Source organism: Mesoplodon mirus (assembly GCF_964341445.2).
Source record: "Mesoplodon mirus genome assembly, chromosome: 3".
Lineage (NCBI taxonomy): Eukaryota > Metazoa > Chordata > Mammalia > Artiodactyla > Ziphiidae > Mesoplodon > Mesoplodon mirus.
In genome coordinates, this window is record NC_138978.1 from 89,324,913 (window position 1) to 89,601,954 (window position 277,042).

A 277,042-nucleotide genomic window follows, 5' to 3' on the forward strand; every position below is an offset into this window, starting at 1 on the left:
GCGGCGGATCCCGGCCGCGGGCGGCCAGGAAAGAGCCCGGGACCCGGGAGGGGCCGCTGACCACGCCTCAAAGTCCGAGGGGTCGCTGCTCGGGATCGGCCGCTAAAAGGTGCGACGTAAGTGCCCGGCGTTAACGGCCCGGCTTAACGGCGCAACGGCGAGCCTGGGGCCTGCATCGCCGGGGCGGGGCCAGGCCGGGCGGAACCGGCCGCGGGAGAGCGGGTAGGCGGGGGCGATCGGGCAGGAAGGGAGCTGGGGAAGAAGAGCGCGGGCGTGATTTGTCCTGCGCGGCCAGGTACGGCGTTGCCCAGGGCGGGCCGGAGACCGGGCTGCGGCTGTCCTCAGATGCACCAGCCGGCACCCGGCGGACTCGCGCCCGCCCTTCGCTTTCAAGACTCGCCGGTTTCGTTAAGAGGCGGTCTCCGGGTGAGGACGGGCGCTTGCGGCCGGTGTCTGTCAGTGCCCTGGCCTCTGCGATACAGACCGACAGCTAAGGGGGTGGTGGGAAGGGCGCGGGGCCGTCGCCTCTGGCTTAACAGAGCAGATGCGCAGAGAGTCCAACAGGTGGCTCCGTGGCGCAATGGATAGCGCATTGGACTTCTAGAGGCTGAAGGCATTCAAAGGTTCCGGGTTCGAGTCCCGGCGGAGTCGCAGTTTTTCCCCCAGTACGTAATTTATTTTCTGTCATTTCTCTCATTTTCCTAAAGGGATGAACTGGCCTCGCATCCTCTGCCCAGTCCCTTCGGCTTCTGCAGCTCTTTCACCTCTAGCCGCTCGGACCTCTGGTCTGTCCTTCCCCCTGCTTCCCTGGCTCAGCGGCTCTGGGCCTGGGCCCTGCAGACTCCGGAGCCGGATCCGGGAACTGGGAAGAGCGGCCTGGGCGGCGGCGAAGCGAAGCCTCACGGTTTCGGCCTGAGCAGAGCGCGGGGGAGGCCCGGGTCTAGGGTGTTCCGGGAGACCTGCCCCAGGCCCTGGGGGTACGCCCCCTCGCCAGGAGCGCGAGCATGGCTGCTAGGGAGAGGTGAGCAAAGGACGAGGAAACGCGCCCACACAGTGAGCTGCCCCTCCAGCCCAGAAGGCTTCCGAATTGTCATGTACTTGAATCCCCAGTGGGATCCTGTCAGAAATGCAGATTTCTGGGCTTCACTCTCATTCAGTCGATCAAGGTGGGGCCCAGGAATCTGACTTTTGAATAAGAACGCCCTCTCCCCTCCTCCACGATTCCGGTGCAAAGAGAACCGAGGTCCACTCTGCTTGTCAGCTGCTCTAGGCAGGGATGACTCTCTTGTACTTCTTCTGACAGTTCATAGCTTTGCACGAGGTTACGGTTCCACCTCGCTAAAGGCGAATGAATGAATGAAATTTTAAAAACTCATTGTAACAAACAATTCATGCAAAAAATACAAAATCCAAAATTGTCAAAAAAGGTACAGGGAAAAGTAAACATCCTTGTTCTTCCTATATCCCAGCCTTTCAATTCTCTCTATAAGCCATCAGTAAAAATGGTTTCTTGGAAGTATTTTCAGATTTATTTTATGCACATGTCAGCATTTCTATATCTATTCTCTTTCTTTATGTTTGTTGATGTTACTGATATAGGTAATATAGCATTACGATTGGTAGTATATTATGCTTGCTAGTTCACTTATTAATACAATAGAGCTGCCTTGTTCCATTGCACATAAGTATCATAATGATTTAATAGTCCCCAATAGTTGGTCATTTAAGTGTCCAGTATTTTCCTGTTACAATGTTTCAGTGAACATCCTTATTCTTACATTATTGTACACAAGTGCAAACGTATCTGTAGGATAGATTCCTAGGAAGTTGAATTGCTGTGTCAAAGGTTTATTTGTGTATTCTTTGATAGATACTGCCAAATTACTCTCATAGAGATTGTATCCATTTTACTCTCACTAACAATGATAAAAGTGGCATTTCAAATTAGTGTAGAAGAGGAAGAATGTTCATTATCAGTGGTTCTGGGACAAAATTCCCACTTCCCTCCTTTTACAAAAGTATATTCCGGATGAAGAAAATACAGGTATAAAAATAAAACCAGGAAAAGCACTAAAATAAAACGTGATGAAGTTATTTAATAATCTGAGTGCAATATAATCCCAAACCTAGAAGAATTTTAAAAATTGATAAATACAAATATATGAATTTCTCTAAGACAAAAAAGATACCATAAACAAAATCAAAAGACAAACTGGGAAAGAATAATTACAATACATATCACAAAAAAAGGGCTGGTTTCCTTAAAATGTAAAGAACTCCTACAAACCAGTAAGAAAATGACCAACGATGCAGTAGAAAAATGACCAAACTCAAGAACAGATAAATTACAAAAAAGAAATACGAATTATTCTATGTATAAAAAGATGCTCACCTTCACTCATAACAAGACATGGATTGAAACTACAACTAGAAACCATCTTTCAGCTGTTTCATAACATGTAGAGTATGTTGTTGGTAAGATTGACATTTAATTTTCTTCTGTAAATGCAGCATTGTTTAAAATGGCCTTCGGAATTCCCTGGCAATCCAGTGGTTGGGACCCCACGCTTTCACTGCCAGGGGCCCGGGTTTGATCCCTGGTCAGGGAACTAAGATCCTACAAGATCCCTGCACGGTGCGGGAAAAAAAAAAAAAAAAAATTTTTTTTTAATAGAATGGCCTCAAGCTGGAAATAACCTACATGTCCACCAATAATGAACTGTTTGAAGAAAGTATGGTAGAGCCTTGTAATTGAATTGAATACAACGCAGACCTTTAAAAAATGAGGAAGATCCATATGTACTGCTATGGAAAAATAACCAAGATTATATGAAAAAAATTGATGCATAAATGAGTATACTTAATATTATTCTTTTTATGTTAAGTAATGCTAATAATAATAGTAGTAATGTATATTAGCATGACTGTGTGCAGAGAAAATTTCTGGAACGATATATGAATGGTTAACAGAGCTGGGGCAGGAGGGACAGTGGTAGGAAGGGTGGGGGTCTTTTTACTGATTGCCTGTTTGTAATGTTTGAGTCGTTTTCATAATAAGCCTATCTTATCCTTGTAATAAGTTAATTTTAAAAAGATAGAGCAAAAAAAAAAACTCCTAAGCTAATGAGGAAGGAATAAGAAGCATTTGGTGCCTGTGCTTAAGTTCACTTTCCAGTAGTCAGCCCTGATACTGCTTATCCATTAAAGATTTACTGAATTTGATTTAACAAACATTTATTAACTCCTTATGTTCTGCTCCGTGCTGGATCTCAGCCATAAATACACCCTTTAGGAGCTCCTCCTACTAAGCATAGAGAAATATGTAAACAAGATATCTCTTTACAAGGTGATTCCAGTAGGGACCATGTCCTGAAGGTCTTGTACACCATGTTAAGGAGTGTGGACTTTGCCCTAAAGGCAATAGGAAACCATTGCCTAGCTTTTTTTTTTTTTTAGATGTTGGGGGTAGGAGTTTATTAATTAATTAATTTATTTTTGCTATGTTGGGTCTTCGTTTCTGTGCGAGGGCTTTCTCTAGTTGTGGCAAGCAGGGGCCACTCTTCATCGCGGTGTGCGGGCCTCTCACTATCACGGCCTCTCTTGTTGTGGAGCACAGACGTGCAGGCTCAGTAGTTGTGGCTCACGGGCCTAGTTGCTCCGCGGCATATGGGATCCTCCCAGACCAGGGCTCAAACCCGTGTCCCCTGCATTAGCAGGCAGATTCTCAACCACTGCGCCACCAGGGAAGCCCCAGCTTTTTTCTTTTTAATTTTTCATATGGAAATATAGTTGAGTTACCACGTGTCAGGGGTCTGGCAAATTGATTCAGTCATACATATACATATACATTCTTTTTCAGATTATTTTCCAATATAGGTTATTACAAGATACTGAGTATAGTTCCCTGTGCTATACAGCAGGTCCTTGTTATCTGTTTCATATTTAGTAGTCTCTGTTGATTAATCCCAAATTTCCCTCCCCCGCTTTCCTCTTTGGTAACCATAAGTTTGTTTTCTTTAGTTGTGAGTCTATTTCTGGTTTGTAAATAAGTTCATTTGTATCATTTTTTAAGATTCCACATATAAGTGATATCATATATTTGTCTTTCTCTGACTTACTTCACTTAGTATGATAATCTCTAGGTCCATCCATGTTGCTGCAAATGGCATTATTTTTATGGCTGAGTAATATTCCATTATATATATATGGAATATATAATATTAATATAATATATAATATTCCCTGGTGGCCCAGTGGATAAGACTCCACACTCCCAATGCAGGGGGCCTGGGTTTGATCCCTGGTCAGGGAACTAGATCCTGCATGCATGCTGCAACTAAGAAGTCCGCGTGCCACAACTAAGAAGCCCGCATGCCACAACTAAGAAGCCCGCATGCCACAACTAAGAAGCCCGCTTGCCACAACTAAAAAGCCCGCATGCAACAACTAAAAGATCCTGCATGCCACAATGAAGATCCTGCGTGCCACAGCTAAGACCCGGCGCAGCCAAAATAAATTTAAAAATATATTTTTTAAAGTCTACATACACACACACACACACACACACACACACACACACACACACACCCCACATCTTTACCCATTCTTCTGTTGGTGGACATTTAGATTGTGTCCATGTCTTGGCTATTGTAAATAATGCTGCTATGAACATTGGGGTGCATGTATCTTTTTGAGTTAGAATTTTCTCCAAATATATGCCCAGGAATGGGATTGCTGGATCATATGGTAACTCTATTTTTAGTTTTTTGAAGAACCTCCATACTGTTCTCCATAGTGGCTGCAACAATTTACATTCCCGCTAACAGTGTAGGAGGGTTCCTTTTTCTCCACACCCTCTCCAGCATTTATTATTTGTAGACTTTTTAATGATGGCCATAATGACTGGTGTGAGGTGATACCTCTTTGTAGTTTTGATTTGCATTTCACTAATAATTAGTGATGTTGAGCATCTTTTCATGTGACTGTTGGCCCTCTGTATGTCCTCTTTGGAGAAATGTCTGTTTAGGTCTTCTGCCTATTTTTTTAATTGGGTTGTTTTTTAGATATTAAGCTGTATGAGCTGTTTGTATATTCTGGAAATTAATCCCTTGTTGGTAGCATCGTTTGCAAATATCTTCTCCCAGTCCGTAAGTTGTCTTTTTGTCTGTGGTTTCCTTTGCTGTGCAAAAGCTTTTAAGTTTAATTTTGCCCCATTTGTTTTATTTTGTTTTTATTTCCATTACTCTAGGAAACAGGTCCAAAAAAATATTGCTGCGATTTATGTCAAAGAGTGTCCTGCCTATGTTTTCCTCTAGGAGTTTTATAGTATCCAGTCTTACATTTAGGTCTTTAATCCATTTTGAGTTTATTTTTTATATGGTGTTAGAGAATACTCTAATTTCATTCTTATACATGTAGCTGTTCCCTTTTTCCCAGCACCATTTATTGAAGAGACTGTCTTTTCTTCATTGATTATTCTTGCCTGCTTTGTCATAGATTAATTTTGACCATACGTGTGTGGGTTTATTTCTGGGCTTTTTATCCTGTTCTGTTGATCTAGGTGTCTGTCTCTGTGCCAGTATCATACTGTTTTGATGACTGTAGCTTTGTAGTATAGTCTGAAGTCAGGGAGCATGATTCCTCCAGCTCTGTTCTTTCTCAGGATTATTTTGGCTATTATTATTTTTGGGGTCTTTTGTGTTTCCTACAAATTAAAAAATTTTTTGTTCCATATCTGTGAAAAATACCATTGGTAATTTGGGATTGTGTTGAGTCTGTAGATTGCCTTGGGTAGTATGGTCATTTTAACAGCATTGATTCTTCCAATCCAAGAACATGGTATATCTTTCCAACTGTTTGTGTGGTCTTCAATTTCTTTCATCAGTGTCTTATAGTTTTTGGAGTGCAGGTCTTTTGACTCCTTAGATATCACTTATATGTGGAATCTTAAAAAATGATACAAATGAACTTATTTACAAAACAGATACCTAGGCATCTTATTCTTTTTTTTTTAATTAAAAAAATTTTTTATGGCTGTGTCGGGTCTTAGTTGCGGCACGCAGGATCTTTGTCAAGGCATGCAGGATCTTTTGTTGCAGCATGCGGGCTCTTCATTGCAGTGTGTGGGCTTCTCTCTAGTTGTGGTGTGCGGGTTTTCTCTTCTCTAGTTGTGGCATGTGGGCTCCAGAGTGCATGGGCTCTGTAGTTTGTGGCACACGGGCTCTCGTTGAGGTGCACGAGCTCAGTAGTTGTGGCACGTGGGCATAGTTGCCCCACAGCATGTGGAATCTTAGTTCCCTGACCACGGATTGAACCCGCGTCCCCTGCATTGGAAGGCAGATTCTTTACCAGTGGACCACCAGGGAAGTCCCTCTTATTCTTTTTGATGTGATGGTAAATGGGATTGTTTCCTTAATTCCTCATTCTGATACTTCGTTGTTAGTGTATAGAAATGCAGCAGGTTTCTGTATATTAATTGTGTATCCTGCAACTTTACTGAATTCATTGATGAGCTCTAGTCATTTTCTGGTGGCACCTTTAGGATTTTCTATGTATAGTATCATGTCATCTGCAAACAGTGACAACTTTACTTCTTCCTTTCCAATTTGGATTTCTTTTATTTCCTTTTTTTCTCTGATCGCTTGTCTAGGACTTCCGAAATTATGTTGAATAAAAGTGGCGAGAGTGGGCATCCTTGTCTTGTTACTGATCTTAGTGGGAATGCTTTCAGCTTTTTATCATTGAGTATGATGTTAGCTGTGGGTTTGGATGTGTGTTCTGTATCAGCCCTCTGTCCACATTGTGGATTCCAGGCTGGAATAGCACAAGACGAGAGGCTCTACAACCAGTTCAGGGCAGTTAAGGTCATCTAGGTAAGAAAATTATGAGGGCTGGAACTAGGGAGGTGTTTGGGGAGTCGGATAAGTATACAAATTGGAGAGAGATTAAAGGAGGCCAAATTGATGGGACCTGATGAATTAAGGGATATATAGAGGAGAGAAAGGGAACAGTCAGGAAAGACTCCCATTTCTAATTAGGGCAGATGAGTGGATGCTGAAACAGTCACAAAGGAGACAGAAGGAGAGAAAAGTGGGTTTGGGGGAAAACTAAGTTCATATTTCTATGTGTTGAGCCTGAGGTCTCTGTGGAACATCCTGGAGAAGATGTACAGTTGGCGGTTGATATTCAATGCCGAGGACATGGCAAGCTCTCAATAAATATTTATTGAATGAAAGAACTAAAGGAAAGTAAGTATGTAGGGAGAGAGGGAAGGAAAAGAAGAGAAGGTCTGCAGCTGAGGAGACTGATCTAGGCTTGAGATTTAAAATTTATTCACCTACAGATGGCACTTAAAGCTCTGGACACAAGTGAGATCGTGCAAGGAGAGTATAGATCGAGTAAGGAGAGATAAAGGTTGAAGACAGAAACCCAGAGCACAGACAGTTGAAGGATAGGCAAAGAATGAGTTCTTCAGAGAGAACAAAAAGGGTAGCCAGAGAGATAGGAAGAAAACCAGGAGAAGAAAGCATTATCTCCAAGAACTGATGGAGCAAGTTTCCTCTTGAGGAGAACGGAGTCAAGAGGAAAAGGAAGACATCTCACATTTTTGTAAACACCTGCTTTATGCCAGCAACTTTATTTAACCCTTGCCATTTAATTATCCCTCCAATCTTAAGAAGTATGAATTATCCCTATTTTATGGATGAGAAAGTTAGGGTGCGAAGATGTTATGGGGGTAAGGTGAAAGGATTAGCCTCGGCATGATGGAAAAGTGCCTGCTCTTCTGAGGCAAGTAAGAAGAGGGCAGAGGAAAAAGCATGAAGGTGGAGAAGGGAAAATCACAGGTGTTCATGTTTGAGGACCTATTTCCTTTGTGCCCTCTTTCACTGCTCTACCTCACACACCCAGGATTCCAGGAGGGTAGTCACAAAGTGGGAGCTGCCCCAAAGGTGAAGACATTCCCATCTTGTGCCACCTGTACCCGGTACAGACTCTAAAGACCAGCAGCTAGGGGTGGTTTCATTCCAGCTTCCTCTTGGGCTTTGTACATCCATCAGCATTTAAAAAATATTCTACAACTTCATCCACCTATTCTATTCTATATATATATATATATATATTTTTTTTTTTTTTGAGTACTGGCTTTGAGCAAGGAACCATATTGGGAAGAAATACAAAGTTGAGTAAGAGTGCATTCTCTTACAGCATTCGTCCTAGTGAGGGACAGGGGGCCATGGATTGGTGATCCCATTAATTAGGGTTGGTTTTGCTACAAGTGACAGGAAACTCAAAATAACAGTGGATTTGGCAAGACAGGTTTTTTTAAAAAATAAATTTATTTTCAGCTGCATTGGTTCTTTGTTGCTGTGTGCGGGCTTTCTCTAGTTGCAGTGGGTGGGGGCTACTCTTCATTGCGGTGCGTGGGCTTCTCACTGCGGTGGCTTCTCATTGCAGAGCACGGGCTGTAGGCGCGCGGGCTTCAGTAGTTGTGGCACGTGGGCTTCGTTGCTCTGCGGCATGTGGGATCTTCCTGGACCAGGGCTCGAGTCCGTGTACCCTGCACTGGCAGGCGGATTCCTAACCACTGCGCCACCAGGGAAGTCCAAGATAAAGGTTTCTTTCTCGTGTGAAAGTCCAGGGAATGGCAGCTGCTTGATCATGAGACCGAGGCTCCTTATTCTTCCATCTTCAAAATGCAGGTTCCACCTCATGGTCCAAGATGATTGCTCCTGGCCCTGCCATCAGGTCAGCATACTAGTTAGTGGGGAGAAGATAAAGGGACAGAGCCGCATTCCAAGCTCACCCTTCTTTGAAGTACACCTCCCAGAAGTTGCACATACCACATTCACTCACATCCCATGGAAAGGTGGGAATCTTAGCTTTTTTTTTTCCCCAAGGTGGACACAGTCCCAGCTAAAAACCATGTGTTCTGTAACTGTAAAAGAAAGGGGAAAAAAGGCAGTTTCTGCTGTTGATGCTGAAATAGGTATGCAGATAGCTATAGTGCAAGGCTAAAATGAAAGTGTGACAGTTATTCATACTAGCTCTGTGACATGAGGCAGGTTACTTAATCTTTCTGTGCCTCGGTTTCTTCATTCATAAAACGATGAGGTTAATAGTAGCACCTACCTCCTAGGTTTACCTAAAGGTAACCTAAATTGTTACATATGTATATATGTTTCATATGTACATACATACATAACGGTTACATAAAGTAAGTTGTATTTGTAAGTCCTTAGAACAGTGCCTGGCACTTAAGTGCTATATAGCGTTTATTAAAAACAAAGTAAAAATAAGCACAGTCAAATGGAAATTTCAAGAATGTACATATCGGTGGGGAAAAGTCTGAAAAAATATTTTATGAAGAAATGTAGAGTGTCAGCTCAGTGATGCCTGGGATGGTCTCATTCCTTCCCTGGGCACCGCCAGAACCTGGCACATTGCCTCGCACAGAGTAGATGCTCAAACTACTGGTTTCTGAATGGGCTTGAAAGGTCAGTAGTATTTTGTTAGGTGAGTTGGAGGCAAGGAAAATATTTTAGGTGGAGTTACCCATATGAACAAAGATAAAAGGTGAAAACTCACTGTATCCAGCACAGTAGCTGGCATGCACAGCACTTGGTATATGTTGACTGACCACTCAATATCAACTAGTTTGGTTTGGCTAAAATCTGTCGGGCGCAAAGACACATCACTTTAGAGAATTTAACATGGGGAATTGTCACACAGGTGATGAAAGTGTAGGCAACCCAGATATTGCAACAGTAGGAAACCTCTATCACCCCTAGTGCCAGGGGGACAATGAGAGGAGATGGTGTTCCCAGAACCCAGAATCCTGGGGTATCCAATGGTGGGAAGTTGCCTGGTGGGAGGTGGGAGATGGCAGAGCTGCAACCCAACCCAAGGCAGAGAAGGAGAGAAATACCCTGACTTCTTGCTTCTCCTGCCCTTGTCTTAGGTCAATGTCTCACTGCAAAGTCATTTGGCACCTGGGAAGTGTCATTTCCTGTAGTCCAGAGCAGAGCCGTGAGAGAAATAGGCAGATGACCAGCACAAATGAAGTTTGGAGCATGAGCGGGGGAGTGATGAATATAAACCCCTGGTGGTGTCATTTTAGTCTTGAATGTCAGGTCTTGAATGTCGGGGTTTCCTCATGTCTTGTTAGGCAGAGGTAGGCCACAGAAGGTAAAAAAGCATAACAGCATCATTAAAACTGTTTTAGGAAGGCTTCCCCAATGGGGAAGATGGAGAACAGGGAATAGTAGCTTCCCTTTGAGTACCTGTCACGTGCCAGGCACGGTGCTAAGCACTTATTCATCTCAGAAAGATGATGTATCTGGTTCTGGATATGTTGAGTTTGAGATGACTTCACGATACATGGATGGGCATATCACATATAACAGGAACTGTGCACCTGGAGCAGGGGTGTACAAGTGTAAGGATGGAGACTTTGGAGCCTTCTGCGGAGAGGTGAGAGCAATGCGGGAGACGGAGGACAAGACATTCAAGTTAGACAGTATAGAGGAAGAAGATAAGAGGGTAGGCATTATGGGGGACCAACGAGCAGTGGGCATAGTAAGAAAACCAGTGAAGGGAAAAAGAATAGAGGGATAGGAGAAGCAGAAAGTTCATCTTCCCGCAGGAGCAAAGGGAAGCTGGAGCTTCAAGAAGGAAAGGTCAGGAGTGTCAAATAACATTTCCTGGCCAGAAGAGATGAAGACAGAGGGAAAAGCTATTGAATATAGCAGCTGGATGCATGGAGGAATCGTTTCTCTAGACAGGTGAGGTCACAGAAGGAAAAGTGGGCGTTTCCTTGGCTGGGAGTGGCAGGTGAGAGTATCAGAAAAAGAAAGAAGAAAGAACAAGACTAGTGGCACATACAAAGAAATGTCTGACCAACGGATCCAGATTGATTAGGGAGGAAAATGTATCCTAATGGGAGGATTGGGAGAATGAGAGGAGCTGAAATACTTGAGATCATGAGTTTACAGTCTTTGAAGGTGGGGCCCAGGCATCAGTACTTTTGGAGCCACCTCGAATAATTCCAAAGTGCATTCAAGGTTGGGTTAAAGGGAACTGGAGGGAAGGCTAACAGGATAACAGATTGGGGTAGTCAGGAGTTCAGTATCTTGACCAGTTTCAAGTAAGTCCATGATGGTGACTGACTGAGGTGGAGTGGAATTGAGGGTAACTGGAATTGATGAGATTGAGCTTGAAGGAAATGCAGGCTCATCTTGATTCAAATGGCTTTGGCTAAATCAGGATAATGATTTTCACTAAATGAAAAACCAAGAGTCAACCCTAAAGGACTACAGTCAGGTAAAATATGTGAAAAGTGTTTAAGTTGTGATTCATCCAGCAGTCACCAAAGCACAGGTAAGAGGCACTGAGCCAGTTGTTTTGTATCTTTTCATCTCACTTTATTTGACATCCACTCCCCTCCTGGCAGGTGAGGGCAGCTGAGAGTTGAAGGTGGGTAAAGTGGCAGATTTGGCTAGAAGGGCAGATGTTACAGATAAATCGGCCAAGGTTTTGATGAGCTTCACATTACAGAATTAAGCCATGACCTGTTATCATTGTCTCACAGCCAGCCATTTTGGTGTGTGTACGTACACATATATAAAAATGGGAAAAAATAGGTCTTCCTGATAATACCAAGATATAGAAAAATTTTATTAACTACAATGTGTACCTTGTTTTTGTTCTCTTTAGTACATTACTCCTGTGAACTTCCCTGGGTTATGGGGGTGGAGTAGATGTAGGAGGGAGGGGCTGAACAAAACTTCACATAAATGTTTTTTCATATAGATGACTGCGTGCACATATTTCTTTCCTACCATTTAAAAAGGTTGAGGAACACCGCTCAAAGTCATTTATAGTATTCCTCACTGCATATGAGAGCTAAAATTCATATGGTAATTGGACTAAATCTAACCATAGTTTTCATATCCATATTTCATTTTTCTTCCCTTAATGAACAAAACCTTAGAACTTCAGTACATCGCATGGGGTTTGAGGTCAGGATTTTGGTGCCTGAAACCTACCAGTTCCTGCTTTGCAATTCTGCCAAGGAGGTTGTAATCATAAGGAAGATGAGCCAATGGAAAAGAGAGTATACCACTCATGTAATAGCTTTAGAGCAACCGACTGCAGGATTTCTCAGGTAAGCCGAGATTGAATAACATGTTCCTATCATCCCCTGCCATTCACAGAGAAAGCCTGGCTCTAGAAGGCCCCAAGTCTAATTTCCCACCTCGTTTGGAAGAGAGGATGAGAGGCGTGCCCTCTAATAGGGCAAAAGTGACTGACTGCAGATCGTTTCTGACCTGTTAATACAGCAACTTTGTTCATTTGTAAAACTACAGCCCGGTGAGTATCCTGGGCTCACTTCAATCTGGTTAGCAATTCCTCTTCCCTCAGGAGGGGTGACTAGGAAGGAGGGAGGTGGGGAAGGGCAGGACTTCCTAAACACTATGCAGTGCCAAAGTGTGTGGGTCATGTTTTGGCTTTATAGCAATTTCTATGCTATACTACCATTAAACTGAAGGTAAATTTCAATTGTCATCATGCTTTTAAAAGAAAATGTTACAAGGTGTCAGGCATGTCAGGGAATGTCTTAGGCCTTCCAGATCTGTTCAGCAGCCAGCTGAATACCACTGAGCGACCTCATTCGATACCATGTAGAGCAAAAATCACCTAGCCAAGCCCTGACCCACTGAATCATGAGATACAATAGAACAGTGGTTGTTCTGAATCACTGAGTCTTGGGGCAATTCTATGCAGTGCTAATTGGGATGAACATACATCATCCACCACCCATCACCTGAAACTAAAATCGTTTTGCCTTTTTCACAGTTGGTGTTCAGTATTTATTGATAACCATTTCCATCTCAGAACCTCCTCCACTGTTATCTAAATTCACATTTCATAGTTTGAGACATTCCAGTTCTTTGATAAAACACTGATCTGCTTAAGACATTTAACTGCAGGCCATGCTACTGACCCTGCTTCTGGGAAGCTATTAGAAACTGAAAGCATTCATTCTTCACTTAAGTTGTGTAACAACGAGACCTGAATTTTGTATTCTAGTCAGATGCTTGGGGAGTTCGTAAATCATTTTGTTTCAATCCTAACTGAATGCTTTCAGTAAGATGTTGTAGGTAGTTATTCTGAACAGTAGTTGTCATTGCTTGAGGGATTGAACTGAATGAGTATCTGCACATATTCCAGAAGTGGTACTGAAAATTTTTTTCATGTGATGTTTTCTTATAATTTGCTATTTCTAAGAGTGGGACTCCTTGAATTTATCCCAGTTGGTCAAAGTTTCATTAAACGTTTCTATACAGCCTTTCTTCCTTTTAAAACCCTGCCATTTATCCTCTGGACAGCCAAGCATGGCCTGTAGTCTGACATCCTTGTTATGAGACCCATGCGACATTTCTTCAGGTCTTAAAAATAGGTATAATGGTGTTTCTCTAAAGCAGCTGTTTTTTTTTTGTTTTTTGGTTTTTTTTTTGCGGTACGCGGGCCTCTCACTGTTGTGGCCTCTCCCGTTCTGGAGCACAGGCTCCGGACGCGCAGGCTCAGCGGCCATGGCTCACGGGCCCAGCCGCTCTGCGGCATGTGGGATCTTCCCGGACCGGGGCACGAACCCGTGTCCCCTGCATCGGCAGGCGGACTCTCAACCACTGTGCCACCAGGGAAGCCCTTGTTTTTATATTATGGCAGAACACTGAACGCAGAGCTGATTTTTGTGTTAGATGCCAGGAGGCTCAGAGCCTGCCTTCATCAACTGTTAGTTTTCTAACTTCTTCCATCTTCATTTTCCTTTCCCTAATTTCCTCACTTTAGAAAACAAAACAAAAAAAAACTAGCTTTGGGGCTTCCCTGGTGGCACAGTGGTTGAAAGTCTGCCTGCCGATGCAGGGGACACGGGTTTGTGCCCCAGTCCGGGAAGATCCCACATGCCACGGAGCGGCTGGGCCCGTGAGCCATGGCCGCTGAGCCTGCGCGTCCGGAGCCTGTGCTCCACAACGGGAGAGGCCACAACAGTGAGAGGCCCGCATACGGCAAAAAAAACACAAAAAAAAAACCTAGCTTTGTAGGCTTTTTTTTTTTAATAAGCTGTCTTAAAAGCATTTCAGAAATCTTTCAAGACCTTAAGGTATTCTGAAGGCCCTCCTTTCATTAGCACACTACATCAGCACTTTGTACACTTTATAATGCTTTTCAGTTGAGTACACTTTATAATGCTTTTCAGTTGAGAAGTCAATGTATTTCTGATAGTCATTAAGCCTTAAAATAGTTCCAGTAAGTGAAGTGAGTTTAGTGACAGAAGCCAGTCACTAAAGCTTTTTCTCAACAGTTGCTTTGCTTAAAAAAAACAAGACAAATACATATATTATTCAAGTATAGATTTTTGTAGACGGCCGGGAGCACTAAGAGACTTCCTTCTGACCTTCACCTAGTTATATTTTGATACTCAGTTTTGAAGATTTAAAATAAATTTGTAAAGATCACATTTGAGATGAAGCTACTATGCATCTTACCAGTTTTAATTCCTTAAAGTAAATGTTAATAGAGATCACTTTAAATGACTTTTAGCTGAAGCATTTGTTTATTTCACTGAATAAGGTATTTTACATTTGTTGATAACTCTCTACTTTGTTCCAAGTTACTTATGTGGCTTACAAAAATACATATAAGATAAAAAAAAAAGAATCAATGGAGACAAAAAAAGAGCATGTTAAAATGTAACTATAATACAGTTGACCCTTGAACAACACAGGCTTGAACTGGGCAGGTCCACTATACATAGATTTTTTTCAATAAATCCATACTAAAGTATTGATACTACATGATCTGAAAGCAGTTGATTCTCAGATGCAGAACTGTGGATACAGAGGGCCTACTGTTAAGGTTTCTTACTTTCAGCTGCATGGGGTTCAGTGCCCCTAACTCCCGTGTTGTTCAAGAGTCAACTGTACTCAAAACACGTACTGTGAGCACCTCTAAGGTGGGTTAGTGAGAGCTGAACTTGGCGCTTAGGTTCAGTTCTCGTTCCTCATCACTGCTTTCCAATCCAGAGAGCTCTAATGCTGCTCTGTGTGGGAAGGATTAGAGTTCTCCAATCTTGCTTTCCCTGTAAAATGCACTATAATGTACCAAATATCTGTCATAACTGCAGTTTTGAAGTATCAAATAATTCAACCTGTTCTAGCATTCACTAGTCAGAAACCAGCATGAAAGTTATGAATAGATAAAAAGTTGACACACACCTCGAGCCTGAGAAAAAACTGCGTAAGTCCTCAATTGCACCGAGAAACACCATACAAAAGGATTGACAGCTTTGACTGTTCTTATAGCATAGTAGCATGAGCTGAAGAAACGTTCTACTAACAATGTCTCCTTCTGGAAGAATGTGTAAAGGGTAAATTATTTCTTGTTTTTATATTTAATTCCCTCATAGCAGGTCCTTATTTTACCCAGAAGGCAAAACTTAATATTCTTGGAATAAAAGTTTTTCTATAAAAGAGAACAGATAGAGATGTTTCACTAACTCACTCCACCTATGAATGTCATTGTGAGTTTTATTACTAGGCTGCTTATGATCCCAAGCAGTAAACACAAAATAGAAGATTTCTTTCTTTTTTTTTTTTTTTTCTGTACACGGGCCTCTCACTGTTGTGGCCTCTCCCGTTGCAGAGCACAGGCTCCGGACGCACAGGCTCAGCGGCCATGGCTCACGGGCCCAGCCGCTCCGTGGCATGTGGGATCTTCCCAGACTGGGGCACGAACCTGTGTCCCCTGCATCGGCAGGCGGACTCTCAACCACTGCGCCACCAGGGAAGCCCTAGGAGATTTCTTATTTACTGAAATCCCAAGAAAGCAGTATGCTACAAAATAGACGTCCCATGAATAATGACATAAAGGAAGCAATAACCCACCAAGAAGCATTAACAGAAATGGCCAACACTCCTTGGGTGTCGTGAGTTGCTTTAGCCAGGATGCATATTTCTGCCACTGGAGATGAGACAGGCTGGGCCACTTTACCTCCTAGCCAAACTAAAATTATATTAATACTATTTCACTGGAACACAACATTGAATCTGGATAAAATCTATCTTTCCTCCTGTTTCAGTTGCTAAAGAAGGAAAATAGCTCTCCTGCTTCTACCTTTAACCCAAACTTTCCAAGTAGTCTATCTTTTAAGTCCTTTTTATAGCTTCATTTAGTTCTTTGGTCATATACTAACATACACATGCTCCAAGAACACTTTTTACATTTCTTTGGTTTCAACTGTGGCTGTTATACTGGCAACAAGATCTCTGTATCCCAGCTTCACCAATTTTCTGGACTTGAATGTGCAACTGACAAAAGGGCACGATCTCTCCCCTACACACACATCTCTACATAATAATTACAATATTGCTCACGTATGTTTGATCATATTACTTTAAAATTTTTGAATGTTAGCAAACTTTATATTTTAAATGTTTTAAATTTTCTTTAAGTAACCAAATGTTGAAAACTTTACAAAAATGTTAAATGACTGAGGTTATTTTCCTTTTTTTCCTCCTCAAAGGGTCTAAGCATGAGTGGATCCTTTGTAGGCACCCCTATTTTTATCCCAAGGGGCATGTGATTAATCCTCTCTAAAATCAACTTTTTCCAAAGAGAAATCCCTATATATAAATAGGGCCAGGCTATGTTAATTTATGTGATGCTTGTGTTAGTTTTCAAAATATCTTTAGTAATAAATAAAGGGGAGATGTAAAATTTTGTGATTTGCTTGGTGAACCTTAATTGCGAAACTTCTTCTTCTTTCGAAACTTCTTTCCTGCTGCATTTGCTGCCTTTTCAGCCATAATCTCTGAGTACTTCCTTCGGTTATATCTAAAAAGAAAAACCAAACCTTTAAGTTCTAAAGTATGACACACCAAACTTAGAAGTTAATGTAACCTTTTGGTGGGGAGAGGGGGCGTGGCGGCAGGGAGGCACTTCTAAATTTCATGGTTTTTTTTTTTTTTGCATTTTCACTATCTATTCATCACATCTGCACTAAGTTCCACCATGTGTAAGAAGCCATACTAGGTGCTGGGGACAGAGCAGTGAACCAGCCAGCCATAGTAGTCCCTACCCTTAGAGCTTGCAGTCTAGTAAGAAAAAAACGGCAACGGTAGAGGAAGACTTTTGAAAACTTTCAGCCACTAGAGACCCATGCTGTAATTTCTGAGATTGCCATCATGAAGATTACAAAATATAGGTCAATTTTAAGTAAGCAAGGACTCAATCACCTTGTACCACACACCTCTGTGGGGAAGGAAACAGACAGGCTTGAGAGATAGGAAAACGGGAGGGACTCTGACAGTTTGAACATGGAACTGAAGGGAGAAGAGGTATCAGGACTTGCCCTAATGGATGGAGGGTGATGCCGTTTGGTCATGAGATACAGAACACTGGGAGAGGACCAGAATGTACAGGGAGGATGAGGTCAGTAGACCCCAAGTTAGCTCTTAGAGGGGCCTGTGAGATACCCATTAGATATTCCTGAGGCAGTAGCTGGTTATGGGCTCTGGACTCAGGAGAGATCTAGACTAGACATACACATTTGAAAGTCAACAGTATATAGATTAATACAACTCTGTGGGGATGAGATTTCCAAGGAGAGAGAAGTGAGAAAAGAGCATTGCTTGTTTCTAAAAATTTCACCATAAACCAGACTCATTAAATAGTTTACATAACACTCAAGTTAAACTTGTTTTCCATGTCTATATATTACACCAGCTTAAAAAACCTTGATAAGCATTTTCACTTTTGCTATTAAACGAATCTAGAAGTTCGGCAGAGGTTTCTATGAGGTATGCTTTTAAATCTATACTATATACATACCTACTTCAAGGACATTTAAACATACTCAAATTGCCCCCATCTCAGGAAAAAAGAAAAAATCCAACTCCATCCACTAGCTGTGACTCTCTCGTCTTGCTCACAACCAAACTTCTTCAAAGATTTCTCTCTTATTTCTTCAACTCACTCTCAAGTACCTTCCAGTCTGCTTTCCTCCCCATCACTCCTCTGAAATCTCCTTTTGCCAAGGTTACTGTGACCTCCATGTACTAAATCCTAAGTTTTTAGTTCTTACCTCAACTGAGCTCTCAGCAGCACTTATTACTGTTAGCCACTCCCTCCAGCTTATACCTGCCTGTAAAGTTCTCTTTCCTTGACATCCCCCTTATTTGTTTGTTTGTTTGTTTGTTTGGCTGCGTTGGGTCTACGTTGCTGCGCGCGGGCTTTCTCTAGTTGTGGCGAGCGGGGGCTGCTCTTCGTTGTGGTGCGCGGGCTTCAGTAGTTGTGCCATGTGGGCTCAGTAGTTGTGGTGCACAGGCTTAGTTGCTCCGCGGCATGTGGGATCTTCCCAGACCAGGGATCGAACCCGTGTCCCCTGCACTGGCAGGCGGATTCTTAAGCACTGCGCCACCAGGGGAGTCCCTTTCCTTGACTTCTATGACACTGTGCTCTCCTGGTTTTCTTCATGCCTCCCTGGCTATTCTTTCCCAGTCTCCTTTGTGGGCTCATTCTCTTCTAGTCAGCCAAATACTTTCATGCTTCCCTCTAAAGCAGTGGTTCTAAATTGGGAATGCTTATGCCCCACAGGGGCCACCTGAAACTGCTTGAAGACATTTTTGAGTGTCATGAATTGCGGGGGAGGGGAGTGCACTACTGGCATCTAGTGGATAGACACCAGGGAGGCTGTTAAAGATCCTACAATGTACAGGACAGTCCCCCCTAATAATTATTCCATCCAAAAAATATAATAGTGCTGCTGTTGAGAAACTCTGTGCTAAAGCATTTAAAAATTATCTTGAATTTAAAGTTTATGCATATTCTAAGGGAAAGCACACATATTATAAAGTGAAACCTAAATTCTTTTACCTTCTGAACTCAGAATCGGCCAGCAGTTCCTCCACAATAGTTCTCTTCCTTTGCTTCCTGGGAACTCGTGAATGGTAGAAGTCAGCTGGATTGTCAACAATGGTTCCAATCTATGAATGATTGATTGAAATAAGTCATGCAATACCTGAAGGCCAAGTATCTTTCATATCTCAGGGTAGCTCTAACAAAGTATATTTATAGAAAGTAATGGAAAACACAGCTTACAATTTACCAATATTAAAATTAGTTTTGCCTTTTCTTAAAGAAAAAGAATCACTTATTCAATCTGCACTGGGTCCTACTAATGACATTTCTTCATTAGAGTTTACAGTAAAACCAAAATTCCTTTTATATAAGTGCTAGACAGTAAATTCTTGATGAATAGTCTACACAGAGGAGGAAAAGTGGGACAGATAGTCTTTTGTTTTAGTTTTCCAATTTAATGAAACTGACACATACATTCTACTATATACCTATTTGATCTCCTAGGTTATCATAATTGCTGCCAATGTAGAACCTTCTTACTGACCACTCTGCATCTGTTCATATGTTCAACCAAGTAAAATTTACAATGTCTACTATGTGCCAGGCACTGTGCTAGGTGTTAGGGAAACAAAGACAAAGAATATCTGGTCCCTGCCAGTGAGGGGGCCAGAGTCTTTTTTAAAAATTTTATTTATTTAATTTAATTTTAAAATAATTTTTAAATTTTATTTATTTATTTTTTGGCTGCATTGGGTCTTCGTTGCTGCTTGTGGGCTTTCTCTAGTTGTGGCAAGCGGGGACTACTCTTCATTGCAGCGCACAGGCTTCTCACTGCAGTGGCTTCTCTTCTTGCAGAGCACAGGCTCTAGGTGCGCAGGCTTCAGCAGTTGTGACTCGCAGGCTCTACAGCACAGGCTCAGTAGTTGTGGCGCACGGGCCGAGTTGCTCCATGGCATGTGGGATCTTCCCAGCCCAGGGCTTAAACCCATGTCCCCTGCACTGGCAGGCAGATTCTTAACCACTGCACCACCAGGGAAGCCCCCAGAGTCTCAAGGAAGATCCAAAGGTATGCAACTAAAAAATTAAAGCATAACCTAATATTATGCTGAACAAAACACTCTAGATGCTCTGAAAACTAAATGGCGAATTCTATCGAATGGAGATAAAGAAGGTTTTACAAAGGATGACATTTTAGCTTGGATTTGTATGGGTAAAATTTCACCAAGCAAACATGGCAGAGCCAAACACTTGTAAAGTCAGAATGACTAGACCAGTCTGTGCATATCCTGAGAAGACTGAGCAGCTGAGTGTGTTGGAGCTTAAGAGGAGACTATGTGACCAAAAAAGGGGTGGTGAGCTAGTTTGGGTGCACATGGTGAAGGGCTACATTAAAGGGTAAAGACTCTATCCTATAGGTTATAAGAATCACTGAAGGTACCATTGAATATCTTGATTATCATTGAGCAGAGGTGTGTCATAAAACAGACTGCTATTTTTTAAAGGAAAGATGACTGCCTACAACATAGAGGATGGACCAAAAGGGAGAGCAGACCTGGAGGCAAAGGACTATTACAGTAATCCATGAGTGACATGAAAGGTAGCCAAGAAGAACGAAATGAACTTAAGAGCTACCAGAGGGTGAATGAATTGGACTTTCATCTGAAAATACTTTGGAAACCAACTTTTAACTTGTTTTCAGAATAAAGAACCTTAAAAAAAAGAAGAGTTTGGTGTACATGAGTCCCTCTTTCCTGCCCCATCCTGCAAGGCGTCTTGCTCTTAGGCTAATAATACTCATATGTGGTACACCCATCTTGTAAGTTTCATAATTTTTAGAGAAGAAATTATGAAAAGCTAGTTACCGTTTGGAAACCTAGTTACCGTCTGGAACACCGTCTTTCTATATGGAAAGCCATTACAAGCTGGTGGCTGTCTGAATTGGGTTCTGGCCACTATTATACGGCCCGAGCAGATGTGCTCTGTAAATATTCATTTAAGAGTAAACAAATCACTATAGTACTTTCCAAACTAAAATCCTCAGAACATTACTACCATTATTCTGTTTGCTTCATACCTGGAAGTACTTGGGGAAGCCATCTCTATCATTTTTCTTGTAAAACCTTTTTGGGTCCATGCTAGCTCTCATCTTCAGTGCTTTGAGATCATTTTTCAGTTCATCTGTCAGTTCTGGAGCTTTCATACCAAACCAGCCATCACCTGCTGTTTTTTGTCGCTCTTGCTGAAATTCAAATTTCAGAAACAATTAGAAAATTCTAATTTTAATAAGCAGTGTATAAACTATACCTCACTCCCCCTAAAATTATGAAGAAAATTTCATGAAAAACAAATAAGGTTACTTTACAGGAATGTATATATTAGTCTCCAGATTCACCTTTCATAAAATGACTAGATCACAAAAAGCAATTTCTCTTGATAAATTAGGCACAGCACTGTCAGTTTCTTAAATGAGGGCTCCTTAAAATTTACTTTGTATCTTAGTAAGAACTGCTGACTTGGGAGAGTAACCCACAGCTTCAATTTTTATTGTCTAGAATACCCTACACAAGATGTAATGTATAAAAAACATTTCTACTTCTGGAGCTTTTATGTAAACATTAACACTTTTACTGAGTTGTCTCAGAAAGTTACTCACTCCAGCAAGTCCAGAAACTTCTACTATTTCTAAAATTCAAAAACTTTCTATTTTTTTTGAAAACTCCTAGCAAGTTATTTGCTTAATTTCATTTTTTGTTCATTCACACAACAAATACTGGAGTGTTTACCATGTGCCAGGGTGCTCTGGTCATATTAGTGACATTACTGGAGCACCATCCTCAGATTTCCTCTTAAGCTCTCTCAATAATTTCTTTATCCTTATTAGTTGAAATGGAAGTAGTCCCCCGTGTTTTATTAAAGAAAATACCTTCTATGCTTTCGTTTGGCAGACTAAATAGGCCAGTGTTTTTAATGGTTACATTCAGTTCCCTACAAAAGCCCACAACAGAGCTCCCAGCCTTCTGTGAACAGTACCTATAAGCCAAAAGGTGTGGTGTGGACAGTGACCTCATATGCTGGCTGCCACTGTTTTTAAGGATGGTAAAAAAGAGCTTTCACTTTGTGAAAATCTATATGAAACGTTGTTTATGGAACCATATTTTACGGGCTCTTAGATATCTGTAACAATTTTCTTTGGAAACGTATATACTTTAATTGTACAGCCATGTTAGATAAACTGAATATATACAGTCAAACACATTAAACATTCTAAATAATGAGTCACTGTACTCACTCTGCGTTTTTTCTGAAGTTTATACTTTGATTCACTATATGGTGGGACACAGTAGTTTTTTTCAAAATCAGGAGTAATGACGGCTTTCTGCAAAAGCTGCAAAAATATTAAATTGGTTTTAAAATGTCAGAATGTCATTATTGTTTCAACATTACTGCCTTATAAAGGAAACATCTCCCACACTGAAGACTACTCCAGATATATTTACCTTTATGGACAAACATACTACTGCAAAGTTGCTCCTGTCCTTAAATTTGTAAATTGTATCAAAATAAAAATGCTTTAGGAGACAAACTGAAGGGTTTAGGGAATCTATAAAATCAATATTCATCTCAAATTTCTTTTTCTAATCTGAATCTGCACACACCAGATATACATTAATGTGTCCACTTGCATTTCATTGGTTTGCAACCAGCCACCTGCACCAACCAACTGGAAACGAAAGACAATAGGAACAATGCCGTAGAGTTCTTGAACTCCCTGGAAAAAAACCTGACTAGGCTTTAATAAGTTCTTCGATGTTGGTAAAACAGCTTTCTGTGATCTGAGGAGACCAGCTAGACTACTGATAAGAAACAGCAGTATAGATTTTGATTAAACAACATATGCTTTTTATGGTATACCAATGAAATTATGCCATCAAACAAATCTGCTTTTTGCAACCCAACAATATATCAAAGATGCTCTTTCAATGTCAATTCATACAAAGATCAACTTCATTCTTTTTAACAGCTGTTGTGGATAATTTTTCTTCTTGATATTTAGTTTAATAAGTCTCCATTACACTTTTTTCCATGAAACATTGTAAACATCATCTCTGCACACTTGTGATTATTTCTGTAAAACAGATTCCAAAATGTGTCATTTAAATTTTGATAGGTACTACTAAACTGCCTTGCATCCAAGTAGTATAAACTCCTACCAAGAGTTAATCAGTACCATTTTCTTTACATAGCCAACACAGGAGATTATCCTTTTGTGTTTTGTCAGTGGTACTTCATGAATGTTTCCATTTGCTGTTGATCAACTTTTTGTGTATTTATTATCTATGTATTGTAATATAAGTCTTCTTCTGTGGAATGCCTGTATTTTGGGGGGGTTATTTTTCATTTTTATACAGGGTTGTGTTCTTATTAATTTGTAGAAATGTATTTTGTATCTTGGTATTAACCTGTAGTCTTTTACTTGTCTTTAAGGTGTTTTTATTTGCATAAGTTTTAAAATTTTAAGTAGTCAGATCTGTTAATCTTTTCCTAAATGTCTTCTGCATTTCTTGTTACTTGCCTAGGGTGATTAAATACTGTCTTAATACTGTGTATGTGACTAAAAGGAACCTCAGGGTAATTAGTCATTTCCCCAGTACAAGAACTAAAGACAGCTGCTCCTTAGCCCTCAAAACAGTTCAAAGGAATACAGCAAATATTTGGTCAATAGCATTTGAAATTATCAATTCAGAAGTCAATTATCAATTCAGAAATCCTCAATTCAGGTTCAGGACTAGAAGTTGCTGGGTAGCACAGTAGCAATCTAGACTTTCCTACCAGTCAGAGAAGAGAGCATGACATTTATTTAATAGATTATTAAGAGCTGGTTGTGTGTCAAGTACTATAGTAGGGTTTAGATTGGTTCTCAACTGAGAGCAACTGACAATATCTGAAGACATTTTGAGGTGGGAGGGTGGTGCACTGGTAGAGAGGGATGTTACTGGCACCTACGGGGTAGCGGCCAGGGATGCTGCTAAAAATATCCTACAAGGCACAGGACATTTTCCCACAACAAAGAATTATCCGGCCCAGAAATAAAAGACAGTAAAATAACAATGAATACCACATGATCAATAATCACTTAGATCTATACTGGGTGTTGCAGAAGCAGAGAGGAGGTAGGGGGAAGGACTAGGGTCAAAGAATGCTTCCTAAAGGTTGTGATTTATAATCTCTGCATTGGCCTGGGAAGGACCAGGGTGTGTTCAGGGAACTGTAGTAATTTTCTTTCTTTTTTTTTTTTTTACATCTTTATTGGAGTATAATTGCTTTACAATGGTGTGTTAGTTTCTGCTTTATAAAAAAGTGAATCAGTTATACATATACATATGTTCCCATATCTCTTCCCTCTTGCGTCTCCCTCCCTCCCACCCTCCCTATCCCACCCCTCTAGGTTGGTCACAAAGCACCGAGCTGATCTCCCTGTGCTATGTGGCTGCTTCCCACTAGCTATCTATTTTACATTTGGTACTGTATATATGTCCATGACTCTCTCTCGCTTTGTCACGGCTTACCCTTCCCCCTCCCCATACCCTCAAGTCAATAGTAATTTTCAATGGTAAGAACACAGCAGGTGGACAGTCAGAGCTAGAGGAACAGAGGCACCTTGTATGCTCTGAGGAACCACTACAGGACTTAAACAGAATATCATGGTCAGATTTGTATTTTTAGAAAAAGAAATCTAGCAAGACCCTGGAGGATGGCTTGAAGAAGAGTAAGGAGGCCACTACAATAGTCTAGATGAAAAACACAACAGATGTCACTAGTCAGTGACAGTGGGGTGGAAAGGAGGGGGCAGAGTAGAAAGTATATAAGAAGCACCGTCCCATAGGCTTAGTTGTTGAGTGCAAAAGGGAAACAGATTTTCCCTTGCAAAAGGAGGAACTGGTTTAGGTAGGGAAGAGAAGGGCAATTAGTGAAGTCAAGTGCCTGAGCACATCTGAATGAACAAACAACAGGCACCTGGATTTAAAGACCTGGGTAGGCTGCAAGGCTAGAAAATATTGATACTAAAGATTTGGAAGTCATTCAAGGTGACAGTTGAAACTGAGGGTTTGGATGAGGTTACCTAACCTGTAATTCCTTTCTGAAAATATATGTACAATTTTATGTCTATGCGCACATGTGCTTTTTTTCCTGGTGGGGTTAGTGGGCACTCACAGCTTTCAGATTTTCAACACAGTCCAAGGCAGTTAAGAACTAAAAGTATAGCAAGAAAAGAAAAAACACAACCCTTGGGATCATAACTGGTGATTGCAAGAAGAGTAACACTGATCCTATGTCACTTTAGTTTTCAAGCCTCATCTTTTATAGCTGGGACTTTATAATAAAAAAGAAGAAATAATTGTCCTGGAAAGAGGGAAAAAAGAAGCACAGTAGGCTAATGTGGTTGCACTGTAGGAAAATTAGTCTCTTACCAAGGACTAATCATTTCTAGAAGTGACTGGTTAGTTCTATGAAAACCAATGGGATGCTTTGTGCAACTTACCTCATTTTTCTTTTTCTCCTTGATCTGTGTTAGTGTTCTCTTGTTCAACTGTAGCTTGTCTGCATTGACATTAATATACAAACCACCCAACTGCTTAATACTCAGACCAGGATCTATGCTGCTGCTAGTCAACTTCAGACTGAAAGAGAAATGATCACTTTTAAGTGATTAAGAAATGATCTTTTTTAGATCATTTAGTAATTCAAAATGGAAACAATTGAGACTGTATTTTTATTTAGAAGAAAATTATGGGATGAATAATGAATTAAGCCTTTTGGAAGCACATCAAAATTTATTCCCTAGTTTTTCTTAGAAGAGGATTAAGGCCATATTACATGACAACAGACTTCATAAAGGGATTTTATAAAGAAAGAATTACAGAAAGGAGGAGGAAATACATCTGGCAATTTGCTCAACTTCACGTACAGGTAGTGAGTTAATATACATCCACATACTTCCATCTCCAAAGCCAATGAGAAAGACAGGGTCTTCTACTCCGAACTTCTAAGTTATCCAAATTTGGAAGGTTTTTCTGGGTAATTTAAGGGCATTTAGTAGTGCCTCTAAATCAGTGAGTTTTAAACAACGAGCATTCGTACTTTCCACTAGAGCTTTAAAAAAAATATAACTGTCAAACCCCGGATCCACCAAATCAAGAATCTTCTGCAGTTGGCTTGGGCTCCTGCTATATTTATGTAATAAAAATTTCTACTTTATATTACTGAAGAGTCCTTTTTATAAACAAGTACACTTGGACTTACAGTCAGTTTCTTTCCTAATTATTCATATAAACTGAGCAGTTAAAAGTTTTGATAATCAACCTCTACTGGAAAGTGAAATCATTCAATTGTAGTGCCTTGGCAGTGATTCTCAACCCTGAGTGTACATTACAATTATCCTGGGGAGGAGGTGTGGCTTTTAAAAAATAAGTACACCTGAGACTAGCCTCAGCGATTTCACTGGTTTAGAGTGAAGACTAGGCATCTGTTAATGGATAGTTCCTTACCAAGGATACCCGTATTTCCAGTGAATACATTGCCACCAAGGGCCTGTGCCTAGGAAAAACAAATTTGAAAAACAACAAAAAAAAGAAACTAAAGAAATAGCCCCCAAAGAGTGCTTTTCAATGGGTGGTAGATGGGATTATAGGTTATTGTTTTTCTCAGGTTTCCTCTATTTTTCAATTTCTCTACAATCAACATGTAGAAAAAACCAAGTTACCTCCCTTCCCTTTTATATGTTTCTCTTATAATCATGCAAGAAAACCTTAACAGATGATTTTTTTTTTTTTTTTTTGCAGTATGCAGGCCTCTCCCGTTGTGGAGCACAGGCTCCGGACGTGCAGGCTCAGCGGCCATGGCTCACGGGCCCAGCCACTCCACGGCATGTGGGATCCTCCCAGACCGGGGCATGAACCCATGTCCCCTGCACCGGCAGGCGGACTCTCAACCACTGCGCCACCGGGGAGGCCCCAGATGATTTTTAATATACCACCAAACGGAGTACTTTTAGCTCTCACTGGTGGGAAAAATATGACTAACAAAGATACCCACATCAACAAGGGAAATGCTGGATAAAAAAGCTCTTCCATAAAGAACCCAAAGTAATAATTTTTTCAATTTCTATGACAAGTATTTTTATGGTAAATTAGCCACTTCAAACATGTATCAAAAACTTACTTTAAAAAATAAAGATAAAACTTACAGTTTAGATTTTGTGCTATTTAGTAAGTTGTCTTCATCACTAAACTCATTATCTTTACTTCTGTCACTGTCTGATGGTTCTTCTTCACTTTCTTCCTCCTCCTCCTTTTCTTCCTCAGTGGCAACTTCACTTGCCTTGTCTTCTTCATCCAAGTAAAAATTTTCATCAGCATTCAATCGAGGAGTTGTGTCAATTACAAACAATGCATTGCCACGTGATGTATTTTCTGAATCTCCATTTAATGACTCTTTTTGACCACTATTTTCAACAAAACACACAGTGTCCTCTTCATTCTCACTGTTTTCAGACTGCTGGCTTTCATCACTGCTGAGAACTAATAAAACAGAATCATCTTTATCCTGAGATGTGCTGGGCTCAAGTTCACACAGTTTGGTATCACACTGAAAATCTACATCCCTTTCTTTGCTCATGTCTTCGCCAACAACTATAACTGTGCACTCTTCTTCTTCATCACTATCACCACCATCACTAAGTTCTGTCCAGTCACTTGTTTTTATGCTGCTGTTTCTCTCTTCATTCCATCTGTCCACTTCCACAACTGCAAATGTCTGAGCTAACGATTTCATTACAGCCTCACAGTTCAGGTTTGAGGATGCTGAGGTGGTTTTGCTACTTTCGGGGGTTGAATGCCTTTGCGAAAGTGACTGCTGAAGACTAGTGTCCTGAAGTTCAGAAAGACTCTTCAACTGAGAATTTTTCTCATTAATTTCTTTTCCCGCATCTATTATTCCTTTGGCTTCTTCATCTAAGCTCTTACAATTCTGCTTTGTTATTTCTTTGAGAGGTGAAACGTCATCTTGTTTTTCCTGTCTTATATTAAAACTTTGGCGTTTTTGCGCTATTAGTTTTTTTCCTGAATTTCCAAAGAAGGAGTCATTATCAGGGTCATCATAAGTTTCATTATTAGAGATATCTGGCTTATTTATCTGAGAAAGCGATCTTGCTAGTAAACGAGAAGAAGTTCGTCTGGTATCTGAATCCTCTAAATTCACAGGTGTATTTATGATTTGCTTTTCATTTCCTGGTACAATCTTAGTATCATTCTCCTCAGTTTGTGCCTGTAATTTCCTTTGCATACTCCTTGTTGTTCTCCTAGTTGCAATTCCAGAAAATGAAGAAATGTCTGAGCATGATGACTCAGCATCAGAATTAGCTTCCACATGGGATTCTTGGTTTGGATCGGTTCGGGATTTAGCCTTACTTCTCCTGGTTCTTGTTGCTATTTCTGTGGGATGCACAATTCTAGAATTACCTGAAATATGTGATTCTGCTTCAGAGACTTCTTCAGTATGAGACTCACTTACTCGAGTTATTTTCAGCTTTTTCCTTACACTGGAAACTGGGGTGCCTGCAACTAAGATCTGCCTTCTCCTAGTTACTCTTAAAATGGGTTCCTGGGCCTCAGACACAGAACAGTTTGACTCTGCTTCAGAGATCTCTCCATCAGTAGAAGGTCTGTTCATTCCTGGTAATGAACCTGTAGTTCCGCTCTTCCTCTTCCTGGTTTTAGGAGCTGGACTTTGTTCCCTAGTGGTCTGTGATTCATCAATACTTGGGTCATCAGATGGAGATTCCTTCCGGCCTTTTGGATGTGCCTGAATTCTTGCCGCAGCAGAATTCTATAAGCCAGTGAAAATACATTGTGATTTAGGTAGGGCTGGGACAAGAGCAAAGTGAATGAGGCACTCCCCTCAGAAGCAAATTTTAAGAGGGCACTAAAAAACTAAGTAAACAAGATTAATGCAAAACAATAACAACAACCATCACCACCCACAATTTTAAAAAAAATCAATACTTAAATACTGGATCTGACTCTGCATTTGCAGGCCCTGCCTCACTAGCGTCACCTAAGTCCTGGATCTGACTTTAGGGAACAAAACAAATAATTGAAAAAGAAAATTTTCTCCACTCAAAGTCACATATGCTAGGTGGACCTACATTCCGACATACATATAGGAAAAGACGAAAGATAGAATCGGTCGCTGTGCTTACGTTTTCATACCTAAGCGAATTAATGCTCCCTTCCCTTCATCGCAACATCAGAGGCAGCGGACGACTAACGCCACTGAATTACTAGCTGGCGTCACCACAGCCCTCCCCACGCCAGAAGGAGGTGCTGTCGGGGCACAGCCAGTCTTCCCACGCGAAAATGGTGCCTTCTCCATCCAATCCGGCTAATGAGGCTCACACTTGGTGGCCGAAATTAATCCTCCTTAGCACGATGTTAGCAGTCAGATGAAAAGGCCTGAGCTGTGCATCTGCATTACGGAGCTGAACTACCGCAAAATAAGTTACCTAATCTCTCTATTCCCTGCCACGCATTATATTAAAAGACCCTAGTGAGGTCTGAAGAGGAAGCTACAGGCTTAGCACGGAGCCTGGTACACAGCTGCGCGCTGCCAGTTCCGGCTTTTCTACCGCTCCTCCCCAGGCTCCGCGGGACCCCAGCGCCACCCACCTCCCTGAGCACCGTTCTGCGAAGCAGCGAGAAGAATGAGGGAGCACTGATATCTCCTACCTTCTGCTGGGAGCTTTCAACTGACGTGGCTTGGATCCCGGCCCGAGGCCGCGCAGACCTTGTAATCACCATCTTCCAGGATTGCAGCCGCCGCGGCGCCCCGTCCGCGCTCCGGAAGTGCGTCAGAGAAGCGCCACACTCGCGTTTTCCCGCGAGAATCCCGGAACTCGAGAACTCGTACCGCCTCCGCCCCTCCGACCTAGGCCAAGGGTGTCTCACCCCGGGAGCCGGAAGGAGAGGGATATTAACGTTCACGACAGTGCGGTAGAAGACAGAGCAGCCTTGTGTAGGGAGAGACCTTCCCGGCGTGGCCTAGGGCCCTCGTCCCCGTTACACACGAACGAATTGGAAAATAGCATCATCTGTGGGAATGTAAATGATACAGCCACTATGGAGAACAGTATGGAGTTTCCTTAAAAAACTAAAAATACAATTACCATATGACCCAGCAATCCCACTACTAAGCATATACCCAGAGAAAACCATAATTCAAAAAGACACATGCACCCCAATGTTCATTGCAGCACTATTTACAATAGCCAGGTCATGGAAGCAACCTAAATGCCCATGGACAGACTAATGGATAAGGAAGATGTGGAACATATATACAATGGAATATTACTCAGCCATAGAAAGGAACGAAATTGGGTCATTTGTTGAGATGTGGATGGATCTAGAGGCTGTCATACAGAGTGAAGTAAGTCAGAAAGAGAAAAACAAATATTGTACATTAATGCACATGTGGAACCTAGAAAAATGGTACAGATGAACCGGTTTGCAGGGCAGAAATTGATATACACAGATGTAGAGAACAAACGTATGGACATCACCGGGGTAAAGTAGTGGGGGGTGGGTGGTGGGTGGTGGTGGTGGTGTGATGAATCGGGTGATTGGGATTGACATGTATACACTGATGTGTATAAAATGACTAATAAGAACCTGTTGTATAAAAAAATAAAATTCAAAAAAAAGAAAATTGCATCATCTGCTCTACTACGTCCATCCTCTCATTTGTTCAGCAGAGGTCTTAATGCAGCCATGCGTATGGCCGAAGGAGACGTTTGCATTATTTATAATGCCTTTTAAAAAATCATATACTCTTGTATTACTTGTGAAGTTAAGTATAAATAAAATAAAATTTAAAGACGTGGTTCAGGTAAAAGATGTATATGTTAAATGCCCAGGAATTCGGAGGCTAGTTAGGAAGCTATATAATTTAAAGGTGCAATGGTGAGTAGGAATTGGGAATAAGCAGAATAGAAGAAATGTTAAATTGTAAAGGAGAGAGAATTTAAAAAAAAGTTTTTTGCAGTGAAAGGAAGAGAATGACTAGAATCAAGAGACACTGATTTTTCTTTTAGGATAAAGGGTGGAGAGCTAGGATATGTTTGAGGGTAATGGAAAGGGATTGAGGAAGTAAGTAAACAGTTGTTGGAGATGAGAATGAGCGCCTCATCAAATCTCCCTTACTTTAGAACAGAAAACCAATTTTTTTTCTTAAAGTCACAAAGTACAGAATTTTCAGTGGGCACACTGCCATTCAGCTAAATAGCTCCTTTCATAGTATCTCTTGCAGCCAGATACAGCTAGGTTTGGACTAATTACGGATCAATTAAGTGTTGTGTAGTTCTCTAGGGACATCTTAAAAGAGAGGAGGTCCTCCTTGCCTTCTTTAACTTCATTTCACTCTGTGGAAAGTTGGTTCCCTGGTTTTCAAGCAGCAATCTTGTGCCATGAAGATGAGGGCCATGCTTTTAAGGATGGCAGAGCAATAGCAAAGAAAAAAATTGAGTTTCTGACAAGTTGTGGAACTGCTGTATCAGTTCTAAATAGCCTAATTTTAGAGCTGTTTCACCTGAGAAAAACACCTCTTTTTAAACCAGTTATTTGGGGGTTTTCTGTGTTTTGCAGCAAGCCTAATTCCAACTAAAGAACGGAATTAAAAAATGGAGATGGAGGAGTTAGCCACAAAAGAATGTTCCTTCCTTTGAGGCAAGAGGGAAGAGTTGATAATTGAAGCAGAGAGGAGACTATAAATGCAGGGAAATTAAAGTGGGGAGAAGAGGAGGGGATTTGAAGTAGATAACAATCTCTATAAGAAGAAGGTGATTCATCTGCTCAGAAGAATGAAAAAAGTTTAGACTGACTGTCATGGGGAATGTGGTAAGGAGCAAAAAGAAGTTTTAGTAGGGCCAAGTAGCAATGAGAGTAGGTAAGAGAAAGAACAGAAGATGGGTTAAATTTGAAGAGGAGGTGGAGCGGTGTAGAGGAAGGAAGATGAAGCAACTGGAGGTGGGTAGTGGAGATCAAAGCAGCAGAGGACAACAGCATCAATCATAGTAATAGTAGAGCACCTACTGTATGCTGGGTACTAAGTGCTTTACATGCATTAACTCATTTAATATATATGACAACTTTAACATGAGCAAATGCATGAAAACAGAAATTAAGATCACAGGAGTGGGTGTAGAAAATTGGGAGAGTATTAGAACACCAGTGTGTACTGTTCACTTACAAGCATGGCCCCTTTAAGATGAAACAAACCAAAAAACCACTCCCAAATATTTACAATCTAAAAAGTTCAAGAAACAAACATTAAACACTAAGATTAAAATGTTAGTACATATTCATAATATAAGAAGACTGAGCTGGTCTGCTGATCAGGGGCAAAACTGCAAAGTATTGTTTTTGTTTTATGCGAGCTTACCAGGTCTGCCACGTTTCCCTATCTCTACCTTCTTTACCTGCTCTCTTCTTTACCCAAAGTGGATTTGGGGAAAATACAGTATAAAAACACAGTAATTATCACACAGGCCCAAAGGGAAACTCTCCCATGATTGTCTATATTTTACTAACTAAAACTCTTAAATTACAGGATTGAATCTCTCTCTGGAATTTTAGGCGTTAACCAAAAGATGAGTGTTTTAGTGCATAAGCCTTCTAAAAGTACATTTTGCATTATTACATACAAAACATTACTTTTAAATTAAGTTTGACGGGTAAGATGGTCTCCAATGATCCTATCCTCTGGTCTTCATACCCTTGAGTCTGGGCTAGACCTAGTGACTTATAATGAAAAGAATGTAACAAAAGTGATGGGTGTCACTTTCAAGATTAGGTTACAAAAAAAGCTGGCTTCCATCTTGCGATTTCTCACTTGTTCATTCTGTGCTTGTTATGAGCTGCCCTACGGGGAGGGCCATGTGGCAAGGAAGTGAGGGAGGCCTCTGGCTTACAGCCAGAGAGGAACTGAGTCCAGCCAACAACCTCACGAGGGAGCCTGGAAGCAGGCCAACCTCAATCAAGCACACAGGAGAGACTGGAGTCCCAGATGACCCCGACTGCAACATTTTGAGAAGCCTTGAGGTAACCAGATGCAGCAACAGATAATACAGTCAGTATTAATTTTGTCTGTTCTAAAAATTTCATGTAAAGGAAATCATGTATTTTCATGTCTAGCTTCCTTCACTCACTGTATTTCTGAGACTCATCCATGTTACTTTGTATACCAGTAGTTATTTTTTATTGCTGATCATACTTCAACTATCCATTCAACTGTTGATAAACATGTGGGTTGTTTCCAGTTTTCAGCTATTATGAAGAAAGTGCTATAAACGTTCATATATGGCTATTTCAGATATATGATTTCTCTTGAGTAAATACCTAGAAGTGGAAATGCTGGGTCACATGGTACATGTACATTTAATTTTGTAAGAAATCCCAAGTGATTGTATTGATACCATTTTACCGTCCCAACAGCACTGAGAGTTGCTTCCTCCACATTCTTGCTGCCACTTGGTACTGTCAGTTTTTAAAAATTTTAGCTATTTTAGTGATATTTCATTGTGGTTTTAATTGGCATTTCCCTGATGACTAATGATGTTGAACATGTTGTATATTCTTATTGACTATTCGTGTCTTCTTTGGAGAAAAATACGTTCTAACATTTTGCCTACTTTTTATTGGATTGTCTTAAGCTGTAAGAGTTCTCTACACATTCCAGATACAATATTCTTATCAGATATATGATTTTCAAATATGTTATCCTATTTTATGGGTTGCCTTTTGACTTTCTCGATGGTGTTTCTGAAGTTTTAAAAAAAATTTATTTTATTGAAGTATAGTTGATTTACAGTGTATTAATTTCTACTGTACAGCAAAGTGATTCAGTTATATATATAAATATATATATACATCCTTTTTCACATTCTTTTCCATTATGGTTTATCTTGATGGTGTTTTTGAAGTGCAATTTAAAAAATTTGATTATGTCCAATTTATTTCTCATGAGAAATATTTATTACAAGTATTTCATCCCAGTCTGTGGCTCACATTTTCACATTTTCAAAATACACTGTTTTCTTAAGTATATTTTGAAGAACAGAAGATTTTAATTTTGATTAAATCTGGCTATTGATATTTTCCTTTATGATTACTTTTTTGGTGTTATCAGAAAACTCTGAAGCCAGTTTTCATTTTCTTTCTTTATTCTAATTACATACACATAAAAATGAATAGAATACTTCAAATGAAAAAAACGTAACCAGAAGGAAAAACAGATTATTTCTAGGGAAGAAAATCCAGGTTTTCATTAGCAAGAGTATAAATGCTGGAAATCAATAGAATGTTATCTTCAAAATGCTGAGGGCAAGTGTTTGGAAACTTAGAATTCTATAATGTCAAATGATGATTTAAGACTGTTAATATAATAAAGACATTTTCAGGGCTTCCCTGGTGGCGCAATGGTTAAGAGTCCGCCTGCCGATGCAGGGGACACGGGTTCGTGCCCCGGTCTGGGAGGATCCCACATGCCGCGGAGCGGCTGGGACCGTGAGCCATGGCCGCTGAGCCTGCGCGTCCGGAGCCTGTGCTCCGCAACGGGAGAGGCCACAACAGTGAGAGGCCCGCGTACTGCAAAAAAAAAAAAAAAAAAAAAAAGACATTTTCAGACAAACAAGACTTAGGAGGTTTACTGCCCAAAGACCTTCAGTGAAAGAATTACTAAGGATATACTTAAGAAAAAAGTAAAAGTAAATGGAGTAGGGGGCAAGAATCAACAGTGAGCAAAGAACAGAGGAAATAAGAGCCGAGTCCAAATAAATAATGCTTATTGTAAAACATGAACCTTCTTAAAATAATGGACCAAAACACAGATAGAAATCTTGTATGACATTTTATACATTTATTCATTGCTGAGGGATACATATTAAGGTTTTATTTGACTTTTCTGGTAGTGAAACTACATAAGCTATATCCTAATATATTTAGAGGATTGGGGCAAGTTTCTGTCTCTCTTTTATAAAATGTAACTTTTCAAACCTTACCTACTCTTGTCTCACTAGAAGCCATTCCTTTCTATCTGGTAAGAACAAGCTCTTGAAGAAAGTGTTTTCACAGGATTTAGAAGTTTACATAGAAACTGTTCATTATTCAGTATCAGTGTATTTACAAACCAGGCATACCCCCACCCCATCTTATGATCCTACTCTGAGGTTAGTTCCTGCAGGGGAGCCTTTCTCGTCCTTATCCTGCTTCCCAGCAGTCCCACTCCTTCCACATGACCCCACTCCCTTTTCACTGCTTCTGTCATTAACAGATGCAGCCCTTTATTGCTCTTGTTCATGTACAGATCTCTCTCGCCCCCAAAATATACTGATCTGCTCCTTGAAGATAGGGCTGTTTTCATTTCTGTTTCTGTCTGCCAACACCTTGCACACGCCTGGCACATAGTAGGAATTCAATACATCTTTGTTGAATGAATGGCTTGGTATTTAATTATTTTTCATAATTTATTTTCAAACCATACTCAGTTTGAGTTTAAATAGTTCAAAACCAATATAATGTTCCAAGATGCTTACAACTATTAAAACAACTCAGTTAAAAAATATACAACTCACAATTTAAATTCATAAATAGGTAAAATTAAAAACTTATAATCATTTAATAATGCTTTATATTTTGCCTTCATTTTAGAGTACACTACTAAAGACACATAAAAGTAGAATTATCTAATTAAAACATTTTCCCCTCCTAAGTATATTTCTAACTCTGAAAACTATTTAAAAAATTAATTATGGTACATATTAAAAAAAATAAAACTGACATATCCTGCCACCAACTTTATGGGAAAGTGGCAGGTACAAGTTCCGGTATGTTAGGAACTTTGAAAAAAATAGATTTGGAATCATAAGTTGGTATATTTGAGTATGAAAACACAAATGGACTAAATTCTCATTAAAACTTCAAATTTCTCTAAATGTACATTTGGCAGAAAGATGAACTGTCAGCCAATATACTATATATATATATATACACACAATATATATATCAACTGCTTACATTCCCAAATATTGAATCTGGGTGGAAAAGTTAGAAAGAAAATCTGCTCTAAAAAGAAACATAATTAAGACTTAGATCTTTATCACTGAAAATCAAGATCCTATTTCAGTTACTACTTGGCTCTGGTAGGGAAGTCTGAATCATTCATTCAAAATAAAATAACTTCATTTTCTATTTCACACAGCTGTCTAAAATGATCTTTCCCATGAATGGAAAAATTATGAGCTATTATTTGTGATTCAAGTTCTAGCACTGGCTATTCCTAAATTAATTCTCTGTTATCATACTGGCACAATGTGGTCTTCATAATGTACACCGTGTGAACATATTTTGTAAGACACCTTGGTCCTTTTGTTGACTACGGTTTCTTAGACGAGAATTCAAAACAGACTCATCACAGAAAACATTCCAAGTTACAGTACATTGTATTAAAGTAAGGCTCCAGTGTATTTTGGACATGTAATAACAAGCTGCCGCTTCTTGTCATATTTACTGGAAAAAAAACTTATACCTTGGGTCACTGGATACACATCTCCCCAGAAAACATACCTGTTATATACACTATTGTTAACTTAGCTTTCAGCTTTAAGCAATTATTTGGTAGTATTATCACTCTATTTTATGGCTTTTTAAACATTAAGTCCCTAAATACTTGAAAAGCAGTCACTATATTCTGATAGTTCACCAAAAAAAGAAGTGAATATCAGCTTAGATAAAGCCTTTAAAAAAATCAGTTTTTTAAAGAAAAGGTTATTCAATAACAGAAATTAAAGGTATAGAAGCGAAACAACAAAAAATTCATTAAAAAAAGCCACACATGATCCCCTTCACAAAATGAATCTATAATTTTGCTACTTTGTCAAGAGTTGGGGAAAAAACACACAAGAAGCTCCTGCTGAAGTCTGGATATATTAGCAACATACTTTTTTTTCTATTTTCAGAATGACCTTTCAAACAATCCATTTTTGTAAGTCCAGGGTTTTAAAAAATAATAAATGTGATATTAAAGTGCCCTCTTAAAATATCTTGGCCAATTCACTGTATAGGCTTAAATTAAAATGAGCATTTGTTTAAAGACTTACATTACATGAAAAAATGTTGTACATTTCCAAATTAAAAAGTTAACTATATACATTTAATAACATTACATACAATATAAAGGCTATACATAAGGCTTTAGGAAGCTCAAAGTCTAAATTTTAGCAAGTAAATCAGCTGATTTCACATTGCAATTCTAATGATCAAATTATCCAACTAGTAAACCACAAAACCTTACTTAGAACAGGAAAAGAGTCTTATTTGTTTATTTATCAATTTTTAGTGTATTTATTTTGAATATGGAACCACAGATCTTTTCCCTAAGTTGAAAAAACTTGGGCAAAATTAGTTTTATACATTAGTTACATATATGTGTGTGTGTATGTTATGTATGTGTGTGTATATATATATAATTATCTTAGTTTTATAAACCATGTATTAAAATACATGGTTTAAAAGTATTAACTGAGATATAAGAGATTTTTAAAGAATTTTTCAAACTATTTGGGTTACAGATACAAATTTATAGAATTACAAAGACCTATAGTATATACCAAAGAGGTCACAACTTATTTATTTGCTATTTTCTGGTTCTTAAACTAATGAGGAATTATATTAAATGATCTACAGTCTCTTTTAGCTTTAAAGTTTGGGTTATATTGTTTTGATTTTAAACAGTTAAGACCATGTCTCAAAGTTATCTAAACAGACAACATGATCCTGAATTAAAGATTTTTTTCACCCCTTTTTTGGCTTTTAGTCCCCTGTAGTCAGTTACTAGTGGGGAACAAATATTGCATATTTTACTCAACTGATTCTTAATCCCTGTGCTCCCTCCTCTCTCCAGAACCCACAGTGCCCAGCACATGGTAAGCACTCAGTACTTATTGAATGTTTTTGAATGAGTAGCAAAATATTAAGGACAGATCGTGAATTAAAAAGAATCTGGAGGTAACAATAGTTGCTTTTATAAAACCCCCAAACAATAATTTCAAAGCTCCTAGTCTCCTTTACACATTTACTTTGGTTTGTCTTTGTAATAACAGCAAGAGCAAATATGGCACAAGAATACAGGTTAAATCATTACAGGTAAACCGCAAGCAAGGACAAATACAAAAAGTTAAGCTTCCATTCACATACTGAAGAAAGGACTTTTATGTACACTAGTAGTAGACCCCAGCTATTCCAGTTACTCTGAGATATAATCATCTTATCAATGACAGGAAAAATATCTTCCAGTATTTGTTTTAACAACTGTAATTAAATTGCTTAGTTATACTGTACAGAAAGAAGCAATTAATGAATTTTTTAGAAATAAAAAATATGTATATATATTACCCTGATGCCTAGGCCAAAATATATCTAACAACAAATTTTCTTGATTTCTACTGTCATAAAAATAAAGGAAAAATATATTGCAAGTATCTTCATTATAGACAATTTCAATTAGAAAACAATAGTTTAATGAAAACAATATAGTGGTTCATGTGAGTGAACTGATATGGAAGCAAGAGAAGTATTCAAACTTGATAGATAACATATTGTAAAATATAACTAAAGAATATCTGCCTCAATGACACATTTACAGGCAGTAATTAGATTTTTATACATCTCAATTTTATCTTATATTCAAGGAAAATACAGGTCAGTAGGTTATGATCCTAAATCGTAGTTAAAAACCCCTTCTTTTAGCTTGTAAGATGTAGCCTTTTGATTTGATAATTCCTCTACTTTTAACAATGACTGAATATCGCAGTAGCCACAGTGGCACCCACTCATGTGCTTGAATGTCAGGGATGCTTTCCTGAAGTGCTTCTTGGAAACTTGCTTCAGAAAGCAGTTCTTAAAACAAACAAACAACAAACAAAAACCCAAACTGTTAAACTTGAAAACAAAAGCACTTTACTATGTAGGTAAGCATTTAAATACAACAAAAGAAACACCTCAAAACTGAATATAAATTATACTTATCCTTAATGTGTGCTATGAATCTGAACCAGAATATCAGAAAGACCCAGACAGTTCTTTAGAAAGCATCTATACTTGTAACCCAGCCAGTTTAATTCATAATTTCTGGTGAGTGGAGCCTGGATATTGGTATTTTTTGAAGATCTCTAGGTGATTCTAATGTACAGCCAGGGACAATACAGGAAAGTACAAAGAAGGAGAAAAAGTTACCCATAATCCTATCAACCAAAGATGGACCATTTCCATTGCCATGTATTTCCATCCAACTATTTTTCTGTATATATTTATGTATATATGTATGTATCTAGCCATATCTTAAAAACTAGGAATCATACTGTAGTTATAGCTTAATTTGCTTATTTTTTTCACTTATATTATGGATATTTTCCCATGAAATTAAATATTCTGTGAAAGCATGTGATTAAATATTCTGTGAAAGCATTTTTAATAATTCTCCCAATATTATATTTTATAGATATAATTTATACATTTTCTTATTGTTGGTCAAAAAATTAGGTTTTTCCTAATATTTTGGTAATAAAAATAATACTTAATGAACATCCTTAAAATGCATGCCTGGCTATGGAACGACAAGGTCAAAGTACATTTTCTGAAGGCTTGATACATAGTATATTGCCAGCTGCTTTCCAGAAAGACTGTACTTTACACTTAATAGATAATATTGGAGTGCCAATCTTACCATATCCTCACTAGCACCAGCAATCATTTAAAACATCTTTCCCAGTGGTTATCTTTTAATCAGCATCTCCTTGATGAAATTATTATTTTCTAATTCCATATTTATACCTAAGCCCTCTACCATTACTCTGATCTGCCACTCCCCTCCTCACTTCCTCTTCTCCAGCCACACTGGCCTCACAGCTGTATCCTGAAATCCTCAAACATATTCCCACCTTGGGGTCTTTGAATCAGCCACTCCCTCTTCCCTGAGCACTCTTCTTCCAGATACACACATGGTTCTCTCCCTTCTTGCAGGTCTCTGATTAATGTACCCTAGCAGAGAGGCCTCCCCAACCATCCTATATAAAACAACAACCCCTAACCTGGGCACTCTTTCCTCCCTCAGCCAACTTTTCTCCATAGCATACACCACCATTTATCACATTCAACATTCATCTTAATTTGTGTCTCATCCCATCAGATTATAATTTCCATGAGGGTTGAGATTTTTGACTTGGTGCTATATTTCTAGTACTTAGAACAATGCCTGGCACATAGTAGGTGCTCAAATGTCTTTTGAATGAATCAGTCAATATGGAAAGATTCCACTGGGGTCAGAACCAACCCTATAGATAAGGATTAGGTGACCATCTATACAATATGATTTGGGAATGCCAAAGAACATGCCCTAAAATGAACTGCCGTGATATCTGAATAACATCAATAGTAAACTCTCAGTAAATATTAGCTACTGTCATGTGCCAGCCACTTTTCAGAGTACTTTATTAACTCTTTTAATCCACATGTTAACCCAAGAGATAGGTAATATTATTTCCCTTCACAGGGGGAAACTGACAGAGAGATTAGATAACTTGCCCAAGGTCACACAGCTAGTAAATGGTAGTTTTAATAAATGAAATGCAAATAGCTCTTGGAAAAGTAACATTAACGTGGATTTGTTTACCAGATTGTCTAACCCTGAGGGAATGCGGAATAACATAGATCAGATTTAATGGGAATGGTGAGAGGAGGAAGGCAAATAAAAACGGGAAAGTTCCAAAGTCAGAATCACCTACTTCACAATTTTACCCTGACTGTAGTTAAACTATTACCACAACTTCTAGGACAAAGAATAATGGAAAATAAACCTTTCTGAAGAAAAAGGGTAATTTTAGAACAGAGGAAGGCCTTTAGGTGACTTATAAACAAGATTCTATTTTAGATGACAAGCAGAGTTAAATGTTTTACAACTTGATCGCTTAAAAAATAAATCTGACACAAAGTCAGAGAACTATGCTATTCATTAGCTACATACTTTTAATTCAACTATGTTAACTCTTTAGAATCAGTAAACATGACAAAACTTTTAAGAGAATTGCTTCATTACAGATCAAACTGTCTGAAGATCCGTCTATAGTATATGCAGGATCAGACTATAAATTCTAATTAAAGGGTTTAGAATTAAAATTAAAAAGACATCCAAATGTCAAATTACGCCAGTAAAACAAAAACATTCTTCCCCCCAAATGATTACATCTCTCTTTTCATTTATATGTGCAATATATTTTTCCATAACAATGATGTATTAGCACATAATCCACATGTCCACATTTAGATAATGTGGAAATAAAGTACTAGACACCTTAGTCTTTTCCTATTTCCTTTCCTACTGGAAAAAGGATAGAGTGTTTTTCAGGTGGAGGTGGAAGGGGGTACAGGACCACCCATCAGCTGTTGGTAACAATTACAGTTGGAAGAGTCCCCACGAGTAAACAGAAAGATGATATATTATTTGCCAACGTATAGAAAGTTAAAATTTCAATGGTTTGTATTTTAGAACAAATCAGCACAGCAATTCTTTGTTAGATTTTCACTAAAATGACCTTTTTAAAGAAAATGAATCTAATTACTCATGTGTGAAAGCTCTGCTGGAGGGGAAAAGTCCCTATGTCCTATTCTGGTACGATTTAAATGGAAACTGATAAGAAAGTACAGTTTCAGTCTGAATTACTACAATACTAATGTTTTAAGTCAGAGGGACAGTACAGTATGGTGGGGAAAAGGCTCCAAATTCAGCCAGTACCTAGATCTAAGTTCAAACTTTGCCCTATGCCAGCTGGGTGACCTTGGGTAGTTTCTTACACTCTAAGGCTCTATTTCTTCATCCATAAAGTGTCTAGTTTCAGTTGCTGTAAGGATTACAGATAATCTCTCTGTGACATTTAGCATGATGCCTAGCATTTGAGAAAGAATATCAAAACTCCTCCTCCACTTCCTACAAAACAGTAAAAAAAAGAGGCTGAGGCAGACTGCTAATAAGGTATAAAGTCTTAAGAGGTTATCCATAAGCATCCTAAAAATAAATTGAATCAAACCACCTATATAATGCCATCTTTTTAGAAATGAAAGTAAAAACTGAATGTTTTTCTCCAGGAATCACCTATAAAATATAATTGCTTCCAATTTTTATTAAACTAGAACTTCTACAAAAATGTCATGGAAATTTAAAACTTTCACAAGATATCTCTCACTTAACTATACCAAAAATATTGTTTCATAGAGCCTGTATATTTAGTAAGTAAAATATGCTTAGTATACTTACCTCTGCTCCCTGAGAAACTGTAAAAAAACGAAAATGGAGCAGACAGCTAATAAAGTGTAAAATATTATCTTCCCAGCTTTCCAAGTTATCTTGTAAAATGTTGACAAAAATTATTCTACAAAAGGCAGACAAGCCATTCTCATTAATCAAATGTTTCTGATTAACATCAAGCATATGTCTTGATAGTAATGATTAATAAAATACCTAATCAAATACCTATCCTAAGATGCTTAAGTTTCAAATTGAATTTTATCTGCTTCTTTTTCCAGATATTTATCTTTTAATTAAGTGGCCCTTTGGTGCAATCTTTGCTACACTAGACAATATTATATGTAACACTATTTAGAATATCTTACAAGATCTTTTCTGTGTAGCTTTATATTTATAAACCTCAGCAGACTGGATGTTCAGGAAATGACCCCTTCACTTCTTTTCCCATTGGTACAAAGACAAAATTAAAGCTTTCTGAAACTAAAATAAAGGCATATATGTTTTGAACCAACTATTAAGAATAGTTCTAGGTGACAGCATTGTACCTTTATCACTGTACACAATTAAAAATTAAATTTTGACAAGTAGCTTCTTTTAAGATAAAAGCTCATGATCAATCTCTATAAATAAAAATCTCAGTCTTACCTTTTGGATCATTATGAGTCAAGAGCTGTATGTCAAACTGTTTAGCAAAAGCAGTCAAATCGGGTGGCATCACACAGCAGGAGGCAAGATTAACTTGGTTACTATTTGGTTTTACCTAGAAGTGGAAAAAAAAAATGACATCTCCACTAAATTAAGTACTACAAAAAGTAGAAAGTAATAAAAGGATTCAATTTTAGAACATATGAAATATCACATTCTACAGTACTTAAAGTTTATAAAATACTTTTACATGTATATATTTATTAATGTATGCTGTTCTGACTCATTGGTAACAGAGGAAGGAAAAATAGCTCTACAAGGGGGAAAAAGCCAATATATTACTACACTATTAAAAAAGTCTCATGCTTGAACCTGCCATCTAATACATCTGCCTTGGAAACTAACATGATTCTAAGTGGTATGGTTCCACCTGCAAAGGAAATATGTCTTAAAGATAGAGGATCAAATACAAATGATAAGTATGTTTAATGTTGAAGTATACAATATGGTTATTAATCAGACATTCGAAAAAGAGAAGACTCAGGTAATTTCTAATAGATGCTCTAGTTAATTTATAGATACATTTCAGATCATCTAAGTCTCTCCAACAGGATCTTAGCCACATTCTGGCTATCACCAAGCCAAAGGGACAAAGGGCAACTTTTCTCTAGGGTCTTCCTGCCCATAAGAAAATGAAAAGGCTGGGGATAAATGAAAAGGAATAAAGAAAAATACAGAGAGTAAACTACTTGTAAGCAACTTCCCTAATCATTTTATAGGTTATTAGGCTAGAAGGTGGCAGTGATTGATTTATGACTCCTACTCCACATCAAGTTCTGTGAACAGAAGGTCTTATATATCTTTAAGTAACAGAGCAAAATATTTGTTATATATGATATTCTCTCACTTAGGAAATTAAAACCATGGACTAATAAAACCTAAAGGAAAACATAATATTTTTATCACATAATTAAAACTGAAGGAAAGAGCCTTAATTCATTTGGCTATGAATGCTTCAACACACACTTTCTAGTGTTATTGTCAAAGCCTGCTCCAAAACTCCCATATTTGGAACAGTCACCCCACAGTGGTGTCCACTATGTGCATGATGTTTAATGGGATGCAGCAAAGACTGTAAAAGACAGGCTCCTCCTGGACTGCTAGTGATCTAGACATCTTTTACCTGTGCCCACTGATACAGCTGTTCCAACTGGGTTTTGTCCAGATCAGAGGTACCTATAGCAACAATCTTTTTGCTGTGGACTAAGTTTTGTAATTCTTCCCAGTAAGGCTGCAAATGCTCCAAGGAAAGATTAACTCCATCTTCAATAGGAGGTGAAGCTATGATCACAGAATCCAGCTGTGTAACTCCAAGGACTGAACAGGCTGATGTGAAGGAAAACACAAAGAGGATAAATGTTTGTTACATAATAAAAACATGTTGCTTCTAATGTCCTTTAAGTACCCCACTAAATTCTGTCCATATAGTTCACTAGTATTCTACATAACAGATTATTTCATTAGGTTTCATAATTTACCTGTCATTTAGAACATTTCCATCTTTTAAAAAAGTATAAAGTGCCCATTCATCTACTTGGTCTATGTGGCAGACATGTGGGTTTCTTTGACCTGCCTCATTCCTGGGGAAACTCACAACTACTACAGGTTCCTCTTTCTGAGGAACAGGCCTCCTTGTTTCCTAGGCCCCAGGACTTTTTGGTAGCTTCTGACCTAATAGTCTATAATTGGTAGGCATAGCAAAGAATAAGCTTGAGACTCTGAGTGAGAGACTGAATTTATGGTCTTAACCTATATATTAATCTATGTTTACAGATGTAGATAATCTCTTAATTTTTATAAAAATAATTTTAAGAGTTTATTTTTAATGATTATTGTTCACTCCATAGTTATATTAAAGAGCTATTTAGTTAACTGTTCAATGTATATAAATACTGGAAGAATATTTTAAAATATAAAACACTGAATAACTATAATGCCATAGTAACCTAACCAAGTACTGAAAATAGATAAAAATGCTTGTTTCTGCTGTTGTTATTCTTTTGATATTTCACCTGTAGTACTAAAAGAGTTAAGAATATGATTAAGGAGAATTTCTATCTCTAAACGTATAGTTAACATTTAATTATGTTACATCTTTTACATTCCTTTTATATATCAAAATATGACTTTACATAAGTTGATGTGATTCTATAGAAGCCTTAACAAATTAGGCTAGAACTTTAAAAGATAAAATTGCAATGAGCTCATGTTCTTTTTTACCTGGACCTGAACACAAGATATAACTAATATACCTACACTAATTTAAAGTCCACATGAAAATAAAGTTGAAATTTTGCTTACCCATGTCAACTGCATTTCTAGTTGATGATGAAGAGTTTGATCCTACAATGAACAGTTTTGCTGGGTGACAAAGAAAACAAAACAGATTACTATATTTGAGTAACATTCTACTACATAGTAGTAATACTGCTAAAATACTAAGATGACAGATAATCCTGAATGAATTTTTTCCTCTCCTAGTTGCATTGTTTTATAATTTTCATTTTAAGACCTAAAAGTATATTTCCACTGGAATTTTAAAATTATACGCTAGTTGCCAACAATAATCTGATTGTCAAAACAAAAAAGCAAATATTAATTTCCCCTTTATTAGAAGGCAGGGCAGATAAATATAGAAACTTATTCAAAATGTATATTTTTATGAATTAAACATTAATGGAGCATATTATTTTCTCCAATAAACTAAAGTCTATATAAAGCCTAAATTAGAATTGCTTATAATGAGAAGAAAATTGAAAGAAAAACCCCAAAACAGACAAACACTCCACAATCCTACCTTTCTAATATTGAATACAATCATTTTCATTTTTAGACGACATTACCTTCAAGTTCTTGGTCATACAAAGCAGAGTATATATTTTCTACTTCCACATACTTGGTTTACCCTTATGTAACAAATATTTTTACATCTCTATGCAGTATTATCTTAATTTTTTTAAAAAATCATAACAGTAATATATTCACTCTAGAAATGAGGAAAACCTATAGGAGTAAGGGGAAAAAAACAGACAAACAAACAAAAACTCTACCAATAGTCTCATCACCAAAAGCAATTACTGTTTAGACTTTTATGTACTCTGGATTTTTCTTTTCTTTCTTCTTTTTTTTTTTTTGGCCGCATGGCTTTCGGATCTTAGTTTGCCAACCAGGGATTGAACCCGGACCCTCAGCAGTAAAAGCAGAGAGTCGCCAGGGAATTCCCTGTACTCTGTATTTTTAATGAATAATTTTACACACTCATTTTTAATGGTGAACATTATTCTGTAACTTTGATAGGGTATAATTTACTGAATGATTTCCTACTTTTTGGACTTTTAGATTAGTTCCAGTTTTTTGTTGCTGAAATAAACATCTATGCTAACTTTTTTTTCAACTTTATGCCTGAAGCATTTCCCAAGGACAAACCATCAGAAATGTGATTATGAGTCAAAGAATATGATCTGTTTTTTGTGAGTCATGTTCTATTTCATTTACCTCCTATTTTATAAAAGATTTGTATCAGTTTACCAGAGCACTAAAAGTTAGGAGCTGCTCTCCTAACAATATAGGATGCTATTAAACAAAACAAAACAAAACAAAATATATATATATATATATTTGCTAATTTGATAGGTACAAAATATACCTGCCCATAACCACATTAACTGCATTTCTTTGCTTACCAGGAAAGTTGAGTAGTTTTTCATATTTATGAAATTGAGGCTTTGGCTTGATTTCAACTCAGCTTTATATGTATATATTTACTTTATGTAAACTCACTGTTCAAAAATCTAAATTTACTCAATAGGTGGAGTAATAGGAAAGCAAAGAGGAGAATCAGAAAGGGGAATGGAGAGAAAACAGGGTTAATGAAACACCCTTATGTAAAGTGCCTGGCATTCAACATATACAACAAATTTTCCTTGTACAACATTTCTTACATTTGTCACTTCCTTTCTACTGCTAGACAATCTTCCTAAAACATTGCTTTCCTCATGTTACTTCTCTATTTAAAAGTCATCACAACTTCCTTACCAGGTGAGAGTCAATCTTCACCACTTTGCTCCAGCCTTAGCTCCTGTAATTATACTCTGTGAACACCCTCCCCATCGCTATTCATCTGGCCATGAATTTGTGCCATTTGAAATGGTCTCCTCTCTCTGAAAGATGAGGCATTTTTAGGTAGGTGAAAAGAGGAAAGCTCTTGATACTTATCAAAAACCTCAAGCCTTCCAGGAACTGAGGACAACTTGTAAGAGCTCCAAGATGGATCTACACCATGATGAACTGCAATCAACCACAGAGAAATGTTGCTCTGATGTCCTTTCCAACACAAATAATAATGTGAAATTAACAGAAAGAAATGGGTTTTGTAGTCAGGCATACCTGGATGGATTCCTGCTTCAACCACTTACTTGCTGTATAATAACTTTCAATTTTTTTTTTTTTTGCGGTATGCGGGCCTCTCACTGTTGTGGCCTCTCCCGTTGCGGAGCACAGGCTCCAGACACGCAGGCCCAGCGGCCATGGCTCACGGGCCCAGCCACTCCACGGCACGTGGGATCTTCCCGGACTGGGGCACGAACCCATGTCCCCTGCATCAGCAGGAGGACTCTCAACCACTGCGCCACCAGGGAAGCCCAACTTTCAAGTTATTTAATGTCACTTGTGCAATGGGGATAATAAACCTACCCTACAGAATTGTTTTGAAAATTATATGAAGAAATATAACCATAAATGTGTCAAGTACAGTGCCTGGTATAAAGCAAGATTCAACAAATGGTAGTTATTATTATTAGAGTCAAAAGACAATGCCCTATCTCATCTTACATGTTCATGCTAATAAGAGTAATAATAAAATAACAACAACCACAACACAACCACAAATGGTAATAAATAACAGCTACCTGGCACTTACTTTTGCCAAGCACCATACTAAGTGCTTCTTTTGTTATTTCATCTAACTTACATAGAAGCCTGTGAAACAGGTGTATCCCCATTTTATAGATGAGGAAACTGAGCTCAGAGAGGTTAAATCATTTGTTAGCCCCAGATTATATCAGTCAGTAATCCGCACATCCAGGAATTTCAGTTTAGTTAAGCTCAAGCATTTAATGACTATGTTATGCTGACTATAGGCTGAGGACAAGAACATCTTAATTCCTTGAGCTTAGCACTATCTCTGGAAAGTAGGAGTCATTTCACCTTTGTTGAATGGATAGAGTATGTATTTGATTTCTCTTCATGCAACTCGTTGCCAAGACTTCTTTCTCTGCTCCCAGGCAACCTCAGCCATTGCTCAGCAGTATCACACCAGGAAGGGAGGGCTTATGCTGGCTTTAGGTGGGCAATGCTCTTAAGTCTTCCCTTTATTCTTTCCATTTCCTACACCTTACTCTTCCTACTGCTCTGATGTCCTACAAATAAATTAATGAAAACATCATGAAGAGGTGAAGTTCTATTCTGACTCCATTGAAGTAGCCAATAGTGACCTCCTATAACTCCCTTTTTAAAGCTGACTTTAAAATTATGTTATAAAAAATCTCTATATTTCCCACACTTAGTGATTGGGTTACTCATTACCAGAAGTAAGGAAAGGTTTAGTCCCATGCCTGACAAAACCTCACTATCATCCACTGTATAACAAAATGAACTGTAAAGGCTAGACTTTACCAGAAACTTTCATTTCTTCTCTTTCATCGGGATTTATCTTTTCTACTGCATGAGATACAGTACATTCCAAGACATCTGGAAACTCCTATAAGAAACACATGATATTTACAATAAATATAAAATTAATGTTTCTGATTAGCTATATATTTTCTACTGTCCATAACACTCTTTAGAAGCAGAGAACCCATAAAACAATAGAGTTCTTTACCTGAGGCCTAGATGGGCTTCATAACATTTGTAAAGCCCTGAAAAAAGGTAAAGTGCTGTGTGTGTGTGTGTCCATTTTCTGGGAAAAAGTGTCTCATTTTGATGAGATACTCAGAGGGATGTCTGATCAAAAACAAACGAATAAACAAACAAGCAGATTGGGCAGTATGTGAGGAGTTAGAACCACTAACACAGTAAGCGTTTTTACTCAGAAAAGAAACCAATGAAAAGTAAATAATATTTTCCTTCTGGATACTGACATGTTAAAACACTTCCTATATATCAATCACAAACATTTTAAGCCAAAATATATTTTTTTCTGAATGCAATGGAAAAAAAGTAAAGGCGATTCCAATGCATAAAAATGAGTAGTTAATGAGTGAAATGATAAAATATTAGTACACATAAATCAGAAACACACTAACTCACATTTACAAGATTAAAACAAAGTAAACGGTGAGGATTTTCCCATGATTCTTGAGCATATTACAATGCCTGGCACATATTAACTGTTTACAAGTCATGCACAGAATGAATGGTCACTTCAGAAAAACAGAGACAGATAGAAGACATTAATTAATGTCTGCCTAGCAGCCACAGAGTTACAAACTTGCAGTATGCTCAAGGAAAATTATTTTCAGCATATGTCCTCTTCCATACTTTTTAAGTAGTCTATGTAATCTGTTACAAGCCTTTGGCTAAGTTGGATTCCGAAGAGTGGTTTACAGACAGGTGTTTTGTATATTAACATTTATGATAATGGCCATATACTGACATTCAATGAAACACAGTTCTTTACTGTTTCGTAAGAAACTGATGTTTAAAAAATTATTTTTAGTGGCTATATTTTGGGTTATAGTCTATCAAAGCAATCTACTAACCCAAATTGTTTGATAGTCATTCCTCAACTAGACCAAATATAAACTGGAACAAAACGCATTTTGAGAAAACTGTGGTGGGACTCTTAGTAGCTTGTCTAGTTGAAGAGTTGACTAGAGTCAGATTTTCTCTTTCATGCTTAAGCCTACTGGGTCAGACTCACACCTCAGCAAATCAACCACAGTAAGTTTCATGCTAATTGCCTGTTTGACTTCCCTATCAAACCTGAGGAAGTTAATTTCCTGCTTATTACATGATTTCTTCATTCACAGTTCACTCACCCTGACCAAATCTGTGCTAATTTGGGAACTCCACTCATTCAAGGTCTTCCGGATACAATCTTGAAGCTGCAAAAGAAATGCATTTTGAAACTGTTAATCATACGCTACACTTTTCTGTACTTCTACAATAAGACTGCATTAGTCTGTTTAGGAAAAGGAACATATCAATAGGAAATACCATACAAAAATTTTAATTCTATAAGGTTTTTGCTTCCTTTAACAAAGATTGATTTAGACCCGTTTTTATCCTACTCTTAATTCTCAAATGTTCTTGACCTAAAGCAGTAATCTAATTATTTAAAAGGTATTTTTGTATTAATGAAAATTTAAGTAAACTTTTGAGACGTAAAAGCATTCATAAAGAAACAAAAAAAATTTTCAAGAATAAGGTTTATAAATGGAGGAACTTCAAGCCCAGGCAACCTGACTAGAATTAACATTAACCACTATGCTATATTCCTCAAAGGCAAACAAATGATTCTCTAAGTGTGGCCAAAGGAATTCCTACATTAGACTCACCTGTGGTGTTTATTATACGTTCAAATTCCTGAGCTGCATCCTAGACCTCCTGAATCACTTTCTAAGGGCAGCAGAACTTTCATCTTAACAAGCATCCAAGTAATCAAAATGTACTCTAAAGTCTAGAAACCACTATATCCGTATCTTGCAGAAGTCAACTTGCACAAAGTCAGTCCTTAAGTCATTTCCTAACAGTTAGGTAGACCTCCGATCTGTCTTCAATGTTTTCTTATATAAACAAATAATTTTATTACGCTAACATTATAGTATTTTGTTAATTCATTAAAGTGTCTACTTATCTTTTATCTCTTATGACAGTGTATTTCCAACTTATTTAATAGTGGTCCAAAATAATAAGACATACACTAACACAGTGAGTAAGGACCTACATACATATAACAACAAAAATTCATAAAGCAATATTTATGCTTACTACATGCCAGATACTCTGAGGGCTTCTATTATGAGTTAGGAAAAAAATACGCTTCTCCATGACTCACTGAACTGATAACACAAATGGGCCAACACTAGCAGTTTGAAATCACTGCCTTATAAATACCAAGGGCACAGTGCTTTGCATTCTGTGGACAATCAATGAAAAAATAAATGAGTAACGAGAAGTACAGCCCTGAATTGCAAAAGCACTTTCCTAATACCAACAACAGAGATTAAACTTCTGAACTCACTATCTGATCTATGATTGCTTATGATAAAAACTGACAGGGGACTTCCCTGGTGGCACAGTGGTTAAGAATCTGCCTGCCAGTGCAGGGGACACACGTTCGAGCCCTGGTCTGGGAAGATCCCACATGCAGAGGAGCAGCTAAACCTGTGCACCACGACTTCTGAGCCTGCATACTGCAACTACTAAAGCCGGCGGGCCTAGAGCCTGTGCTCGGCAGCAAGAGAAAAGCCAGTGCAATGAGAAGCCCGTGCACCGCAGCAAAGAGTAGCCCCGGCTCACTGCAACTAGAGAAAACCCGCGTGCAGCAACGAGGACCCAATGCAGCCCAAAATAAATAAATAAATAAAATAAAAAACCATTAAAAGTAGTTACTACAGCTTATTTAAAAAAAAAAAAAACTGACACAAGCACTTTATTGCTTATATCTCAGTACAGATAATTACAATGGACAACTGGTTTATCAATTTAAGAGCTCAGAGTCACCTACTTAAGATTTATAGTCTAGGGCTTCCCTGGTGGCACAGTGGTCGAGTCTGCCTGCCGATGCAGGGGACACGGGTTCGTGCCCCGGTCCGGGAGGATACCACATGCCGCGCAGCGGCTGGGCCCGTGAGCCATGGCCGCTGAGCCTGCGCGTCCAGAGCCTGTGCTCCACAACGTGAGGGGCCACAACAGTGAGAGGCCCGTGTACACACACACAAAAATAAAAGATTTATAGTCTACAACAGCAATTCATGTGCTAGCCACAATAACCCTCATGAATCCAATTTACAGGGTCTATATCTTTATGAAAGGTATATTTGTAATCAAATTTAAGTCAGTAGATAAAAATAAGTTGATAATCATTCTAGACAGAATTACAAGTCAATATTCTTTGAAAAATTAATAAAAATTGAGGCAACAGGACCAACTAGAAGTTAAGAATTCTATCAGGTGCTATGGCTCAAATCATGGGAGAATTTTTAGAAATTTTCCTCTGGAATGATGATTAATTTGCATAAGGCTTTTCTGATGAATTTCTCAATTCATGAAGATAAGTATATTTTCAGAGTGTTTGCTCCCTTCTGTCAGGACAAATCATGGAACAGCCCAATGTTATAATACTATGATAAATTCATTGACTATATCACAAACCTAGTAATTTTTAATCTTTTATATGTTATCTATATTGACTGAATATTAACCTTGTACTTTTTTGTTCTCTGCTCTCTTCATTCTTATTATACACACATCTCACAGTATCATGGAAGATGAGTGTCATGATAATTTAGTGTATCATTAGATCTGGGGTTGTATAAGAGTTTAAAAAATGCTACATGATCAAATACCCTAACAACAAATAACTGGTCAAAATAGTCCTATAATGGCCCATTTAAAAAACAAGATTTGATTTCATAAAATTCTAGTGGAACAAAAAATCTGGGCAGAGATCATAGAATAATTTAAAAAAAACAAACAAACATTAGACTAGAAAAGACCTTTTAGGAAATTGAATGATCTCTCTCTACCCAATGTGCAAATTTTCTCAATAATGAGTGATTTATTCAGTTTCTTTATTCAATGAGGTTAAACTGTTTCAAGTAGTGTATCCCAATTTAGAGCTGTGGTTGCTACAAAGCTCTTCTTTACATAGAAACAAAACATGCCTCTCTATTATAATCAAGCTGTCATGTTTTCTCTACATATGCTATCATATCTTCAAGTTTTCTCAAACGTTTTAAAGTTTCTTTAGTTTTGGGTCCCTCTTACGCAGCACCCAAAGTAATATACACAAATCACAATTCATCTTTTGAACGATGTTTCTTAAACTGTGGTGTGTGACTCATTACTGCATTAAGAAATCAAGTTTTTAAAAATTAAAGTAAGAGAAAAAATCAGAATACACAGTATATAGTAAGGGTTAAAATCTTTTCATGAAACGTGTGTTTGTGTGTGTGTGTGTAAACCATGAATTGGACTGCCAAGGCAAAATGCATTTTTTTTTTTTTACTGGGTTTGCAGTCAAACTGAAAACGGCTACTTTAGCATGTGTTGAGTGAGATAAGAGAAAGAAAATTTCACCCAGTATTATTTACGTGCAAAATGCTGTATTGAACCATCAGCCCTGGAGAAATTAAAGGTCTAGTATAAAACACAGAAGTATTTATATTTGGGAGAGAATAGCACAAGTGAGGGTGGTTTAAAAAAAACAAGAGAGACAAACTGAGCTGCATCCTGGACACAGAGTATGGTATGGATTCTGATTCCTACTAAAATTACAATCAAGAGTACTGACAGAGGCGGCACTGGGTGTGAAGATGCACCTGCCGAATTTTTAAAGACGCTGTGCCCCCAACAGTAGGTTCGGATGCGACATCGCGCCGACAGCCGACCCAGCCTCCTCCGGCGGGCGGAGCCCAGGTGCGCGCCTCTTCCGCGACCACTGCGCGCCCGGAGCCCGACCACCCGCCCTCACCTCCCGGCGCCTCCCAGCCTCTCGGAGCCGCCCGGTCCGGCCCGCGCGGCCTAGCCCGGGAGCCCTGCGCCTCCGCCGGCACGCACGCCACCCTCACCTCCTCGCTGTGCGTGGACGGGCACTTCTTCCGCAGGCGGCCCCAGTTCAGCAGGTTCCCCGTCTGCAGGTGCAGGGTGCTGGCCCGCGCCAGGAGCGCCCCGGCCGCGCGGCTGTCGGTGCCCATGGCAGCAGCCGACGGACCTGGCCCGGCGGCGACGGGGCAGCAGGCGGGGAAGGAGGCCCCCCGTAGGACGCGGCGCCCGAGGCCGGAGAGCAGAGCGCGAGGCTGTTCGCCCCGCGCGGCGGGACCCCGGCCTGCGCTCGGGCCCGAGGGAGGCCGGGAGGCGGCAGGGCGGCGGCGGAGCGGCGGCCCGGGAAGGACGCGCTGGTGGCTGCGGCTCCTGCTACTGCGGCCGCCGCGGGAGAGTTGACTCCCAACTGAAGAGTCGTTTCCTGGAAGACAATGACTAAGCAGAAATCGCGGCGGAGAAAGTGCTTCGTAACTGTTACCCGTCCCGCGGTAGGGCGGGCGGGGCGCACCCACCAGGCTGCGGGGGCGCCGGCCCGCGGGTGATTAGCCCTCGGCCTGTGGCCGGCGTGGCGCCAGGCGGAGGGCTGGCGCAGTGCGGAGAGAGAGCAGAGAGCTGGGGGCGCGCGGGGCGGGGCGGGGCCGGCGGCCTGGGGCCCGGCGCTTGGCAGGGCTCCCCCTGTCGGTCAGAGGGCGGCGCGCCACCTTCACCTAATACCTCAGACTGCGCTCGAGGTCTCACCTCCCAGCCGACCGGCAGTCACGCTGGTTATACCCCGAGACATCTCTTTAAAAAGAGAAATTCGGGGCTTCCTTGGTGGCGCAGTGGTTAAGAATCCGCTTGCCAATGTAAGAATCCACGGGTTCGAGCCCTGTTCAGGGAAGATGCCACATGCCACATGCCGTGGAGCCACTAAGCGGGGCGCCACAGCCACTGAGCCTGCGTTCTAGAGCCCCCGAACCACAACTACTGAAGCCCGCGCGCCTAGAGCCCGTGCTCCGCAACGAAGTAGTAGCCCCTGCTCACCGCAACTAGAGAAAGCCCTCGCGCAGCAATGAAGACCCAACGCAGCCAAAAATAAAGAAATTTAATTAAAAAAAAGAGAAATTACTGAGGCATTGACATACTAGCCGGTTTCAGTTCTCAGAAACGAGCCTTAATGTACAAGGGCTCCTTTCTCCTTCAACTTTGCTTTGCTACCCACTTATTGGTTCATTTCCTTTCTCAAGGGCTTTCCCCCGAAGTGCTCATTTTTCTTCAAGTCCATTAATTAAAGGTCTATTGATTCACACCATTTGCTGGCCAGTGTGTGAAGTCAAAGAATAAGACAATCTCTGCCCTTGAGAAGCTTAAACTCCAGTTACAGATACAAGGCCTGAGCATATGAAACAATGAGTAATAATATAAGAATATTGTAGTTTCCACATGAGTTCAGATTAAAGAGAACGCTTAAACCGGTGAGATCAGGGAAGATATGACCGATTCCCTTACAGGTGGTTGTGATTCTTTACTCCTATTAAATTTCATATGTAGTAGACTTGGTATGAACCTCAAATTTAACATTTATTGAGCATTCCTCAACAAATTTTTGCTTTTGTTGAGAGTAATCAGATATACTAAAAAGCAAAATGCTATTAAAAAGAGATGAATTGCAGTTAGTAAGAATTAGAGGAGGGGTGTAAGAGGTTAGAAATTGAGCCTGATCTTGAGTAAATATTGGTAGGCTGAATGAAGGTAAGAATTCATTGAAGATAAGGGTAATCCCAGAAGCAGGAACAAACATGGGCTATTTTAATTAATGTAAACATTTGATTCTTATGCTGCATTTCCTGTGGCATCATTTCTTGACTTTTTTCATATTCTCTAGTACCATGCAAATAATACTTGAATAAAGCTTAGAGGTTATACCTCCTAATCTATTGAACTTATCTCCTTGCTGGCGATTTATATAGCACACTGGTCACTGACATAAACCCATATGGCTTTCAAATCAGACTTTGCCAGGTACTGGTTATTTTAACTTAGACAAGTCACTTAGTTTCTGTGTTTCACTTTCTCCCAGTCTCGGCAGATGACAGTTTAAACTACATGACATTGCTGATAATTGACTATTTTTGATCTACAGAAATGTCTAGTTCCCATGGTTCCACCTAATACAATATCTACTACATTAGGTAGGTGTGAAGAACTAATGAGAGAACTTATGAAAGCCCTTAGTACAGTACTTGGCTCATAGTAAATGTTCAGTAGGTGAGAGCACTTAGAACTAACGCCTCCGGTCTTTCCAGCTTACAATCCAGGTCTCACAACACTGGCAAATTCATGATGTAATTCAGAGCAGCATCACGTCATGTTTTTAAAATTTACATTTTTAGGGGAATTCCCTGGCGGTCCACTGGTTAGGACTCTTGCTTTCACTGCGGGAGGGCCCAGTTTCCATCCCTGGTGGAGGAACTGAGATCCCAAAAGCTGCAGGGCACCGCCAAAAAAAAAATTTTACATGTGTGAACTCCTTTACTCTTCACAGCAACTCAGATAGGTAATTTATTGAAAATCTCAGGTAGTACTGAGTGTTGGGGCCTCAATCAAAACCTAGATCCTCCATCTTCAAACTCCTTACCTTTCCATACTACAATTTATGCTACATAAAGTGTAGTTATTGAGGTAATTTTAATTCTTGAATGTGTATGTGCATGGTTTATATGCTTTTTGTGCTTGTACAGCTTTATTTTACAATATATTATACTTAATGAAACCCTTGCCATGACATCATAGTTTTGGGAGAAAAAACCTTAATCGTCTAAATTTATTTGGTGACAAAAACAGGGACTGCAAAATCAGAAGAATTTTACTATATAGTTATTTTGAATGAGTCTTTTTTCCCCCTGTCTATGGAAGAGGAAAAAATGCTCAGTATACATTTTGTTTTTAGATACTTGAAAATTCTTCTGCAAATGCCTGTAAATACGAAGAGTCACTAACATTGATTGCCCTTTTTTCATTCTCCTTGACCTTTCCAGGATCTGATACTACTGTCCACGCTCTCCTTTAAAAACCACTCTCCTCGCTTAGCTTGAAATAAACTACACTACATGCGAGAGTTTCCTCACCACGTTTTTTTTTTTTTTTTTTTTTTTTTGCGGTACGCGGGCCTCTCACTGTTGTGGCCTCTCCCGTTGCGGAGCACAGGCTCCGGACGCGCAGGCTCAGCGGCCATGGCTCACGGGCCCAGCCGCTCTGTGGCATGTGGGATCTTCCCGGACCGGGGCACGAACCCCTGTCCCCTGCATCGGCAGGCGGACTCTCAACCACTGCGCCACCAGGGAAGCCCTCCTCACCATGTTTGATCACAGAACACTTTTAAAAATTATAATGTGCTGTTGGAAACCCAACAGAGGCTCATGAGCTGTGTTTAGATTTAAACAGACAGCAAAAAATGGTCTCGTAAATAAATTGTTGTAGGAAGTGATCACATTTTCATTCATAGTCTATATAAGAACAAACAAAATTTGAAAAGTAAATTTTATTTCACCTTATTATGGGACCACCTGGTACATTTTATGCTTAATCAGGTAAAATTGATTTAAATTCTCAAATTTTGTTTTAATTTTTAAAATTAGTGTTACCACATTCAGGAGTCACTAACTGGCTCATGGCCATTCTAGAGGTGAAGGGTTTTTTTTTTTTTTTTTTTTTTTTTTTTGCGGTACGCGGGCCTCTCGCTGTTGTGGCCTCTCCCGTTGCGGAGCACAGGCTCCGGACGCGCAGGCTCAGCGGCCATGGCCCACGGGCCCAGCCGCTCCGCGGCATGTGGGATCTTCCCGGACCGGGGGCACGAACCCGTGTTCCCTGCATCGGCAGGCGGACTCTCAAACACTGCACCACCAGGGAAGCCCGAGGTGAAGGTTTTTAAAAGGATTTCTCTAGGATATTTTTGAAACCCAAATTGTTTGGAAATAATACAAAGGTCACTATTTGTCACACAATTTGGAAGAACAGACCAGTGGTTTGGAATAGAAAGAACATGAGCAAGTGCAGAGGAGTGGAAACACCCACAGCATTTTTTTGAAGATAGGAAAGGGAGGTGCCTACCTTGAGCAGAAGTACCCCTTAAAGGTGAAAGGAATGAGAGTGTGGTTAATGGAAGACCATTATCAGCAAGCTGGGGCTTTTGGGTTTAGTTTAAGAAGACATTGACCTTGAGTAAAGCAGAGTCTTGACTCCAAGAAATAAATAAGAAAAAAAGAATCTATATTTAAAATAATATTCATTTACTCAATAGATATTTCTTACGTGTCTATTATAATACTTGTCAGGTGCTGGACTAGGCACTACAAATTTAGGGTTAGCAAAGTGTGACTCTATCCCTGTCCCCACATAATTTACAGTCCAGTAGAGGAGGCAGACTTTAGTCATATACTTACAAGTAAATGTAAAATTCTACTGTGGTTATTACTATGAAGAAGGGGCACAAATATTATAAGTCTACAAGTGGTATGTAAAATGGTAGTGGGAGTGATTAAACGCCAAGAGACCAGTGTGAAGACTCTGGTAGTCACCTAAACATAGGTTAGTGAGAACCTGGCCCACAGTGAATGGAGGCTGTGACGATGCATCGAAACGGAATAGATGTGCCTTCATTTTGCCCTAGTTAGTGGAAAGGAGAGAAATCAGGTTACCATGGTGGGGTTAGAAAAACCAATAAGATTTACTTAAAGCAAACAAAGTAGAAAATAAGGTATGGAGAAAAGTCAGAGAGCCAAAACGTAGTAATTAGCCTTTAATGTTATTTTTCCATATCAATAAGAGCACAGAAAAACTGATGAAATCCTAACACTCTCTGCCCCTCATTTATCACATCCAGTTTTCAGGTGTGTGTGCAGTCACTTTATGATAATTATCTATTACTTATCAGATTGTGGATTATAGGCTGTATCCAAAGGAGTGATCTATTTGTTCATGTAGACAGTATTCCTGATAGTACAAATCAAGTGCCTGGCATGTGGTACATGCTCAGTAAATATTTGTTGAATGAATAAATGAATGAATGAGTGCTATTTCTGATGATTTGTTTCAGAGCTGGGATGAGTGTCCACATATTGGTTATTCTCTGAGGTCACAGTCATCCAGATAAATCATCCTCATTCTGCCACTGCTAAACTATTACTGTAGCAGCTGGAACCTAAGGGAAAGAAAGGGCCCAAAGCAATCCCCTCTTTCCCATTCTCCAACCCTGGCCTCACTTCCCCCTCATCCATAACGCTGCTGGGGAGTCTAGGCAAAGGAGGGGAAAACAGTCCTTTCTCAGAGAGCAGGCAGGTGGGCGATTTCAAATGGGTTATGCCTGATAGAAAAAGGGAAGTAGAATCAGTCATTCACAGGCCTTATAATGCACAGGACCATAACATCCCTGGAAAATAAATGGCATAAATTGATTTATTCAATCATTCAGGAAATCTTATTGAATATCTAATGTGTCATCTAAGAACTTTTCTAAGGGATTTGGACTGGCTCTTCAAGATAGAGATGTTCCTTAATTTTAGTACATAAGATGTATAAAATAAAACTTTAAAATGATTTCAAATAATATTTAAGGCTATGAAGAAAATGAAAGGATATGTGATGTAGTGTATGGGAGATTGACAATCTTTATAACAATGCCTATAATCTGTTCATTTCTATGCCCAGGCATTGTGCACTTGAATTGTACCATTATAGCTTCAACTGTTACGTTTTTCCATTACTGGAAAGAGGAGAGCTAGGGTCAAGTTACTTCTACCAAGGAGAGTTAAGCAGATTTTTAATGAGGCTGTGTAGAGTTATTTTTCAGAAGGTCAGAAGGCAGCACTTTCCTGAGAGTCTCTCTGGTTTTCAGGTAGGCCTCGCTCACCTTCACAAAGCAGGTTGGACCCATTCTCCTGATACCAGACAACTTGGCAAGAATTCTGGGCAGCAGGCTCCTGAAATTCCAGTATTTCACTGTGAGTAGGGCACAGCACTCACAGACCACCCTGGTAAAATGACCAACTATCTTCTGGAAAATCCAGACATGATGTTATCTAAAAATGAGGATTAAATGAAATTCTGGTCTTTGGAGTCATTCAGAACTAAGTTTGGTTTCCTTTCCTATCTCTTTCTTTCAAGGCATGGACTCTGGAGCCAGACTGCCTGGGTTGGAATCTCAGTTCTACCACTTAGCAGCTATTTGACCTTGGCCAAGTAACTTAACATTCTGTATCTTGGTTTCTTCATCTGTAAAATGGGTACAATTTTAGTACATTGCTCATGGCAGTGTTTTGAGACTTAAATAAGTCAAAGCCAATAAAGCTCTAGAATAGTGCCAGAAACATATTCAATAAATGTTAGTTATATATGTGTTTTTTGTGTGTTTAACATAAATGTGAATACACTATTATTTTGTGCAATTTATTTTAAATTTAATTACATATACATGTATATAATTTATTGAATAATTATATATACACATATATATGTATGTAGGTCAGTACATAGATTTCTACTTCATCTATATTTTAAAAACCTTGTATTCTATTATATGAATGAATATACTATAATTTATTTATTCTCAGTATTGATGCCCAGGTAGGTTGTTTTCAGGTTTTTACTAGAATAAACAAGGTGGCCATAAGCATCCTTAGTACTTGCCTCTTTATACATGGGGGAATATTTTTCTTGCATAGATAACTAAGTGTTGTATTGCTGTCCTGAAGGGTATGCTTATTTTCTTCTTTAACAGCTACTGCTGAACCAATTTACACTCAAATCTAAATTGCATAAGACTACTCATTTCCTCCCATAATTTCCAACACTGGATATTATCAGTCTTTTCAATATTTGCTAATCTGATGGGTAATAAGTGGTATCTCATTATTCCTTGATTACTAGTAAGATATTTGTTGTTTTATGATATATTGTGATCATACTCTATATAATTTTGTATGCTTTTAAAATTAATATTGTATCATAAGCATTTTCCCCGTGTTATTATACTGAATTATTTTCTAGTCTCTGTTAACACTCAGATAAGAATGTTGCTAATTCTTGTTTTGTTTTTTTTTTGGTCTTAGAACATGTTTAATCAAGGCAGCTCTCACATATCTATTGACAGTATATAACCTCTTGAGACAAACAAGCTTTTAGCAAGAGGTGATGTAGACAGTTAAAAAAATCCACAAGCCAAGTTTCTTCTCTCTTGGTTCCTGTTTCTGTAACAATTCCAATGGAGCATGTTAGATAACATCGCATACCTCTTCATAAAGCACTGGAGGCTGCTGCCATCCAATTACTGAGTTGGTGGTTTGCCAGTGGGACACAGACCACAGTGCCTCGTAGCTAAAGGAATTCAGTGCTATGTTATTTGATAATGTGCTTTGTGGTGAAAATCTTAAATTGCCACGTAATCCCCAAATTCATCCTGGGGTGCCTTCCTGTATGACATAGCCTGCAAGCGCAACACTGTAATTAATTCTCAGAACCCCTTGCAAGCTCTTATTCTAGGTACAAATTATATTACATAAATTCCATGTACTAGTTTTGGATTTCAAAGGTGGAAGTGCGACGGAGGGCATCTTCCTGCATTGTCAGCTGTTGAATTTTGCTGCAGCCATGGTCTGATGTCCTATACCCAGCTTTGCTGGGGTCAGGATGTCAGGGAGGCAGTTAGAGCCACTTTCTGATCCCTGGATCACAGTGATGACGATTCCATGGCAACCTCCTGATTGCTCATCCTTCTTATTGTGGCTCAGGAGCAGCTAGCTCTCCTGGAGAGACAGCTGAGCAGTGTCACTGTGTCATTCCTAGAGACCCGGTCCAGAGCTTGTTTGTCCAACCTTCAATTTTGTAAGCACCTAACTTCCTGAATTAAATATCTTCTGCTTAAATAGTGGTTTCTGTTTATTGCAATTGAACCCTGACTGATACCATTTCTGTTCTTATAATCAAATTTAAAATGTGTTACTACTATGAAAAAAATGTACTACTACGTTGAAAATGTAATACAAATTTTTTTTCTTATCTCTGGCAAACAAATATCACTTTATAATTTTTAAGTGTACATTGATTACAAGTGTTTACACATTTGGGCAAAGCACTAACTTTAGTTTGCAATTATACCCACAAAACCACACCCATAAGTATGATACACATATTTTAAAATTATTATATGGAAATATAATAGCTGAGTTCTAGAAAGATTAAAAATAGTGAAAAACTCAATTCTGATGTGCATTTTTGAGGGTTATATTCATTGATAGATAGATGAATGACAGATGATACTAGCCAGAGAAGCATGTACTAGAATAGTTGGGAGAGCAGGAACATTACATCAGACAACCTTAGTTCAAACCTTGGCTCCAACACTTGCCAGAAGCATGTGTTTGGGTAAGTCTTTTATTTCCTTGAAGCCTCGGTTTTCTCATCTATAAAATGGGGGTAATCCTAGCACACAACTCATACAGTTGCTATGTAAATGAGAGAAATATATATAAAATTCTGAGCATAATGTCTAGCCTCAATAAATGTCAGCTATCGTGGAAATAAACTACTTTTTTTTTGCATGATTTACTTAGAAAATACAAGACTATTAGGACAAGGAGTCTAAGAGTTTCTGGCAAAGAAACTGTACTTATTCGTTTCTAGTTTTAGTTATTTCTATTTATTATTTCATATGCTCTATGGTATGTTGGCCCCCTTCTTCAAAGAGTCATCCAAAATCCCTGAGGAAATACTGGATGATGAAAGAAATTACCTTTAAATGTCTTTGAAACTTGTTATTACTTGCTAATTCTGTACAAGTTATATTTAAAATCTGACTAGCATTGAGCCCATTTTGGGCTTTCATTAAACCATGGCTTGTTGGTTTGGGGACTGGTGGACGTTAGCAGCAAGTCTAAGCATCAGTGCGCAGTGGAATGTGGAAACCTAGATTCTGCCTTAACTGTTCCTGATGATGCCTCCATCCCAAGATGAGCATGTCTGCCATGAAATGACAAATTACCATTGGGAAACTGTAGGGGTTGGAGAAAACCCTGGGCTGCTGGGGAATCAGGACCCCAGGGAGCAGGGGAGCAGGGGCAGGGGCTCAGGCCGTCAGCAGTGGAGAGGACTTGAGTAAACTGTGAACTTTCTCTGGGGTCAGAGCCTCATTTGTGAAGTGAAGGAATTGAACTGGACAATGCTGTTGCCCAACAACTGGCCCATTGGCCAAAAAGAACTTTTCTGAATAACTGGCAACTGGGAAAGCAAAGTTTTAAATGCTTATTATCATAAGGGTTGAAATTCAGAGATAAAATAAGGAACTGTATTATAATACTTAGAGATATAATGAGAAATTTGTCCATATTAGAAGAGACTGAGTTGAGATATTCATATTCATATTATACTATTTGGGGTTGTCAGATACAATTGTATAGTAGGAATCAAAGACTGGCAGCTGTGTACAGCCAGGCGGATTATCTTGGTTTGCGGGATGGGGGCTGGAAATCTGCCCTTTTAAACAAGTCTTCCAGGGATCTCTAGAGTCACTGCAATTTGAGAACCATTGGTCTTGTATATGTATTTTCTTTGACAGAGACAATTCAATTTGTTAAGAAATCCTAAATTATTTTGCCCAGAATTTCTCTTTAAAGAATATTTTTTCATCAAAAAGAATATATTTTTTATTATAAAAAGAATGTAATTTTATTGCAGAACATTTGTAATATGCAGAAAAGTAGAAAGAAGGAAACTCATTTATACTACTCAAACATATCTACTTTGTTTTCTCAAATACATATTTTTTACATGACTCTTACTCATACTGTCTCAGCTGTGTATCTTCCTTTATTTTCCAACTGAACATCATAGCAAACATTCCTCCATGTTATTGAAACTATCTTAAAGCACCATTAACATTTTTAAACTTGCATTTATCTTATGACAAAATTAATACCTATTTATTATAGAAAGATTAAAACACACAAAGAAAAAAGAGAATAAAATCCATAACCTACCATCCAAAAATCACATTGTACTATGATGTATCACTGTCTCGACTTTTTTGCATATTTATATAGATTTATTTTTAAAACAAAACATGATCATACTGTTTGAATTGTTTTATAATCTATTTCTATTTACTATATTGTAAATATTTTTATGTTAACAAATAATGCATAACATAAAATTTACTATATAAATTCCTGACAACACTGGTTAGTAGCATTTCTTTTATTATCTCCAATTTAAAAATAGTCTCAAATACTGCTTTTCTCATATAATTCTATGTCCTGTGAACATCCCTATTATTGGGCTTAGGACTATTTCTAGTTCTTTGCTATTACAAACTACTTTATATTGAATATTCTTGTGACTCATTGTTAGGCTGTCACCCTGGTAAGTCTGTAGAATAGTTTTCTAAAAGTAAGATTGCAGATCATATGAACACATATTATAAATGTTGTCAAATCACCATCTAAAAGGTGATACCAATTTACAGTCTTAAGAACAAAGTACTGAAGGGCCTGCTTCTAATCATTATCACCAACACCAGATGTTGTCAATTTGTAATTACCAATATGATAGGCCACAAATGATATATATATTTTTTTAATTTGCATTTTCCATATTTATAATGCTGCACTTTCTTTCACATGCTAATTGGTCATTTGTCCATGTTTTCCCAGTAGCCTGTTGATACCTGCTATCTCAGACCATGTGGGCTGCTATAGTTAGTTACCACAGACTGGGTGGCTTATAAACAGCATAAATTTATTTCTCACAGTTCTGGAAGCTGGGAAGTCCAAGATGAAGGTGCCAGCAGATTTATTGTCTGGTGAGGATCTGCTTCCTAGTTGTAGACACTCTCTTCTCCCTGCGTTCTAACATGGCAGAGGGGCAAGAGAGCTCTCTGGGGTCTCTTTTATAAAGGCAGAGCCCTCATGACCTAATTACTGCTCCAAAGCCCCACCTCCTAATACCAACACACTGGGGATTAGATTTCATCATATGAATTTGGGGGGGGGCACAATCATTCAGTCTATGGCACTTTCCATCCTCAAATATTGATTACCCTCACTCCCACTAGCAGTGGAGTCCATTTACACAACCGATTAAGGTTAGGCTTTGCCATGTGACTTGCTAATAAAGTGTTGGCAGAAGATATGTGACTAAGGGTCTAAAATGTGCTTGGGTAGTGGGGAGTGTTTGTTGGTCTTTTGCCATCGCTGCAAGAAGAACATGCCCTGGCCAGCCTGCTGCTGGAAGCATGAGAAACACATGCAACAGGCCTGGACCCCACCTGTACTGAGCCCAATGCTCAAAAGACCTTAGTTGACCTGCCTGTCATAAGTGAGAATAAGTATTATTTTACACCATTGAATTCTGGGCCTCTTTATTATTTATTATTTTTTTGTGGCAATAGCTGAGACATCACCCTAGCCACTTTTCCATTGTTTTATTTTCTTACTGATTTGTAAGAACTATGGACATAATTACTTTGTTAGTATGATGTCACATATAATTCCCCCTTTTGGAGTTTTCTTTTTAGTTTTGGTTACTGTGTTTATTGACTTACTGAAGCTTTTTATTTATTTATTTTTTAATAGACAAATTTGGCATTCTTTTCCTTTGTGGCCTCAGCCTTTGGTATTATGCTTAGAAAGGGCTTTCAAGATAACATAAATATCTCCCTCTGTTTTCTTCTAGTACTTTTATTGCTCTGGTTTTTACACTAAATCTTTATTCCATTTGTAATTTATTTTGATAAAGGATATGAAATAGGTATCATCTAATTCATACACATACTTGGGTCTGGTTTTTTAAAATTGAGACAGAATTGAAACTATATTTGTTTCATTTTGTACAACAAAATGATTCAATATTTGTATATATTTTGAAATGATCATTACAAGTCTAAGTCTGGTTAACGTCTGTCACCATACGTAGTTATAAATTTTTTGCAATGAGGACTTTTAAGATCTACTCTTTTAGCAACTTTCAAATATCCAATACAGTATTATTAACTATAGTCACCATGCTGTACATTACATCTGCATGACTTATTTATTCTTTAACTGGAAGCTTGTATCTTTTAACCTCCTCCCCCCATTTCACTCACTCCCCACCCCCTGCCTCTGGCAACATGCTCTGTCCGTGAGCATGGGTTTTGTTTTGTTTTGTTCTTTTCAGATTCCACATATAATTAGATCATATGGTATTTGCCGTTCTTTGTCTACCTTATTTCACTTATATAATACCCTTGAGGTCCATTCATGTTGTCACAATGCCGTAATTTCATTCTTTTTTTTTAATGACCGAAAAATATTCCATTGTATATACCACATTTTCTTTATCTATTCATCCATTGATGGACACTTAGGTTGCTTTCATATCTTGGGTATGGTGAATAATGTTGCAATGAGCAGAGGGGTGCATATATCTTTTTGAGTTAGTGTTTTTGTTTTCTTTGGATAAATACCCAGGAGTGGAAATGCTAGATCATATGGTAGTTCTGTTTATAATTTTTTGAGGAAACTTCATACTGTCTTCCATAGTGGCTGCACCAATTACATTCTCACTAACAGTACACAAGTATTCCCTTTTTTCACATCCTCACCAACACTTGTTATTTCTAGTCTTTTTGAAAATAGTCATTCTAACAGGTGGGAGGTGATATCTCATTGTGGTTTTGATTTACATTTCCCTGTTGATTAGTGATGTTGAGTATCTTTTCATGTGCCTGTTGGCCATCTGTGTGTCTCCTCTGGAAAAATGTCTATTCAGATCTTCTGCCCATTTTATTTATTTATTTATTTCCCCCAGGCAGGAATTAACACGTTATTTATTATTATTTTTTAAACATCTTTTTTGGAGTATAATTGGTTTACAATGGTGTGTTAGTTTCTGCTGTATAACAAAGTGAATCAGCTATACACATACATATATCTCCATATCTCCTCCCTCTTGCATCTCCCTCCCACCCTCCCTATCCCACCCCTCTAGGTGGTCACAAAGCACCGAGCTGATCTCCCTGTGCTATGTGGCTGCTTCCCACTAGCTATCTATTTTACATTTGGTAGTGTATATGTGTCCATGCCACTCTCTCACTTTGTCCCAGCTTACCCTTCCCCCTCTCCGTGTCCCCAAGTCCATTCTCTACGTCTGTGTCTTTATTCCTGTCCTGCCCCTAGGTTCTTCAGAACCTTTTTTTTTTTTTTTTAGATTCCGTATATATGTGTTAGCATACGGTATTTGTTTTTCTCTTTTTGACTTACTTCACTTTGTATGGCAGTCTCTAGGTCCATCCACCTCACTACAAATAACACTACAAATAATTTTGTTTCTTTTTATGGCTGAGTAATATTCCATTGTATATATGTGCCACATCTTCTTTATCCATTCATCTGTCGATGGACACTTAGGTTGCTTCCATGTCCTGGCTATTGTAAATAGAGCTGCAATGAACATTGTGGTACATGACTCTTTTTGAATTATGGTTTTCTCAGGGTATATGCCCAGTAATGGGATTGCTGGGTCGTATGGTAGTTTTATTTTTAGTTTTTTAAGGAACCTCCATACTGTTCTCCATAGTGGCTGTATCAATTTACATACACCGGTCAGAATGGCCATCATCAAAAAATCTACAAACATAAATGCTGGAGAGGGTATGAAGAAAAGGGAAACCTCTTGCACTTCTGCCCATTTTAAATTGGATTTTTTGCTATTTTGCTATTTTTTGTTGAGTTATTTATATATTTTGGATATCAACCCCTTATTAGATATATGATTTGCAAATATTTTCTCCCATTCAGCAGGCTGCCTTCATTTTATTGGTGCTTTCCTTTGCTGTGAAGATTTTTAGTTTGATGTAGTCCCAGTTGTTGATTTTTTTCTCTTGTTGCCTTTGCTGTTGGACTCAGATCCAAAAACTCATCTCTAAGACTGATATCAATAAGCTTACTCCCTATGTTTTCTTCTAGGAGTTTTATGGTTTCAGGTCTTACTTTCAAGTCTTTAAACCATTTTGAGTTAATGTTTGTGTATGGTGTAAGAGAGTGGTCCCATTTCATTGTTTTACAGGTGACTGTCCAGCTTTCCCAGGACCATTTATTGAAGACTGTCCTTTCCCCTTTATATATTCTTGGCTCCTTTGTTGTAAATTAACTGATCATTTATGTGTGGGTTTATTTCTGGACTCTCTGCTCTATGCCATTGGTCTATGGGTCTGGTTTTATGCCAGTACCATAGTGTTTTGATTACTATGACTGGGTCTCGTTTTATGCCACTACCAACGTGTCTTGATTACTATAGACTGGGTCTGGTTCTAGTCTTTCAATCCTCTCCATTGATTTGTAGTCTATCTAGTAGCACATCATCATGCTTTTAAATTTTATTTTATTTATTTTAATCTCATGATGTAATTTACATTGATGAGACTATGCTAGCCCATCCAGTTGAGGATGCATACGTAGATGTGAAAAGTTGAAAGTAAAGGATGGAACGGGTAGTCACAAAGTTTAGGAGAGGGGTTACTTCTGAGAGTGACGGTGGGGTTGTGAATCGGGATGTGCACACAGCTGGCTTCTGGGGTGCTGCCACATTTTACCTCCTGACCTGGAGGAGATTACACAGGGATTCACCTTATAATAATTCTTTAAGCTGCACCAATACGTGTTACTTACTTTTTCTATAAAGATGATAAGTCTCAAAATTTATGAGTGTTTTTAGAAGTTCTTACTGTACTCAGAGTACCTTTCAAGCATGTGTGTAGAGAGGATTTTAAAAATATCCAGGGGTGGGGGCTTGCCTGGTGGCGCAGTGGTTGAGAGTCCACCTGCCGATGCAGGGGACACGGGTTCGTGCCCCGGTCCGGGAAGATCCCACATGCCACAGAGCGGCTGGGCCCGTGAGCCATGGCCACTGGGCCTGCGCGTCCAGAGCCTGTGCTCCGCAACGGGAGAGGCCACAACAGTGAGAGGCCCGCGAACCACAAAAAGAAAAAAAAAAAAAGAAGCCAGAGGTGGGGTGGATCCTTATGCTTGGAAAGTTTAGATGTATCATTGAGATAAACATTATTTTGGCATAGTTCACAGTTCCTAGGAGCAGAAGGTCTGTGAGGATGTTTGTTCCAAGCCTCCTCTCCCATAACACGTTCAGACTTTCAGGTCAGGCCCCAAGATGTCCCTCTTTCCTACTCTTCCCAGGGCCCACATTCCTGTTGAGGTCAGCCCTGCTGTGTGCCTGGCTTCTTCCACCTGTCTGCCGAGCCTCAGTAGCTCTCCCTGATCCGTCCTGACCATGTTGACTACCAACTGAAATGCTGTGAATCTTGCCAACTGTTAAGCAGTGAAGTTATCGTCACCCAGTGCTCCTCACACACAGCTTCTGTTCCAGTAAGTCCCCTTATCAACCACTTCCAGGGACTCTCACTGCTCTTAGGACAAAGTCCAATTCTCTACAGACCAGTGCTTCTGGTTCCAGTCCGCCTTTTCCCTCACACCTTTGACTTCCTAGTCACGCCCTCGGCTGAAGGCAGCTGGACATTGTGCTTTTCCTCATCTGGGCCACATTTTCCGGCCTCCATGACTTTGTTCTTCCATCACAACATCCCAAGGTTGCTTCAAGGCCTACCTCACACACTCTCTCCCTCACACAGCCACCCTCCCCTCCGTCCTGCTCTGCTCCTCTCGTGCCCTCATGGTGCTCTACCCTGGATTATGATCGGTTAGCTGTCTGCCTGGTTATCCCCTACTCCCACCTCTCTGATGCCCCATGTCCTTTTCTGTTCAGAGTCCCTTCCGGGATCGCCCATGACCTCCATGATAAAGTCCAACTGGGGTTAGGGTCTCAGACCCCCTCCAATCCTGCTTAGGTCACTCCCATGTGTGGACCCTCTGCACCAATGAGAATTGTCTCTTCTCTAGTCTTGAAACACTTGGTAGTACCCATGTCACACCTTCAGTCCATTCTCTCCCTCCACCCTAGCTGCCCTCTCCTTTATTTGCTTGTCCAAACCCGGCTCATCCTTTAACACTGAGTTTAGATGGCACTTCTCCTCCATGAAATGTTTCTTCATTACTCTGGTTAAACTTCTATTTCTTACCTCTGAACTTATGTGACATTTCATTTCTATTGACATTTGTTCCATCTGTCCTTACATTCTCATTTTGGTACTTGCTTGTCTAGACAATTAATTATCAGCTCCTGGAGGTGATGTTCTATTTCTTAGGCTTTTTCTGTTTTTAATATCTCCCATAGTTTTGAGTGTTGTGTCTCAGTATTGTAAGTTACTTGGTGAAGACATATTGATTGAATGCTAACCATGTACCTAATTCAATTCTGAGTAACTACAGGGTTCCCTGGCTCAGGAACTGTACATTTACCTTCTTCATACTTTTCTTTCCTTGCTTGCAAAATGGCGATAGTTTTATTCCATAAAAGAATGGATGGGACAAAGCTAAATTGGACATATGCTGTATTTTTCAGTGTTGTGTATTTTTATTATTACTTAAAATAAATTTGCTTCCTAATTCAGATGTAACAGAGGAAGCCAGTTTCTCTGGGGTGTGGCTGCACTCTCCAGCTAACTTGTGGTAAAAGCTGATAGGGTTTGGATTCTACTAGATAGCTTAGGAAACACCCAACACAAAAGTTCAGTAAATTCTACTTATTAAAAGCCCTCAGAGTAGAAGGCTAAAACAAGCTCTGCTGCACATAGGGGAAATAGGTGATGCTTTTTCCTTTAGAAGTTAAAGCTGAGGCATGAACCCAGCCTGTGCTGTAGTGCACCATCAGACCCCTACACCCATCTCCCCGCTGGACATCTCCACTTGGAGGGCCCACCAGCACCTTGAACTCTTGACAGCTGAAGCTGGCTCTTTATTTCCCTTCTGAAGATCTTCTTTATCTCCTATGGTGGCACCACCCTCCAGCAGTTCTCGGGAACCAGGCGAGCCAGGGGAGCCCTGCTGTCCTTTTCAGTGCTCCCGTTCCTTATGCTGACTTTCCTCCTGAAAATCACCATTGTCTTCCATTCCTACTCTTAGTCCCCTAGTTCAACCGTGCAGAAGCCTCTTCATGCTTGAATTTCCACAGTGCCACCTCGATGATCTTTCTAGACTGCAAATGAGCATCTTGGCCACTGTTTGAAACCTGTTTCTGTTTTCTCTGAACCGGATGCCTCTCCTCACCTGTCCACCTGCAGACAAACTCATCCTTGGAAAGCCGGCATGGGTGTCTTTTCTGCTGGGCCATCTTTGGTTCTCCCAGTGAATTGATCTCTTCTCTTCCCTTCCCTCTACTTGTGTAGCTACCTCACAGGTCCACAACTGCAGTCTCATACTCTCTCTAGTTAGGGTTTCCAGTCTGTTTTCTCTACTAGACCATGAGCACCTGGAATGACAGAGTGACTTACTTGTTTTTGTACTGCTGTAGCCAGCGGGCTTCCCAGCACCTGACAGAAGATGCTTTAACATCTGTTGACTTGACCATGCAAATAAATCATCACAGGCTGGTGATCCAGGAGAAAGATGGGTTATGCTGTCTTCTCATTTAAGTAGGCACCTTGTGGCCCCCAAACAGCTAGTAGCCACTACATGACTTTGCTCTGCTCTGTCCCTCTGTGCACTGGACAGGGAAATACTTCTCCTCTTGTGCTCCATCTCCTTCCCATCAGCCACCCTCTGCATTAGGAAGCATATTTTCCCTACCCTCTGCATGGTGCAATGGAAGGGCCACTGAATTTGGATTAAGCAGACCGAAAGACTCATCCTGGTGCTTCTGTGTGACCTTGGACAAGTCAAGTATTTTTTTTCTCAGCCTCAAGTCTTCCTTCTGCACAATGGCAGGGCCAGCGTAGTTAGACCACAATGAGTGGTTTTAGAAGTGCTCAGGGGTAGGGGCCAACAGCTGGAATTGGGGCCTGGATCCCACCTTCAAGCACAGAGGCTCCATCTTGGTGTGTTTTTATTTGTTCATACCTTTTGGTAATATTTAGTTTGAACAAAATGTTCTTCAGTCAAAACCTGTTTGAAAATCCCTGGCTTAGATGAATTTTAAAATCCCTTTGCTCCTTGTATTATCTTAGGCACCATACTTCCTCATTTACTAATAAGAAAAAGGCTGTACTGGTCTTCTGAAAAGGATTATTATTGTCCAGGAAGATTTCTTTTAGTTTTCTTAAAGTTGAAAACTAATCATAGGTCCAGCTGGTTCTCTGAACTGACTTGACTTGTACAGCCCTGGCTTGTTTATATTTTTATTGTCTTTCCAACCTTTGTTCTCAGTTCATGCTGAGATTTGCTAGTTGACTATAAGACACAACTCTGTGGTGAGGTCACCTTGGAGATTAGCTTTCTGCTCTAAGAGATCAGAGGCAGGCCCAAACTTGCCTTCCTGTGAGTTGGGTGGAAAAAGAACCATTGGGCATTGGCAGAATTCATTTTAACATCTGCCGTTATTAAAAAAACACTTGTTAAAAAAAGTTGAGAGGCAAACTAAAATTCAATACATTAAAGTATAAAAGAAAAAAAGGCATTTGCTAGATACCTGCCTTGTGGAAAGTGTGTTGGAGGCAATGTGAGGAGTAAAAACAAAGGCTGTACTATGTCTTCTCTTGGGAGCCTATAGACCAGAAATCATTCAAGAAAGTATTCAATTAACCTAAAATTTTGAGGGTCATAAATGTTTGTTTCCTATTGAAAATAAAAAGGGAACTTGTGAGCCCTTGTGACCTTGTTGGTATAACCTTCAAAAATGCCTTGAGTTTAGACTTGCTCTTTGAGATTTGAACCCGAATTCCCTGCGGTTGGTACATTAATGGTTCAACGGATAGAAGGCATGTTACAAACTCTGTAGTAATGGTTACTCAGTGACTGACTTACTGTGTGCATTATCTTTTAAAATGAAGCAAACTCACCACAGAAAGCATGGACTTTTGCCTCCACATCTCTCCACGTGCTGTCACTCAATCTGGAACACTCTTCTCCCTGTCCTCATATCCCCTTACTATGATTAACTGATGCTTTAAGTCCCTGTTTAAAGGGTGGTATCTTTCGGGAAGCCCTCCTGAGTCTGGATTTACGGACCCCTCTTGTGTCCTCCGAAGACATCTTGTACTTAGCCTTGATATAGAGAGCACTTGTATTTTATTGTAGCAGTCTGTTTCATTATCATTATAGTCTGTAATACTAACTTATATGTAGGACTTACTGGGTACTAACCATAAACACATTTAACAATATGTGAATTCACTTAATCCTCTCATTGCTATAAGGTGGGTACTGTTATCATCACCATTGTGTACACCGGGAAACTAAGACACACAGGGGCTAAGTGACTTGCCCAGGGCTACATAGCTAGCATGTAGCAGAGCTGAGATTCCAATCCAGGCAGTGCAGCTCCAGAGCCTATACTCCTAAGCATGATGCCAGGACAGTCTTGCTTGCAGGTGTATCCCAGGGCCCAGCAATTTGCTTGGCACGTAGAAGGTATTAAGGCCTACTTGTTGGAAGAGTGGATGAAGCATGACCCTCACCTCCAGGCACTTCCTGCATGGTGGCCTGGTCACAGAGAGCTATAACATGGGGTCAGGGCAGAGATTTCAGGAAAGGTATAGACCCAGGGCTGAGGGTCTGATGAGGAAGGAGAGACTCATGCTGTCTGGGAGTTGGGGGCTGACCATGTGGGCTCAACATTCTCCCACAGGGACCCGGGTCTCCACCAGGCATTGACTGCCCTTTCTAGTTGTATCAGAACAACCTGGAATGTGTTTTGTTCTGAATCTTGAACTAGTCACCCAGATGACCTCAATTTTAAGAGAAATATTATGTATTTGATTTGTAGAAATCTATTAAAAACAAAAAATATTTTCTCTCAATGTTAAACAGCAAAAAAAAAAAAAAAATTAAACTCGCAGGAACCATCTGCACAGCGGAATTTCCAAAGCACAAAGAAAAAGCAATTTTCATTTTAAAAGGATTCTGAGCCTAAAGAACTTGTGTGGAGGGGCTATTGTGACCCTTTGCTCTTCGCAGAGCCCTAGGCCCTCGGAGGGAACAGGACGTCAGCAGAGGATGGCTTAGGGAAGGCGTGGAAGGATGCGTCCCTTCCTGCCTGCAGCTCTCTCATCCTGAGTGCCAGCTGCTAAAATTAACAGGGGTTTTAACAGCACTCATTTGTACATGTTCTGGTAGGTTTTAATTAGAGATTAGATACATTACAGCAGGGATGTGAGGAAATTTGGCTTTAACAAAGGCTGTGTTTGGTCTTGCCCCTGCTTCCTGAGGATGCCGGACCCCTTCCCAGCATGTGGGTGCCTGGCCTCTTCCCCTTCCCCGGGACCCCTCCAAATCCTTCCCCCTTTCCACTGAGGCTTCCCAAGTAACTCCATGGCTCACTAATCTGCCAATTTTTGGAAATCCTACGTTTGTTGTTGGTAGTAAAATGGTAAAGCCAGTATTACATGATACCTTCCCACATCAGGATATGGGGCTTAAGACCCGCTGCTGCCAGTTTTTTGAGCCACTTAACCTCTCCGAGCCTTTACACTAATAACAGTTCCTGAAGTACGGGGTTATTATGAGGATTAACCGAAGAGACATGGTGCCAGGCACATACCACCCCCTCCTGGGCCAATCCTGTACAGTAGGACCCGAGAAGCCTTCCTTTGTCTCTGGGCCCTCTCTGGTCCTGGTGGTGTCCCAGAAGTGACCTGTGGGTGGAGATGGTCTTCTCACTCACCACATACAGCAGACACAGGAACAGGGAAGTTGAACAGGGACTGAAGCTACTAATCTAGTGTCTAAGTCCCTCCTACAGGGAAGGATCCCTTCTGGGCTACAGAATAAAATGTGCTAGAGCAGCTTAATCACTGGCTTATTTATTAATCAACTCAGGGAGAATTTGGCTGAGGAAGCTAACTTACGTTTGGGGCATTAGTCTTTATTAACCCTGTTGCCTGTCTCATCTTGATCCTTTGGTTTGGTTTTGTTAAAAAAGAAACTGAAGCCAACCCAAACAGAACAAAAAGGTTTATTGCCCCAGAGCTGGCAGAGGTACCTGGACACCCACCTCTCAGTTCCAGGTGCCACCCGTTATCACACACCCTGAAAGTGCTCCCAACTTCCTGGTACTTACTCCTCTACAAAGCAGGCCGCAGGGATCTTTCAGGAGATTAAAAAGTAACCACTCCGAAGGTCTCACTATAAGTAAGCCAAAGCTCACTGGGGTAGAGGCACTGTGGCCTCGAAGTCAGTAACTTGAATCTGGGCATCCTGATCTCAGGGCTGCTCTGCCCGGGCAAAAAGGGACAGCAGATCTGAGCTGTGGGGATTCCTGGGGTTTGGGTCTGCCGCTGCGGTCAGGAACAGGCTAGTCTTTGCCTGGGGATTTTCATTTTTACAGTTCTCTGTTGTTTAATCTAAAGTAGCTGGAACTATGGGGCAGTGAGTGGGGTGGCATGAAAAGGCCTGACTTCCGGGCTATGGGTTCAGGATTTGATTCTCATCATGACTCATGGGGAAATCCTTTTAAAAACACAAGCCCCACTGCTCTTGCCAGATACTTCCAGGCTGTTAACAGTTGCTCACATTTGCTAAGCAACTAGACAGGTCCTGTGCTGTGTGTTTGACAGAGGTCGTTTCATTCAACCCTCATAACAACCCTGCAAGGTAAGCCTTCGAGGTGGGCATTCTGTCCCCATCCTGCAGACTCGAAACCAAGCTGGCCCAATGTCAAATCATTAGAAAGAGGCAGAATTGACACCTGAATCCAGGTCTGACTGATGCCCAAGCCTGTGCATTTCGCAGAATAGAGGAAAAATATCAACAAACTCTCTCCTGTCCCCCAGCTCAGTGAAGTCCGTGGCAATAGACGTGTTCCCCTCTACCTTGTAACATGGTCAGTAGCCTCCCAACGCCAGCACCTTGGAAAGCCCAGCACTACGGGGCCAGTGATTGCTTGGTCTTGGAGAAATAAGGTCCGAATAAAACCTGTACCCTGGGAAATGGGGTGGGAGGAGGCCTGTATCCTTCCCCTCAAAGGAAAGGTGCCAGTCCGGTCTAGGTTTGCTTGTTTGTAAAAAGCACCAACTGCAAGGGCCTTGGTGAGGTTCTTGCCCTGTGACCCAGACTGAATGTCTGCTGTGAGGAGAGCTTGTACAAGGCAGGAGGATTTGAACTGGGCTGTATCCAGGGCTGAGGTCAATGTTGGGTGGAGCCCAGTGGATGTGCTTTTCAGATTGGTCCGCTCTTCTCCTACCTCCCCACAGGGCTTAGGGAGCATCTGACCCAGCCTTTACTCCACAAGCCTCAGGGCAGACAGGCCTGAGAGGTGAAGGGATTTGCCCACAATCACAGAGGTTTGGGGTAGAGTCCCAGTTAGAATTCCAGTCCCCTGTGCTTTCCTCTGCCCTGCCAGGCTTTGTGACTCCTACTTGTTCCTGGTAAACTGACACACTGAGAACTCTTTGTGGGAGGTTTGCAGTCCCAGTTATGTCTGTGAGCATTTAACTCTCTTTTTGTGTTGAAGTTTCTCTTCCAGGAAGAGACACTTTAGTAAGTGCAGTTATTTCCTGGACTTTTGCCACCATCCTTCCCTCAGGAGCCGTGAGGAGCTTACAGGTGAGTCAGTCAACATGCAGGGGTGCCTCACGTGAGGATGCCTGAAGGGTGAGCCCAGGCCAGCAGGATTTCCTGTTCAGAAAATATTTATGGAGCCTCATACCCAGAACTGGAGGCCATTGTGATAATACTCTCACCTTGCCAGACAAAAAGCGGCCAGTTAGCTGGGGGCTGCGGACATGTAGTCAGGCGACCACTCTACAGAGTGGTGATGTTTCAGAGCATGACCCAGGGTGTCCGGGAGTAGAACTGATGGTGTCTCGCCCAGTGAGGGCTCAGGGAGGACTCTCTGCAGGGGATAACAATGCAGCTGGGAATGAAAGAGTGAGGGAAGGGGCAGGGGAGGGGTTCCAGGTTAGAAAGAGGAGACCGTGTGGGGACCATACCTGGCTCAGTGTCAGGAACACAAGCTGGAAGAGGAGATAGATGAGTCTGGAGAGGAAAGCAGGGGCCAGGCCTTGTGAATCACGATGAAGACGCTGGATATTTTCATGAGGGCAGCAGATTGTGAGACCTCAGTTCCATCTCTCACTTGCAACCTAGCATGTGTGAGAGAGAAACTCTTTGAACCCTGAGTTGACTGCCCACAAAAGGATGTGTTCTTCTAAGAGATCTCAAGGCAGAACAAGTCAGCGCCTCTAAGCCAGGGATAATCACTAGCCCTGACACTCCACGCTGGCCACCAAACCAGCTTTTGCCCTTGGACGTGGTTTAGTTCCAGACACTGAGGCCAGGGTAGCTCTCGTGCATCCCACTGCTCTGTGCTTTATTCCCTGTCACAGGTCACAACATACACTAGATGACTAATTGTGGGCTCAAACTGTCACCAGCCACGCTGCAGAGCAGAGCTCCATCCTTGAAAGCCAAATGCCATATTCTGGGTATTTTTTGTTTTTGTTTTTCTCAATGGGGCTATCTTTTTGTATGTTACTATTATGAAAGTAATATATGTTCCTTATAAAAAACTAAACATCCTGGAAATGTATACAATAGAAGGTGGGATTTCCTCCCTCCTCTCATAATCCCATTTCCCCAAGAAAACCATTATCCCGCCAGACTTTAAAAGATATGCATGTATATGTATGCCCAGACATTTTCTGCTGCAATATCCCAAGTAAAACAAGGCTCTCAGGCCCCTCAAAATGTCCTCCAGTTCTTTCTAGAAGTCACCAAAAGGGTGCCTCAACTGTGTTGGTAAACCTGTCTGTTGGTTGTGTCTCCATATGGCAACCTCTCCGTTTCCCCTTTTCCCTGCTTCTTGTGTGTCTGCTGCTCACGGAAGCTTGGAGAAGCTAACAGAAGCCAAACACCAAAGTCCATGCCATGGGTGCTGTCTCCAAAGTTTCCAATTCTTTTTTTTTTTTTAACTTTGCCCAGCCTTTTGAGGCCTGTTTATTGACATGCGCAGACCTATACCCGCGGGGCCTGGAACTTCTCCTCAGCACCACTGCCAGGCCCATCAGGAACTTATCCCACTCCATCTGTATCTCCACTGTGAACTTGCCAGGCAACAAGATTGGACACTGGACAGCAGTGGGAAGTTGGTGGGGTCCAAGCGTAGCCCGCGCGCAGGTTGTCCACATGCCGCACGGTCACGCCCACCACCTCCAGCATGCGTGGTCCGTGGCTCAGCAAATGCACCTTGTCAGGGTGGCTGCCCAGGGCCTTGAAGTAGGCCTTGGTGCGGGGGTACAGCATGAGGAGCCTGCGGGCGCAAGGGCGAGTGGGGAGGGCGGTCCCTCCAGCGCCTGCACCTCAAAGTTACCAATTCTTGTTCGGCAGAGTTGGGATGTTGAGTTTCAGGCAGAGCTGGGGAAAGGGCCACCCGCTCACTGTGTGCCAACCACCCTTTGTCACTGGGGGCCCCAAGGCTGCTCTGCTTAGCTCCTCAGTCTCGAGATATCTCTACCGAATGGTCCCATCAGCTTCTCTGCTAAAGCCTCTTGCAGGTGCCTCAAATTCAGTCTGGGGGTCAAGTGGAAGGGGAGATGTTCTTCTCTCTCATTGCTCTTTTTCGTTTTTTCTGCCTCTGCCCACCCTCACAAACAAAAGTCTCTTCCCGGATGTGGGAACAGATGTATATGTATGACTGATTCACTTTGTTATAAAGCAGAAACTAATAATAATAATAAAAAAAGTCTCTTCCCTCCTGTCCTTTATTTTCAAAGAGTTTATATTAACGTGTAGAAGCTCTGTATACATTATCACTATTAACCTTCTTATTGATTTATATTGAAATATTTGTATCAGTTTATATTTAGCATTGTTAGTCTTGTTCTTTGTTCTTAAGAAGTTTCCAAATTTATTTAATTAAATCCATCTAATTTTTCCTTTGTTACCTCTGTGTTTTCTGTTCTGCTTATAAAGGACTCTTCTGCCCCAAGATTACAATAATATTCTTTTGTAGTAACGTAGGAATTGTATATTTAAGTTCAACTGTCTGGAATTTGTTTTTGTGAATGTCATGTGTTGAGTGGAATTTCTTTAAAATTCCCCATAGATTTGGGTGTAGAGGCTAAAAGCTAAGAGAAGAGATGGAGGGAGCAACTCAGCTGGCTCTTGGATGCCCTGTGCGGGGGAAGCTTGTTTGCTGAAAACACAGAGGACTGTGTTCTTGGCCAGCTTGGAGTTCCATCTGCTTCCTGCTGAGAATGACTCTCAAACCCGGTGTCTTTAGAGCCAATCTTTCCCGTGTGATTTTTTTTTTTTTTTTTTTTTTTTTTGCGGTACGCGGGCCTCTCACTGTTCTGGCCTCTCCCATTGCGGAGCACAGACTCTGGACGTGCAGGCTCAGTGGCCATGGCTCACGGGCCCAGCCGCTCCGCGGCATGTGGGATCTTCCCGGACCGGGGCATGAACCCGCGTCCCCTGCATCGGCAGGCGGACTCTCAACCACTGCGCCACCAGGGAAGCCCTCCCGTGTGATTTTAATCCAGGCTTCAGAGGTTGAGAGGAATATGTTCAGGGCTGCATTTTGTTGCATGTGAGGGCAAACTGAAGAATCACTGTGGACCATGAGGACTGAGTTTCAGAGAGGGCCAGGACTCTCCTGTCCACAAGGCCTGGCTCCATGCTGGTGGGGTGGGCAAAAAACCATAAGTTCTTGAATTGTTCTAAGACCCATGGCATCAAGTGGCATCCCTGTTACCTCCTGGTTAACTTCATTAATGATGGGGCCTCAGTGCCTGGCATGTGCTGGGACCTCAGAATATTTATTTGTTGAATTGTTAGAAATCCATTAGGAAGGAATGGAGATTCCCAAGAAGATGATGGTCAAAACAGGAGAAATTTAATGGCAGTCCTATGTAAGATGACATCCATCCATTTACTCATTCAGCAAATATTAGGTGAATGCCTCCTATGTGCCAGGCACTTTTCCAGGAGAATAAGTGTGTTATTTTTCCAACAACAACCAATTCTCTGCTTCTCCAACACCAACTGGGTATTCAACAGTTCACTTCAATTCTGACATTAACTGCTTAGAATTATCGTATACTCCATAGGTTAAGAGCTCAGTTCCACAAGACTGCCCAACTTCAGACGCCAGCCAAAAATGGGGCCCCCAGGGTAACCGCACTTCTGCCTGGCTGACTACAAAACTGAGGTTTCCGTGACCACCCTCCTTCCCCTCAGATCTGATAATTTGCTAGAGTGACACACATAACTCAGGAATTTACACTGATGATCATGGATTAAGGATAAAAATGTACAGCCAGATGAAGAGGTGCATAAGAGGAGATCCAGAAGGGCTTCAAGTGCAGGAAATTCTGTCCTGGTGGAGTCATGGTGCACCATGCTCCAGGCATGTGGTTTTGTTCAACGAACTGGAAGCTCCCTGGACCTGTTGTTTAGGGTTTTTTTTTTTTTTTTTTTTTTTGCTGTACACGGGCCTCTCACTGTCGTGGCCTCTCCCGTTGCGGAGCACAGGCTCCGGACGCACAGGCCCAGCGGCCATGGCTCACGGGCCCAGCCGCTCCGCGGCATATGGGATCCTCCCAGACCGGGGCACGAACCCGTATCCCCTGCATCGGCAGGCGGACTCTCAACCACTGCGCCACCAGGGAGGCCCTGTTTAGGGTTTTTATGTGGGGTTTCATTACACAGGCACAATTGATTAAATCATTGACCATTGTGACTGAATTCAAATTTCAGCCCTTCTCCCCTCCTGGAGGTTGAGAGTGAGGCTGAAAATTCCAACACTCCCATCACATGGTTGGTTTCTCTGGCCACTGGCCTCCATCCTGAAGCTATCTAGGGCCTCACCACTAGTCACCTCGTCAGCATTATTCAACTGTGGTTGGAAAGAAGTTTGTTATGAATACAAAAGACACTCCTATCACTAGAAAATTCCAAGGGTTTAGGAGCTCCGTCTCAGGAACCAGGGGCAAAGTCCAGATATATATGTACCACAATAAGATATCTGCCCTTGTGGGGCTTACAGTCTGGTGGGAGAATATACACAATAAGTTATATGATATGTTGGAAGGTGACAAATACTATGGGAAAAAAGGCAGAGCAGAGTAAGGAGGGTTTGGAATGCAGGTAGGTAGGGTTGGCAAATGTGTTACAATTTTAAAAATGTTTCAGGTGAGAACTCATTTAGTTTTAGACAGAAACCCAAGTACTCTGGTTGGTGCAGAATAGAATCATTAAAAGAAGGGACATGGAGGGCGCAATAAGAAATAAAGCATATGGTTGAAACGAATTGCTTTGATTCATTATTCCTTCTAATAATGAGTTGTGTTCAATTTTGTGTGGTCAGCATCAGACAAGGGTAATGTCAGCACTAACTCTGAATCAGGTTCCCAGCTAATTTGAGGCAGGCTTAAAATAAAGTATTGACCAAAAACCTAGCACAGTAATGTGACATTGTAGTCATGTGGTCTGCTAGGTGATCCGAGGACAGATAGAGCACTAGATAGGTGTGGAAGAAGTCCCCTTGGAAATGGGGTCCGTGAGGCCAGCACTGAACCTAGAATTGGCAGATTTATCTTTTCTTCCCTCGTTACAGAGCTGGATGTTGACATTCTTGAGACGTTGTACTCATTTGTTTCTGTAGGAAGAAGCTTCAAACAAACCCTGGGGTCCATCAAAACATGCACATTCCTCAGAGAGCTGTGTTAAAGTCTTACTGAAGTGACTGTTACACGAACCAGCAAGAGAGACTTAGAACTGAGGGTAGGTTTAGAAGACGTTTGGTCATCTACTTCAACACCTCATTTTATAGATGCAGGAATTGCCCAAAGACACTGCAGAGAATTAATGGGTATCAGGTCTCCTGACTTCTTATATGGTGTTTTCCCCATCATATTGGTCTATCCATATTAGAATTTTATGCTTAGAGTTTGGAGCTAACCATAATTTTTATGGATAAATACGAAGAGTGACTAAGAACTCTGCTCCTCATAGGGGTGAGTCTGGCAGCCATGTTTCTACCAGGTAACCCTGCTCCATAACTAACTGGATTAGTTGGAACCATTCACTTCTCCTCCCGAGAATTTGGCCTGAGTCCTGAAGTTGGGAACTGAGTCATGAAACCTGCCTCAGCTGTCAAAGGAAGGTCTTTAAATTCCCTACAAGCTGTCTTGCCCTAGTTCTTGGATTTCATCCTTCCAATAAAACCCTTGTTTTACTGATGCTAACTCAGATTGGTTTCTGTTATTTGCAACCAAAAAAGTCTTAGCCAAGAATCTTAGAAGCTGAGGCCTAAGCACATCATTTATTTTCAGGTATGAATTTTAGATTTAGAAGTCATGGTTTTTTTTTGTTTGTTTGTTTTGTTTTGTTTTTTTGTGATACGCGGGCCTCTCACTGTTGTGGCCTCTCCCGTTGCGGAGCACAGGCTCCGGACGCACAGGCTCAGTGGCCATGGCTCACGGGCCCAGCCGCTCCACGGCATGTGGGATCCTCCCAGACTGGGGCACGAACCCGTGTTCCCTGCATCGGCAGGCGGACTCTCAACCACTGCGCCACCAGGGAAGCCCATGGTTCTTTAATATAGGTTACTATGACATTACCATTTTGGTTATGATGTTAAATTATCAGCGCGTGTATTAAGACTTAGTCTACTTGGAACTGTGAAGAGACTGAGCAATCACTGTGAGGGGTTTGTCTTCCAAAAAACTTATTTTCTTTTGTGTTTCGTTAAGAGTCTTGACTTGTATATTAATAATACTTATAGGAGACAGTGTGGAAAAATGCTTGAGTTGAGTGTTCCAGAGGACAAACTCATTTCAAAAGCAATCTCAGTTTCTTCATCTGTAAAGTAGCCATAATAATACCTTCATCATTATGTGAAGAGGAGCAAATTCTATTGAATGAAATAAAATAACATGGGTGTTGAGAGTGGCAGACTTTGGTTCAGATCCTACTCTGCCTCTCACTAGCTGTATGAGTTTGGCAGATCATTCAATCTCCCAGAGCTTGAGTGGCCTCATCTAAAAAGCAGGGATAAGAATAAATACTTCACAGGATTATTTTGAAAGCTTTTTCCTTGTAATGGGAACTTGACAATTGTTAATGTTCCTCCCACACCTATTATGTCCTTTCAGGCTTCTCTGTTTGCCATGGGTGGGTTATGGAGTCATAGACTTTGCCAGATGATTGTTACAGCTTGGGTAATTGGAGGTTATGAACTAAGATGACAATTTGAGAATGGGAAGGACTCAGCCCAACCCATCTGAAGTACAGTCTCTGAGAGGGACCAGGCAGGTGCACACAAAGCCTTTTGTATGGCTGTTAAGATGAAGGGCAGACCAGCTGTGTGTGTGCGTTTGTGTGTGTGTGTGTAAATATTGGTCTCCTGAAACTCGTATTTGTCATATGGTGTCTGAAAACTCCGTGCATTTCTGAGTAGTGTCTCTGAGCTGAGGGCACTTGGGAGGGGTGGAAGCGTGGCAGTGGGGTCCCTGATTTTGATTCCTGCTTTAATGGCACTGTATAAATATGCTGGGGGTCATCCTAGGCCAGTAGGCCACACAGGACCAATAGGTAGAGTTTTTGTTGTAATCTTGTTTTTAAAAAAAATACATTTATTTATTTATTTTTGGCTGCGTTGGGTCTTCATTGCTGTGTGCGGGCTTTCTCTAGTTGCAGTGAGCAGGGGCTACTCTTCACAGTGGTGCACAGGCTTCTCATTGCAGTGGCTTCTCTTGTTGCAGAGCATGGGCTCTAGGCATGTGGGCTTCAGTACTTGTGGCACGCAGGCTCAGTAGTTGTGGCGCACGGGCTTAGTTGCTCAGCGGCATGCGGGATCTTCCCAGACCAGGGATCGAACCTGTGTCCCCCGCAATGGCAGGTGGATTCTTAACCACTGAACCACCAGGGAAGCCCTATGGTAATCTCTGTTTACATCAGAGGGAAATCCTTGACTATAAGACAGAGAAACAGCTGTGTCTTCTGGGCAAGGCAGCAAACCAAGGTATCGTAAGTATGGTGTGGTGGAAAGTGTGGTGGAAAGAATATGGGGACTGTGGCAGACAGATCTGGGTGAATCCCAACTCCACTACTTACCAGTTATATTATCTTGAATCTCTGAGCCCCAGGTTAAGCCTCTTAATGTTGGGATAATAATATCTAGAATTAAATGACATAAAATGAATGTCATGTATGTGGAAGTGCCGGACATGTATGTCCTTACTTTTAACAAAATAGCTATAAAATGACACAAACATATCATTTTGAAGGCTACTTAAAAGTCTGTATTAATTAAAATAAACCAATTACTACATCTTAAAGTTCTCTTGAGATTTTAGTTATCTTTATCCCAGGTCAAAATGCATAGTGACAGGGCCAACCAGCTGGGCCAGTTCCAGACCCCTGTGCCCAGACATCACAGGCAGTGGAGAGACACTTATCATTGGATTGTCCTGACGTCTTGGCCTCTGTACCAAGACATATGGGTACTTGGCTTGGTCTCACTAACACCAACCACTCAATTCCTCATGTTAATGAATTGTAATGATTTTATTACTTTAGTTCTTTAGAGTAAATAGTATACTTGTTTGCTATCTCTTCAAGTTTTAATCATGGTATTGAAAGTTAATTACAAAAGATCAACTCTCTAGAAACTCAGTAATTATAAATGTTTTTGACACCTATGTCAAAACTTACCCTTCAATTAATAATATCAGGTTGATGTTTCTTAGATTTTTTAAGGTATCAACTACATACTCACAAATGTCATTAGATTACACACACACACACAAATGATGTTTAAATGTTTATGGCCTAGAAACTGACCAACAAGTTAACATAGAAAAGCCAAAATGGGGCTTCCCTGGTGGCACAGTGGTTAAGAATCCGCCTGCTAGTGCAGGGGACACGGGTTCATGCCCTGGTCCAGGAAGATCTCACACGCTGCAGAGCAAATAAGCCCGTGCGCCACAACTACTGAGCTTGCACTCTAGAGCCGGCAAGCCACAACTACTGAGCCTGCCTGCTGCAGTTACTGAAGTCCACGCGCCTAGAGCCCATGCTCTGCAACAAGAGAAGCCACTGCAATGAGAAGCCCACGCACCGCAATGAAAAGTAGCCCCCGCTCGCCACAACTAGAGAAAGCCTGAACTCAGCAATGAAGACCCAACGTAGCCAAAAATAAATAAAAAATTAAAAAAAAAAGAAAAACCCAAATGTTTAAGGTAGGCCCCCTGTACCTGATTTAAGTGGAATCATCTCCTAATGGCTGTTTAAAGCACCCGAATAAGACAATTTTTCCATTTTCTTCTCTAGATCCTCAATGGTGTCTTGCCAGGTAGTCCGTGAGGCTCCATCCCACCAAATTCCAGTCAGGATTCAGCTGGCAAAGGGGCAATCCTGCTAAGCATAAGCCAAAAAAATTATCTGGGGAGAGTTCAGGAAACAAATGTCCCAGTCTAGGGTCTGGTGCCTGGGCAACAGCAGATCTGAGCTGTTAGCACGCTGGCGGGGGCTGAGCGTGAGGGCTGGCCCACCCACACGGAGGTCTCTTGGTCATTTCAGACCTGCTCATCTGAGTAGCTGCTTGGTGCAGGGAGCCAGAAAAAAGAAGCCCAAGACAGAGTTCTTGCCCTCTGAGATGGTAGAATATGAAACAAAATGTTACGGACCACAGCATTGTCCAACTTTGGGAGAGATGAGACTTTTGCTGTGGAGGAGGCATGGGAAGATTGAACAGGTGCTGGGCTCTGAAGGCTCATCGGGCTTGGATCTTGGGGTGGGCGTGGGTGGTGAACCAGGGAGAACATCACCCAGACTTCTGTGCTGTCAGTCAGCATCAGTCAGCCTGGATTTCTTTATTTTTTTAAATTTTTTGGTCACACTGTGCGGCATGGGGGATCTTAGTTCCCTGACCAGGGATCGAACCCACATCCCCTGAAATGGAAGCACAGAGTCTTAACCACTGGACCGCCAGGGAAGTCCCAGCCTGGATTCTTATCATGCTCAGAATCACCAGATTATAAGAAGACAATTTCTGCAGAACTGCTGCTCAGTTGATTAGGCAGGTCCAGAAAATGAGTGTGCAGGCTTTTGGTTGGAATGTCATTGTTGTAGCCATCACAAAATATTTATCAGTGTATTTATCACCATAGGCTGCAAGAAACTAGACCATGCTAATCAGGATGGGTTCGGTTCTCTGAGATGCCATAAGAGGCATCTCAGGGGTAAATAGCTGACATGGCCTGCACCCAAATCCCCCTGAGTCTTTGTTAACCAAAGGAGTACAGGTTCTGTCCTGTCAGGAGCTCCTGGAGGCCTCACTAGACTAGACATGGACGTGATCCAGGCTTCAGCCCCCAGCAGAGCCTGTGTCCTCCAGCATCCAGAAGTCCATCAGTGGACTTGGGGCCCCAAGGCTTTCATGATTTCACAATCAGCATCCCTCGCTGCCCTGGGTTTGGGGCTACAAAGGTCCAAACAACAGTCCAGAAGCATGCAGACATAACTTTCCCAGTGGCCTCTCTTCTCAGGAGACTGTCTCTTTCAGAGCCAACTCTGAGCTTTGCAGGCTCTGGGCAACAGAAGGTTACTGGAGGATTATCAAAGGATTAGGGGGCTTTGCTGAGTGAGCATGTATGGGTACTTTCTGCCAGAGTGATTTTTCTGAAACAGATCAGATCATGCCACCCCTCTATGGCTCTGTGTCTCCTGCAGCTGTATTTGGAAAAGTGTTGCCCAACCATACTCTGCATCAAACTCACCCAACCGATGGAGTAGTTATTAAAATGCAGATTCCTGAGTCTACTCCCTTGTCAGTTGAATCTGAACTTCTGTGTGCAGCTTTCAGGAACCACAGTTAAGACAAGTTCCCCACTAAAGTCGGAGGACCAAAGTATATTACAGGATAAAGTCCAAATGCTTAGCCTGGAGGATAAGGCCCACCAGGATGTTGCTATGCCTGTCTCTATCTTCTCACTCCTCCTGGAAGCACTTACCTACCCTGCACCCCCAGTGATGTACCTCATAGAATTAAGGTCTCCCTCTCACCCCCATGATGTTCCTACTACTTAGAACACCCTCCCTCCCAGCCCCACTTCCCTTCCCCTCGTTACTCTTTAATTCTTAACAATTAGCTCAGCCATTGTCTTCTCTGGATTAGACATGCCTCCTCTAGGTACCTCTTAGTGGTGCCCACACTGACTCATAACCATTTGGTACTTGTCTTTCTTCCCATTGGACTATTAGCTCCATGAGATGGGGCCATGTCTTGTCCTGGTTTCCAAGTGTGTGCTATGCTCCCTGGCCCTTAGCAGAGGCTCAGAAACAGTTGGGTCTTGCCATCTCTCAAGTTTTCATGTTAGAGGTACCACCTTGGGTCTATTTGGGTTGAGTAAATCTTCTTAACAAAACCCAAATATTGGCAGTGGTGATTGTTTTTAAATTCTAATCTCTCAAAGACAACGATGGGAATAATAAAGAAGTAATAAACTTAGGCTATGAGATGAATTATGTACACCTTACTGGAGATTGTTAGGCATTATATGTGCAACAAATTTCAAATGGAGGTACAATCATGGTGTGGCCCTGTCCTAAATGTACAAAATCACACTCAGGGGGCCGGAGTTAGAAGGCGGGGGTGTTGGACGGGTGGGCCACCGCTGGGAGTTGAGGAACCCAGGGCCGAAGCTAAGATAGGGGGTCAGGACCTCCAAGGAGAAAGGAGTCAGAGGTCTGGGTCAGCACTGGCAGGTGTCCTGAGGGTGGTTGCTTCCAGCATTAAGTAACTTTACCAAATCCTGAAGGCAGCACATTGCAGGGGCACAAACACCACCATCATCAAGAGTCAGGAGCTGGGTAAAAAGTGGGCCAAGAATGGTGAAGAGTTTGGGAAAGGCGGGCCAGCACTTCTCTCCAGGAGCCCTTGGGATAGCAAGCCAGTCCTTCATGACGGGGTTTTATAACAAAGGCCTTGTTTTGGGCAGTCAGCTGAAGGTAGCTGTGGGCCCTGGGCATGTGTTCATGGGAACATGACATCTAGGGGAGGATGGGCATCTGGACAGGATTGTCAGGAACCCCTGATAAAATTCTTACCAGCCTCCCCGCTCTTTCTCCCTTTAAAAATGAAGAACCTAGGGGTAAGACAGGAATAAAGACACAGACCTACTAGAGAATGGACTTGAGGATATGGGGAGGGGGAAGGGTAAGCTGTGACAAAGCGAGAGAGTGGCATGGACATATATACACTACCAAACGTAAGGTAGATAACTAGTGGGAAGCAGTCTCATAGCACAGGGAGATCATCTCAGTGCTTTGTGACCACCTAGAGGGGTGGGATAGGGAGGGTGGGAGGGAGGGAGACACAAGAGGGAGGAGATATGGGAACATTTGTATACGTATAACTGATTCACTTTGCTATAAAGCAGAAACTAACACACCATTGTAAAGCAATTATACTCCAATAAAGATGTAAAAAAATAAAAAAATAAACAGCAGAAATTTATTTCTCACAGTTCTGGAGTCTGGAACTCTGAAGTCAGGGTGTCAGCACAGGAGAGTTCTGGTGAGGATGCTTTTCTGGGTCACAGACTCCTGACTTCTCACTGTATCTTCATGTGGCCAAGAGCAGAGAAAGGAAGCAAGCTTTCTTGTTCTGTCTCTGACTCTGGCACTGACCACGGCTTTTGTGGTTTTGGAAAAGGCCACCATCCCTCTTCCTGCTCTGGTCAACCGTAAATGGTGACATTTTCATCAACTGCCCCGGCCCCCCAATGAAGTCATCTCATGAAATGGTGAGCCTCTGAGTCTGCGTGTTTGAAACTTTAGTAACACTCTGAAAGCTGTGGGCCTCTTTACAGCAGGTGTCTCTGATACAAGATGCAGGTCCCTAAACACTGCTGCCTGTTTTACCTCTGCACACTTTTTTTACAAACTTGGCCTGACAGAAAGCTCATGTTTGGCCTCCCTGGATTAACTGAGTCTCTTCCCAGAGCCCCAGGGAGTGTCAGCACCGGAGTGTTTATTCCAAATGTCTCACCACTCATGCTTCTTTAGCTTTCTTAAATCCTTTTGTCTTCTTATTTCCAGTTTGGCCAGTACCTGCCATTCTTTTCACCTCATCAGAAGGTTGAATGAAACAATGTTTGTTCACCAGATTTCCCATGGAACCATGTTTTTGGGGAGTATCAGAGAGGCAGATTGTTTCTGTGTTCTCCAGCCTCTGTCCTGGGCTTTGGTCCTCCCAGCTTGGCTGTGTGCATGACCTTGGGCGTGTGCCCACCTCCAGGTGGCCACCCTTACCCCCCAGTCCCACTGTACTCTGTTTCATCATCATTTCAACCCCTTCTCCATCCAACCTTGCTGTTCCAATCCCAAAGTTTGTTTCTCCTAGTGTTTTAAGCATTGCAGTGCCCTTTGGTGGTCATTGTAGATGTACTGTGCTTTTGAGAAGAGGTCTGACAAGTACATACATGCAATTTTGGGCCTTTGTTTGATACTGGTCTGTTGCTCTGGTGCTTTTAATTAAAAGGGAGGGAGGTATGAGTGTGGGCTGAAGACAGGACTGGGGTCATCAAGACTTGAGCCTGATCTATCTCTGACATTGAGTTTCCCTCTGGCCTTGGGTGAGTTCCTTAAATTTTGAATGAAGACTCTAATGAAGGGTCCAGGAGTTTCTTGGGGACATGCTAAATATTGTTGAAAACACTAATTATTGAAAATATCTTCTCAATGGCACAGCTGTATCCGTTGGAAAATGCCAAATTTCTTTTTGCAAGTCCAGGGTCAGATACCCTAGCTTCCCTCTGCTTGAGCACCATCAGATAGCTGTCTCATTTTTCATCAAAATAGGAATAGCAGGCATGGGCATTCATTAATTGTAGCTATTAAAAAAAAAAAACCAAACTCCTGAGCAAATTCAAGTAGAATGTGATTGTGAAAGCCAAGGCCTGTTGCCAAAGAAAGGTGTGTGTGTGTGTGTGTGTGTGTGTGTGTGTGTGTGCGCGCGCGCGCGCGCTCTGGGTCACCTGCTATGTTATGTAATAGCTGATCCTTGACCCCTGGATGTTATCCAGTGAGTAGCTGGTTGGATTTGGGGTCTAATGTGCCTTGGGAGCTGTTCATAGCCTTGCTGGGAACTAGATGACTATGGCGTTTCAATCCTGCTTGATAAACAGTCTCTTCCCCTGGTCCATCTGACACAGCCCGGCTGGTTTGCAGGACTGGCAATCGCCTACTGTGTCTCTAGAGAAAGGCTCTGAATGGTCAGCGAGGAGCTGCCACAGAGTTCTTGGCAGCCCATCCCAGGTTTGCTGGAAGGGTTCTGGGGAATTTTGAGGACATCTATTCTTCTATGCAGGGATTTACAGGCTTCCTCTGTTAAGGAACTTTAACATTCTAAGCAGCTGCTTTAGTTTTTTGGAGGGAACGTATGTATTACTTCCACTCTAAGCCAGGCTCTTTCTTTGGGGCTGGGCCAAGGCCTGTTGCTGCCAGTGCACAGGGCCTAGGGGACCATTACAGCATTGGATTTGTCTAGAACAGCCTATTTTTAGCTGTTGGGTGAATCAAACATGATATCTGTATCACACCACCTAAGTCAACCAAGCCAGGCTGCTGTAATGTAACCAAGATACAGACTAATTTGAGGCACCTAATGGCAGGGGGCAGCGTGCTGCACTGCCAGACAGCTCTGTTCCACACACACACTCAGGGCCCAGAGTCTTCCCATCCTGTGGATCTGCCATCCTGAATCCTTAAGCTTGTTTCCATGGTTACCACAGAGCCAAGTTCCAGTCGGTAGAGTTGGGGAAAGAGCATGGAGGGCCCCTCCTGGTCTGATGTCACACTTGTCACTTCCACTCCATTCTGCTAAAGAGAGCTTAGTGACCAGGCCACATGTGCCACAAGGCTTGAGTAATGCTGTCTCTACCTGGGCAACTTGGCACCAAGTCACTGTTCTGTTATTGTGGAAGAAGAAGTGAATGGATGTAGTGCATAGCTAGGAGCCTCCCCGTAGCCTATTCTTTTACATCATTAAGATACTTTACGAGTTCTGTGTTCAAAGCCTGCCCTCAGGGCTGGATTCATGGGTGAGAGGCCTGTGCGCTTGTGCTTGATTTAATGCCCTGCTATTGCCATCTTGAAATTCTAAATAATTTTTTAATAAGCTTTCACTTTTCACTGGGCCCGCAAAATTACGTAGCCAGTTCTGCCTGCCATTTCCCAAATTAGCATTTTCATTCTACCCTATTCAATATTAACTGAAAATCCATTTTATAGTAAGACAATCATGAAAGGTCACAGGAGGGATGGGATGCAAAGGTGAGTAAGGTTCAATATCTGGCATCTTCCAATTCAGCAGGGGGGTGAGAGAAGTGGAGGAGTTATCATTCAGAAGAGTCCTCCACACGCTGCTGTGAATATTCCTGGGGTGGCCTCTGATGGTGGTGGTGTTGTCAGGGGGTAGCGGGTGGTGGTGTAAGATATTAACTCTGGACAGGATAGTTTTTAAATGAATTGTTTCAAGCCTACAAAAAATAGAGAGAGTAATCTTACAACTATCTATGTATCCACCCCTTAGTTTTGTCAACTCTTAATATGTTACCATGCTTGCTTCAGATATTTTAAAGAAATTTGAGTATTACACATATATTTGAGCCTCCTTTGTGTCTCTTCCTGAATCTCATTCCCCTCCCTCCCACCTAGAAGCGATCATGTCCTAAATTTGGTGTTCATAATCCTCAAGCATAGCATTTTTCACTCCTTATATATGTATCTATAAATAATTTTTAGTACTTTCACGTTTTAAATTTTATAAAAATGGCAGCATACACTATTCATTCATTAATTCAACAAATACTTACTGAGTAGCTACTATGGCCAGGCACTGTTTTCGGCACTGGGGGTGGGGGAAATGCTGGCCAACTCCACCGAGCGGGCCGTCACCATTGCTGGTGTGCTGCAGTCTGTCACCGAGTGTACCAAGCAGATCTGCCTAGGCATGCTGGAGATGCTCTCCCAGTCCCCAGAATGGAGAGTTAAGACCATTTTGTACCAGCCTATGCCAGATAGCTCTCTAGTCATCTGTGAGGTTGGCCAAGTTTGGTGCAGAGATGCTGCAGGCTACCCCACACCATCGATGACCTGGAGGGACCACCTCTAGATGCCTACTCAATTCAAGGACAACACACCATTTCTCCACTCCATCTGGCTAAGGTGAACCAGGTGGCAAGACAACTATCTCACTTTGCCGTGATGCACGGTGAGACTGGATTTACCAGAATTGACCCCAGCCTTCCAGAGATCAAGGCTATTGGGCAAGTTTGGATGCATTTAGTCAAACTACCCATGAACTCACCATTCCAAATAGCTTAATTGGCTGCATAGTCAGGCACCAAGGCACCAACATTAATGATATCTGCCAGATGTCCAGGGCCCAGATCAGAACTGCCAACCCAGTAGAAGGCTCTCCTGGAAGGTAGATTACTGTCACTGGTTCTGTTGCCAGTATTAGTCTGGCCCGGAATCTAATCAATGCCAGGCTATCCTCTGAGAAGGGCATGAGGTGCAGCTAGAATGGTGTAGGTTCACTCATAACCCCTTTTTGCTGTATTCTCATAATCCAGCTGTGTAATTTCTGGTCAGTGATTTCCAGGTTTTAAATTATATCTAAGTGTTCAGTTTCTACACAAATTTATCTTCCCCAGGAATTTAAAAATCACATTCTCTGTTCAGTTGTTAATGCTGGGATTCATATTTAGCTTATTTTATAAGCTTTTCTCTGTTTTTAGTTTTGTTTTGGGTTTTTTGGCTCATGGATTTTATTTATGTTTGTTGATAAGAAATGTAAGAGCAGAATGTTAAATTCAGTTTAGTTCTGTAATGTCAAGAATTAAAAATAAAAAATGGTTTGGTTAGTAACAACCAGAGAAAGTAAGAGACTAAACAAAATTCCTGCCCTCATGGAGTTTGTATTCTAGAGGAGCAAAGAGACAATAAGCAAGAAGAGAAAGTAAAAACATACAGTATGTTTGATAGTGATAACTGATTTATCAATTTTGAAATACATACTTTTAATTAGTTCATTTCCACTGCTTCATGACATCAATAGCATGAATTGGACATAATTCATTTATCAATTCTTTGGTTGATTAATATTCAGATTGATTTTTGATATTCTTCTATTAGAAACAAGATTACAAAGAGTACACCTGACCATGTCTCCACATGCACTAATACAGAATAGGCCTAGAAGGAGACTGTTGGGCCAGTGGACATGCATGTCTTCAACTTCATTCGATGTTTCCAAATTGCTGTTCAAAATGATCATATCCATGTACACTCTGCAGAAAAGGGTTGCCATAGCAGACCTGAAGCTGCTGCGTTCTAGAAGGGCCTGCCTGCTAGGTTGGCCCTTGGCTGGTGCCTGCGAACTCAGATTTCTGGAGTGTTCCCACTGTTCTTTAACAGATAAGGGTGGTTACCTGTGCCTCAACTGTGCAACACTGTTGTTTATGCAGAGCACCTGCTTTCCCTCTGGGAGTCTGGAATTTTGGAACCTGCTAGTTGGAAACTGCTTATGTGACACAATAAAAACCTTGGGTGCTGCGTCACTAATGGGCTTCCTGGGGCAGAAACACCCATGTGTTGCTGTGTTGCTGTGTTTTTGCTGCTGTGAAATGACTTTTTATTTGGATTTTCATTTCCTTGTCTGTTAGTGAGGTTAAGCATCTTTTCATATGTTTAGTGACCATTTGAGTTCCTCTCCTGTGATGTGCCTATCATATTCTTTGCTCACTTTTCTTTTGGGTTGTTTGTCTTATCTTACTGCATCATAGGAGTTCTTTATATCTGGACACTAACTTTCTGTTCCTTATGTGTATTGAAAAATAATTTCTCTCTCTTTAGGGTCCATCTTTATTTTTTAGAATGTGTTTTGTTTTATGGAAGTTTTTCATTTTAATGTATTCAAGTTATTATTCTTTCCCCTGTGGTATGTGTGTGTGTGTGTGTGCACGCACACATGTGTTTGTCTTGTTGTGTGTCTTCTTTTTTACTTAATTTTATTTTTTTATACAGCAGGTTCTTATTAGTCATCAATTTTATTCACATCAGTGTATACATGTCAATCCCAATCACCCAATTCATCACACCACCAACCCCACCCCCCCCCCACTTTCCCCCCTTGGTGTCCATACGTTTGTTCTCTACATCTGTGTCTCAAATTCTGCCCTGCAAACCGGTTCATCTGTACCATTTTTCTAGGTTCCTGCAACTTTACCAAATTCATTGCTTAGCTCTAGTAGTTTTCTGGTGGTATCTTTAGGATTGTCTATGTATAGTATCATGTCATCTGCAAAGTGACAGTTTTACTTCTTCTTTTCCTATTTGGATTCCTTTTATTTCTTTTTCTTCTCTGATTGCTGTGGCTAGGACTTCCAAAACTATGTTGAATAGTAGTGGTGAGAGTGGACATCCTTGTCTTGTTCCTGATCTTAGAGGAAATGCTTTCAGTTTTTCACCATTGAGAATGATGTTTGCTGTGGGTTTGTCGTATATGGCCTTTATTACATTGAGGTAGGTTCCCTCTCTGCCCACTTTCTGGAGAGTTTTTATCATAAATGGGTGTTGAATTTTGTCAAAAGCCTTTTCTGCATTTATTGAGATGATCATATGGTTTTTGTTCTTCAATTTGTTAATACGGTGTATCACACTGAATGATTTGCATATATTGAAGAGTCCTTGCATCTCTGGGATAAATCCCACCTGATCATGGTGTATGATCCTTTTCATGTGCTGTTGGATTCTGTTTGCTATTATTTTGTTGAGGATTTTTTGCATCTATATTCATCAGTGATATTGGTCTGTAATGTTCTTTTTTTGTAGTATCTTTGTCTGGTTTTGTTACTATGTGGCCTCATAGAATGAGTTTGGGAGTGTTCCTTCTTCCTCAATTTTTTGGAAGAGTTTGAGAAGGATGGGTGTTAGCGCTTCTCTACATGTTTGATAGAATTCACCTGTGAAGCCATCTGGTCCTGAACTTTTGTTTGTTGGAAGATTTTTCATCACAGTTTCAATTTCATTACTTGTGATTGGTCTGTTCACATTTTCTATTTCTTCCTGGTTCAGTCTTGGAAAGTTATACCTTTCTAAGAATTTGTCCATTTCTTCCAGGTTGTCCATTTTATTGGCATAGAGTTGCTTATAGTAGTCTCTTAGGATGCTTTGTATTTCTGCGGTGTCTGTTGTAATTTCTCCTTTTTCATTCCTAATTTTATTGATTTGAGTCCTCTCCCTCTTTTTCTTGATGACTCTGGCTAAGGGTTTATCAATTTTGTTTATCTTCTCAAAGAACCAGCTTTTAGTTTTATTGATCTTTGTTATTGTTTTCTTTGTTTCTATTTCATTTATTTCTGCTCTGATATTTATGATTTCTTTCCTTCTGCTAACTTTGGGTTTTGTTCGTTCTTCTTTCTCTAGTTCCTTTAGGTGTAAGATTAGATTGTTTATTTGAGATTTTTCTTGTTTCTTGAGGTAGGCTTGTATAGCTATAAACTTCCCTCTTAGAACTGCTTTTGCTGCATCCCATAGGTTTTGGATCGTCGTGTTTTCCTTGTCATTTGTCTCTAGGTATTTTTTGATTTCCTCTGATTTCTTCAGTGATCTCTTGGTTATTTAGTAATGTATTGTTTAGCCTCCAGTGTGTTTGTGTTTTTTACGTTTTTTTCCCTGTAATTCATTTCTAATATCATAGTGTTGTGGTCAGAAAAGATGCTTGATATGATTTAAATTTTCTTAAATTTACTGAGGCTTGATTTGTGATGCAAGATGTGATCTATCCTGGAGAATGTTCCATGTGCACTTGAGAAGAAATTGTAATCTGTGGTTTTTGGGTGGAATGTCCTATAAATATCAATTAAATCTATCTGGTCTTTTGTGTCATTTAAAGCTTGTGTTTCCTTATTTATTTTCATTTTAGATGACCTGTCCATTGGTGTAAGTGAGTTGTTAAAGTCCCCCATTATTATTGTGTCACTGTCGATTTCCTCTTTTATAGCTGTTAGCAGTTACCTTATGTATTGAGGTGCTCCTATGTTGGGTGCATATATATTTATAATTGTTATATCTTCTTCTTGGATTGATCTCTTGATATTATGTAGTGTCCTTCCTTGTCTCTTGTAACATTGTTTATTTTAAAGTCTATTTTATCTGATATGAGCATTGCTACTGCAGCTTTCTTTTGATTTCCATGGAATATCTTTTTCCATCCCCTCACTTTCAGTCTGTATGTGTCCCTAGGTCTGAAGTGGGTCTCTTGTAGACAGCATATAGATGGGTCTTGTTTTTGTATCCATTCAGCCAGTCTGTGTCTTTTGGTTGGAGCATTTAATCCATTCACGTTTAAGGTAATTATCGATACGTATGTTCCTATGACCATTTTCTTAATTGTTTTGGGTTTGTTTTTGTAGGTCCTTTTCTTCTCTCTTGTGTTTCCCACTTAGAGAATTTCCTTTAGCATTTGTTGTAGAGCTGGTTTGGTGGTGCTGAATTCTCTTAGCTTTTGCTTGTCTGTAAAGCTTTTGATTTCTCCATCGAATCTGAATGAGATCCTTGCCAGGTAGAGTAATCTTGGTTGTAGGTTCTTCCCTTTCATCACTTTAAGTATACTATGCCACTCCCTTCTGGTTTGCAGAGTTTCTTCTGAGAAATCAGCTGTTAACTTTATGGGAGTTCCCTTGTATGTTAGTTTTCGTTTTTCCCTTGCTGCTTTCAATAATTTTTCTTTGTCTTTAATTTTTGCCAGTTTGATTACTGTGTCTCAGCATGTTTCTCCTTGGGTTTATCCTGTATGGAACTTGCTGCGCTTCCTGGACTTGGATGGTCATTTCCTTTCCCATGTTAGGGAAGTTTTTGACTATAATCTCTTCAAATATTTTCTCAGGTGTTTTCTCTCTCTCTTCTCCTTCTGGGACCCCTATAATGTGAATGTTGTTGCTTTTAATATTGTTCCAGAGGTCTCTTAGGCTGTCTTCATTTCTTTTCATTCTTTTTTCTTTATTCTGTTCCGCAGCAGTGAATTCCACCATTCTGTATTCCAGGTCACTTATCTGTTCTTCTGCCTCAGTTATTCTGCTATTGATTCCTTCTAGTGTAGTTTTCATTTCAGTTATTTTATTGTTCATCTCTGTTTGCTTGTTCTTTAATTCTTCTAGGCTTTGTTAAACATTTCTTGCATCTTCTCGATCTTTGCCTCAATTCATTTTCTGAGGTCCTGGATCATCTTCACTATCATTATTCTGCTTGCTTTTTCTGGAAGGTTGCCTATCTCCACTTCATTTAGTTGTTTTTCTGGGGTTTTATCTTGTTCCTTCATCTGGTACATAGCCCTCTGCCTTTTCATCTTGTCTATCTTTCTGTGAATGTGTTTTTTGTTCCACAGGCTGCAGGATTGTAGTTCTTCTTGCTTCTGCTGTCTGCCCTCTGGTGGATAAGGCTATCTAAGAGGTTTGTGCAAGTTTCCTGATGGGAGGGACTGGTGGTGGGTAGAGCTGACTGTTGCTCTGGTGGGCAGAGCTCAGTAAAACTTTAATCCTCTTGACTACTGATGGGTGGGGCTGGGTTCCCTCCCTGTTGGTTGTTTGGCCTGAGGCAACCCAAAACTGGAGCCTACCTGGGCTCTTTGGTGGGGCTAATGGCAGACTCTGGGAGGGCTCACAACAAGGAGTACTTCCCAGAACTTCTGCTGCCTGTGCCCTTGTCCCCACGGTGAGCCACAGCCACCCCCTGCCTCTGCAGGAGACCCTGCAACACTAGCAGGTAGGTCTGGTTCATTCTCCCCTGGGGTCACTGCTCCTTCCCCTGGGTCCCGATGCACACACTACTTTGTGTGTGCCCTCCAAGAGTGGAGTCTGTTTCCCCCAGTCCTGTGGAAGTCCTACAATCAAATCCCACTAGCCTTGAAAGTCTCATTCTCTAGGAATTCCTCCTCCCGTTGCTGCACCCACAGGTTGGGAAGCCTGACGTGGGGCTGAGAACCTTCACTCCAGTGGGTGGACTTCTGTGGTATAAGTGTTCTCCACTCTGTGAGTCACACACCCAGCAGTTACAGGATTTGATTTTACTGTGATTGCGCCCCTCCTACCATCTCATTGTGGCTTCTCCTTTGTCTTTGGATGTGGGGTATCTTTTTTGGTGAGTTCCAGTGTCTTCCTGTCGATGACTGTCCAGCAGCTAGTTGTGATTCTGGTGTTCTCACAAGAGGGAGTGAGAGCACGTCCTTCTACTCTGCCATCTTGGTTCCTCAGCTGTTGTGTGTCTTCTGAGAGGCTGTATGGACCAATGATTAAGAATATGGGCAGTGGACATAGACATAGAGAATAGACTTGAGGACGTCACGGGTAAGGGGGGAAGCTGGGGCAAAGTGAGAGCAGCGTCGACATATATACACTACTGAATGTAAAACAGCTAGTGGGAAGCAGCAGTACAGCACAGGGAGATGAGCTCGGTGCTCAGTGCTTTTTGATGACCTAGAGGGGTGGGATAGGGAGGGTGGGAGGGAGGCTCAAGAGGGAGGGGATATGGGGACATATGTATGCATATGGCTGATTCACTTTGTTATACAACAGAAACTAACACAGTATTGTGAAGCAATTATACTCCAATAACGAAAAAAAAATATGGGCAGTGGAGCAGGACTCTGTGGGTTTAAATCCCAGCCCCACAACTACTGTTCAATTTAGGTGAAGTTAACCTCTCTGGGCCTCTGTTTGTTCACCTGTAATATGGAGATAATCACAGTTCTTGCTTATTAGGTAGTTGTACGGATTACATGATTAAACATGTCAAGTGTGTCAAACAGTGCTTGGCACATCGTTGGTGCTCAGTTAAGTGTTAACAACAAACATTATTGTTCAAGAAAACTTTTCTCACCCCAATGTGATGAAGACAGTGTCTAATGTTTTCTTCCTAAAATTTTCAGGTTTGGCTTTTCAAAAGTCTTTCAAAAAGTCTTTAGTTACTCTTCCTATTCCTTTTCTGTTTCCTTCCTTTCCCAAGCAAATCACTTGTAAGGCCATTAGCTGGGGTAGAGCAGGGTAGATATCCACGTGGGGCTGAGGGGGAGCCTTGATGGTCCTGAGTGGGGTGTAAGAGCCTAGAAGGGGTGAGGAGGGCATCCATGCAGGAAGGTGGACTGGTGTGGAGAGTCAGAGCCTGAGCAGGGAGAGGAAAGTGTGGATATCAGAGCCCTAGTACTGTGAGGGGGGATCCTTATGGGAGCGAGAGTGGTGGCAGAGATGGAAATTAGTTACTTCTAGGGGAAGTGTTCAAATAAGTAGATACATAAGTAGTAATAGAAGTAGGAAACTGATCAGTTCAGAATTTCAGAGAGTGACAACAATTAAAATAACAAAAAGTATAAAGTTGTATAATTGCTTAGCATTCTGTAGTTCTCAAAGCTCATGTCTTTATAGTGGTGAATACCACTGGGTACTCCAAAAAAGGGAGCCCCTCTCCAAAGGAGGGACTAAAAATAAATGGGGACTTCCTGGTTCTTCCCTGACACCTTTGCCCAAAAGCCCAAATTTAAAAATTTATCAACCTTACTGACCATGCTATTATGTTTCTAATAGCTTCTGAGTCAGCTGAGGAAACCAACATGGATGTTTGGAGCTGGGCCCTCAAACACCACTGGTTTATAGGTAGGAACCGATGTTGTGCTTTAAGACGTCTTGTTGCATGAAGTGAGGTAGATACAAGGCAGGTAAAAACTCAGGCTCAGGGGCTTCCCTGGTGGCGCAGTGGCTGAGGTCCGCCTGCCAATGCAGGGGACACGGGTTCGTGCCCCGGTCCGGGAAGATCCCACATGCCACAGAGCGGCTGGGCCCGTGAGCCATGGCTGCTGAGCCTGCGCGTCCAGAGCCTGTGCTCCGCAACTGGAGAGGCCACAACAGTGAGAGGCCCGCGTACCGCAAAACAAACAAAAAACAAACAAAAAACTCAGGCTCAGTTATACCCTCCTGTAAACTGGGCTGCTGTCAGTTGTTATCACTGAGGAGTATCTTGTACGCTGGGGCATCAGTCAAGATTGGAGACCTGAAATGATAGTTTCTGAGCTTGAAAATTATCTCCATTCTCTGTCCTTGGACTTATCTTTGAACGTCTGCTGTCCCATCTAAACTGGAGTTACTTGAAGTCCCTATTATAAAACAGAGGAAAGGAAACAAGTGGTATCAGGGTCCCTAAAAGGCACCCGGAGCTGCTTTTGCTGGTCTTCTAACCTCTGCTTTCTCACTAGAACAGGAGTGGGCACAGTATGGTCTGTGGACCAAATCCAGCCTCGCCCCTTCCCTTAGATATTGTCTACAGCTTCTTCCCTGTTAAAAGAGCCAAGCTGAGTAGTTGCTACCAGAGACTGTATGACCTGCAAAGTTAAAAATATGTACTACCTGGCCCCTTCAGAAAGTTTGATGACCCCCGTATGAGAATGTTAACACCATAGAGACATTGGCTGTGTCTTGTGCACTGCTTTAGTTCTAGAACGTGGAGAATTGGATGCTTTCTGCCCCTCCCCTGCCCTCAGTGTCCTCTCACCTTCTCTCTTACCCCTTTGCTTCCCTAGTAGGCATAAGAGGATGGACTCAGCAGTCAGTATCATTCAAGAGCAAAGAGATTGCCAAGCTCTGATAGAAAATGAGAATAGCACCACAGCAAAGCTGTGTGCCTGGGACGACGTCGACCAGGTGCTATGTCTGCACCGCTTTGTAGATAACATGTGCCCTCTGAAACTCACCACAACCCAAGATTATGGGGTTCAGCTACAAGAGGCTGTGGTCCCTTAGGAAAGTTACTAATGTACAAAACCAAAAGGATGACTGGTTTGGCCAAAGCCTGACTCACGAGACGTAAATGTCTGAGCCTTGATATCAGGCAGCTGCTCAGAAAGCCAAGTGTGTGTCATGGTGAGCTTTGGGAAAGGCTCTGAGGAGAGTATCTTTTGGGAGTTCTCATCCATATATGTCTCAATTCTTAAAGTAATAAATTAAGCTAAGAAACTGCTACATAATGACCTCCATGATGACCTAGGCTCAACTCTGGAGTCCCACATTGGAGAGTGGTGGTGCAGAGCTAGCTGCCCCATGACTCACCCCGCTTTCCATTGCTTTCCTGCTTTCCCAAAGGGCCTCGTGTGTCATGTGTAGACTTGAACCTGTGTGATCAATGACCACCTGTGACCCAGGAAAGAGGCCCACCAGGCCCTAGAAGCAGACTTTACACCAGCTGGGCAGGGATTTCTGGGTCTGGTGGGCATATCTCCTCAGACATGGGAGTGAAGTAACTGGAGGAGGACCAGAGTGGGGCCTGAAGGGAAGGCTGGATGGCCAGCCATGTAATTTAATCCTTCTGGGACTTGGTTTCCTTTTTCATTAAAACAGTGTAAACCAAACAATTATATAAGGGCTTAGTTTTTGAACAGGGAGTTATTTTCTAGCTCTGCAAGCCTGTAGGTCTATAAATCTGAAAACTTCTAGTGCCTGTTCTTTCTTCAACTTGACAAACACCTTGGACAAAATGTGGCAGTAATTATGCCCTGTGGACACCTGGCGTCATGAACCGTTCATCCCAGAGGACCTGCTGAGGCACTGAGTTACCACACTGAGGAAACCAAGCCCCAGATAGCCTGGGTCCAGGGGGCTGAGTGCTTCTGCCTGTTTCAGAAAGGTAATGCTGCCATTTTTTTCTAGGGGAAAACCTTCTTCCATTCTCCATAAAGCCCTCAGGCCTCTGGTCCAGAACTTCCTCCTCACTGGTCCCCGTGCAAATACCTAGGCTGCCACAAGAGACCCTTTCTTCCAAGCCCAGAGCTTTGCTGACCTCTTTTCTGCCCCATTTCCCTCTTCTTCTTTCTTTAGGAGAGCCATAGTAGTGGGACCAAATGAAGCTATGAGCTGTTCACTCATAGTAAAAGAGATTCTCTTTTGATCCCAGCTGTTTTAAAATCTCGAGTTCCACAAGGAAGTATGGAAGCTTAGAAAATCTGGTAGCAAGTCATATTCCTGGAATATCTGCTGAGTGGTCTTGTTTTCTGAACTGACTACATTTTCTCCTCCTCTTCTTTGTAAATCTCTCTTATTAAACCAGATTGGGAGATTTTTCAATAGATTAACATGTTCTCAGGAGATTTGGGCCAAGTTTCCAACTTGAATATTACTCAAACCCAAACAAAGTGTGTGCATGCCTCCTCCTTCTCGAGTTTTCCCTGCTTATGTTTCGTGACTAGTATTTTTAATTTTTATTTTTAAATGTTTTTTTTTTTTTTTTTTTGGCCACGCCTTGCAGTTTATGGGATCTTAGTTCCCAGAACTGGGTCCCCGGCAGTGGAAGCATGGAGTCCTAACCGCTGCAGCGCCAGGGAATTCCCTGTGACTAAAATTTTTTTAAAGCATAGCATCCCTGTTGTTTTGTCTGCCCTTTGCTACTGTCTTCGGCTGTCTGGAAGCATCATATTTTGGACCTACTTCTTTTCTGTTTTGTTCTTTTTTCTGAGTTTTTAAAATGTTCAGTTCAGCAAGTATTTTTTGAGTGTTTTCTGTGAGTCAGGAGCTGGGGAAAATGATGAAAAAGACAGACCTTGCCATTGGAGAGCTCGGGTGTAGTAGAGACAGTTAAACTGAGCTTTCCTCTCCAAGGCAGGGCAAGATTTTACCTATACCTGACTCTTCCCAGAGTCCATGATGCTTGCCTCAAACCCTTACCCCCCACCACGAATGACTGCTGATCCCCCTCCCTTCTTCCTTGTGATATTGTAGTTGCTAATATAAATTTACAGAACCAGCTGGATGCAACAGGGTGATGTAAGCACCTGGGTGTTCAGGGTGATCAATAGTACGCTCCTGGGCTCTCCCAAACTCTAGTCTAACCTTAGTTTAAGTGATTTTTTTTGGCTTTGGTCACTGGTAGATTAAAAAAAAAAGTCAAAACCAGATTAAGCTCTGAGGGTACCAAAGTGGTTTTGTAAACTCTATCAGCAGTTATTTGCCAAGAATCTACTATTTGCAAAGCTGCAAGCCAGCAGCTGTGCAGGATGTAAAGTTGCGTTGCCTTATGCCCTCTCTCTACCTCTGGAGAAGCACAGGACTCTCCTCGCCCAGGGAGAAATGTCACCACTTCAGGTTCAATTCCTCCCATGTCCCTTTCTCAATAACAGTTATTGGGTCTCAGCATTTTTCTTTTCCTCTTCCCTCCCTCCTTTCTTACCTCTGATGAAAGAAGTTTTCACATATCGAAGTGTGGGGAAGTCATTCTGGCTTATACCTGAGTTAACTTAAATTTTATGCTAACTGAAACAGCCTGTTTGTGGCCTATCATACATTGTGTATCTGCTTTATTAAAGAAAAGGGCACATTGACCAGAAGTAAAGAATGTCCATGTTGAAAATGAAATGCCCCTCTTCCTGGGACACCAATGTTGGTACTCTTGATGATAAGAATCTCTTCCCAGGTTCCAAGGTGATACTGCATATGCTGTACGTGTATGTGCTGGTCTGTCCTTTTTTTTTTTTTTTCTTTTTTTGAAGAAATGTATCCCTGACTTGTTTACTGTTCTTTTTTCTGACAAGATATAACACTGTGCTGAGAAACACTGCTTCTCCAGAGCAGTTTCTCAGAGTAATCTGGGAAGCTGGCTTCCAGGCTATAGTCCTCAGTTTGGCTCAAATAAAACTCTTTGCTATTCTTATTATTGTTTGTCTATTGATTATTTTCATTGACACCTGCCTCTATCCCAGACTCTGGAGTATACCCAAAGTGTAATGTGTATTGAGCAGCACTGCTCTAGAAATTGTGTGAACTAGGAAGCCCATCTGTGGGTCACAGAGGGGAGGTTGCTTGGCAAGGAAGCCCATTTGCCGTTCTTGTCCATAAGTCTTTTGAAATAATTTGGTTTGAAAGCATTTTTTTCTGATTCTTGGTGTGTTTTTATGTGAACAAGTAGATGTCCTGTAAAGCACTGCCTGCTAACATCACTGCAGAAATGCACACGTCAGCACTGTGGAAATGGCCTCAGCATCTTCAAACAGTTACAAAGACATGTTGGATCTCATCGCCAACCAAAGAGCCACTCTCACCTGTCCTTGCCTCTTTGTATCCTGTCTTAATTATACCTATGAGATAGGCATTCAAATGAGCTGGGCAAACAGATGGAAAACCTAGATGCAAATAATACCCAGCTGACAGTGGATAATGTTTACATGCATTGCCAGTTGGGCATTGTCTTCAAACCATATGAAGCTGACTTGACATGGAACATCAAGACTAGTCCATTCATTTCCACCACAGCATTGCAGAATCTTGCTGTGAATGGCACTCCTGTGGTAATAATTCTCACAGAAGCTCATGCAATGATGGGAAGCCATATAGGCACAAAGAATGTCTAAATCTATACCAGATGGTGCACACAGGGAGATCAGTGAATTTGGATAGCTTGTGATAAGTATGTTTGCATTTTATTTTCTCCTTAAAAATAAAACACACACAGAAAAAAGCAGATCCACTTGAAATGAGAGCAGTGTGGAGGCCACAGCCACTAGGAAGATGGACCGAGTTTTCCACTCCTGTGGTTCCGATGAAAAGGGTTTTGCACTCATTTGGCTGGGTCAGTTTCGCCATCAGGTATTCCAGGTGAGCAAGTCAGTTCTGGTTTCCTTCTAAAAGAGCCCCCATTTGGAATTCGCTGTGTGCCTCGTATGTGTTTGTTTCTGCTGCCATGGGATTATTTATGCTGGCTGGCCTGATTGAACGACCATATGGCAAAGGCTCCTGCACTTCCAGCTGCCCAGAGTTCCTTTCCAGCTGCAGTGGAAACACAAGCAGTGTAGAAGGACATCAGATGGACTCTTCCCATCTCAGTTTTCTGGAGAGGTGGTGCGATGGCTTTTAGATTTTAAGTCAAATAGCTGTCAGTCAATCTCTGAAGGAAGCTCAGCTGAGGGCACTGAAGTCTATCAGATCACCCAAGCTTACAATTTATGCTTGTTTCCTTGTCTGTAAAGGTTGGAGCCGATGATCCTGCAGGTCCTTCTGATTCTACAATCCAGACGTTTTAAAGACTCACGTCCACACCCCTACCCCACCCCCGCCCCACGCGTTACATGCTGACATGCACATCAGCTACGCCCTCTGTACGATTTCCTATGGTGCCTTTTGGTTTGTTTTTTAGCCCAAGAAAGTTATCATGTTCTTACTGTCTCAAAAGCCCAGAAGTCACCATTTAGGTCATCCTTGAGGTGCAGAATTCCCTTTGTCCACTTCCTACGGAGGAAAATTGTTTTAAAGTGGGATAATGTAAACAAAAACATTATTACTGTTTGTTTCATGACATTTATTTATGTGCAATGCTATGCAGGAGGATTTCTGCAAACCTTTATAAGGGTGGTGTGTCAGAGAGTCACAGTTAGGTTTTGAATCACAAATTTATTATAGAAAGATACCAATTTAATAAATGTGTTGTAGTAGGTTTCTAATATTTGTATTCTAAAATGTGACAGACAAAACAAAAATGGTCACATCCAATAAGGGGGGAAAGTTTGGAATTAAGTGCTGCAGATCATAGCCTGTGAGTGCCCCTTGTCGGGCCCAGAGATGACCTAATATTAGCCCTTTAAGAGGGCATATGCCAGGTTGGGGTGCGGAGACCATTTGTAGCTCTAGGAAATACTTTTGCTACCTAATTATGTATTCTGAGTTATAAAAAGGATTTGTAACTGCAAGCGGCTTTCAAAGAATAATTTTCTACTGGTGTAAACAGCAACTACGAGATCTATAAATTAGAAAGAGTGGCTGGAAAACCTCAGCAAAACTCACTTTCCCTGGCGCCTTTACTTAGGCATTTCTGGGCAAAGTCAGCTTTGCTAAGTAGCCATTAGGTCTCCACTGGTCAAGAGAAAGGGGAAAAATTCATCCCAAGCTGTGCCTTGGAAAGGAGTGTTTCAGTCATTACCTATACTTGGTTTTTCTTGCAATCAAGAAACTGGTGGGAGGAATGAGAACTTCATGGGAAATAAGGCTTTGCATTCTTTGTTTATTGGGAAAATGCTTTGCTTTTATTTGATTTACTCTCCAGGTAAGTCAGGAGAGGATGGCTGAGTTAATTGGACCCTTTAACATCCCAAGCTTAGGCCAAGGCACCTGGATCCTGGCACCTCCTCCAGAACTTTCTCCAGATCTCTCTTGTTCTCTTTCTGGGGAACTAGGATTAATGTGCTCCTTACATGGGGCGCTGTGTCAGGGCAGGAACCTGGAGGCACCTACCCCGAGAGTTATCACCGGCCAGGATGCATACCTTCTGTTGTTTCTTCCTTCATCGTCTTGATAATTTTGATAAAGAACAAAGAGCCCTCTTCACAAAACAGACAACAAGTCTTGCTCTAACCAAACGAGTCCACCACTGAAATGAGTGCCAGTTAATTTCCTTCCTTTGAAACTCAAACATATGATCAGACATATATGTCAAGTATCCCAACAACTGAAATGTTTTAATATTCTCTCCTATCTTCCCTGCTTATTTCCAAAATCCAAGTGCTTTTTTGTTGTAAGCAAAACTATGAGGGAAAGTTCTTTTCAAAAATGCTCTCCCATACCACCCAAAGGTTTCCTGATTATAAAAGGAACCTACACAACTACCGATTGAAAAGTCCTGCAGCACAGGACAGGTGAGGAGAGGCAGGGCAGCGGTGGGGGTCTGGTATGGGCGGGGCTCTCTGCAGGAGGCATATCTGGGCCTTGGGGCCCCGCAGGCCCAGTGGACCAGTTGGGTCCCTGAGCCAAGAATCTGCCTCAAGCAGGGGATGGGGAAGGGGTAGCAGGGGTACCTTGGCCTGTCGACGGGCTCCAGCAGCTCGAGGGTGCAAAGGGAGGTCATGAGTTTCAGTCTGCTGCTTAGCAAAGTTCACAAACACCTGGAGGCAGGGGAAGAGCAAGAGTAGGTAGATGTTTCCAGAAAATGGCACCCTCCACCCACCCACCCACCCACTTTGCTTTCTGGTTTCCCCAGTTAACTACAGCCCTGCTGGAGCAGCTTGTGCCCTGCCCAGGGCACAGGGCTTTTTCTTGGAATTGTGAGCTAAGCCAAAGGAGTGCCCACAGGAGGATTAAAAGGTCAACAAGGCAAGGCAGATTCTCAGCTACTGGTGTCCTCCTGAAACTCTAAAGGAATAACTAAAATATCCCAAGCCAGGGCCTCCCTGGTGGCGCAGTGGTTGAGAGTCCGCCTGCCGATGCAGGGGATACGGGTTCGTGCCCCGGTCTGGGAGGATCCCATATGCCGCGGAGCGGCTGGGCCCGTGAGCCATGGCCGCTGGGCCTGCGCATCCGGAGCCTGTGCTCCGCAACGGGGGAGGCCACAACAGTGAGAGGCCCGCATACCGCAAAAAAAAAAAAAAAAAAAAAAAAAAAAAAAAAAAAAAAATATCCCAAGCCAGGAGAACAGGAGCTGATCTCCCCACTTTTCTCTTCTCTCTTCAGTGTGCCTGTCCCTGCCTCCACCTGCTTATGCTGATAAGAAGCTTCTCAAAGGGTAAACAGAGGCTTGCCTATTTCCACTGCTTTACTGAATAGTCTTTAAGGGTGTTTATTTAACAAAAAAACCCCAATAAAACCCAGAAACAAATGTCCATATGAATGAATGGATAAACAAAACATGGCATATACACGCAACTGAATAGTATTCAACTTTAAAAAGAAAGGATATTCTAACACATGCTACCATGTGGATTTACCTTGAGGACATTATGTCAACAGAAATAAGCTAGGCACAAAAGAACAAATATCGTATGATTCCACTTATATGAGGTACGTGGAGTAGTCAACAGAAAGTAGAACGGTGGTTACCAGTGGCTGGGGGAGTGGTTACTGGGGAGTTAGTTATTGCTTGATGAATACAGAGTTTCAGTCTGGGAAGATGAAAAATTTCTGGAGATGGATGGTGGTGATGGTTGCACAACAATGTGAATCTATCAATACTTAATGCCACTGAAGTGTAATGCCACTTAAAAATGGTTAATTATGGGCTTCCCTGGTGGCACAGTGGTTGAGAGTCCACCTGCCGATGCAGGTGACACGGGTTTGTGCCCCGGTCCGGGAAGATCCCACATGCCGCGGAGCGGCTGGGCCGGTGAGCCATGGCCGCTGAGCCTGTGCGTCTGGAGCCTGTGCTCCGCAACGGGAGAGGCCCCAACAGTGAGAGGCCCGTGTACCACAAAAAAAAAAAGAAAAAAAAAAGGTTAATTATGATATATATATATATATATATATATTTATATTTTTTACCACAATAAAAAATGATCACTTTAAAAAACCTGACACATGGCACATATTTATCAAAACTCACTGAACTCTACACTTTAAGTGGGTGCTTTCTATTGTATTTAAATTAAGCATTAGTAAAGTTGATTTGAAAAGAAAAAAAAAGGCCACCACCACAAACCAGGATGGAGAAATAATGTCCTAGAGTTGTTGGGAAGGATGCTGTAAAAAGGTCCGTGAAGTCTGCTGATGGCTGAAATATTGTTAGAAGACAATTTCTGATATTCCAAGTTTTGCCCTAATGGACAGAGAGACTAGAGTGTTGGCACTTGGGCATGTCCTGCCTCGCTCTCGTGTGGATTCCAGCCCAGCCTCTGCCTGGCCCCGCTCTGCATGTGGCGCCCTCTCAGCCTTGCCTGGTCCAGCGTGGTCTGCGTGACTGAGTACTCCTCGATGAGCAGGCTGTCCTTGTGGGAGACGAGCAGCCGGAAGATCCTGGCCAGGGAGGAGGAGGAGACCTGGAACTGCAGCATGTTGTAGTGCCTCTCCCTCTGCACGCTGCCTGGGAAGTTCCCCTGGAAGAACTGCTCCACGGGACCCAGGTCGGGAAGCAAGTCGTCCTTCGGCGATTTGATTTTCATTGTGACGATGTAGCCATCTCCAAACCTGAGGGAAGCACATGGCAGTGTGGTACAGGCCTGTTAGCAGTTGGGTCTAAGGAAATCCTGAAATGAGGACTAGACTCATGAAAAATATTGGGGATTAAAGGCATGTACTATAGACCTAGTGTACATGTTTAAAACTAGGATTAAAAGGGCCATGATGGTTCCTGGAGAAGTGGTTTGATACTAGTTTTTAGAGGTCTAAATGCCTTGTGTGGTGAAGTGGGTCTCCAGACGTGTGTCACAGCTTCCTGTGTCCACCTCTTGGAGACATAAGTGTTCCCTGCTCCTTGCCCTTTAACATACTTGCTGAAGTCAAGTGCGGTCTGAGCCCTGTGCTGAGATCACAGGCTGCCCAGTGCTTACTCGGTGGTGGAAAGACTGCCCGGCCCTTTAAGAGACTGGTCTGGTGGGAGCAAAGTTTGGGAAGGCAGCTCTTCCCTGAGGAAGCTTCCAGAACAAATGGAGGTGCCAGGGCCAGGGCCATCGGTGCTTCCCTCCTCCCCTCACCAGGTCACCCACCTGTGGATAAAGAATGGTCCACCAGAGTGAATGCATGGCTAGCTGGCTTCCCTTCACACTTACACCAGGGTATACTTACTTCAGTGCTCTCTCCATGATCCAGGATCGCTCCCCTTTACAATAAAATGCCTTTACCTTTCAGTCCCGGAAAATTGACCATCCTCCACATGGGAACATTCCCTCTCACGTGCTCTCCCATGGGGATATTGAGGACTGAGAGGGAAAGGAGTAAGGAGCAACAATGTCTCCAGCAGGTGGCCACTGTAAGTTGCTGACATGGGTCTGGTGACCTCACATGCTGAAGTCCCCCTAGATATCTGTGTAGTGTGCAAGCTGTAGTTGCTCAAGATATCATGGGTCAAGTGCCCAAATGCAGCTAATCTACTAGACCTTCCTCTCAACCACTTATCTGTATGATGTGTATGAAGCATGATGTGTATCGTGCAAGACACTCTCCTGGATACATGGAGATGAAGCGTCTCGGTGTAGATGAGGTGAGTTAGGTTCTCTTCCTTTCACCAACGGGCATGGTGACTTTTCTGTCCTGGGCTCTCATTTATCTCTGATAAATGAGTGATAACTATAAGTCCACCCTTCATAGTTTATAAAGCGTATCAGAAGGCAAAGGAGCATGACATTCTTAATAAAATCTTATTTTAAGTGATTGTCGGCTTTGGCACACAAACTGTTATTAATAACACATTATTTACAGCAGTCTACAACTTACAGGGACAGGATAATCCTGCTGAAGATTACTGGCGTTGCTGGTTTGTCATATAATACATGGTCATTTCTCAAATTCAAAAGCATATGACATGGCAGAAAGGAACACTGATTGCTTGGGCCGTTTGGTCTCTGAATCATTCCTACCGTGGTTGTGGACTCTTATTAAATGGGTCATGGATTCTGGATCTGTTGGGCTAAGTGGTGGGATAATTAGGCAGTGGTAGTGACCCTCCCTCATCCCAACCGGACTCTGCATTTGCCCCGATCATAATCCCCATCTGGAGACTTGGTGAGCCTTCAGCCATAGGCAGTTAGCTCAACAGAGAGGAGTTACATTCAGCACAACAGCTTTCTCCATCTACTGCTGCAGAATGAGGCCCGGACACCTCTGCCCATGGGATGAGGGGGCAGCAGGACTCCCCCACATGTTAGTAGAGAGCACAGGGCCTGGTTGACTGCCCCTTTCTCCCCACAAGGTAATAAAGGCAATCCCCACCATATCCTTACTTGTACTTGAGGTGCTGAATGGTGCCCAGACACTGAAAGGTGCCCTTCGCCATGATGGCAAGCCGGGTACACAGGGCCTCGCACTCTTCCATGCTGGGGGCGGGGGAGAGCAGGTGAGGGCTGGGAGGACTGGATTCCATTGCCCACCTGCTCCACCCCAGTCCCTGGGAATCTCTTGCCTGTGGGAAGTGAGGACCACGGCTCTCCCTTCTCTGATGATGCCCATGATGGTGTTCCACAGCATGCGGCGTGCCTGGGGGTCCATGCCTGTGGTGGGCTCATCCTGTGGGGAGGCAGAGAGGACAGGGGGCTGGTTCCGGCACCCTCCTTGGCTGACTCCCTCTGAGCAGCTCTGCTCTCTGGCAGACAAAACACAAATTCACTCCCCTGTGGGGGCAAGACCCGGGGAAGCCAGCACAGGGCATGGAAGGCGGGAGGTGAATCAGGACCGTGAAGAAACATCATGCACACCTCTAGACCCGTTTCAGCCCGTGAATGGGTTAAGGTTGATTAAGGCAATTATAGAGTTATCTTAAAAAAAGGAAAAAATTCTCTGTATATGTTTGCAAGGAGGCAGGAAGATAGCTCAGGTGATTTTCAGGGTCCTTCCAAGGCCTGTGATCCATGCCTTCATAAACCCCAGACTACATGGGTAAGGGGCCCTCAGGCCTGGTCCAGCTTTGGTGAGAACCACATGAGCTGTTGCTCCAGGCCAGTGCGCCTGTCCAGTTAGGACCCCAAACAGGCCTCGTCAGGAAGTAAAAATTTTTGACCAGTCCCTGACATTCTACAGAGGGGTTGAACTTCCCTGCTAGAGCCTGCAGCCCCCAAGAGGCTTCCCAGGAACTCACAGTAAGAATGTGTTGTGACTCTATCTCCCCCCAAGAGCTGCGAACCAAACACTGGGCTGATATGCTCAAAACGCGCAGAATAGGCAACAACCCAGACAAAAACAGCCCGCTGCGTTTTCTAAATCTGCTGACCCAACAACAGAGGTGCAGCACTCAGCTCTTGCAAGCCCTTTGGTGGTCCCGGTGGTGCTCACCAGTAGCACCAGCAGTGGGCAGCCTATCAGTGCAATGGCTGTGGAGAGTTTCCGCTTATTGCCTGCGCTGTAGGTGCCGGCCAGGCAGTCTGCGTAGAGAGACAGGCCCAAGCTCTGAATACTCCGGTTTGTCACCTAGGGAAGAGAAAGAAATCCCATTTGGGATAAACAAACAAGCAAACACCCCAAACCTCCACCAACTCAAAGTCTTGGGCTCCCAGATCGCACACCTTCAGGATGACAGACCCAGCTAGGCTGAAAAAGGACCACCTGCTGGCTCAGGGGGTGGCTCGTGGCCTTCAAGGGCCAGATGCCTCCTTTCCACTGTGGGCCTTAGATCTCCATGTGGTTTGGTCTGCTCCACACTCGTTGGGTGTAGCCCCCTGAGAAATGGCCTTCAGCTTTACAAGAGTTGGACAATGCTTCTCACCCAGTGTCCTGGACTATGGCTAGGAGTAGAAGAGGAAGAGTCCTAGGGTCTGTTTAAGAAGATGGTGGGTCCCAGACCTGTTGATACCACCCCTCATCACGGCCACACTTGCAGTCTTGTGTGTGCATCTAATATATACTTATTGAGCACCTTCTATGAACCAGGCATAGAAGGGTGCTAAAGAATAATGGTGAACATGGCTATTGCTGCTGTACTCACAGATGGCAGGGGGTGGTGACAGACAACCAAAATACACAGAATAATGACAGATTGTAACAGCGCTTTGAGGGAACTCAACAGTAAGCTATGATAGAGAATACCGTGTGTGCGTGTGTGCACGTGCATGTGCACAGAAGGAAAGCTAGGGAGGTCCCTTGGAGACAGGCCCACCATGCCTCTGCCTTCTGCACCTCTACCTGGAATGTTCTTCCCATAGATATCCACATGGTTCACTCAGGTCTTCACCCAGAAGTCACTTCCTCTGTGAAGCTGTCCCTGGGCCACCCTACCTAAAAGTGCATACCCCACAATTCTTCCCTGCTTTATTTTTCCCCTAAGAACTTTTTACTCTCAAATGTATTGTATATTTTACTTGTTTATCTTTTTAGTGTCTGTCCCTCCCACTAGAATATAAGCTCCATTTTTTACTTTTTATTTGGAATAGTCCCCAACTGACAGAATCGTGTAAGAATACGAATAGTGCAAAGAACACTCATAGACTCTTAGTCTCTATTTTTCTCTCTCCTTCTCTTACACACACAAAAATACAAACACACACACAATGTTTTCAGACTCATCTGAGGGTCAGTTATACTTGGCCCTTCATTCCTAAATACTTCAGTGTCTATTTCCTAAGTATAGGGACATCCTCTTACATAACCACAGTACAGTTATGATTGTCAGTAAATTTAATATTGTCATGATACTTTTATCTAGATTATTACCCTTCACAGTCTGATTTTGCCAATTCACTCAGTAATGTCCTTTCCAGAACTATTTTCTCTCCAGTACAGGCTGCAGTGTAGGGTACATTACTCAGTCACTGTGTCTACTTAGCCTCCTGTGATCAGGAACATCTCCATAGGATTTCTCTGCCATTCCGTGTCTTTTATGACTTTGATAATTTTTAAGAATACAACCCATATATACATATATATACATACATACATATATATATATATTAATAGAATGTTTCTCTAGATCTTGTCAAATGTTTCCTCATGATAAGGTTCAGGTTATGCATCCCAATCAGAATACTCTGTAGGTGAAGTTGTGTCCTTCTCAGGGTATCACATCTAGGGGTATGGGATGTCCATCTGACCCTCAGTGGTGATGGTGGTTTTGAGCACCCAGTTAAAGTGTTGTCTAATTTCTCCACTGTAAGATTATCAGGCTTCCCCCGTACAACCAATAAGCAATCTGTGGGAGATACTTTTAAGCCATAAAAATATCTTGCTTTTCATAAAAAATTTCCCCTAGACTCAGCAACCACAAATCTTGTCACAACCCAGTCTTTACTCTGATCCTTGCAAAATGATTTTTGAGCTCTGCAACTTCCTGTACACTAACTAGCTGGCTCTCAGCATTTGACTGTAGGCAAGGACCACCCCTTCTCTCCTGATTATTTACTTATCTACTTAACAATATGGAGTTATAAATCCCTACTTTTCCTCCAATGTTTTATAATTGTCATGGTATTTAATTATGTTGATGCTTAAATAGTCCCACATTTGGCCATTGGGAGCCCCTTCAAGATGGCTCCTGTGCACTTATGACATACCTCTATCATTTTTTTTAAAGCACTCTTTACTTCCTGACATAATAAGATGTTCCAGGCTCATTTTACCTATGGTGTCTCAGCCCTGGAATTTGTCAGTTGTCTGAAGAGTCATAATTCCTTTTAGTGGGGAATGGTATTAGAGATCAAAATCTGGAGACTTAGATATACTCATTTTTACTGGGGTATTTTTGCTTCTTGGCCTTTTCAGAGGACAGATATATGCACACACAAACATACACACACATACACGTACCTATGTACACATATGTACAATATACATGAGCACATACGGCATGCATGCACAAACATAAGCACACAACTATTTTCATGAGTTCACAGTAATAGCTCCAATTCCAATCATCCTTACAGGATTCTTTCTTACTTTCCCCCTTTTCATATTTGTATGTCTCGTCTTCCACATTGAGAACTCTGGCTCCAAACAACATAAACACATTTATTCATTTACTTAGTCCTATAAAACATGTAAAATTGTTTCAGAATTGCTTTTCCCATGCCACTATAAGAAACAAATCAACTAAAAAGAGCTCATAATTTGCTTGTAGCTCTTTCTTTCTGCTCCAACTGCCCAAGACTGAGGATATACTGTCAAGTATTGTATCATCAGTTATTTGTATTAGTTCTTTTCCTCTCCTCCTGTATGATTATTACATTCATTTGAAATAAAATTGGATTAATTTGTTTTAGTTTGCTTTCAGTGTTAGGATTTACTTTCTGTTTTCATTTTTACCTCTTTTTCATTCTTACTGATTTAGTTTTATTTTTTTGAATATGTAGAACATTAACATGCTTCTAAAAGTTTAAGCTATACAAAAAAAAATACCCAGAGAGAAGTGTTATTTTCTCCCATTTCCCTCTTGCTGACCACTACATTTATTGTTTTCCAGTTTATCCTTCCTATATTTTTATTTGTAAAGATAAGCAGACATATTTATGCTTTCTTATTTTTCCTACTTTCTTACACTAAAAATTAGCATTCTACATGTTCTCTTTTGCGCTTTGCTTTTTTCACTTAACTATATCTCCTAGAAAGAACTCCATATCAGTTCACAGAGATTTTCTTTGCTTTTGTTTTTTTTTTTACAGCTGCATAAGACCTTATTGTACATATTTATCACAAATTATTCAGCCAATTTCCTATGTCTGAACATTTAGCTAGTTTCCCATATTTTATGAGTAAAATGCAGTGAATAACCTTGTGCATATGCATTTTGTACTGGATCAAAGGGTAAATGTTTATATCGTTTTGTTAGATATTTATTAGGGCAGGACTTTTTTTTATCTGTTTTGTTCACTGCTATACCCTTGTTTTCCAGAACAGTACTTGACATGTAGCAGACACTCAGTTGAGCATTTGTTGAATGAATAAATGGATAGCGTGCTCCAGCTTTCCCATCTCTAAATAAACTCATTCTCATAAAACAGGTTCGCGAGTAGACATAACAAACCATGTTTATTTACCCTCTTGATTTTCTCTGCTGGTACACCTCGAAGCCGGGCATAAAGGTAAAGATGTTCTCGCCCTGTAAGCTGGTCATCGATTGCATCAAACTGAGGACAGTAGCCCATACTTTGATGGACGTCAGAAATATTGGTTAAAATACTGCAAGAAGAAAAAGCAGTTAGCAGGTTTCCTTCACAAAGTGGGTGACCAGAGATCTAGGGCTGGAGGAGTTTCTGCCAATAAGATAAGAAAGCTGCCTCTTCTCTTCTCCCATTTTGCTTTAGAAATGTGCATGACATTTAGCAATCAGAGCAGGGGCTGTTCGGTTAGAAACTGATAAACTCCAGGAGTTCTGAGCTTTGAATCCAGTCAGATTCTCCCATTTCCCTGTCTAGGATAAACTGAATACCTGCTACCCAAAGACAGCTATGCTTTTGGATTGGCTCACCTCTTAAAAACAAAGGGAAGATCAAATTTAAGAAAATGACTAGTGGTTTTTGATCCCTTTCAAACATTTGGAAAGTCGCTAGAGAAGACGTGTGCTTTCCAATGGAAGTAAATTTCTCCATTTGTGTTTAGTGGCAGAGATACAGTCAGTGAAAGAGGAACCAATCAGATCACCACCTAGAGCAAGAGGCTGGCAGAAGAGAAGAAGAAATGGAATGAACTGAGTCTATCAACTCCCCTTGACCAATATATTCTCTCCTGCTAGAAAATATATTGCCTTGATGAAAAATAAACTGTCCATAGACTGGTCTAATTTCTTTCCCCCTTCTCTTATAGCTTAGGGTCTGTGAATAAAGGATGGATGCAACAGTATGCGACAGGATGGGACAGAGAGAGGCCATGTAGTTCCCCACTATGACAAAAACTACTTAGGTATGGCTGGGCCAATTAAAACCACCCAGAGAAGCAAGGAGGGTACGTCACCAAATTCATAGGAACTACTCCACTGAAGAAGCTGAATCCTGTGTCTTAAACCTATACGTTCTTTCTAGCTTCTGTCTTGGTTTTACCTTCTGGGCATCCGTGTCTCACTTGGACTATAACTTGATGTCTCATGGTGAAACCTATTACATCCCCCTGCCCTCCACTCCCTGCCCTTTCCCCTTTGTTACCATCATGAAGTCATTTGCTTGGCTAAGCTAGATCTGAAGATGAGATAGACCCAGCCATGGCTCCACCTCTGCCATTCCCTTTGCTCTAGACCCAACAGGGATGGCTGGGGAACCAAATTCATCCTATTTGAGCCAGTGAAGAATGCTTAGGACTCTCCCTACCAGGGAGCATTGGGCCATATTGAGGATGGCTTTCCCTAGTCAAGCAGAAGTTGGTTAGATATCAGCAGTGCCTAACTCCACCCATAAACCAGGACAGAGAGTTTCTCTGGGCACATCTAATGTGTGTGAGCTCTGCTGTTCAAGGGGAAGCCTGGAAAGAGGCAGACAAGTGCAGGCTCATGTTCTCTGTACTGTCCTGTGGATGACCAGTCTGTTTCCATCCTCCTTATTTCAGAGAGCAGCAGGCACCCTCCCAGAATCCAAGGGCACATGCCAGTTTTCCCTTTATAGAGGAAACTTGGCCTGCAAAGCCAAGTGTTGACACAGAAATAGCCAATGCAGAATAAGGCCTCTGAGGGCCCCAAACCATCCCCCATCTAGAAACTCAACCGAGAGAAAGGATGTGTCATCACAGAGGTTCTTAACCTGGGGTCTAGGAGTTCCTGTAGGGTCATAAATGTGCTTCAGGGCTCAGTAAATTCCCCAAAATGCAAAGAACGTAGGAAGAGAGGTAATGGGAAACAATGGTGTATTTTTATAGGAAGAAGGTACGTGTGTTCATCGGATGATCAAAGGGTGAGATGTTTATGAACCACAAAAGACTAAGAACCACTGACTTGGTGCTTCTCAGAGCTTTCCTAGAATTCATGCTAACAGAGGAATCTCTTTAACAATCACAATTCAATTAAATTTTCCAGAGAGTCTATGTCTTAGACTTTTTGGACCATGTCCTCTGGGAGGTCCACCCTTCTGCACATGTCTTTCAGACTCTCAGAGTCACCCTCAGATACAGGGTCAATGCTTACCCTTCCTATGGTGGGACAAGGACGTGGCTTAGGACCTGGGAGAGACACCCTGAGACAGGATGAGCAGGACACTCACCTCTTGCCTGCGACAGTGGCATCACCTGACGTCACTGTGCTGTCCCCAGTGAGCATCTTGAATGTGGTTGTTTTGCCAGCTCCATTCACTCCCAGGAGGCCAAAGCACTGAGGGAGAACACACAGGAAGGGCTGGAGTGTCAGGCCCTGGGGCAAGTGTGTGGGGTGGGGGGAGGCATTTTAGGCCTGTGCTGCCTTTGTGGAGGTCACTAGCCATGTACGGTGTAAGGCAGCAGAATGTGCCACTTTGGCATAAGGATGCTTTTGAGCCGAAGGCAAATGAGAAGCAGCAGATATAAGAAAAGCTCTCTGCCCTCCCCACCCTATTTGCTTCAAAGCAGGACATAAATTTACAAGGTGTTTCCCTTGTCTCTCTACCAAGATGGACAAAATTTAACCACTGGAGACAACTTTAGACTCTTACCAGCTTGGAGATGAAACCAGAGGAATCTATATAACAAACGTTAATAACTAGCCTTTAATCTACCATTAGTTACCCATATACTTGCCTTCCTACAATTTGCCACCCTAGAAACTACAAGTCCCTTTCCTTTGTCTTGCAACTTCCCTAAAAATGTATTGTTCCTTTGCTAAGATGCTACATAAGCCCAAGTTCTAACCACCCCTTTGGGGTAGTCCTCTCCCCTGTGTATGTACGGTACACATGCTAACAAACTTCTCTTTGTTTTTCTCTTGTTAACCGGCCTTTGATCAGGCCAGTTGACAGAACCCCAGCCCCAGAATCTAAGAGGGTAGTAGAAAGGAGAAGTTTTCCTCCTTGACAGTGGCTACTGAGCACTTGAAATGTATCTACGTGTGCTATAAGGTAAAACACACACTAGATTTTGAAGACTTAGAACAATAACAAAAAAGAATGTAAAATATCTCATAAATAATGTTTTATACATGTTGAAGTGATACTATTTCAGATATATTGGATAAAATTAATGATTAAGATTAATTTCACCTGCTTTTACTTTTTTCCTGTGGCTACTAGAAAATCAGAATGACCTGACCTATGGTGGCACATGTTTTATGTCTACTGGCCAGCTCTGCTTGAGAGACCAGAGACATGCATAGGAGCTGATTTTCTGAGGCCCTTTCACATGTGGCCTGCACAGTACCCACCTCTCCGGGGCGGACTCCCACACACAGCCTGTCCACCGCTGGGCTGGAGCTGCCTGAATAAATCTGTAAGATCCAGAGAAAGTGAACTGAGGACTGAGAGAGGGTTAAGTAGGGAGGGTAAGAGAGCAAAGGATGGTTTAGGCGAAGGTTACATTTTGACACGAATGTGCAGAGAGGTGCTGTGAGCACTGAGTCTCGAAGCTGACCCCCTGTGTGGAAATGGAACGGAGGAAGATTAGCGGGGCTCAGTTGCAGTGGCTGTCACTGAGGCCCTGTGTCCGTGCCCAAGATGAACACTAGGGAAAGTGCATTGAGTGTTCTTGGAACACAAGTTATAATACAGAGGTTTTATAACCTCACATAAAAGTAGGGAAAGGAATTGCTTGGATAAGCATATTGCTTATTCTACAGAAGGCAAATTACAACGTGGTGCCATCCCTGGTCCAACTGGCACCTCCAAACTAACACGCCGGCAACTATTCCCTTACCTTGGTTAGTTCATTTAGCCTTAAGATATCAGTTTTATTTCCTCCACTAATAATTCTTTGTCTTTCTTCGGCCACATCATCATCTTCATCTATGATAGGCTCCTTAGCAGGCTCGGTAGTCCTAGATGAAGAAAAGAAGACAGAGTGGGCTGGTGTACAGCATCCTTGGCACCGTTCTTTTCCTCTGACATTCTTCCCATTCCCTGGCTTCTGCCCCAGCCTGGCCTTCCACCCCCGCAGGCTTGAACTCTCCAAAGGACTCCCCACAGGAGAGGCATTAGGCAGAGAGGGCAAGTGCTCGAGTCCAGAGTCTGCCCTGGGCTCCAGTCCTGGCCTTCCCACGTGTGACTCTGGGCATGTCACCGAACCCCTCCAAGTCTCACCTCCCTCAACCATAAGATAGGGAGGGGCTGGTAAGAACGTGTGCCTCATGGGATTGTGGTGGAGATGCACTTGGCACAGTGTCTGGCACAGAGTCAAGGCTCCTAACCTGAGAGCTGTTATCATGAAAAAACCCTTCATCTATGGCAAGCACTCAGCAAATGATAGTTACTAGTGCCCAAGCCTCCCACTTCTTTTAGTCCATCAGGTTATCTCATGACCCCAGCCATAGTCCTCCATCAGCTGTACGTTAAAGCCCTAACTCCTCAGCTGAAATCCCAGAGCCCTGCAGTCAGGCTCCACCTACTCTTCCCACCCGCTCTCCCATTTATCTCTTGGACTAACGCCTCCGCCAACCATTTGATCTACCCATGGTCCCCAGCCCACGTTAGCCTTACCCAGCTCAAGCCCCTGCAGGCATCGCCAGTGGCTCAGTGTTCTCATTCTCCTGCCCTGCGGAGCAGAATCCTCCTCGTCCTTAAAAGCACAGCGTCTTCTCTGAAACCCTCCCTGAGCACCTTGACCTCCATGTTTTCCTTCCTTCCTCCCTGGCCATATCCAGTTCATTACTAAGTACTGTCTAACAGACTTCCTACTATTTATCCAATCAACTTCTTTTACTCCATCTCCTAATGCCCCCATTCCTTTTCAGGTTACCACTGTCTCACGCCTGGGTGCCAAAGCAGGCTCCTGTCTGGTCTCTCCCCTTCTAACCCCGGCAGATCATGTCATTCCCCTGAGCAAAACACCCCAACAGCTTTCTGCTGCCCTCAGCCTTAAATTCTAGGTCCTCACCAAGGTGAGGGGCATTTCACCACCTGGCTCTGCCCTCCTCTCCAGGCCCATCTCTCATCCCCCTCACTCTCTCCTTTCATGGACATCCTGAACTCCCCACAGGCAGGCATGTCCTCTACCAAGAGCACCTCTTCTTCCTCTCTCTCCTTCCTCTCTTTTCCTGGTTGCTTCTCAGTATGGGCATGGCTGTCTTCTTGAAGCCAGAGACTGTGGAAGACTTCTCTGGTCTTCTTTCCAGCCTAATGCGGCAGGACATGCTCAATGGTGCTGACACCAGAGTCTGAAGCTAATGAGTCTGTTTTAGTAAATAACTCCTCCCCCTCTCCCGCCCCAGGCCCCCTAAGATGTGGCCAAAGCTGCAGGGGTCCTGTAAGGGCTGAGGCTTCCGTGGACAGCGACTCCTCACACTGTCTTTCCCACACTAGAACCACGTACTGGCCATGTTGTTTTATTCTAAGTGTGCTGACACCCATTATCTCATTCAGTCTCTTTCCAACAATTCAACTCCCTGTGGATCAAAACCTAAAGACAAGTCCTCTGAATCTTTATTTACATGTGTGCACATTCAGCCTGAGAGGATGAGAGGATAAGAGACAAACACTGTCAGGGAAAGCTTCTTCTGAGTGCCCCGTGATTTGCTATCTGGGCCGCTGGGCTGAGCCCAGTAAATGTCAGCCTGGGTTGCAGAGGGGCCTGCCTTCTGGAAAGTTGAGCACCCACTTCAGAATGATGCAGGGCCTCAGGCAAGAGCATGGGAAGAACGGCACAGCTGGGGTGGGTCAGGGTTGGCAGGAACCCCCTTCTTCCCCAACCAGGGGGGCACAATCACTGCCCCACCTGCTCCACACTGCACCTGGCTGCCTTCACCCCGAATGTCACCCCCATATTACTCCCTTCCTTCCCTGCCCTGTCCCCATTCTCAAATCTCTAACTAGCATAGGGGCCCGCTTTGTCTATTTTCTCATGAATGCATAAATCTATTTCCTAGTACTTTGGATACCAATGAATCATTATCATTTGCAATGCTATGATCCAATTTAATATGACTGTTTCTTAAATGAATGGGATTAAATATTAGTGACTGAAATTAAAAGCATTGTATTTTAAACAAGTTTAAACTTTTAAACTTTAAATATGCACAAATTCTAATGTGCCTATTTTAATGTACCTCTCCTTGTATTATTCAGAACAAGCCAGGCTTCGAGAGCATAAAAAACTTTATGCAGTGGGGCTCATGAAGAAAGAGATGACCACTTGGATGTGAAATCAAGTTCCCTAACTGACAGGCACAAGGAGCTGGCCTTGGTACCCTCAGGGCAGTGGCGCGAGCGTACCATAGGCTGAAGAAGAATTGGTTCTGGATGAGGAGGGTCAGGAGGAAGTACACGAACCCTTCTACTGCCATGGCAACCAGGTTCTTCCCAATCAGGTCCCACTGGAACGGATTTGAAGAGTGCTCCTCACCTGGGGATGGAGGCCACCGGAAATCGACAGGAATTAAGTCCACTTAACCGCCCCAGCTGTCCCCAAAGACCTAGTTACAACACTAGGCTCAGCTAGACTAGGCCTTATGCAAGGGATTAAGTCAGAGCCAAACCCGAGTCTCATACTGGCTCCTCAAGTGAGAGCAGGGAAGAGTAGGAGCTGCCCTTGACCCCTCCTAGCCACCTTAGCCATGGAAACGGAGGCACTCTGATTCCTTTTAGTGTCCAGAAAATCCCAGACCAACCAGGTGGCCCCAGCCCCAGCCCAGGCTGCAGGAACTCCCACTGCAGCCCTCTCGGCCTTGGAGGATCCAGGGCCATGTGACTGCTACCCACCAAACCGGGCATAGACGTCTGTCACAGCCTGGCTCAGTGCCAGGTCAATGAGGCCCCGGCCCAGGCAGAAGTGGGGGAAGATAAGGAGCAGCTTCCTCAGCACGGCACTGAGCCTGAGCAGTGTCTGAAATACAGAAAAGCAGGACAGTCAGTGATGGAGGCCAAGCTTGGCTGCCCCTCCTGAGCGGGGTGGGACCTGGATGCCCTCACAGACTAGGACCAGTGGAAGGCCTGCAGCCAGAGGGGACGCAGCAGCCAGACTGGCTACTGGGGGATTTGTCAAGCAGTTAGGAAGTTTTGGAATACTCACAGGAGGTGCCTCTAGCCGGCAGCCTGCTTGAGGAGCTTTCGCTGCAGACTCACTTTGACAGCACACAGGAACCCTCTAAGGCTTTTGTTACCAGGAGAGGCAGCTGCTGGGAGTGTGGCCCAAGTCTCTCTCCTTTGGTACAGCTGTGAGCCACACTGGGGGCTGAGGCTCTGTCACTGGAAATATCTTAGCCTAGCTTGTACCAAACGGGAGAGGGGCCCTGAGCATCTTCTAACTCTGCTTCTCAGCCCCCACAGGACAGCTACAGCTGTCTGCAACTATCACCAGCAGAAAAGACGGCTGGAGACTTCCCCTGGTGTCTGGGTTGAGTTGTGGGGACTTGTTTTCAGGTGGTAGAAGGTGCTTGCTGCCTTAGCCTCAAGTGTCAGGGTCAGGCAGAGGGGACACCGAGGGGGTGAGGCTGACCCACTCTTCTGGCCCATCCCTGCTGCACAACCTCCTTCCTCTCCAGCCCCCGAACTTTTGCTTACGTTATCCCATCTCCTTCTATCTACCCCTCCCCACAGTCCCACCCCACTACTCCTGGAAGGAGCTATGCTCTTTTGCCTCTAGGCCTTTGCACTTGCAGCTTCTATTAACCATTGCTATTAGCTGGAAAGAATGCTCTTTCCCCTCCTGCTCTCTGGCAGATTCCTGCCTTGCTTTAGAAAGCTAGCTCAAATAACCCCTTCTCTCATAAGCCTTTTCAGGTTCCCATGGTAAGATATCCAATCCTCTCTTACAGGACTTACCACATTGCCATGATTAATTATTTTTTTACCTGCCTATTTTCTGCACTAGTCAGTGGTCCCCAGAGAACAGGAACTGGGTCCAAATCATTTTGGTGTCCTTCCTAAACACCTTACACATGATGTGTTCATAGTAGGTACCTCATTGTTTATTAAATGGGATAATAAAATCCTACTTATTCCAGGCCAGGCTCATACTGAATTCCTCTACCAAGATCCTCTTGACCCCCATAGTCCAGCTGTTTTGGCCCACTCTGGTCAGTAGTGTTTTATCTGTCTTGCTCCTTTGATGTTCTGCCATACACTGTCTTATGGAATGTCACGTACCGTGGTTTATATCAGTTCCTAACTTGGTGTGCAGGTCATTTACTGACTGGAAGGGGAGTTCCTGGGGCTACACTCGTTTATATCAGCACATCCATCACATGGTGCTTACCTAGTGGATGCCTCTGGGACCTGGGGAGCCTCCTGTGGCATCCTGGGAATTTCTGCAGCACCTATTCCACAGTTTAGGTGAAAGAAACCAGTTTTTTTTTTTTTTTTTTTTATGCAGGGGAGGGGGTGTGCTCAGTAATTGTTGGCTAAATGAGTGCAGCCCGCAGGAGGGAGGATGTTTTGAGTTGCTTTAAGCTATTGAATTATTCTGAAGTAACACGCTCGCTTAAGACTTAGTGAGCTGTGAGCCTGTGACAAAAACAGCTCTGAAGAGCAGCATTTTCAGTCTTCCAGGATGCTCTGACCATTGGCAGAGTCTGTATTCTCATCCACCTCCCTTCTGGGGTCTGACTGTCACATGGTACGTTTTTTTATCAGTCATGGGACAGATGGGGTTTTGCTTCTTGTTTAGTGGCCACAGAAAGCCTCACAAGGTCACGGAAAGAGTTGCTCTCAGGAGGCCATTGGACTGGGTGGTTAGCGCAGGTTTGCTTTGGGTCTTCCCAGCAGGGCCCAGAGGCAGGAGTGGGGACAGGGGCCACAGGACGTCTGTGTAGATGCTCTGGCTGGTACCAGCCCTCTCAACTTCAAAGACCTTCTGAGAGAGGGAAAGGCTAGAGAGGTGCTGGGGACACAGGCACACAGGAGAGCCCACCGATCCCTGGGTATGTTCCCAGGACAGTCATGGCCAGGGCTCAGACACAGGGGACTAGGAGAGGGAGTGTGGAGCAAAGACAATGCTGTAGTCATCACCACTGTTTTTAGGATTCATTCTTGTCAGTTCTTTCTGGGCAAGGAGAAGTCTGGGGGTGTGAATGGGACAACTGAACTTCATGGCTCATAAAAATGAGTCACTCAGCACTACTCCTAACCCTAACCTCAGGATTAATTTTCATGTACAATAGTATATGTTACTCTGTTACAATATATGTAAGAAATTGGGAGAAAGGTTATATACGTATTTGCTTATATGTCTCTAGAACACATAAGAAACTCATATGAAAGGTTGTCTCTGAAGAAGAGAACTAGGTGAGTGGGAAACAGGAGTAGGAAGGAGACTTTTCATTGTACGCCTTTCTGTTCTTTTTAAATTTTGAAATCACATGAATGCATTACCTCTGTGTGTGTGTGTGTGTGTGTGTGTGTATAAAACCTAACACCCAAAGTCCCCAAGGAAACCTTCTTGAAGAAGTAAGAAGATCTAAAAACTGAGGATTATGAAAGGTCATTTATAACTTGCAGAAAGGGCTCAGAAAACCATGACACTCAGAGCACACAAATGAACAAGGAGCTTAAAGAAAAAAAGAAAGGAAGGAAAGAAGGGAAGAATAAAGGAAAGGAAGAAGCAACATTCATTTATACACTAAGATTGTACAGACACAGTGCTTGCCTCTGGCTCTGCTTGACCATCACACTCTCCAGTATCCTAATAATCAAACAGAGAAGCTGAGAAAGTCATGCTTACCCGGTTATTCTCAAATAATTCCAAGATGAAGGTGATGGCACTGCTGTTGATGCCAATGAACAGATTAGCACAAGACAAGGCCACATAGGCTGTGCTGGGGACATCAAACAGGAAGGATGCTGGGTACATCATGGGAATGACTGCCCATCTGTGTGAAATGACACAACACAGTGGACGGAGTTCCAATTTCCATTCCATCTACTGTACCCCTAGATAGAATGCATTCCCCTCTCACATGGGGTGGTATGTTTGAACTGGTGAGAGTCCTGGGGAAACCGAAGAGATACTTCTTCCCTTGGTCTTTGCTCTTCATCTTTGGATGGAGATAACAATGCCTTTCCTGACCACCTCACGGAGTTTTTGTAAGAAGCAAAAGCTGTGAATGTACTTTGTAACTGATAAAGCTTCACAGAACATAGGAGTGCTCTTCCCACTCTAGTCTGGCTCAGCAAAGCTGGGCTGAGATCCCAACAGGCTAATAGTTCATTGTAGCTGACGTGTCACAGTCACACTGGTTCCTGAATTCTCTATTTCCAAGAGAGATGAATGGAGACCATTGCTCTGGCAAGACTCTACTGGCCCCCAATAGGTAGGGCCGGGTATCATGATCTCCATTTTACAGATGAGGAAACTGAGGCCCAAATGGGGTGAATTACTTGCCCATAGTTACATACATAGTAAGTGGTGGGCCTGGATATAAAGTTGCATGCTCTATAATTCTACTGGACTTAATCCCTGTGTTATCCTCTGGCCCTGACCCAGAGCAGCTTTTCAGGTGCAGTCTCCCATGTGCAAATAACCCTTGGCTGGTACAGGAGGCACTGAGATGGATGGACTGGCCACAGATGAATGAGAGTCAGAGCTGAGTGAGGAAGTGGGGAGTGATAGATTCCCAGACTTTGGTCAGGTCACAGTTTGAGTGGAAGATTAAGATTCAAGCCCTGTGGGGCGTCTCCATCGTACCCGAGTGGATGAGTGGACTGAGCTGCAGGAATCCCTCTGTGTGTGGAGTCGGAGACAGAAGCCAGACAGCTTCCTGGTCAGCAGCCGCAGACCCTGCTGGGAGCTGGAAGCTGACCTTGGCACTGCAGACCCTGGTTTTCTGTCTGAACTGCAGCCTCCTCCCCTGGCTTCCCTTTGGCAACATCAGCTAATGGCCCACACAACTCACCCGTACAGCATGAGCAGTGCGACCAGGGCTGGAAGATTGTCTGAAGAAGTGTAGGCTTTCTTCTGAAACCCGATGAAGATGCCCACCACCAGTGCAGCGCTCACAGTGTAATTCATCTTGAAGAGAGAAGAAGGGAGGGAGGCACTTAACCTCTCTGCACCTCTGCTTCCTGTTCTGCAAAAGGAGGGCTGGGCCAGCCTCCTCCAGCACTTATGTTTGGGATTCTGATTCTATTCGTCTAAACATTTCTTGGCTAGCGAACGTATGTTAAGTTGTCCTTAGTCCTCCTACCCCATGCCACCCCCACCTCCCTACACAGGAGGGAGGGTACAGTCTGTATCTTTTGAAAGAATGAATTATAAAATTCCACCTGATCTCTCTTTCTCTCCTTCCAATCGATCTCAAAGTCCTGTTGATTCTACTTTCTAAGCATGTCTCCAGAATTCAGAAAAGCTTAAAGTATAATCCTTGGCCTCACATCACTTCCTCCCTTCCCTTTGTACAGAATTAAGTCCTAAAGCCAGCAGGCTTGACAGGGAAATGTGGGCAGCCATGGAGGGGGGGAAGGGAGAAGTCAGAGTGGTCCCAAGCAGAATGAGAGCCTAAGAAGGGTGAGAAGGGCAGCCACGGAGGTGGACTGGTGTGCGGTGTTGGAGCCCCAGTGGGGTCAGGAGGGTGTCTTTACAGGGGGCTGATCTGTTGCGGGATATCAGAGCCAGAGCAGCATGAGGAGGACCTGCGCATGGCGGGTGGCTGGAGCAGGGAGAGGAGCGTGTCCACACAGGGGAGAGGGTGAGGGCAGAGATGGGGGCTTATTACACACAGGTGTACTGCTCACGTAGGTACATGAGTCAGGGGCAACAGAAACCAGGTTCTCACTTGTGCAGAAGGGAGTTAAAAATATGGAAAGACAGAAAACTAGAGGGAGCCTGTGGTGCTGGATTGGAACTAGTGGTCTTAGTGAGTGTTTTGTTCAGTGTATAGATAGACAGAGAAGTATAGATGTAAATGTGTGTATGTCTGTGTATATACCTGCATATCTCACCTAGTTCTCTCCACTGAAAAGGCCTGGGACCAGTGAATATATCTGACACTGAGATCTTGGTTTTTGAGGGACATTTTCCCCTGGAAGGAACCAGAGCTCCTTGGGGGAGACGGTTGATTCCAGGGTAGGGCTGTGGGGAGGAACATGTTGCTGGGCAGAGAACTTGGAGGTACTCAACGAACGTGGGGACACAAGTCAAGAGGGCACAGGAGCCAGCTTGAAGTGGCTCCAACTGGCCAGACTGGGGATAATCTGAGCACCAAAATCAGTAAGAATGGTATCAGATTGTAGTCTGTTGATTAACACAGGAACCACAACTCCATACAGGCATAAATAAATACATGAATAAATGGAAAGCTTGATAACAAACAAACAGAATATTTACATAACTTCAAAGTACATCTCTCTAAATTCTTATTAATTATAAGGAAAAAAGTAACTTTACAGTGAAGAAGCTCAGCAGACACCATCTTAATCAAGTAACTGAAGTGACCATCATCAGTAATAGGACAAATTGAAATCAGAAGCTACCTGACAGAATGCAGTGAGCAGGACAGAGCATCCCTTCATGAAATTGCTGCCATGACCCAAATCCAATCATGAGGAAACATCAGGCAAACCAAAATTAATGGACTTTCTGCAAAATAACTGGCCTATGATCTTCAAAAGTGTCAAGTCATGAGTGTCAAGGAAAGACTGAGAACAATCCCAGGCTGAAGGAGACTAAAGAGTCAGGACAACTAAATGCAATGCATGATTCTGAGCTAGCTATTTTTCTATAAAAGGCATTATTAGGGCAATTGACGAAACTTGGGTGGGCTCTGAGGGTTAGATGGAAGTGAAACATCAGTGCTAGTTTCCTGATGTCGACAGTTGCGTTGTGATTGTATAGGGTGAGTCTTCGTTTGTAAGAGGTACACATTGGAGGTGCTGGGGTGTGTATGTGTATGTGTGTATGAAGGGACATCTTGTTTGGAAGTTACTCTCAAATGGCTGAGGAAAAGAGTTTTGAACGGTGTTTACAATGTTTCTGTAAGTGTGTGGCTGTTTCCTAATTTAAAAGAAAAACAGATGATATATAAAAAATAAGAACTTACAACATCGTATATGCATTGCGTGAATGATATAAACAATGAGTATTTGTTCATTTATTCAACAATGACCCCCAGGCCAATGTTATCTTTTTGCCACTGGCTAAGGAGGGTGCTTAGCTCCAATACCATAGCTCCTTGAGTTCAGATTCCAGACCAGCCTTAAAATTCTAGAGCATCAGGAAGCCTGCTGGCATCATAGTCACTGTCTCCAAACCCTTCATTAGGTTGCCAAGGGTCTACTTTGCTAGTGTCATCTCCCATTCAGACACCCATTCTGTCCTTCTGTCCACCAATTTCTCCTTAGGCTCAGAGATCTCTGTCTGTAGTCAGGCACACACATGGGTCAGCCCCAAGTGTTAATTCTATTCCTTGTCTTAAAAAAAAAGTTGAATGCAAAAACCCAGCACTTTAATAGCTTTTCAGTGCAGGTGAGCCTAGCTCCTCTCATGTTTTAAGCACAGGGCCAACTTGGGTGGCTGCAAGGGATGTTCTCATCCAAAGTGAGGTTTATTGGCTCTGACCTCCTCCCCATGTGTTCATAAATGTTTCCTCATGTAGACAGAAAAGAGGAGGGAAGATTAGTTGATACTAATGATTTCTGGCTTTATATTGTTAAGTGATGGCTGCTTAGTAAGTTGAGTAAAATATTTGCCATCATTATTAAAAGTCATAGTGGAAAAGGTTGTTTGTGTTGGTGTCCATCGTGATATACATTATCATCACCATGAAGTGGAGACTCACGTTAGTCTTAGAATGCTGAGATAAAACAAAACATCTTGTTCCCCAAGATGCCTGGAATAGACTGGAGTTAGTGTCATAACAACTCCCACATTATAACCAGGCCTTCACTGTCAAGTCATTTTGACCCTGTGGCCTGTCGTAAGGTAACCCATCCTGACCCCTCTCTTCCCCCACCAATCCTGATTGTGAGAGAGGTGGTAGTCTGCTGTTGATTTGATAAATAATTTTTTCTTCATGTTCACCCAAGTGGTAGCTAATCTAATATAGTGAAGTTCTGGTTGGGTAGGCAAAATAAGGCCACTGGATAGGGTTCCCAGATTTAGCAAATAAAAATATAGGATGCCCAATTAAATTTGAATTTCAGACAAACAACCAATAAATTTTTCAGTGTTAAGAATGCCATATTTCGGGGGGGGATTAGGATACACTTATACTAAAAATTGTTCATCGTTTTATCTGAAATTTAAATTGAACTGGGTGCCCCTTATTTATCTGGCAACTCTACCACAGAGCAGTTTCCAGTTTACCCCTTTGAGGGTGGGGTGGGACCTAACAAGAGGATGTATGTGAAGGGCCTCTTGATATCATCTCTTCAGCTCCCGGTTATTCTCAGGAAGGCCAGCCTCAGTGCTGCAGAGCAGTGATTATTTGGTGCATCAGAAGGCCCCTTGTGCAGGGCCTACAGAGTTCCCACTCAGCAGTTGCTGAGCTGTGCCCTGCATCTTTCCCCAGCTTGGGCCCTGGGCACATCACCTTCCAGCAGCCCTGGCGGTACGAGAGCCCCACCCTGCCACGTCCCTTCAGTCAGAGCACACACAAACGCCCACCCACCTTGGGCCCATGGGGGTGAGGGAGGTGCTAGGTCCTGATACTTACGATGTCCCAGAGGAAGTTGGTCAGCCAGTAGGTGGTGGGGCTCACTCCACTGACAAACTGGAGGTGCTTAGCTTTGTTCACCCTCTCCTGGATCAAATAAAGGACAAAGCTGGCAGGGATGAAGGACATGGCAAAAATCACACAGATGGCCACCACAGCATCCACAGAAGTGGTCAGCCTGCAGAAGGACGGGAGACAGAGGGAGAGAGGTGAAGGAGGAGCAGAAGCAGGAGAAGAACAAAGTCAGGCTCTCGGAAGCCCTCACCAATGCCAGGGAACCGCCTCCAGAATCCCCTTCCCCAGCCTGAAGCTTGTCAGCTCACTTAACTGTGTAAATCAGACTGGGTCAAGGATAAATGGATATTTGTGCATTTCCTGTTCTACATTAATGTTGAATATTAAGGTTAATATCAAATATTGTCCCCTGCTAATATAAAAGTCTAGATACATTTTCTTTTTATTACATTTTCTAATTATTTGTTGATTGTGTATAGAAACGGATTTTTACATTAATCTCATGCACTGCAATGCTCTTATTAGTTCTAATAATTTGTCTATAGATATTCTTGAATTTTTATGTAGATAGTTGTAGGGTCTGTGAAAAGAAATAAATTTTTAAAAGAAAAATTGATCTTTAATTTATTTAAATTATCTTGTTAGATCATGCTTTCAAGAAACATCATAACATAGGGAAATGTTACGTTATAACATAAATTTAAGTAAAAAGGGAACAGGCTGATTATACAGGATCTTGGATCTTATTCTCTCCTTCCCAGATCAGATAGAAAGCATCTGGCTAAGGGGGAAAGTGTGGGCTGAAATCCAACCCAACCTTCACATACAAGCCATGCACTCTGGTGTAAGCCAGTGCCCGCCTTGAGAAAGGAGCACCGTTTACTAATTCCCACAAAGGCACCATATGTGCTAGTCGCTGCCCTGTTAAAATTACAAATAGCTTGATCCACACACAAAGATTAGAACAAATTACTGGAAGGAAACACCCAAAAATGTTTAGAGGAAACACCCTAACCTGTGTTGGGTTATAAATACTAAGTTCTTAAAACTCTATTCTATAAACTTTATTTAATGAACATATACTATGTTATATCTTGTTTTTATAATCACAAAAGACTCCTCTCTCATATTTCATATTCAAGGGGCTTGGCAGGAGGTATAGAAACTTGGGCTAAGTGAGAATGGACATAGACTACTTTTCCTCAGTCTAGGGCCTCAGAGGGTGTCCTGAGGAAGGTCCCAAGGACCCAGGACCCACCCAAGTTTAGCCATGACCCTGGGCACGTTCAGGGCACTTGGAGTATATTGGGTCCCCTAACTGCCTTCCAGAAGGAGTTTGCTCTAACAAAGGCATTCTCACCAAATGTAGGCCTCGAATAAGGCAAACATGCTACAAATTGCAAAAGAGTGAGGTTTCTACTGCTTGAAGCTGGGCCTAGGCTTTAGGAAGGTAAGGATCTGTCGACATGTCCAAAGCCTGACTGTCTGGAGGAAATTACTGGAATCTAAGATAATTACTACCGGGGCGATGAAAGATTTACTGAACTTCCCAGTTCCTGGCAATCATTTTGCATACTGGAAAGGAGAGTACTTGTGTAAGCTCCAGGAGCAATGTGTCATCAAGAGCCAAAAGGGAACGGAACCAAACATATGCTTACTTTCCAAATAAATATGAGGAGAAAGAATGGCCAAGCAGTTTGGCACACGAAGTCTTATGTTCGTGTGTGTGTATGTGTGATTGAACAAACTTGCTATCCAGCCCAGCAGCTTCTGCTAGTGAAAATCCTCTCGGGGTGTTTAGAGTGGAGAAGGTGACTAGAAAGCTGTGAGGCCGGGGCCGCAGTAGCTTACACTGTAATTTCGGAGAGCTGCTCCTTGGTCAGGTTCAGAGGATGGCTGACAACGGTGATGCCATACTCCTCGGGGTTCCTGTCCTCATGCAGGCTGGCCCGTAAGATGGCGTTGTGGGCCACGTTGAGGAAGCTGACCAGGGCATGCCAGCCTTTGTTGTTAAACCACACCTAGAGGGCGGAGATGTGGCTCTGTCAGGCTCTGCTACTACACAGGAGACTCTGCACTAACAGCAACTGTTTAAAGAAAAAATGAGCTGCAGGAAAAAGAATGTGAGAGGGAGGAAGGTTCTGGCCGCTGGGAGACATTCCATGCCAGATTTAAGCAGGAGGAGGGATGGAATTTAATTAAGCTGGGAAAATAAAAATAAAACAACCAGCTCACATGAGTTTTTAACTCTAGGGCAGATTGTACAGGGCCAATACCTTAATGTTGTCTTCAGTTTCTAGATGTTTAAGGAAAGCAGACATTTCTTTAGAGGCTTCTCTGGTGATAGGGCCCTGGAAAACCATAATAAACAACGAAGGGGTTTTCTTTTTCCCCCCTTCCCTTAGCACTCATGATCATTTCTATTTCATGATAACTGGCAAGTTGAAAGTCCTACGAAATCTCCAGTCTGTTTACATACCCCGCTCACATTCATTAACCGGCCAAGGTCACTTAAAAATCCAACAAGGGCTTCTCCAGTGATGGGGGGAGCCGGGAGCTTTCCTCCAATGGAAATTCCTCCGTACCTGACAAAGGAGCAAGAAGTCCTCAGACCTGTGCCATGAACCATGTGTGTGTGCCTCGTGGTTGCCGGAGCTCTCAGTTTCAGTAGGAAAGTGTGTATTTTTGCAGGAATTATCTGGCCCATCGGGAAACATAGCTCCCCTTTACAAACCAGCTTTAACATCTTCCTCACTGCCTCCAGGACTGACCCCTTCTGAGCCTGGTGTCTGCGCACCTCTCCAACCTCACCCCTCCTCAAGCCTTCCCTCCAGTGGCCCATTCCGGCCATGCAATCATTTCCAGAGCTCGCAGTGGTCCAGGCTGCCTCTGTGTCTCTCTGCCTTCGCAGGGCTCAAGTTTCCCCGGGTGCCTTGCCAGCTCATCTGTCCTATGTGATCGTCTCTTTGAGGTCTTCCCTGACTTTCTCCCACCCCTACCAGTGGTTCTTTTTCTGTGCTGCTTCTGTACTTTGCAGGTACTTCTGGTGTGCTGGACTCATCGAAACTGGTCCAGTCCTGCCGTGCCTCTCTTGGTGCCTCTCACCCACCTCTGCCTTGACTCCTGCTCTAGTGCTTAACTGGATCCTAGTCTTGGGTCCCTCCCACTCTAACCTATCTTCCACACTGCTCTAGAAGTCTTCAGAAACGGTGGGCGTGTCACTCTTTGGCTTAAAACCCTTCAATGGCGGCATAAAAGCCAAACTCCTCAACAAACAAAATTAATTTGTTGGATAGGCAAGGCAGAGGAGAAGAACTTTATTTCTCAGGGACTCAACTTGTCCCCTCGCCTTTCTGCTTTAGCTGAGGTCCCTCACTTCCCTCTTGGGAACAATTCTAAAAGCTGAATTTCACTTTTATGGTCTAGAATTTGCCCAGGAAGTCAAGTCAACATCAGCTCTGCATTCATTCTAGAGGCACTGTTCCTGAGGGAGCCCGGGAGGCGGGCTCACTCCTAGACCATCCCTAGAGGATTCTCAACCTTGGGAACCATGTGAACCTTCAGGATGCCTCAGGAACGGGGTGAGTCTGGGGCTGGGCCAGACGCCCTGAGGCTTAAAAGGAATGGGCCAAGGAGTGCCAGGGCTTAGGTTACATGTGCTCCTGTTCTAAACTGTTATTTGCTGGGAGGTTTTAGAACCTGCCTGGAGTGAGAGTGCTCTGGAATTCCTCTTCAGGGAACATCACCTCTCATTTATGCCCTCCAAGGAGATCTACTGCTGAGCATCTTCTGGGCCCAGGGTGTGTGTAGCTATGTATCCTTCAAGACATGTCTTATGAATTCCTGAGCACATACAGAACAGCTCATCCACATGACTTTGAGGTGTGGCTTTTTTATGTGCAATGAATTTAAATAGATCACTCTGAGATTTTAATTTCTTACAAAAATAATTTCTTACCTCTGTTCATTGACCCAGTATTTGCTCTTCAAACTGAAAGCCAAAACAAATCATACAATGAATACAACAAGTATGCAGTAGTGTTAACTTTCTTCCCGAAACACTCACTGGGGTCTCCCAGTCTTCGGGGGCATTTTTTGCATTTCCTGATGTCCAAGCAATGTGGAAACCTCCCAGGCCAGGGGCCGAGCCTGAATAAATACGTGGAGAAAGGACTGATCTTTTCCAATCCTGGTTGTCCAAGTCACATCCTGCCTGCAGGGCTTTCTGGGTGGCCCTGTTGTAAGGTCACTTGTCAGATGATCTGGACCCAGAAAATATGGCAATGACCATGCCAGCATGGAGTGAAGGCTGCAGCCCTCCCCTCTTCCACCCTGTAAGAACTAGACTTTCATAATCACCTGCACACTTGGAGGAAGTTCTGAATTACTCCTAGCCCAAAGTTAAGTTAAGAGACTGACTTCCAGTCAATCAGGGACAAAATTACAAGATAGGAAACATGCAGATACCAACTCAAGTCCTCATAGTTCAGCCCCATGAACTATCATTGTCATTAAGCACAAAGTCCAAAATTCCATATTGCAAATTTGCTTCTGAGAACAAAGTGTGGGATGGTCGTTGTTTACTGCATTATTGAATAGATTCTATGCATCCTTTTTTTATTTTTGTGCTTGGATGCTGTTCTTCATTTTGCTAACTGCTGGCTTGGCATTGCCTTCTCAACAGCTGCTTTCACCATCTGCAATGTGTTGTAGTTAGCTGAGTCCATTTATCCCTTGTTGAGGGACTGGGAGGGAAAGTAACTGTAAATACTACTAAAATTAGACAGTATGTTTTATTTTAAAGTTCCAGAGAGCATGGGGCCCAGATCAGGGTCCCCTACCATCCTCTCTCCATAGCATGCTCTTGTCATACTGCTTGCTCTGATGGGACTGCTGAAGCAGTCCCGGGGTGGGGCTTGTGAGAACAGTTGCAGAGCTGCATTTGAAAGGGCAGTGATACAGATGATAATTCACAGTTAGAGTGTGACAGGTGCAGTTAACCTGGACAACCTGTGGGCTCATGCAGACTATCCCACTGCCTCTCCCCTATCTTGGTCTAATTGTTTCCTTTCTCCTTTTTGCTTCTTACTTTTCCCTCTTGCTTCTCTCTTTGTCTCTGTCATTTCCCCTTACTCTCCTTCCTCCCTTCAAACTTCACCTCCGTTTTTTTAACTAATTAAAATATGAGGCACCTCTGTTTTTTAACTAATTAAAATATGAGGCTGTATTTTGGACAAATTCTATACTTTCTTATTTTACTTGTAATAGTGCATGGCTTAAATGTTAACTGCTTGTCCTAAACAAAATAAAAAACAAAGCAAGATTAATCATAAGTTCCATTCGACTTGTATATGCCTCCATTGCTTTTTCTATTGGATGAGGCTCTCAAATTAGGAAAAAGAAAAAATTCCACTGCCCTGATTGTTGATAAGTCATGAGAGGAAATTATCTTCTGTCCCTAGTTAATATTTCCCACAGGGAGCCAGGATGAAAAGTATAGAAAGGTCTCTTCTTACCTGCTTCGTATAAGAGCAGGATATGTTTTTACCAAGAAGTCGGAGATGTTCCTGTTTGTAAGGTCTTGTAGAATTTCAGTGCTGCGCTGTATTCTCTGAGGCAATGAGATATCTGCATTAATTACTTCGGAATTTGAGGTGAAATTTCTTGTTCTCTTCCAAAAATTATTTATAGACTCAGCTACTAGGAAGATACTAAGTAAAGCACCGGCATCTCCCCAGTTCCCATAGCAATGATGTGGGAGTCACCTTCGAACCCTCTCTTTTCTTTATTCCACTGATGACACAGGACAGTTCTCACTTCAAAATAAATTTCCAGTCCATCAGCATCTCTCCAGTTCTACCACTATCACCCTAAACGAAGCCTCCACCTAGCTGTCACCTGGACCTCTACAGACACTTCCAAACCAGTCTCTGGTTCCACCGTGGCCCTGCACAATCCATGCTCCATTCATTAGCCAGACTGAGCTTAACAATATCAGTCAGAACATCCCAGTTGCCTTGCTTACCACACTCAGGTAACCCTAGGGTCAGATCCAAATTCATTACCGAGGCTGAGCTCACCTGCTGCTACCCACCCCCACTGCCCACCTCCCCACTTCTTCTCCCTGTTTCTCAAATGCACACCTCTCATTCCTGCTGTAGTTTTGCACTTGGCAGCAGCTCCCTCTGCCTGGAATGTTCTCCCTGGACAACCTCTCATGGCTAACTTGTCATCATTCAAATCTCAGCCCAAAGTTTATTCCTCAGAGAAGCATTTTCTATTTCTAGTAACATACTGTAGTATTGTCTTCACATCTTCGTCTCTACCTGAATTTTTCTTTCCAATTAATCTGTTTATTTGTTTTCATCTGTTACCCCCTTTTGGATACCAATTCTGTGAGAGCCAGGACTTTTTCTGACTTGTTAGCTGTTGTGTCCCCAGCACTGAGAATAGTACCTGGCATATAGCTGGCACCATAAATTTTGACATGAATGAAAGAATTCAAACAGTGCGTTACAGTTTACAAATCACTTTCAGAATACATCTAGAAGAACTCCGAGTTAATCAAAAGATTTTAGAGAATTCAAAAGTGCATGAGCCCTGGTGTGATTCTGTCCTGCGCAACTGTTCCCTGGAACAGTAGTCTTTTATCTCCGTCCGCCTTCTCTCCCACCTAAGTGCATGCCACCCACCCATGGAAGATTCGATGGACATGGACATGAGCCCTCTGAGGCCCCGGAACTATCTTTTTGGTTGTGAACTAAAGGCCAACAAAGATGATCACTGTAAGGTGGATAATGATGAAAGTGAGCACCAGTTATCTTCAAGAACGGTCAGTTTAGGGGCTGGCGCAAAGGATGAATTGCACATTGTCAAAGCAGAGGGGATGAATTATGAAGGCAGTCCAATTAAGGTAACACTGGCAACTTTGAAAATGTCTGTGCAGCCAACAGTTTCCCTTGGGGGCTTTGAAATAACACTACCTGTGGTCTTACGGTTGAAGTGTGGCTCAGGGCCTGTGCATATTAGTGGACAGCACTTAGTAGCTGTGGAGGAAGATGCGGAGTCAGAAGATGAAGAGGAGGAGGATGTGGCACTCCTAAGTATATCTGGAAAGCGTTCTGCCCCTGGAAGTGGTAGCAAGGTTCCACATAAAAAAGTAAAACTTGTTGCTGATGAAGATGAAGATGATCATGAAGATGACGATGATGATGATGATGATGACTGATGATGAGGAAGCTGAAGAAAAAGCTCCAGTAAAGTAATCTGTACAAGATATTCCAGCCAAAAATGCACAAAAATCAAACCAGAATGGAAAAGACTCAAGACCATCAACACCAAGATCAAAAGGTCAAGAATCCTTCAAAAAACAGGAAAAAACTCCTAAAACACCAAAAGGACCTAGCTCTGTAGAAGACATTGAAGCAAAAATGCAAGCAAGTATAGAAAAAGAGCATTGAACAATCCTGGGCACTACTGGTAAATTAAGCCCAAAGATGGGGAGAGGGGAAAAGGAGAGACAAATGTAGTCCAAACTGAGTATCATCAACAATCCAGACTGAAGTCTTCTATTTTCATCTCAGTCTCCTTTCCTGATTTGCCCCCTTCCAGGCTGGAAGCAATCTCTTGATCTCCTAAAACACTTTCTTTTGACTGCTGTGATTCAGTAAGCCTTATACTTTGCTTTCTATTACTTGTGGATTTGCCTCACCTCTTTGACCATGTTTTAATCACCTCTGTATCTCCCTAGCTGCTCAATAAATATTTGAATCAAAAAAAAAAAAAAAAAAGTGCATGAGTTTGGCCACCAGGTGGCAATATCACTTTAAATTTGGGAATACATAGCGTTTAGTTTCTGGTGAATCATGAACCTGCAGTATCAAGGGTGCCACCTTTCTAACACACCAGAAAGGTGTTATACCACCATCATCACACTATTCTTTTCATTTTTCGTGGTTTCTGTCTTTCCCGCCCCTTTCTCATTTTACTCCCATCCTCGGTTCACTTTCTTCACCTTGTTCCTCTCTAACACTAGGAGGAGAACTAGCATCTCCTGAATGCTTACTGTGTGCCAGGCACAGCGTTAAATGCTCTACATTATCTCCCTTGATCCTTATATCCTGTGAAAGAAGAATTGTTGCCTTCTTTTATAAACAGAGAAACTGAGGTTCAGAAAGGTTAGCTAACATGCACCAGGTTAGAACTTGTGGGTGGTTGACCTAGGATTTGAATCTGCATCTGTCTGACTCCATAGCCTTGCTCTCCTCACTCCGTCACCTGCTTCTCAAGCTGAAAATGGCACCCAGGTGAACTGTCAGGCTCCCCTGGTGGAATCTAGGCTGGAACAATGGGTGGTGCCTGGGAATTTATGACAAAATATTTTCTAAAAGTTCTGTCAAATGAGATCCTCCTACAGCTTTATCTCTGTGTATCCCAGAAGTCAGGGATGGAGCCCCTCCCTCCCCCTCAGGACCCAACACCATTCAAAGAATATGTTAGGACAGGAGGGGACCCTAGAGAAGACCACAGCCACCACCCCATTTTCCAGATGAGGACGACTTACCATCTCTGAAGCAAACTCATACTCTCTGGTCTTATTCCAGGCAAATGGGGGAGTGTGTGTGAGTGAGTGTGGTGAGTGGGTGTGAACATAAGTGTGTGTGTATGTGTGAAAGAGAGATGCTCACACACACACAGAGCAGCTTCTGTGCAGATGCCTGATGCAGATGCTCCCAAGAGAAGCATGAATGATAGCGAGAAGAGGCAGGAGTGATAGAAAATCACAGGAACTGATTTGCTTTTTACCAAACTTTGGCTAAAAGTCTTTTACATTTTTTCCTCAGGGACCAAGGACTAACCACTGAAAATACATTTCTAAGTGAGGCAGTGAGCCTTAAAGTCAGGATTCACTGAGGAATGATTCCCCTCACAGCTATGCTTGGCCTTTCCTCCCTGTTCCAGCCAAGGGCTCACTACACAGGGTCACAGCCTTGGTGCCCTGCCACTGGATGTATTTGAGTAGAAGCAGCCACAGGGGCCCTCCGCAAACCCAACAGAAGCAAAGGTACTGGGGTACTGGGGTACCCTGGGGTACTGAGAATTGAGACAAGCCCCTGAGTCCCTCTTTTGGGATCCCTGTGATGCTGTAGTGGCTGAGTTATGATTCAAAGAGGAAATATATTGCTTGAGAAATAGAAAGGTACATGCTTTTAGCATAAAAAAGGGAAAGGTAGGATGTTCATAAACATGGAATCATTTATATACAAGCCAGCAACTGTGACTGACGCTGTGGCAAAATTTAGTTGTCCCCCATTACTGCTCTGCCCTCTGCCGTTTGCCATAGGAATAGACTTTTTTGTTGGGTACAAGGACACCCAGAATAAAGACGATAGTTCCCAGTCTCCTGTGATGTTCCGTTCTGGCCAATGATGTACACATGAAAGTGCCTCTGTGGTAGCTTCTGGAAATCTTCCTTTAAAGATAGTGTATTCACACACTTTGCCCTCCCTTTTTCTTCATCCCTTCTTCCACCTGCTGCCTGGAAAGTAGATTCTGCCATCTTGGCCAAGGAGGCTGACTTGTTTACCAGAAAGGAGGGAGTGACAAAACAGAACGCCATGGACCACCCACATAAACTTTTACATGAGAAAGAAACGAGTTGTGTCATATTTTATCCACTGTTAGTTTGAGGTTGTCATCACTTGAGTTGAAACTATTTCTAAATAATAGTTTCTTTATCTCATTGAATACTCATAATAATGCTGAGAAATAAGTGCAGTTATCCCCAATTTATAGGTGAAGAAATTAAGGCTCAGAGAGGCCAAGTAACCCACCCATGGCTCTCTGAGGCCAATGCCGGTGCTCGCCCCACCTGCCACACTGCTTCATGGGGAGTCGTTCATTCATTGGCAAATCATGAGAGAGGACCATGTAGGACCCAGCTCTGTGCAAGTCAGCTGGGAGTCCCATTATCAACCTGAGACAAGGTGAGACTTCTCTGGCCCCATTCACTGTCTCTGAAACCCCTGGAGCGGCTCACTGTGATACATTATGGCATTCAGAACTCCTGAGAGAGGAGGCTGCTCAGAGCCAAGACTGTTGTTATCCCTGAAAAACATAGATCACTAGCTGTGTGTGTGTGTGTGTGTGTGTGTATGCGTGTTAATTATACAGCACATGGAGAGTTTCTTAATTAAAATTGTTAGTAAATGTGCATTTGAAGGGACACTACAACACTGTTGATAACAGAAAAATTGGAAGCCCACATGTCCAACAATGAGAGTAGTTAAGTAAATTAAAGTAAATCCAAACAGTAGGATAGTGTGCAGGCATTAAAAACGATAATGTAGATGTGTATTTATTGACATGGCCATATGTTCATGATATGCTGTTAAGTGAAAATAGCAGGTTTCAGGACAGCATTTTGAATATAATCCTGTTTGAATGGATAAAAACTAAATGTTATTGGTGGTTATCACCAAGTGATAGGGTAATTTTTTTTGTTCTGACTTGTATGTATTTTCTAATTTTTCTATAGCAATCATGCCTGATGTGTAATTTTCTCAATACTTAAAGATATTTTCTTACTAGATTGAATGGGGAGTGTTTGGTGGAAATGAAGCTTTTGGTCAGTGGCTTCCTCCAGGTGATAAGGACCTGGAACCTCATTTAGTCCTTCACTCAGCTGTCAGTTTGAAACATTAGTTGGCTAGAAACTCAGGAGGCGCAATGGCTGTGGTCACAGGCAGGCTCAGGGCCCTAGCAGCCCCTGGAGGGGGAGGTACCTGAGGGGGTGGGAGCCCCCCTGCGCCCTCAGGGCACTCGGGGAGCATGGTGAGCTTCTCTCTGGTGCTGCACCTGCAGGAAGGCGAGGGGTGGTCTGCTGTCCATATCTGCTTCTGGAGCAGGTGGGTGACATCCGGGGACACAGAGGGAGTCTTCCAGGGGGTTGAATTGCCACAGGGGAACGCCCTCATGGAAGACAAGAACATATTCCACAATCAGCTTCAAGGTTGATAAAAATTCCTCAAAATGAGAAATAGTACCCAACCCTCTCCTTCCGAGCCTTTCCTCCTCCTCGGACCCATGCATTTTCTTCTACACTTGGAGGTTGGTTTCCGCTCAAGGAAAAATCAAGACTAGAATTTTATTGATTCGCTAGATGTGGGTGGGGCTGGGAAAAATTATCTAGCTTGTGGATGGCTTAATCTCCCTTTTATCTGGTGGCAGCTCTCGCCATTTAGAGAACAAATACAAGAGGTTTTGAAATTAATCTATTTTGGTCCTTATCAATAACTCTGAAAAAGACTGGATGAGAGAAGCAGTTAAAATTACATTGAACGTTTTGAATTCTTGGTGGATTTCCACTGCCCTCTAGAACTCCCTTATCCACACTTAAAGCAATAATTGAAAGTTGGCCATATATGTAACTAATGCCATTCTAGGTCCAATCATACAAGGGCACATCCCCCATCTGCCCCACTTCCCCGTTCAGATTCCTTTCAAATAAGTTGTGAGTAGCATATGTCAACTCAGTATGGTACTTTTATATCGAGAGCTATAGAAATACAGAGCTGTCCTGTGGTGCAGGGGCTTCCTGAGGGGCAGTGAACACCCTTGCATAGAGGTGTTGATGGAGAGGCCGGGTGAGTGCTGCTCAGGGGTATGGTAGTGTTCGTGTAATACAGAGCAGGACTGAGATGGGGCCTCTCCCAACCCTGCCATCCCAGGCCCCCACCCTCAGGGTCTCCCAGGGCAGCTGTTGGCGTTAGGGCAGGGGTGCGCAGTGACTTACGGAAGCCACTCTTCCTTCAGGCAGCGGTTGCCAAAGCCTGGCTTATTCACGAGGACGTCTGCAAGTACCATGAGCCGCTCGCTGTCCGGCTGGTCCATGCTAGACAGAGTGAGAGGGGCTTACTCGACGGGCATGCGACTGGGACAGAGGGACAAAGCAGCCAACATGCAACTCAGCAAATGTCTGTTGAATGGCTACAACATGCCAGGCATGTAAACGAGGCAAAGGATTCTGCCTTGAGGTGGCTATAGGTCTCCTGAGAAGCAGGGTAGGCTATCTGAACACACCAGTGGTCTGATTCCATATCAGGTCTGCACTTCAAAAAATGGAGCTTCAACCCACTCACCCAACCTTTGCATCTCTTTCCTTCCTCCTGGCAGTCTTGCGTGTCCACTTGGGGGTCATCTTTCCCAAGTGGCAGACACATTAATTTCCTTTCTGAGGGCAGCCTGAGGACCACTATCATGCTGGTGACTGTCCCAGAGAGTGGGAAGGTCAGGGCCGCACCAAGCAGCAGGTGACCCAGGAGCCCCACAACCCAAGGAGGTGGATGATGACGTCTGAGGATGAGTCTACGCACCTGAAGAAGGTATACTGCTGCCCATACATCCAGGGGTGAAGGGTCAAAGCAGGATATTCGCCAAAAGGAGGGATGATGATGGAAAGCATCAGAGCCAGAAACACAAAAGTGGACGGGAGCACAATCTGTGGGAAAATAAACATGGTAACTTGGGCTGTGGTATGTTACACACACACACACACACACTCTCTCTCTCTCTCTCTCTCTCTCTCTCTCTTTTAAACATTTATCCAGCAGCCTCATAACTGGGCCCTGATGGAGAAGGTCAGTCTCCTGGGGAACACGATGGGAGGATGTGCAAAGGCAGGTTGTGAAGGAGAACACAGAATGTTCTGGTAACCTTTGAAGGGTGGTTGAAGCAGGTCAACACTGAACCCTGAAGTAGGCCAATGCTCAGCCAGAGGCGAACCAGAGTTTCTGTTTCTGAACAAAAAGTATAAAAAGAAAAAGCGGACAATGACCTTGATATGTAAGGTCATTGCAAAAAAATGAATGAAAACATGACTTTACCCTCCCCTATAAAAATAAAAGCAATATTAACATATCCACTATTATTCTATTTTCTCTGCTAAGTGAGGTAGAGTACTTACAACGAAGCTTTGTGTTACCAAAAAGAAACAAAGGTTGGCAGGGAGGAAACAAAGCTGACAGAACCCAAAGAGGGTGCTCATCGCCGCTTCTGACCCCATGTGCACCAGAAAGCCTGAGAGGGGATGGGGAGGCTGGGAGAGGTCTGGTAGGCGTGGCCACCGGCAAACAAGCACAGCCGAAGACTGCAGTAATACCTGGGCCAGGAAGTCCTTGTGGCTGCGGACAGTGTGGTGGAACCGCTTGACCAGCAGCGCCTGCACATGCTGGAGGGCCAGCTGAACTCCCGTGTTAAGTTGGCTGTGCCCATCCTGCTCCGGGGGAGCAGCGGGCCCTGTGGGGTGGCCGTTGGAGCCCTGTGGAGTCTGTCTGGCCTTCCTGCTAGAAGCCAAACAGGGGTGTCGGAGACTGACGCTGTCTCTTTTCTGCTGAGTGCCGCCTGGTTTGGGAGATGGAATTAATAGTTTAGAAAAACATTCACAAGATCATTGTTTTCTTACTGTGTAAGTTGTCCCTTCATTTAAGTCAGTGACAAAATATCAGGCCAGGAAGGTTAATAAACTTTTTAAAATTCAATTTTCTGATATAAATCATCTATAGACAGAATTGCCTGAAATTGCTTTAAAATTCTCTACAGTAGTTAAAGGGAACAAGACAGAGAGGTCTGAAACATATAAGTAAAAAAACCCAAAAAACAAAGGTGCAGAACAATATGTGTAATAAGATCATATTTGTGTTAGACAGCATATTTATCATATGCAAAGAAACATATTTTATGTACACACATACACTCACAATGTGTACACATGTGCAAAGCTCTGAAAGAATACCTGTCAATTGTTAAAAGAGGTTACGGCTTCAGGGGCAGAGCTGGATAAGGGCATGGGATGAAGCGGGAAGGGTTAGTGTTTTTTGTATTATTTGAATTTAACAACAAAATATATTCATGTATAACCTGTATACATAAAAAAAGTAAAAATCAGAGTTGATTTGGTTCTTTCTAAATGTTTAGGGGCCACTGAGAAGTAGTGGAAAGAACAATGAACTAGGAGTTAGGAGACCTGGGTTTGAATCCTGACTCTTACTAGATGTTCAAATTTGGCTAAGTGACTCAACCTGTCTGAATCTGAGTTTTCTCATCTGTAAAATGAAAACAGGAAAAAGGTTTTTATGAAGATTAAATGAGCTAACACATGTGAATGTGTTTTATAAACCATTGTAAGTCATTTGTTATGTTGAAGGGATGATGATTAATATTTATTTGCAGAATATGTTGTTGGACATAGAGGGCCTAGAGCATGGCTAGTTACCCCTAGCTGCTTTCTCCTAAAGTCTCTCAGGACAAGGGCAGCTGCAAAGGGAGCTGGGTCAGCTGAGTCATCCTTTCAGCTAATGTTCACGGGCACCTGCGGTGTACCAGGCCTGCTACTCAGAGGGTGGAGAACTTCTGCAGGTTCACTGACTACCTGGCACCAGAGTCCCATCTCCACTTCCCTTCTCTTGATCTGGGCTCACATTTGATGTCTGTTGTGGATGGCCCTCCCTCTGGTAGGATTGCTGCTGCCTGTCCTCGTGTCTATCCTCTGAGCTTTGCTCTCTCCCTGATGCCCCATCCAGACCTGAGTCCACGGTCCAGACCAGAATTGAGGGCTTCAGGTCTGTTTGTCTCTGGCTTTCTGCTGCCCTCCAGAGGCCACTGGCAGTGAGCCACCCTTCAGAAATGGCTTGGACCCTCTTGGTACCATGTAATGTATGACTCCATAGACAGCCACAGGCTCCTTCAGACTCTGAAGACAAGATCAGAAAAATGCCATCCTCTAAAACAGAGCCTATTCAAAACAAATACAATTAGCCACCTGAAAACTGGGAAACAGTGGGAGTGTATAATTGAGGGTCCTAGATCTGAGAGCTGAGACCAGGGAATAATAAGACTCAAAAGACTGTGTGACTTTAAGGCAAGTCATCCAGCTTATATGAGCTCAGTTTCCCCAGATGGGGCCAATCCCTGCCCTACCAGCCTCACGAGGTTATAGTGACAATCAAATAAAACAACGGATACTTAGCCCTTTGTAAAGTATAAATTAGGGCTTAGTTTGAAGTAAGAGATATTTTTAAGTGTTGAGATTAGGGTGCTGCTGAATCATAACCAGAAATTGCATACTGTGTTAAGACTTGGCATGTTTTAGCTCATTTAATTCTCTCTATAACCTTAAAAGGTGGATACTATTATCATCCCCATTTTGCATATGAGGAAACTGAGGTACAAAGAAACTAAGTATTAATAAGTACTAGGGATGTAATGCACAACATGATAAAATTAATTAACACTGATGCATGTTATACATAGAAGTTGTTAAGGGATTGAATCTTAAGAGTTCTCATAAACAAAAAAAGAGGCTAAGTATATACCCAAAGCCACTCAATTAGCAAATTACAGAGTTCAGGTTTGATGTTTGGTCTGCTTCATTCTAGAGGCTATGCTCTTAACCCCTACCCTTGACTGTCTCTTTGGAACATTCTATTGTGTGTCCAGAATGACCAGTCTTCTGATGTGTAATTTCTTCTTCTAAAAGGACCTATCTATCTATCTATCTATCTATTTATTTATTTATTGGCTGTATTGGGTCTTCGTTGCTGTGCGCAGGCTTTCTCTAGTTGCGGCGATCGGGGCTACTCTTCATTGCGGTGCGCGGGCTTCCCTTTGCAGTGGCTTCTCTTGTTGCAGAGCATGGGCTCTAGGTGTGCGGGCTTCAGTAGTTGCAGCACACAGACTCAGAAGTTGTGGTGCACAGGCTTAGTTGCTCCACAGCATGTGGGATCTTCCTGGACCAGGGATCGAACCCGTGTCCCCTTCACTGGCAGGCAGATTCTTAACCACTGCGCCACCAGGGAAGTCCCAGGACCCAATTATTAAGAAGGAGTATTCTGTGCAGATTAAAGGCCCTGATTCTTGAATCCATCATAGCTTCTAATATAAATTAGCATGTTTTCATTCTGGTCTTGGTTAATGTAAGTTTTTGCCCTTCGGTGAGCTGAGGGAATTTAATTCCTGTGTCTACAAAGCTGGAAAGCAGACCTGGGCCCTGTGGTGAGTTGCTCCCACCCCCTCCAGAGCACTGCACCTTTCTCCCCACTCTGCCTGCATGGCCACCTCTTCTGGCTGCCACACAACCTAACTGGATCACGGCACATGTCTGGGCTGATATATTTGACTATTGTTAGTTCTAGGCATAGCTGGGATCACTTACAAAGCAAGATGAAAACCGTGACGTAGAGCTAGCACTGGAAACTAACAAAGAGGAAACAGTCTTTGCACAGGAAAGTACTGTGATATGTTACACTGGGTAGAAAGAGGTAACCAATGGCAGGTGCCCAAGACAGCAAATGAGAATTGCCTCACAGCCTTGCCTCTGACCAGAAGAGAGGAAAATGGAATGGAAAGGGAGAAGCCAGGGAGAACATTTTATCAGAGTGGGTGGATGCCTGTTGTTCTATCAGAAGTGGCCTGTGTTGCGGCAGGTAAGCTCTCCTGCATGTCCATCTCCCCATCCTCCACCCTCCACAGTAAAATCCACTGCACTCATGAGTGCTTTGTGTGGCTCTGAGATGTGGTAGAAATCACGGAAGGGGATGGTTGGTGGCTGGGCTCACACATATGAAAGAGAAACCCCCAGAATCCACAGCAATTATGGTCCCCACAGTTTCGAAGCTCTGCAGTGCACTAAATGAGGGCTCAGAATAATTGTATCTCCATCTCAAAGAGGCCAGGAGGTCCTAGCTGGCATCTGGGTTGTATTTACTGTCACCAATATCTCTAAGAACTCTGCAAGCTGTCACTCATGCAAGCAGGAGTGGATCAGAGGCCTGGTAGAGATAAGACTAGGAGATGAGGATGGTGATGTGGCAGGAACAGGAGACCAGGAAGTGGGGTGAGAAGCTTGGGGGTGGTGAAGCTCCCAGCCTGACCTCCTTAAGAATCCTGATCTCATCTAGAGTCTTCCCACCCAGATCTAATTCCATTTGTCTTTCCTTTGTCAATCAAAGGAATTGAGAGTGCAAAATGCCTGTTATTTTGGGGTCAGATGAAGGCGATGGAGGAGCGTTTGCCTGCTTTGTTGTTTTACGCGCTTTTCCTTAGGCTTTCAAGATAGAGCTTGTGGGTTTGGTAAGGGAACAAACTCCACACTCGGGTGCCATACCAGCAAACAGAGGTCCTGACTCACAATCCCCCGTGACCTTCAGAAAAATCTGTCAAGAAGGAAAAAAGAGAGAATTTGGTTTAGGCATTCCCACTCTCAGAAATCCAAGCTCAATTTTGTTGGGGACTGCTTCATCATAGGAAGAAAATACATTATGACTCTTTGTCTAAGAACATAGTCTTCTATAAATACAAAAGTGTATGTATACGATGACCACAACTATGTAAAATATGTGCGCATATGGACAAGGGCAGGAGGAAATAAGCCAAAAATGAAGATAGTTGCTACGCTTGGGTGAGGAATTATGGCTTTCTGCCTTTACAGAATTTCCCTTCTAGACTTTTGTGCTAGACTTTGGCAAAGAACCACCTCTTCTGGTACAAGCAACCACCTGGAATCTCTGCCTTACCTCTTCCAGGGGAGTGTCAGAAATTCCAAAACTGCTGAGCCCCAGGTCAGCCAGGGTCTCCTCCAGCTCTCTGAAAAGGCTGGCGTATGCCCTCTGCTTGAAATTCTTATTTGGAAGAAGGAAGATGAGCTCTTGACCAACACATTCCACCAGCTTCGCCTCCGGAACATGGTGGCGAACCACATCCATCAGCTCATTCACATCCCCTAAGACAAGAAGAAAGGCTGACACCAACTCTGTTTTCCAGAACCTGGAAGACTGTGAACTTGCCCAGGTCCCCTACTTTCTTCTGCCTCTCATTTGAGAAAAGGGCATTTCCTTTCTCGGTAGTGACTCTTGCGGAGGAATAGCGCTCCATCATGTCTGTTTTTAGCTTAGCTGGCCCTGTGACAGGCACTGAAAGGGAGATGGAGATGGAAGCCAACCCCCCCCCCCAACTAGCTGTGCAACCTTGGGGCGCTCATGTAACACTCCTGTGCCCGTTTTCTCCTTTGTTCAATCAAATGTTCTGTTCTTTACAAGCTATGCAACATTAGGGAGGTCATACCCTTGTTTCTTCATCTGTGTAAAGGGGAAAATAATGGCACCCACTTTATTGTTATTTGTGAGGCTTGGATGCGTTAATATGCATAAAACACTGAGAATGATGTGCCTGGCCCATAGATGAGTGTTAGCTGCTAGTGTTATCATGAACATCATCTCAAGTAAGAAAGCTCTTGTCATCAGTGTTGTTCATTCTTAATCACCACAAGCCTGAGAGAGTCAAAATTGCTTTCATTTTTTGGTCTGGCCCAAGGTATAGGGGACTTGCCCAATATGCACACTCGGCCTTGGTGACCAAGCTGGGTGAGAACTCCCCTTCCTAAATCACACACCCAGGCCTGGTCTAACTTTTGGGAGGCCTGCACCATTTCCCCTGGGATTGCATCTGCCTCCTCAAACAAACAAACAAACAAAACCCTTAATCCCCAGCTCACAGGAAATGCAGAAGGGGGTTGAGAAGCTGTGGAAATGGACCATGGGATGGAGTACAGGACAGCATGGGGTGTGGGGAAGTGTCCAGTACCAAGTATTCACCTGATACACTCATACCATCAGAATTGAATTTTATGCATGAGAATGTGTTACTTTAAAGTTAAAAATCTAATTTAAAAATTTAAAGCATGCATTTAAAGAGACAGTTCCCTAGCACACTGTCTTTTTTTTTTTTTTTTTTTTCCATATCCCCTCCCTTTTGCGTCTCCCTCCCACCCTCCCTATCCCACCCCTCCAGGCGGTCACAAAGCACTGAGCTGATCTCCCTGTAGCACACTGTCTTGAGAGGCAGGTCAAAGGGGAAGGGATTCTGGGGACTCAGAGCCCAGGTCTTGTGTGTTTCTGCAAGCCATCCTCTCAGAGTCAGGATCATCCAATGAGTTCTTTTCCTTCTTTGTTTTAGAAATGACTCATGTGGAGGGATTTCATGGCTTTCAACCCAAATCCTTCTGCCTAGCTGGACTGGAAGGCTTGTTTTAAGTCAAATATGCAAATTAGACTCAATTGTCTTCAGCTCTGAGATGACTTCATGCTGGGGCCGGAGGGCTCCTCACAGGAGGAAGCAGCTCTGCCCTAACAGCTCTCTAGGGGTCACGTTCATTGTTCTCTTAGGAAGGAAATCAAACCTGAAGCTGCTGGATTCCCAGGAATTGTGTCTTAGACCTGTGTGTCAGCCTTTCCAGCATCAGTGCTTCAGGGCAGTAGGGCTTTCAGCGTCTGGCAGGGAGGTCTGCGAGTGTGTGTGGTATGTAGGTGTGTGTGTGTGAAAAGCCTTCCAAGGAGCTAACGGGGATTGAAATGATCTTCCTTCTCTTATTTCAGGTACAACTACTTACTGTGCTCCGCACCCTTCACAGCATCTCTCTTCTATTCAAAGAAAATAAACTTTTATTTAGAAATAAAGTAATATTTAAAAAATTCACCCCAGCCAGCAGGCTCTGTTTCCACCTTAACTTTGGCACACACAGTAATTAAAGGTATTTAAAAAAAAAAATTTATTCAGAAAGCAGAGAGGGGCCCATGGCAAGGCAGACTAGGAAAAAGACACAGAAATGTTCTAAAAAGATGTGTTCACGTTCACCACAGGTTCTGTCAGTGCGAAGAGAGGGTGGGAGAGTAAATATGATGCACCTCTGGGCATTTTCCCTCAGCTTTTAAGCGTGGTGCATAAATATTGTCTCGTTTTCTTGTTTCACCAGATTTTGGTTAGAAAAATATTTGTGATAAGTAGGAAACTTTGTCTTTTCTTTGATAAGCAGATATTTTCCCCCTTCATTAACTTGGATCAGTACATAGGTTTAGTTTTGCTCCTACTTAGCAATATGGGAAGCATGGTATTCCAATTGTGAAGACACCCCGGGGAAAGGATGAGAGGCAAGCACTCAAGGAGAATGGAAAGAGCTGTTGACAAGCACTCTAGGGCAGGCGGTCAGGTCCTGCATGAGGAGTGCTTCTACAGCGAGAGCCTCTCTTTGGCATCTTCCTGGAGTGGAGGCACCCCTTATGAGGTTTGACACACTCTAATCCAAGCAAGAACCACTGGAAAACTGGGAAACTGAGAGGAAAGCTGGGAGTGTAACGGGGATGTGCGATATTCCTCAGATTTGGCATCTATACCGTGCAAACTGACTCTCTGGAAAAGTGCACGATGAGGGCTGTGCATCACTGTGGCTCCACTGTAGGGCTCCAGCTGGCACCCTTAGAACCCCTTCTCTCCAGACACTGAGGAATGTGGCTTGGAGCCAGGCAGGAGGACCCCAGGAATGGAGGCTTACTATGGGCAAGGGCAAGGAGTGAACAAAGACTGGATTCGTCATTAAAGGGAGAGGGCCCGTAGGTCCATGACTTTTAACATCCCTTTGGGAACGGAGGAGGAGAAAAAACTCAAAGAAGATGATGAGCAATTGCATGACTGTGGGCTTGAGAAACACACAGAGTGTTCTATTTGCTCCCATTGAAATGCACCACAGCCGGACACACCCAAAATACCCAGAGATGATCGCCAGACAAGAACTGAGGTACAGTCTGCCTGAGTCCTTACCATCCAAGACTTGTTCTGGAGTTATCTCATCAATGCAGGATGGACACCTGATGGAGAAACCCTTAGACGCACAGCTGCAGGTCCCCTACAACAGATGGACGTCAGTCATTTCTATAGCATCTCCCTGATGCTGATTGAAGTCACCACCATGCTTTGTTTCTCACGCCAAGTGTAGTCAACACATTTTTCTTCACTGTTTTACTCTATTACTTCATCTGAACATTTTGAAGCTGTGGCTGTTTGATTTTGTTCTGCAGAGTGTGTGAATCAGGCACAGAGAGAACCTTGAAGGATCCCTTTGCCTTGTCATTATTTAAGTGAAAGCTATCGGTTGGCCTGTGCAAGACATTCTGCTTCTCCCTCCCCAGGGATGCATGCTGGGCTGTGGAAGTCTATCCAGGACTGGAAAACCCAGAAGCAGCCAGACACTTAAACTACAGGGGTCAGAGGCATAAATAATGCTACAATAAAATAAGCATGACAAAACAACTTGAATGTGAGCAATGCCTTTCTCAATGAGCCCAAAGCACATTTATAATACTTTATCTCACTTATCTTCACCACATCCCCAAAAAGCAGAGAAGCAATTATCAGTTTCATTTTCTATGTGGAAAATACTCCACAACAATGAGGAATTAAGGAATTTGCCTAGGATGACACAGTTTGTTCACCTTGCAGCCCAGACTTGAACCTGGGGCTCCTAACATGCTGAGTTGGTCTTTGTTGGTTGGTATTTTTTCACTTCACCATTTTCAGGTTATAGTTATCAGGGAATCTTTTTCTTAGCTTTCATTTACCAATGAAATTTGGGTTTAATTAGGGAACATAAATGTTGGAATGAAAAAAGGAACTTAAACAACTACTGCCCTTTAATTAGTGTAACCTTGCAGAACAAGTCACTCCCTTCTATGTTGCACCAAACCACATGTGTAGTTTAGGATTCTGGCCTATAATAATCAGAGGTCGTTTAAAACTAGTTGTTTTATTTGGGGTAAACCATCTCTGTAGGAGAGTTCAGAATGCCCTTTTATCAAAATCTACAAATGGTTCCAGAAACAAAGAGGTCAATTCTGCTGCCTGGAGTCTGATTTAGGTAGAAGTGTCCAGAACGACAGCACCACACTGTGCTTTCCTTCTCACCCAGGACAGGCTCTTTCCCTGGACAGACACAAACCTCACAGCCTCCCCCTTGGCTCTGGATGGTCTTCATCTTGCGCACCAAGGTTAAGTAGAAGCCTGTGCCAAAGCAGTTCTTTAGGAAGAGCGGGGTGCCGGAGCAGTAGAGCCGTCCCTGGGCTATGATGGCGATGCGGTCCCCGAGGATGTCGGCCTCGTCCATGTGGTGAGTGGACATGATGATGGTTCTGCCTGCAAGGGCAGGGGTCAGGGGAATCACCAGGCAGGCCTGGGCCAGGTGTGGATGGGAGAGGATGTATGGCAAGCTTCCCATTACATGGGTTGCAAAAACTGGGAGTTAATAAATAAAAACAAGTTTTCTGCAATAAAGTCTAGAATATTAGAATAAAAATGAAAACAGCTAACGTTTTTAGCATCCTGCATATTGTAAAGCACTGTTTCACAGATTATTTCTTCATTAGACATAGGACCTGATGCAAATAAATCACCATATATGGGACATGTTTACTATTGTCATTCAGCATCTTTTGAGTTCTATATGTATATTCTCTGGGTCATTAAGCACTGCATTTATAATCTTTGCAAAGAACACACACACACACACACACACACACACACACACACACACACTCTTTGATACCAGCTGGAGATGTCATTGAAAGAAAATGGTAATGAGGATTTCCAGGAAGGCAAATTGATTGCAGGATTGAACCACACCACCACTTTTACGGGCACTAGCTCTGCTTGCTGTCTCTTCTGGATCTGTACCCCTGGTTGCACGTGCCACGACAGAGGCGGAAATGTCACACTTTGAGACATCTCCATCTGCAGCAGTCCTCTGCAGCACTGAACACAGGCTCACTGCCCTCACACCTGGTTTCCAAGGGGGAATTTCACTAGAGCTGCTCCCATTGTTCCAGACAGAAGGGCTGCAGGTCGAGAGAACTTTCTAGAGCATTTTGGGAAGTAGGCTGCTTCATCAGTAACTCCCTGCTTGTACTTGTGTAAAATATCTCAGGAGGCTTCATCTAGAACTTAGACTCCCCCAAGCCAGTGATAAAGGCCCATCTGAGTATAGTTGTGGCCCTTATTATGCTGAGTTGCAAAATGCTAGGTGTGAGAGAGTGGAGAGCACCCATAAAGCCTCAGTGAGAGCACAGGCGATGCACAGTGGCCATTACCTGAGCGATATTTCAGGAGCAGGTCCCAGATTGAGCGCCTCGAGTAGGGATCCACCCCAGAGGTGGGCTCATCCAGAACCACCACCTTGGCATCTCCCACGAAGGCAATGGCAACGGACAGCTTCCTCTGCATGCCACCTAGAGGTACAAGGCGGCAGGGTCACGGGAGCTGTGGACAATTGGAAGAGAAGGGCCCAGGGCTGACCTCATAAGGAAGGTACCTTAGATTCAGCAGCAGCTTGTGGCTGCCTCCTTAGATATTCATACAGTGTCCAAAACTCTAGTGGTACAGGCCTCACAATTCAGGAAAGAAAATACCTGCCTCCTAGGATCAGACCATTTGAAGACTGTTCTCACCTTTGAGTTCAAACATATAAACATCAGAGCAAATACAGCCCAGGCTGCTGCAAGATAGTGTTTCATGTGGGAAATAATCCAGAGGTGGGTTGGTCTTAGATGGTCAGAATAACTTTATAGAATGTTCCAACCCTTAGGAGCTCTCCTGTTATAAGCCTAAGAATACACACACGTACACACACATGCACACATGCATATGCACAAGGCCCTGTGCACTGGGAAACCATGGATATGCCATCTGAAGCCCTGTCTTTTCCCAACACCAAGCACCTGAGAGATGCTGAGCTTCTTCGTTCCTCTTGTGGTGGAGGCCTGTGTCCTCCAGCATGGCTTCCATCTCCAGCTGGGCCTCCTCCCAGGACCTCCCTTTCAGCTGTGCGTAGAATAGGATGTGTTCAGCCACTGTGAGGCTATGGGGACAGGGCAATGAGAAAGGCAATGTGCTCAGCAATTCCACTTCTAGCAATTTACCTCATAGAAATAATTAAAGATGAGCACAAAGATTTAGCAATCACGATGTTCATCGTGGTGTTGTTTATAATAGAAAAATGAAACAAAATACCAACCCCGCCAAAATATCTAAGACAGCTTAAATAGCACATTATACGATGGAATAGTATGTACACATTAAAACTTATTGCATAGAAGAATATGTAATAGCACGAAAAGATGTTCATGATATCTTAGGTTTAAAAAAGCAATCACATTTAGAAAAACAGGTTACAAAACGGTATGCAGAGTTTTATTCTCCTTTATAATTTTAAAGTATATATGTATATCTATACATGTATAAGAGAAAAATTATATATCAAGGTGTTAACAGTGGTTTTCTATGGCTAGTGAAATTACAGGTGACTTTTAATTTTTGTTTTAATCTATATTTCCTTCCTTCCTGTCTTCCCTCCTTCTTTGCTTCAATGACTGTATATAACTTTTTAGATAAGAAATAAAAGTTTGGGAAAAAAGCAACTGAAAAGCTTCCTCAAAAGTCAGTTTTTGGGCTTCCCTGGTGGTGCTGTGGTTGAGAGTCCGCCTGCCAATGCAGGGGACACGGGTTCGTGCCCCGGTCCCGGAAGATCCCACATGCCGCGGAGCGGCTGGGCCCGTAAGCCATGGCCGCTGAGCCTGTGCGTCCGGAGCCTGTGCTCCGCAACGGGAGAGGCCACAACAGTGAGAGGCCTGCATACCGCAAAAAAAAAAAAAAAAAAAAAAGTCAGTTTTTAATGCCTGGCTGAAGAGGAAAAAAGGAGCGATGGTCTCCTCCATGGTCCCTGAAAGGGACCAGACTTCTGGGCAAGTACTGAGCAAGGGGCCCCGGGACCAGCCACCCTGACAGAGAGAAGGCAGCACCACTCTTCTGAGCAGGAAGACCTCAGCTCTGAGTGCCAGAGGCACAGTCACAAGCATGTCTCATTGCAAGCAGGACAAAGGACCCCGAATGTGGGGGAAGCCAAAGAAGAGTACTGCCTTCTGCCCCCAGAGCTGGCATCCCTCAGCTGCGCTCTAGAGAACATGTTGTTGGAGGGCAAGGTGAGGTTAGGGCATGGGGAGGGTCTCAGTTCCTGTTCTACTTACTGGTGGAACAGGATGTTGTGCTGTGGACACATGCCAAGGCTCTGCCGGATAGCATCCAGGCTGGTTTCAATGTCCTTTCCCCTAATGAGCACAGTCCCGGATGTCGGTGGCAACAGACCCGTCAGGATGGACCTGCCAAACGCAGGAGTCAGTGGTTGAAAGACTGGCTTTTAGGAAGGCCTTGGGACAGCAGCCTCCACCCCAGGGTCGGTGATTCTGCCCCTCAATTAAACCCCAACCATCATCAGCTGCAGGAACCAAGTTTCCTGTATGGGGCTTATTAGCACCAGTGTGTACGTCCAGGCCCCTAGGAGGATGAGCACATCCGCCTTCCTTCTCTGCTTCACTTATTTCCTAGTTCTTTCAGGCAAGCACTGATGGGTGTACACTGATTCCCAGCTGTAGAATGCTCACTTGCAGCCGGAGATCCCTCCCCAACTCAGCCATCACAGCTCCTGGCACTGTAGGGGGCTCAGTTAAAGGTATCCGGCCCATGGGTCCAAGTTTTGCCTGATGTCACCATTACGAAAGGCAAGGTCTTATTGAGAAGCCCAAGCATTCAACATGTATTTGTTGATTAACTGATTAAACCCAGGCCTGGGAATCATCACCACAATAATTTTGGATCCAAAATAATAAAAAGCCCAATAGCAATGTTGATTTATTTTGTAAAATGGGAAATGACGACTCTCACCTCATGGGGTTTTTTGGGAGGATTAAATATAGTTAATACCTGTAAAGCACTTAGAACAGTGCCAGAATAAAGGAAGACTCAAAAATATTATATTACTTTTATTAAACGTTGTGTTCCAGCCACCAGGGAACATTGCATTTCACATTCATAACGTAATGTGTTTGTCTTTGGGGTCCTGAACAGGGCTTGGGGCTCTCTGACCATATTAGTTAACAAGGAGAGAAATCAGCTAACCCTCCCAGCTCTGTCCCTGAGCCAGATACAATCTCAGGCTCTCTGAACTGGCCTGTTGATCGACCACTAGAGGGAAACAGAACCAAGTATGATGGCACCAGCCCCACATTCCATTCACGCTGAACCGCCCTCAGAGAACATTCCAACGCAGGGTGTACACAGCTGTTCCTTCCTGGGGCTCTCTAAGAAGCCAAAGGACTTGATGACTGTGTTCATATGGGTTCCCTGCCCTGCTGCTCCTCGGGAAACCTTAGCTGGCCCTGTTCTCCTTCGCAGCAGATGACGCTCAGGGCCCTTAGAAAAGCGAGGGGAGCTTCCTGACCTGAGGAGTCCATGCAGAGCCTTCATCTTCCCTGAACTTAGTTTTCAGCTGCCAGGCAGTAACCCCACAGCCCCTTTTAACTTTCTCCAGAACTACCACCAACCCTCATAGGTAGGAAAAGGGATGCTCTCTGAAAGTAGATAGCGCTCTACAGACAGAGGGCATGTGATGGTGGTGGCCATGACTTTATCATCACCATCATGACGGTAATGCTGGGGAGGCTGGGGGTAGGGAGCCCAGCTCGCAGCATCAAAAACAAGAGACAATTTTGGGAGGACCTGGCTCTTGCCCCCAGGGAACCATTACAACTTGGTGACCTTGGGAAAGTCACTTCAGCTCTCTGGATGTCCACTTCCCTGGCACAAAGGGGGCAATAAACTTACTACTCCACCTCTGTCTCCAATTTCATGTGAGGATCCAATAAAACAATATATGCGAATAAGCTTTGAAAATTGCATTGTGCTTAACACCTTCCTGGGACACAAATATTGGCACATTTTTGCCACTAAAATTCAATGGGAAAGAATAGACTGAAGCTAAAAGAGGAAGAAGAGAGCCAGAAAATGACTGGAAACTCACAAGGTCGTGGTTTTCCCTGCTCCATTGTGACCGAGGAACGCGGTGATCTGGTTTTCATAGAAGGTAATGTTAAGACGGTCCACAGCTGGTCTGCCATGGGGCTCAAAAATCTTTACCAGATTCTTCACACACACCCCGGGAACCAAGCCTGGGAGCTCACGTTCAAAGAAGGAGTCTTGTTGGAAAAAATGAACACGATGTAACAATGCCTTAGTGTACACATTTCCCAAGGTTCTTTCTTCAGACTATTGTCTTCTGCCCCCATGGCTTTAGCTATGACCTTTGTAAGGATGACTACAGAATAATAATGGTAATAATAGTGGCCAACATTTATTGAAAGGTTACTCTGTGCCAGGCATTATTTCAAGTGCTTTATATGGATTTCTTCATTTCACCCTTACTACAGCCCTAGGGGAATAGATATTACTGTGCCCATTTCTATTATTGAGGAAACCTAAGGCACAGAGACATCAAGAGTCCAATCAAGGTCACATGGCTTATGAGTGGCAGAGCTGGGATTCAAACCCAGACTGCACTCACTGTCTGTATGGAGAGTTAGCCCTAAGCTCAGCCTTCAATTGCAGGTCCTCATTTCGGATAGTTTGCTGGGCATTTCCTCATGGATTTCTTGTAACAGCTCAGGCTCCTCCTTTTCTCCCCCAAACAACATTTTCCTTCAGACTGTCCTATGTTCATTCTTGGAGCTGCCATTCTCCTAGTCACCTTGGCTCACATCTTTGGGCCAACTCTGACTAAAACTGAATTCTTGCTCCTCAGAACTCCAGAGTTTCTCCAGTTAGGGTGGGACAGTCCACTCTTCTTCACTATTGTCCCTCAAACTCTGTCCCTCCACTTTTCGACTTCCACACCCCCCTACAGTGTGAGGTCCACGTGGTGTTCACTTCTGCCTGTCCTCCAGTCTCTCCCTGCTTTAGTTCACTCTACACAGCGTCACTTAATTTGTCATCTTAATATTGTAGTTCTGAGCACTTACTCCCCTGCAAAAAAAAAAAAAAAAAAAAAAATCCCATTGCTTCTTCTCTCTGTGCCTCCTGGTCTCGCCTAAAACTGAGATGGGACCAGTCCCCAACCCCCTGATTTTGGTCTTGGAATTACACTCTGGGAGGAGGGTCTTCCCACAAGTTCTGCTGACTGGAAACCACAGGAGCCACAGGTCTCTGACCTCAGCTTTGTGAAATGGCACCTGGGATGGACCAGAGGCATGGAGGCTGGACCCTCTCATGCAACATCAGGTGAAGTCCAGAGGCCATGGTGCCTCTCTAAACCCAGGGTGAGGATAGCAAGAGCATTTAGTATCCACAGAGAAATTCATATGCTTAAGGAATAGAGAACATGGTGGCGGGGAGTACAGAACTGGTTCAAGAGGGAAGGTAAGGGAGGCAAAGGCCAGGGGAACACTTGCAAACTTAGTCCATGGGTTGAGGAGTTATTAGGTAACTTCCACGGTCAGGAAAGGCTTTTGATGGCTTGAATGAATGGACTTCTAGATTTGTAAACCACGAATGAAATGTAGTCAGCTCCTTTAGACTCTTTCCCCTGTGCACAGGAGCATTTATTTTTGTCTTTCCTTATAGCTCATATCCGCTTTGAGACCTAGTGACCCAAGTTATTGTTCTTGCTAAATCCTCGGAAGTCAGCACATTTGTGCAATTCACTTGGGGTTTGCCTAACAAGGGCACAAACACACCACATACTTTGGATTTGCTTTCTCCAGGAAATATGTGTTAATGTCTGGCTGGACCATTCATTCCGCACATGTGCAGCTGGACCCTTGAGAAGGTATTAGGTTTAACCCTTGTCAACAAAGACAGTCAGTTTCCTGGGTTCCATTTCACCCCAGTCATGAGGTGTTTTACTCCGGCCCTGTGCAGTGTTCTGAGCCTTTTCCTTGCCTCTGTTCTGCATTCTTTATTGAGGTTTTTACCATTTATTCCTGCTGGGTGTTCTGGGTCCTCCATTTCCTCTGTTATGGGTTCCGTCTTTTCCAAGGCCCTTTCTTCTCTGGTTGAACACCCTGCACCAACCAGAAGCCACTGTTACTCTCCTGGTGAGACATGAGAATCAGGAAAGGCAGGAAAGGAGGGGAAAAGAAGGCGGAGCAGAGTTTCCTACCATAGCTGGAAAACACAGTTCCCTCAGAAGGCCAAGTTGGCACTCCCAGGACAAGCCCCAAGCAAGGCTTTGCCAACCTCTGACCTGCGGGACTGTGAAGTTCCGGCATGGCTGGAAGGGCCTCCCAGCTGGCTGATTTGGCAGCCTTTGCTGAGCCCAGAGGGAGTTTTGTAACAGGAGTTTCACACATCCTCTTAAAATGCCAGGAGGAGCCCACAATGTCAGACATTGTGATTAAAAAAAAAAATTAACTTTGAAATGGGTTAATTTTCTTTAGCTCGTTAACAGTATTTTTCACTCCAATCCAAAACATGTCAAAGTCATGGTGAACCTTGAGTAAAAGTCCATTCAAGCTGATATGATGGGCAGCCAGACTGAGACATCGTTTACCTGAGAAATCTACTTTTATGGGCATTCATGTATTTGGAGATTAATACCAGAGTTGAATCTGGTTGACGTACAGGCTTGCACAAATTGTGAATTGCGGTGTAAACACACAAATGTTCTCACACTCACACATACACCTACCTCCCCCCACACCCCCAAAGAGGCACTTTTTGTAAACTTGGCATTTGGTTTAAAAGGATATCAGGACATCCTGAAAGCGGAAGAGAAGCAGGAAAGCAAGCCAGCCAGAGAAGAAAGCAGGGGCAGGAGGAAACCATTGTTGCCAAGCATCTAAAGGCTCTGGCCTCAAGTGCACATACATGAGCAGGGTGAATTTTTCAATGCTGCAGCCAACCAGGGCCTCTCTGTCCACACCGCTGCCTGTAGATTTGCAGGCTGTGTGGTGGAGTGGCAAGTAATGGGCCTGGTGGTCAGGGACCCGCCCCCTCCAGTACTTCTGTTTTCTGAAGGACTTTCAAATCTATTGCCCACAGTTCCTTTGATCTCTTTACTAGCTATCATACTGCATTAATGTGTAATAATAAAATAGCAGGGGGAGATATTCTTCTAGTCACTGGAGTGAGTTCCTTGCCAGGAAATGTATGTCCCAGTTCCAGATTTTGTCCCAAGTGAACAATGGGAACTGGGTAAGACACTGGATATCTCTTGGACTCCATGTCTTCATCTGTGAAAGGAGGGGTTTCGGTGGAAAAACTCACCTCTTTTCTAATTTTAGAGAAATTTAGGAATCTATTTCAGTCTAGCCTGTGAGACAGGTGAAAAATATTTGGCTTCTGTTGGCAAAAATATGACTCATTTTTAAAGGAGCACATTTGTCTTAAGACTTCTCTTTTCTTTTTTTTTTTAGAGGCAGCATATCTGCTGAGATTATAGAGGGGAAAAAATGCCCACAAGTCCTGATATTCATTGAAATTAGAAACATTCCAGGAGCAGACTTCTGTGTTGAAAATTCCCATTTATGATGGGTTATAACTTTATTACAGTGGAAATTTAAAAGTTTATAGATAGACAATACAGACAGACAAGCCAACATAATGGAAACAAACAAACAAACAAACTGAGCTGTTGAAGTGCTGTTTGTTTGAACCATTAAAAAAAAGGCAACCCCCCCACCCCAAAACTTTTAAAGGTCCTAGGCTAATCGCCTAGAGAAAACAAACATATATCTTAGTGCTTAAAGGATAAATCCTGGCCCAGGCCCAATAGCACAAAGTAAAGAGCAGGTAGGTGAGGAACAAACAGATTGGAAAGCATTTCCTTTGCTTCCAGAAACTCCTAGCTCCAGGGGAGTCCCCAGCTCTCAGCTCTGGAATTTCTCTGCCTCCTCATACCTCACAAGAGTCTGTGGTTTCCCCCCAATTCTAGAACTCTCCTTTGGCCTCCTATCCTATTCAGGAGGAAAGGTAAATTTTATCTAGGATGCATTCTGGGCAAATGTCCTTTTATCCCTCTTTCCCAACCAGAGGAAAGACCAATACTAAGAGTATCTGGGAGTATTTGCCTTAAGATCACAGCTCTGCCCTGGCCTCCAGATGGGCCCTTACTTAGGGAAAATAAATTCATTTATATTTGAAAAAGTAGAGAGGAATAAAAAAGCAGATGAGGGGAGGCAGCAGAAGACGAATGTAAAGATTCCTCTATGATTCTCTGGATCTGTTTGCTTTAAACTGAGAAGCTGCAAAACTTATTTGCACCCTGAAGTGGTTTGGCCTTCTTTTAAGAGTGTGCTTTAATCTACTGGGCACGACCAGGACTCAGGGGTTTATCAATGCTCAGCCATCACCCTGGCCCAGTGACTCACAAAACATGGGCTCCCAGAGGCTGTGATGCTACACCAAGGAGCAGAGCCCCCAGCAGACAGGTAACTAATCAGGAATCTCACACTTCATGTGAGAGGCACCTCTACAACGCACACACATCCCATGCAGAGCCAAAGGAGCTAATTTCAAACATCGTTTTTCTTTTTTTAATTAAAAAATTTAAAATAACTTACCTTCACCACCTAGCCAATAAGACTCTTGTAGAAGGAAGTACCAAGGAAGTGGGGTTCCATAGTCCCCTAAAAATAGATAGGCAAATAAAGAGAAAAAGCCTAAGTAGTTCCACCTTACCACAGTTGTATAAGATCTAGAATTTATCTACCTGAACCCCAGATTTTAACTGTAGATATTTATAGTTCATAAGCATTACGTGGCTATCCACATGCTTCCACTAAGACTACTTCTTCTAATATGTTTTAATTCAAAAGGTCATGTTTTGGGGGTGAAACTGGTAACACTAAGACTGATGATCTTGGCTGACATTAGTTTTCTAAGAAAAAAGAATCTAAGCATACCCCCCCTTTTTTTCACATATTCTTATTCTATTTTATTGTTTTTTTTTTAAATATAAATTTATTTATTTATTTATTTTTGGCCTCGTTGGGTCTTCATTGCTGTGTGCGGGCTTTCTCTAGTTGCCGCGAGCAGGGGCTACTCTTCGTTGCGGTGCACGAGCTTCTCATTGCAGTGGCTTCTCTTGCTGCAGAGCATGGGCTCTAGAGTGCAGGCTCAGTAGTTGTGGCACATGGGCTTAGTTGCTCCATGGCATGTGGGATATTCCCAGACCGGGGATCAAACCTGTGTCCCTTGCTTTGGCAGGCAGATTCTTAACCACTGAGCCACCAGGGAAGTCTCAAGCATACCCCTTTTCAACAGTTACCAGATAATAATAATAATAATGATAATCACTAACATTTGTTGAATGCTCTTTCTGTGTCAGACATAACTGTAAGTGCTTTCTATGTGCTAAATAATTTAATCTTCAAAACAACACAAGGGGATAGGTAGTATTACTACTCTTGTCAATAAGGAAATTAAGGCACACTGAGTTTGAAGCATCTGCCCAAGGTCACAGCTAATTTAATAGAGGTGCAAGAATTCCAACATAGGTAGTCTGGTTCTAATACCACTGATCTTAACCACCCCATCCTACTGGATCCGCCTGGGTTTCAAGGAAAAAACTCCCAAATTTCTAGTCCAGTTCTCTTAGCAGGCTTTGCTGCCTATAAATGTTGAGTTTGTGAGAACACAGTCTTTGCTTATTTAATAGTTATCCTGTGTTTCATGGCCAATGCTAGACTGTAAGCTCCTCGAGGGCAGGCTTGTGTCAGTCTTTCCCACTCCTTTTTTCTCAGAACCTATGCTGCTGAGCCTAACACATTGGTGCTGCTTAGTACATAGGGGTTGAACATATTAAAGCCTTAGGTTGGCTAAAATAAAGCTCTTGAAAATTCGCAAATTTTATTTTCAATCTAATATGCACTTATTATATCTCTCTCTAATGGCCCAGTGAGACAGAAAAAAATGGAGGCTGAGAAAGGTCAAGTGTATTTTTCAAATTCATCTTATGGGCTGAATTGTGTCCCTTGGCCCCCCTCCTCCCTGAAACAAGATATGCTGAGGTGTGTGGTAGAATACAAAATAATACTTGGTCTTTGTCCTCATTTCCTGGCACAGGGCTCCTAAAACCATTGGAGATTCCTGAGTGATAGGAGTGCCTTTTGTTATTCATAATAGTTCATTATTAGTGTGAAGAAATGCAAGAGATCGTTGTGCATGGAATTTGTATTCTGCAATTTTACTGAATTTTTAAATTAGTTCTAACAGTTTTTTTTGATGGAGACGTTAGGGTTTTCTCTATATAAAATAATGTCATCTACAAATGTTACAGTTGTACTTCTTTCCCAATTTGGATGCCTTTTATTTCTTTTTTTGTCTGATTGCTGTGGCTAGGACTTCCAATACTATGCTGAATAGAAGTGGTGAACGGGCATCCTTGTCTTGTTCTTGATCTTAGAGGAAAAGCTTTCAGCTTTTCACTGTTGAGTACGGTGTTAGCTGTGGGGCTGTCATACATGGCCTTTATCATGTTGAGATATGTTCTCTATGTACCCACTTTGCTGACAGATTTTATCATAAATGGATGCTGAATTTTGTCAAGTGCTTTTTCTGCATCTACTGAGACGATCGTATGATTTTTATGTTTCATTTTGTTAATGTGGTCTATCACATTGATTGATATGTGGACATCAAACCATTCTTGTATCCCTGGATAAAATGCCACTTGATCATGCGTTATGATCCTTTTAATGTATTATTGAATCTGATTTTCTAATGTTTGTTGAGGATTTTTCACCTTTATTCATCAGGGATACTGGCCTGTAGTTTTCTTTTTTTGTGGTGTTTGGTTTTGCTGTCAGGGTAATGTTGGCCTTGCAAATTGTGTCTGGAAGAGTCTTCTTTCTTTTTTTTTTTTGGTGAGTCTAACTAAAGTTTTGTCAATTTTATCCTTTCAAAGAACCAGCTCTTAGTTTCATTGATCTTTCCTATTGTCTTTTTAGTCATTTCATTTATTTCTGCTCTAATCTTTGTTGTTTCCTTCCTTCTACTTTGGGCTTCTATTTTTCTTCTTTTTCTAGCTTCTTGAGGTGTAAAGTTAGGTTGTCTATTTGAGACTTTACTTGTTTCCTGAGGTAGGCATTCATTGCCATGAACTTCCCTCTTACAACTGCTTTTGCTGCATTCCATAAATTTTGGTATGTAACATTTCCATTTTTTATTTGTCACAAGGTATTTTTTTATTAATCTGATTTCTTCTTTGACCCATTGGTTATTTTAGCATGTTGTTTAATCTTCATATGTTTGTTAATTTTCCAGTTTTCTTTGTATAATTAATTTCTAGTTTCATACCATTGTGATCAGAAAAGTTGCTTAATACGATTTAAACCCTCTTAAACTTAAGACTTGTTTTGTGGCCTAACATATGAGCTATGTCAGAAAATCTTCCATGTACTCTTCAGAAAAATGTTTATTCTGTTGCTTTTGGATGGAATGTTCTGTAAGTATCTGTTAAGTCCATCTGGTCTAACATGTTGTTTAAGGCCAATGTTTCTTTATTGATTTTCCATTTGGATGGTCTATCCATTGATGTAAGTGGGATATTAAAATCCACTACTATTATATTTCTGTCTATTTCTCCTTTTAGGTCTGTTAATATTTGCTTTACAAATTTAGTGCTTCTATGTTGGGTGCATAAAAATTTACAAATGTTATATTCTTTTGTTGGGTTGACCCCTTTATCATGATGTAATGCCTTCCTTCATCTCCTATTACAGTCTTTGTTTTGAAGTCTATTTGTCTGATATAAGAATAGCTACTTTGGGTTTCCATTTCCAAGGAATATTTTTCCCCATCCCTTCATTTTCAGTCTTTGTTTGTCTTTATATCTAAAGTGTGACTGTTGTAGGCAGCATATAAATGGGTCTTGTTGGTGTTTTTCTTTATCCATTCAGTTACTCTATGTCTTTTGATTGAAGAATTTAGTCATTTACATTTAAAGTAATTATCGATAGGAATGTGCTTATTGCCATTTTGTTAACTGTTTTCACTGTTTTTGTAGTTCCTCTCTGTTCCTTTCTTCTTTATTCTCTTTGTAGTTTGAGAACTTTCTTTAGTGGTATGCTTAGTTAGATTCATTTCTCTTTCTCTTTTAGGTACTCATTATAGATTTTTGTAGTTACCATGAGGCTTACATATAAAAACTTATACCTGTAACAGTTTGTTTTAAGTTGATAACAACTTAAGTTGATCCCATTCTAAAGCTCAACATTTTTACCCTCCCCTCCACATTTTGTTTTTGATGTCACATTTTACACCTTTTCCTCTGTGTATTCCTTAACAAATTATTGTAATCAGTTATTTTTACTACTTTTGTCTTTTAACCTTCCTACTAGCTTTATAAGTAGTTAATCTACTACCTTTACTATATATTTACTTTTCCAGTGATATTTATTCTTTCACGTTACTAATTAGCACCCTTCCTTTTCAGCTTAAAGGAGTCCCTTTAACATTTCTTATAAGGCCAGTTTAGTGATGATGAACTCCTTTAGCTTTTGCTTGTGGAAAATGCTTTCTCTCTCCTTCAAGTCTGAATAGTAACTTTGCCAGAGAGGACTTTTGGCTGGAAGTTTTTTGTTTTGTTTTCTTATAGCACTCTGAATATATTGTGCTACTCCCTTCTAGCCTGCAAAGTTCGTGCTGAAAAATTTGCTGATGCAGGGGCTCCCTTGTACATGACAAGTTGTTTTTCTCTTGCTCCTTTTAATATTCTCGCGTCTTTAGCCTTTGACATTTTAATTATAAAGTGTCTTGGTGTGGGTCTCTTTGGGTTTATCTTTTTTGGAACTCTCTGGGCTTCCTGGATCTGAATGACTATTTCCTTCCCCAAGTTAGGGAAGTTTTCAGCCATTATTTCTTCAAATAAGATTTCTGTCCCTTTCTCTCTTCTCCTTCTGGGAGGCCTATAATGTAACTGTTAGTCTATTTGATATTATCCTGTAAGTCCTTTAAGCTATCTTCACATTTTTAAAATTCTTTTTTCTTTTTGCTACTCCGATTGAGTGAGTTCCATTGCCTTGTCTTTCAGTTGACTTATCCTTTCTTCTGCTTCATCTGGTCTATTGTTGAGCCCCTCTAGAGTATTTTTCAGTTAGTTATTGCATTCTTCAGCTCTGTGACTTCTATTTGGTACCTTCTTATATTTTCCATCTCTTTGTTGAAGTTCTTGCCTTGTCCATCTATTCATCCCCAGTTTGGGTGAGCAGCTTTATGACCATTACTTTGAACTTCTATCACGTAAATTATTTATCTCCATTTCATTAAGTTTTTTTTTTCTGAAGTTTTATCTTGTTCTTTCATTTGTAACATATCCCTCTGTTTCTTAATTTTGCTTGACTCTCTGTGTTGGCTTCTATACAGTAAATGAAACAATCACTTCTCCCAGTCTTGAAGGAGTGGCTTGATGTAGGAGATGAAACTTTTTGTTCAGCCCTACCAAGCTCTAGTTGTCCCTCAAACCTCTGTGTTTGTCCAAGCAACCAATTATATTTTTAATAGCTCCTGGTAGTTGAGGATGTGTCAAGACCTGTCAGTGTCTCAAAGAGGAGGATATCAGCACCTAGATGCCAGGTGACTGGAAGCCAGACCCTTGGGCAGCAGCTTTTATAAGTATGCAAATGTATACAGTCCTAAGAGGCCACAAATATAAGTCTCACTGGTCACCAGAGCCAGATGATCTGGAGGTGTCCCCTGGGTGGCAATCACAAAAATCCAGGCTCCAGACAAGTGCATAAACTCCTTTCTGGGAGATACTAGTGAGCTGGAGTACAGCAGTGTGAGAGTGCCAAGATGGCATCCACAGCCTGTGCTCCTTGAGAGCAGCTCTGTAGGCCACTAAATATGTGCCAAACCTGAAGCCTTCCCCTCAGTCCAAAGCTCCAGGACAAGCAAAGCAGCCCCTCACAGAAAGATTGGTGTGTATTCCTCAGTCCACTGTGCAGTGCCCTGTGGGTGGTAGCTTGCCAAGAACCATCCTTCTGATTGCCACAGTCCATGGAACCCAAGAACCCAAGCTACTCCAGCCTCAGAGTCAGGCAATCAAGGGATGTCCTCTGGATGTCAGCTGCAAAAATCAGGTGCCACATGCATGTAAAGATCCCTTCCAGGAGACACTGATGCTCTGGAGCATGGCAAAGGGAGAGCACAAAGATAGTGCCCATGCTCCGAGGATCGGAAAGGGTTAGAGTTAACCCCGAGACGCATGTTTAATTAGAAACCTATCCCTTAGGCCACAATCATGAGGATTAGCTAATAGGCCTTCTTCACAGAAAGACTTAGCTCCTGAGTCTGTTGCCTCTTACTGTGCCCTGGCGGTGATAGCTGTTTAAGAACTCGTTCCTCATTGATTCCAGTCCTGTGGGATCCGCTAGCAGAAGCCCCACTGGCCACCAGAGTCAGGAGATAGAAAGGTGTCCCCTGGCAGCAGTCACAAAAACCAGGTCACCAGATAGGGGTATGAGCTCCTTTCTGGGTGACACCAATTATTACAGTCCCAAGTGACCAGGAACACAAGCTCCCCTAGCCTTCAGAGCCAGGAGATGAAGAGGTATCTCCTTAGAGGCAGTCACAAAAATCAGGGCATGAGATATGTGTAAAGGCTTCTGTCCAGGAGACACTGGTGCTCTGGAGCAAGCAAAGGGAGAGCACAGAGATGGCACCCTCCAGTCTCTGTCCACAGAGAGTATTCCAGCAGGCTACCAGATGTGTGTGTTAAATTAGATACCTGCCCCTCAGGCTAACACTTTAGTATAAGTAGGTGAGTCTCCTTCACTTTAAGTCTGGACTCAATCAGCTGCCTCTAAGCTGGGCCCTGGACAGGTGAGTATGAGCATATACGCCCTTTAAGTGGCATTTCTTAGATTGCTACCATCTTGTGGGTCTCAGGATGTGAGCCCTGTTGGTTTTCAAAATTAGATGTTTTGGGGGCTCATATATCAAGTGCATGTCTTAAAAGTTGGGATGACTGATGTGGGGTTTGAACACTTTGTTCCTCATGGAGAAGCTTTGGGTTCTGAGATCCCTCCTGGTTGTGGGTCACTGTGCCAAGAGTGGGGCTTATGGTGAAATTGTGACCTAGGCTCTCCTACCCACTTTGATGTGTTTTTCTTCTCCTTTGCCTGATGTGTAGCCATCACTCAGCTAGAATTTAGTTTTTTTTTTAAAGAGGAAATTGTTCCATATGTAGCTGCAGACTCACTTGTCTATGAGGGGAGGTGAGTCCAGGATCTCCCTACACTGCCATCTTCTGAAGAATTTGAACAAAGGGTTGACACCATCTGACCTAGATTCTGAAAGGATCTCTCTGAACATGGTGTGGAAAACAGACTGGTAGGAGATGATGACAGAAGAAGGAGGCTTGGACTGGGAAAGTTGTGTAGAGTTGGTGACAAGGGATCAGATTCTGAATCTGTTTCTAAAGTCAAGCCAACAGCATTCGCTGATGGATTTTTGGTTCCTGGACTTAAGTTTCAAATGCGGGTTCTGAGAGTCCAAGTTGAAAGACCTTAGAAAGAATAAGATTTTTTTGAAAATTGAAGTAGAACGTTGCGTTAGTTTCTGGTGAACAGCAAACTGATTCAGCTATATATGTGTGTGTACATACATACATACACACACACACACACACACACACACACATATATATACTTTTTAAGATTCTTTTCCATTATAGGTTATTATAAGATACTGAATGTACTTCCCTGTGCTATACAGTAAGTCTTTGTTGTTTATCTATTTTACACATAGTATTGTGTATATGTTAACCCCAAACTCCTAATTTATCTCTCCCCACCCCACCCTGTTATCACCTCTGGTATCATAAGTTTGTTTTCTATGTCTGTAAGTCTATTTTTGTTTTATAAATAAGTTCATTTGTACCATTTTTTTTAGATTCCACATATAAGCAATATCATATGATATTTGTCTTTGTCTGACTTATTTCACTCAGTATGACAATCTCTAGGTCCATCCATGTCACTGCAAATGGCATTATTTTCTTCTTTTTTATGGCTGAGTATTATTCCACTGTATATATATACCACATCTTCTTTATCCATTCATTTGTTGATGGACATGTAGGTTGCTTCCATGCCTTGGCTACTGTAAATAGTGCTGCTTTGAATATTGGGGTGCATGTATCTTTTCAAAGTATAGTTTTCTCCAGATATATGCCCAGGAATGGGATTGCTGGATTATATGGCAACTATATTTTTAGTTTTTTAAGGAACCTCCATACTGTTTTCCATAGTGGCTATATAAATTTACATTCCTACCAACAGTGTAGGAGGGTTCCCTTTTCTCCACACCCTCTCCAGCATTTTTATTTATAGACTTTTTAATGATGGCCATTCTCACTGGTACCTCACTGCAGTTTTGATTTTCATTTCTCTAATAATTAGCAACGTTGAGCATATTTTCATGTGCCTATTAGCCATCTGTATGTCTTCTTTGGATAAATGTCTATTTAGGTCTTCTGCCCATTTTTTTTTTTTTTTTAAAGGCAATTTTTTTTTTTTTTTTTTTTTTTTTTTGTGGTACGTGGGCCTCTCACTGCTGTGGCCTCTCCCATTGCGGAGCACAGGCTCTGGACGCGCAGGCTCAGCGGCCATAGCTCACGGGCCCAGCCGCTCCACGGCACGTGGGATCTTCCCAGACCGGGGCACGAACCCGTGTCCTCTGCATCGGCAGGCGGACTCTCAACCACTGCGCCACCAGGGAAGCCCCTGCCCATTTTTTGATTGGGTTGTTTGTTTCTTGTTATTGAGTTGTACGACCTGTTTGTATAATTTGGAAATTAATCCCTTGCCAGTTGCATTGTTTGTAAGCATCTTCTCTCTGTAGATTGTCTTTTTGTTTTGTTTATGGTTTCCTTTGCTGTGCAAAAGCTAATAAGTTTGATTAGGTCCCATTTGTTTGTTTTTGCCTTTATTTCTTTTGCCTTGGGAGACTAACCTAAGAAAACATTGCTATGGTTTATGTCAGAGAATGTCTTGCCTATACTCTTTTCTAGGAGTTTTATGGTATCATGTCTTATATTTAAGTCTTTAAGCCATCTTGAGTTTATTTTTGTGTATACTGTGAGAGTGCGTTCTAACTACACTGATTTACATGTGGCTCTCCAGCTTTCCCAAAACTACTTGCTGAAGAGACTGTCTTTTCTCCATTGTATATTCTTGCCTCCTTTGTCAAAGATTAATTGACTGTTAAGTATGTGGTTTTATTTCTGGGCTCTCTATTCTGTTCCATTGATCCATATGTCTGTTTTTGCACCAGTACTGTGCTGTTTTGATTACTGTAGCTTTGTGGTATTGTCTGAAGTCTGGGAGTGTTATGCTTCCAGCTTTGTTCTTTTTCCTCAGGATTGCTTTGGCAATTCTGAGTCTTTTATGGTTCCATATAAATTTTAGGATTATTTGTTCTAGTTCTGTGAAAAATATCATGGGTAATTTGATAGGGATCACATTAAATCTGTGTATTGCTTTGGGAACTATGGCCATTTTAGCAATAGTAATTCTTCCAATTCAAAAGCATGGGATACTGGAATAAGATTTAGACTAGATGAAAAGGGGAGGCTGGGGATCTGAAGAACCTGATTACCTTTACCCTGTGGAGGGGGACACTTACCTGGAAACACCTGGTCAAGATACCAGGCAAGCAAGCCATACAGAGCAGCATCAATAAGCATCATCTTCATGGACATCAGAAAACTGAATTCATCCCCTTCCATGGGACTATTCCCAATATTGTTCCACTGTAGCCCCAGGCCTTGCTCTTCAAAGCGAGCCAGGTACTCAGTACCAAACCCAAATGCCACAGGAGACAGCAGGCTCTGCAGTGGGGCAAAAAGGGCATGAAAGATGAGCAGAGGGTCTTTTACCCAACCCAAAATAATCTACAAGGTAGGAAGGAGGGCGAAAAGAGGATCCATGTTGTATCCAGGTGTAAGACCACCCCAGGGAGTGGGTAAGGCGGTCTTCCCACAGGAATATAACTCTGGGAATATCTTTCAGTCCTCAGGGACCCCCACCCAATACTCACTGGGCCACCTCTCACCTGTCCAATGGAACACAGTAGTGTACAGAAGACAAAACCACATAGCATAACACAGCAAAGGACCAAAGGTCTTCATGTTTAGCTTCCTAACTTTCCCCCCTTCTTCCTACCTCTTTCTTAAGATCTTACAGTTTTTGGTAGAACAAAGAAGCTTACTTGAACTGCTTTGTGAGAATCCCATTAGAAGTGTCCATAAAGTCATCAGTGTTCTAGGGCAAGCTTGAGGGCTAGGCAGGGGATGGTCTCATGACCTCCTGAACTCTGTCAGCCAAAAAGCCCTCAGGTTACAGTGACTATCACCTTTTCCCATCTCCAGACTGGGGACAATCATTTTCTTAGGTTCTCCTTGGAGAGCCCAAGTAACTGAATAGGTGGCATACAGAAGGAAGTCTGAAGAGGAAGTTCCCCAGCCACATCCCCACAGGTGGTCCATTGCATGGCAGAAAGCACATAAGCACGTGTAGAGGGATGAGTTATTCCCACTTGCTCTGCTGGGTGACCTAGCTCTAGTTTGAAGGACCCACGGTGGTGTTCAGAGTGTCTCTCTGCAGAAGGAAGGGATTCTCCAGCTATATGTTCACAAAAACCATTAAAAAAAATCTCAGCCCAGCCCTGGTCCACAGAGCTTCCAGAACTATAGCTTCCTGGTAGACCCACACACAAGAAACTAGTTGTGGCTTCAAAGTACCAACTGCCTATGCAGTATACCAAGATAGCCCAGCTCTGCCTACAGGCTGAGTCATAAGGATTTCTTTCCCTTTGTGATCATGCTGGAAAATTGGGTGCCATAAATGACAGCAATTAATTCTTATTTAACATGAGAAATAAAAGGCAGATGCCCTGGCAACACTAGAGCCAAATAAGCTTGAGTCGTGAGAACAAGTTTGACTTAGATTTTCCCCAATGAGAAGCCGGTGGTAGTCCTTTCTCAACTGCATTGTACAAAGAAGTACAGATAGGGAGATTCTGGAGGACAAGGAAATTTTCACCCTACAGGGCTTAGAAGCTATTTAGCCTGGTTAATGAGAGGGTGTAAATAGATCATTTGAAAACAATTAGAGAAAAAGATAGTGTTGTTTGGGCATTGTGAAGAGGTCTCTCAGGCAATCCAGCGTCAATTTCCAGAGACCTCTCTTGGCAAGAGGGCCTGACTGGCTCATTTTGGCACCCCTCTCTGAGTGCACTGGTAGAACATGACAAAGACACTGTAGAGCTGCTCTGATTCAAATTCTTTTGGAGAGAAACAAAAACTTTTAATTTACGGAAACATTTTTCTGGACAGAATAGTTAGGGGGCAAGCTCCCTCCCTTATGAATCTTCTCAAATGTTAGGAAAAAAAACCTGAGTGAAATGGGCCCAGTTGTTCTCCTCTTATGGATACACAAAGGGACCCATGAGTTGAACTGGTTTTCAATTACTTCCCAGGGCAGACTAATCAAGCAGATTTGGTGAGGAGGAACTCTTAGGTTGCTCAGGGTGAAGAATGCTCCCACTTTTGTACCTGTGCCTTCAAACCTTGTGTTCCTTTGTGCCAAAAGGCAAAGTGGATCCCCTCAAAGGGTGAGCCAGTCCTCTCAGACTGCTACATACCCCTCAGATGGAATGCATCATATTCTAGGTGTAAGCCCAGGGTCCCTTACCACAGCCAGCTTCAGGTCGGCCGTCATTCGGTCCTGCCAAGCAAAGCAGAGAATGTGTGGCAGGTAGAGGGTGAAGTAGATGATACCACTACAGGCTGCTGCCAGGCTGGCCCTGGAGAAGAAGGTGCTGAGCAGGAAGCACTGCATGATTGTAGCAGTGGAGAAAGCCAACAGGAACAGGAAGAGGATGAATGGATTGCTATAATGCAGGATCCTTCCATGCTGAAACGAAAGAGACCACTTGAGTCAGTAATTTCCACCCACATCCAGGGGCACCACCCCTCTCAGGAGTGACCTCTGTGCTGTGATTCTGGGGCCTTCAGAAGCCCTCTGCCCCAAAGGGATCTCTCCCATCAGCCTGTTGTTGGTATCCAAATTTCCACATTTAAGACTCAATGTGTTGAGTTCCTTTAATTCTAATTATGTCATTTTTCCCCAGGAGGGTAACATATTAAGCTACCTATCAGTACTGAGTAATTATTATGTGTTCACTAAGGAAATCCTTGGGAAGGGGATAATGTGGAGAAATAAGCCTAGAGCAGGGGAGGAAGATATGCAGAGGGGGTCTTGGAGCATCAGTAGCTCCTGGGATATACTGAGTAGATGAGGAACAAAAGAGGGAGGTGGGAGACCATCCAACAAGCTTTAACATTTTGCCTGGGGCCTGGCCTGCTAACTTAAATCATTTATATTGGGTTAGCCAAAAATTTCGTTTGGGTTTTTCCGAAACATCTTAGGGAAAAACCCAAATGAAATTTTTGGCCAACCCAATACTTATATTCTGAGATTTGCCTCTCATATAGGTAAAAATATCAGTAGTTAATCCACATCACTTGGAAGTGGATTAATCCTCCAGACCCATAATATCATACAAATACATTTCATAGAACCTGTGGGCAATATTCAATATCTTTCATGTTAACTAGTGGGTCAATCACTTTGGCTATGTAGAAAATAGGACCAAACTAGGTATTTTTAATAAGTGAGCTGCTGTCCAGTTACATTAGAGGATAAATTGAGATGTTCAAATTTATTAGGCCTTCTTGGTTCTCTTTTGCTATAGGCCTCCTATAGGATTTTTACCTATGAGGTATCCTCCTATGAGGATTTTTACCCTTTGCACATAACTCCAAATTCATATAGATCATCCTGTTCTTTTCTTGGGAACATAAAGGTACAAACTGGTTCACCTCTTGAATTGGTTCTGATTAATTGGTAGTGGTGACCTGAAGCACTGGGCTTCTCTCAGTAGAAAAGAGAGACCAAGTAGCAATATATATAATGGGCATGTAAGATTTGAGTAGAAAAAATGTGCCACTTATCTCCTGCTGCTACCGCTTCTTCTTCATTCATGCTGTCATGCCTGCCAGGTACTGACAGAACAGATTGAAAAATGGAATAAAACAAATGGCAAAGGAGGTGGAAGAGAGCCATGCTTAACTAGAAGCAAACTTTGAGGAAATCTAAATAAAAGTCAAGGTTAAGACTCAGGGTTCCTGATTTTGTGTGAAAGTGCTCTCCACATTACCCTGGGAAGCTCACTCCTCATCCTTAATCACATGCAACTCAATAAAAGCAAGACCTTGACTGAACATGTGGCTTTTGGCTGGAAGAACTTTAAGGTTATTGTTACTCTCAGAAGAATGAAATTAATTTCTTATCTCAGCTCAAAGCAAAGTCCTACAACCTTCTAAGCTATATAATTTCTCATTGACTTCAGGCAGATATGAAAGTCATTTGGCTGACCCAACAATTTCACTGGCCTTGTCTTCTTCTAATGACCACTTTTCTTTTTTGTTCTTAACAGCTTGAATAACAATGGAACCTTTCCATTGTCCCAGCTTCCAGCTTCTTTCCTGCATAGTTGAGGTGGGAAGGAACGACAGGGGAAAGATGAGAGCGTCATTCAAAGGAAAATCCTATTTTGTTGTGGAAAGCTCTGTTTCCGCCATCACTGGAAACTGGAACAATGTCCTGGTTCCCACAAGGAGAAACCCCTTTGTGCAAGAAACTCTTAGTAAACATTCTTTACCTCACGTCCTAAAAGCTTTGAAGTCCTAATGTCCATTCTTAGGAAGGCAAATCTCAATGCCACTTATTAGCAACAAGTCTCAGGGCCACTGCAAGATGTCGTGCATGTTTATGAGTTTTGCATAAGTCAGTTGTTCATGCATTTTGACTCCTTTAATTCTGAGGACACAAAATGTCTTAGTAGTGGGGAAAGGAGTAGACTGAAGGATGGGAAGGAACAAGGGACCCCTAGAGGAAGACAAGTTTCTCAGCTTCTCCCCTCATCTCTGGAACTCTAGGACCCTTTGTGTATTTAAAGCTACATTTGGGTCTGGTCAGATTGAGCAGACTGACCTCTACATCAGCATTGGTTTTGATAAGGCTCTAGCACAGGGTTTGGCTAAGGCCACAGCTCACTGAATCTCAGTGCAACACTTAAACTAAAACCATTCAGACTTAGTACATTTTACTGCAAAGAGAAGGGGCAGGATTTGGTTTAACTGGATATGTGTTGGTTGGACAGGATGTGTGATGGAACATTCTTGGATCAGGTAGGCACCAGGTATCATCCAGCATAACAAAGGACACAGCCAGAATCTGTGCATCAGCACATATATTGCTTAGTGCAAGGAACTCTTAATATCATCATGGTAAAGAGGCAGAACAAGCTTGATGACACTATATCAGAAGATTGCAAAGCTTGAAGTCTAAGGCTTATACTAAATCCCATCAAATAAATATAAAAAGTTACCTAAATTTATGTTCCATCATTCAACAAGTACAAAAGATCATCTACTGTGGAGGAGTTAAACATGAAGCACAGCAGTGTGTTATGAAATAATGTTTTATTTACAAGTCTAACTTGCAAGGGAGCTGCAAGTTTGCAGAGGATGGACCTACGCATGCTATCTGCGCCTATAAAATTCCTGTCACTGAGAAAGGATGGACTCCAAATTCCACCCTTTAAAACAGAGAGGTCTTAGAGATTTTGTAGGCAGCAGAATGTTCTTTGGTCAAGCCATGAATGGTGTGACCATGATGGTAATTAATAAACATTCCAGATCTCCTCTCCTAATACACTGAAAAGGCTCTCCACATTCCCACCCCAGCTGGTGGTTGGGACAGTAATCCCAAGAAAACATTCCTCGGATTCATTTCTTCTGTATTTGAAAAGAGAGAACGCTTTGCACATACAATCTCCCTGTGCTGGGCTCTGCTAACAGCAGCTTTTCCAGATAGTCCACGTAATGGGGTTGGATAATCTATGTAGATTGTGGTTCCCCAGGCAGGAAGTGGGAGCAGGGAAGATGCTGTGATGCAGTGGCTCTTTGGGAAAGACTCTGTCTCTCTGAGTGTCTTCCACCTTGGCTGAAATGGCCAGAAGCTACATGTCATGCTATCTTTGGTGGCCAGATGACTAATCTAGGCACAAGTTCATTAACAGGAAGAAAAGTGGGAGGAATAAAATTATTCAAGGTTTTCTGAACCTTCTCCATCTGGCTTACCGTGATGAATATAGTCAGGAGACAGATGCTCATTGACATGATAGAGAAGCTGTCCAGGAACCAGGTACACCAAATCACTGTGTTGGAGACACCCTGATTTTTCAAGGTCTCCTTCAGTCTCAACTCCTTCTCCAAGACGATGCTCTTTACAGTCATGGAGACAGAGTAGATCCAGGCCAGCACCATGAAGATAGGGAAACAGCGGTTCAGGATGATCATAAAACTAAAGCAAGAGGAGAGAAGCAGAATAGTAGATTGCCTTGTACCTGGTGGAGGTGGAGTAAATGTTAGTTGAATGAATATGTTGAGAACAAAGCCCAGGTGGAGGGAAAGGCAGAAAAATCTCCACCGGGCACTCAATGGACTTGACTCTTTTAATATATTGCACTTTGCCCCCAAGGATTACTTTTTCTTTAGAGCAAGACTGTAGCCTTTTGGTTAGTCCAGATGAAAACTCTGTGAGTAAAATGTGTAAATAAAGTTGTACTACGTATGTTACACAGTATAGATGTTCTTTATAAGATCTCAGGCAGCTTTTTGGTTAGTCCAGATGAGGGCTCTGTAAGTGAAATGTGTAAATAAAATCATACTATGTATGTTACATAGTATAGAGCTTCTTGTAAGATCTCCCAGGAAAGGATTGCAGACTTGATGATGTGGGATGTGACTGGAATAGGTAGATACATGCTAACTGACACTGAAGTCCAAGAAGGTGGACAAAGGGAACTGGTGGTGGTGAGATCAATAACTGGGCTCCCCAAGGGGTCAGCTAGTCAAGCACTGTCTACCCATGAGGATCAAACCCCAGTTATACAGGAAGAGGCACAAAATAACTAATCAGTATGGCACTTTCAGAAGGCAACTGACCCAGCAACAAATCAATCAGTGATTCAATAGTCATTGACTCCACCAGCCTACTGGTGGAGTACATCTATGGATATTCATTCCAGCAAGCAAGGCAGAGTTGATATTCTGGAATTACTCTACTGTGAACTTTACATATGTTTTCCCTGTGCTTGATGTGCTAGTAAAAGCCCTTGAGATTATTATTTCTTGAAAACTGTTGCGTGTCACAGGAAGGGCCCAATTCCAGCGTGGGAGGGTTTCACTCAAGATGGCCCTAGGGAGAGAACCATAAATTCATAACGCCTGCCCTTCTGGGACCTGCCACCAGAGGGCTCTCCCACATTGAATGGCCAGAATCCCTACCGCCTCCTCACTGTTTACCCCACTTCCTTGCCGGTTACTCCTATTCTGATCTTAGAAGTAGAGCTGGGCTTTTGCCCCGTCTCCATTTCCCATCTCTGCCTATTGTCCAAACTTAAAATGACTGCAGAACAGCCCCTGTTATCTCTTTTAGTCTTCTGTAGAGCTGAAGGAGAACTGATTGGACTGAGGTGTTACACCCATACTGGGCTTTATTTTACTACCTTGCCAGCTGGCAGTTTGACTCTTCCTTTTATAGGCTGTGCACATTTATCTCCTCCCTGATCCCCGCAAACCCACACGTACACTATGGTGAACTTCCCAGTTTTCTTCTAGGAGTTGAATCCCTAAGCCAACTGCAGATCTCTGCTGCTGTCCTTGGGAGCATTTCTGCCCCATCCACCATAGTAAATGAGCCCCCCCCCAGCCCCTTCTCTCTCTTTGTCCCTCCCTCTACCACCCCCCAAATGCATGTTCAGAAAACAGTGGGCTACTTGCTTAGTTTGCTACTGGCCAGCAAATGTACAGGCCTGGGGATGGGGGTGGGCAGGCAGGGAGGGCCCAAGCTCATCCAACACATCCCTCTACCTTTTCATTAAGCATACATCATGAGAATGTTAATTAGGGAAGGAGCTGCATTATTCCAAGGCTCCTAGGAACCGGACCTACTTGTGATGCAGAGTCCTAATTTGCTCTTTTGGCAGTCACAGGGCAAACACTCTGACCTGAACCCTTCCACATACCAAACATACTACGTAGTGGAAATTTTAAAAGCCTTTGTCCCCTCCCCCAACCTCACTTCCCCTGCTTTAATTTTCACCTTCCCTTTTCCTCCCACAACACCAGCTCCTTTCTCCCACTTGTCCATGTGACCCTGCCTGGAGCCGAGGAGAAGCAGGCTTCTTAATCAGAGCTCCATTCTCCCCGAGCCGGCCCCACGCCCCAGGTTTTTTTCCTCCAAAGTGACTGAAGCCTGGGGAGCACCTCCACCTCATCTCACCCCAGCAACCTGATCAGCTTGTCCTGGAGGGGGACTGGGACCTCAGACTCACGAGTCATCCACAAAGCAGGGGTAAGGCATCTGCTGGAGGTAGATTCCAACTGGAACCTCAGCCTGGGCCTGACTCCTTGTGATCCCCTGTTCAACCATGTCCTGCAGATAGGCAAACCCGCCCCAGATGTATCGGAAGTCTTCCACAGGATCAGCTCTGGGGCCAGAATCCCAGTACCTAAGAAGAAACCGGAGAGAGGGACAAAGGATGGGAATGGGAATGGACAGCTCACTCACTGGTCATAAGCACGAGGGGACTCCGTATTCACTCTCCTGAAACTTTCCCCTGAACTTTTCCACACTACCTGATTCTATTTTCCAGTTCACAGGTTAAATCCCAATTATGAACATTAGCCACAGCACGATTTGTAATTGCTTTCATTCAAGTACTCTAATTTGAGCTTTACAAAATATCTTACTTCCTCTGATTTAACTTAATTTAATTGATTTACAGGCTGAGTCCAGTCTCAATCCCCTACTCTGTACCAAACCTAATTTCCCAGTGACTTTGGTGAAACCTCATTTGCAGAATCTCTATGTGAAGATAACTCAGTACCTAGAGGTTTTCACCTCCAAATTGCACAAAGGCCAGCCAGGGACAAGTTCTGAGTTGAGGGGGTAAAGACAGGGTAGCTGAACTCTCCTGGTCCCACCAGCTAGCAGGATGTACTGTCTAGCTTAGTTCTTTGATACCAAAGTGCTTCTGTGCCTTTCTGAGTAACCTTTCTGCCCCTGAAGGAGACGGGTGGCCTGAGCCCATAGGAGCCCCCTTTCCTTGCCTCATACATCACTGGGGGTGCCCAGGTCCTTCTGAGATCTCCTGAAACATCACCTGTCTTTGATCTTATTGGTTTTCTCCACCACATCTATGTCCATTCGGATCTTGTACTTCACATGGGGTGGTAGGGAGCTGGTCCAGGGATACATGTCAGGAAATACCACACCAGCCCAGAACCTGTTTTCCTCCAGCAGAGACAGGGCTCGTTGGGTGAGTTGAAATTCATCATCATAGCTTTCAAACTTATCCAGGATCAAGCACTGCGGATAATCACAAAGGTTGAGAGAGTTTGAGGAGCACCACCTGCAAAGACTCAAGGGCAAAAAAATGGCAGAGGATCAGGGCTGCCGCCCCAGGGGATGGGTCAAAAGCAAGGAGACCTATAAACTTACTGTTTGCTTAACTCCGGGGTCTGGTGTCAAGTTTTCAATGTGTCTAGATTTGGGGGTGAAAGGGGGCTTAGGAACGCTGACTTGCTCTCATCCCTGCAGATTTAGTGAGGACCGCACTATCGGGCTGTCCAAGTATGCAAGTCGTCAAAATGACAAAAATACTCCCAGCTCTCACTCCCCAGCATGGGGAGTCGAGGGAGTGGGGTCACATCAGATACAAGCTGCTTTGAAGATCAGAAAGCCTGCTAATAAAAGAGTTTTAAAGAGAGAAACAGTCCCAGCGGTAAACCTTCCTGCCTCTCTGCAAACACACAAGGATGGCCAGCTGAGGCAAGAACAAGGAGGAAGAAAGAAAATAACAGAAAGCCGAAGTGATTTCATCAGGGAAATCATTTCCAGTTACAATTTTATGACAGGTAATGAGGATGGAGGAGGAATTTCCTAACACATCTTTTTTTTTTTTTTTTCTCCCCCGGAAGAGAAAAAAATCATTACCCAGAAAAGAGCAAAACTAAGAATTTCTTTTAATTTGAATATTGGGAGTTGTCCACTTTTACAGATTTGTTAAAGCATTGTAGTGTACTTGGATGTGTTTTATCCTTAACCTCCTGTTTCTATAATACACTGGGGTTATTGTGCGATGTTTCTTTATTAGAATGTAACTCACAAGAGGTCAGCTGGCCTTGTCTTGATTAATCTGTTCATGGAATACTTACTGAGAGCCTGCAATGTGCCAGAGCCTGCTTGGCTCCAGGGATACAAGGAGGAAAGATAAAATCTCTTACTAAAAGAAACTCCAGACCTCATGAGGGAGAGGGTTGGAGTAAACCAACAATCAGAATGCAGAATGATCAGGTTCTGAAGAAAGCAAGCCTAGAGTAGTCTAGTAGCCCAGTGGAGGGGTGGGGGGTGTCCCAGAGGGCTGCCTGGAGGAAGAGACTCCTGAGCAGGATGAGAATAAGCAGGAATTAGCCAAGGGAAGAAAGCAAGGGAAAGGTCAGCTCAGGCACAGGGAATAGCTCGCAGGGTTTCTGGAGACCTGCAAGAATAGAATAGTGGTTTCCTTCCTTGGCTGTGCTTTAGAACCACCACGGAGCTTTAAAAAGACAAGTATACTCAAGTCCCACCCCAAACAATGAAATCAGATTCTCAAGAGGCAGGGCCAAAGCATCAGCATTTTGTCAAACACTCCCCAGCTTGTGCCAATGTACAGAGAAGAACGTAGGTGAGCAGAGATGAGAGGTAAGAGATGTGTACTAAGAAGGCAGGTGGGGACCAGGTCAGTTGCCCTGCTGGGTTTGCAGGGTGAACAGCCAACTGAGAGGTTTCAAGGGATGCAGGGCTTTCCATGCTAAAATCAGGAGTTTTCTGGCAAACCCTAAAAAGCCACAAGAAACCACTGTAGGGTTTTAAGCAGAGGCATGACATATGAGATCAGACCATGTTTCTGAAAGATCACTGGTGGTGGGAAGGGGGAGCACGAAGTCTGGTTGGAAGGCTGTTGATGTAACACAGGCTTAAAGGAACATATTAACTCTCTCACAGAGCCTGTGAGTTACCTGGAATCCTCATTTTATTGAAGAGGAGACCTACCAGAGGTCACGCAGCTAGACGGTGGCAGAGCCTGCATTCTCTCCCCATTTTTCAACTCCAGGCCCAGACTTCTTCCCACACCAGGAGCCACAGGCAAAGCCTGATCCACAGTCTCTCCATGTGCTCATGACTGTCTTGCAAAGTAAGAGAGCACAGCTATTACTTATCTCTCTATTTTAAAATAATCTGTCTCTCTCTTCTTTTAAATCAGTTTGTCGAGTTTAGGACTGCATATATAGAGTTTCAGTATTGACAAATAGAGTGAACTTGAAATTAAATTTCTAAAATAATCATGAAAGTTCTTGGGGAGATGGAAATTCTCTGCAGTTTCTTTTAGCTGTAACACACACACACACACACACACACACACACACACACACACAGAGTATTCTACCAATTCCCTCATAGCATCACAGGGCACTTGGACAGACGGAGTCATAGAGAGGTCTTACAGTCTGATGTGCTTGCTTACTGATGAGGAAACTGGCATCTTAGGGCCTTGCCCCAGGTCAGTATAGGTCAGAAGCAGAATATGAATCCATGTTTTCAAGTGTCAAGCCTGAAGGGTACTGCTGTTCCTTCACATTGCTCTAAGAGTAAGCCATACTCCAACTACAAAGTTGGAGCAACAGAATTCCTAAACAAGATCTCTTGCCCCTGTCCAGTAGGTCAGCACCGTCCAGTAGAACTTTCTGCAATGATGGAAACGTTCTATTTCTGCCCTATCCAACATGGTAGCCAGTAACCACATATGGCTATTGAGTACTTGAAATGTAGCTAGTGCATCTGAGGCACTGATTTTTTCACTTTATTTAAATTTAAATAGCGACATGTGGTTACTGCATTGGTTAGCACAGCTCTAGAGACAGTAAGTTCCCGGAGGTCAGGGCCCATGTCTTATTCATTAGGTCTCTGGAACAGTATTTCCTCATGAAAGGGACTCAATAAGTGTCTACTGAACTGAATTAATTCAAATTTAGAAGTCCCAAATGCTGCAAGAAATAGAACTTTACTACTGTGTGTTTTGAACATAATCCTGTGCACCCAAAATCAGATGGTAAACTAGGAGAAATTAGTGAAAGGTGAATTTTGGATATAATGTTAATAAGAGTATAACTCTCAGTGAAGCAAAAAAGCTAATAAAAACAAACACATTTTAATAATGTGACTTTCCGAGCAATCTAGCCCATTCTCTTTGAACTCTCCTTTCATGTCTTAAAGGGAAATCTATACTGGAATAAGCGCTGATGTTTTCAGTGATATCGTTGAGTCCTGCAATGACGTGGGCTCCATCCTGCCTCTTTTATCAGGCAGCTGATTCAGAGTCATGTTTCCTGTTGCATCCCCCTAGACTGGTACCCTGATACTCTCTGGAAAAACAAAACCAAAAGGTTCTCAAACACTCATTTTTACCCTGAAACGTCTGACCCATTTTCAAAGTTGAATTATCATCTTTGGAAAGATGGTACAGGGTAGTGTTTGAATGCCATCCCCACTCTGCTGTTTCCTAACTGTGTGGCCTCTCTTTCCCTATCTGAGAACTGGAGATACGCCTACCTCACAGGTGTGTTCTAAGGATCACATGAACTTGTTTGGGAAGGGCCAGCCAGTGCTGCCTGGTAAGAATAAAAGTTGATGCTTACTGCAGGCTCACAATATGACCAAAACTGGTCCAAGGGCTTTGCTTATATTAACCCCTTGAATCATCACAACCACTTTATGATTATCACTCCAAGCTCTCTTAAGAGGCATGATGAGCAAACTTCCTCTGGAGACAGCCTGTGTTTTAACCATGTAGGATACTAAACCATTTCACAAGTAATGAGGACTTGATGAATACCATTTTTATTACTGTTTTTGCAAAATATCTTGAAAATCAAAAGAGTCTAGTGGCTTTTAAGCCCCTGCCAGATTACCTTTCATTTATGACAGCTGTTTGTCTGGGGAAGAAGGCAGTTATTTTTTAAAAACAATATGGCTGGGAACATAACCCATCCCAAGCTGATCTATAGCAACTCATCTAGTTAGAACAATGCTACGGACAGAAGCCAAAGCTCTGTGTCCACCTGGGCAATGGAGGGTGGCAGTGGGGTGGGTCCTAAGCCACTGGTGTTCACTAGCTTGCTCATTGGCCCTTAGGTGAAAGTCAGACAACTCTACCAGAGGAAGGTATTATGAAGCTAATCCAGAATATCTTCCTGAGGTCAAGGCAGAGCAATTGCAGATTTGGACATGAGTCAGAAGTCCCTGGGTCATCCACTGAGGTATGACTCATGATGTACCCTTGCATTCTCACAGGGAGGCCACCTGCCTAACAGCAAATGACCTCGTTCCCTTTTGGTACTTGCTCTGGTCCCTGAAGTTAACATCTTGGCTAATGAGCATGTATATTGATGAGAGTGTGTTTGGGAGGCAATGATGATTGACTAAACCCTTAACCAAGGTTATGGATTTTGACATATCTGGTGTGGTCTGATTAGCTTATAAGTTAACACATAGTAGGTTCTAATGAGACTGAAGCCACAGAGTCTGTTTATAAAAGCTATTTGGTTCTACACAGAGAGAAACTGTGTGACCATGGATATTAGGGAAGAATACTGTAGGTACGTTAAGTAATGGCTAGTGTAAGAGGCTCAGCATAAAAATAGCACCAGTACTGGGAAAAAGATTCAAAGGGCATCTTCACTGATTAAAAATTCATTGTCTCACGGCTTCAGAGGCAGATTCTGGGCAAATTTTGCAAGCAGAATTCAGAATCTCAAAGAGAATTGTTATAATGCCCTGTGATAGCCAAGGGCAGTAAAGCAAGAGAAGAGGTTTCCTTGTTTCCTTCCGTTCCCAACTACTGTGGCCAAAATCTGGGTGGCAGGACCACTGCCATTTGAAGCCCACACATATCCTACAATTCCTTGTTTGTTGTTTTGCTGATACTCACCAGGAACCAGAGAGCACCCTGGCGGAAGAGGTGTGGCTGTCTCCAGGGCAGGCAGCTGTGTTTAAGACCTCTGGAGAATGCAGTCACTTGTTTACACAGCTAAATCAAACACTACCTTGGGAGAAGAAGCTACAGTAGCAGCAGGCTTCCTTCTTCAACTGTGACCCCTCCAGCTCTAATTCAAATACATTAAGTAATAGATAAATTATCTATTAAGCGGGAAAGGATGTCCAGTGGAGGCAAAGAGAGAAAGAATCTCTTTTTCTGCTTGAACCTGATAATCAAAGGGGATTGGTACTCTTTGCTGACACAGTACTTTGACTAATACACCCAGGACATGTAAGGGATGAGTCTTCAGGGATAAGAAAAGCACTACACCCTGAGAGACGCTGCCTCTACAATCCTGCCTCTTAGGAATTTGACTTCCACACTCAAGCTGAGAACAAAGTGGCTGATGAATGCCAACTGAGGTCTCAAGTGGTCCCGCTGGTGGACCTGGAGACACGTGGGGTTCCTTCTGGAAAATGCCAGTGGATGTGGGCAAACATCCCAGAATGAATTTCCTGGCATATCTAGACCATAACACTCAAGATTTGTTTCCCAACACATGGAAAAAGCCACTGGATAAAATAGTTTCGGGCTGGTTGAGTTGGTTGAGTTGGTGAGGTAGAGGCCAAAGGCGTTGCCATACATTTTATCTAACACACCGGGCACTGTGAACAGACATGTGAAATGTTCAACCACAAAGAGTGAGGAAATGCACCATGACAGGAAAACAAAGGGATAGGAAATGCACAGCTGTTAAAAAATGTCCGTTTCTAAAATAAATAAATACAATAATGAAACAAATAAAAAGGTCAGGTTGGAGCATGAAGACTCACACTAGGACAAAGCCACCAGGTGATGCTTCCTGTGTAGTTAGGTCCAAGGAAAGACAGAATAGCCTGGCTGACAACGGCAGGGGATTTTAGCTCTCAAAGCTTTCTTGTTTAACCATTCCAACAATTTTGGGAGGTGAGTGTTACCATATTAAAAATATTTAATAATCAGCAGAGCTGGGCACTGACCATTGAAGGGACGTGTCAGTCACAAACACCCAGTTCAGCCACACTGGTGAACACTGCCCTGGCTGTAGCTTCACTTATCATCCTTATTTTTCAGGCAGGGGAACAGCGATATTGCCCGAAATCACAGAGCTGGTACATCATGGCAAAACTGGGGTTTCAGAAAGATCTCACTGGAGGCAGTCTGGGAGCTGAACAGAAGCAGTGAGAGACCAGAGGCCCAGAGACCAGCTAGGGGAGATGGTACAGGCCCTAGTAAACAGAGGCCATACATGGAGAGGGTGAGGAAGCGGAATTTCGGAGATAATTTGGAAGATATCTGATAGTCCTTGGAGGATTTGTGACATTTTGACTTTGGATTTGTGTAACTTGTTTCTCCTCCATTAGATTGAATTCTAGCAGCTCCTTGAGATACCACTACTAAGGACTTATTTAATGACAAGCTTATCTCTCTCAATAGAATGTGAGCTTCTAGGGGTCAGGGATTAATTGTATTTATTCAGAGGTAGGTAGTTCAATTCATGCGAATATATGAATGATTGAATGAGCTCAAATATCTTTGGTTTCCTACTCTAAACCTAGTTATTTCCAAGCAGAAAAGACTGAATTACAATAGTGTCTGTTATTCTGAATATAACAAAATAATTGCTGTCCCTATCCAACTCATTATGTAATTTATCCAAACAATACTGACTGAACCCCCTACTAATATGCCCCTTGCGGTACAAGAAAGAACTTCCTCTTCAGAGCCAGACAGGTCTGAACTACAATTCTGGATCCACCTCTTATCTGCTGTGGTATGTTAAGCAAGTCAGTTTTTAATTCTATAAAATGATAACAATTATGCCTGCTGGGCAGGTAGTTAGGAGCGTTGCATGAGATGACATGTAAGAGTGCCCAACATAGTGGCTGGCTCAAACACAAGTTCCTTTCTTCTACCTACAACTCGAGCCAACCCCCTCCTCCTCCCCAAACTATGTTCTCCTTCCTCAGCCCAGTTCTATGTTTCTGAGAGACCGATGAGCCATAAAATAAGGTCATTGCCCATGAGTTGCTTATGATCCAGTTCATGGCTCTTAAAATAATATTGCTCTAATGGTGTAGACTTCTGTACCCTTCTGACCTTTCCCCTGACTTCTCCCTAGCATCCCACTGCACATTTGGAGACAATGAATCAACAGAAGAAAGCACTAGGACAGATATTATGCAAATCCCTATACACCTGACTAAAGTAAATTACATGATCAGTAGCTTTACCTTCCTAATCCTATTTTTATTTAGGCTAGCCTGAAAAATACGCTCCCTGAGCACATTCTAGTTGGGTGGTGGTGGCATGTGGCCAGGACCATGCAAGGTACAGAGGAAAGGTGGTCCAAAAAAACCCCCCTACTGATAATTCATCAACAAGATAATCACCATGTAGATAATAAAGAGTTATGCACATATATTGAGTGTGTTGACAGCAGAGGTAAAAGCAGTTAATGAATACATGTTTTTTCAAGACTTAGGGAAAGGAAGTTGTAACTGGTTAAAGTACAATTTTATGCCTTGATCAGAGGTATTTTCATATTAAAGTTTGGCTGAATTCAGCTTTCTGATGCTAAATTCAAGACCTGAAATTCAAATATACTATGAAATTAAAATACACTGTGAATTCTAAATAGTATTCCATCTGTGCCAGGTCTAACCCTTCGCTAAACAAAGAAATCAAAGGGGAGGGGTGTGGATATTTGTCTTAACTAAAGGGTTATCAGAGGAATTTTTCTAATTGTGCTTTTCTCAGAAGAAAAATATATGTGAATAAGACATATAAATTATGAATGTAAGAGTACACACATACCAGTTTAAGATATTTACCTACATGAAGACTCATTTGCCCTCAGCCTCCTTAGATATGGAGAAGAAGGTCATCAGAAGGACTGTAGAGATGACTCTTTCCACGTGTTAGAGATGTGATGCTCCCAAAATGTCACCTTCACCCCTTTCCCTGGTTGACTGCCCACCCTCTGAACAGGAAGTCTGTCTTTTACCTTGATTTTTTTTTCCCTGCTAAGGGCAGGGGATCAGGGGAAAGACTAAACATGGTTATGGGATGAATAAGGTTATAGAAGCCCTTTATTGAGGAGGTGCTCCAAGGACAAAAAGAGTTCTGAAAAGTTCCCTCTATGCCTACTTTCTGGAGGGTTTTTAGCCACAGCAATCAGAGAAGAAAAGGAAATAAAAGGAATCCAAATCGGAAAAGAAGAAGTAAAGCTGTCACTGTTTGCAGATGACATGATACTATACTTAGAGAATCCTAAAGATGCTACCAGAAAACTAATAGAGCTAATCAATGAATTTGGTAAAGTAGCAGGATACAAAATTAATGCACAGAAATCTCTGGAATTCCTATACACTAATGATGAAAAATCTGAAAGTGAAATCAAGAAAACACTCCCATTTACCACTGCAACAAAAAGAATAAAATATCTAGGAATAAACCTACCTAAGGAGACAAAAGACCTGTATGCAGAAAATTATAAGACACTGATGAAAGAAATTAAAGATGATACAAATAGATGGAGAGATATACCATGTTCTTGGATTGGAAGAATCAATGTTGCGAAAATGACTCTACTACCCAAAGCAGTCTACAGATTCAATGCAATCCCTATCGAACTACCACTGGCATTTTTCACAGAACTAGAGCAAAAAATTTCACAATTTGTATGGAAACACAAAAGACCCCAAATAGCCAAAGCAATCTTGAGAATGAAAAACAGAGCTGGAGGAATCAGGCTCCCTGACTTCAGACTATACTACAAAGCTACAGTAAAAAGACAGTATGGTACTGGCACAAAAACAGAAAGATAGATCAATGGAACAGGATAGAAAGCCCAGAGATAAACCCACGCACATATGGTCACCTTATCTTTGATAAAGGAGGCAGGAATGTACAGTGGAGAAAGGACAGCCTCTTCAATAAGTGGTGCTGGGAAAACTGGACAGGTACATGTAAAAGTATGAGGTTAGAACACTCCCTAACACCATACACAAAAATAAGCTCAAAATGGATTAAAGACCTAAATGTAAGGCCAGAAACTATCAAACTCTTAGAGGAAAATATAGGTAGAACACTCTATGACATAAATCACAGCAAGATCCTTTTTGACCCACCTCCTAGAGAAATGGAAATAAAGACAAAAATAAACACATGGGACCTAATGAAACTTCAAAGCTTTTGCACAGCAAAGGAAACCATAAACAAGACCAAAAGACAACCCTCAGAATGGGAGAAAATATTTGCAAATGAAGCAACTGACAAAGGATTAATCTCCAAAATTTATAAGCCGCTCATGCAGCTCAATAACAAAAAACCAAACAACCCAATCCAAAAATGGGCAGAAGACCTAAATAGACATTTCCCCAAAGAAGACATACAGATTGCCAACAAACACATGAAAGAATGCTCAACATCATTAATCATTAGAGAAATGCAAATCAAAACTACAATGAGATATCATCTCACACCAGTCAGAATGGCCATCAACAAAAAATCTAGAAACAATAAATGCTGGAGAGGGTGTGGAAAAAAGGGAACACTCTTGCACTGCTGGTGGGAATGTGAATTGGTACAGCCACTATGGAGAACGGTATGGAGAGTCCTTAAAAAACTAAAAATAGAACTACCATATGACCCAGCAATCCCACTACTGGGCATATACCCTGAGAAAACCATAATTCAAAATGAGTCATGAACCACAATGTTCATTGCAGCTCTATTTACAATAGCCCGGAGATGGAAACAACCTAAGTGTCCATCATCGGATGAATGGATAAAGAAGATGTGGCACATATATACAATGGAATATTACTCAGCCATAAAAAGAAACGAAATTGAGTTATTTGTAGTGAGGTGGATGTACCTAGAGTCTGTCATACAGAGTGAAGTAAGTCAGAAAGAGAAAAACAAATACTGTATGGTAACACATATATATGGAATCTAAGAAAAAAAAATGTCATGAAGAACCTAGGGGTAAGACAGGAATAAAGACACAGACCTACTAGAGAATGGACTTGAGGATATGGGGAGGGGGAAGGGTAAGCTGTGACAAAGCGAGAGAGTGGCATGGACATATATACACTACCAAACATAAAATAGATAGCTAGTGGGAAGCAGTCGCATAGCACAGGGAGATCAACTCGGTTCTTTGTGACCACCTAGAGGGGTGGGATAGGGAGGGTGGGAGGGAGGGAGACGTAAGGGGGAGGGGATATGGGAACATATGTATATGTATAACTAATTCACTTTGTTATAAAGCAGAAACTAACACACCATTGCAAAGCAATTATACTCCAATAAAGATGTAAAAAAAAAAAAAAAAGAGTTCTGGAGCCACTGAACCACTGTCCACAGAAGGGCCAGAATGGCCCCAGAGACATCCTCCTGGGCCTTCAGGAATGGACTGAAAGTCCTGATTCTAAGCCAGTTCACAAGGTTAATATGAAGAGTGGCTTCACATCCTGGTTAATGCTTACACAAAGTGAGTCTGAGAAGAAGCTACATTCCTCACGTGGTCTGTGGTTCAAGGGTGGACATCCTTATGGTTCATAGCAAGAGCTGCCATGCATCAAATGGCTCTACTATGTGCCCAGCCCTCTCCAATCTCATTCTCACAGCTGCTTGGAAAGGGGGACACTAACAGCCCCACCTAAGAGATGGGGAATCGGGGGCAGAGAATTTATACACAGGTTTAACTAGTCAATGGCACAAATGTATTGAGTGCCCTTCACACTTCACTCACTTTATCTTTAACAACAACTCTGTGAGGTCTGTTGTGTTATCTGGATTTTACAGATAAGAAAATAGAGCCTTAGCAGGTAAAGTGTCTTTTCCAGAGTGATGTAGCTCATGGGCAGAGATCCAGGCCCATTTATCCTCACTGACAGGTGAGAAGGTTCCCCAAGCAGTGGCCTAACATGGCATACAATGACCAAGCAAGGCAGCTCCGGAGGAATGGGGCACTCTCCAGGATACTCAGTGGCATTTCCAGTAACTAAGGCCTCACCCCGAGCAGAAAGAAAGAGGACTTAGCCCTTCTATTAGGTGAAGAGAAAACTTGTTGAATCACTCCCCTTTCCTGTAATGACAAAAGGCTTAAAAGTTTGCTCTTAGTTCTTGGACCTTCTGTTGTTCAATACCACATCTGAGTGCAGCACTGACCTGAATTGACATAATTTACATTTTAGAGTATTTTTGCTGAATTTTCCTGAAATGATTTTTTCGTTTTTGGAATAGGCAGGGAAGTAGGCATCAAGGCTGGCCCAGAAGTTCTCAAAGCTCTTTAATGAAAGTCATATTACTGAAAAGGAGAGGCTCAGTCAAGCCTTGAACAGCCTATGAAGGAACATGCTTGCTGCCCTGTCCTGGAGAGGCCCTTAGAGCCATCCCGAAGAGGTTTTCATGCCCTGTCTGCTACTGAGTAGTCCTCAGGATGAGAGCTGGGGAGTTTCCAAAGCTCCTCTAGACCTCCCAAAACACAAGGACAAAAGCAGAAAATTCCAGGACCAGTTGTAATGATTGGATTCTCCCTCACCGCTTTTCAGACACCCCCCCCCCACCCCCGTCTTCTCCTTTCAGTTTTTTCCCCATCACTTTCCTCCTTCCTCCCACTCCCCTGCTCCCCAGGGCAGGAAGATCAGAAACCTCAGCATAATTACCTGCTGGGTTTCTGCCACCATCAAAACCCCTCTTAGGAACCCCTGGGGCAGGCCACTGACCTGTGGCAGTCTTGGCCTTTGCTTAGGAGCATTTCGCTGGGCTAATGGGATTGCAAGGCCCCAGGGAAGTGTTGGTGGCTTATGTGAGATGCGATTAGCTGTTTTGTAATCCCTAGAGGAGCACCAGGAGTGGCTCAGTGGCTGGGCCTGATTTCACTAATTCCACTCTCCTCCTCCCAAACAGTATTTTTTGTTTGTTTGTATTTCACTAAAAAGTTAATATTTATTAAGTGCTTACTAAATGCCAGGCACTGTCTTAAGTGCTTTGCATGAATTAACTCAGTTAATTCTCATAACAAGCCTATTAGGTAAGTATTATTAATATCCCCACTTTACAGACGCAGAAACTGAGGCACAACTAGCAGGGATTTGAACCCAGGTGGTCTGGCTCCAGAGACTGAATTCTTAACCATTTAATATATACTAAGTATCTGTTGGGTGCCTGGTGCTACATTAAGCACAAGCTACATGGAAAAAATGATCCTTCAAGAAAACAAGCCCTTTACCTCACCGTGGAAATGTCAAGTCAAACCTAAGACAAGAAGTATTCTTTATACTGATACGTAGTACCTCACAAAAATATTGTGAGACCCACTGAACTCTATTCTGCAAGAATAAAGGAATAGAGTGCCTCCATCTGCACCCCATCCAAAAAATCCTGCCTATATTATAAGCACAGTGGTGGATGGTGGTGGGCATGGCCAGGGATGGGGACTTAGCTGGTAGAGGCACCATGAGAAGACGACGATGTCAATTGAGTAATTGTACAAGGGGACTCCAAGCTCCCACCAATCTAACAGGTTTGTAAAAATACAGATTACCAGGCCTCTTCCCTGGGAATTCTGAGTCAGTTGATCTGGGTTTGTGTCCAGAAATCTGTTTTGTAAAAAGCACCCGTGGTCATTCTTGTCTTCGGACAAGTTGGGAATCTCCTTGTAATGACCTGAACTTTGGTCGTGCTGCTGCTACACCTGACCCCTTCTGAAAGGCCACCTAGAGAGCCTGTGCCGATATTTCCATGGTTCTGGAGAGGGAGCATCACACACTCCGGGGAAATTCTGGTGGCACCAAGGGCAGCAGGGAGTCTTTAAGAGCACTCTGGTGACAGCTGGTGCCGGGCTTTTTCTCACTAGTTAGTTATCCTCAGGACCAAGGAGTCTGGGGAGAGGGGCGTGCTCTTGGGGGCCACTGGCTTAATTCCCTCTCCTATTGCCCAGAGCATCTTCTACCTGCTAATGGTTCTATATGACATGAGGCCCAATGGTAGGTGTGATAAGCCCTCAGGCGGAGATGTTCCCTGGAAGTTTGAGGTCGAGAATTCAAAAATAACTAGGATGGGCTCCTTGACTCTGATAACTCCAGCCTGCTGATCTGCCAGAGACGGACATGTTAACAGCTAACTTGAATCTAACATGAATACGGTCTGAAAGAGATGTAAAGAGGGGGCCAGGGAAGCACAGAGGAGTGAGTGACTAAACCTGAGTGACTAAACCTATGTCGAAGCAGAAGTGACACTTGAGAGCTAAGTCTCAAAAAGTGAATGAAGAGAAGCTCAATAGATGGAGAAGGAAAAGTCCTTTCAGACTTCTCTGCCTTGTGGTTCTTCTTTCGAGGAAGTACCCTCGCCCACTTCACAGTAATCATGCACAGTCCATGAGACTCAGATGAAGCTAACTGTGCTTTCCTTACCTCGTGGTGGTACACAATCCGCTGAGCGACTGGGGATAGGTAGAGTGGCCAGGCCAATCTGAGAACTCTCTAGGAGTATTATGCATGCTATGGGAAAGCCACTCCCTCTTTCTGTGTAGTTTTTGGGGTAAAGATGACCACTGAGGGCTGTGAGCAGCTGACACACTACCAAATGGAAAGGGTCTGGCTGAGATCAAAGCTGGGCCAAGGCAAACAGAAAGGTAAGATGGAAGGACACAGTGTCCTAGGTCCCCTGAACTTCCGGGTTATGTCAACCAGTAAATTCTTTTTTTCATTTAAGCAAAAAGGCTCTCATAAATAGGCAGAAAAACAGCCATTTGCAAAGGATGAAATCATGAGAAGCTGGGGTGTCCCTGAGGGTGGTGGAAGGACCTGTGGAGTACAGCTGAAGATGTATGAGTGAGCAGAGGCTGGGAAGGTGGGCTGGAGCAGGTTTGGAAGGGACTTGTGTTCCCTGAGGATGAGTCATTAAGGTTGTTAAGAGTGACAGTGATGCCAGCAGATGTGTGTTTGGAATGTAACTCTGGTGTCAGCGTGGAGAAGCGCCTGAACCAACAGAGACTGGACCCCGGAGTCCAGGGAGTGAGCCTTTAGAACAGGCTAGTGGAGAGATGACAAGGCCTCTGGGGCTCAGAGAGACTGGCAAACAAGAGGAGGGATGGAGAAATACCTAGGGGTGAGGAGACAAAGCGCAGTGACTGGATGTAACAGAGGCAGTGGAGGGGTCAGGATAGCAGGCTCTGAATTCAGGCACACCGGATCTGCATCCTGTCTGTTCTACCTAATAGCTGTGAGATGGAATCTTATTTAAACTCTTTAAGCTTCAGCTTCTGAACCTGTAAAGTGGGAATGATGATCGCATACACTTGATGGAGCTATCAGAGGATTGAATGAACTAAGGTACGTAAAAGCGTTTAGCACAGTGCTTGGCAAAAAGTTACACAGTAAATGAGAGCTGTTGTGTGGAAGGTGATTTAAGGCTGACCCTTAAACCTCTAGCTTGAGAATTTGGAAAAATGCAGAGGACTGTGATCAGGATAGGAAATGCTGAAGGAGGATAGGTTTTATGGGTAGGGAGAATACAAATTTGTTTTCGACGTGTTGAGGCTGATGTGCCTGTATAACCCGGGGGTGGAAGTGTCCAGCAAGCAGGGGCACCTTGGAACTCAAGGTGTGGTGGACACTACCAATGGAGAGCCACTGAAGCAATGGCAGACAGGAGATGGCTGAGGACAGACTCGACACTGTATGAGCTACAAGGCAGAAGGAGTAGCCAAGGAGGAGTCAGGGAGCTGTTAGGAGGCAGAAGATGTGAAGAGGGAACTATTTAACTGTGGATAAGCTGTTAGAGAACAGGATCCATCTCTGGGGACTGTGGGAATTCTTGTTTCTTCAGTGGGGAAAATGAGATTTGAAACCCAAGACCACTTGACTTGCTAAAGGATCTCTGGCTCCACCTACAGGGCTGTCCTGGAGGGGCCCAATGTGGCCCTCAGGTGGCTTGCTGCCCTTACCTCCAGGTATTGATTAGCCAGGCGTAGTGTGCGATCAGTGATGTTAAATATATCCCTCCAGTCGAAGTTGTCCATGTCATCAGCCTGGCCCCCTCGTGGACCCCTATAGAGGAAGTTCAGTACGGCTTCGGCAGTAATACCTTCTTCACCAAGCTGCCTATTCCAAGAGGCTTTTACTGTTGGGTTCTCCAGGGTGTCCTTAGGAAGAAGCAATACAGTTACAGCATTTAGAATTCCACAGGATCTTTGGTCTTGTTTTTAGGCCATTTCTAATTTTTAACAAATGGGATAGACTTTAAGGCTCCCTAAAAATCTAGTGGGTTTTCTTCCATCATAAGGCATATCTATCTATATCCCATTTCCCCCCAATACATAGGACTCTACAACAGAGGGGAGATGTGTATGTGGGGATGAGGCAGAGGGACAGGGAAATGGTATACAGGAAGCTTTCTTTTTCTTAAGGATTTTCTTTGGTTCCCTTTTAGTTATCCCTGCTATGCAGGACTCTTATCTCCTGGTTTTGTGAAACTGAAAATGAGACCAGAGAGACACAGTCAACCACCTTTTGCAGTTACAGAGCTGGACCCTTGGGGAGATGCCCCTTTGAATCTGAGGCCCTCAAGTGAATTCATAACAGCAAGAAACCTCAGGAGGTCACTGGTCTTATGGCGGTTTTCACATTTCCCCAGAGTTTCAGAAACCTATATCCCACTCAACGTCAGTGATTCCACAAGATGACAGCTTCCAAAACTGGTGCTTATTATATTTTGATCTAACTCCAGGGGTAATTAACCCTCTATTGGGCAAAGGAAGCAAATGGAACTTTCCTGGCCTTTCTCCTCCCCCCACCTCCCGACCTCTAATGCCATCCGTACTCTGATCATGGTCATCTGCATGCTCTTGTCAAAGAAGTACCAGATCTGGGGCCCTATTTCTTCCCAGGCTTTGACCAACTTCCTGAAACGCTCCAGCTCTTCAAACGTCGAGTTGGCCTAAAACCAGACAGAGACAGCAAAAGAATGGAGAAAAAGTGAGAGAGAATCTTGGTTGTACCTTTCCTGTCACAAACCCTCAATATTTAGGAAAGGCTTTTCAAGGAAGTCTCTTTATTTTCTCAGTTGATTGATATTTCCCAGAACAATCAGCTATTTCCCACCCTCCCAGATTGACAGAATCTTATTTCTTAGTATCTCAGAGGTACTCATAATATTGATGATGTTATTGTCTCAGAACCTCATTAAAGCTGGATTTGGGCTCCCTGTGAGCAAATGCTCTTCCTCCCTTCCTCCCTATCTTTGTCTGTTCCAAGTAGCCAGGCTTCAGAAAACTGTGAACTCTTCCCTTAGGGATAGAATTCAGGCAGTGAGGAAGAAAATCTCATTGCAGGCTGCATAGAGAGGGGAGGGCCAGGCAGGGGCATTGGTGCAAAGCCTTCCAATGATGTCTGTGGATGGGGGAGGAACCAAGAGTCCACTTAGCAAAAAGCAAACATGAGGCTCACCACCAGGAGGGCACAGTAAAAAATATATATACACACACACACACACTCATTCACACATACACGCACATGCATGCACACACACTCTCATTCTACTGGGTAGCCAGAGGAGAAGGCAGAAGGGACAAGACCAGCTGGGACCTTACGTTCTTCAGTATCCTGCGTGTTGCGGGGGAATCCGGAGTAAAGAGGATTTTTCCCATCAGCAAAGGCTTTGCTGCCCTCCAGGCTATTTTGGTTAGAGGGTTTGACTCCAGGCTCTGGATCAATGCATTACAAAAGGTTGCTGTCAGGAGAGAAGGGACAGATTTTATAGAAACTCCCCGATGCTCAGAGCTAAACACAGTCATTAGTGTGTTCAAATCACATGTCTCATTCAACTGTATGCTGGAGGATTTGACAAATAACCTAAATTAATAGGCTGTACCCCACCAATAACAAGCTCATCATTAGTAAGTAAAAATGCCACAGTGCATCTCAATAAAGGCCTCATCAGAGAAACAAAGGATGGGGCTTGCCCTGTTTTTTTTTTCTGCTTTAGAGGAAGGTTGAGAAGCCTGCTTATGATTATTGCAAGGAACAGAGGCCATTCTCAGATGAAAGGGACCGAGAGGCCAAACAAGGCCTCCCCTTGCAATCTCAGCTTTAGTCTCAATAATTTCCTTTCAATTAGCTGCTTAACTTCTCTGTTGTGTGTGGCTGTCTTAGGGCCCAGCTGCTTTTGGTGTGTGCCTTGCTGCTTCTTTTCAATTTTTAACTAGAGGGTTGCCCAGCTGCAATTCGTCCACACCCCACCCTCCTTTACCCCACAGGAGCCAAAAAAAATAGTGAAAGGTGGGAAAGATAACTTGCCAGCAACTTGCCATTTGGAACATAATTCAGTACTACACACACGGATTTTCACTATATTGTGTTTGTAAAAACATCCCACAGTCATGTTTACTCTCCAGAGCCCTTCTGACCCCAGCTCTGCTTGCAACTCTGGGTTGCCTCCTCATTTATCTTTCTCTTCCTCTAGAACGTAACCCTAGTTCAATCAGATCAGTGGGAAATGTCCCCTCCGTTCCCGTTCCAAGTGGGTCTCAGTTCTTTCCATGGCTCACTTTCAGAATTCTTTGAGCACTGCCCACTTCCTACTTGGGGAAATGGACTCTCTGGAAGGAGAAGCCTCTTTGCCCAAGGCCCCTCAACAAGACCAAGGGAAAATCAACCCCAGGATTAATTTCACCTGGAAGTGTTAACCCATCAGCTTAACCAACATCAGAAGTCAATTTATATGCAGGATTTAGAAAACTTACTTGTTCTTTTGTCATAAGAATAGATAGGATCTTTCCTTGCGGAGTCAATCCCCAGGAAGGCTTTATAGTTATTGTCTTCGTACCAGTTGAAGGAGAACACCCGAGAGCCTCCTCCCTCTGGGTAGCCACACAAGAGGTCAGACAGGGTGCCCATCAGCTGTGTGAAGGTCTCTGGACCGCCAGTCTGCACGAGTGGCCTGGTCACCCATAGCAAGTCTTGAACACTTGGTCGGTGGATGAACTATGGCAAGGCAAAGGCTTCAGGTTATGCTAAGGTAGTCAGAGTCACAATCCACTGTGAAGGCAAAGCTCCAAAGTTTGGGGAGATCCTTGCATAGGCATTTGATTTCCACGTTTAAAAGAAAACATATATATACTTAGCAATCCTTAATCCAGCCGTGAAATAAAATCTACTGCCATCCACTCAGGGCCTAGGAGGAAACTAGGATGAGCCTTAAAGAAAATAAAAGAGTTAACCTCCAAAGTATTTCAATATTATTTCTCTTTTCCAGTCCATTTAGTTTGAATTCCTTGGGAATGTGTCCTTGGGGAAACATAGAGAATATTTCTCTACCAGTCAGTTCTTAGGTTCTGTTATTCCACCAAGATAGAGCTACTGGAAAACTGGGAAATAAAATAGAGGAGTAGCTCTGTCCTAGAAAGGCAAAGTCAGGGCAAATTTCTTTGGCCAAATAGTTTAGAATGTAGCTTTCTATATTTGGAAGATTATCTTCTTATTATCTTAGCTTTACCAAATGTGAACTCTTCCATTTCGCTGAAATGTGTGGTTTGTGGTTTCTTTTAGTGTTTGTGTGTGTGTGTATGTATGTTTTAAGATCTACGCAAATATAGAACAGATGAAGTCTCCATTCTTGGGAAAACTATTTTTAAATTCTTCACCAAACTAAGAAGAGGCTGGTGGTCATCTCTCCTTATTGGTGCCGGTGGCACTCAGTGGCCTCGTTTTTTGAAGCTAGATCTAAAATGCTGAGAACTAAGTTGAGGGCTGCCAGAGTTGCCAGGGTCTCAGTTCCCATAATACCATTTGACTTTAAAGGAAAATACAAAATAAAAATCATGCTGCTTTTATTCCCAAAACACACTTGGTTACTTATTCTCAAAGGCACTTGGGGATTTAAAAAACCATTAGGATTCAAACAGGTGAGACTGAAAACAGTTCTCCCACTGCAATAAGTGATGTTTACCGGTCATCTCCTCTCTGTCCACATGCCAACACTTGCTCTCTGAAACTGCTGAGCGCCATGTAGAATCCACATATTGAGTCATGCCTATAATCACAGTCTAGGCTTCAATAATAAAGATGGAATCTCAAACTGCTTCAACAACAGTAAGTCTTATGACAGTCTTGTAAGGGGTTATTACCATTATTATGTTGCTCATTTAATCAAAGCGCTCCGAGATGAAGGGGCTGTTCCAGAGTCAAATAGTCTAGTATTAGTTAACATAAACTGGGCCATCTGCTTCAACCCAGTCACGAATGCTAGACTTGCTATCTAGACAGGCAAGAAACCTTCTGCAACTCCCACATGGAATTAAGAGCTTTAATATGCTTTGGAGATTTAAAAAAAAATTCTCTATCAACTTCAACCCTATTATACTGATATGAATTTTTTAAATGCTTATGAAGAAAAGAATGTTAAACACAGACTCCCCCTGCAGCAGGTGGCCATCAGTACAATGGGCCCTTCTCTAACCTTCCCTGCACGGCACTCTGCCCAGGCTAAGCTTAGTTTTATAGGGACAGATTCTAACCATGCAGTTTTCCAGGTTGGCAAAGCCCAAGTCAGCTGAGAATACTGGAGGGGAAAAAAAGTTTGGGGAAAATTATATTTCCCCTTTTGCCTCTCTTTCATAATACTCATTACACTTGAAGATAATTGTTCATTTCACATCTCTCTTCCCTGTTGGACTATACATTTCACAAGGCAGTGACCATATCTGTCTCTTCATCATTATGACCCCAGCACCTCTCATCTGTTGAGTGGAGAATCATTTTATATATGGTCAAAGGCTCGGCATTTGATTAAAATGTGTGCATCTTTTACAAAACAACACCATTTTATCACACTTATTATGTCAAATAATTTAATTGTACCTCAGACCTGTTCAAGGAGAAATACATTTGATCTTTCCATCTAGCAACTTCAAAATACCTGTTCATATCCTTAATTATCTGTGCTCCTGGGTTGGAGGCAGTAAGAAAGGAACTGCTTGTCTAATTTCACACCTAGAAAGAAATAACACTCTGTCTGGTGTAGCAGATTATCAGTGGACTGACAGCTGAATCTAAGTCTTTCCACTCTTTCTGATGTGATCCAATATTCTATTTATGTTCTTAAAATCCACATAAATCTATACCATTAATAGTAATCACATACACTTACACAGTGCTTACAGGCACTAAGTGTCTTACATACATATTACATACTCATTTCATCACAAAGATAGTGATAAAATGGTGGAAAGATATGATGAAATTATATTACTATCATCAAGCCACTTACTTCTTGAATTCTTGGTGACATATCAGATAATATTTTTCCCCAGGATCTCAGATTGATACCTTGGGAACTTCTGTCCAGGAGTTTGGGAAGCTGCAATTGATAGGAACAAATATTTTAAAAAATATAGTATATATATGTAGTTCTACATGTATACACGGGTGCTATCTGATCTCCTGTATGCTTGAAAAACATTTCCTCCCTTCTTTTTGATCACGGAACCTCTTCTGAAAGATTGCTTTCAGAAACAAGCTTCTTTCGTCTAATCGAGAAAATCAAAGGTTCTTATTCTCAGCCCTGCTGAGCTAAGCAATCACAAATAGTTTCATGGTGACATTAAATACACCAAAGTGATTCTGATTGCTGGTTTAGCAACACCAGACAAGGCTCCTGGAGGAAGGAAGACAGAGTACAGCTGCTGGGGTGTAAAGGAAGGCCACGTGCAGAGGGTGCCCACCTGTTCACCTCAGGCTTCCTTGTCATTGTTGTCCCTTTATGTCCTTTACAGACAGGTTGTGTCTCTTCCTCTGTTCAGCACCACTCTTATGGAAGATTCGGCCAACTCCAGAACCTTTCTTTTTAAAGCTGCGGCTGGCAGCCTTAAAGAGAGAGAAGTTCCCTTGAAGATTCTCTAAGTGATGCCAGTGTTCTGGTGACCCCAGGCCCACGCGGCGACACAGAGCTGTTTGTGCGTTTTCCACTGTGGTGGGGAACGTGGAAGTTCACAAGCTTGCTGGCTCCAAGTCCCAGAGCCTGAGGTGAACACCTTGTTTTCCGGAAATCAAGTTCAAGTCCTGAATGAATAACTTCATTCTTTATAGTTTCAAAAATGATTGAATCACCGAGTCTCTGGTTTTTAGGACTGAATTCTAACTTTTACGATGGTGATTTTCAAACTCAAGTGTGCATCTTGAGTAGGCCTGGAGGGGAATCTTCATTTTAACAAGCTCAACATATAATTCCGATTCATGCATTTATGGACCACAAGCCACAAGCCTTGCCTTTTTATTTGCCAGTGTGGCTCTCCTAAATGATGGGTGTACTGATCCAGCTGTGGCAGAGCAGAGAAGCAGGTGGAGGTAGGCTTTGAGCAGCCCAGCCTCCTATTTCTAGCTGTGGTCCTGCTCCACTCTCTCCTGGCTGTAGGTGAAGGAGCCCTCGTATTCTCTCTGACTCTGAACTGAAGAATAAGTGTACGTACACTCTTGGAGCATCAACATTTCAGGCTTACTTTCTAACTGTAATATGAAAGGCTTTGTTACATATGAAAGCTACAAAGCAGACAGGTGGAGAATTTTCTAGAGGAAGGAGCAGCAAAGCCACCACTGAAACTATACCCCTGAGAAGAGTCTTCTCTCCTTAACCTTAACACTGGGCCTAGGCTTTGGTCTTGCCATGACTACTTTTCAAACTCCTCGAAAATAGCTTCAGCGTATGTTGGGCAAAGCGCTTTCATTGCCGAGAAGTACAGGTAGGAAGGGAGGAAGCCAGCAGGTAAAAATGTGTGCCAATGGCAAGATATCACTCAGTCCTGTTGACTCTCCCTCCTAGCTATTTCCAATAAGATCTGTCACAGATGAAAGGGATCTAAGATACGCATCAATTAAAATGCCATTGTGGACCTTATTTTTTTTAATTTTTGATCTGAACAAACCAGCTGTAACGATCAGAGGGAAAGTGAACATAACTGGGTATTAGGTAATATTGAGGAATTAATGTTAATTTTGTCGGGTGTGATCATAGCACTGTGGTTTTGTTAAAACAAGTAAGTTTTTATGTTAGAGATACATAGGGAAATATGTGAGGATGAAATGTTGTCTGTGGTTTGCTTTAAAAGACTTCAGGGAAAAAAAGGAACAGAAGAAACAGGAATAGCCAAATGTTGATAATAGTTGAACATGGGTGATAGGTACATGGGGGTTCATTATATTATTCTCTCTACTTTTATAGTTATTTCTAAAACAAAATTTTCAAAAAGTTTTTTTTGCATGCATAAATAAATGGATAAATGAACAAATGAACGAATAAGTCAATATTCTCTCCTCTCTTTTTTCCTTCCTCACTAGACTGCCTTTGCTCAGGCTCTCCTTGCTTCTGTCTCAGAACAGCCTTCTTCCTGTCCCCTTGCCCCTAGTCTCCTTCCTTCCAATGTACCCTCCACACTATAGCCTGAGTTACCCAACAGGCCAATCCAATCATGTCACTTCTCCTGCACAAAGATCCTCCATGGCTCCCTACTGCCTCCAGGAAAGAAGGTCAATACCCATGCTGGACACACCTGGACTCTCGTGAGCTGGTGCTTGACTCCCTCTCTAGCCTTCTCTCTTGCTTCTCTTCCAGCATCCAGACTTCATTCTACATTCCCTAACGTGTTGGTCCCTTTCTCATGCCTCCTGGCTCTGCACATTGTTCCCCCTCCCCGCCTTCTCTGCCTGGTAAAGTTTTCTTCATCCTTCAAGTCTCATTCCTGATACCACTATCTATGTGAAAGATAGCGTCCCCATGGTAGAGTTAGATGATACTTCTTTTTCTAGGCTTCTTTGCTTGCCCTTGCCCTGTTATGTTCTTTTACGGTGTCCTCTTTATTTCCTTCCTTGGACTCTTCACCACTGGTAATTATTCTACTGTTTATATGTTATCTGTCTCTCTTATTAGATTCTAAGCTCCATATAGACAGGAACTGTGTCTGTGTGCTAGGCACATAGTAGACATTCAGGCACATATTGAATACGATGAATGAATGAATACTTACATTATAGCAAGAAGCAGATTGACTACAAGTGTTTCTATGCATGATACTCCATGAAATGGTATGCTCATTAAGGGCAGTGTATTAGTTAGGGTTCCCCAGAGAAACAGATCCAATAGGAGGTATATAAATAGGAAGAGATTTATTATAAGTAATTGGTTCATGCAATTATAGAAGCTGGCATATCCCAAGATCTGCAGGGTGAGTTGGCAGGCTGGAGACACACAAAGAGTTGGTGTTTCAGTTTGAGTCCAAAGGCAGAAAAAAACATCAATGTCCCATATCAAAGCCAGTAAGGCAGGAAGAATTCTCTCTTAGTTGCGGGAGGGTCTTCCCTTCTCCACCCCTTATTCCCACAATTCTTGGAAGAACAGTTCACATTCAGTGATTCATTTCCTCACCAACACTTCCCAGTCTTCCACCCGCATCATCCTACTAAGATGCTTTCACTAGAATTCCCAGTTTTAAAGTCTAATGGATGCTTTTGGTTCTTGTCTTTTCAGACCTCTCTGCTCTTGACACTTTTGGTCATGTTCTTTACCTTCATGACACTCATCTCACCTGGTTTTCTCTGTTCCCTCCCTGCCTTTCCCACAAGCTCTTCAGCCTCCACTTTCCCCTTATATGCTGAGATTCTCGACCTCCATACCCTCGCTCTTCTCATTCTGTACACTCTCTCTGGGTTTTTTCATTCCCTCTCTCATTTAATCTGCTACCTTTTTGTTGATGACTTCTAAATCTGCATCTCCATCCCTCAATTGTCTGTTGGACATTTGCATAACTCCAACTTGTCCTAAACTGATCACATCATCTTCTCCCAAACCAGCTTTTGTTCCTGGATGCCCTTCCTCAATTGGTGGCACTGCCTCCTGCCCACTCACCAGAGCTGGAAGCCTGAGAGTCATCACTGATGCTTCCCCATTCCCATCCCATTGTCAAAATCCCCAGCCTGGTGATTTAGGAGCTGGTGTTGGGTCTGAGTTTGGAGCAGGATGAGCCTTCAGATTGCAGAGAGGGGAGCAAAGAGGTATCTGAAAGACCACATTAGGAAGAAGCTGGAATCAAGGAATGGAGTCTAAAGAAGCTGTGCAGAGAAAAACAACCAGGGTCCTAGACAATGGGAGATACCTAGAGGGACTAGAAACCCAGAGGCACAGAAAATAAGCAACTGTCACACTCATGTGTCCAGAGAGATTGGACAGCAATCAATCAGTCACAGCTCCTGTCTCTTTTAATTACTTTCTCTTCTTTGTGAGTTTGTTGTCTGTTTTCCTCACTTGACTGTGGGCTGGAGATTATCCATGCCTATGTTTTGCCTAAGTGGACATCTTCTTTCCATCCCCTCTCCTTCATCTCCATAGGCTCTAGGCACACTCTGGCCTTAAAATTCCATCCTGCCTCAGATTCAACACATTAAAAGCACCTGTGTCTCTATCCATAGCTATATGTACCTATATCTATATGTTGATATAGACAGGTAGTTAGATAGATAGATAGATAATTTTTTAAGGTTCTTAATTTTGCTTTTGAAATTATTTGACCTTGACTAACTCATTAAATGAATGATCTGGTACAATTTCTCAGCAATCATTGCAAATACTTAGGAATGTTTGTAAAGGGAGAAAACCTGAACTATAAAACAGTTTTTTTAATTTAAAATTTCATGAATATTAAATTTAACCAAAAAGTTGAATAATATTACCTTTCTTAAACATTCAAGTTAATGTTTATTAATTTTAATTCTAAAGCTTTTTCTTTGTATTTCAGAGCCATAATTTTTAATTTTCAATTCTTAAACATTCTTGTAGGCCTCTGCAAACCCTTTTGCCCTTAGATACTATGCCTATCATTTTAGGGCCTAATAGATAAGACAGCTAACCTCCCCCATTCCACCCCATCCTCACCCTACCCCTACTGGCCATAGTCAACTCATGTGAAATCACCTCACCTTCTCCAGAAAGCCTTCTTTCCCCCACCGTCATGCTCTTCCTGCCCTCCTTCTCCATGGGGTAGATATCCCTCCTAGCTGCTCCTATAATCTTCAGTGCATTTATTTATCACTTTTATATTGGTTTGCTATTATTTTTTAAGATATTTGTCTTTCTACTACACTGTAAACTCATTAAGCATAAGAATAGGCTTTATTTTGTTTTTATATCTTCAGGGTATGGTACACAGTAAATGCTCCATAAATATGTTGTATTAATTAATGAGAAAATAAATATACTCCAGTGGAAAAGAGACGGAATCTATTGTGATTTTACATTTCATGAGAGATGTTTTTACAAGGTATGATGGTGACTTACAGGAAGGGGGTGGTCAATTCCACCTGGGGACGGGGAAGGTGACACTTGGCTAATGTTTGAAAGAAGACAAGGTGATGATCATGAGGATGAGGGCAGTACTTGTGGACAGAACGGGAGGACCAGGAATTCCAGGTGGAGGGAGGAATGTAAGGAGAGATGGCAAGAGAGACTGGAGAGACAGCCAGATAAGAACAAGACCAGAAATTTGGGGAAGAGGGAACAGGAGGAACAACTGCTTGAGATGCATTTGTGTGTCTGGTTAACATTTTCTTTTTCAGCCTTGTTGATAATTTAATAATATTCATTATACAAATATTTACTGAGTTCCAGCTGTGTGCCAGGTACCATAGCTGCAATGCCTTTCCTAGCTCTTTCCAGTGGAGATGGTAAATAATGCAGGTCTTATACTCACACTTTCATTTTAGATACCACCTACATCTCAGAACAGTGCCCGTCCCCCCAGGGAACACTTCATACGTATGTGGTCGTGAATTGTCTGACTGATGTTGCCATAAATTATAAAATAACTTTCCCAGGGCTCCCTCTCCCGTTATCTATTCAAATTCTCATGGACTGTTCCTGCCAAAAGAACCGGAAGGGACTGTAAATTTATTTGAATGGAAATGTGAAACCATTTCTGGAAAAAAGGTCACAGACCAAAATGGCAAGTATCATCACTCACCCACATGCACACACACACACACACATACACACACCACTGCTTCCTATGCCAAATAAGTTCTCTTAATTTCCCAAACAACAGGTAACCCTTCCATGTCACGCCTGGCCTCAGCACTGCCAACCCAAGTTCAAGGTCTGATTAGACCTTGTAAGGAAGGAAGACTGGATATACAAATAGGGCTCTTGAAAAGGTATGTCTCTATCATCTCCCATCAACTATGGCTGATTTGAGGGGTCCCTGGGCCTTGATCCAGTACTTAAGAAATGGATACAAGGTCCTAGCCAGTAGCCAAGAAGATTCTGGCTACATGAGGTCTCTGGGTTCCCAAGGGACAAGATACATGTCTGTCCTTTGGGACTGTGTAATATTTTTTCTTAAGGCAGAATAAGGCCTATTAGCTACTACAAAAGTCTTGTTTGAGCAATTCTTGCTGATGCTTTGGATCCAATGGGTTAATCAAACAGATGTCACTCTGCCAGCACACAAAAGGAATGTTTTATGAGTTGAAATTTTTGTTTTACTTTCTCTGATTCAAAGAAGGCCATCTGGAAAACAGTATTGATTTCTAAGTTGAGGATCTATCTAACACAAGGGTAAATAGGTAGCCTTGGGTTAAAAGTGTCTTTATAGGGATAATGTGGCCTCTGGGAGCTGGTGGAAGGCTCTGGAGTAAGGGATGAGCTGCTGCCTTTGAAGCACCCAGACAGAGGTGAAGAACAGATAAAACGGTGGACAGACAGTGAGGGGCCCACTGTGTTTAATTGTGGGCCGCTACAGGAAATCCAGATTTATCCGGTAGGGAAGTTGTTGCTAAGCAACTGGAGGAATGTAGATTTGAAGCATGTTTGCTGCAACCTGACAGTTGTGAAGCATCAGATGAAAAGAGAGGAAGCCGGCTTCAGTGGTAAGGGGGCAACCAGGAGGGGACACCCTGAGTACCAGGAAATGCGTCATGAGTGGAGAATTCAGACTAAATCACTCAGAGCAGGGGGGAAATGCCAAACTGTCTCTACCGGGAGAGGTCACAGAGACATGCTGTTTCCCAGGACTGGAGGGGGCAGAGAGTCTGAACGAGAGGGTGGGCTCTTGAACAGACAAGTTATGGGACTTTTTTTGGCTCAACAGAAACTGGCCCTTTTTCTCTCTGAGGTGACTTCAGTCTTGGTATTTGTGGTTGATGAAAGCAAAATTGGTTTTGGAATCTATGGGAAGTCAAAAGACGACCCCATGAGATAGACCTCTTCCTAGTCTGAGGGTCAGAGGAAGGAGAATGTCCCACCTAAGTGTTTGAGGAGGATGCTTTTGGAGTGGAGCAATGGGGGCGGGGCACAGTGGGGCCTTCCACAAAGCAGCTGCATTCTAGTTTTTGTAAGAGTAAAAATGCTTTTTGTTTCAAAGCACTTTTCCAACTCTTCTCTAATGTGAATTTCACCACTGGATCCCATGAGATACATGGAATAGGTTTTGCTATCTCAATTTTACAGATGGAGAGGCTGAGTTCCTTTTAAATGACAGCAAGAAAGGAGCCAGTGCAGATCCAGGACCCAGTCCCTGACCACCAGGAGACCTCTGTGGGCCCCAGCTGGCTGCCCACCCTCTGGTCCTCTCACTACTGGGTCCTGTGCTCAGGGGAGAAGGTGATTACTTCATAAGGAGAGTTAAGGAAGAATCTGTGGCTATATTGAGAGCCTTTAGGAAAGGACATATATTAACGGTAAGTAAGAAAGAAATTTTAATGCAAAAGCCCTTAACTTGGGGTCTGACTTCAGAGGCTCCAAGAGCCCCACCCTCTGTGTGTCTGTGTGAACTTACATTTCTCTAGGGAAAAGGTTTAGAGCTGTTGTCAGGTTCTCAAAGGCAGTTCTAATCCATAAAAAGATTAAGAACTACTGTTCTGGAGAGATAAGAAATGTCAGAGGCCAAAATCCTTCTTTAAACCAGTTTACCTTGGAGAAAACCGGATGCCTAACATGTTGGTGCTCAATCTACAGCTACTGAATAAAGGCCAGAACCCCAGGACCCATTATCCTAAAAGCAGTCTTTTGTAGGAGCCTGTTTGTGTTCTAAGCGACTTTAGTTTTGACCTCTCAGTCTTTTTTTCTTTTTAAATTCATAAAACAGCATCTGATCTGGCATGAAAATAAGCCCTAGCCTATTCATGCCTGGAGTCTAAAAGAAACCAAGGCAGGCCAATGGCAATCAAGCCCATGGGCCTAATATATATTTAATGTACATTAATGTTCCTCTCTTCTATTTCCTTTTTATTTCTTCCTTATCAAAATCAGTTTGCCAAAATTTTGAAATATAATAGATACATAATTTTGTAGATGTAGGAAGAACAAATACTAATGCTGTAAATCAACTATACTTGCTGTGGCTTAATAATTTTCAAAAAACAAAAAAATCCTATTTGCTGACTTGGTTTTGCTTTCGCTCAGCAGCCCTGCTGCACCTCCCTCCACACTGCTGGCACTGGATACCACTCCTTTCTCCTCTTCCCTCCCTAAACCCCCCACACAGAAATGGGAGAAAGTTGACAGTCCAAAGATTCAGAAATCGGAAGGGAGAGAGATCATGAAATTAAGTCCTTAATGGGACCTCATGGTAAAATCCTGGAGACATGGGGCCTTTCCAGAGAATTTTGACGCAGCAATATCACCTGAAAACTGAAACGCATAGTTGAAATTTAACAAACTGCAACGAATGATCCAAGAGAGCAGAAACCATGGCCAGCTCACACTGGGCAGGGGCACTCCACCCACATTTATTCCCAATGATTCAGGAATTTAGGGAGTAGAAGCCAAGAACAAAGCGGGACATTGAAGAGAGCATGTAGCAAGCGCCCCCAAGACCGGCCTTTCTTCTGCGGAACTCAATGTTCAGTCACAAAGACACGGGGAAAATGAAGTCAGAAAAGTAAAAACCTTGACTGAGCAGCAGTTGACGGAAAGGAAAGAAAGCTGAATCATGTCACACTGGAAGCAACTGCAAAGGGGAAAACCATGGGCCCAAATGCCGGGGAGGCCAAATTTCCTCTATCAACATCCATCGAGAAGGGGGAAGGGAGGGAACGCAGATTTCCCAGCAATGTGGCAGGTCTTGGCACCTCCTCAGTTCCCCGCCGAACTTCCACAAATAAACATGCAGAGACGAAGGGACAGATTCGCTTCTCAGCAAGATTTCAAAGCTGTGCACCAGAGTCGGAGAGAAAACAGGAAGGAGCACAGAGGGAGAAGGGGGAGGAGGGGGAGAGGGGGGAGGGACACGCACGCCTTGGGCCAAATCAGATGGGAAATGGCCCAACCCCTCACCCGAAACTGACACACAATTTTTTATGAGGTGTGAAACGTTTCAGGTAGTGTTGGCAGCCACTGTACCTTGGACCCAGGTCTGAGCTGTGGGGTTTCAAGCTGGGGGCGTTAAGCCCAAAAAGGCCACAGGTGAAGACAAGCTCTTTCAAACTGTCTCAACCCAGGTGAAACCAAGAGGGGCTAAACCTCCTTGGAGAAAATCCAGCCAGCTGGCTGCTGTTTTCGTCCCAGCCCACCTAGGTCACTGGCCATCCAGTGCGTGTGCGTGTGCGTGTGCAGGCACGCAGGCGCGAGCGCACATATGGGGATGGGTGGGGTGGAGTAAGGCGAGGGTACTGCATTTGGATTATTTGAGGATGACAACACTCACTTCTGATCTCCAAGGGGCTGAGGAAAAACACAGCTGGCCCCAGTTGGTGCTGAGTCCCCAACGCCCCTCTCTGAGTCTCTTGGCTCCACGGTCTGGTTTGGAGGTTACACTTCCACCCACATGCCCAGGTCCTGACACGACAGAGGCAGGAGCCGTGTGGTGGTTTGCTGAGATGGCCCCTCTCTCTTTGTTAGTGAGCGCCAACTTGGCATTTACTAAAACCTTATTTATACGCTGGTGTACGTGTGCGTGAGAAACAGCCCAGGAGACCAGAAGGCACAGCATACCCGGCGCTGGACCTAAGCATGGCTGCTCGCCAACCAGCTGCAACAACAGACTCGTCCCAGAGAGGCCCCTGGCCCTGCCTCCCGCCTGGCTCATGCCCCTCTGAGAAGGTCGGGGAGGTTCTGCCCTGAGCCTTTCTGTGTCTGCCTCAGGGCTATTTTACTAAAAACACAATAGGATGGGTACAGGAGGAAAAATCCCATCTTACTGCCTGCAATTCCTTTTAGGTTTCCTTCTTAGTAATTAAAAAAAAATGTTTAGTCACTCAGTCCATTTGTCAGCTGGAAAAGCACATTTCAAGGGCACCACATAGGGTGTTTGTCCTCTTTGCTTGGGGCCGATGTGTCCTGTCTTGGTTAGGTCTTCCCACACAGAGACAAGCAGGAACAAAAAGATGGTAGGTAGGGGCAACACTATCTCCTGGGTAAGCCTGTCTCCTGTCAGAACTTGCTCCTCTTGGCAGTCTCTGGGGTCGCTCACCGGCTTCGTTAAGAGGACAGCAGGGAGGATGCATCCACATAGCATCCTGGTCTTAGGGATGATCAAATGAAAGTACTTTGAAGCCTTAGGTGCATTTGGGTACTACTATTATTATTGGGCTTGGTCTACAGAAAATGAGACTGTAAATCAAACTCCTGTGTTGTAGGTCAGTGATTCTCAACCCTGGCTGGATGTTAGAATGATCTGGGAAGCTTTTAAAAAGGCCAAAGGCAACTAATCAGAATCTATGGGATGAGGGGGGGCGGGCACTTGTAGTTTTTCAAAACTCCCCAGGTGACCCAGTGTGCAACCAGGCCTGGGTACCACTGCTCTAGGGGCCAAATGTCCTAAGCCTCAGTGCTGTGACATGGCCTGTTTGTCTGTCTCAGGGTAACTGGGAATTTAGTGAGGGCATGAAAGCCATGTTTGGGCCCTTGGCCTCAGAACAGTGCCTGGCCCAATTCAGGTTTGAGTGCATGGACACGGGCGAGTACCTAGGGTCCATCTCGGGTTGGTGAGGGTGACTGGCCAAAATTCTCCTCTGGTTTCTGAACTCTAACACTTGCCAGAGCAGTATGTAAGGGCAGCAGGAAAGACAGTCTAGTCTTTCTTATCTGATAAATAAACATCCTGAAGCCAGTAGCCTGAGTTATGGGTTCAGACCCTAATGAAAAGTTTTGCCCAGGTTCCCCTTTCTCCTGCTATTATCCAGGCTGTCCTCATGCCCCAAAGGTACATGTACTATACCAGTGGCCAAGGTGCTACAAAACAGATGCATGACGCTGCCCGTTTTCTAGTGACCAGAGGATTGCACTATCCCAGGCACCCAGGGAAGCTCCCACAGCTCTGCAAACGCAGGCACTGGGCTCCCATTGTGCTGGGCGGGGGGGTTCAGCCGCTCAGAATAAGGATTTTTATCACCTACTCACTCTCCTGTCTGATTCTGAAAACAAGCTAAGAAGTGTGTCTAAAATCGGGTTCCTCATGGAACTTCGGACAGAGAAGTTTGAACTGCATGGCTTTTTAATCTCCCTGCAGAGACCTTCTCTGGGGACCTTGGCTCTCAGGGCTGGTGGCATCCATAGATCTGACCCCTCTTACCCATTCTGGAGGCCCCCCGATGAGCTGGGGGAATTATGGAGTAACATTCCAAAGAAAAGTCACACTGAAAGGGATGAAGTGTGAACCCTGCCAGAAACTGTGGGGTCTTGTTTTATTTTGTTTTGTTTTTAAAAGCCTTCACCTTGCTTTGGAAGACAAGGCTAGAGCAAGTTTTCTGGGACTTGAGAGAGCAAATGTAAAAAGACAAAACACAAATTCCTCTGCCATGTTCTCCGTGATTGACACTCTCCGAAACATAGTTCCAGAAATTAAAACGTAGGCAAAAGAGAAAACACAATTCAATGCTAGAAAATTCTAATTCTAATTTGGAGTGTTTCTTAAAGCGTGGCCTACGATGACCTCCATCAGAATCACCTAAGGTAACAGGGCAGATTCTGGCCCAGCCCAGGTCTCCTGAATCAGTCTCTGGGGGTGGGAGTGTGGTACTTGCATCTTTTACCGGCTTCCTTGATGATTTTCCTACACTCTGAAGTACGAGAACCAATGCTTGATGCCTCCTTTATATAATTCCCTCTCATCTTACCCTTCTAGCAAAAGAGAAGATATGACTGGATCCCAAGAAGTCTGTCTGGGATGCAGTTCTGAACAGTGTTGAGCTAGATCAGGCTTTCCCAATTTCTGGAAATTTTCTATGATATTTTCTCTTGGTTTTTTTGTTGTTGTTTTTTTAATCCAGAAACAGTAAACTCTGGGGTCAAGAGCAGGCCCAGAGAAGGGAATGTGAAGCTCTCATTTACTGAAATTTATTAAATGCTTTGCATATATTTTTAATGTATCTTTTCTACCACTCTATAAAGTATTATATTTGTTTTGTAGATGAGTGATGGGGCCAGGAAAGGTTAACAATTTTTCCATGATCATCTAGCTCCTCCTTTCCACACTGCCAGAGGTGGTGAAGAGGGCTTATCCCACATTTAGGGGGGACCCAGACCTGCCACAGCACATATCTAATGGTGATCCTAATGGTGACTCCTAGATGTCTGGGCCACGGCTCTGGAAATACTATCAGTTGATTCCCGGGCCTTTGGAGCCTGTCTTGTCTTGTCTTGAACAAGGAATGTCTGGAACCCCAGGTTCGCGCCTTCCCTGTCAATTTGTGAGTCCCCGATGGCCTGCCACCAGGACTTACTGCCTCCAGGAATTACCCCCCAAGGGGCGGGCAGCTGGATACCTCCCTTACCACATGGAAGAGCTTGAAGAAGTCCACGTTGGTGTACAGGGTGTCTTCCATCCATTGTAGGGTGCCCTGGGAGAGGGAGCACAACGCATCACGCACTGTCTGCACCGCACGGCGCCGGGGGAAGATTAGGAAGCGCTCCAGGAGGGCCTCACTGCAGGCGATGTCCTTCAGCACTAGGTCTGGGACTCCGTGAGCAAACTGCAGAAAGGAAAAGCAACACTGGAAACCTCCCTGTAGTAGAGGAAGACTGGCCCGCCCAAAGATGTCCATGTCCTAACCCACAGAACCTGTGAATACGTTATGTGGCACGGCAAGGGGAATTAAGCTTGCAGATGAAATTAAAGTTGTTAATCAGCTGACTTTAAAATAAAGAGGTTACTTTGGAGTATCTGGGTGAGCCTAATGTAATAACAAGGGTCCTTTAAATGTGGAAGAGGGAAGCAGAAGAAACAATGGCTGCCTTGAAGATGAAGGGAGGCCACCAGCCGAGGAAAGTAGACAGCATCTAGAAGCTAGAAAAGGCAAGAAAATGAATTTTCCTCTACTTCCCTCAGTAAGGAGCACAGCACTGCTGGCTCCTTGACTTTTAGATTCTGACCTCTAGAACCATAAAATAATAAATTTGTATTGTTTTAAGCCACTAAGTTTGTGGTAATTGGTTATAGCAGCCATAGAAAATGAATATATTCCCAGGCCTCATTTTAGCAGAGAGACTCTACAATTTAAGCCATCCCTTCTTAGCACATGATGCTAAGGTACCATCAGGACCTACTTCCTGAAGCTGAGGTGGGAGACTGACTAGAATGCATTTAGAGTGATGGTGAATGACCACCCCTGCCTTCCTGTCTCACCAGATTTAACAAATAAAAATACTGCATGCCCAGTTAAATGTGAATTTCAGATAAACAGTGAACAATTTTTGGTACAAGTATGTCCCAAACAGGGTCCAAATGGGACATCCCCATGCTGAAAACCTATTTGTTGTTTATCTAAAATTCAAATTTAACCAGGCACCTGTATTTTATCTGACGATGCTAACCCCTGGAGCTCCCACATCCGAAAGCTCCTGTGGAGCACAATCCCCATGATGGCCTCCAGAGGCCAAGGAGGCCTCAACCCTGGCCAGGACCCTTGTCCACCCAGCACAGTAACTGGCCTCCTGGAGTCCTGGACTCCCAGTAGTGGACAAAACCCTAAGTACCATAAATAGAACAGGTTCATGAACTTCCCTGACCTCCACAGTCCCATGCCTTCTACACAATCCTCTGGGCTGGAGAATGGAGCAGGTGGGTCTCTGCTACCCGCTGTATGGAAACTGTCCAGACCACACACAGAAGCCCAGTCCCCAAATGAAGCCCAGGTCACAGCTGGTGCTGTGGACTCTGAATCTCAGGGGCCTGTAACTGGGTGCATATTCCAACAGAGCCTTCCTGTTTTTTTTTGTTTTTTTTTTGCGGTATGCGGGCCTCTCACTGTTGTGGCCTCTCCCGCTGCGGAGCACAGGCTCCGGACGCGCAGGCCCAGCGGCCATGGCTCACGGGCCCAGCCGCTCCGCGGCATATGGGATCCTCTCGGACCGGGGCACGAACCCGTATCCCCTGCATCGGCAGGCGGACTCTCAACCACTGCGCCACCAGGGAGGCCCAAGCCTTCCTGTTTTGTCCATACTTTACTTCTCATCTCCAGGCAAAACCTCACTCCAACTCTATTCCCAGAGTCTAAAACATTTTGAGGTGGAGGGAATTAATGAGCTCATTAGAACCCAAACCTCTAATATTCCAGAGGAGGGAAGTGATGGAAAAGGGGTTAGGTGACTTGAGAAGGTTACACAACAGGCAAGGGAGAAAGCTGGGACACCATGAAAATGTAACTCATTCATTCAATGCTCATTCACTGCGTTCCCATTCTGCAGGGTCTAGGAGAGTTACTGGGGTCACAGCGAGAATAAGATGAATTTTCTGCCCTCCCAAAAACTAGCTAGGCTAGTTTCCAGGCTAGCTGGAAATGCAGGCACTTAAACAGCAGGAGGTTCTAGGCTGAACATCCTGAAATCAGAGCTCAGAAGAGGGAGTGTTGAGAATTGCTAGTAAAAGTAGCTGGTATTTATTGAGTGTTTATTATGTGCCATGCACTATTCTAATTGCTTCATGGATATTAATTCTTTTAACCCCCACAACCACCGTATATGGTAGGTACTTTTATTATCTCCATTTTAGCAATGAGGAAACAGATTGCTTATTAACTTGCAGTGAACCTTGTGACCTTGCTGAGATTTGAACACGCAGCTTGTGCTTAACCCTTACCTGTTAGCTCTTTGTTGATTAGGGAAGGGTGGGGCAGGACAAAGAAGGGAGGGTTTATGAACTGTTTCACTTAGGAGGCAACACTTGAGCTGGGCCTGGAAGAATGTTAAGGAGGTTCCAGGGCTGGGGGTGAGAGGTGTGATGAGGGATGGACCAGAGAACCATATTACTTTAGTTGCCTAATAATTCCCTCGATGGGGAGAGACCGAGTGATGCTATTCCCTTTGGAGCTGTGCTCAGACACTAGGCAGAGGGATATCCAGTCCTAATGGTAAAGAACAAAATTCCATGTATAATGAGAATGATCAGTTAGAGAGCTGCAAGCCCCATGTAGCTGTTTAAACTTAAAATAATTAAAATTAAATAACATTTAAAAATTCAGTCCCTCAGCTGCACTAGCCCCATCTCAAGTGCGCACCAGCCACATGTGGCTAGTGGTTACCCTATAGACAGCACAGAGAGAGCACTACTGTCATGGAGGAAAATTCCCATGGACAGTTCTGTCAAGGAGACCGAGATAGATAGAAGGCACACAAGGCAGTCGGGCTAAGAAGCAGGGTGGGCACGGAGGCATGGAGGGAGCTGGGTCCACATGACCTGCCTCCGGAGCGCAGGAGCTGGGTTCCTTCCTAAGCTCTGAGTTTTGCTGATCAGGGAAGCATCAGCTAATCAGAAACTGCAACACTAAATAAAGGCACACCCCAATGGCCCAGGCCCTGTCTTCTCCCCACGTGAAAGGCCTCAGCCCTAATGCCAGCAGCACAGCCACTAGAAACCCAAATGTCACGTAGGTGAGGAACTGGAAAGAAATTTCCCCTAATTCCTGCCCTTATCTCCGTCTCCCTTTTATTACCAACTGGAAGTCATCACAGGCATTTCCAGGACTTGAGTTTTATGAGCTGAAGAGAAAGCAAAGGGGAAAGTGAGCAAGCGATGCTGCCCACCCCCCGCCCCCGGACTGGGATGGGAGGGGAGTCAAGCAGGGCCGGGCAGCCAGGCCTGACCCCAAGGGCCGCCCCAGGAGCACACTGTGGCCAAGCCTGGGCACTGGGGGTACCGGGTTCCAAGAGCCCTGACACTCTGCCTCAGGGCTGAACCTCAGCTCCCCTTGTCTAGTTTCAGTGAAAACCTCAGGGTCTGAGAAGCCAGAAAAGCAGGTATGGGCCTCTCTATTGTTGTGCTGGGAACCAGCTTGAAAACCCCCTTCAAAGGAGCCAACCTCAGCCAGGCAGGTGGGTCCCCTCCCTTCTCTGGGCTCAGACGGCACCCTGTGCAGACCTTTGCCTCAGGACTGACACAGGCCCTGAAATTCTCTATTTACGTCTCCATCTCCCCTGGAGTCTAGAGGAGGTGCGGTCCTGGCCAGGAGAGACAGGCGGGGCGTCTGTGCTAAGGCCCCTGCTTATCATGCGTTCTCACCGTGTTCATCACACTAGGAATCCACACCCCCAGGATGCTGGGCCAGGTGCCCATGAGGCCCCAAACTAGAGCAGTGGTTCTCATCCCTGAGCCATCAGAACCACCTGGAGAGCTTGTTAAAGCAGAGACCGCTGGTCAGTCTGCGATGGGGCCTGAGAATTTACTTCCAGTCCTTGCTGAGGCTATTGGTCTTGGACCCTGAGAACCACTGAACAAGCACAGGATTAGGAACGAGAAGACCTGATTCCGCGCCAGCTCGGACAATTCTAGCTCTACAGCTGTGCACAAGTCAGTCAGTCACCAGGCACGTCAGTTTCCCCATCTGTTTGACCCATCTCGGGATTAATGTGAGTAGCGCAGGCGCTAACAGATGTGAAAGTCATATGTCAGTGGTAAAAACACTCTGAATAAATACAGGAGATTATGAAAACAGACAAAATAGATTTGGGGGGCGGATAGAAGGAGTTCGCCTGGCACTGGGAAGAAATGGTCCAGGAAATCAGAGGTCTGCTCTACTTGCGGCCGTTGTCAGGCTCTGTGACCTCAAAGGTCACCTCAGCACACTCAGACCCTGGCTTTGCCTTTTTCTTGGCTGGAACTCTCCTCTCACAGGCATTTGCATGGTGCCTTCTCTTCAGTTAGATCTGTTCAAATAGCACCTCCTCAGGAAGGTCTTCCCTGCCCATCGAATTTAAAACTGCCCCCAGTCCCTCCCTAACTCCGACCCTGCTAGACCTTCCTTACAGCCCCTTTCACAATCTGGAAACGCACGTAAGTGCCCTTGGCTTACTTGATTATTGCCTGTCACCCCCGGTGGAATATGAGCTCCCAGAGTCAGGGGTTTCCTCGTATTGTTCCCACTGTATTCTGGTACCTAAAACATCTCTACATATTTGGTGAATACATGAATAAACCTCAGTTTCCTCAACTATAGAAGGAGTTTGAGCCACATGGTCTCTAAGGTTCCTTCCAGTCATAAAACTCTGAGATGTTTTAAGGATCTGTGCCACTCCAGAATCCTGCGATGGGAATGCTCATCACCACAAGTGACCCCCAGGTATTCTCTTGAGTGTGTGGCATGAATCTGAAGGATTCTGAATGTGAAAGCAAGAAGGAAAAAAGAAACTCAAGGTCTCCTTTGCCTTTCTCAGGCTCAGGCTCAGTGCCCACCCTTCCCCTCCAGGGACCACTGACCAATGACATCCACCTACCTGCTCTGGACGGACTTGGGAGTTGACCAGAAGGTAGACAACTGAGTCAGACAGGCCAATGTTCTTTATGAGAAACAGTGTCAGTGTTTCCTCATCTTTTAGGACATCCCGTATTCGTATTCCTCTTCCTGCGTACGAATGAAAAAAAGAACAGGGTGTTGGAAGGGAGATGCGTCAAAAAAAGGAAAATATCTAGAATTGATTCCTAACTTGACTCTCAGGGGAAGGCTCTGTTTGTGGTTCCCTGGGGGCGACTAAGAGTCAGGGCTCCTGCCAGTGGCAGTCACAGCATTTACTGCTGGAGCGGACGAGCCAAATTTAGTGAGAAGGCACACAAGGTGGAAAAAATTAGGTCGGGGTGGTGGTCATCGGATGCTTTGCGAAGTTGGTCTTGGATGATGGGGTGGGGGTGAGGAGCAGTTTTGTCCCCCTGGGAATACTTGGCAATGTCTGGAGACATATTTGGTTGTTACAACTGGGAAAGTATTGATACTAGTGGGTAGGGGCCAGGGATGCCACCAAACATCCCACAAGGCACAGGACAACCCCGTTTCTCTGATAAAACAAAGAACTATCTGGTTCAAAAGGTCAACAGTGCTAAGGCTGAGAAAGCCTAGTCTAGAATAGGAGGAGAATTAGTGCCGTTGTCATGGGGTAGAGAACCCTTCTTGGTGTTTCTGTCAGCTCAGCTATGGCTCTAAGCTCAGCATATGGACATGTACTAAGAGGGATCAGGCTGTCTGGGGCAAGAAAACCTTCAAGTGGGGAAAGGGGGATGGCCTGTTGCCTGGGCTTGCAGTTTCATGCCCTGATCAGCCCAGTCACATTCTTTCAGCTTCACTCAAAACCTACTGGAAGCAGAATTTTCTTTATAAGGAGGCATGAAGGACTTCTAACAGTTGAGGTGACCTTGGGGCAAGTGACTGAACCTCTCTGTGCCTGCACTTTCCACATCTACCTCTTAGGATCGTTGTGGGGTGACTCGGGATAAGGAGTGTAAAGTGCTTATTAGCTCCCAGCTCAAAAAAATGCTTGACCTGATTGCATTAATATTATTCTTACCCCTCCCAGGGGAGGCACACCCACCTTCTCTGCTTGCTTCCAGGGCCAACACTCACTCTGAAGCTGGCCACTGCTACAGTTCATGAGGCACCAGCCAGAGAAGAGGGGGACGGGCCCAGATATTTATGAAATCATTTCAACATTAAGGGAAAGCATTTGGATTGCATGAAAACAGTTATCTCTACATCACAACTTCTCCGGGAGCCTGGTTGACTGCCTATCTCTTAGTTCTTCTCTAAGTAACTTTAATCATCAAATGCCCCTGTTCCTTCCAGGTTCTAACACCACAGTGCTCTTCCTCCCCAAATTCTCCCCAGGCCACCAAGAGGCCTAGCCCCCCAAGTGCTTGACAGTCACCCTTCATGTTCAGGTTGTGACTTTCTTTGTATATGCCTTGTCCAGATTGATGTCGCTGCTAATTTCCTCTTGAAAGGGGATGGGCCAGCCACAGGCCTGCCCGTGTAGCTGGGGCAGGGGAACCAGCCCCGAGGTTCCACCACACAGCAGCCTCTCTCACCACAATGGATGCCAGGTAGCTCAGTATCACTACCTTTTGCTTAGGAAAAGCCCAAAGCCTTTAGGGGAACCTGACTATAATATATAATAGTCCCTTTTATCTTCAGTGGATATATTCTGAGACCCCCCCAGTGGTTACAGATAGTACCAGACCCTATATATACTATGTTTTTCTTATACATACATACCTATGATGAAGTTTAATTTATAAATTAGGCACAGTAGAAGAATATCCAAATTGCAGCATCACTGGTCTTGCACTTTGGGGCCGTTATTAAATAAAATAAGAGTTATTCGTACACAAGCACTGTGATACTGCAATAGTCGATCTGATAAGCTAAGCTAGACAGCTAGTAAGTGACTAACAAGTGGGATACCTGGGCAAAGGAATGGTTTCCATCCCGGGTAGGTTAGCCCAAGATTTCATCATGCTACTCAGAACGGCACACAATTTAAAACTTATGAGTTGTTCACTTCTGGAATTTTCCATTTAATATTTTTGGACTGTGGTTGACCACAGATAACTGAAACCATGGATTGGGGGCGTTCCCCCAAGAGGGGGATGGTTCTGAAAGGGGCTGGTTTATTTTCTTCTTGCCTTCTTTCCTTTTCAATAACATATGTCTGTCATCTTCCAAACCCAGCTTCCTTTTTTCTTCCCCTGGGGCACCAGCTTGGTTGTTCATCTTCGAATCATTTCTTTGTATACAGCATTATACTATATCCTCTGGCCTCCAGCAATGAAACCCCAAACACATATACACACACACACACAGAGAGGCTCCTGAGAGTAGGGAGCTAAGGATCCTGCTTTTATTATACTCCCCATCATACCTAGCAATGCTGGGCACAGAGATGTAAGCCCTCCAAGCCACCTCTATCTGACACCCAGCATTAAAGCCTGACGTGGAATCAGGTCCTTGGTAAACGTCTGCGGAATGACAGGAGACACCCAATAAATATCTGTTGTCCTGACTGGAGAGTCAGGGCCCTATCTGACTGTGTAACTCTTCGTTATTCTTTAACTCCCTCACCTGACTTTACATACAAATACCTTGCTGGGGAGAAGGGACAAAACAAGGGAAACTGGGAGTGATTTCGCCCTGGTAGAGCTTCCCAGCCAGGTGCCTGGGCTGCCGTGGCCCTAGGGAGAAGGGGCAGGAGCGTGCTGGTTCAGCACACCTGAGGAGGGCCGGGGCCACCCTGTTCGGAGAGTGTGGGGCCGAAAGTGTAAGCAGTGGCCGATACCAGACAGCAGCTACACCAGACTCCCGAGGGAGAAATGTGAACTGGGGGCCTGAGGAAAGAAAAATAAATGTAGTTTAAAATGTGGTTCTTCTTGTTCTCTTCCCTGGGAAGATTAGAGGCTGGGGGAGGGGGCTGCTGAGGCCCATGGAGGTCAGGGGAGCTGAGGCTAGGGTGGGGGAAGCCAGGAGAAGGTGTGCGTGAGGCTAAGGGGAAGACAGCGTTCAAAGATGATTGAGAGACCACAAAGCTTGCTTGGGGGTGAGTGGGGAGGGGGCTTCACGGCTGGTCTTTTACCATTAATCCTCCTCTGTGGAGAATGCAGTACTACAGGTTTGCTAGGAAAGGAAAATGCCCTGGGTCACCATTGGCATACTTTCCCAGGTGACCAGGAACTGACAGGCAAAAGCACACCCCAGGTATAGCCGCCCACCTCGCTTTCAAAGGCTTAACCCTCCACTGCAGCTTTGGGCGAGGAGTCAATGCTCAGAGCCGGCAAGGTCCCCAGGGGACCCTGGGACAGACTCTGAAACCGTCTTCAGTTCTGACGGTGGACTTCAGTCCTCGGCCTGGAATTCCTTCAGAGACTCTGTCTCTTTTCTTGGGGATGGTCCCCTTTCCCCTCTCATGGCCACCAAGGTCAGGGGTTCTGCAGAGTCTGTGTTCTCGGCCCCCAAAGTCCTTTGGAGAGCCTTGGCTGGCCTCCCTTGACTCAGTTTTCCCAGAGCCCCGAAGCTGCCCTCTTGAAGGGAACGTTCGCCGACAGCCTGAAGGCCGGCAGAAGGAGCACCTGCGTGCCGATTCAAAACTAGTCCTGCGTCGGGCTGGGAAGGAGGGATTTTGGTTCTCATATACAGGCTTGAAAGACCACAGAGACACTGTGGTTTGCAATGACTTCCTTTATATTTCCTCCCAGCCGGACTCCATCCGACAATCAGAAAACAAAATGAAATATCTGCTGGATGAATGGGGTAGACAGTCATTCCAGGGGTCGGATAAGCCCGTGTTCTCATTTGCTGTTTAACCTTGGGGAAAAAAATGCTTTCTTGTTTGTGCTTTCCCATTATTTCCTTACTATTAAAATGCTAACTGTGAGGCTTCCCTGGTGGCGCAGTGGTTGAGAGTCCGCCTGCCAATGCACGGGACACGGGTTCGTGCCCCGGTCCGGGAAGATCCCACTTGCCGCGGAGCGGCTGGGCCCGTGAGCCATGGCCGCTGAGCCTGCGCGTCCGGAGCCTGTGCTCCGCAAAGGGAGAGGCCACAGCAGTGAGAGGCCTGCGTACCGCAAAAAAAAAAAAAGCTAACTGTGCTTACACCCCGCAAGACCCTTTAAGCTTGAGCTAAGTAAAATCTTAGTAAACTTCCGAGTAACAAAGAAGATAGTGTTTGTAATCTGGTTTTACTACATAAAGTTTACGCATTACTACCTTTGAAAGAATTAGAATGCAATGAAGCAATCTTAATGGTCATTGGATCATATTTGTGTCCTTTATCATTCCAATGGGGAGAGAAGGGAGAAGGTGGCCCAGCGGGAGGGGGATCAGGTTCTCCTTGGAGAACTTTCCCCTCCTGACTCCCCTGTGCTCTTTGAAGCCCCCCTGCTTCCCTCCACCAGCCCCCCACATGGTGTGGTCACTGTCCACTTGGTCCTTCCACTTCTGCCCAGGGAGCCCTCAGGGGAGGGCACTGGTCTGATCACCTCTCTGTCCCCGGAGACTGGCACACTGCCTGGCTCGGTGGGCGCTCACCAAACATCTGCTGACTGTGCTACATGGGTGAGGAGCCCTGGGGGGTTGGTTTGTACCATTCTCCCTGAGCAGAAGCTTTTCTATCCAGCGCCCCCTGTCCCCTTGGATGTCCCCTTCCTCATCCTTGTCATCCTCCAAGATCATCCTGACAGTCACTTCCCTGTTTCCATCCTAGGAGCAGACATCTCCCAGCAGCAAAAAACCCCTTCCTTCGCAGCCTCTGAGCCCCACCCCTGAAAAATCTTTTCCACTCCCAGGACTGCAGTGACCCCTGGGATCCTGGCAGCCCTGTTCTCTTCCAGCTGCTCATGTGTCCCTGCAAGAGGATGTGGTCCAGCTGGTGCCCAGGCCACTGCCATGGCCAGTCTCTCCGGCCACATACAGAGGAGCCTATGGCGGATGTGACTACCACACAACATTCACTTGTGCTCTAAAAAGAGATGTCAGAGTGGTTACTGGGTTTGGGTTTTGCTTGTTTCTAGTTGTTCCCTTGGGGAGGAGGGGTATGGGAGAGGGAGCTCCCCCACCCTTCCTCCTCACGCTTCTGGACTCCAAGGGGCTCTCCTACCCACACCACCTCAGGGTCCATCCAGCCTGGCCTCTCATTTCCTTCCCCTCCCCATCACCTAACCTTCACCTTCGCTCCACTTCAACAACCATGGCCACACCTGGGGGCTTGTTTTTATCTGTCCTGCATGCCTTTGAAATCCTGAATTCGCATATTTCACATTCTGACCACATCTGTCAATCTTTCCATCCTGCTATTTTCTCCGTCCTTAAACAGGGTCATGGAGCCCTCCAAGACCTGTATTCTCTTGCCCCTCCGTTTTCCCCTGGACAGTTGCAGTACTTCTGGCTTCTCCTCCATCCGTATGCAGCCTGAACCCGATCCGTGTAGTCCAATCACCACCCTCAACCCCCCGGACTCCTGGACTTTCTGTGGCACCTCCCTACCAGCCCCCGGCCCTGCATCCCCCCCCCACTATGCACCTGCTCTGCCTCAGGGCCTGGGATGCTGAATGTTACCAGAAGAAACAGAATAACCGTACATATTATGTCATGATAAGCATGTGCTCTGACCTCCCTGGCTCCGTACTGCTACTTGGCATTGCTTCCACACGGTCCTGGGTAGCTCACTCTCTAGGACTCTGTGAAAGTGTTCCACACCTTTACCATGCTCCGCAAACTCCTCCCCCTGCTCCCAGCCCTTCACCTGGCCTCAGACTTCCCAGAGCACCATCTCTCTCTGCATTCTCCTATCTCTGGACTTACCTGGGATGAGACCTTTCCTGCCCTCCTTCCCAACTTCCCACCTTCAAGCCTGGCAGGAAGAAGAGTTCTCGCCAAGGTAAGCCTCATGCTGCCTCTAGGTCCCATACCTTCCTGCATCCTCTGGTATCTTTTCCAACCAAACCTCCAAACTCTTTCCTGTATCTTCAATCTCTCTGATGGAGAAGGCAAGTGAGAGGCAAGTGATAGTAAGAACACTGAAGCCCACCTCACCTGCAATCCTCTCGGGGTGCATCCGGAGGGTGTTCATGAGTTGCGACAAGGTGCAGAGTTCTGTCCAAACCTGGCCAAGGTGCTGGCTCTCTGGTGCATTCATGAGGAGTTCTTGAAAATCTTGATATACCCTTGCCAAGCTGTAAGAAAGAGCCTCATCAATAAAGACATAGCTGTCATTTTCATCAGCATCATTATCATCATCATAATACCTTGTGTAATTTTTTAACATACCACCTGCTTGACCTATCTATTACATTATGTATTCTCTCAATATTGCCAAGGCAAAGGAGAAAGATATTTTTACTTCCTTATACATATAAGATAACACGGGCAGTGAGAAATTTGTTGTCAAAAGTCTTCCAACTTTGCCAGGGCTGGGTCACCTCTCAACCCCATTCTCTATGTGTTTCCTGTCCCAAGAACCCTTAAATAGGATGATATTAGGAGATATTACTGGAGGCTCTTCCCAGCCAGTACCCACTTCTCTGAGACCTGCCCTTCCAGCCATTCACATGAGCAGGTTCTAACAGCCATGCTTAACCCGCAAAGTCCCCTCTGCATGCATGTACACACACACCTCCACCAAGGCTGATGGACAAGAATAAAGCTGGGCTAAGCAGATTTGTTCCCAGGAATTTGAACGGGACTTAGGGATGCTCTTCTGATTGCCCAAGCTGAGGGGCCGTGAACTGGGCAACTAGCGCCAGCCCAGGCATTGAGAAGCAGGGGATACTGGTCCATGGAGAGAGACAAATGGAGTAGAAGCCCAGAGGAAGGCAGAGAGGCTGGACCTTGTAGGCCCGGACGGGAGGGAAGAGCTCCTGACGGCTCTCCAGTTCTTCTCCCACTCCCTGAGAGCTGCCTTGCTGCTCCTGGCTTTTCAAGAAGGTCTAGTGTCCAAACCATATCTTTCCCTCTGAGGCTTAAACTTGTTTAAATGTGTTTCTGTGCCTTGCAAGCAAATGAATATTTCACTCATAATGTGTGTGTGAAACATGAAACCCAGATTTCCTTGTTCAAATGCTGAGTACAGCTGGAGTCTGAAACCCCTTCCCTTCCCCAGCTCCCACCTCCCAATCTGTAGACACTGTCAGTGCCAGTCCCACCAAAGCTCCATATAGCCTCTACTGAAATGCCTTCAAGTCTCCCCTGATCCCATCATGTAACCCATGGGATCTCTAGGCAGGTGTTTCTTCTCAGGCACCTCAAGGAAGCTCAAGCTGAAAGTACGGATTGTAAATTAAAGCTTCCAGGTGGTGTTTGCAGCCATGGGAGCCCAGCTAAAATGCCATCTGCTGACTTTCCCAGGAAGATGGGTGTTCTGTGTTCCCTCCTCTATCTTCCTATAATCCAGGGGTTAGCAAACATATTATAGGCTTGTGGACCACGCAGTCTCTGTCACAACTACTCACCTCTGCCTTTGTAGGGCAAAAGCAGTCACAGTTTGTTCCCAGTGGGGAAGGCTACCTCTGAGTATTAAGTTGAATTACCAAACGTTCTTTTTTTTTTAGTCAAAATGCAGTTTTGTCCTGGAGGAATTATATCCAGATCTCCTCTAAGGAAAGAACTGGAGTAACCAAATACCTCAGTTTCCATCTGACTTGATGTTTATACAAGTAGGTGGAGCCTGCTCTCCAACAAGCTTTTGTTGGTGAAACGTCACAAGCTGCAGCTCGAGGTCAGCCCAGTGGCTGAAGGACAATCCTGTCCTCATCTCTGAGGCTCTGTCTATAGAACATGTTACAACAAGTCCCCCTACCTCCTGCTCTGAGAGGGAATTCCAAAAATAGACCCTTTTTGTATGGAATTTGACCTGAATTCGATCCCAGACCAGAGGTCATTAACCTGGAGTCCACAAGTCCCCTGAAAGCATATGCACAGTGTAATGTTTTGTGTGTGTGTGTGTCCATCTTTCTTGGGAGAGGGGCCATCAGTTTTCATCAGATTCTCGGAATGGTCATCAGCCCCACAGGTTAAGAACTTCTGCTCTCAAGCAGTATACTAAGATTTTGCCAACCAAGGGAACTGATGGCATTTATGACAGAGGATTTGGAAATTGTCTTTGTCTTCCAAGAAGCAAACTTCACCTTGTAAACTTGATTTCATTCACCCTCAAAAGGTTCCCTGACATTTTTCTTAGCCTTTAGATGTCCAAGAAGGCTTTTAAAGGAACAGGGATCTCTCAGAATCGATCCAGCGTGGAGAGCGATGTAAGGAAACAGAAGGGGAACTGAGTTTTCTTCATCCAGTGACTCCATCCAAGAAGGTGAATGACCTGGAGGCAGTGGACACATCTCAGCAGGGGGCTGAAATTAGACTCCAAGTCACATCTTGGGGATATATGGACCAAGAAATTGTGTTATGTGGCCTTAGTTTGAAGCCTTTTCCTCAAGTGCCCTGACAGCTGATAGAATGCTCCAGAGAGGAAACATGCCCTGCTCCTTTGAGTTTAAGGTTTCAGCAAACCACAAAAACACTCATTCAGCATCACATGCTCTGTGTGCTCACACGTGAACTCCAGGGCAAGATGAGAATAAAGGGTACACAGCTTCCTCCTGGTATGGTGGGAATCTCAACACTTACATGGAGTTGTTATAGTTTGACACAATTCCAGGAGATTCTCCCGGGGTGGGACTTTGAAAACAAGGATTGTTCACATTGCAGAAAATTCCCTGGAGCCATGGCAACATTCCTGCTGAGGGCATCGCCTTGTTGGGAAAATGGCCTTTAAGACAGGAAATGAAGACAAGGAGTTAGTCATTGACACTAAGTAGGATGCAGGTCCTAGGATCTAGAGCCTCTGCAGGAAGGACCCCTGCCCTTCTGGTGCTTTCCTTCATTCACCAACATTTAAGAAGCAGGGGTGGGACTTCCCTGGTGGCGCATTGGTTAAGAATCCACCTGCCAACGCAGGGGACACGGGTTCAATCCCTTGTCTGGGAAGATCCCACATGCTGCGGAGCAACTAAGCCCGTGCGCCGCAACTACTGAGCCTGAGCTCCAGAGCCCGGGAGACACAACTACTGAAGTCCATGCGCCTAGAGCCCATGCTATGCAACAAGAGAAGCCACCGCAATGAAAAGCCCACACACCACAACGAAGACCCAACGCAGCTAAAAATAAAATAAATAAATAAATTTGTTAAAAGATAAAAAATAAAAAAAGAAGCAGGAGCATCTAATATATGCCAGGCCCTGTGCAGAGTGCTGGAGACAGGTTCTCTTCTCTCAAGCTCCCAGTGTGGTGGAGAGATGGACAAATGTCCTAATAGAGGCATGGACAGAAGTGTGAAGGGGGAACAGAGGAGAAGCACATCATTCTGGTGGGGGAATGGGGAGAGGCAGAGGGATGTTAGTGCAAGAAGCCTCCGCGAGTTGCTGATGCTTGAGGAGGAGAAGAGGTCCATCTATTCCTTCCACAACTATGTATTGAGCATCTACCCCCAAGCACGCAAGAGGGGGCCCAGGCACAGGTTATAGGCTCCTTGGGGGGTGAGGTAAAGAGGCAAGAGTTTGATGCGCAGAAGGCTGAGTCAGAACTTGGGGCCTGAAACTTAAAAACAAGAGTTTGAGGAGCAAGAATAGGGGACTGAGCAGCTGTGTGTAACTCCTGAGGCCCTCACATCAGCTGTCTAGAGCCAGAAGATGTCATCCTGGCCAGAAACCAGATGAAGACTTTCTCTGAGGGGCATAGTATAAAAGACTCTTGGAGTCTTACAGGCTCATCTTCGGTCCCAGGACACCTTTGGGGTCCAAGAAATACTATATTATTAATATACTATTTTTTGTCCCTTCTCATTTTTCTTTAGCACCATGTCTAACATATCTCTGAACTGTCTCCAAAATATTTCAAAGAACTCATCTATAATCTGCTCCCTTTGAAGTTAGGAAGAGTTTAGGTATAGGAAAAAAACAACGAAATAAAAAATAATTACACAACTCTTCAGTAACCACATGTAAGTATTTGCACAGAATGTGTAGAATTTAAAAGTTAGTTTGCATAACGCTGATGAATCTCTGTTTTCTGCATCGTAGGCATAAAATGATGATAAGCAGATCAGATCCTGGCACCCCCAGCCCCCAAAACCTTTCTAAACAAATGGATAGGACCTCCAGGCCTGCCAAGGCTCCCCCTGCCCTCACCCCCATTATGCTTACATTCATGTTGGCTGTAGAGTGGGTTGACATTCCTTAACCAGATCAGGACCAGAAATAAAGATAAAGGCCACACAAGTTCCACTGCAAAGCGAATCTGGGAAAACAAAACAAAAAGAGAGAAAGACCAGTGATGCTAAGAGATTACAGGAAACATACCCAAAGCAGACATACTTCATTTCAGTGCCTGTCTATGCAATAGGACTTTGGTTGTGGTATATTTACCTAAAGGACTTCCTTTTTTTAAAATCCCATCTCCCATACTGCCTCTACTTTGATATATTAGACTAACAAGACTTGGTGTCCCTCTGGGTTCCATTCTGCCTCTATTTTAGAAAACTGCCTTAGCACAGTACTTTCGTCAAAGGTCATCAAGATATGCCCTTCAATGTTTTTGGACGTTGCTGTGCACATGAATGCAAATTCTGATTCTGTAAGACCCCAAAAGATCTCACATGTCTAACAAGCTCACAGGTAATGCTGATGCTGCAGGTAGTAAAGGTCTCCTTGTAACCTCTCCTTCTGCAGATGAGGAAACAGAGGCCCAGGAAGGGCAGGTGACCTGTGCAGTGTCTCATCAGCAGTAACAGTATTGGAACCAAAATCCAGCCTCCTGTCTCCCGGCTCCGTGTTCTTCCACATTCCCCCCACTCCCACACACACACCGGCCCTGTCTTCTTCTAGCGCTGCTAGACTTTGCATATGTGGTCACTGAATGAATGTATGAATGAAGGTGCCAATGCCTCTGTGAACTACTGTGATCCATAGCAAAGTCAAACCCAGAAATCTGGGTATACCAACGTTTTCCTTCAACCATTTCTTGTTGCTTAAACTTATGCCGCCGCAGGATTTTATAATACTGGAAGAGGTTGCTGATACCAACATACAATTGAAAGTAGGTATTTAAATTTAGGTTCAATTTAGAGTTTAAGGACTCTTGACTCCAAAGGAAGAACAAGTTGGTTGCTGCAGCCCACACCGAGGCATTGCACATGAGGGTATGGTTGGAGGTGTGAGATTATTGGGGGGAGGGTGGGCGGGTATGTATAGGGGAATGTAATAGTTCTTCTACCCAACCCCCATTCTAGAGACCTTAGGAAGGAAACTCATAAGATTTAAAGGAGAATTAAGGCAGATGGCTAAGAATAGAAATGTAAGTATATATAGATCTGCTAGGGGCTATTCGCATGGTTTTAAATTTAACCCTTTGTTGTTCCTTCCAAAGAAATGTACTTAAACTCTCAGCAAAGTAGTGGACACCACAGCAGGTGCTCAATAAATCTCTGTTCCTTTTCTGTTGGTGAGGTCTGCTGGCAACTGAATTATTAAAATCATAATATAAGTCAAAGTGGGTAAAAAGATAATACACTGAAGAAAAAGCAAAAGATGTTCAGGGTAGGTGGTGATTATGCAGTTGTAACGTTTTACAAAATGTTTTATCCAAAATATGTCTAAGGAGGATGTTTTAGAGGAAAAACTCACACAAACATTATAGGAAGAAGAAAGAATAGAAGATTTTTCCTTAAGACACATATTCTCCCCGAAAATGGCAAAACACCAGTATTGGACAAGTCCCATCCCGTGTTAAGAGGACTGACCCCAAGCATACTTGATAGCCATAGAAATGTTGGCAGTCCTCCCAGGTCATGCAAGTCAAGGGAGGAAGAGTAAAGACTGTCCCCGGTGATCCTATCTCACTGTTAACAGCTTCATCCATCTTTGCTGGGTACTAGCCAGCACAGCTGTTCCCACAGCAGTGCACTTCCCCTGTTTTATCACTCATCATACTTCAGAGTCATTACTCCTTCATGAAGGTGGACCCCTCACTAGCTATAAGCTTCCTGAGGACAGGGACCACATCTATTCTTGTCACTACACCCAACACAGGGCCAAGCTTATAATAAGTGCCCAGTAAATATTGGTGGAATGAGTGAGTCTCTGTCAAGACTGGTCTAGGAGGTTTCTCTGGAAAGCTGGAGGTGACTAGAGGCTTAGGTAAACAACCGTTTGCAGACTTAACAAACTGTTTCTCCCAGGGACATGTATGCTGGCTTCACGCCTTCCATCCCAGGTCGCCCTGTCAGTGGGCAAGGTCGGGGAGCAAGTTCCACAAGATAGCAATGTGAGTGATAGATGCAAACAATGAAACCAAAACTTATTTGTGGTGTCCTCACCAAGGAAATGAGACGACCAGTCCAGATTCCACACATTTGACTCTTCCTTAAGATAGATGCTTGCAAAACTGGCTTCCTATCTAGTAAGTCAGCCACCTTCCATGGAGCAGTATCTATCTGGGAATTGTCTGGTGTGTGAGACATTGATGTTGATTTGGGAATGGGAAGAGCTAGGTTAGGAGTCACCTTGGGGCCTGCTTAATCCCCAAGTCTCAGTTTTCTCAGCTGTGAAATGGGACTATTTTGTCCTACAGCTTATACTGAGGGTTAAGAGTGTGTCAATACCAGGGGTTCTTAGCCAACTTCACTCCCTATTAGCTGTACAACCTTGGGTAACCCATTCTACCTCTCCATGCCTCAGGGTCTCTTCTGTAAAATGGGGGTGATATCAGGACCTACCTCTCAGAGCAGCTGTGAGGATGAAATGAGTTCACTGTGTAAAACACCTAAAGCAGAGTCTGGCACATGGTAATATTCTATCAACGTGGGCCATTTATTATTGACCCTCACTTCTCACAAGGGTCGCAAGGACATTGTAGGTGACAGCACATTATAAAGTCTGAAGAGCAAGGAGTTATAATTAAAATTATCTGCAACTCCTAGGTCTGCCCTCCACTCACATTCATGTTTCCTCCTTTTCTCCCTTTCTGGAGTCAGAACTGCTCAGTTGTCCATTTGGAAACATGGGGCTTCCTGAGAAAACTAACCACACACTGTCCCCTACTCCATATGTTAGAGGACCTTGGACCATGGGAGGGTCAGCCAGCCTGTCTTACCTGTCCCATGGATAAAATTCCTAAACTTAAGCTAGTGCATCTCATCCCTCTTTGCCATGTGAGTCACACACTCTCTCATCTACTCACCCACTCACTCACTCACTCTTGTATTTTTGAAGTATCTGGGCTTTGGAAGTCCACCCATCAGGAGGAGGCCAGATCAGAATTTTCCTTTCCTCCTTCATCCTTTGCCTAGTGCTAGGACTAGTACAGACTTGCAGGTGTTCCTCTTCACCATATCTCTGAATTAGGGCTGCTGTTTTCTGCCTATAGTCCCTGCCTCTCCAATGATCAGCTTCGTTGACCTAGGTCTGCGGTTCTCACGCAGCTGCAGGCAGGAATCCTGTGGGGAGTTTGGGCCATGCCCCACATCAATTACACCAGGATGCCTGGCCGTGGGACATCAGCTCGGTGTCTTTTGTTTGTTTTTTAACACTTCTCAGGTAGTTCCAATGTGCAGCCGGGGCTGAGAACCACTGGCACAGGTAGTGGTTGGTAATCTTTGAAAAGCATTTTTTGAGAAGTCAGTGTTACTGCTCCAACTCTGCAAGCATTTGTTTTGGAAGGGCTGCATTTCACACTTCACTCCCTGCACAAAGACCACCAGCAATTCTTTTCTAGCCCTTCTAGCCCGGCACGTCCTCACAACAACCTCTTCTCCCTCCCCCAGAATTGTGGACTCAGCACCCCAACCCCAGAGCGGCATCTTTGTCCTTGATGCTCAACTGTGCACAGGCATACCCTAGGGAGAAATTCCACAGTGTAATTAAAAACATGTTTTCAGAGCAGCTCTGACTCCCCACACCCCTTCTCTTTAAACATGTCTGTAACTTTAATTAAGCCCAGCCGAAGCTCAGAAGGGGCCGGTGGAAATTTTTTTTTCCAAACTGGTATTTCCTTGTTCCCTTTTTTTTTTCCCCTCCCCTCCCCCTCTCTTTACCACTCAACCTACTTAGGGGAGGAGGGGTCACAAGGAAGGGCAGAGTCGTGCTTGTTGTTTTAAATCTTGGCCAGTTAGGTTTTTTTCCCTCCTACTCTGGTTTCAATTTGAAAGCGGGTGGCCAAGTTTTGAAATGAGCTGCAGGATTCTCCCTTCTGCACCGAGAGCCCAAACAGGGTTCTTAGCCTGAATGAATATAACCCAGGACCTGGGAAGGCTTGGAGCTGGCTGCCCAGCTTCTCCACACCTGCCAGGTTTTCCTCACCTAATTCTGGTCCCCAAGTCAAAGGTCACAGCGGTACCAGATGTCCAGGTCTGGGGTCCGAGAAATGATAAGCCCTGTACTCGCATGAATCCTTAGGCTTCCCCAAATATCCTGCCCTGATATGGAAGCTGGGACCAGGGAGATGACACCAAGGGGCCCTAGACTATGGGCTCTAAGGGGCAAGAGACACATCTAATGGTCTTTATAAGCCTGACCCATCGAAATGTGGGCACACATGTATTTGTCCCCACCAGTGGGAGAGGTCTTATCTCTGGAAACGCCTGTTCTGGGAACGAACTCCTTGTGGAGCCTTCTCTTACTCCTGCCAACCCCAGTCTCTCTTCTGAGCTCCCAGAGCTCATCCTCATCCCCCACCCCAAGCTTCCTTCTACTCCACAGTTGCACATGGTTTTCCGCTCAGCAGTTGTGCACAGACACCTGCTTCCACCTGGCTCTGTATTCCATGAGGGCAGGGGCTGTCTAACTCACCTGGCTATATAGGACGTAGAGGTGACCATACAGCCCGGTTTTGCCAGGTCCAGTATCAGTTTACACTTAGTGTGCTGGTGCAATTATTAATTATTACTATTATTATTAATAGTGCCTCCTTTCACTTTTAAAACTACCCTGGATTGGATGACAAATTATACAGTCACCCTATCTTTGTGGTCTTCCTGACCAGCTTATTAGACGAGGCTTTATACATGGGGGCAGTGTGGGGTAACTGACGTGTCTGCCTGTCCTGGAGTCCTGGATCCAGCCCCACCAGTCACTAACAGCTGAAGCCTCAACGACTTCATCAGTACCCATGGCGGATAATAGCGGTAGCTCTCTCATGGAATTGAGGTGAGGGTTAAATGAGGTGATACTTAGTGCAATGCCGGGCACTTAGTAATACTTAATAATGTCAACAGAGGAAGAAAAAAAGGGAGGGAGGAAAGCAGAGATCTGAAGACTTTCATTTAGGCTCTTAGTGATAAAGAGAGGAGGAATGGGGAAATTTGGTATCTGTTTTTTGCTCCTGCTCTGCTCACAACAGTAAACATCAAAAACCATGAAAGTTTGAGGAATTAAATACCTAGGAGCTGAGTTATGGGCTGCGTGTATTGTATTTTTCTTTCTTAGAGTCACCATTTTGTGAAGGCAGAAGCTTCCAGAAAGTTTACAGGCAGCTTCAAAAGTTTACAGAAGGAGCCACACATCCCTATCAGAGCTTTTAGGGGCTGTGGGGTATCTCCATCATACCCAGACATCCTGGAAATTTCCGGAATGTGGGAGCAGAGGGGAAGCTAGCTGGAGGCACACCAGACAGAGACCTCAATTTCCAGGCCATCAGGATGTCATCATACAAATGTCAGCCCCAATTAGGTGCTTCCTGGGAGATTCCCGCAGTCAAGGTCCTCACCCTGAAAGGCCCCGTCTCGCTGCAGAGGGGCTGGCAATGTGCTCCCCTAGGAAGCACACTGGAGAAGACAGAGTCCCGGAACAGGGGCCACCTACCAACACCAGCAAAAGGTAGCAGAGACTGTGAGGGCCTCTGAGCCAAAACCTGTGACTGAAAATAGGATTATTCTCTGTAACGTCAACATGCTTTGCCATAGGAATGGAATCATTTCAGGCCAGCAGCTGTAGTCCTTGGGTGCATTTTTTGAGGACCATGAAGAGCACATTGAGAGTCAAATTGAGTGAGAATGTTAATTTCTCAGCATCCCATAGATTATAAGCATCATGCAGGCAGGGACCGTGATTGTCTTGTTGGTCACTGTGTACCCAGCACCTGGCACAGTGCCTGGCAATTATTAAGTATTTGTTAATTGAAGGTTCCTTTAATAACAAATGTTATTAAATGAATAAGTGAACAAATTTAGTAATGAGCCTGTTTCAATTTGGCCTATTTGCATTCTAGAAAGGAAGCTCCCGGAAATAAGAGATTGAGTCTCTGATTACCCTTAGCACTTGGCTCCTGGGATAGCAAATAACTTCAGTGCTAATTTGAAAATCACACCAGTTTTGACAAAGGAAAGCAGCCTGAGGACACTGGTGTCTCCCAGTAGGAGGGGTTCCTAACTTGTCTTTCCCCTCCAGCCTCCCTAAGTCCTGCCCAAGCCATACAAGTGGGAAGGATCATCTGTGCACATGGTTGGATTGTGTCCCTTGCTGCTCCCTTTCATGCCAGTTATTAGGCTATTCTACCTCAGTCCCAAACCCTCTTGCCAGCCAGGGCTTCTTCCTCCTGGGTCTGGGCCTAAGACTGGTCTCAGAGACCCCAGCAGCAGTCTCATTGCATCCATTACTCACAGGGCTGAGTTCCACCTCTGCTAACATCTCCTCTGTGTTCTTCTCCTCTGTATTCTGCTTTCTCCCTTTGGTTCTCTCAGCTCTAGGGGTGGTAGCTGCATCCTGCAATTGCTACCTCCATGTCATCCTGGAGTTCTGTTACATCCTCAGTTACCAGCTTTGTACTAGCTAACACCTCCTTGTATTAGAGTGCCTCTGACTGGACCCTGACTGAGACACTCATCATAGGTCTTCAGATGTTCCACCTGTTGGCCCCCTTCCCTCGCTAACCTTCTTTCCAACGCCCACAAAAACCCTGTCCTGCCCACACAAACCCACTCTGAATCGAAGCTTGGAACAGATCTGTTCTCTTCTTCCCTACAGCCCATCTTCCTCCCTGTCTCCTTCCAAGCTCTCCTGCCTTGCCTGGCTCCCTCTAATCCCAACCCTGCCCACCCCTCAATCCTCCCCCCTTCACCTTCTCTCGGCTCCTTTAGTCATCTGGCATTGCCATGCCCCTGAGGCCATAGCAATGTGCATTATTTCTTTATAGTTATATATTCACTCTTTACCCTTTCTTAGAAAAAATTACAAAGGCCAGTCAGATTTACATGTATACCCCTGGGATCCCTGATCTCCTGTGGCTCTTGCCTGTTCTCAGGGGATATTTGGCCTATGTTCCTTTTTCTTGCTCTTGGTCTCAAAACATATTTTGGGTTCTCACAGCCAGACTCGAAGTGTGTAGGATCTGTGTCTTTTAAGTCCCTGGTCCAGCCCAGTCCCATGTGTGCTCACTGGAAGTCTCAGTAAACGTCTGTGGTTGTTGATAAGATATCTCATTGAATCTAAGACACCATCAATTGTTAGATGCACTGTTATTTTTTTGCACACTAAGAAAAGAATGTGTCACTTGATTGTGAGCTGCCGTCCAGTTTCAGAAATGTGAAAAACCAGTGTGCTTTGTAGAACCAATGAAACATCGTATCATTGGATTGGAAAGCTCTTAGCATGGTTTTCCTTTGAGCCTGATCTTCAGGACTTAAGGCTCTTCCTGCCGCACAGTATGGCTGCACAAGGGCATGTGGACAGAGGAGCAGGTTTAAAAACCAGGGGCGGGGGGGGGATGGGCAGGCAATGGATTCATGTTCAGGGCAGGCAAAAGCAGACTTTATAATATGGCTGTGCTGGGCTGTAGGTGGAAGGCAGCTACCTCAGGACAGAGAAGCACATCTTCCTGTGAAGGACATTTGTCAGAGAGGCTCACAGAGGAGCCAGACAGTTACCTGCTGCTTCAGTGATAAATGGCAACCAGCCCATTGGCTACTCACTTTACCCACTCCCACCCCACCCACTCTCTCCACTGTCTATTTGCTCCACACCTCCTCAGTTTGAGACCACAAGCTGCACCTGTTACCTTTTGCCTTTTCCGCAGCGTCCAGTTCTTCCAGAGCAGAAGCTTGATCTGTCTGGCAAAGCCCATGCTGTTGACCACGGAAGACTGGGAGACCACTCCTAGCCCTCTGTCTATGGCTGGGGCTCACAGGCAGCAACAGGCATACATGGCGCCCAGAGCACCTCCAGCTCAGGCTGCTGTGTCCTTCTCTGGCTGATTAAAGGCTAGTTTCTTCCTTCAAAGCATAATCCCTTTTAATTACACGTAATCCCTTTGTGGAGGAAAACAGGCTGACACTCTGTTGGCACCTTTTTAGGAAGACATGAGTGGCTGAGCACTAAGTGAACCGAGGTGGGGCCATTTCGTGGGAAACCAAGACCCTCAGGCTCCCTCCCCCATCAAAGGGGTTCCTGAAGGGGATGCCTTTGGGAATCTTCGATCTTTCAGTTCGGGACAAAATCTCTGTGCATAAATATAGTGCGGGCCGTGTCCTCTGCAATAGCCTGCCCTGAGCCAGCACCCAGGGATTGACATCTACTTTAGAGGGTTTTTTTTTTTTTTTTTTTTTTTTTTGCGGTACGCGGGCCCCTCACTGCTGTGGTCTCTCCCGTTGCGGAGCACAGGCTCGGACAGGCAGGCTCAGGGGCCATGGCTCACGGGCCCAGCCGCTCCACGGCATGTGGGATCCTCCCGGACCGGGGCACGAACCCGCGTCCCCTGCATCGGCAGGCGGACCCCCAACCACTGCGCCACCACGTCTACTTTAAAGCCCAACTAGCCCACATGCCAGATCTGAAGTCATCCTTCCCTTTTTATAACCCTTTATCTTGCTCTGTAGTGACTTTAGGCCAGCTATTTGCAGGCATCTCTGAGCTTAGTGGATGGTAAAGGATTTTTCTCTCTTGTGCTGAAATTGATCAACTAGTTATGGCTACCTGGAGCTGTGCTGGAAAAGTTGCTGGAACCCTCCATGCTCAGCAGAACAGGGCCTGTGACTGACCAGCCATGTCTAACGCAGTCCAGGCTTGGGGACTGGCAGCGGGTGGGTCAGCTACTGTCATTCCAGCTCACAGTGGATGGACTTGTCATTTGGAGGTGGATCCGTGATCCCAAGGGGCATCGCAAACAGAAGACTTCCTGCTACTTCACCACTAGGAACTTTTAGTCTCCATCTCTTCAAATCTTAGAAGTTGATTCTCTTTGAAAGACTCTAGACACTTGAGACCTTGATAGGGTGGAGGGAGAGCCATGGAGTAGGAATGGATGCTGACTTCATGGAGTTTGTGATCTGGCTGTAGACATGAGACATGAACTTGGATAAGTTAAGGAGTGTGATGGAATCCATGAGAGCATACGGGCTATGTATGGTGGGGTTTCCAAGAGGAGGAGGATGGTTTCTGCTTAGGATATCAAAAAGGCTTCTTGGAAGTGGTGGCATTAAAGCTAGCTTTTGATGAATTACAAAATAACATTTTATACCATTTTTATGGTTTACAGACCACTTTTGCATATGTTATCTCATTATATCCTTACTACAATTTTGTGAGGTAGGCATTTACTCTGTTTTACAGGCAAGGAACCTGAAGTCTAGTGGGGTTAAATACGTTGCTCAGGGTGACACATGACAACGTTGGGTTCCTAAACAAGTCATTTTACCCCGCTGCAAAGATAGGGAGGCAGGAATAGTTTATCCTGCCCAAGGAAACACCAACAAGTAAAGCAGGCTGGAGTAGAGGGTATGGATGGAGGAGTGCTGAAAGAGTAGGCTAGAAAGGGAGCCAGGGACCAGACTGATGAATTGATAATTATTATTGACTCAACTGAGATTTCCTGAGCACCTATGAAGTGATCTCTGAGTGGCCCACAGGTGCTGGGCACACCCAAACAGGAGAGGGCTCTGGGCAGAATCGCTAAGACATTGTTGCATACTACAGAATATGGGTTTTATCGTGCAGGAGGCTATTGCAGATTTTAATCCAGTGGCTGCCAAGAGTGGTAAATTCACTCTGGCAGCGGAGTGGGGGTGGGGTGGGGAGCAGAGGCCTGAGCAAAGGCAGTAAGAGGGGAGGGGCTGGAGACACAGCAGGCTGGTGGCTTATTGGAAGTGGGTGATGAAGAGGAGGGAGAAGTCAGTTAGAATGACTGGGGTTTAGGGCTTGGCTGGCCGGATAGTGAGGTGGTGGTGCCCATAACTGAGAGGAGAATGCCAGAGAAGGGGCCAGGGGATTAGGAACAAGTGGGAGAGAAGACGGGCTCGGATTTGATATATTGACTTTGAGGTCCCCATGACGACATCTAAGTGGAGATATTCAGCAGGAAGTTCTGGGATGGAAACACAGATTTGGGAATCATCAGCATATAAGCAGAAGATTAAGCCCTGGGACTGATTAAGTAGATTCCCAGGGAGGACAAAGTTGGAGAGTATGTGGGATTGCTCTGGGGAGCTACAGCTGGTGAAGAAATGTGCCTCCTTCCAAATTCCCAAAGGGAAGAAAAATAGTGGTGGTCATCAGACATCAGCTTTGTAAATTGTGTCCTGTCATAGTATAAAAATATGCTATTTTTCTTTGAGTTACAATAGAAAAAGTTAAACTATGAGCACTTTGTTCAATTCAACTGATGATACTCCAATGGCATTATCCCTACCTGATGTTCTTGCCTGCACAAGTGTTTTTTTGATGTTGACCCTCTTTTTATTGTGGCAAAATATACACGACATAAAATTTACCGTTTTAGCCATTTTTAAGTGTATAGTTCAGTAGTGCCAAGTACATTTACATTGTCGTACAACCATTACTACTATCCATTTCCAGAAATTTTTCATCTTACCAAACTGAAATTCTATACCCATTAAACAATAACCCTATTCCCTCCTCCTCCTGCCAAGCACCATTCTACTTTCTGTGTCTATGAACTTGACTACTGTAGGTACGCACATAAATCAAATATGGTGTTCTTTTTGTGTCTGGCTTATTTCATTTAGTGTAATCTTTAAGGTTCATCCATGTTGGAGCATATGTTAGAATTCCTTCCCTTTTCAAGGCTAAATAATATTCATTGTCTATATATACCACATTTTGCTTACCCATTCATTGATCCCTAGTTATTTGCACTGTTTCCATATTTTGGCTATTGTGAATAATATTGCTATGAACATAGGTGCACAAATATCTGTTCAAGTCTCTGCTTTCAACTTTTTTTGGGGGGTAAGTACCCAGAAGTGGAATTGCTGGATCAAATGATAAATATATATTTAATTTTCATAAGAACGACTGTTTTCCGTAACAGCTGAATCATTTTACATTCCATCTGTAGTGCACAAGGGTTCCAATTTCTCCATATCCTCACCAACACTTGCTATTTTCTGTTTTGCTTTGTTTTGTTTTATAATAGCCATCCTAGCAGGTATGAAATGGTATCTTACGGTTTCGACTCGCATTTTCCTAATGACTGGTGACGCTGAGGCTCTTTAAATATTATAACTACACTTAGGTGTGATCTCCACCCCACCCTCACCACCACCGCTCCCCCCCAGGTAACTACAGTTTTTTAAAAATTATGTCAAAATAAAAGGCTGTGTTCTTAGTTTTCTCAGATACCTCTGAGAATATGCCTAGTCAAGAATGGTGCTGAAAACTTCGTATTTTATTCTTATAATTATCACAAATAACACTGATTGATTGGGGTAAATCTAGAAGTGACGTAAATGTAAGGAATGCAGTGGTTTCGGGCTAGGACCCTACATGTGGATTGGGAATTGTGCACGGTTTGGGAATTGTGAAGTTAACGTATCAACCCATATTTACCTTCAGAAGTACAAAAATTTAAGACAAATGATGAAGTTTTAAAGATTACCTCGCTCCTATTTCTGAAGGTTGAAATGCAGTGTTATCAAGAAAGAGACATTCTGGGAGTTCCTGGCAGTCCAGTGGTTAGGACTCGGTGTTTTCACTGTCGTGGCCAGGGTTCAATCCCTTCCCACAAGCTGCGTGGCATGGCCAAAAAAAAAAAAAAGAGAGAGAGAGAGAGAGACATTCTGTTATTTGTCAAATTATTCTGAAAAAATTCGGTAGCAGAGAAAAATAATTTATAATTTTAAAAAGTTTCTATTTGGAAAAAATACTCTGAAAAATATATAAGTTAAATGGGTTAGAACCACTGTAGTTTTGGAGTGGAGATAAATTTGATAATGAACTAATACCAATAGATAGCCATAGTTCATTTCCAACAAGCTGGAGAAAGTAAAATGTTCCCTGAACACATCACTGAAAATATATTTCTTTGAAAACGGTGATTATAGGTAGGGTGGGAAGCATTGCGAATCTATGTCATAAGCATAAAGACAGTTTTGAGACATCACAATGTAAGATAAAGGGAAAATATCTTGATTTCTAACTTTGAGTTCATTCCTTCCAAATTTAAAACTAACTCATTGGCAGTTAAATCCTCAAACTCCTTCAATCATAATGAAAAACATAAATATTTCCTCAGCTATTCAATAATATTTGATAACAGTGAAATAAGTGAGTATCAGTTTATGTAATTTTCTCTGAAAAAAATATCAAAACCTGGGTAGGAGCTGCCAACAGATTGGCTGCCTAACTCACAAAGAATTTGTTCTCTTCTGGGGGTGGCCCCAACGCCAAGGGAAGGGTCTACAGTAGACTAGTAAATGCTGCGGGTTCCTGGCCATAGCTGACTGGTCATGTGCGGTTTCCTGACCTTAGCTAGGCCAATCAGAGCCTAGTCACAGAATATTTTATTGTCGAATTGAGAGAAGCTTGAGTTCAGCATTACAGAAGCACAGAAGCTGCTGGAGAAATTAGAGGCCATGCTGGGTCACTAGGTTCAGTTTGTAGTCTGTACAGAAGAGTGGAGTGGCTGAAATCTCACTTACTTTTGCTGACCAAACCTTGGGCCTTGGTATAGAGCTGCATCCAAGAAAAAGGAGTGCTTTTTTCAATTCACAAATCTGCCTCTGCTCACCCATATGCAACTGTGAAGCTGCCTCCACCTTCTAGTTTGCACAAAAGTGCCATAGGACAGGCAGTGGACCCAAGTCTGTGTACCCCACCGCTGAGAGAAATCTGATCCACAGTAAGAGGGAATGAAGGGAATGCACAGGAGAGGCCAAGGCAGACATCATGAGTCTCAGCTGCAGCTGTGTCCCTGTTTCCAGCTGTCCCTGGGACACAGCTGCTCCCCTGCTTTTCTTTCAGGCAATTTAGCTGTGAGTCACCCCAATCCTTCCAATAAAACCCACTTTTGCCTAACTTAAGCTCAAGTTTGGCTTCTATCACTGGCAACCAAAAGACTCCTGACTAATGTGAGTTATCTTAATCCAGGAGAGGATATGACCTGGACAACTGACATAGGGTAAAAAAATTTATTTGCAGCCTATAGAATGTATCTGAATAAATTTCCTGGGTAGGTACGTGATTACAATATGAATATAGCAGAAAAGCCAATAGAGTTGCAGCAAAGTTTAAAGAAGAGCTATACTGCCATAAGGATCTTTTAAGAAAGCAGAAGAATTCCAAAATATTCAATGTCGTCAATTCCTGTATCCATTAGGAAAAGGTTGACAATTTTTAAAAACATGCTAATCAGTGTGAAGGCATAACAAGTGGGAAGATGTGTGACGGGTTCAAAACACACCAGCCATTGTGCATTGTTAGCTGGGACTGAAGTTCTTTCATAGTTTATCAAAACTGAAAATTATATCAACTGATTTTTTAAATACTGTACTTTGGTGGCCAATGAATCAAGTGGGACATTGCTATTTGTTTCCAATTTTGAACCAGCTTTTTGTTTAACATTTATTTACCGTTCACTAAGTGCTCAAGAATTCTTTCTAAAGAGCCTCAAAGGGAAACTGTAAACACATTTTTTCTTTGTTTTTAAAAGTAGAAGCAATACCACATAGTTTATCATCAGAGAGAAATGGTGAATGTTTCCAAACCATTTGGCACAGAGTAGAAGAGATAATTATTTTTCTTCAAAAAATAATCTCTGGGCTTCCCTGGTGGCGCAGTGGTTGAAAGTCCGCCTGCCGATGCGGGGAACGCGGGTTCGTGCCCCAGTCCGGGAGGATCCCACGTGCTGCGGAGCGGCTGGGCCCGTGAGCCATGGCCGCTGGGCCTGCGCGTCCGGAGCCTGTCCTCCGTGACGGGAGAGGCCACAGCAGTGAGAGGCCCACGTACCACCAAAAAAAAAAAAAAAATCTCTACATGTCTTGTATTTAAAAATATCTTTGGAGGAGAAAAACAATAAAATCATGTGACTTTTGGCAGTGCATTTTTTTCTACCTCCTCAGGACAGTATAAAATTAATATCTTTTGGGACTTCCCTGGTGGCTCAATGGACAAGACTCTGTACTCCCAATGCAGGGGACCCAGGTTCGATCCCTGGTTGGGGAACTAGATCCCACATGCATGCCACAACTAAGAAGCTGGCGAGCTGCAACTAAGAAGCCCACCTGCCACAACTAAGGAGGCCTGGAGCCTCAACTAAGGAACCCACATGCCAAAAGCTAGATCCCACGCAACCAAATAAATTAACTAAATAAATAAATAAATAAAGTAAACTTACCATCATGTTATAAAAAAAAGTAATATCTTTTAATATGGATTGCTAATTATATTACTGGATTTAAATTGACATTTTTTCTTGAGAATGGTTATACCAAAATAAAAATAATTTCTGAATTATCAAGTAAAGCAGCAGCAAAATACATTAAAAATTCCTTTACAGACTTGATGCAAGTGTAATCCCAGAACTCTGCTTTTACCTAAAATATCTACAGCTCAATTTTATCTGTTAATCAATCTTGACTCTTACTTGATGTGGTCTTATTAATGAGCCTTGTTGCTTGGGGCTATCATATGTTGCTTTGACTTGGTTGATCACTACAGCAAGATTGGCATGCTCATCTTCTACTTTGCCTTGCTAGAACATTTACACGGTGTCATAAAAGAGGTCCATCACTAATTTTCATGGAGTAGAAACTAATAATCAAACTAAGAGAATGTAAGCTTTCCGTAGTATTATGGAATCATTGGCCCCATCTGCTGAAAAACAAATATTTTACTAAATTAATCTCTCCTATGAGAATCTTGCACATTACCTGGCACTAATTTAATCTTTCCTGTAAGAATTTTGGACTTCAGGTTTTTGTTGGGCTAACGTGCAGATATTGAATTTTAGATTTTGAAAATAGCAATTGAAAAAAATTTACGTGAAACATTTCTACCAGCTTCTTTCTTATTTAGTGAGAGGGGACACTGCTTTCATGTCTAAGCTGTCTTTGCCCATCTACTCCGTAAATATTTCAGATTCTCACTGGGGGACTATGTAGAGGGAGAGGTCTAGGATGCAAATCTAGGGAATTCACCATTTAAAAAAGCAGGTACATAAGTGTTTTATCACACCATGACTTCTAATAGCAAAACCTCGGAAATTCACCAAACACCCGTCACAGAAGAATGGATAAATGAATGGTGGTGTATTCTCTCAGTCAAAGCTCATACAGCAATAAGCGGGAACAAACTACATCTAGAAACTCATGGATAATTCTCCCATACACATGCTAAGCAAAAGAAGCCAGATACAAAGCATTCATAGTTCACATGTATCAATACATAAAGGTCAAGCACAGGCAAAACTCATGCTTGATTTTCAAGCTACTCTTTGGGGGGCATGGCGGCTGGAAGTGGGTATAAGGGCCATTTCTGGGGGCACTGGAAGCAGTCTGTCTTTTGATCTGGGCGCTAGTTACTTTGGTGTGTTCAGTTTGTGAGAATTATCAGCCTGTAAACTTAGGATTTGTACACTTCTCAGTATGTGTGTTATATTTCAATAATAATAGTTTCTTAAAAAGCAGGTGAAGGAAGAGAACCCAGTGAAGGTACCTGAGCAGGATGAGCTAGAGATGATGGGAAAAGGTCTGGAAAGAGGGGTGCCCAGGAAGCCATGGAAAGAGGAGGTTTCAAGGAGGAAGAATTGGTCCGAAGCCCCAAATGGCTCAAGAAATGTTGAGTAGGATGAAGACTGAAAGCTGTCCGCTGGATTTGATGACTCACCTCTGAGAGAACAGTCTTATGGGAGGCAGAAACCAGACAGCAGAGGACTGAAGAGTGAGATGCAGACAGCACAGAGGGACATCGGGTTAAGCAGGTCTTCTTTCCCTAAAGACAGGAGAGATTTGACCATGTTAATATGTGGGAAGAGCCCGTTGAAAGGAAGATGCTAAAGTTAGTGGGGATGATTAATGGGGCCCCAGGGAAGGGGAGGAGGTGGAATTAGCCTTGGGCAGGGGTAGGGACACCTTGCATCCCACGAATACTGTGGGAAGGAGGCCAGCAAGGTGCAGGTGCAGATTCACTTAGGGAGCGGAGGCTGGGAGCAGAGGGAGCCCACCCTAGTGGTTCCTATCTTAAATGTGGCAAAGGAAAAATATTAGGGGATTAAATGAGATGATGTGAAAATACCTTGCGAATTACAAATGGGTAACAGACGTGCAAATTTATTTCTCATCTTTCCTTTGTCCCTCTTTGAGCTTTTGTTAAGCAAAGTACATGTTTAGCCATTTATAATGGGAGAGTAATTTATCTACAGTGTGTAGAGATCTTAGGAATCAAATTATTCATTGAAAATCCCCCTCCCCCCACATACTTGCTGTTATATTTGCCTAATTAATTGGCATATCATAGGTAGAGACTTGTTATCAATTCAGCTTGACAGTTCAAACCAATAACCAGCACCAACAAAAGTGTCTTCTGGAGATTCTTTTCCCAGTTACAGTTACTTCTGCTCTGGGAGGGCAGGGCCCTTTGAAAGGTCTGTTGTCCCTGGGAAAACAAGGTCTGAGTTCCTGGGTCTCACCCTCCACCTCAACCTGTGCGGCTGCTCCACCAGGCCTCGGTGGTTTCCCTATAGTACTCTTCTCTTTCCTGGATACCCAGCGCCATGTTACTGGAGTTGGTCTGAATTTCTTCTCATTCTTCAGACTGCAATGGGACTTCTACTGGCATCCTCACTTCCATCAAAGGCAGATAAATTTGGGGAAATTATCATATGGAAATTTAAGCACTGGAAATGTATTCATGTCAGCTATCTTGGCGTGATACCTTTGGAAAATCTTCAAGGAGTTTTAAGGTGTGGGGGTGGTAGCCCTAATACCCCAGTATAAAGGACTCTGCTCTGGCAGAATAAGTGAGACTAAATCAAGCTGTTATCAGAAATGAGGAGGCAGGTCACTGTTTCAAGCACATTTTATGCACTCACTTCAAAAGCTGTTTAGAGTTTTGCTGACTTGACTTGCTGACTTCAGAAAACCCACAAGAGCCCAGAGATTTCACATTTTCTGGGTATTAAGTACAAAATACTTGCCAGATAACAGAGTTTTAGGGGATGCTGAGGAGTGTTTCATAGCAGACCATTAGTCTGGGATGTTATCACACGAGCCTCAGCAGGGCTTTGAGCTGCTGGCTACGCCCAGAGTCTGCCATCACCTGAAGAACCCCTCTCCTGGGGTCAGACCTGCCACTCGGCAACCTCGGGGCATCATGAGCTCGGCTTCCAGAACCAGACATTCTGAAGGGCTCCAGCTACAGGCAAGCAACAAAGCAAGGGACAAGCTTAAAGAGCAGAGGGAAAGAGATATTTCAGTGCCAAAAACAACTGAGAATCAGGGACCTGGACTAATTCAGAACAAGTTTTTTGTGGTGATCCATTTAATAAGACAAATAATAGGGATAACTTGAGTGTGTGTGTAGAAGGTGTGTGTTCATTACAATGTTAAGGAAGACTTGGCACCCGTCCTCAGGCATTTGCCGTCAGGAAGTTAACAAGTGAAGTCTCTGCAGACCCTGCCTGGCGTGTCTGCATAACTCAACAACAGGTGCAGAGCCTGCCTCGTGGGCAACCTCACAATGGGCCAACGATCAGAAAGAGCTTGCTCCAATTTCCCCGCCAAGTGACAAAACCACACAACAGCCAAAAACCGTGTCAGCTTCCCAGTTACTGTTTGACCTTGAGCGTAGGAACACAGGAGGAAAATGGAAACTACTTAGGTAGCATTCTGTGAGGGTGGTGGAAGTGGCGTGGGAAAATATTTCTCATGGTTCTTGCCTGCTCAGCCTGACAAAGAAAGCTTGTGGTTTGCTGTCAGATTCTTTCGGCTAAATTTGTCAAAGGGAGAAAAACCTCTCTCGGGTGAGGGAAATCTCTCTCTTCAAACAGCTCCATATCACCCCCACTCCTTAATGACTCAGCACCCCTGGCCCTCTGTTTCCCTCCTCTTTACATCTTCTGGGGCAGGGGGACGGGGAAGAGGTCCACATGCAGAGCTACAAACTGTGTGTCAGTCCCTGCTCTGGGCTCATCCCTAGCTCAACCCCAGTGGGAGTGTGGCTTAGCCATTTTAGCAAACACAGACCACCCTGGCAGCACTGGGGTCCAAGCAGTTCCCCAGCAATCTCCCTGGAGCCCCCATGAATGGTGTGCGAGCACTTCCGTCCCCATAGCTTAATCAAATTCTGATTCTCTTTTCTCCTTAATTAAATTAAATTCTTTTAAAAGTGCTACTCCTTTATATCAATCAAGATTTGAGTACAAGGACTGTGGTATGGGGGAAAGTCCCTGTCTTTGGAAACAGAGAGATCCCAGTTCGGATCTCAGACTACTCCTAGCTGTGTGACTGCTGGTGAGAGAAAATGTCTGTATTAGACCAGCAACTTCTCAAGAAAATACCTGAAGGGTTGTTTTTTTTTTTTTTTTTTTTTTTTTAATAAATGATGCTTCTTTATTTTACTCTCAACAGCTGTTTAAGTTGCTAGATTATATTTGGAGAAAAATTGAACCTGGTCCATTGAAGTCCCTTAATACAGAAGACTATGTTGCTTTCTTCTGAAGTCACATCAGGTCATTACTGGTTTCTCAGCAGCCCTGGAGAAGCCATCTTAAATGAAAGCCCTGTATCAAAAGCTTGCAAAACAAGCCTTGCAGTAGAATAGTTGTCACTAGCTTTCAACCTTTAGCAGCTAAGATGCATCTAGGGACCAGCAAATACTCAGGGCCTGAACTGAGGAATCAATCCCAGTAGGGCTGTTACAAATCTTTCCAGAGCACTTAGGCTTTCTCTCTGAAACATGTTTAAGATACCAAGAGTAAATTCTCACTTCTCAAAGTAGAGACTCATGCCCTGAGTAGAGGTACATCTTTGGTTTGAATCCTCTGTGTAAGGCAGGGTAAAAAGCATATTTCTTGGAGAAGGAATAAAACAACCCATTGGCTCGAACTGCCTTCCTTATGGGGTAAGTGAATTCACACAGAGTTAGGGAGGTGGCGGTGGGGGGTGAGCTTTGGAGAGAATGTCAACAGAGCTCTTTACTGTTATTATTACTGTTGTTGAAGACATGAAGAGATCAAGAGAGATCAATCAGAGATAGCCCTGACAAGCTCCTCTGAGATAAGACTGTGTTTTCAAACAGAGCACTTTTGTCAGTGTTTCCTAAAATCATTTACCTTCTACTTTTACCATGTTTGCCAAATCCACGTAAGACCTGTACTTTATTATTTAATTCATTTTAAATTGACTCACTTTTTATACTTAGCGGAATTCTCAACAATAACCTGGGAAATCACAGGGTTTTTTATTTCTCTAGAGTACTTTAGAGCACAGAACTATTAAAATACATTTTTCAAGTACCTCCAAAAATAATCTTGTGTCCCACCGGTAGGCACACCATACTCTGAAGAACACTTTTTTAGATGATCAAATGTATCATGAAAGGAGTGACTATTACAGGGGATTAAGAGTTCTTTTTCTTTTTCTGTATTACTTACCATACCTTTTCCCAGTCTCTTGCTGGTTGAAGAAACTTGTAACAAAGACCTCCCCTCCCCCCAGCTTCTTTAATATCTAAACATACTTTTATGCGCACCATTCTCCTTGATCTTCTCAACTCCCTGTGAGGTGGGCTGGATAAACATTAGGACGGTCACTCAAAGAGGAAATTAAGGCTCATATTTTATTTTATTTTTTTTAATTTTTTTAAAATTTATTATATTTTTATTTATTTTTGGCTGTGTTGGGTCTTTGTTGCTGCACGTGGGCTTTCTCCAGTTGCAGCGAGAGGGGGCTGCTCTTCGTTGCAGTGCACGGGCTTCTCACTGCGGTGGCTTCTCTTGTTGCGGAGCACGGGCTCTAGGTGCGTGGGCTTCAGTAGTTGTGGCTCAGGCTCTAGAGTGCAGGCTCAGTAGTTGTGGCACACGGGCTTAGTTACTACACGGCATGTGGGATCTTCCTGGACCAGGGCTCAAACTTGTGTCCCCTGCATTGGCAGGTGGATTCTTAACCACTGCACCACCAGGAAAGCCCAGGGCTCACATTTTAAATTACTTACTCAAAGATACATAGGTAGTCAACAATAAGGCAGGAATAAGAGCTAAGCTTTCTGACTCTTTATCAGTCAGTAACAGCCCACGTCTCCTTCATAGCAAACTCATGGCTGACAAGAGCCAGGTGTGAGGGAGGGGTGTGTGTGTGTGTGTGTGTGTGTGTGTGTGTGTGTGTGTGTGTGTGTGTGTGTGTGTGTACAGGTGTCTAAGCTACTCTCATCATCATGTACTGATTTCAAAGACAGGGACTTAAGTCAAGGTCAACTTGTCACAGAGGTAAGACTTCTGTTCCAATTCAATGGAAAATAGTGTGACTTCCATTCTCTTCAAGATTTTGATAGTTAAGGACACATGCCTTAGGGTGAGACATACTTGAGTTTGAAACTCTACTGCACTGCTTATTAGGTGTATGACCCCAGGAAATTTTTTTTAATTGAATTTTGATCAGTTTTGTCATCTCTAAAGTGGGAATAATAATACCTATTGGCGTAGGGGTGTTGTCAATAGTGGCTGTGGATAACTCCTACATCATAGGGCAATGGTTTAATGTGATGGTATGAAAAGAAGAGCTTATTATCACTGTGCTCAGTCTAAAGGGAGCATTAAATGATGGCTATTATTACTTTGATAAGAAACGCCTACTGTTGATGCATTTGCTATCTAATATTTTGAAATCAATGGTGACATAACTGAACATTTCAAATGGAGGTCTATCTTCATACATATAAAAATATACCTGTGATAATGGGTAAGTCCATTCAAACATTCACTATTTCCCCTCTAAATGCAATAATAATACACTGACCTCTCTCTGTGATCCAGTAACCATTGCCAACCCCTCCAAATACCTTCACAGCAACAAAGATATTTACATTTTTACAGGCTTACAATGTACATTAACTCAGGTATACTAACTCACCTGTCTTTCACAACTGCCTTGTGGTGCAGATATTCTCATTTCACAGATGATGAAACACTCTCAGAAGGGTTGGATGACCTGCCAAGGTCACATAGTGTGTAAATAGAAAAGTTGGGGCAGAAACATAGGCCTTCTCATTCTTTCCCACCACATGAGTCTCTGACAAAGCAGGAAATAAATACATGGTTGAATCTTCCTTTGACTTACATCTCCTCTTCCTGGTACATAATGTCATACGCTTCTGCAAAAAGTTACCCAATGCATCAGTGAGTGGGAAGTATCCCCTTTTTGACTGACACCAATGCAGGAAGCAGTTATTAACTCTTCATCCTAGATGCCATTGGTCTGTCATGGTTTTATCCCTTTTGTTTAAACAGGGAAATCAGGCAGCTGGAATTGAACATTTTATAAAATGGAAAACTGAGTCATCTGTGTTTCGATGATTTCCATCCTAACCTCCTTCTGTCTTGCTAGATGGCAAATAGTTTCCAGACCATTTAGTGACTCAGCTACAGGTTGGCAGCTTGTCTGGGGTTCCAATTCAGTTTCAGGTTGCTAATTTCCTATTTCCTCCTTGTTTCAGAAAGTATCACAGTAGACTTTAATTACCTCTGCTGGCATGCAAAGGAAGGAGAAAAATGGGTTGGTTTTACAAACTGTTGTGCCCTTTCCATCCTGAAGATGAGACCTTTGACTGAAAGCCTGCAGGTCAATGTATCACCCAGACATCTTTTTTTTTTTTTTTTTTTTTTTAATTTTTGGCTGCGTTGGGTCTTTGTTGCGGTGCGCGGGCTTCTCATTGCAGTGGCTTCTCTTATTGTGGAGCACGGCGCGCAGGCTTCAGTGGCTGTGGCGCACGGGCTTAGTTGCTCCGCAGCATGTGGGATCTGCCCGGACCAGGGCTCGAACCCGTGTCCCCTGCATTGGCAGGCGGATTCTTAACCACTGCGCCACCAGGGAAGCCCCCAGCCATCTTTTTAAAAGGTCAAATAACCCCCTTCAATGGGCTCTAGGGCCCAGACTTCACTCATGATTCTGAGAAAAAGGAAAAGAAAGCAAAAATGGAGAGCAAGGGAAAGAGGGGGGAAATAACTAGAAAAGTTAAGGGCAGACAGAAAGGAAAGGTGCTAACCTCAGGTCCTTCTCACAGTCCCTAAACCCCAAGTAGGGAAAATCCCAGTGGTACTCAAACAGTTGGAAAGCATCACTATTCTTCTCTCCTCTCCTCCCACAAAGGCTTCACAGACTAAATCACCATTTCAACTGAGCACTTTTGCAACATTGTTTACCAACTGCTTCCCCACTGTAGAGAAGTGTTATCCGTGTCAGATTACTTAGTGGTGTTCTCTCTTGATTAGATTATGAATTATATCTGCAGTTGTTTTAGTGGCGTCTGTATTCTATTTTCATTTGGATTAAAGGGTAGGATTTGTAAAACATTCCCAACCGCTTTGGTAAGACAGTTTAATTCACTGGACTTGAAAACACTGGCTTCAAGACTGAATTTCAACCAGGAATAAATGTTTCCAAGGGGCATATAAAGTTCTTTGGTATACAAATACACTTGTTAAAAAACAGATTAAAACAAAAAACAGTTTAATACCTGCCTAGCACAGAAAGCTCCCATAATGGCCTAGGTTGTTAAGCACTTGCACAAGTTACCTTCAGATACTGGAAGTAGGAAAAAAAAAAGGCACAATCCAATCCTTCTGTGTCATACACCCTGCATCAGAATCAACCTGGAACAGTTGTTAAACATACAGATTCCCAGGCTTGGTGGCTAAGCCACTCAATTAGAATCTCTGGGGGTGAGGCCCAGGAATCTGGACCTCAAGCTTTCCAGGTGATTCTGATGCACTTAGCATTTGAGGAGCACCCTAGAGATCAAAAAGATGGGCCAGTCTTCCCTGGGGTGCCAGGGTTTGCCTTCAGACACTGTCATCCAAGCCCTATTAATTTTCATGGCTTTAGGATTGCTACAAACCAACCGCTGTTGTAGGAACCACCAAGAGTGGAATTGGTTTATACTAAGAAAATACAATGCTGACGTCTATTACATCACCTGCAAATCTTTGGGAATTTTAACTTATTGAATCATGTGACTCAACTCTGGGATCTTTTACATGAAGCGCTTATTTGAACACACATTTACCCATTTTTAATTCAAGGAAAAGGACTCCATAAAGACTGTTTATGATAAAAAAGTTATATTCTTTCTTCAATCTTAGATTGTTAGCAACCAGAATCTCCTTACAAAAAAAATTTTTTTTTTAATTACAAAATGTTGGGCCTGTCCGGATTAGGTCAATAATTTGGTGGGCTCAAATGACACAACTCAAACAAGTGCAGCTGAGGCTTTGTCAGTATTTTATTTACTTAGAATCACTGGACTTACTTGATGTTATGACTGCCAATGACCCCTCAAGTGAAGCTCCATCTCAAACCAGTTCACCAATTATGTAAATGTCAACGGCAAAGTCCACTAACAATTCCCAGGAAATAAAAACGGAATCTGGGTAATAAAATAAAGTCTAATCTTTTTTTCCCTTTGTGCTTAGTCTAGTTTCACTTGCTCATAGGGTACTGCATGCAGAAGCCTTGCACCTGACACTTCAGGCCCAAGTTCCTAGTGCAAAATGGCTGCACCTGTGGGTGGACTGTGTGCAGAAGTGCTGCACATGACACTTCAGTTCAAGATGGCAGTGGTGGGCCATGCTCAAAGATGCTGCACTTGGCATTTGGATCTGCAGCACTCTGAGCAGGGCAGTTGCACCCAACCTGGAGGAACTCTGCCCTCCTCCCCACTGATGAGAACCCTATAAAGCAGCCCAGCAATGGCCTTTAGGGGAGAGCATGTACTCTAGAGCGAGAGCTTGCACCTCTCCATTCTTTGATCAAAGAATAAAGCTTTCCTTTGCTTCTGATCCAAACTTGGTCTCATTCTATTTGCAAGCTACACCGGGCAGGAGGACCCTTACTGGGGCCTGACAAAAAAATGTCATAACAAATTTTGGTGACCATGAAGGGATGGATGGTGGCTTTTTGCCGGCACCTACCCACTAGGTTCCAGGCTCACCCCAGCTCCAGAGGGAGAACTGCAGATGCTTTGGGAGGCTCACGTGAGGATGAATGACTCTAGCCTTTGAGTATACTCTGATGAGGTAGAACAGCAGCAGCCTTCAGCCAAACTCAGAGCAACTCTGCCCAGGAACCCGACACTTGGGTGTGGTGCACACACAGTATAGCTCCCAGAGTAATCTGGACTGTGCCCCCTTGAGGGGATCATAATATGGCATCATTGGGGATTGGAGACTGAAACTCACACGTGTCTGCCTGCTGCCTCTGGCCGGCCTTTCATGGTACCAGATGCCCGGGGACGAACGGAACCTATGGATGAGAGGGAGCCATGGCAGTCATGCCTGCTCTTTTGCCAGTAGTGCTGTCCTCTGGCCCCCTCTACAAGGCAGTAGTGGCTGCACCAGGGCTTTTTGTCCTCCTTGCCAACCTCCAGGGTCAACAGTAGCATTCTCCATCATCACTTTTGGTTTGGTAAAGGAAAGTGGCCAGCCCTGTGAGCCAAGAGGTGAGGCTGGGAAAAGGGCAAGGTAATAAGGGCCACTTGACAAAACGGAATGAGGACACTCAATCTGATGTCCCAGTGTGAAAGTGTCCCAAGGTAGGTATGGGACTGTGACTTGACCTCCTCCAGGCAGCTCCAGTTTCTCTAAAGTGGGCTGGGGAGCCCTGTGAGCTGCTCACAGGACCAGGAACCCCATTATCAGGAAGCCCTGTGAGCTACTGACAAGAACAGGAAACACCCACCACCCGACCTTTCCTCCCCACTCTGCTTATGAGGTAAATCTTGGGTGATTATTGGCCAAGGTTCCAAGGGCTCTCCTCCTGGTATCAGCACAGAATACCAGCTGCCCCAGCGATCTGGGCCGTTAGTCTTGTCTAACATTCTGTGGGACATTCTGACTCAAGAGGGACTAACTATCTCAAGTACAAGCCATTACAAATTCAAGGGGGACCCCCCGTTATATCAGAGTCCATACCATTTGGATGCCCCCTATTTTGATCTTTTGAGGAGTCCAATAATAGTTTGGTGCTGGTTCCAAATTTCCTGAGCTACAAATCCTGTGTAATACAGCCTACCCCAATACTGGCTGGGAGATGGGAAAGTTGGCCCATTGATGGGTCTCTAAATTATAACATTATTTTACAATTGGACCTGCTATGTGAGAGACAAAAGAAATGGGACGTCCAGTTTTCCCTATGTCCAGTTTTTTATGGCCTTATATCAGGCCTTCAAAAGGGATATGGACTCTCCTCCACTGAGGTAATTCCAGTCCTTGACCCGCCCCCGCAAGGACCTTCTTGATCTCCTCCCTTACCCTCCTCCTACAGATCCCTCCCAATGCCCTTCCCTTCATATATTCTGATTTGGGCCACAGGCCCAAGGTGCCCCCTCCCCAGAACCCCGGCCAGCAAGTACATGAAGCAGGACTAATTACCAGCCAGGGTCCAACAACCCACCAGGAAAAGTACTACATTTGAGGCAGGTCCCCGATAGAGAAGGAGGGCTCATCTAGGTATATGTTGCATTTACCACTTCTGATCTGTGTAACTGGAAAAGTCATAGTAAGGGGTTGAGAGAAGATCCAGAGGGGTTCCTGAATATGATTAGGGGATCTTTCAGACCCATGACCCCACCTGGGCTAATCCAGACCCTCCTCAATGTACTCCTAACAGGGGAAGAAAAGGCCACAATCTTTTCAAAAGCCCAAGAGGAAGCAGACAAAGAGAACAGAAACAATTTAGGTCAAGCTATCTTCAGACCGGGGAATCAAGTGGTTCCAGATAATGAACCAAACTGAGACCACTGAGACAATGAAGAAGGGGGTGGAAGACAGAGTCTGACCCATTATAAAAATATGATCCTCAAGGGAATCCAGGCAGCAGGAAAGAAACCTGTTAATTGGAATAAAGTAAAGGAAATCAATCAGGAGCCAATGGAAAACTCTTCTGCATTCCTAGAGTGCTTCAGGGGATGCCTCCGAATCTATAGTATCACGGACCCTTCCTTCATTGGAAGGAAATGCAATCCTGAGGTCATATTTCATTTCCCAAAGCACATAAACTTCTGGAAATAGAACCAGATACCCCTACCTCTCACCCGATCAAGATTGCCTACCAAGTGTTTAACAACTGAGATTTAGAGGAGGAAAAGCCGGAGGATAAAAAGGCCCAGAGGCAAGCCCACCTACAGGCTATTGCCTTCCAGTGTCAATGGGTCAGCACAGGGATCTGGACTGACCATCCATAGAGACTCTCAACTCCTGTGAGTGACCCCTGGCCCCCACCGAGGGGCCAAGGAAACTAGGATCTAATCTTCGCCATACGTGAACAAGAGGGACAAGAATGCCCTTGTGCCCCCAAAGGAGGACAGAAATGGCAGATCCCAGCCACTACCCTTGAAGGCAGATAGTCCAAATAGATGAAGAATGACAGGGCCAGGGGAATCCTAAGCTGGCATTCCAGCTGACCCCTGAGGAGCCCTGGCTGACACTGGACATAGAAGGAAAGACTGTTGAATTCTTAGTCAACACCATTGCCACTTACTCAGTTCTGAACACCAGATCAGGCAAACTCCATCACAAGAGTTATAAAACAATGGGAGTATCAGGGAAGGCCCAAGAATGGGGATTCGTAGAGCCATTAGAATGTTAATTGGATGAACACACACTCACCAATTCCTTCCTGTATGTCCCTGAGTGCCTTATACCTCTGCTAGGAAGAGATGTCTTACATAAATTGGGAGCTACTATCTACCTAATGGGAGACAAACTGGAGACTGGCATCCCCTTAGACAAAGGGCACAAGATGATAATGTTAGCGGCTGAGATAGCACAGGGAGATCAACTCGGTGCTTTGTGACCGCCTGGAGGGGTGGGATAAGGAGGGTGGGAGGGAGACGCAAAAGGGAGGGGATATGGGAACATATGTATATGTATAACTGACTGATTAAATTTGTTATAAAGTAAAAAAAAAATAATAATAATTAAAAAAAAAATGTTAGCGGCTGAGGATAAACCTCTCCAGACTGAGTAAATCCATCTCTCCAGAGTAAATCCCAAGACCTGGGCCCAGGGACTGGCAGGACGAGCTGTAGGAGCCACTCCCGAGATAGTCCATCTAAAACCCTGACATAAATGGCCCAATAGAAAACAGTACCCTCTCCGCTGTGAGGCCTTTTTGGGCGTCGCCCCTGCTATATAGGGTCTAATTGACCAGGGCCTTGTTAGACCATGCCAATCAGCCTGTAATACCCCATTCTCCCTGTAAAGACACACAATGGGAAATACTGAATGGTACAGGACCTCAGAGCAGTCAGTGAAGCCACCAAGGATAAACATCCAGTATTCCTAATCCCTACACTCTGCTGCCCACTCTACTGTCCACCGAGGCCTGCTATTCTGTATTAGATTTAAAAGATGCCTTTTTCTGTACGCCATTAGCCCCAGAGTTACAAGCCATTTGCAGCCTCGGCCCTTCTAAAACCAGAAGACTGTTCAGGAGTTTCCTGGAGATGGCCAGGTTTTGCCACATCTGGATGCTTAAGTATGGTCTAAGAGCTAGGCCTCTATATGAAAAGTTGAAAGACGATGATCCTTTTGAATGGAATTCAGAACGCAAAAGGGCCTTTCAAGAATTGAAAAAGCAATTACTTCAGGCCCCTGACCTGGCCCTCCCAGATTTAGCTAATCCCTTTGACCTTTATATTCATGAGAGAAGGGGAATCACCCTAGGGGTATTAGCTCAAAAACTGGGAACACTTACTCGGGTGGTTGCTTATTTCTCTAAACAACTATATCAAACTGCTAAGGGATGGCCACTTTGACTACGGGAAGTAGCAGTTACCACAACCCTGTTAAAGGAGGCTGAAAAATTAACGTTTGGTCAGCCAATCACTATATGGATCCCACACCAGATTCAGGCTTTAGTAAGTTCTAAGGGAACACAATGGCTATCCCCTGGAAGGTCGGTGCAAGTTCAGGCTGGGCTTTTAGACAGTCCAGTGGCTACCATAAAAACATGTTTCAGGGCTTCCCTGGTGGCGCAGTGGTTGAGAGTCTGCCTGCCGATGCAGGGGACACGGGTTCGTGCCCCGGTCCAGGAAGATCCCACATGCCACGGAGCAGCTAGGCCCGTGAGCTATGGCCGCTGAGCCTGCGCATCCGGAGCCTGTGCTCCGCAACGGGAGAGGCCCGTGTACCACAAAAAAAAAACATGTTACATGCTAAATCCTGCCACCCTACTACCCACAGAAAGGGGGCCCTTGGAACATGACTCTGTAGAAACCATAGACACAGTCTGTTCCAGTCTCTCTGACCTAGGAAGTGAGCCTCTCCTAAATGCCAAAGAGGAATGGTTCACATACGGGAGCAGTTTTATGAGAGAGGGGAAAGGTCTGGTGGGATACATAGTAACTTCCCAGACCCATGTCACAGAAGTAAGAAGCCTACCCCCAGGGACTTCTGCCCAAAAAGCTGAGCTGATAACCTTCACCTGAGCCTTAGAGCTCAGGACCTGGAAGATCTTAAATGTTTACTTAGATTCCCAATATGCATATACCATCCTACATGCACACAGGGCTATTTGGAAAGAAAGGGCGTATGCTTACTGTGGAGAATAAACAGGTAAAACATGGCTTAAGTATATCGAAGCTCTTAGAAGCAGTACAGCTTCCCAAAAAGGTGGCAGTGACTCATTGTAGGTGTCACCAAAAGAGGGATGGGGAGGTAATAAAGGGGAGCAACAAGGCGGACATAACTGCCAAAAAGGTGGGCCCTGAAACCTGTAATTTGGCAACTACTCCTTATACACAGAAGGCCAGATCGATCCAATTACTCCCCAACCTACACAAAGGAAGAATTAGACAAAGTCCGAAAGTGGGGCTTCAATAGAGATCCAGGAGGCCACGTGTGACTATTTAATGAACATGGGCAATACTTCTTTCCCCAAACTGCAGCTTGTCAAGCCATCAGGGAGACTCATCAAGGAACTCACTATGGGACGGAAGCCCTATATAACTGGTTAGTTGAGATCATGGTAACTCCTGGCATGAAAAGTATAATCAAATAGTTGAGACCTGCCCCATCTGCTCAGTGAACAACCCTAACACCAACCCTAACGCCAGACTCCCCAGAGGTCCCCAGATAAGGCCCATTCAGACCAGAGGGACATACCCTGGAGAAGACTGGCAGATTGATTTCACTGTCATGCCAAGAGTACCAGGCAATTTCAGGTGCTAGTGGATACATTTTCTGGGTGGATAGAAGTATTCTCTGCTAGACCTAAATAGCAGCTGAAATGGCTAAGGCATTACTAAAAGAAATAATCCCCAGGTTTGGGCTCCCAGGATCCCTCCAAAGCAATAATGGTCTATAGCATTTGAATCTCAAGTGACAAAGGGGATTACAAGTGCCCCGGGCATAAAATGGACCTTGCACTCAGCCTGGAGACCCCAATAGTCATGGCTAAGACATGGGTCTTTGCCAATGTCAGGAAACTCAAGAAACTTGGATCACCTTGCTCTGAATGTGGTTAGCACCAAGGAATAAGTTAAAGTTAAGTGCATTTGAACTCATTCATGGTAGACCCATTCCCCAAGCCTGAGAGAAAGGACACGTTAACCCTCTCACTCCCTTAGCCACCTTAACCCCCTTAGTTGAAACGGAACAACTCAAGTGTGCCCTACAGGTAGGAGAAACCATGAAAGCCCTCGTGAGATATGGTAACCAGGTGCTGCCCATACCCATTGACCTTGCCTTCCAGCCAAGTGTGTATCTAGAAACGTGGAAAATCAGGAGCCCATAAGATCAGCTCATTCGTAAGCAGAACGGACCCCACTTGGTGATCCTAACCACCCCACCCATTCTGCCCTGAGGTTGCAGGGGTCATTCTGTGGGACATCACACTCAAGTGAAGAGGGTTCCCAAGCCCCAACCTCCAGAGACACAACCTGGAGCAATAAACCCCCATGGCTACTCATGGGAACCTCACTCGGACACGAAGCTTCTCTTCTGAAAAACAACAAAAGAATGCCCAAGGAGGTCCTGGCCATGACGGTGAGCCACGACATCAAGGCACACTTTTGCCTACAGGCAAAGGTATCTAGATACCTTCACTTTCAGGAAGAATTTGACATGTGACCATTATTCTCTTGCTAATATTTGGGCCATGTATCTTAAACTGTCTGGTGTCCTTTGTCTCCACAGATTAGACAAATGGCAGTCTCTCAGTGATATGAACATCAGGGCTGAGGCCTGGTGACAGTAAAGGTAGCTTGGGAGAAGTTCTGTTCCTCTAACCGGGTTATAACGATGCCCAAACCAGCAGGAAGCAGTTTCAGAAGACCAACCTGTGCCTGTCAGCGGCCCTCAAAAATGAGGAGCAGGACAAACGGCAGAGGAGGGATTTGTCACAGGCAAAACCCATTAACGATTCCCAGGAAATAAAAATAGAATCTGGATAATAAAGTCTAACCGTTTTTTTTCCTTTGTGCTTCGTCTGGTTTCATTTGCTCATAGGGTCCCGCATGCAGAGACCAGCTTCAGACCAGTGTTCCAAGTGCAAAATGGCTGCACCAGACACAGCTTGGCGGGCGTGGGCAGCAGCGCTGTGCACGACACCTCAATTCAAGATGGCAGCAGCGGGCCGTGTGCAGAGACGCCGCGTCTGGCACTGCGATCTGGAATGAGTGCAGTGAGCAGCACGCCTGCGCGGGACCCGCAAGAGCTCCGCCCCCACCCCCATCCCCCCACTGATGAGAACCGAATAAGGCAGCGCTGCCAATGGCGTTTCTTCAGAGCGTGTATTCTAGAGTGAGACCTTGCACCTCTCCATTCTTTGATCAAAGAATAATCCTTTCCTTTGCTTCTAAACCAAACTCGGTCTTCTTCTATTGGCGCGAGTGACACAGGGCAGGAGGACCCTCGTTGAAACCCAACTCGAAAGTCTTCATATCATAAACAGTTTTTGAGGGTTGTCTGTGTGCCAGTTACACTGGGTGCAATGGATGGAATTAAGCATAATATTAGAAAGAGTGCCTCCCAACTCTTAGCTGTGTATCAGAATTACCTATAAAGCTTTTTTAAAATACTGAGGTATAGGCCCACCCTATATCTGATCTACCGAGTCAGAACCAGCAGGGGCAAAATTGTTATGACCAAGTGTATAAACCTCCCAGGTGGTCTTAATGCAGAGCCAAGGTTCAAAGCCATGGTATTAAAAATCTTACCTTCTGAGATTTTTTAATCTACAATAGGTAATATTGATGTAAATACATCTGTCATAGGACATATAGTAAGAACACATATTAGGAAAAACACAATAGCGGTAGATAGCATTAAGTCCGACATAGAAACAAATGTGTAGACAAAAGGATAATTGCAAAATTGGCAGAGGTTAGGGAAAGCACAGAGATAACTCTAGGCAGATTCTATCGCATCTAGTTGATGGGAGGAATAATACACCCTGCTGTTGTTGTTTTGTGCGTGAATTTCAAATTAAAGGCTTATAGTCAGAAAAAGTGGTTCTAGTTTAAAAGGAAATGCTTTAACTTCAGAATTCTGATGCATTGGAAGTTGTATTAAAATTACACAAAAAATGTACCTAGAGTATATACAATTTGTATTAAAATTATATGACCTTTATATAAGTATATATATAAAAACTGCACTTTTTGAAGGTAGATTAAAAGAGGGTAGAATTGAAAATAAGTTCTGCATAAGACTGCATATGTTGTCCACAAAAAAAATGAAAGACTAAACCAACATGCTGTGAACATATATGAACGTATATTACATCCGTGTTGAAATGAATTCCAGGCAGTTGTATATTAGGTGAAAAGAAATCAAAGGTTTGCAGTCTGGCTAATGAGAGGTTCTCTGAAGGGCATTCAGTGGAATGTATTTCTCTTGGCAGTTGCTCTAGTGGACTCAGTTCAATTCTAAGCAGATTTCTTTAATCCTTAGCTTTAACTGGGTCAGCATCATCTGATTTTAAGTATTATTACAGGAGACATATGCACAACGATTATTGAAATAGCTGCAACAACCTTGCCTGGAAAGTTGCTTTTTCTTTGAAGATGCTCAAAAGGCCCAATTCACATAAACTGAAAACTTTCAGGTAGGGCCCCTATTATTACAGGGGAGGGAAAAAACAAAGGTGGCCCTCACATGATAAAAATGCCAAAAATTCCATTGAGTCTTTTTTAATAGGCTGCTTAGAAAACTTGCTTAATTAACTTATCGTATTCTCTGTATTGGTTCAGGAAGATTCTGTTGGGTAATTTGAGGACTTGGACTTGAAGAGAATTTTTCAGAGTTAGGAGGATAAACATATTTTTTTAAATCACAAAATCCAAACAAAACAGTCAATTTTGTGTTTATACCTAAACAGAGACAATTATCAACAGGTATGTCAGTGATACTAGTGAAAACCAAGCAAATGGCTCACAGATATGAATAAAATCTTAAGAGATCATGACTTCAGAGGAGGCATGAGTCCTTGAAATAGGTTGCAAAAACTGAGTTTACATATATATCAACTATAACAAGGTCATACAAAACATTTACTACTGGTACATGTAATATGCACATGCTAATATGGACATTTAGGCTATCTTGGCCAGTCTTATATTCTATTTTAGACACATTAGTCAAAACCCAGAAAAGGCAATTCCTGTACATAAAACAGACATTGGAATAGCAAGTGTAATATTTAGCTCACAGTCTGACTCATTCATCAAATCCAGAGGTCTGTACACTTTTTTCTGTAAAGGGACAGATAGTAAATATTTTAGGTTTTGCAGACCATAGGGTCTCTGTCCCAGCTACTCAATTCTGATGTTGTAGCAGGAAAGCAGCCACAGACTCTGTGTAAATGAATGGGCATGACTGGATTTCAGTAAAACTTTATTAACAAAAACAGGTGGCAGGCCAGATGTGGTCTGAACTAAACCATATATCATACTCTAAATAATGTTGAGTTACTCAACTACTCAGAAACAAGCTTAAATTAATCTGATCTCTGTACTAGTTAACAATCTGTGCACTGTTCACATATGAAAATATATCACTATATATTATAATTGATATGTTATAAATATATAATGATGTTTTAAATATTTTATATAATTGTGAAAAAGCTTAAAACTGTATTGTATTTATTTTTATGCCCATATTTCAATTGTTAAGTTGTTCTTTTTTTTTTTTTTTTTGCAGCACACGGGCCTCTCACTGTTGTGGCCTCTCCTGTTGCGGAGCACAGGCTCTGGACGCACAGGCTCAGCGGCCACGGCTCATGGGCCTAGCGGCTCCGTGGCATGTGGGATCTTCCTGGACCAGGGCACGAACCCACGTCCCCTGCATCAGCAGGCGGACTCTCAACCACTGCGCCACAAGGGAAGCCCTAAGTTTTTTTTTAGTTGAAGTAGAGTTAATTTACAATGTTGTGTTAGTTTCAGTTGTACAGCAAAGTGATTCAGTTATATATATGTGTGTGTGTGTATATATATATTCTTTTTCAGATTCTTTTTCATTATAGGTTATTATAAGATATTGAATATACTTCCCTGTGCTACACAATAGGTCCTTGTTGTTTATTTTATATATAGTACTGTGTATACGTTAGTTGTTGACAGTTTTATATTGTGTGCTTTTACAATGAAAAAATATAGTTAAGATGGCCTTTGAATTGTGAGGTTCCGGAAATATTATTTGAAATATGGTTTGATGGCTTAAACATCTCTCTCCTAATATTTCTTCTTTGTTCTATGTACACTTTGTTTTTTAAATCTGTAACCCAGTTCTGAACTTTTTTCACCATTATGTAAAATATTTGTTGCCACATTGAATTTAATTGGAAATTTAAAATTTACATATGTCAAAGCCCAAGGGCTGAAAGGTAAGCTATTAATATATTTTAAAATCCAAGTAAGAAGATTAAACCACATGATTCAGAAACAGGTTTTAGTGCATTTTCTTTGTGCTATCCAGATGACTGTCGCTGGTAAAAATTTCAATCCTGGTATGAAAATATATAAATATAGTTGCTAGCCTTTGACTATTATAGAAAATATTAGAAAATGAAGCTGTAAATTGTCATTTGGAATACAAAAGCTTACATTTAACAGAGGATAACTGTTTAAAAAAATCCTGTTATCTCTTTTTATAACTTCATAATTTATACTGAAGAGGTTTTTAATTTTTTTTAACCACTGTAGTCAGAAACTTATTTCTATAAATAAGCACTTAGTTGCACTCAAGAAAATGAAACTGTTTCTTACTGATTGTATCTATCCACTTGACAACTGTACTTTTTGAAGGTAGATTAAAAGAGATCATTTTACAGGAGCAAAAAAAAAAAAAAACCAATGGAACTTTACAACTTGAAAATCAGCATGTTGTATTTATGTTTCAAAAACAAAATGTGTTGATGTTCGTACTGCTTAAAAGTCACTCAGGAGACTAATAGAACGTCATTGCATGTTTGGGCTGCAGTGTTCTCAGCACCCTGAAAGTAGTTCAAGAATTTGAAGCTGAGAGAGATCTAGATATTTACTGATTATTTTTTTTTAAAGAATATCTTGTTTTAAGGCCAGAAACCTGATGTTTTTTGAAAAAAAGGAAATGTCAATTAATTTTTTACAGACCAAACTTGAAGGGCATTTAATTAGTAGCCAAGTGTGACTGAGTTCATAGCTGTGTAATAGAGAACTCACTACAGTTTGTTGAGAGATAAATGCAAAGTGCTTAGAACAGTACCTGACCTGATAAATTCTCAGTACACCTAGCTATTTTATTATGATCAACATTTCTTTTATTTTTAATTTATATTTTATTTATTTTATTTTTGGCTGTGTCGGGTCTTCATTGCTGCAAGCGGGCTTTCTCTAGTTGCAGCGAGCGGGGGCTACTCTCCGTTGTGGTGCGTGGGCTTCTCATTGCGGTGACTTTTCTTGTTGCAGAGCACGGGCTCTAGGTGCGCAGGCTTCAGTAGTTGCTGCATGCAGGCTCAGTAGTGGTGGCTCGAGGGCTCTAGAGCACAGGCTCAGCAGTCATGGCACATGGGCTTAGTTGCTCCACGGCATGTGGGATCTTCCTGGACCAGGGATCGAACCCGTGTCCCCTGCATTGGCAGGCATATTCTTAACCACTGCGCCACTAGGGAAGTCCTGGTCAACATTTCTTATAATGTACTCAATATCATGAGATAGCAGAATCACCACAGGCTTAGAAGTCCACCAGCCTAGGTTCATATCCAGCCAACTGAATTACTTAACTTCCCTTGGATAGTTTCACCATGATGGGCAAGATGGTGATATTCCATATTCTATAGAACACTTGCAAAACTTGTCTTAATTTACATTTCCTGTTTCTGCCTGTCTCTCATTAGGAGGACTTGTAAGAAGTCTGTCTACAGGCAGAGTTACAGGCCTAGTCAGATTTTAGAGGAAGCTGGTTAGGGATTTTTCAGACTTTTTCATTTTAAGGGAGGAATGATGTTTTGAGCTCTTGGTCTCTGAGTAGGTATATACTGTCATCTGACAAGAAAAGAAAAGAAAGAGTTGTCACTTTATATATCAAAATCAAACTTGAGTGGCACTTGATAAAAAATCATGGGTTGACAGATGGATTCATTCCCAGGACAATAGAGAAATTATATAATTTTTAAAAACAAGTTATTCTCAGTTTAAAGGATACATAGGAATTAGTAAATATTTCTTTCTGCTTAGTAGACGAAAACTGCTCCCTGCTCTATAGGAATCCCTATCCCTAAAGTTACACTAAAAGATTAAAGCTATACTTTGAATGAAATTGTAAAATTATATGTGTGTGTATTTAAATTAATGTAACAAATGACTACAAAATATACTGTTTTTTGAAAAAACTTTGCTTCATGAAGTTCCATTTATAAAAATTTCAGCAAGAATTTCCACAAGACAAATTCACAGAAGTGAAATTGAAATTGAAATTGTGAATTGAAATTGAAAGTGAAATTGTGTCATAGAGTTGTCATAATTTCAGTAGGGCAGACATTGGTAATAAACCTCAGAAAACTTACACCAATTTACACACCAACCAAATGCACATGCCCTGAATCCCAAGGCTTTTGTCAACTCACTTAATCCGCTTTTCAGATACACTAAACCCACACCACAGTGAGAGCACATCATATTAAATGACTTCGATGCCCTTCTTAATCTGATCAACTAATACATGGACTATAACGTTCATCCTCTCTGATTAAGGTTGAATAGTTTTATTTTCAGTAAAAATTGCCATTCTCCCCATTTACTGTTTACTCCCAGACTTAACTTTCTTCTCTTTTTAATCAAGTCTGGACCCATGGTCCATGTTTTCTCAAACTAGTACCCTGAGCTCCTTCAAACCCTGTCCCTTTTTGCTGTGTCTCTCCTAAAAAATTCCCATTTCTGGAAAATTCCAGCTCTTTGCTCACACTCCTTTTTATAGCTGAAAAACATCAAACAACTCTGAGCCATGGCAGCATTCTGGCTTTGGACTTCAGCTGCCCCTGAGCACAGCATGCAATCCTTTTCCCTGCTGCCAGTTTCTTCTCCCATCTTTTGGGCAGCGGTCTGCAGACAGGAGCTCATCAGAATGACTTGACAGTGGTCTTTCCATCTGACCTTCCTCCTTACCTGAGATTGTGGACCTCTGTTCTCTAGGCTTCCAGGGCAATGATCTTTTGTTTTGATTTCCCAGGTCCTTCCCCATGTGTATAGAACACCCTAAGGGACCTGACACACTGCGGTCGGGCTGTAGGCACCAAAATGCATTCTTAAGTTCTAAGGGAAAAACCTATAGCGTAATGGATAAGAGTGCAGACTCTGAAGCCCAGTGGCCGGCTATAGCTCAGCTCTATCCCTTTTGCACTGGGCAAGGCAATCTCACTGTCTCTCAGTGTCTTCATCTGTCAAAAGGAATCATAGTTGAATCTATGGTGTGTGGCCTAACTGATCTAATCATGAAAAGTGCTTAGAATTATCTAGTATATTGTAAGCACTCAAAAAATGACATTTCTCTTTCCACTGTGTTAGGATATATCAAGAAAATAACCATCTGGAAACTAGGAAGAAAGTTCTCACCAGACATCAAATCTGCCAACACCTTGATCTTGGACTTCGAGATTCTACAACTACGAGATATAAATGTCTGTTCTTAAAGCCAAAAAAAAAAAAAGAAAAAAAGACATTATTCTTCATAACCAGGTACCCTAGATAATGAGATAGTGAAATAAGCACAGATATAAGAATCAGACTGGGTTTTCACATCCTGACGGAACGATTTATTAGGGTCATGATATAGGCCATTTTATGAAACTGATCTTGGCCTGCTGGATTATGAGTTTAATGGGGCTAATTCTACCTTTTTTAAAAAAATATTTCAGAGTTGTTATATGAAATAACATAGATGGAATTAAGCACCTAGCACAATGCCCAGCATAGAGCAAGTAAGAAGTTGCTATTTTTTATTGCCATCTTTTTTGGACCCTGTGATCATTGATACTAGTTTTTATTATTGATACTAGATTGCAGATCAAACTTAACATACAGGGCTGTATTTTCAAATATAAGATGGAATTTAGTTCTACTAGTGTATAAAACTGCAGTTAACAGTGGAGACTTTTCCATCAGCGTCTATGAACTCTGCAACTAAAAAAAAACAACAATGAACCAAGTGGTACATTTAATGAAATAAAAAATATACATATACATATGTGTGCATAATGAGCTCAAGGCCGACCACAGCCAAAAGCATTTTAAAAAACACCAATGAATTTCAGAAGTCTAGTTTGACCCCTGTTTTTGAGCAGTTAGACCAATATACTTAACTGTGAAACCAGAGAGGTCTTAGAGAATTCTGACTTTACACAGCACATCCCTTACTTGGTGTTGATTCACAGCAGAATTTCCCATTTGTTATAAAACATATTAGATAAATTAGTTTTACTGGTATTCTTGTACTTGAATTTGTAACATTTGATTAATACATTATCAATGCATATTTATACAAACCATCAATATATACTTTTCATTATGATGCCTTTTGTATATACACAATAAAGTGACTATTTTTCAAATTATCTGTTTTCCTAATATCATGTATTGCTACTGATTCAAGTAATTTACTGAGAACTAAACCAGTTTAAGGACATTCTCTTCTGTTTACAGTTTGTAAAGAGTTTTCATCATAAAGGGGTATTAAATTTATCAAATGTTTTTTTTTTAAACATCTATAATACCAGCTTCTAGATGTAATGGTTCTTTAGGTCAGCACCAATAGAACTTTCTGCCATGATAGAAATGTACTAAATCTGCACAGTCAAATATGGTAGCCACCAGACACATGTGGCTAAAGCACCTGAAATGTGGGTATTATAACTGAGGAACTAAAATTTTAATTTTATATAATTTTAATGAATTTCACTTTAAGTAGCCATATGTGGCTTCTGGCTACTCTATTGACAACTCAGATCTAGATCAGCAGCAGAAGACATCTTTCCACTTAGACAGAGTTTATGATGGTTTTCAATTAAAGTCTCCTAAAAGAAAATTGTGGACATGACTATCCTAATTATTCATTGCAGAATTTTACAAATGGGTAATGACAATATTTTAGGAATAATACAAGTCATACTATTTTAGCTTCAATTTAAAATGTTGCTTCTATTCTCAGACTATATACAGAAAAATTCCACTATTCATTCCTGGAAAAAAATTGTATTTAACAATTCTGGCTTTTCTAAATGTGAAAATAGAACCCACCAAGAGCCACCCTCTGATAGCATTAGGTTGTAAGGTCTTTAAGGACAGGAAGTATTTTTTAGTTTCTGTTTTGTCTCTGTGATCTGGTTTAGTGGACGGATGGTACATGCTAAGTTGTCTAATTTAAATGCTTGTTGAATTAAGTGATAAAGAAATACTTATAATGTAACCTAAAGCTTTCTAAAATATATGAAAATCTACAAATACAGCAATACAATAGTACCATCACATTTATGTTGTCAATAAGACAGGAGACCGGGAACCAGGACCAATGATCCTGGCAGGGCTGAGAGCACGGGATACAAGCTGTCAGCCAAGGACTCTGCCATGTGTCTCAAAGCATGTCTGGAAGCAGCCCGACCAGGTAATGAGGTTTATTTGCTCCCTGCTCATATTACACACAGGGCTGTGTCTAAGTGGAAGGTTACACTTAACCCAAGGCCTTAACAGTCTTAGGTTCAGAGTTAGAAAGGGCTTTACAAATTATTAAACCACATGCTCTCTCCCAAAAGATTCCCCCCACTTCAAACTATGCTTAAAAGGTGGTCATCTAGTTTTTGTTTTGAACGTGTCCCCCAATGACTAAGAAATCATGAGACCACATGTTCATTTTAGAATTATTCTAACTGTAAAATGACTTCCTTGTATTACTGAGGAGAAACCTGCCACCTATAAATCCCAGCTCTTGGTCACATGTCTCCCTAAAGGAGCAAACAAGCACTCTGACTCTCATCCCTTTACACTTCCAGTGTCTGAGAACAGCTGTCACGTCCCCAGGTTTCCTCTTTCCCAGGCTATGCATCCCTCAGTCTTCACCCATTTATCATGCAACCAGTTTCCAGATTCTGACTATTCTCTACCTTGTCCAGCTACAGCCTCACCTTTCCCAACTCCACGTTCATAATAGGTCACTAAAATCAATTATAGTTCCTCAGTTTCTTGAGTAAATCTTTAGTGTTCCATCCCCACTGCCAACAGGTGTATGTCAACAGTCTTATAAAGTTATACATTGAATTATTACACATTATACTTCAAATATTATCTGACCGGTGAGGACTTCAATGTGATCGTAAGGGAGTCAGATAACACTGAGGAAACCCTGTGCAGCCCTGGGCACATTATTTTATGGGGAGACGTGTCAGATAATAGCTTAGCCCAAATAAGATTATGGGCTTTAAAAAATTCTCTTTGAAATTAAACTTAGCTTAAAGAGAGAGATGCAATAAGGAAAGAAAAGACTTATTCAGTGAATAAACTAAAAGAATTTGTGACTAACACACCTCACTCAACTCCCTCATGCTAGGAAAATTTTTGTCTTTATTACATAAAATTTTCACAGGATCCCAAATAATTTAGGGCTTGCTCTAGATTGGGTCTTAATTTCTGGGGATACCTAGAACCTTGTTTTTACAAAGCGAATTACAAATATTTAATTAAATATTTAGGCTCACATCTCCAGAGTGCCCCTGAACAGCAATAATTTTAAAGTGGAACTCAAAAGTAGTCGCTGACAATCTGCCTGTAAACCTCAATGCTGGGCTTCCCTGGTGGCGCAGTGGTTGAGAGTCCGCCTGCCAATGCAGGGGACACGGGTTCGTGCCCCGGTCTGGGAGGATCCCACATGCCATGGAGCGGCTGGGCCTGTGAGCCATGGCCGCTGAGCCTGTGCGTCCGGAGCCTGTGCTCCACAATGGGAGAGGCCACAACAGTGAGAGGCCTGTGTATGCAAAAAACAAAACAAAACAAAACAAAACCTCAGTGCTGCATGGAAGTCATTTCTAACTTTAAATTCAAGGGCTTTATTTACATGAATAAACTTTCTGTAATATGTAGAGCACTAAAAAAAAAGCTTTGGACTTTGAGGTGGGTCAAATCCTATAATGTATCTCCAGCAGTGCCAAGAGCTTAGGAGGAAGGAGCGTAACCAGGAAGAACAGGACTGGAGCAGTCTTTGGTGGAAGAATGAAGGAGAAAGAAAGAACGTCCCAGTAAGAATCCCATGGGTTTATGTATTGCCTTCTTCTCCTGCTAGCGGTATATCCCATGGCAAGTTATCCTCTCTGAAGCCGCTAAGGGCAAGTTCAAAACACCTGCTCTGCCTCTCTGAGGATCATGAGACGATCTTTATCAAAGTACCTTAAAGCATATTTGTCAAAAAATTAACACGAATAAAGAAGACTGGGTTGAATGTACAGACCAATTTGGGGAGAACACCTATCTTCAGAATATTGAATCTTCCAATCCACAAAAATGGCATATCCTTCATTTGTTTAGTTCTTTAATTTATACCAAAATATTTTGTGTATTTCAATGTATAAACATCTCTACATATCCACCTTAGATATCCTAGCTCATTGATATTTCAATGTTATTTTAATTCCATTTTCTATTTGGTGTTGATATATAAATAACAATGACTTTTGAGTACTGAACTGATAAGCAGGTTGTTAAATTCACCCACTAATTCTAATAGTTGGTAAATTCATTTGGATTTTCTATGTACATAGTTATATATCATCTGCAAACAAGGGGCTATTTTATTTCTTCCTTTTCAATCTTTATGCTTTCATTTCTCTTTTTCCCCATTATTGCATGGCTAGACTCTCTAGTACAATGTTGAATAAAGTAGTGGTTGCAGGTATTCTATCTCAGGGGTAAAACTTTCAATATTTTACCATTAAATATATCTGCTATAGACTGTATTTCTATCAGTTTAGAGAAGTTCTATTCATAGTTTGCTATGAATTTGTATAGTAAATTTTGAAATTCATCAAATCCTTTCTTCAATTTGCATGTGAGATACATATTTTTCTCCCTTTAAAAAATTAAGGTGGGGGCTTCCCTGGTGGCGCTGTGGTTGCGAGTCCACCTGCCGATGCAGGGGACACGGGTTCGTGACCCGGTCTGGGGGGATGCCACATGCCACAGAGTGGCTCCCGTGGGCCATGGCCGCTGGGCCTGCGCGTCCGGAGCCTGTGCTCCGCAGCGGGAGAGGCCACGGCGGTGAGAGGCCCGCGTACCGCCAAAAAAAAAAATTAAGGTGGAAAAATATGTTGACTTTTCAAATGTTAAACTATATTTGCATACATGGAGAGTTAACTTCACTTGGTAGTGATACATTATCCTTTTTATATATTGCAAGTTCCTTTTCTATGTATTGTGATGTCCTCGTCAGATTGTGGTATCATGAGTATATGGACTTAGTTTGGAAGTGTTCCCTTTTTCTATCTAGTGGAAGAATTTGTATAAAATTGGGATAATATCTTCCTTAAATGTTTGAAAGAATTCACTGGTAAGGCTTTACAGTTTCCTTGTGGAAAGGCTTTTAATAACTGATTCAGTTTCCATTAATAAAGGAAACTCTCTAGATTTTTCTCTTTATTTTGTCAGTTTAATTTTCTGAGGAATTTGTCCTTATTCGAATTTTGTTTTTCATTATAAGTTGTTCATTATGTCATTACATCTTTTCAATGTTTGTAATGTCTTTAATGATATTCTTGTTTTCATTCCTAATGCTCCTTTTTTTCTCTTTTATTGATGTCTTACTGGGGGTATATCAAACTTTTCAAAGAACTAGCTTTCTTATTTTTCTTTAGCTTTGTTTTCTATTTCGCTTATTTCTAATCTTTACTATTTCCTTCTATCTACATTCTTTAGATTTGATTTACTATTCTTCTTGACTCTTGAGGCGAAGTTTAATTGATTTTAACCTTTCAACTTTTATAGTAAATGTAGTGAAGGCTATAAATTTCTAAGCTTTGCTTTAGTTGCAGCCTACAATTTTTGATATAGTACATCTTCATTATCATTCAGCTTAAAATATTTTCTAATGTCTGTTGTTATTTCTTCTTTGATCTATGGGTTATTTAGAAGTATGTTCTGTTTAATTTCCAGGCACTTGAGGATTTGCTAGCTATCTTTTGTTACTGATTTCTACCATAATTTCCCTGAGGTCAGAGAGCATATTTTGAATTATTTCAATCCTCTGAAATGTTTTAGGGCTTTCCTTATGGCCTGCTTATTATCAGTTTGGGTAAATTTTAACTATGGGCTCAACTGAAATATGAATTCTGTCATTGTTGACAATGTTTCCTGCATGTCAATTAGGTCAAGTTTGTTAACTGTGTTCTTCAGATCTATCTTTTTACTACTCTTTTGTCTGTTCACAGGTATGTTAAAGTAACCCTATGGTTGTGAATTTCTCTACTTTTCCTTTTAGTTGTCTATTTTTGCCTTCTGCATTTGAAACAATGTTATTAAAATTATAAAATCTTCCTGGTAGATTGACTTCTTTATCATTACAGAATATCCCTCTTTTCTTTATCATTACAGAATATCCCTCTTTATCTCCAGTAATACTTCTTGATTTATATCTGTTTTATCTGACATTAATATAGCTATATCAGTTTTTTCATTAGTAGTTGCATGGTTTATCTTTTTCCATCCTGGTACTTTCTGTGCATCTTAAGATATGTCTCTTGTGAACATAGGTTTTATTTTCTTCCCTAGTCTGATAACATGTTTATTACTTGGTTTATTTAGTCTTGGTTTATTATTACTTAGTTTATTTAGTTCATTTTCATTTAATGTAATCACTGATTTAAGTGCTTTTATATCTACCATCTATTTGTTTTCTATTTGACTCACTGTTTCATTTACCTTTTTTCTTCTGTCTTGCCTTCTTTTGGATTACTCAAATATTTCATTTTTCCTCTCCTTTTATTTTACCATTTTTTAAAATAATTAATTAATTTTATTTTTGGTTGCTTTGGGTCTTAGTTGCTGCGTGCAGGCTTTCTCTAGTTGTGATGAGTAGGGGCTACTCTTCGTTGTGGTGCACGGGCTTCTCATTGTGGTGGCTTCTCTACGTTGTGGAGCATGCACTCTAGGCTCATGGGCTGCAGTAGTCCTAGCACACAGGCTCAGTAGTGGTGGCTCGTGGGCTCTAGAGCGCAGGATCAGTAGTTGTGGCACACGGGCTTAGCTGCTCCGCGGCATGTGGGATCTTCCTGGACCAGGGCTCAAACCCATGTCCCCTGAATTGGCAGATGGATTCTTAACCATTGCACCATCAGGGAAATCCCTATTTTACCATTCTTTTTCATATTACAACTTACATCTGAATTACATTTAATAAAATTATTACATTTACCACTTCGTTGATAATGCTAGAACTTTATACTTCCATTTTTGACTCTTCCATTATTGTTGTCATGTATTTTTAACTCTACATAAATTTTATACTCCACATTACCAGTATTTTTTAATAACAGGCAACATTCATTTATATTCTCCTTTTCTAGAGGTCTTCAGTCTTTCCTGCATTCTGTATTTCCACCTGGGATCATTTTCCTTCTGACTAAAGACCTCTCTAAAGAATTTCGATTAACGCAGTCTTGCTGGTGACCAACTCTCTTTTTTGTTTGTCAAAAACATCTATATTTCAGTTTCGTTTCTGAAGGATATTTTAACTCTATATAGAATTTTGGGTTAACATTTTTCCCCCTAGCACTTTAAGGATGTCCTGTAGGTAATGAGGTTTAAATGTTTCCTTGTTGACATCAAAAACTGTGGCATAATGAAAATAATGAAATTGCTTAATGTAGTGATTTTAGGATTTGCAGCACTGAGAAACATCTCCTTCACTTTAAATTCAAGGTCACAGGATCATGGTCAGAGCTTGAAAAGACTTTACAGATCATCTAGCCCAATTTCCTCCCTAATAACAATCCTAATAGGAGGTTATTTAGTTTTTGCCTTGAACACTTTTCCAGTTTTGGGGAATTCACCAAATCACAAGATAATGCATTCTATTCAAAAAGAGTTCTAATCATAAATGGGTTCCTTACAGTGTACTGAAAAAAAATCTGCTTCTGTTTAACTCCCAGTCATAGAACCTTATTCTCCTAAAGGAGCAAGTAAGATATTTAATTTTAATTATTTGTTTTCACTTATGATATCAAAGAGAGGTATTATGTCCTGGCTTCCAGGTTAAGCATGTCTTCCTCCACCCTGCCCAAGTCGACCCTCAACCTTCACCACCTCCACGTTCATGATGGGTCACTAATCCCTGTCAGTTATGTTCCTAAAAATAAATTGGAATTTAGGTCATCATCCCCATAGCCAGTGGCTTAATTTAGGGCCCATTTCTCACCTGGATTGCTGACTCTTTCCCTGATTACAAGCAGATGCTAAGAGATCTCATGCAAATCCTATTCTTCCATGCATAAAATCTTCAATAGCTCTCCACTACAGAATTGCTTTCCAAACTGATTTTTTTGAGATAGTGGGTGGAGGGTAGAGTTGTTTGTTTATTCTGTCATTTGCTCTGTTGTTCTCTCATTATCAGCAAAGTTTAGCCTACAAAACTCACTATAACCCAGGAAAACTTTAGCAATTTTAGATGCAATGGTTTTAACTAAATGACTAAAGTCTAACACCCCCCACACACACACACACACACTACAAATGACCTTGGAGTTGGGATATGATAACCGTAAACTTCAATATCCTAGCAACTAAAAAGAAAAAATAAAGCCTGAAAGTACACAATTTATCACAGCCTGTGGCTAAAAAAATGAAGATGAAATAATTTAGAAAAGACAGAATTTATAATAAAGACACCTGGGCTCAAGTCTTATTACCCTTTCTTATTAGTTATATAACTTATAGTAAGTTATTTCACCTCTTTGAAGTCTATTTGTTTGTCTGAAAAAGGCAATAAAGAATACCTGCCTTGGTAAGGATTAAATGATATAACAACCACAAAACATTTTTCTTAAAAAGTGAAATAAAGAAAAAGTAAAGATTAAGTTTTCAATGCGGCATTGTTCATAATGATGAAAAATTAGAAGCAACCTAAATATCTATCAACAGTGAGATGAATACTAAATTGTATGTATTTACCACAGGAATACTTTAGATTTCAAAAAAAGGAAAAGGAAAAAATATGTTTGCAGCTACTAACATCTACATGAATTAATCCCCAAAACATGTTAAATGTAAGCAAGCCATCCACAAAAGAATCAATCATGATTCCACTTGTAAAAGCTTCAGAAACAGGCAAAATTAAATATTACATAGATAATATATTTTTTTTAAAGCCAGGGAATGATGAACAGAGAATTCAAGAAGGAGGTTACACCTGGAAGGGGAGAGGAAGAGACAGTCATGTGATCAGGGAGGGGGCTCTGGTGGCTTCTTAACATTCTATTAAGGGGATTGAGGGTTAATGGGAGTTCATTTTTTAATCATTCTTTATATGCTACATGTACCCATATACACACTTCTGCATTTATGAGTCAATTAAAACAAAAAAATCATTTAAAACTCTCACTAAATCTGAACTATTAATTATATATCTACACTTGTAGATGGAGAATTCATAGATTCACTGCCTTCTCCTGTGTTTAATCACGACACATTCTGATTTGACTGGCAATTGACTGGATGAACTCTCACAACTTTGAAGAAAATAGTTGGATATAAAAAAGTTTTGCTTTCATTGGAAGTACATCTCAAAAAGCAAATTTCTGATGTAAAGTGAAATGAGATGTAGATAATTAATTTAGCAGAGAGCAACTATTATTCGCCAGGCTCTGTGCCTACAGTTGTAAGATCTTACCACACATAGTCTATGTCCTGATTTTTAAATTTTGGGCCACATTCACTTATTAATCAGCACTCCCTAGACAACAAAAAGCTCACTGGTCTATTCACACTGCTACACCATCTCTTCTTTCCAATTTTTTCAGCACTATAAGGAAGATAGGATATCTCATACTGAGTGGGCAGGACCATGAAGACTGGTTTCCATGTGACATATGGCTATTATTTATTTGTTGTTTACTTAAAGCTGACAAAGAATCCAAATAAAACTTGTAACTCAGAAACATGGACAATTAGTCTCTTTCACTCTGTCCTCTGAAAAGTATGCTAATTTAATATATGCTGAGTAATTATACTGGTTGATTGTAAAGACATTAAAGAATAGCATAGGGCTTCCCTGGTGGCGCAGTGGTTGAGAGTCCACCTGCCGATGCAGGGGACACGGGTTCGTGCCCTGGTACGGGAAGATCCCACATGCTGCGGAGGCGCTGGGCCCGTGAGCCATGGCCGCTGAGCCTGCGCGTCCGGAGCCTGTGCTCGCAACGGGAAAGGCCACAACAGTGAGAGGCCCGCGTACCGCAAAAAAAAAAAAAAAAAAAAAAAAAAAAGAATAGCATAATATGTGATATGGTTTAGTTATTACAAGAAATATCAATAATAATTTTAAATTAGTTGTAAGTATTAGAGCTGAGACAAAAAAGGAGAGAAAATCATAATTTAAAACTTTCTATATATTTCATAAATACATCCAGGTTTAGACATTTCTGTTAAGTGTGTATGATCACTCATTTTTAAACTTTTCCTAGGAAATTCAATAAACAAATATTTAATAGTTGCTCTTTATCAAAAGATCATGAATTCGCCCCTTCCCTCCCTTCAGATTGGGGTCAGTTCAGCCAGATGACCAGGATCTAGGATTAAAACGGCATGGTCAGTGTTGACATCACTGGGGTCAAGGATTCTGCTGGCCTGGTCTTCCTTGTGGATGAGGCTAGGGGTTTGAGTGGCGTGTTAGTGTGGTCAGGACCAGTGCAGCAATGGCTGAGGCCTTATCTGACATACCTAGGGCTAGTGGGCTAATGCAGCAGCTGGTACTGTCAGGAGGTTGGAACATGAAAAGTAAGCAAATAATGTATTTAGGATTATAGGAGTCAGGTTTCTCACTATGAGAGAAAGGAGTTACATGTATAGAAAGGGAAAGACTAGATTAAACCATGAAGTATTGAATTAGAAATGAAGGTATCAATGTGAACTCAAGGGTTTCCATTTATATGATAGACAGAAATACATACAGATGAATGTGTGTGTGTATACACACATGTATTTCTTTAATCTGTCCATTAATAGTGCTTAAAACCAATGACTTGCCAGTAGCAATGAGTACTTCTCAGCTCTTTGTTTCCACATACTACTATCCATTGAAAGGAACCAGGGTTCCTTGGAAATATGACTAGGGCAGGGAAAAGTACAAGATAAGTTTGGGACACCTTGATGTGCCAAAAATAAGAGCTCAAGAAGTCAAGGGCTTCCCTGGTGGTGCAGTGGTTGAGAGTCCGCCTGCCGAGGCAGGGGACACGGGTTTGTGCCCTGGTCCGGGAAGATCCCACATGCCGTGGAGCGGCTGGGCCCATGAGCCATGGCCACTGGGCCTGCGTGTCCGGAGCCTGTGCTCCGCAACAGGAGAGGCCACAACAGTGAGAGGCCCGCGTACCACAAAAAAAAAAAGTCAAAAGGACATAGCAGTGAGCTTGAGACTCCCATAGACCAAGTCTGGGAAAAGTTCAGTATCAAAATAAATGACAGTAATATATTATAACTTACCGAATAAAGCAGGAATCCATGAGTCCATACTAACAGATGAATAAACAAATGAACAAGTGGAGAAGGGGCTGCTCTTCCTTACAGCAAGCAGAATATTAATCAAAGCATCAGAAAGGATGGACTCACCATTTGACAACCAGAATAGTAATAAGTGATTCAGGCAAGAACTGTTAGTGTACTCAAACTAATTGGTGACAATTTGATGAGAAAAAGGACATTCATATAGTCTCAAAGAATATCCTCACAAAGTGCTTTTAACTTTACAATGGAGAAACCTAGTAGATACTATCCTAACCAAGTGATCAAAGTAAATATCATCAGGAATGGGACAATTTGACATGGTGCACTTCCTGATATGATACAGTGAAAGAATACAACATCATTTTTGTAGTACTTTTGTAAAAAAATGTATATTCTGAGTCTAATCATGAGGAAACATTAGGTAAACCCAAACTGAGAGACATTCTACAAAGTACCTGGCTTATACTCTTCAAAAGTATCAAGGTCATGAAAGAAAAGACTGAAAAACTGTTCCAGATTGAAGAAGAAAAGAGACAGGACAACGAAATGCACCAGGTGATCCTGGACTGGGATGCTGGAGCAGAGAGGAACATTATTGGGGCGATCGGCAAAACCTGAATGTGGTCTGTGGATTAGATGGCATATGTCAATGTTAATCTGATTTTGATGGTCAGACTATGGTTATGTAGGAGTATTCTTGTTTTAAGAAAATATCACTAAAGTAGCGTTAATGGGGCATCATATTTGAAACTTTCAAATGGTTCAAAAATTATATTGGATGGAATCACATTGAATCTATAAATAATTATAAGGTATATGAACGTATTTACAATATTGTGACTTCCAATCCATATAACACAGAGCACTCCATTTATTTAAGATCTCCTTAAATGCCTCTTGAGATAGCCTAAAATTTTTTCCATGAGGATCTTGTGTGTATATTGTTAGATTTATTCTTAGGTACTTCAAATTTTTTATGATATTGTTTAAGAGATCTTTCTAAAAACATTCATTTTCTGTTAGTTGCCGTTATACACAAATACAACTGACTTTTGCATATTGATTGTGAAGGCAGAATCTTTGCTAAACTCTAGATGTTACTGAATTGTCTACATATATAATCATATCAACACAGGAACAATTTCCTGCCTCTGGGAAAGAAAATCCCAGAGAATTATGGTGACTATAACTTGTCATAAAAATATACAATGGCTGCCACTTAAAGAGATTTTTATACTTGTACAAATACGCTGACATAATGTTAGCTGGGAATAGTGTAGCCATGGACCATCTTTAAGTTAAATCACATCAAGAGGTAAGGTATGATTCTATTTGCTTCTGAGACCTCTAGGCAACAAGTCCCTTACAAGGATCATATCTTCTTTATGTCTGTATCAAAAGAAATACATTGCCTAAGATGCACTCAAAGTAATTTTAAATACTCATAAATTCTAATTAAGTTCTCAGCATGTAAAACAAGCCTATCTAGGGAAGTTATGATCAACCCTTCACAAATGACTTCTTGGAAACCTGAACCTGAACAATATGCTTTCCACAAGGTTTCTGGTGGTCCAGCAGCTCTGAAAGGACTCCTGACTTTTGCCCTTTCCCTTGGCTCACATTCTTTCCATGTGAAATAAAACAACTTCCTAAAGAATGACTGCTACCACATTACTGGGTAGCGGGGCACAGGGCACGTGTGGGTACTCTGGAAAGAGCAACATCTCAAGAGATACTTGCTTAATGTCCCAGGAAACCAGAAAGCATCTACAGACTA

The 277,042-nt window shown here is 42.9% G+C and overlaps 4 protein-coding genes, 1 long non-coding RNA gene and 2 pseudogenes across 9 annotated transcripts in view; 3 read left to right on the forward strand and 4 right to left on the reverse strand.

The window, feature by feature from the left end:
* Positions 1–175, reverse strand: part of BCAR3 (BCAR3 adaptor protein, NSP family member) — a 261,968-nt gene extending 261,793 nt beyond the window's left edge. Inside the window, exon 1 of the mRNA XM_082614303.1 lies at positions 1–175. This exon is cut by the window's left edge and continues 28 nt beyond it. The gene's annotated coding sequence lies outside the window, so the exon portion shown is untranslated.
* Positions 176–257: 82 nt separating this feature from the next.
* LOC309800264 lies at positions 258–20,989 on the forward strand. Its single transcript, XR_014293430.1, has 3 exons — positions 258–665; positions 12,213–12,369; positions 20,424–20,989. It is a non-coding gene; the product is annotated as an uncharacterized lncRNA (long non-coding RNA).
* DNTTIP2 (deoxynucleotidyltransferase terminal interacting protein 2) lies at positions 8,335–29,832 on the reverse strand. 3 transcript variants are annotated; one of them, XR_014293428.1, is made up of 9 exons: positions 29,706–29,832; positions 27,167–28,806; positions 25,463–25,601; positions 22,211–22,306; positions 20,996–21,160; positions 18,937–19,046; positions 16,802–16,896; positions 8,841–8,935; positions 8,335–8,735 (listed from the first exon to the last, which is right to left on the reverse strand). XR_014293428.1 is itself a non-coding variant. In XM_082614310.1 (8 exons), exons 1-7 carry the CDS (start codon positions 29,775–29,777, stop codon positions 16,803–16,805), a joined length of 2,316 nt encoding a protein of 771 aa, XP_082470436.1. In that variant the 5' UTR covers positions 29,778–29,832; the 3' UTR covers positions 8,335–8,735; position 16,802. The 3 variants fall into 3 exon arrangements, 2 of the variants coding, with proteins under 2 accessions (XP_082470436.1, XP_082470437.1); XM_082614310.1 differs by lacking the exon at positions 8,841–8,935; XM_082614311.1 differs by lacking the exons at positions 8,335–8,735; positions 8,841–8,935; positions 29,706–29,832 and adding an exon at positions 29,190–29,492 and having other exon boundaries at positions 14,595–16,896.
* An 8,381-nt stretch (positions 29,833–38,213) lies between these two features.
* GCLM (glutamate-cysteine ligase modifier subunit) lies at positions 38,214–54,393 on the reverse strand. Its single transcript, XM_082616182.1, has 7 exons — positions 53,826–54,393; positions 50,070–50,135; positions 48,703–48,787; positions 45,331–45,390; positions 44,153–44,355; positions 42,970–43,084; positions 38,214–38,924 (listed from the first exon to the last, which is right to left on the reverse strand). The coding sequence occupies exons 1-7, from the start codon at positions 53,949–53,951 to the stop codon at positions 38,755–38,757; spliced, it is 825 nt and encodes a 274-aa protein (XP_082472308.1). The 5' UTR covers positions 53,952–54,393; the 3' UTR covers positions 38,214–38,754.
* A 37,347-nt stretch (positions 54,394–91,740) lies between these two features.
* Positions 91,741–92,401, forward strand: LOC309800600 (poly(rC)-binding protein 1-like; annotated as a pseudogene). The gene has a single exon. The product of its transcript is annotated as a poly(rC)-binding protein 1-like (transcript).
* Positions 92,402–104,887: 12,486 nt separating this feature from the next.
* ABCA4 (ATP binding cassette subfamily A member 4) lies at positions 104,888–234,724 on the reverse strand (the record flags this gene model as incomplete). Its single annotated transcript, XM_082614295.1, has 51 exons — positions 104,888–104,908; positions 105,067–105,133; positions 106,693–106,779; positions 108,541–108,790; positions 110,542–110,634; positions 110,721–110,824; positions 111,587–111,721; positions 115,276–115,417; positions 117,421–117,527; positions 118,548–118,610; positions 119,036–119,156; positions 121,546–121,675; positions 122,032–122,155; positions 124,991–125,138; positions 126,162–126,277; positions 129,918–130,095; positions 131,784–131,953; positions 132,209–132,283; positions 132,412–132,517; positions 133,891–133,923; positions 135,449–135,543; positions 140,717–140,903; positions 141,727–141,825; positions 142,307–142,431; positions 143,092–143,333; positions 147,094–147,142; positions 147,503–147,708; positions 150,579–150,663; positions 151,753–151,946; positions 152,897–153,034; positions 153,524–153,663; positions 154,829–154,960; positions 156,658–156,832; positions 158,603–158,692; positions 161,192–161,257; positions 170,259–170,463; positions 172,328–172,549; positions 175,843–176,065; positions 178,101–178,277; positions 178,932–179,137; positions 193,846–194,043; positions 194,721–194,837; positions 195,490–195,629; positions 196,642–196,882; positions 199,167–199,256; positions 211,649–211,846; positions 216,582–216,709; positions 222,656–222,795; positions 225,242–225,383; positions 226,816–226,909; positions 234,659–234,724. The coding sequence occupies 50 exons, from the start codon at positions 234,722–234,724 to the stop codon at positions 105,098–105,100; spliced, it is 6,828 nt and encodes a 2,275-aa protein (XP_082470421.1). The 3' UTR covers positions 104,888–104,908; positions 105,067–105,097.
* Positions 136,562–137,539, forward strand: LOC309800263 (nucleophosmin-like; annotated as a pseudogene). The gene has a single exon. The product of its transcript is annotated as a nucleophosmin-like (transcript).
* Positions 234,725–277,042: the final 42,318 nt, after the last annotated feature.

Bases quoted from the DNA above. Each gene is read 5' to 3' on its own strand.
- DNTTIP2 (XM_082614310.1), bottom strand. From the start codon at position 29,777: ATGGTGATTACAAGGTCTGCGCGGCCTCGGGCCGGGATCCAAGCCACG. The intron at 22,307-25,462 runs GTAAGTTGCACA...ATATTTTTGCAG, and splicing joins AGGAGAAAAAGAAAAATGAG to CTTTTGCAGAAAGCCGTCAT. The intron at 21,161-22,210 runs GTGAGTACAGTG...TTTGAATTTCAG, and splicing joins AACTTCAGAAAAAACGCAGA to CAAGAGCGACAAAAAACAGC.
- GCLM (XM_082616182.1), bottom strand. From the start codon at position 53,951: ATGGGCACCGACAGCCGCGCGGCCGGGGCGCTCCTGGCGCGGGCCAGC. The intron at 48,788-50,069 runs GTGAGTGAACTG...TGTTTCTTATAG, and splicing joins TTAGCACAGATTTGGTCAGG to GAGTTTCCAGATGTCTTGGA. The intron at 44,356-45,330 runs GTAAGCAAAATT...CCTTCACATCAG, and splicing joins TAGAAATGCAGTTGACATGG to CCTGTTCAGTCCTTGGAGTT.